General features: G+C 44.0%; 1 protein-coding gene across 1 annotated transcript; it reads right to left on the bottom strand.

The window, feature by feature from the left end:
• Positions 1-133,605: 133,605 nt before the first annotated feature.
• On the bottom strand, positions 133,606-257,845 carry SLC16A3 (solute carrier family 16 member 3). Its single transcript, XM_086931200.1, has 5 exons — positions 257,219-257,845; positions 186,266-186,509; positions 167,913-168,056; positions 165,486-166,259; positions 133,606-138,906 (listed from the first exon to the last, which is right to left on the bottom strand). Exons 2-5 carry the CDS (start codon positions 186,486-186,488, stop codon positions 138,620-138,622), a joined length of 1,428 nt encoding a protein of 475 aa, XP_086787326.1. The 5' UTR covers positions 186,489-186,509; positions 257,219-257,845; the 3' UTR covers positions 133,606-138,619.
• Positions 257,846-288,358: the final 30,513 nt, after the last annotated feature.

The following is a 288,358-nucleotide window of genomic DNA, read 5'->3' as shown; positions in this document are numbered from 1 at the left end:
GTAAAAATTACATTTCAAGGCAAGCAATTTCTCTAATTTATGATTAAAAAAAAGCATGGCTAAGAAAAATAGAAAGCCTCTAATATGTATTTAGTGAAGCTGTGATTATTTATGACGCTTATTGGCCAAGTGTAGACATTCTGCATGTTCACCATGGTGCCATATCCTACTGTAATGAATTATTTGTCCCAAAGTATTTCTGCTTTGTTTTTATTTCCAGCAAATGCCATTTGAAACGAATCTTGTTGAGATGGTGGAAGAATTAATCCTTTAGGAACTGGATTTTTCAATCGATGGAGGTAAGTGGTATAGAACAAAATAGATGTTGCTAGTACAAACCTCATTTTACTCATCGTTTAGTAAATGTAACTTAAATTGAAAAGGCTATGAATTTGTTTAGACGGTCATAGAGGCTCTGAACGATCCATTTTACATTTTGCCAAACACAGGCTGGTGAAGTAACGATTTGTGTTGGAACATTTCTTTCCAAAGATGCTCCAATGCTAACAATCGACAGGTGTAGCTTCAGTAAAATAAAGGAATTAACATAGCAGAAACCAACCTCCCCTCATCCCCACCGCCTCCCTCCCTCCCCCATGGCGCCATGCTATAGTCCATAGCTAGAGTTCTTTCCAGGAAGAAGCCCCAAACAGAATTTGGGTGTAAAATGTACATGGTTGATCTCCCTATAGCTTTCTTCCCCCCTTCAGCCCTTGGTGCGTCGGACTCTCGAGAGTCTCAACGTAATGGGACATTTCAAGTCCTGGAATTTCCCTTTAGATGAGAAATTAGGGGGTGCATTGTCTCAGATGGTGAATGTCAGTCTCTTCATTGTCAGAAGGTTCCTGAGCTGGCAGGTCCACAACGCCATATCAGGGGTGTGCTTTTCTTTCCAGTGGACTGCAGTTTCCTGTTTTGTGGCAAGGAGCAAGGGAAAATATCAACATTCAATTCGTTTCCCTCAGGCACTTCCAGTATTTTTGGATGCTGCTCTCGGATGGTTACAGCTGCTGGATACATTGGGATAGGCAGGCTAACCCCTTTTTAGGTTTCGCCTGGCCGAAGGCTGCGCACTCGTGCGCAGCTTTTCGGCGCAGGTGAAATCTTTTGTTTACCGTATGTGCTTCAGTAACGTCCCCCAGCTCCCATTGGCTAGCTCCATAAATGGAGGCTAGCCATTGGGAGCCGGATCTGTCCGTCAAGGCCGGACCAGATTCGGGGGCGTTCCCGAGAATTTTTCGCTTTTGGCCCACGTCATGCGGCTGTGGGCGGTGCTTTTTTTTGGTGGGGGGAGGTTTGTTTTGTTCATTTCTCCTGGAAGGCAAGCAACGAGGGACGTCTGCCTGACATCGGTTATCAGGTAAGCAGCATATTTTACTTATGTTTCCCGTCCCCCCTCCCGCTGTCCGTGAGCCCGCACCCCTCCCGCTATCCTTCCTTTCCCGCCCTTCCCTCCCGCTGTCCGTTCCTTTCCCGCCCCCCCCTCCCGCAATGCCCCATAGGCTCTCAACCAGTCTCATCTCAGGGCGGCGCTTGTGTTTTCAGAGGGTCTGCGCTACCGAGGCTCCTGCCCACAGCTCAGCCGGAGGGTCCTCTCCCTCTGCCCGCAGGAGGGTGCCACCGCCTCTACCCCCGCAGATCTGCCCGCAGGAGGGTCACCGTCGTCGCTGCGTCTCCCGCCCGCCGGAGGACTTGAACCCGCGCCTCGGATCGGGGCCGCTCTCTGGTCTCTGCTGCTGGCTCAGGGATTGCCCTGGGGGACGTGATTTCCACTCACCTGGACGAGGGCAGGCGGCAGTACATCTCCGGTAAGAACCAGTGCCACGTGTCGCTGCCCCCAGGGGGGGAATTGAGGACTGTGGGGATTGGGAATAGGGGTGAACGCACTACCGACCATGCACGCATGTTCATTTTACTGAGAGCAATAGAGTGGTCACTGAGCGCTGCACAGAGTGCTCACTTTAAGAGGCAGAGCGCTCACTGTGATTGCCTGCATGGGCACTGTCTGTTCGTCAGTGGTTCCTTGCAATGGGTGACACTGGTGGGGCCCTCTAACGTGCGAGGTTGACTTAATGGGGGTGCACGGATACAGAACCTCAGCTCCCAGAGTGCATCCAACAGTACAGGGCGCAGTCCTTTCCTTGGGATGCGGCTCCTGATGCGACATTTGTAATGTCTGCCGCATTGGCAGAGCGGTTGGCACCCTCAAGTGTGGTGAGGGACGCTTGAGGGTTCCAAGCGTGGGCTCTCGCCTCTGCCATTCTGGGGCGGCCCTGTTATGAGGTCAAGTGGCATTGATGCAAAGTAGGGGTATTTATTTACAGTGGTATAGGAACGAGCTGAAGATCTGGGCAGGGTCCTTCTGTCCCCACGCTTTCTGTAGTGCTCTCCAGCCAGTTCCCTGCTCTACATTACCTCCGAAGCCTCGTCAGGGGTAGTAAGCGCTATTTAAATACAGTCATGCCTGGTCAGCCCCCTGCCTGGCAATCGCCCTACCCCGAGCAGTCCAAACCTCCCTCCCCCTGCCCTTTTTATGGAGCAGCAGTATATCCCCAAGAAGCCCTGGGTTGCCCCTTTTTGTGGCATATTCCAGTGCTGGGCACGGCCCTCTGCCCTGGTACCCCAGCAGAGGTGTGTACTGCAGCTCTACCCCGACCCCCGGAATCCATTCCTTGCCACTAGGGCTTAAAAAGGATACTGAGTTAATGGAGGTGAGTAACTTTCCTTGGTCTACCAGTGATTGGTGGGGAAGCATGGCACACACCTAACAGGTGCCCATCTCGCTCGACACTTGCCAAGGCTGAAGAATATGCACCTGGTAGGTAACTTGCGCCATTCGGCTTCAGGAACGGCTGCTGAATTCCACCCCCCCCCCGTCTGGATTCATCTGCCATGGTGTCCTTGTGTTTATCGCTCTTTTGTTTTCCACTATTCCTGCGGTGTTGACATAGAAACCCATAGAATACCAGTCCTGCACAGTGTGGGCTCCGCATGGTCCGTGGTGGTGGGCAGAGGGGAGTACTGCGCCGAGGGTGGGGTTCAGTTTCGAGTTGTCCTCTGCTGGAATCAAGCGCTTGTCTGAGAGCCATAATTCAAATCATTTTATTAGTGTACATTTCCTGGGCCAGTGATGTGTAAACAGTCTTGCGAGCTAGGCCTCGAAGTCGGATTTGTTTGCTTTGTGTGTATCTATAATTGATCCTGCTCTCCTAAAGGTTTCTACTTGAAGCATTAAACCCCCAGGCTGCCCTAAAAACACCTGCTTCCCTCACTAAGTGTACCACTGAAGTGAGCGTGGACTGTATGTAGTGATCTGAAGTTGACACTGGCAATGGTGAGTGCGCCATCGTCCTCTGCCCGTGCCCTTTTGCGGCTGGCACAGCAGGGAATGCTCCCTTCACAGTTGCCTAAATCCGGGCAGCTTGCAGTTCATCCTTGGAGCGTCTGTCCAGAAGTAGCCCCCGTGGAACACGCTTAGTGTTTGCCGTGAATGGGGGAACATCGTATATTTGGGCCAAAGCAGTTCTAGTTCTAGGGTCGGTCAGAAGGTATCTCTGGCCTTTGGATGCGAAGCTTTAGGGAAACGTTCAACCCCTTCTGCCTGGAACAAGGAAAGAGTGCACAGAGTCGTGAGTTCAGTCAAACGCTTTTTAAATATCCAGTCTTGTCAGTATAACGTGGACTCTTGTAGGACCTGGGGTCCAGCGTGGTCAGTAGATGTCCACAAACGGCAGCTTCGGCCACGGGAGTCCATGGTGGCAGCCCTCCCCTCCCCCCACTGGCGGCCTTCGCATGCATGCTGGCGTGTTGACTCTTTCTAGGTTTCCAAATGTCCAGCTACTGAGGTCTCTACGGATGCTCAATGGTATCTCATTGATGCGACCGCTCCCCCTCTGACGCACAGGCTGGCCTGGTGACATGTGCATTAATCGGGCCAGAGCTAAACCCCCACTGCTGCAGGCTAATGAACGGGGGGGGCGTCTCCACAGCAGGGAGCTTCCAAGGACCGGACTACAACACGGAGTCAGGCAACTGTCGGTGCAAAGAAAGGGGGCACCCCCACTCTGAAAGCACTCGAATGGCTTTGAGGTTTAGATTGCAGTTTGGAATGCTAGAAGTAGCGCATAGACGAATTTAGATGCAAATAGAGCGGCTCACGCCAGACTGCTGTAATGTCCCTCTTCAATACAACTGTCCGTCAGATCCGTGGCTGGACATGAGTTCCGAGGGTTGACCCTGTTGAAGCACATTTCCAAAGCGCTCTCCTTCTAGCAAAGCACATCATCCACAGAACCCACTTTCACTAATCCGGGAAACAATCCCGTTGTGAGTTTGAAGACCGGCCCTGGAAGAGGCTGCTTTCTTCGGGCAGTCGTTAGATGGGTTAACATGAATTTAGAAAGTTACGGTGGTGCGGAGGACCCCATGGGTGGCTTTTGGACCGTTGCTGTGGACGCCCATCTGACATGTAGCGGTTGCCTAAATACCATAACCAAGATTTCACTGTGGCCAGGTAAGGGTCGCGCATGGACGCTGCGGGTCCGTTAATCCTATTACAGACCGCGCATTAGCCTAAGGCCCAGTGGTTCTACAATAGTTGTCTTGCATTGCATCTTGTTTGGACTTTAATATCTGGTGAACGGTCAGGTGTCTCTAGTGATCCAGCTAGGACTGACGGGTGGAGGGCGGCCTAGGACCGCAGTGAACTGCCCCAGCATCGCCTCCACAGCATGGCTGCTCGCCGCCCTCTTCAGAGCCCGGAGTGGTGACCATGGCTGCAGCAGCTGCTGTTCGACCGGGCAGAAGTGGCCTCGCCCAGGTGCTGTGGGGACGAGGTAAGATGGCGTTCATGGCTGCTGGAAACACTCCTGGTCCCTGTAGGACATCCATACATCTCTACATGATGCTCACACATCCTCCATCTCCCAACACGGCTGTGTGGGCTGTGAGAGCTGTGTGGGCTGTGAGAGCTGTGTGGGCTGTGAGAGCTGTGAGAGCTGTGTGGGCTGTGAGAGCTGTGAGAGCTGTGTGGGCTGTGTGGGCTGTGAGAGCTGAGCGAGCTGTGTGGGCTGAGAGAGCTGTTGGCAATGTAAATAACAATGCCATTTATTTATAAGTAAAAAAAAAAAAAGAAATGTCATGAGCAATGCCAATAGCTCTAACTTTTCCAAAGGAGAAACCATTGCATTGTAAATGCTTGTTGTATATGGCTAAGGACTTCCTTCCAGAACATGGTCGAAACTAGACATACCTGTAAATGTGTAACATGGTACCCTCACTGTGACAACCCCTCCAACAATTACAATCTGTATAGGAGTTGATAGCTTCAGTTTGTATGTGGTCATGTACGAATCATACATGATTGTATAACACGTCTCTCTCCCCTGGACTAAGTGAATCATTTTCCAGATATCTCTCCATAGCCTAGTCCATTCAGATTCCTCAATCACTGTATCTGATATGTCCTCCCACAGCTGCATATAGGGCCATTTGTGCGTGGGTGGCCTATATGGCAATGTTTTATAGATGAGCGAAATGAGACCCTTAATTGACAGGCAGGTGGGGAAGGGTTTTTTACACAAAGTAAGCTCTGCAGTGGCCACATCTTGTGACTAGGCTGCGTGGCCCAGTGCTGAAGCTGGAAATAACCGAGTCTGTCCGGTTCCTTCAAATTATGGCCTGGTTGCAGTGGTTGAACGTTTTAATTGTCCCTTTATAAAAACAGGTCCTGTAATATGTTACAATCTCCTGCCTTCCATGATTTAAAAGGTGGCTTGTCAAACGCAGGTGTAAAATCAGGATCACTAAAGAGCGGAGTGAACGGAAACGGGAGTGATGCAAGCTGCGTAGTCCAGGTGTATGAGTCCGTCAGCGGACGTATGATATCAGAGACATATGTTACTCCGGGCTCCGCATGTCTGGGGAGCCACAGAATGTCCTTCAAGACCCTCCCAGAAGGCTCCTGTCCATGATGACCCAATGCTCTCCAGTCCCTCAGATAGACCACTCAAGAGCGATTCTCAACTGGGCTGCTGCATGAAAAGCCTTTAGGTTGCGAACGCCCAATACTCCCGCCTCCCTGGTACTTGTAAGATCTTCCAGTTCATTCTGCCTTTGCTCTACTGCCATATAAAGTTTGTGCAAGCTGACTGTGGTTGCGAAAGCTCCTGGGGACGAACAGCAATGTCTGAAAGAGGCATAATAGGCTTGAGGGGTTAGTTATCTTTACATCCTCCCAAGAAATGAAAAGAGCACCCCAGCGCATTACATCAGTGTTTAGTTCCTAATCCGAGATGGTAATTGACACGACCATGGGTGGGCACAATTTCCTTGCCCAAGGCAGGAGTCACTCTGCACTTACATTTAAAGCCACAGGACCAAGTGGGAAAACCCAGCCTAGCCACCGTCAGGTAGGAGAAACGAGGAAGACATTTTGGCCCCTGTCTTGCTTGTGCTGCTGTGCCTGAGCTGTCAAAAAATGGTGGCCCTCTATAGCACGTGGGTGGTCTGAAAACCATTAACTGTCTTTGAGTTGTCGTCACAGAATGGAATAAATTCAATATAATGAATGTCAGCACTGATCAGTGACATTTTAATTACGCCCACATCTTTGGTGCGTTTTTGGTAATTTTGCGTACCGAACTTTTTACAGATTTACTGAGATTATGCCATTTCCCCCTTCGGGTAAGGGACTTCTGTGCAGGAAGAAATGGTAGCACGAGATGTATCGCGTGGGCTATTTGTAAGCGCGAGCGACAGTCCTCTGAACACGGCCATTCAACAAACATATCATAACTACCCTACAGTAAATCATGAAAGCCTCGCACACCCCTAGATTTAAAGCGACAACTGTTTTGCAGTGTTGCACCTATTTACTGTGTCTTTATTATATTCTGGAAGAAACGACACACTCTTGAAATGGACAGCCTTGTGTGAATCTGTGACTGTTGTATAACAAGAGGGAGTTAAAATTATATCATTAATTCTTGCAGCAGTTACATTTTCCACAGTTTTGCAATGGATGCTTTTGTGAATCTAAGCCATGTAAAATATGTCATATAGATTCTAGTTAAGACTGTGCCTGTCCTTATCTTGCAATGCTAGGCATTATTTTCGTGTGTGAAGTTTTAATTTGTGACTAAGAAACAGACCCTATTGTGCAGCTGGAGATATTGTCTAGGACCTTTCATGGAGTCATCTGTTGGACTCATCATGTCAACAGCTGTTGGCGTTGAGCCCGCATTAGTATTATTAAGAATATTTTCCTCTAACATCTCTTGGGTGGGAGGGTGGTGCTTGCTCACTTAACAATGAGTGTTTACCCCAGTGTCAAATATAATGGAATGTATTCAACTGTTCCTGGTAATGGATTGTGCTGATCGCAACCATTGCCCCAATGAATGGTTTCTGTCCAAGTTCATCAATTTCTTTGGCCTCTTGATGTCTCATGGACAGCGAGGCAAAATTACTAGAAGTTGGTTCCTTTTCAATTCCTGAGCAATATTTCAGATATAATTGGGGACAAAGATTTACCTGTTCTTAGTAAATGCAATGTCTTCATTCCAATTTGGAAGGCCGAGGTGCCAAAAAGGATCCCTGTATAACTTGATTTAATAGGTTCAGACATTACTGAGTTCAATGGGAATGAGAATAAGCCAGTCCCTTTTTAGGTCGAGCCTAGACGAAAGCAAAGCGAAGCTTTGCTGTCTAGGGCTCGACAACTTATGTTATCACTTTTGGGGGAATGTGGACAGCAGACTGACACGCGCTTCTCCTGCCGGAGATTTGACCTCGTGGGAGCGCTTTGGCGCCTTGGCTGCTTGTAACGTGCATCGCGGTGCACGCACGCCCAGCCCGGCGCCGTGCACATCCCCTGCTACAGATTCCCTGAACACACATACACACATGCACACGCAGGCAGGAAGGCACACACACACACACACACACACGCGCACCCCCCTACTTCCCCCCACTCACCGGCACCCCCCGCCGCACACACACAGGAGCGCACCTACACACATGCACACACACATACAGAGACCCCCCCGCCGCCGCCACCGCCGCATACATACAAGCGCACCCCCCCCAAAGCCCCACTTACCGCCATTCTAAACTTCTGCAGCCTCCGCGGGGCTCTCCCTCAGGCATGGGAGCCCCGCGTCACCAGCACAGCTTCTCTCCGTGGGCGCGGGCGCGGGCTTCCGAAGACGGAAGTCCCACCCCATGGAAGGTTTCGGTTTAGCACACGTCGCCCTGCCGGACTAACCATGCTAGCACGGTCAGATTGCGCTGTAGCCTGATCCGACCCAGATCAGCCCCAAGGATTAAAGGGGTGCCTTTTGGATGCTGGCCGACGAGGCAGCGCCTTGTGGCCCTTGTGAGCTGGCACCGTTCTGGGCCCGAGAGTCGGAGGTCATCCTGTGAGAAACAGAGTAAACTGGAACTAGGAGCTTCTGGGAGAAGAGGGCCATTTGTCCGGTCAGACACCAGAACCAAATTGCAGAGGCGCTCTCTGTAAAATTATCCAATAATTGTTTTCAGGTCTGCGAGTGGTTTGACTAACTGAGCTATCGACTGAGAGTGAGTGAGGGCATGACGAGTAGGCTAGGGAAGCGACTGAGTAAGCGAGTGAAGGAGTGAGTGTATGGCGTGAGTGAGCGAATAAGTGATTGAGTACATGAGGTTAGCGAGCGTGTGAGCAAGTGAGCGAGTGAGCATGGGCTGAGTAAGGAAGTGAGTGGATAGCTGGAGCGAGGGCACGAGGAACAAATTGAAGGACTGAGTACTTGGATGCGCTGACCGTGGAAGTAAACACCGGGATGGTGAGACAGCCGACGCCGTGTGTGAGTGACAAAGATAGTGAGGACGTTGTTACTAAACGGAGGAGCGAGAGGCGCAAGTATCACTAAATATGAAAAGTGAACTACCTCCAGGCGCTGGCTGGTTTAACTGAACAAGAAAATAAAACCGCAGGTTCAGGGGTGCAGGCGACAAGTAACCTCCCTTGGCGTTCTAAGGAGTGACTGCCATGCGCGGGAGTTCAGAGACGAGTCCCTCTGCTCCTCATGCCCCGTTAGCTGGGCGTGTTCCGGCCCTTTATCACTGACGTAAAAATGTTTCGTCACCTTAAAGCACCCGCAGCCGCCGAGCCTCCTCGAAGCGCCTGACCCCAGAGCGGAGACGCGGTGCAGGCAGGTCGAGTCTGCGAGACTGTTGCAGGGAGGGGCGTCGGCCTGCTCACAAGCCCTACGCCTGCCCCTGTGCTCACTTCAAAGCTGAAAAAAAAACAAAAAAAAAACGATGGATTTGGGCCCAGATCTTTGGACTGGGGTGAGTGTGTGACATTGATCCACATTCGGTCCATCACCTGTTGTGTTTGCACTTCAAAGCTGAGGCGCCTTGATGCGCCGGGTGAGATCAAGGCACATGCGTGTTTCCAGACCGTGCGAGGCGCCAACCGTGCCGCACGTGGGATCACAGCAAGAGTATGTGGGGGACACCAGCGCTATGCGGGAAAACTACAGCGACAAAGTGACATGTGCCCCATCTGTCTGCCCATCTATCTATCCACACATCCATTCAATCCATTCATCCGCCCATTTACCCCGCTGTCCATCCATTCACACCTACATCCATAAAAATGTTCATCCGTCAAGTGTTTCTGACCGTCTGTCATAGATGTATTGGTGTTCGTATTCATGCATTCATCCAGTATGCAGTCTCATTCCAGTGTTTGTCATTGTTCCGCCCAGTCTGCAATATCCACCCATGCAGCCAAACAAACCGTAGTCTAGTATGTCTGCTCAGCCATTCTGCAATTTATATCAATCCATCATTCAATCATCCATTCAACATGCTTTACCCATTCTGCCTGACCAGCTCTTCAATCAACAATATCTATCCCTCACGCCATCAGTTCATCCATCCAACCATGCGTGCAATATGTAGGATCAATCCAATGTGGTGTTCTGTAGGCAGTATGGACAATCTACCCTATCCACCCAATCAAACATCCGTCCGTCCGTCCGTCCATCCATCCATCCATCAAGCCATCAGTACATCCGTCCGTCTTCCCGTCCGTCCATTCATACATCCATGTATTCGTCCGTCCGTCTTTCCATCCATCCAGCCATCTATCTGTTCATCCAGTATGTAGTATCCTTCCAGACAGTTTGTCTGCTCTTTCTACAGTATCCATCTAGATGTCAATAAGCTGCACCAACAAAGCCACCACATCTGGTACCCTTTGTTCAAACTACAAAAACCATCCGCATAGCCAATAAGCAATATACATCCACTCTGTCTGCTCTCTGGCCACTCCATCTATCCATCATCCCATCCATCCATTTACTCATCCTATCCATCTATCGCCCTCACTCTATCTATAGCCCTCACTCTATCTATAGCCCTCACTCTATCTATCGCCCTCACTCTATCTATGTATCGCCCTCACTCTATCTATGTATCGCCCTCACTCTATCTATGTATCGCCCTCACTCTATCTATGTATCGCCCTCACTCTATCTATGTATCGCCCTCACTCTATCTATGTATCGCCCTCACTCTATCTAGGTGTCCCCCTCACTCTATCTATGTATTGCCCTCACTCTATCTATGTATCGCCCTCACTCTATCTATGTGTCGCCCTCACTCTATCTATCTATCGCCCTCACTCTATCTGTCTATTGCCCTCACTCTATCTATCTATTGCCCTCACTCTATCTATCTATCGCCCTCACTCTATCACCCTCACTCTATCTATCGCCCTCACTCTATCTATCTATCGCCCTCACTCTATCTATCTATCTATCGCCCTCACTCTATCTATCTATCGCCCTCACTCTATCTATCGCCCTCACTCTATCTATCTATCGCCCTCACTCTATCTATCTATCGCCCTCACTCTATCGCCCTCACTCTATCTATCTATCGCCCTCACTCTATCTATCTATCGCCCTCACTCTATCACCCTCACTCTATCTATCGCCCTCACTCTATCTATCTATCGCCCTCACTCTATCACCCTCACTCTATCTATCGCCCTCACTCTATCTATCGCCCTCACTCTATCTATCTATCGCCCTCACTCTATCTATCTATCGCCCTCACTCTATCTATCGCCCTCACTCTATCTATCTATCGCCTTCACTCTATCTATCGCCCTCACTCTATCTATCTATCGCCCTCACTCTATCTATCTATCGCCCTCACTCTATCTATCGCCCTCACTCTATCTATCTATCTATCTATCTATCTATCTATCTATCTATCTATCTATCTATCGCCCTCACTCTAAATATCTATCGCCCTCACTCTATCTATCCTATCGCCCTCACTCTATCTATCTATCGCCCTCACTCTATCTATCGCCCTCACTCTATCTATCTATCGCCCTCACTCTATCTATCTATCCCCCTCACTCTATCGCCCTCACTCTATCTATCTATCGCCCTCACTCTATCTATCTATCGCCCTCACTCTATCACCCTCACTCTATCTATCGCCCTCACTCTATCTATCTATCGCCCTCACTCTATCACCCTCACTCTATCTATCGCCCTCACTCTATCTATCTATCGCCCTCACTCTATCTATCTATCGCCCTCACTCTATCTATCTATCGCCCTCACTCTATCTATCGCCCTCACTCTATCTATCTATCGCCCTCACTCTATCTATCTATCGCCCTCACTCTATCTATCTATCGCCCTCACTCTATCTATCGCCCTCACTCTATCTATTTATCTATCTATCGCCCTCACTCTATCTATCTATCGCCCTCACTCTATCACCCTCACTCTATCTATCGCCCTCACTCTATCTATCTATCGCCCTCACTCTATCTATCTATCTATCGCCCTCACTCTATCTATCTATCGCCCTCACTCTATCTATCGCCCTCACTCTATCTATCTATCGCCCTCACTCTATCTATCTATCGCCCTCACTCTATCGCCCTCACTCTATCTATCTATCGCCCTCACTCTATCTATCTATCGCCCTCACTCTATCACCCTCACTCTATCTATCGCCCTCACTCTATCTATCTATCGCCCTCACTCTATCACCCTCACTCTATCTATCGCCCTCACTCTATCTATCGCCCTCACTCTATCTATCTATCGCCCTCACTCTATCTATCTATCGCCCTCACTCTATCTATCGCCCTCACTCTATCTATCTATCGCCTTCACTCTATCTATCGCCCTCACTCTATCTATCTATCGCCCTCACTCTATCTATCTATCGCCCTCACTCTATCTATCGCCCTCACTCTATCTATCTATCTATCTATCTATCTATCTATCTATCTATCTATCTATCTATCTATCTATCTATCTATCTATCTATCTATCTATCTATCGCCCTCACTCTAAATATCTATCGCCCTCACTCTATCTATCCTATCGCCCTCACTCTATCTATCTATCGCCCTCACTCTATCTATCGCCCTCACTCTATCTATCTATCGCCCTCACTCTATCTATCTATCCCCCTCACTCTATCGCCCTCACTCTATCTATCTATCGCCCTCACTCTATCTATCTATCGCCCTCACTCTATCACCCTCACTCTATCTATCGCCCTCACTCTATCTATCTATCGCCCTCACTCTATCACCCTCACTCTATCTATCGCCCTCACTCTATCTATCTATCGCCCTCACTCTATCTATCTATCGCCCTCACTCTATCTATCTATCGCCCTCACTCTATCTATCGCCCTCACTCTATCTATCTATCGCCCTCACTCTATCTATCTATCGCCCTCACTCTATCTATCTATCGCCCTCACTCTATCTATCGCCCTCACTCTATCTATTTATCTATCTATCGCCCTCACTCTATCTATCTATCGCCCTCACTCTATCGCCCTCACTCTATCTATCTATCGCCCTCACTCTATCTATCTATCGCCCTCACTCTATCACCCTCACTCTATCTATCGCCCTCACTCTATCTATCTATCGCCCTCACTCTATCACCCTCACTCTATCTATCGCCCTCACTCTATCTATCGCCCTCACTCTATCTATCTATCGCCCTCACTCTATCTATCTATCGCCCTCACTCTATCTATCGCCCTCACTCTATCTATCGCCCTCACTCTATCTATTTATCTATCTATCGCCCTCACTCTATCTATCTATCGCCCTAACAATATCTATCCCTCACGCCATCAGTTCATCCATCCAACCATGCGTGCAATATGTAGGATCAATCCAATGTGGTGTTCTGTAGGCAGTATGGACAATCTACCCTATCCACCCAATCAAACATCCGTCCGTCCGTTCGTCCATCCATCCATCCATCAAGCCATCAGTACATCCGTCCGTCTTCCCGTCCGTCCATTCATCCATCCATGTATTCGTCCGTCCGTCTTTCCATCCATCCAGCCATCTATCTGTTCATCCAGTATGTAGTATCCTTCCAGACAGTTTGTCTGCTCTTTCTACAGTATCCATCTAGATGTCAATAAGCTGCACCAACAAAGCCACCACATCTGGTACCCTTTGTTCAAACTACAAAAACCATCCGCATAGCCAATAAGCAATATACATCCACTCTGTCTGCTCTCTGGCCACTCCATCTATCCATCATCCCATCCATCCATTTACTCATCCTATCCATCTATCGCCCTCACTCTATCTATAGCCCTCACTCTATCTATAGCCCTCACTCTATCTATCGCCCTCACTCTATCTATGTATCGCCCTCACTCTATCTATGTATCGCCCTCACTCTATCTATGTATCGCCCTCACTCTATCTATGTATCGCCCTCACTCTATCTACGTGTCCCCCTCACTCTATCTATGTATCGCCCTCACTCTATCTATGTATCGCCCTCACTCTATCTATGTGTCGCCCTCACTCTATCTATCTATCGCCCTCACTCTATCTGTCTATTGCCCTCACTCTATCTATCTATTGCCCTCACTCTATCTATCTATCGCCCTCACTCTATCACCCTCACTCTATCTATCGCCCTCACTCTATCTATCTATCGCCCTCACTCTATCTATCTATCTATCGCCCTCACTCTATCTATCTATCGCCCTCACTCTATCTATCGCCCTCACTCTATCTATCTATCTCCCTCACTCTATCTATCTATCTATCGCCCTCACTCTATCGCCCTCACTCTATCTATCTATCGCCCTCACTCTATCTATCTATCGCCCTCACTCTATCTATCGCCCTCACTCTATCTATCTATCGCCCTCACTCTATCACCCTCACTCTATCTATCGCCCTCACTCTATCTATCTATCGCCCTCACTCTATCTATCGCCCTCACTCTATCTATCTATCGCCCTCACTCTATCTATCTATCGCCCTCACTCTATCTATCGCCCTCACTCTATCTATCGCCCTCACTCTATCTATCGCCCTCACTCTATCTATCTATCGCCCTCACTCTATCTATCGCCCTCACTCTATCTATCGCCCTCACTCTATCTATCTATCTATCTATCGCCCTCACTCTAAATATCTATCGCCCTCACTCTATCTATCTATCGCCCTCACTCTATCTATCTATCGCCCTCACTCTATCTATCGCCCTCACTCTATCTATCTATCGCCCTCACTCTATCTATCTATCGCCCTCACTCTATCACCCTCACTCTATCTATCGCCCTCACTCTATCTATCTATCGCCCTCACTCTATCACCCTCACTCTATCTATCGCCCTCACTCTATCTATCTATCGCCCTCACTCTATCTATCTATCGCCCTCACTCTATCTATCTATCGCCCTCACTCTATCTATCGCCCTCACTCTATCTATCTATCGCCCTCACTCTATCTATCTATCGCCCTCACTCTATCTATCGCCCTCACTCTATCTATCGCCCTCACTCTATCTATCGCCCTCACTCTATCTATCTATCGCCCTCACTCTATCTATCTATCGCCCTCACTCTATCTATCGCCCTCACTCTATCTATCTATCGCCCTCACTCTATCTATCTATCGCCCTCACTCTATCTATCGCCCTCACTCTATCTATCTATCTATCTATCTATCTATCTATCGCCCTCACTCTATCTATCTATCGCCCTAACTCTATCTATCGCCCTCACTCTATCTATCTATCGACCTCACTCTATCTATCTATCGCCCTCACTCTATCTATCTATCGCCCTCACTCTATCTATTTTTCGCCCTCACTCTATCTATCAAATGGTTCAAATAAGTTCTTCGATGTTTCAAGCTTTATTACAAATGTCACAAAAAGATGTTAATATTTCACTTCTGTTCTTGGATTTTCGTCACAATAAAATACACTGAACATAATCACAAAAGTTGTTTACAAAAGTTTAAGCTATTGCCATTACAAATTACAATAACTTTTATTTAAGTATTAATTATTAAAAAAAATAAAAGCCATTGTTATTTGTAATATCAATACATCGAAGTCACGTAAATACAACACATATTGCATTACAAATGCTATAGGTGTCACATTTGCAAAAGTTAAAACTATTGCCATTGTAAATGACAAAGCTATTAATTTCGCTATTTTCAAAACCAACACATAAATAAAAAAATTTTCATTTACAAGACCAATAGATCAAACGTTCCTAATGCGAGACCTATTGCATTGCAAATGCTTGTTTTAAACCTTTCTGGTACCACTGCCTCCTGAGAAGGGGCTAATTTCAATTGGAAAACCCTATTCGATAAAGAAACACAATATTTAAATTTGGCAAAAAAGGAAAGGTGCATGTCAGAAGGAGGGTTTAATTTCTTATTTGTTTGCTCAGAGCCGCCACGGACTACATCTAGAACTTTATAAGAGTGGTCAATGAACAAGGTAATATTTTGATTATTTGAATGCAGATACGAGGCAAGGATTTGTAGGAACTCCATCTGAATCCAGTACTGCCATGATAAGGTTCAGACAGCAGCAGCTAGTGCCTTATTTAACGTGAGAATTAATTCATGTGCTTGATCATAGTTGTTCAGCATAAGAGAATAATTTTAATTTCCATTCCTTTTAAGAAGCAATTGCTCGTCGGTAACAGCAGCTCTGAATTTAGACTAGTGACATAATGAGGTTTGGTTGCATCCATTGAAGGAGCTGCAGCTATTGTGGTCAGTTCAACATTAAAGTCTGAGATGCTACCAGCTTGGTGGAGGGCGCCTCTAATAAGTATGGGTCTACCAGACACAAGACCTGTGCTGGCTAACAAGAGCCATTTAAAATCACTTGCAATTTTTATGATCTTCATATCCTGGGGCCATTTTTCATTCAAAAGAATGTAATAGATGTCTGCTTTTTCAATTGTGAAATACCGTTTTTGGTTCTCAAGCAAGAAAACAGAGTGCATACCCTTTTACCTGGTTCTTCACTGGAAGTGTAAATGCTTCCTTGTGAGTGCCAGTCCCATTTAATCATTTGTTTGTGGCTTTGGCTAGCGTGATTGCCAGTTTTGCTTTAAGAGAGTCAGTAATTTAAAGTTCAGTATTTGATATACGAAAAAATGGCACAAATTAGTGACTTCTTGCTGCCTTCCTGATAGCCTGATACTCCACTAGAGCCAGGGATTTTTGTGAAGGGGGTGCAGCTCTGTGGGCAAAGGTCATTGCTTCCCCCCACCCAAGTGCAAAGCAGTCTTTCAGCTCTCCCTTGTGAGCAGTTTGGAGGGTTTGCCTTAATCAGGGGATGGAAAATCCACCAGACACCACGATTATAAATAAGAGGAGGGTGGGCAGCTGATCCTGCCATCAGGCCATACTCCCACCCCAGAAGAAGCAAACAGCCCTTCTGCCACCTGTTTGTCCTCAATCTTCCCCTCAGAGGGTAAAAAGTCAACTAAGCACAAGGGATTTCCTTTTTTTTCGGGGCGGGGGCATGTACCTTGGGCTTTCCACCCCCACTCACACATTTGAGGCAAATCTCCTTATCTGTGCCCCTAGGGGAGGCAGAAAGACTAGCCTGCCCCCACCCCACCAAGGGGTGGGGTGGGGGTGCCTGCCCTATGGGCTCAGATTAGGAGATTTGCCTCAAATGAGGGTGTGGGGTGGAAGCCCAGAATACACTAGGGAATATAAATAAATAGGGTTAGGGTCGCTCACACTGGCATAGGGCTCCGCCCCCACCATAAAGGCGTCAATACAGTATTTATAAACCCATAAGGCAGATTGGGAGGTTTACCTCCAATCTAAACCGGGGGATGGGTGTAGGCAGCCCACCAGAGACCAGAGTTCTTAGGGTAGGAAGAGACTCTCACCCTGAAATCACGCCATTAACCTCACCAAAAGGGCAACAGAGTTGTTCTTCCCGTCTCTGGTGCTATATGGCGGTTTGCCCAAATTTACCTCAGGGGGGGCAGAAAACCCACTATACACCAGGGATTTTGAAATGGAGTAAAAAAATGAAACACTATGGCAGTTTACGGAGTTTCTCTCTCAGAAATATGAGGATTTTAGCCAAAGTTTGAAGTTTGCAAAGCCTTATGGGTAAGAAAACTTCATGGGATCCATGTATATTACACTGGCCGGGACTCCCCTAGTTGTCTATCTTTCAGAAATGTCTGGGTTTGGGAGGTTTACCTGAGTGGCAGCTGAGCCCAGGCCCGAAATCACAGGTAACCTCATTCCAAAAAAGAGCAATTTTGAGTGGAAAAAATGGATCTGCCTTATAGCGATTTTTTTCCGGCTGCTTTTCTTTTTTTTGTTTATTGCAACAATGAGTATTTTGATGAATCTACACCAATGACCTCTTGCTGTATTCAGACTTTTGCCTACTGTTCTGACATGTACAGCTTTGCAGGAACACCCATGGTTTTCACACTTGTTTCTATCACAAACTGCAAGAAGATTGAAATCACTGAAGTTATTTAAAATTGACTACATGTTAGAAAGTTCAAAAGCTGTGGTAAAAAAATGCTTTTGATACAACTCTGCTTGTTCCTGAAAGCTGAGGGGAGATGGTGATCCAAGCACAGCAAACCTTTTGTTTGATGCCATTTTTAGAAACAAGACCCACATGCTGTTCTGCAGAGCACTTTTTCAAAACAACATTTTGCTTATTTTCTCAGTTCCCTTCAGAGGAATCTACAAACCTTGGGTACTTTTAGAATTCTCAGGATGTTTGAAAAAAAGCAGGTAAATGTGGCGTGGATACCTTTTGTGGAACAAAAGGTATGAAGGTTTACACACAAGCTACCAATCCCAAAAAAGTGTGGTTAGGAAATACGGGAAGTGACTTTCTAAAAAGGCAAGAGCAAGGATGGCGCAGGTAAATTGTGCTCTAGGTCAAAAAATCAGTAAAGTGCAGTGCTAATGTCCCTAGGTGTTATGCTAGTACTCAAGACTGCAGAGCAGTATTTGCGCTGCTCCAGCGTCAGCTCAAAGCAATGTAGTGGGGCAGCATTAAAAGAGAGCACTCAGTTCACAGGTAATGTTGTCCCTTAGCATATGAGTCTTTGTCGCCCTGTCTAAGACTCTAGGAAAAATTGGAGAGGACTTTCTAAGGAGTTATGAGGCAGGATGACACAGGTAAAGAAGCACTTTAGGTCAGAAACCTCAATAAAGTGCAGTGTTAAAGTCCCCAGCAGGGGTGGTTCTAGGATTTTAAAGGGGCACAGAGCAGAAAGGGATTGTCTGAAGCCCCTCTAGTTTGCATAGAATGTGACATCTCAGAAAGTGGCATCACAAGCATTGCGATCAATTGACTGTGTTAGCCCGCTGACATAATTTGAAGCAACTGTGCAAGAAACAACTTTCCTGATCTGGATTTCAATTAAACAATATATCAATAATAACCCTCATAAAATAAGTATATATGTGTTAAAACTCTGTTAACTGCAATACTTTACATTAGTCCCTCTGCGTGGCCTAGATCTCTCCAAAATGCATATCTTTAATCAAATGTTTACAAATTGTTTCCAGATTCTTGAATTGGTATTTATGTATGAATGTGGTATTTATTTCGTGCAAAGCTAGCTGTGAGGCAGTGGAGAGCCGTACACGTTCAAGGCCAAAGACAATCAACATAAGATAAGAGGGGTAGCTGGTTTGTGGACTGTTACTGCATCATACTGCAGCGCTCTTTAAAATGTGATTATTCCGTTGTTCCTAAATTTGAGCTAGGTTGGGGCTTTCCACGTGGACATGCAGATACAGTTCCAGATCTTGGTGCATGAATGGGAAAGTATTTTGTCTGTTTTATTGCTTTGTTTTGCACTTTTTTTATCTTCTATCTCAAAGGAGCCCTTGCTGTTGGTAAGGGCTCCAGAAAGTTTTTGAAGACAGTCTTTTGGATACCTTCTAACCTGGATTCTAAATAGGACACAGTACAGAACTAGTGATCCTATTGGTTTTGGATGATATTTGGTGCCTGGTTGACAATGGGTGGTGTTGAGGCACTGGTACCTTTAGCCCTGGCAACATCATTCAATACCATATATCATTCCATTTGGAAATAACCCTAGAAAAATCGGTGCTGTCCTGCTGAGTCATCAAGCGCATTACATAATTTCTAGTTGACCATTAGTGATTACTATATTAACACCTTTACATTCAACATCTAAACAATTGAATTGTGGTTTTCAGCAGGGCGATCATGTCCGCTAGTTAACTCACTCTTCTGCAACACACACCTATGAGGGCAACACTCAAGTCATTTTTAAACCTGACTCATCTGAGTGCAAATTTGAACTTTTCTCGTGATGGAAAGACATTGACCAATTGCCCTACTTTAACACAAATGTGGATGTTTTTTAACTTGTTGAAAATATATTCTACCGAAACTGCAGTGCTACTAATAAACAAAGCATCTCCTTCCTGGTTCAAGATCTTCTGGCCTGAATGTATACAACTTCCTTCATCCCAGAGACGCAGAGACTTCAGAAGATGTTTGTTAGAGAGCAGGGGGACTATGAGTTGTAAAGCACATATTTGGGCTTTCCTTTTAAATCCCACTATTCTCAATCAGGCCATATTAAAATATTACCCAGTTGGATATTGAGCTCATTTAATGTGATTACTATTCATACTGCATTTGAGCTCTATTCCATTTCCACCTCTTGGAGTAAGACTTGACTGCTTGCTATTGCACATTTAGAGAGATAGTATAGAAAATGAACACGTCTGGTATCCAAATGGAATGAAATAGTCTTTGATTTGAAACACCAGTGGTAAATATCAGCATCTACCATGCATACCGCCCAGTAACAGCCCACTGCCCTGGGACCTTGTACAGTGTGTCTATTTCAGCCATGGTTCTAGGATACTTAAACATATAATCTCAGCTCAGCCCCTTGTGGTTCTAGTGAACTAGTCAAATCAAGAGGCACATTTTTAATCCCAGACTCCTATTTGGCCTATTTGTGTGATATTGGGCAAGCACTATCTTAAACACACATTACTCTACTGCCTTATGGCAAGATTTAGAGCATTTTGATTGAATGTAAAAGCTGCAATAAACATGTGGTTAAAAGAATGAACTGCAGATTACCAGTGGGAGCATAAGTGCCCAGTCACATGGTAGGTTCACCAAAATGCAACGCAGTGCTAACTGTATTGCCTTTGCAGCAAGCAACTCATTTAACAAACTGTTTGACCCATGGCAAGTTAAACTCTCAGTGCAGCCTTCTACTGATATTACAATTTATCAACACTTTGAAAATGGGCTCCATGAAAGAAACTGGCACCAAGGGCATGCTCCTTAGACAGGTCCTCAGTATGATTTTATTTCACAAATGCAATGCTGCTTATAGGCTGGTGGTTGGATTTGCATCTCATTAGCCAAATGTGTTTTTGAAGTTGTTTTGTGCAGGATCTCGCCTGTGCTACAGCTCCTCCCTCCCAGTAACCTACAAACACCTCTCTGTTACAGCTCATAAAGGATTGAGAGCTGCTTGTCGGTTTGAAAGGGTTAAAAGTGGCAGGCCCCACAATGTGGGACAATGGGTGTCCTGCAGTACCTTTTTTCAGACAGTGGGACAGGCACAATAATAGTTATGAAGAAGACTTCGGAATCCATGTGAATTAAGAGGGGGTATCTTGGAAACGGGGGTCCATATAAGAAGAAAAATATCTGCTTTGTCCATTAAGTTGTAAATGATGCTTTCATAGTGCAATCTCATACATCTATGCAAGCCATTCCCCATGAAACGGCAATTGTGAAGAAAGCCAATGACAATAAAATACAGATTTTGGCAACTGTAGGGGCAATGACAAGCAAGTGAGAAGCATGATGGGTGAGCTTAGGAATGTCTGATAAGTCATGATGGAGAATTAGCGGTTGGGAAAGTGGTGTGGGTAAATCCGTAGATTTCCGGAGTGTAGACCCAACTGCCGTCCTAAAGGGATGTATGGTGGGACAGTCCATTAAGATATGAATAATATCACATGGTGCAAGATCACATCGCCAGCAGGCAGAGTGAAGGTGCAGCCCTGTGGCCTTAAGCCATGCCAGGGTCCAGTGCCAGCCCTGAAGGATCTTGAAAAGACGAGCTTCATCTATGCCTCAAAGACTCCTCATTCTAGGGCCTTCAAAAGTTCTGCCAATTTTTCCTCATCATATTCCACCTTTAGGCGAGCCTGCCAGGTCATCCTGAGGCTTGCCAATTGTGGTTGGGAGTAAAGATGGCAAATCAGGAGGATGCAGAATCCAGACATCACGCTTTTAAACTGACTCCAAGTATTGAGGTAAGAGATCACTATGGCCAGGGGATAGTCCTGGGTATCCGACAATGCAAATTTTTCCTGTAGCATCTCAAAGGACTTGAGTTCACCGCCTGAGATCAGGTGCATGAGATTCAGATTCCCAGCTCTATTCCAAGGACCCCAATCAAACCTGTCCCCCATGCGGATGCTAGTATCATTCCAGATGAGAGCTTTGTGATGAAGATGCATGTCCACTGATAAGAGCCTGTAAGCCCATATCCAGACAGCATACATGACTTTCAGCATGGGATTAGGTGTGTTGGCGGTAGCGAGACCAGGAAGATAGAGGGCCTGTAATCCTAAAGGGGCCTCGTGGAGTCTGCATTCAATCACAACCCATGATGGAGGATCTTGGATCCTTGTACGGCATTTGTCCTAAGCAGTAATGTTCCACAGAAGGCTGGCCCAATCCCTCTGCTGATCCGTGGGTGATAAGCTTCTTAATTGCCAGGCAAGGTCTCACTGAGCCCCAGAAGAAGGCCTTAATGGTCGAAAGGGGTATTACTTGGGGAAGCATGCCTAATACATATGTGATTCGGGGAAGGTTAACCATTTTTATCAACTGGGTCTCACCCCAGGGAGAGAGACTCAGGTGAGACCACTTTGCGAAGTCCAATCACATTTGCTCCATTAATGGATTCAGGTTATCTGCCACCATGTGCTCCAAGCCCCTGTTTAGTAGAATGCCTTGATACCTATGCCGGCACATGTGGTTATCTGCGACAGGAGGAAGGCTTCATTCTTTCCTCAGTTCACCTTGTAGTCTGATATTGCCACAAAAGCATCAATAAGAAACAACTGGGGGCTGGCTCTAATCAGTAAGGCTGAGCCAAAGAATTATAAAACAAAACAAAAGTGCCAATACTGATATGGATGATTTAAAGCAACCAATGATCATCCATGTCAAGAAGAGAAATTCAAGAATGGGAATTGGTAATTAATAGCTTTTTATTCAAAACAGTTTTTTGAGAGATATTTCAAGATTTAAATTCATAGTACAAAAAAGATTTTCTTAAAAAACAGGTGGGACATTACGGTGTCAACTGGACATTTACTCATTCATTCGAAATTACAAACATATCACAAACATCCATATCGCATTCACACAGTTGTGAGGCAAAAAATTACAGTGCAATATATAAACAAAGTAAAAGGCAACAAGAAAAAACAACAAGAAAAAGCAGCCACGGTCTACAAATATTTTTCAATGACAATCAGGAGAACTATTTCATCATAGTACATTCCTATATCTTTCACAGACTAGTTGAAACTCATTATAAATTGATACTGCGAGGTAATGTACAAGATAGAGTTCCGGATCCAACTACTTAGATGCCCGGATGCTCACGCAGACCAAATGTGGCAGGGCCTACGCGTTTCGAATCCACCTCAGGTTGTTGGGGATTCTCTTCAGGGCCTACTGAAATCTCTGTGTAGAATGAAACAAAACAATAAGCAAAACGATAAGTGACACATATTGAACAGATTTCGAATCAACTTCGGACAACATAGGAGTTATGTTATGTTATGTTAAAAAGTTTTATACCGCGCACGTTCACCGAAACGGTTTCTTGGCGCTCATAACAGATGCGGAGGGCAAGGGCAGAGGTTTACTCAAATGCTAACTTAAAGAGAAACGTCTTCAGTGTCCTACGAAAACACTCATAGGAAGGGCAGTGGCGGAAGGAGGAAGGAAGGGAGTTCCAAAATTTAGGGGCTAGAAAAGAGAAGCGGAGACTGCCATGTTTCTTGCGATGGATTTGAGGGGTGAGCAAGAGGTTATCAGCGGAAGAGCGTAGGTTTCTCGTGGGTATATACCGCTTCAAGCTGGAGGAAATAAAAACAGGCGCGAGATTGGAGAGGGCTTTGAATATTGTGCAGCCAAGTTTGAAAGTGCAACGTTTTTGCTACCGGGAGCCAGTGCAGGCTCCGTAATAGCGGCGAGACGTGCTGGTGCTTAGGCTGATGATATACTAAGCGAGCAGCCTGGTTTTGTATCAGCTGTAGCCTATGGAGCTGGTAGGCGGGGATCCCTGCATATAAGATGTTAGCGAAGTTGATTCTGGACATAACAAGAGCCAAGATGACGAGGATAAGTGCATCTCTGGTGAGAAATCTACAGATTTTGCGTATCCTACGTAGGTGGAAGAAGCAGGATGATGTTACAGCACTAATCTGAGGCTTCATAGAGAGATCACCAGAGATGACTACACCGAGGCTTTTCACAGAGTTGACAGGGCAGGGGGTATCCCAAGTGAGTGGGGCCAGAAGCTGTCATTCCATGGGTTGGCAGATCCACCCACCAGCACAAGCCCAGTCTTTGTAGGGTTTAATTTGAGCTGGCTGTGAGCCATCCAGTCTGAGATGTCTAACATAGTGGTTTGAAAACCAATGCGGGAGGAAGGAGAGGTGTCGATAGGGAAGGTCAGCTGCAAATCATCCGCATAGTTGAAAATTGTTGCAGGGGATTTGCGAAGAGAAACCATAAGGGGCTGCATATACAGATTAAAAAGCAAAGGGGATAGAACGGAGGTCTGAGGGACTCCGGAAGAGAGAGGAGCAGAGTAAGTGGAGAGATGTACGGCTTGAGAGCGCTTGTCTAGGAAAGATCTGACCCAATCGAGGGCAACGCCCTGAATGCCGGCGTTAGTGACACGGTTGATCAATATAGAATGATCGACCATGTCAAAAGCCGCCGACAGATCCAACAGGACGAGGGCTTGAGAGATGTTATTATCAGCACCTGTTCTTAGAGTGTCCATGACAGCCACAATGACCGCCTCAGTAGAGTGAAGGGGGCGGAAACCGGCCTGTTGGGGATCTAAGAAGGACGAGCTCTCGATGAAGGCGCTCAGACAGCGTGTGACATGGGTCTCCAAGATCTTTCCTAGATAGGGGAGAAGGGAGATGGGCCTGTAATTACTTAGGACCGTGGGGTCGGCATTAGCTTTCTTTAAGATTGGTATCACCACTGCCTGTTTAAAGGAGTCGGGGACTACTCCAGTGGCCAACGAGTTGTTAAGGAGTGCCAAGGCAGGGTCAGGGCAGGCCAAGAAGATTTCTTTGAGAATCTGGGGAGGGCAGCAGTCATTGGGGGAGCCGGAACTAACTTTATGCAGTAATCTATGAAACTCAATAATAGAAATAGGGGGGAAGGCATCCAGATGTTGTGGATTATTGGGTGGTAAAGGAAACAGAAGAGGGGATGGGGGCAGAGGAATATTATTTTTAATGGTGATGATTTTATCCAGAAAGTAAGTATTTAATGAGTCACATAGAGCCTGAGTAGGCAAGGGGGGAAGGGTGACCCTGTCGGGAGGGAGAGCTCGTTCACTATGGAGAATATGTCTTTTGCCTTGGAGGCAGACTCCATTATTTTGTGAGAAAAATAGGTTGTCTTAGCCGAGAGGATGGAAGATTTGTAAGTTTTTAAGTGGTTCACAAATTCAAGCTTAAATTGAGGGTCATAGTTGCGACGCCATCGACGCTCGGCCTGGCGGAGAGCAAGTTTATCAAGTTTTAATTGATCGGTGAACCACCGCTGGGCGTTGTGAGGGCGCATGGATTTTATAGTTTTCAATGGGGCTACTGAGTTGCATGCAGACAGCAGCCATTGTTCAAGGGCAGAGGCCTGATAAGTGACTGAGCCGGAGAGCAAGGGAGCTGTAGATGCCAGCATGGAGTGAAGTTCCGTCAGGTTAGCTTTCTTCCAGTTACGGGCTAGAACGTTAGTCGAAAGAGGGGGGCGAAAGGGGATAGATAAGTCAACAGAAAAAGAAATGAAATAATGGTCTGACCAGGAGCAAGGAGTCACTAGGGGAGGCGAGATATCAAGGTTTGCCGTCCAGACCTGGTCCAGAATGTGACCCTTACAGTGAGTGGGTGTCTTGATAAATTGACGACAGTTCATGCTTAAGAGGAGGTCCGAGAATTCCTCCGATAAGCGACTTTCCCGAGGGTCAGAGGGCCAATAGTTAAAGTCACCAATGATGATAACTTTGGCGTTATTAATGATTAATTGGGAAATAAGGACACAGGAGGCAATGCTTTACGAAACAGTCACCAGTCTCTACATCGGCTTACCACTTATGGGGAGTCCTGGACGTGTATTAAGAAGAATGGCTTTGCGGGAGCAGTCTAAATCTGGGAATAGAAGAATATTCGGCATAAGAGTAGTCTAAAATATTTAAGATGGTTAGACGGCTTTCTAGGTGTCTCATGGTACTCACCTTATCAAGATATAAACAAGGATACGTATTCTTATCCAGACGGGCCGGTGGGAGGGAGAGAAATGCGAGTTCAGAGACGTACGACGAGCCAGCTAATAACCGTACTTGAGGGGCATTTCTGACAGGCTCACTGGGGAGACACAAAAGGGAAACTGTCAGATGTAAAGTCCTATTTACAAATAGGAGAAAACAAAGCCTAGTCAAGACATTCTTACCGCATAAATTCAATATTCAACTGCAGCCCGTACTCATCTATAGAGAGATGAATCGGACACCCATCCCAGCGGGGGCCTTGAGATAATCTAAAATAAAAGCAAAACAACTATGACTAACCAAAGGGACAGCGGCGTGAAGTAACGCCAAAACAGGTGGACAAACTTACTTCTCGTCTGGGCGTCCGTACGGAACGGTGGCGTTCTACTCGGCGCTTCTCACTCGCGCACGCGTCGAAAGGGCGCAGTCGGAATAGTGTTCCTTTTTAAAGGAAAAAGCGATTGAATGAGCCACCCAGCGGGGGTGTGGCATATAGCTAGTCAGTCCGGTGGTAAGGTAAACGGGTCTAACGAACGCCTAAAAAATGAAAAGACGATAAATCCACATCTGTTGAAATGGTTTGCTTAGATGGCCGAACATATGTGGATCTAAAAAAAGGGCTATAAAAGATACAAGGGTGTCGAGAGGCGCAGTCAGGGAGGAGTTCCTATTTAAAATAAAGAGTACACGAGCTACCTGTATTGGGGGGGGCAGATCGCTTGTCAGCCTGATGATCCTATGCATGATTACAACTCAGAAGTAGGTGGCTTAGATAGCTGAACATATAAAGGATCCATGGACACAGGCAACTACGGTGCATGGATACATCACCTCAAAGTTTATAGATTTCGCTCAATTTGTTCAGGCCAGACATAGCCGTATCGAATTTGACTATCAGGAATGCCTCTCTTTTGGATAAGTTGAGGTTCCAGTCACCTCCACGGGGATCTTTTTCGACCTTAGATATTACTGTCCACCTCAAATCGCTGGTTTGATGTTGCATCCGTATCCAATGGAGCATTCTCCACTTTTCTGTTTAGTCTTGATTTATGTTGGGAAATGCGCTGCCGCACTTCTTGGTTTGTTTTGCCGATGTAGAGGCGTTCGCACGGGCACATTATTCCATATACTACAAATTTAGGTTTGCAGTTACTAAAAGCAACATGCTTCCATGAAATTCCATTATGTTGGAATAGCGACCCTTCTAATGTGGTTTCGCAGCAAAGGCAAGTACCACACTTGTGGTGTCCTGTCACTGGGGGCATGCCCATCATTTGACGTTGTTTCGTAAAGCATTGCCTCCTATGTTGTCCGAAGTTGATTCGTAATCTGTTCAATATGTGTCACTTATCGTTTTGCTTTTTGTTTTGTTTCATTCTTCACAGAGATTTCAGTAGGCCCTACAGAGAATCCCCAACAACCTGAGGTAATGTAATTCTTTATTGCTTGATTATTTAAAATCTTACAATTTTTACGATACAAAAACACATTCAATAAATACAATAGAATAAAAGCAATTATATCATAAAAATTTCTTTAAAAAAAATATTTATAAAAACATCTTTCTAATTTATTTTCCCAGTTTTATAGATGCTATCTTTAGGAACTTTACAAAGGCAGCGTTCATGACTATATCATTCGAATGTAGACAGACTTTCAATGCCTGTCTACATGTCCTTGTTCCACGCATATTAAAGTGAAGTTTAAGTATAGCGCATCTTTCGTTGCGGAGTCCGGGACAGATACATAAGAGGTGGACAATATTCTCTTCTCCACCTTTACAAAGTCTACACAATGTGCTGCTGTTGGTTTTTTTCCACGGCGGGGCATGACTAAGGCCTGGTAGAATCCCAAATCTTGCTCTCACCTGACATTGTTTACTTTTTTCAGACCAAGGTATTTCCAGATATTCCTGTACTTTCTTTTTTTCATATCCATTTATTACGGACCACAAGTGTTTTCTTTTTGCCAGCAAATCTTTGTCATTTACAAGTGATAGGTGGTTTGTTGTTCGATTTACTATTTTTTTAAAGGATCCATTGCTTATCGTATTGTTCCAGATGGGCGTTAGTGCAAACTCTTCTAAATGCATCATTGAGGTATTTCCATGCAGCTGATCTTGTGTTCTTATTTATTTCTTGCCAAAGTAACTGAGATATATGGTTATCGTGGTCATTTTTAATCCTATACCACGTTTTAATAAATTGGCCTTTTCTTGCAAAAGCTTGATTGTTTAACCCAAACTCCAGTCTAATTTGAGCTGGTGAAGCATTATTTGGGAGATAGAAGAGAGTTTTATATGTTTTGGAAAGGACCTTGTTTATCAATTCTGCATCCGTCCCCATTAATGCCTCACTGCCATATGTTATTGTTGGGAGCAATTTAGCCCCTATAATTTTCAAAAGCGGACGATAGGTCAGATTTCCAAGTGATCTCTGTGCTATTTTAAATGCTGCAGTTAATGAGTTAGCTTTCCTTTGTATGTCCAGTTTTTGTAGTTTATAGTTTCCTTTTTGGTCAAATAGTACACCCAAGTACTTGTACACTTCTATTTGTTCTAGTTGGGTATTTTCCATGTACCATTTATTATTTTGTCTCAGTTTTGTGTTCCTAGTGACAACCATGATTTTTGTTTTGGTTTCATTTATTACCATTCCATTTTCCTGGGCATACAGAACTGTTCTGTTAATTAAGCGCCGAAGTCCGATTTTAGTATGGCTTAGAAGGATGGCGTCATCTGCATACATTTGGTTACATATCAGTTTATCCCCTAGCTTCGGCGGATGTGCATTAAGTTCGTCAAGGTTCCCTGATAGATCTCCTAGGAATAGATTAAAAAGGAGGGGGGCTAACACACATCCCTGCTTTAGCCCTTCTGTTGCTGGAATCTCCTTTGTTAATGATCGACCATCCCCCATCCTTACTCTTACCCAGGTTTTACTGTGTAACAATTGAATCCGTTTTAATAGTTCAGTTGGAATGTCTTTTTCAATAAGTTTTTTCCACAATAGATTCCTTTGCACGCAGTCAAAAGCAGATTTAAAATCTACAAAGCACAGATACAAGGGCTGCTTTACCCTGAGTGATTTTTCAATTATTAGTGATAATGCCATAATGTTTGTCATTGTTCCAAGCCCCTTAATAAAACCAGTTTAATTTAATGGCAAAATCTTGTTTTCTGTTACCCATTCATTTAATTTAATTAATAGAACTCCTGCAAACAGCTTGGCATGTGTATCTTGTAGTGTGATGAGTCTGTAGTTCTCCGCAAGTGCCCAATTGCCTTTCTTAAATATGGGGGAAATTAGAGATCCTCGCAAGGACTCAGGGATGTTGCCTGTCTCTATAACTTCTTTGAATACTTTTTCCAAATAGCTCGACCAAAAGTCCGGGTTTTCTTTATAAAGGGCAAATTGTATCCCATTGGGGCCTGGTGCACCATCTTTCTGCTTCCTTATTAGTTTTACTAATTGATCTTTTGAGATTATAAGTTGTTCTTAGATCTCATCACTTATTGTAGAGCTCACTTGTATGTTTGCAATGATTTTTGTCACTCCCTTAATGTTTAGATGCTTTTCAAGAAAAATAACCCATTCTTGCTCACTTAAAGTTGATGAAACTACCAATTTGTTTGGCCGTACTAATTTGTTTATAATTTTCCAAAATTCTCTTGCGTTTGCTTGTTTGCTTGCATGAAATAATTTAGACCACATTTCCTGATTAGCTTGGTGTTTCTCATTCCATATTAGTTTCTTCAAGGATTGATTTAATGTTTTTAGATTATTCAAGATTTCATCATTAGTCGCTGTGGTTTTTATTTGTCTTCTTATTCTGTTTCGGTCTCTTTTTAATTTCGCTATTGTGTACGGAAGATTCATAGATGAGTCCTTTCCTTCTTCCTTCCATTTTACATTCCTTTTGTCAGGGTTAACCTGAGTTTGGGGTTTCACTATTTTCTTAGTAAATTCCACCCACTGTTCAACTGCAGTTTCTGTCGTATTTTCGGTAAAGCAGCTCTTTATAATGTTCTCAACTTTCTCATTCATACTATCCTTATTCAGATTAGTCCAAATTAGTTTTTTATAATTTAATGTTCCAGTATACCCCGGCACTGTATGGTACGGTTGGTTAATATTGTGTCTAATGTTGGTAGTTATTATCTGCTGGCAATGGTCACTATCTCCAACCTTGACTATTCTATAAGATTTTATGTTTTGAAATATGTTGAGTGAAACCATTGTGTAATCGATCCTAGTGCTTGCATTATGTGCGATATACGTATATGCAGGAGGAGCATCCTCTTTAAATCGGCCATTAAGTACTCTCAGCCCCAATGCTTCTATGTCCTTAACGAATGTTATACCAATTTAGTTTCGTGCCTTATTGGTCGTCACTCCTTGATATTCCTGCTGCGGAATTGACCATTGAGAGTCTTGTGATTGTGAGATGTCATCCCTTATGAACGGTATTAGTAAATTAAGGTTAAAATCCCCAGTCATCACATAATCCACTAATGGGTTTTCTAGGATTTGTTCCAATACTATGGAGTTAAGGGTAGCACATATGGTTGCTCTACTTGTTTTTGTTGGATGGATATATACATTGATCATAATTAATGACCTATCCTTTTGGTCTGTACCTTTATATTTCAGTCTGACTATAAGTATGTTTTTACTATGTGTTGAAAGTTGCTCATGTTCAGCTTGTATGCTTTGGAAATAAAAGTTGCTAACCCCCCACTCGGGCGTCCATACCTATGAATTTTACTTGCGTTTTCATAGTATCCTGCATAACCCTCCAATATAAATGGGTGTGCTTCCCAGGTTTCCTGGAGGGATAGGATATGACGGGGTAAAGGAATAGACCTTATTTTTGCATTGGAGAGCTTTGTCCCTACTCCGTTTATGTTCCATGAACACATTCTCAATTCAGTTATTTTTCTTTGGGGGATTGAGATATTATTCCTTCATTGTGCTATATTACTATGCAGAGCCTGTGCAATCCATTTTTCATTTATTCGTGAGGTTGTTTCTGTTGTGGAAGGTGGTGGTGTCACTCTGGATGTGCTAATGGATCTCCTCCGGGCATTCCTTAACACTGTTCCTTTTTGTTTGATATTTTTTTCTGTTTGAACCAGATTTGTCTCATTAATAAATGGAGTAGGATAGGCTTTTGGCTCCAGTTTTGTGATAAATATTCCCCAGGCCTTAAATGTTGAAAACTCTTTTAATATTTGCTCTGCTATTGACATAGATTTTAATGTGACTAGTGTTAGTTCTTGGGTACTATTCTTGTCGGCAATGAATTCAATAGAATTATTATCTTCATTCTTGTTGTTGTCTAAAGCTAGAATTGATTTAAAAAATCTAAGGATGTTCCCTCTATTCAGTATGTCATATCTACCTCTGGATTCAAATTCAGGTTTAAATATGAGCTGTATTTTCTCTTCTGATAATTGGTTTTCTTTGTGCGAGGCTGCCATTATGTGATTTGGTCTGTATCTAATTAATTTTTCTCCTTCCCGTTTTTCAATTACCAGATGATTCCAGTATGGTAATTTGATTTTAGGCTCTACTGTTCTTTCTGTACTCAAACTTCCTTCATCATTCTTATTAAATTTAAAACCTGTTTCTGTGTTCACATTCTGGTGCTGGTATTGTTGCTCACTTGGTTGTATAGTTATTTTTAATGGCATACTGTCAATCGTTCCATTCATATGTTCATATTTTAAATTGTCCTCCTGGATTTCGTCTTCCTCCTTTATTTTTTCTGTAATCATCATTGAATCGGTTGTAGCCATTTGGTTCTTTTTCATAATTTCTTGTCCTTTTATGGCCTCTTTATTAGTCGCTTGTTCCAGTAGTGGTTTTTGTACAAATATTGGAAATACTTTTTAGGCTCTTTTTTAGTTATAGAAGAAGTTTTTTCTTCAGTTGTTTTTTCTCATTGCAATCCATCATTTTTTGTTGTACCATCAGTTTTTGTTGACTCCTCATACTTGTAATAGTTAGGCTTTTGCGTTTTCCTTGCTTTGCGTAGTTTTTTCCTTTGTCGTTTTGACATAATATAACCGTTTGGGTCCTGTTCTTTGCAATCGTAATTTACCTTTGTTACTATACTAGTTTTTTCCTCTTGTATTTCATCCCTTTGTAGGGTTTCTATTAACAAGTCTCTTTCATCCTGTACATTTTCTTTTTTCAGGGATATCCTCATTGTTGTTATTTCTTCTTTATCAACAATTGACGTGGAATTCTTTTCTTTCTTTTTTGCTATTTCCGTCTCTTCCCATTTATATTTCTTTATGTTCACTTCCTGGTCATTTTCTTTTTTTATAGCCTTTTTTGTGCCTTCTATTATGGTATGCAAAACATCAGGTATTGCTACAAGCTTATCCATAATTGGGGTGCAAATACATTCAATGTCCGTTTTTTGTTTATCATTTTGGACTCTGATTATTAAATTGTTTAGCTGTGCAAGTTTGCTATCTATCCCTGTGACTGCATCTGCCATCATTGTGAGTAGGTCTATCTGAATATCCATCTTATTCGATTGGTATTTTAACGCTTCTAGAGTTAGTGTCGATGTTTGATAGAATATATCCCAATTTATTCCAACATCCAGCATTTTTGTATCTCTTAAATTACTTTTAGTTGGCCTTCCGTTTGTTTGTTCCGTTGGTGAGGTACAATCTGACTTAGGGAAGTTGTTTGCTTTTGAAAATACATCCTCAATTATTTTATTATTTTGCCACATTTTCAACATTTCATTTTCTTCTTTGTTTTCATACCCGGTATTATGACTTAGTGTACTAGTTGGTTTGGTCTTGGTTTCATCAACTGATGACTGAGGTTTTTTCAAAATTTCCACATTTACTTCTATAGGAATTACTGCTAGTTTTGATTCCATCGTGCCATTTTTAATAGGTGCGTCTTGTATATCCTGTATGTCCAATATTTCTAATTCATCTAGATCAATTGGTTTTTCATTTTTTATATCAGGATGGATGGTTACATTTAAGATATCCTGGTCTGAGATTTGGAATTCCTGCTCCTTCCTTTCAAGGTTGCAGTCTCCGTTTTGGGGAGTACTTTGGATAATTTGCCCACTGTATTTTTCTGTACTTGTCGGCTTTATTGGAGTTTGGAGTTTATCGTTTTCCCTATCCTTATACATCGTAATAAGAGCACCAGCTGGATCCTTCATGAATTCAAACTTATCCGGGATTTTTCCTGATTTTGCGAACATTCTGGCTATTGGGGAGATTAAAGTTTGATTTGCTCCTGCAATATTTGCTTTCACCTTTGGCTGTTGTATTTTCTTTATACGTCTGGTAGTTGTTCCTGTTGTTCTCACTTTACCAGAGCGCATATTTCCTTATATTCTTGCTTGTCCCCGGCCCCCGATTTTGGCGAGGGCGGTGCGCACAGTTCAGTTATATTCCAAGCTGCTGTTAACAGTTTATTGCAGAAACTGGGTGGTATGTATACCCTCCTCTGATGACCGCTCAAATTTGCTACACGTTCACCCTTGGATGCTTACCCTACCAGGCCTGTCTGCCCTATTGAAAGTGGACAGCTGCCGTCAGGGAGGGAGCAAGAGCAAGGGCGGGAAGGGAAAGCTGAGCACTGTAGTAGTATGGCAAATAAAGCAAGGGACCTCGGTGGAGTGATGGTGATAATGGTGACCCCTTATGTTATTCACCTAGCTCACCAGGACCCAGACCGGGTTATCCAAGTTATCCCCGGACCTTTCTCCCCCCTGCAGCTCCCACAGTATATAATGCACAGTACACAGATTCCCAGTAAGCAGTTCACAGATTCTCAGTTCACAGTCACCCCAATTGTACTCACTGAGTTGTGACTGTTGAGAAGGAGAGCACCAGGCAAGGTTAGGTAGGCTCACTGGCTCTGACGCCACAATATCAATTACTTTTAATGTTATTTTTCCATTTTCCGTATTTTCCTTATTTTTTTGCCGGTTGTCGTTTGTCCAACAAATTCCAGCGAGTTCCAGCAAGTTCCAGCAAGTATGATAAGATGAGATAAGCAAAAGCAAGCAAAAGCAAGCAAGGAACGAAAATATGCTTTGCTGGGTATCCTTTAGATATGCAAATTGTGCTTCTCCAAAGAAGCTGTTCTCTTTTTCTCTCTTGCACACCTTAGCACCCCTTAGCACTCCTTAATGCTCCTTAATGCTCTCCCTTAGGAGCACTGCAGCTTTCAATCCAATCCAATCCGTGTTTTTGCTGTGTTTTTACTCCTTTTAAATCATTTCCAGGTGTGCTTGTGGTGTGTGATTTCGTGGACCTGCTATTCGCACCCAGGTCACAGATCCAAGCAGCTCCAAACCCGACTATTTGCAGTTTGCAGTTTGTAGTTTGTTTCTGGCAGCCTGCCCCACCGCCGTATCCCCCACTAGCGAGCACACAGAGCCAAGCCGCTTGGCTGCAGAGCTGCAGAGCCGCAGAGTAGAGCTGCACCCGCGCCCGCCAAATGCGTGGGGTGCTGCGGCGGCAGCACAGTATGGCAGCGGCAGTTGTCAAACTGAGTGAGTGCAGCGGTACGGGGTTGCGGTGATTCCCCGGGCCCCCAGGTCAAACCAAGCCAATGCATTCAACGAACAGCCATCCAGCCATCCAGCCGACCCTCCGACCTGGTCAGAATGGCGTCCCAACGTCCTTGCGAAGCACACTAGCTCCCTCTAGCGACGACGGCTCACAGCAAACGAGGACAGCAGGTGAAATGTAAGCAGTCGCCAGGACTCAACATTCCCCACCGCCGTATCCCCCACTCGCTAGCACACAGAGCCAAGGTGAGGTGGATTTGAAACGCGTAGGCCCTGCCACATTTGGTCTGCGTGAGCATCCGGGCATCTAAGTAGTTGAACCTGGAACTCTATCTTGTACATTACCTCGCAGTATCAATTTATAATGAGTTTCAACTAGTCTGTGAAAGATATAGGAATGTACTATGATGTAATAGTTCTCCTGATTGTCATTGAAAAATATTTGTTGACCGTGGCTGCTTTTTCTTGTTGTTTTTTCTTGTTGCTTGTTACTTTGTTTATATATTGCACTGTAATTTTTTGCCTCACAACTGTGTGAATGCGATATGGATGTTTGTGATATGTTTGTAATTTGGAATGAATGAGTAAATGTACAGTTGACACCGTAATATCCCACGTGTTTTTTAAGAAAATCTTTTTTGTACTTTGAATTTAAATCTTGAAATATCTCTCAAAAAACTGTTTTGAATAAAAAGCTATTAATTAGCAATTTCAATTCTTGAATTTCTCTTCTTGTGTGGTAAATAAATATTTACCGTCGGAATTTCTATGCAGTAAAGTTCAATAAAATAACTCAATCGGAAATGAGAGGCAGAATCCGTGGTACCTGAGTTTATAAGGGTTTTATTCCATAAAATGGAATGGTTCGAACCAGGGTATCATGTTCCTTTCACCATTAAGGATCAGGAAGGGATAGACAATACTTTATTAACAGAGTACAATATATATAGTAAATGCATATAATGGTGATGGATACAGAAGGCGTAACAGCTGAGAGAAACGAGATAAGAACACATGTGCGTAACAGAAAGGCGTGCACGAGGGCGTACACAGAGGTGTGTGCTAGAAACGTCACATGAAAGTGTCACAAGTGGGTGGATACATAGTGGAATCTTGCAGTGTCAGCAGAAATCTGTAGCAAGGATGCGCGCGCAGCAGCATGACGTGTGACTGACGTTAGGCTGGAGGGTGCAGGGGACTTGACATTTAGCACTAGAGGAAAGAGACAGAAGTCTGGCATGTCAGATCGACTCGTTCCCAAATCATATCTGATATCTTGTGTTTGGGGAACTATATTATCTAGAAGGAAAGGTCTCTTGGGCAGAGGCTACTCTATACTGACTATTAACGTGTGTATATGTGACTACGTGTCTGCGTGTAATGCGAGGGGCCATGGGCCTACCATGGTAACGGGAGCAATGAATTACTTGCATGGAGACAGAGAGGCCGGGCCCTTTGCTCTGCAGCCGGGGAATTGTTTATCTATTCTGCTAGACTGGAATGTGTTTTCGAGGAGCTGGGCTCGGCTATACTGATAACTTGAAGGCAAAATACTGTCTTTGGCAGGCAAGCAGGCCGAGCCGGGCACCGCTCGCCACGCAGGGAGTAGGACAGAGGTCAGGGATGTATCCCACGTTACAGCTTTCAGGAGGCAGAGAGCAGAAAGGGCTCGATGGCAGAAATCAGGGCCTAGCTCTGCAGGGCTAGGAAAACGTGAAAGTGCACCATGAAAAGACGTTGGCAAGGCATACTTAGGGACTGAATTATCGATCCATCCATGGTGGATCTGAAAGAGGACATGTTAACGTTGGACGCAAATGTATTTGCGTCTTCATAACTGGTCGAGGAGGGAAGTTACATGCACTTTAAGCTCGTACATGGAGACGGTGGGGTTCACGTTAGGGGACATTTCTTGACCAAAAATTCATATTACCTCACTTGACATGGTTGATCATTGGTTGCTTTAAATCATCCATATCAGTATTGGCACTTTTGTTTTGTTTTATAACAAAAGCATCAATGGCCTCCAACTCCACGGAAAGGGAGGTGGATAAGGCCAATAAAGTTAGAAAAATGTAATCTGAATATATATACACAACCTTGAAGGACCTTCAGATGTAGGAATGCCTGTAATCTGAGCCTCTAACTACTCCATTGCAAGAAGAAATAGTATGGGGGAGAGTGGGCAGCCTTGAAGTGTTTCCTTTGTGGACCGGGAATGGATCTGAAAGAAAGCCCCCACAGTTGGCCTGCACCGAGCGGGACTTGTAGAGCCCTCTCACTTTGGAGATGAAGTTTCCACAAAGGCCAGAGTGTGGCAAATAGATATTCCCGTTCTATCCTGTAGAAGACTTTCTTAGTGTCCAACAACACTGCCAAGGCCTGATCCGGAAGGATCGCTGCTAACCAGACCGCTTGAGCTAACATACGAAGATGATTGCGCGATGATCAGCCTGGGACAAACCCCATTTGTGAATGTTGGATAAGAGAGGGGAGGACTCGCTTAAGGCGGGCTGCTAGAATGTATGCCAGTATCTTGACAACGTCATTAAGAAGGGATATGGGATGATAACTGCCACAAAGGAGAGGATCTTTTCCTGGTTTGGAGAGGACCGAAATCAGCGCCCTGTTGGACAGTAAACCCAAGGAGACAGACCAGTCAGCCTCAGCCTTCTTCGCCTGGGGCTTTGTGATAGGGTAGGTCTGAGATGGCTTGCTCTATCTCCTTCTTGGCAATCTAACCCTGAACCAGCTGTCTGCCAACTTCTGAGAGGCCTGGTAAGTGAAGACCATACAAAAAGGTGTTTATCTGCTCTGTTCCCTGGACAGTTTCTGGGGAGTAGAGGTCCCTATAGCAGGAGGCAAATGTATCTGCAATTTTCTGTGGCTTGATGACCAACGTCCTCAAATTAGTGATGATTGCAGGAATGGCCATTACCACCTACCTCAGCTTGAGCTGCTCTGCCAGTAGTCATCCTGCTTTCTCTCCCTCATAGTGCCTATATTTCAACTTCTGTAGCGTATACTCGACTTTGAAGGTATAGAAGGTATTGAGGTCAATGCGCGCTGTCTCAAGACTGTGCCTAATAATGGCGGTAGGGCCAGCTTTATAAGCCCGCGTGAGGTGGACTATATTCACCTCGAAAGCCTTCTGACGCTCCTCCCTAGTTGAACAGGGCTGCATCCCTCATCAGCTGCCCCCTCATGGTTGCCTTCGCTGCCGCACACAATGTAAGGGAAGAGTTAACCGAACCATCATTATTCTCCTGATAAGGATGCACATGTGCTTTGAGATAGGTTTTGCACCCAGATGGTTTTATCAGAGTAAATTGAGATGCCAGGGATTGCGTATTAGCTGTGACAGATCCAGAGCAACTTCCTGGGCAATGGTGGAGTGGTCTGAAAATACGCTCTCCAAAATTGAGGTCTCATAAAGAACGGGAAGAAAAGGGTGGGCCATCAGGAAAAAATCTAACCGTTATTGCGTGCCATGAATTGGGTTGAAATATGTGTGTTCCCGGTCTGATGGGTGCAGTAGACGTCATATGTCATGAAGACCATAATCAGCCACAAGATCTCCTAGAAGTGCTATATCCACACTACTGGGTACAGTAATTGGACCAGTGCGATCTAAGATGGCATCTTTGGCCAAGTTCCAATTCCCGCCTATTAGGATGTTGGCAGTATGTATATTTGTCAATACTTAAGTGAATTGAAGAAGGAAGGCATGCTTCAAACCCATAAGCATGTACACTGAACCTACGCATAGTATCGTTCTGTTAATCCTTAATTTGACAAACACATAATGATCTTCCGGATCAACCCAGGTTTTAGGCACTACATGGGGCAATGTTTTCTGAATCAGGATGAATAGGCCACATTTCCGGGGGGTTGGTAAGCCACTCGCAAAGGACAGCAACTGTGTACCTCTTTTCCCACCCAATCCTGTCGAACTTTCACCTCTCCTGTTTCAGTGAGATGTGTCTCTTGGAGTGGATGTGAAAACCGTTATATTTTAATAATACAGCCAAAGCATGTTTTAACCATGGCAAGGGTAATCACTGAATAAAGGGAAATCCTGGTTTTACCCTAAGTAATTTTTAACTGTAACATTGCACTTGTCCAGAGCGCAATGTATCTCGAGCTCCCAGTGTTAACTTTCTTTTGGTTAGGTGGTAGTACACCTACCCTGGTGAAAAGAGGCATCTATGATGTAGTATGCTGCTATATGACGGGTGAGTTATCCCCTGTAATATCTAAAAGATATTCCTGTAAGAAGTTTAGTTGGGCCTAAAACAGAGGACTGACTTATATAGGAACTTCACACTGATGTGTGTGGGACAGAACATAAATTATCTGGGATGTTTGTGATAGCTTGAGCTACTGAGCTGACAAGCTTGTGTTGATGCACCTCTGCCCATTGAGTGGTACAGAGACCTGGAAATACTTTGGCAGCATTTCCAGCACGCCCAGAATGACTTGTTGCTCTCTACTGATGAAGGAATGAATTCAGAAACACGTGTCTAGAGTTACACAGGGCAGGCTGCAAAAACAGGGGTGAAACATTAAAGACTACTACCGAAGTGTTATCATGCACGGCATTTACCATGATGCATTGGGGCAAATTGAGGGCTGAGATGTGAGACAGTGTACTCCTTCCCTCCTTATAGGTTGTGAAGTGTTCTAGTAAGGCGAGTTTGAAATTATGTTATGGGTATTCCTTTAGTGTTCTGTATCCTAGTCTTTAACCGCATCGCTGCTGCGGTTATTTTTGCGCTGTGCGGCTGTTTTCAATTAACCGCGTTACATGACGAGCTCAGCTCGTCATCCGCACACGTCACCAGTGGCAGCTCGTCATCAGCATCGAAGGGGTTAAGGGTCAAATAGTATTGCCTATGCACCTCAAATTGCAAGAATAAGTACTCATTTAGATCCCACATATTCTATTACAGGTTACTCGATGATACATTTTATAGGTTTGATTTCCCTGTAGATAACCTTAGTTTTATTGTGCTCACTGAATTTTCAAATTGAGCAATTGTGGCATTTAAACACTCATTGGACATGGACCATTCTTCATTGATGGTTTGTTGTCTGTTGTCCTTAAATTTGAAGATGCGTATTTGGCCTTCAGTGTAGCTTCTTTTCTAAAAGTTAGTTGAGGTATCATAGTTATGTTATTTGAGAGGATAGGGTTGCTAGTTAGGCGATGCTAGTGTTTGCTCACACTGTCCCTCATGGAATTTCATGGTGAAACAAATAACTTGACTACAATGGTTGACCTTCTGGTCAGTAGAGATGGTCTGTTCTATTGTCTGCTATTCATTCGTTATGCAATCTTTAGTATAACATCCTTCCATTAACTCGTATTTTGCTTCCAGTCATTACAATTAAAAGGCCTCTTCCTTACTGCAGTTCATCGAATAAATAGTAGGTCTCCTTTAGGAAAGTTATTCATTAGTTCTTCATTCTGTCTCCATGGAGTATGGTAATGGTGGCTGTCTCCTTTCTGTGTAGCATGCTGTATAGTTTTGATGCAAATCCCTGGATACAAATATTTGACCAGGTGTGTGTCAACCAGATGCTGACGCCATTGGGCCATTGGTGTTTATTCTGTGAAGATATTATTTGAATTTATGAATATATCCATGCTGAATTAGTAAACGTTTGCTGGTATAGCTTCCCCAGTGGCTAATGTGGTGTACATATTCAGTCAAGTCTTCCCGCCAGAGCTAGTGTCTTTCAAGGAGACTCATGATACAGGCGTAATTTGGTGCTTTATAAACACAGTTAGGCCCTGGCACAAGTAGTTGCTGCACCTAATATGCTTCTAGGTGAGTTGTCAATAAGGTGAAGTATCTTTATCCACCTGCCTAGAGATTGAGATTCTCATGTTCATACTACCTAGATGTAACAAGATGAATGTGTCTCTTATTAATTCAAAAGCAATTGCTTCATCCCTTGTTGACGGAGACACCTCACAGGAGTAAATACATAATAGAAAGAGACGCAAAAGGTATAAACAGTCAAATGACAGAAGGAACGTTCTTGGATCTTCAGTGATGTACAAAATTCCTCTTTAATAATTTCATTTCATTACACGTGCAGAAAATGCATTTCTCCATAAACAGGGTTTCATCAGGGCTGCAAATATTTCGTTCTCACATCAAGGTACTGTACATACAACGTAATCTGAAATACAATTACCGATGTAAATAAACATGTTTTAAAACAGCCAAAGTGACAAGCAACATTAATTCATGTGCAAGCGAAGTTAGCAAAGATCCCTTAGCACTTGTGTAAAAACAACTAGGCATCAGGAATTTAAAGCCTCATGTAGAATACCCAGAAGAAATCAAGAAAAATATCAAACAGAAAAGTAAACATACGAAAGGAAAAACAAGAGAAGAGCAATGTGTTTAAATAAAGTAAAAAAGAGGACTCACCCAAAAGGAAGCACTTGAGCAGGGTTCTCTAGTGCACTCAACCAGTAACATCACAAACAGCAACAACTATACAATCACCCCTAGTTAACCGCTGAGGTTATAGCGACCTCAACCAAAAGAGTAGTGACTGTCATGCAGTGCTCAGATGAGTGAGTTATAAGCTGAATAATGTCGGTCTGTCTCCCTTACCACTGATAATATCACTCGACTATTCCTAGGATTGTATAAGGTAATATCCAGAATAGAGGACATACACCTGAGAATGTAGTCTTCCTACAAAAAGGACAAACGATATTAAAAAATGATGTCCCTTAAACATCAGATATTTCTTTTTTACATATCTGTTCCCCCTAAGAGGTTCTAAAGTACCTTTAATCAATCGGTCATGCACTTCCTCCATAAGAATCAGTTTTATATAGTAGTATGGGTAACGTATCCAAAAGTATGGGCCATCAGAAAAATCCAGTGTATACTTAATTTGGTGTCATGAAGCCCCTCGAGTCTGAGAGTCGTTCTTGTTAAACTGAGCTAAAAGAAAATTGTATTCCATGCAAGCACACATTAGCTAAAAGAGTTTTGGAGATTGGCATTCTTTAAAACTAAAGCAAAAAACTACACAAGTAGCACAATTTGCTACTCCAACTCATAAAGCAGAGAAAAGGCAAAATATCCAACTCCATAATGGTGTATGCAAACTACGGGAACAATCAAATCCTATAACAACACAAAATGTGAGCACACAAGAGGCCCTTAAACACAGTTTGCAGGCAAGTAACCCGTTCCATTTAACAGCTAGAAGGCCCGTGTAGTATCCTCATGTTATGTTATTATGTTCCCTTTCACCTTGTTCCTACCTGCTCAGCCAGTGTGAGTGATCTGTGTGGAATGTTTGTGTGATTGACATGAGTGGAATGCTTGGGTGCCTGGTGTGAGTGTTGTCCATTGAAAGGTGGGCTGAGCAGCTGGCAGGCTGCTCCTGGTGGGGCTGTCACCATACATCTTATGGACTTAATAAATAATCTTAAAAGACTCTACCTGGCTGCGTCTACTATGTCACTTCTACGCATGGAACTAGACTACTGGAAAGGGGCGACCACTCGGTCCCCCCGAACGTATGGTGGAGTACCCCGATCCCCCCGGGAAACCAATTTGGGCGGGAGGCGTGTCCCGGCTGGTATGCCCGAAGCGGCGTAGCTGGGGCGCGCCTTTTCCCGCCCAAGAGAGGGTTGTCCTAGACACCGACACCGCCAGCCACGCCCGGGAGGCGGATTGGAGGAGGGTCTACGCCCGCCCGAAGAAGGATAAAAGGAGCGACAAGCCAAGGAAGCATCCTCTTGTTCCTGTGCTCTGAAGCTGCACCTCCTCGTTGCACGTGAGCTCGAGACGGAACGAAGAGCCAATTTTGAAATTTGTAATTTTCTGTTTTCTCTTTTAGCGCTTGAAGCCTTGTCCAGGACCTTTCAGTCACCTATCGTGAGAAAATGCCGGGCAGAAGGGTCGGGAAGAAGGTTAGCACCGAGCAAATGCTTCGTATGCTGGTGAAAGACATGGCGGAGATGAAGAAGAAGATGGCGGCCAGGGACGGTACGGGCCGGCCTAAAAAAATCATCGGGCCAGCATTGCCGGGGGTGGTCCCTTCCGGGAGAGGAAAAAGGGCCAGGAACAGGGCAAATGGAGACGAAGTTCCAGTTCCGGAGGCTCCCCCGGCGAGCCCGCCCAGATCGGTAGAGGCTCCTGTGCCGATCCCCGACGCAGGGCAGCCGATCCCTGTCGTAGTTACCCCTGTGAACGAAGGGGATATGCCACCAGAGTTGGCCGCCCAGCTGGCGGCATGGTTGGGCAGGAATAACGAGGGTTCTGTTGCTCGAGGGACACGGCCGAAGAGGCCAAACTAATAATGAAGCAGTTGCGGCAATCCCGAGATGCTGCAAAGGCACCTTGTCCTTTTGTTTCCCCGCAGGCTCCCGTGGGTCAACCAGGATCGGGCGTTGTTTCGGCGGGGGCTACAGTTACGACGGCAGGTTCGGGTAAGCAGCTATTGCCGATGGTGGGGGAAGGATCGATACCTTCGAGGAGGGAAAAAGTTGTTCAGCATATCCCGATTGAGGTGAAAGGGAGGATATGGGCAGACAAATATGTGAACATGTTTTCCTTGTTGACCGATCATTACGAGATCGAGCATGTAAAAAATCAAAAAGAGTTTCTACATCCTAGTGTATGGCGAGCCAGGATGGCCGGTTTCAGAGTTGATGAATCAATAGGCAATTGGGGCAGAGCGTTTGGAATGTTCATTGCAATTATGGGGGAACGAAGGCCCGAATTGTTGGGAGAATTGGCCGTGTACCAGACACGTATCATGGAATTCTATGAAACTTATGGGGGTAATCAATGGTTTTCGTATGATAATATATTTCGTAAATCCAAGGAGCACGATTCATCCCTGACGTGGGATTGTTTTGACTCCATTTCATGGCAAAAAATGGAAAAACCTGGCGTGGGGAAGTCGCCATCGTTGGGGGGAGACGGGGTTGAGTATTCCCGCCATTCGTCAGGGGCGCCCTTTCGGGCAGGTTCCAGTAATGACCGGAACTCAAAGAATAGTGGCAGCTCAGGTAAGAAAGGGGTCTGCTGGAGCTTTAACAGAGGAAAATGTACTAGGCCACAGGGTTCGTGTAAGTTCAGGCACGAATGTGCGGGGTGTGGGTAGTCCTCGCACTCTGAGACCATGTGCAGAACCAAGGCTAGTGATACGGGGAGTAGAGGAGGCACCAAGCAGGTCTGAAAGAGTCCGAGGGGCGCCTCTACCTACCCCGGTTGATATCAGGTCTGCTGGAGCTTTAACAGAGGAAAATGTACTAGGCCACAGGGTTCGTGTAAGTTCAGGCACGAATGTGCGGGGTGTGGGCAGTCCTCGCACTCTGAGACCATGTGCAGAACCAAGGCTAGTGATACGGGGAGTAGAGGAGGCACCAAGCAGGTCTGAAAGAGTCCGAGGGGCGCCTCTACCTACCCCGGTTGATATCATGGCACTGATCCCTTGGCTAAACGAATACCCAGATCATACCTCCGCTGGGGTGTTGCGGGACGGTTTCTCATATGGTTTCCGCATCCCGGCGGGGGATTTTCAGGGTGGAGCACAATGTAAGAATCAACTATCGGTGCAGCAGAATGCGGCGGTGGTACAAGCAAAGATTGGTAAAGAGGTGGCCCGAGGTCGGGTTGCTGGACCATATGACAACCCGCCAGTTGCTAATTTTGTTTGTTCACCCCTGGGTGTAGTTCCCAAAAAAGATCCGGGGGAATTCAGGTTGATACATAATTTGTCAGCTCCGAGGGGTCTTTCGGTGAACGATGCTATCGACCCGGGAGTTTGTTCGGTGCGGTATGCATCTTTCGATGAGGCCGTCGCCATTTTGAATCGCCTAGGGCCCGGAGCGCTGATGGCTAAATCAGATATCGAGTCAGCGTTCCGGTTGCTCCCGGTACACCCAGACGATCAGCGTCTTCTTGGTTTCATGTTTCAGGGTCGCTATTACATGGATAAATGTATGCCAATGGGTTGCTCCATTTCTTGTGCGTATTTTGAGAAGTTCAGTTGTTTTTTGCAATGGGCTTTCACAAGAACGACAGGGTTTACACATGTGATGCATTATCTTGATGATTTTCTATTCCTGGGGGCAGCCGGGGACACAGAGTGTGCACAAGCTTTGAATGAATTTTGTGATCTCATGAGACGCTTTGGCGTGCCATTGGCACCCGGTAAGACAGTGGGGCCGTCCACTTCGCTCGAGTTTCTTGGGATAGAGCTCGATTCCGAAGAGGGGTGCTTCCGTTTGCCTAAGGAAAAGGTGACGAAATTTAAGGCATCGCTTGAAACATGTATTAGCGAGACAAAAGTAAGATTGCATCAGTTGCAGCGGGTTGTGGGTCAACTCAATTTTGCCCTTAGAGTAATGCCAATGGCACGCCCATTTTCCCGCTCCATTGCTCAGGCCATGGTTGGCCTTAAGGAAGGCCACCACCGCACAAGGCTCTCAGCAGAAGTTCGCCAGGACATGCGCATATGGTTGGCATTCCTTGCGGATTTCAACGGTCGAGTCGTGTGGAGCAAACCCGCGGTTTCCACTGAGGAGCTCGGGTTGTGGACGGACTCGGCAGGGAGTGTTGGATTTGGCGCAATTTTTGGTAATCATTGGTCAGCACAAATCTGGCCGGCAGAGTGGCACGAGAATGGGCTCACAGGTAACATTGGGTTTCTCGAGATGTTCCCTATTCTGGTGGCCCTGAAAACATGGCCTGAGGGGTTTTGTGACCGCTCTGTGGTGTTCTGGTCTGATAATATGACCGTTGTGGAGTGTATCAATAGTCAGGCTGCCCGCTGCAGATGGATCTTGAGATTGCTGAAAGAAATTGTTCTGCTGTGTATGAGGCTAAACGTCCACTTTAGGGCAAGACATGTGCCAGGGGTGTTAAATCAGGCAGCTGATGCGCTTTCTCGTTCCCGTATGCAGGCCTTCTGGGGTTTCCTACACTCAGCGGACCCGGTGGCGGCACCATTTCCCGAAGGTCTCTGGTCTCTCGGTGCCCCGGACTACAAGACCTCGTGGGAGAGAGTTTAGCACCCAGGACAAGGAAGGCGTATGAAGGGGCGTTCCGTTCCTATTGGTCCTTTTTGGGTTCTGCTGGGGGGGAGCTTTGGGGCCAAGAGGAGTATGTCCTGAAATTTCTGTTATCCTTGCATCAGGCAGGCAAATCAGTGGCCACGGCCCAGAGGCACCGGGCCGCCATTTCTTTCATGGCACGGGCTCATGGTATCCAGGACCCCACAGCATCTTTTGTGGTACAGAAGGCGCTGCGAGGGTGGCAACGCCTTGAGGGTCGCAGAGTGGACGAAAGGCACCCGATAGGTCTGGAAAGGTTGGCCCTGTTAATGTCCGTACTCCCTGCAACATGTTCATCTCAATCTGAGACAGTACTATTTCGAGCCGCTTTTTCATTAGCATTCCATGGGGCTATGCGGGTAAGCGAGCTAGTAGCACGGAACAAGCAGGATACGGGGGGGGTCTGTGCCGAGAGCACATCCAAATTAGGGGGGAGACAATGGTAGTCTCGTTTGCCAGGTCCAAGACCGATCAGGGAGCGATCGGGGACAGTGTAGTAATCCAGCGGATTCCCGGATCTCCCATGTGCCCGGTGGCATGCGTTGAGGAATATTTGACGCAGAGGGCGGCATCATGGGGGGGAAGCTTGCTGAGGCACGCCGACGCCACCCCACTGACGAGGTTTCAGTTCCAACGGGTGCTGGCGATGGCAATTGCAGCCGCGGGCTTGAACCCGTGCGAGTTTGGGACCCATTCCTTCCGGATAGGGGCTGCTACTGAGGCCACAGCCAGGGGTCTGAGTGTCAAAAAGGTGAAACAGTTGGGGCGTTGGTCCTCGAATTGTTATAAACGGTACGTGCGGTTGCACATGTTGTGAAGCTAATGTCATGCACTCACGCTTCTTGTTTTTGTTTGGTTTACAGTTTCGCAAGCTTACGAGGCGGGGCAGACTGTGCAGTTGACCCGACACCTGGGGACCAGCGGTCAGAGATCACCGGCTGAGGAAAGAGTGGTGTGGGTCGTGGGACACTCATACGTGAGGCGTGCCGCAGACGTATTCAAAGCAGGTGACATGATTCACATGGCTGGGGAATACGGGTACAGGGTGACCTTCTACGGAAGGGGCGGGCTCTGTATTGACCAGTTTCAAAATTTTATGGAGGGTTTGTTAGGGTGGACGAGGTCACCGCCATCTATAATCATAGTGCATCTTGGGGGCAATGATTTGGTGACCATTGGTCGACGAGTACTTCTCGAGGTGACACTATCCACTGTAAGTTGGTTGGCGAGAAGGGTCCCGGGGTGCACAATTGCATGGTCCCACATGATCCCACGGAAGGTGTGGCGGGGGGCTAATTCTGTGTCTGCTTTAAATCACTCTGTGAAGAAAGTGAATAACAAACTTGGTAGATTGTTTCGTACAAATACATTGCATTCTATTCCGCATGGATGTATCAGGGGGGATCAGATGTATCTAGAGGACGGGGTTCATTTGTCCCGGGTGGGGAATGCTTTACTCATAGGAGACTTCGTAGCTTGGTTGAGGAATTTGCAGCCATGACCTTTAAGTAGGAGTTTTGTGGGGGGTCCGGATAGCCGGTCAACTATCCGGGCCTGTGGCGGTAAGGTCATGATCGGTGAGCAGTAATTGGAAGATCCCTAGAGGTTTGGGCGTCACCCATTATGGATGGGAGCGCCCGGGGGGAGGCGGCCATTGGCCCCTCAAACGGGAAGGCGGTCCCCTCTAAGGATGGGGATGCCGAAAGGGAAGGCGGCCATAGGCCCCTCCCTGGGGAGGAGGGGCTACAGACCCCTCCTCGGAATTTCCCGGGGCCCGGACATCTGCGACGGCAGATGTGGTAAGTTGTGTGGGGTGGGAGGGGGGTCTACGCTACCTTCTAGACACCTCACACGAGTCCTCGGACGACCACTAAGATGGCGTCGAGTTAACAGGGGGCCCCCGCTAAGACAAGGGAAATTGGAAGTAGGCACAGAGGTACATTCCGCTGTGCGACCGCCCCTCACAAGTGAGGGGGGAATTCTGGTATTGGGGATCTGACACCGGTTACGACCTTGCCGTTGGCCCGTAACGTTAGGATGTACAATTTCAATGTTCAGAAATGCATTTGCAGGATGTTTAGTATCGGCTAGGAGAAACTTTGTATTAGAGATGTGTTAAGGTCAGCCAAGAACATCGTAATGGTAAATGAAATTGTACATGATATGAAACTGTTATTTTAATGTTTTAATTTTGTTTCATATTTTAATAAATACGGCCGGGAGGGTAACTCCCTCCCGCCTTCCAAAAGTTCAGAACCGTTTCTGTCTTCCCATCCTTGGGGATATGTGTTGTGAGGGGGTGGCGGGTATCTCAGCCATATGGAAAGGGGCGACCACTCGGTCCCCCCGAACGTATGGTGGAGTACCCCGATCCCCCCGGGAAACCATTTTGGGCGGGAGGCGTGTCCCGGCTGGTATGCCCGAAGCGGCGTAGCTGGGGCGCGCCTTTTCCCGCCCAAGAGAGGGTTGTCCTAGACACCGACACCGCCAGCCACGCCCGGGAGGCGGATTGGAGGAGGGTCTACGCCCGCCCGAAGACGGATAAAAGGAGCGACAAGCCAAGGAAGCATCCTCTTGTTCCTGTGCTCTGAAGCTGCACCTCCTCGTTGCACGTGGGCTCGAGACGGAACGAAGAGCCAATTTTGACCCACCCACCAGCCCCTGTTGACAGCGATTTGTTTGAATAAAGTTGATTGACATGATATGGTTTCTCTTACAGGTTGTTTTGAATAAAAGTTGGTAATGTGGTATGTAATAAAGTGATAATTTTCTTTTCAACATGTTTTTGCAGCAGAAATGGTTGCAATTGAACTAAACAGTGATGCTCAGTAGAGTTATACTTTGAAGTGCTTAAATGTGATTGTTTTCCTTTTCGTTAGCTTAGATTTTGATTGTCGTATTTATTTTTTGGTCGGGCGGTAAGGTCATGATCGGTGAGCAGTAATTGGAAGATCCCTAGAGGTTTGGGCGTCACCCATTATGGATGGGAGCGCCCGGGGGGAGGCGGCCATTGGCCCCTCAAACGGGGAGGCGGTCCCCTCTAAGGATGGGGACGCCGAAAGGGAAGGCGGCCATAGGCCCCTCCCTGGGGAGGAGGGGCTACGGACCCCTCCTCGGAATTTCCCGGGGCCCGGACATCTGCGACGGCAGATGTGGTAAGTTGTGTGGGGTGGGAGGGGGGGGGTCTACGCTACCTTCTAGACACCTCACACGAGTCCTCGGACGACCACTAAGATGGCGTCGAGTTAACAGGGGGCCCCCGCTAAGACAAGGGAAATTGGAAGTAGGCACAGAGGTACAGTCCGCTGTGCGACCGCCCCTCACAAGTGAGGGGGGAATTCTGGTATTGGGGATCTGACACCGATTACGACCTTGCCGTTGGCCCGTAACGTTAGGATGTACAATTTCAATGTTCAGAAATGCATTTGCAGGATGTTTAGTATCGGCTAGGAGAACCTTTGTATTAGAGATGTGTTAAGGTCAGCCAAGAACATCGTAATGGTAAATGAAATTGTACATGATATGAAACTGTTATTTTAATGTTTTAATTTTGTTTCATATTTTAATAAATACGGCCGGGAGGGTAACTCCCTCCCGCCTTCCAAAAGTTCAGAACCGTTTCCGTCTTCCCATCCTTGGGGATTTGTGTTGTGAGGGGGTGGCGGGTATCTCAGCCATATACATTTTGGCGGCGATCTGGAGCCTATCTCACGCACAACTGGTGGATCGATGGCAATTTAGGGTGAATATTATGAAATCTGATCGTACCTGATGCTCTAAAGGTGGTTTACTGGAAGCTAAGGATTAGGATACAGAAGGAATACATGTTGGAAAGGCCAACTACAGTTACAAGCGGAGACAGCGAAAGAGAAATCTGCAGCAGTACGTGGTCAGAAAGGATGCACAGACGGACCAAGCTTTGAAACTAAGGAACTCAACAAAGAAACAAAGGAAACTAGAGCAGCACACCTTGCAGCCACACCAGTGTCCATCACACCGGACAGCCCCAGCCCAGGTGTGCTACACTCCACGACTTCATGTTTACTGGATCTTATGGTTACAACTATCGTGTGTTACTTCAAGCTCAAGAATAATGCTGACAGCTCTACAATCTGCTCTTTGGGAGTTCATGTTTTATTCCTGTGTACTATGACATTTTCATGGACTTTGGAAATTTCATCTGACAGCGTCTCTGTCAACGTTGGATCTGATGAAGCCTATTTGTGCGTCCATCACGTTGCTGGGCGAATGTTTCTTCAATCATTATAGTTGTCAATGGGTATCTGCCGATTTACGTAGGCAATAGGGAGACTTTTCGTGAGTATACATATGTTTATGAAATAATTTTGGGGCCCATTGACTTTCGGCAGTTCAACCGCTGTCTTGTGGTTTAAAAAAGAGGCGTGTGGCATTGTCTCTGCGCGTGCTCTTACCTTTTGCACCTCTCGAGATCTTCATCTGTGACTAGACCACTATTGTTATGTTTGTGACGAAGAATCCCCTCTGCTCTGCATGGTGGGGTGAACCCACACACCGTGAGCCACCCTGTGCTGACGTGCTTAGTGTGCCGCCATCTTTAGATTGTTGGCTCCAGTCAGTTTACGCTAGAGTTTATGGACTGCAGTGTGCTCTTTCAGTATTCTTTCTTTGCCAACCACGGTTTGTTGGTGAAATAAAGCTAAGCGAATGCAACGCTTTTTGTGTGAACACAACCTGCGTCTGGACCGGAATTGACTTCTTGAAAGTCTCTTTGTTTGGGCTGTGTTTCTAGTTTCGATGGTCCTGAACGCTCTGAGGACACTGAACTTTTCTTGCAGCTCATGTGGTGAGTTTCATTTCCTGTACAAACTCAGGAGCACTTCTATCTTCAGTGGGCTTCGTTTCTGCTGCAAAGTACTATCTCGTTGCAAGTCTCCTTGAGCTGATTCTTCCTAACCCTATGTAATACTGTTTGGGTCCTAGGAATGCCTGTCAATCATTTTTCCCGGTGACAGGCACAGAACGAACTGGAGACTTAACTCATGCTCCACAGGTGATTTTATGGAAGCTAAAGATGCAGATTACAGGATGTCTTCATGTTGGAAAGAAACAACAGCAGTTACAAGCGGAGACAGAAAAGGAAAAAAATCTGAAGTTTCGGGTCACAAGTGACCACACAATCTGCTTCAGTAGACTTCATAATGCCACCTCTTAACGGATTGAGCCCGGACCCGACTCTAACATCCTATTTACAATCTAAAATAAGTCAAAGATAAATATGCAGGCACATCATAATTGCATCAAGTTTGCCGGCAGTACTAAGTGCCCACTCAAGTGTCAAACCCTGAGACTCACCCGCGTGTGGCTCTCCGCTCCTCACACCATTAACCGAACTGGAACGTCGTCAATAGACTTCTGTTCCAGTCAGTTTCAAGGTCTGTTTCAAAAGAAAGACTGGCCTATGTTCAGCTGACACATCACAATTAGGCGGGACCTACCACTTGGTAGTTCAGTTTTGTCTACCGTGCTACCATCATGCTCAGAGACTCAACAAATCACTATTTTGAACAAACTTTATTGTTCACTCATGTATGTAATATCACAACGGACATGAACTGAAACGAGTTCACTAATAAAGTATGTGATCCATGAAACACTTGATAGTTCCGTCTTATCTACCTTGCTGCCGTCATGAAAGAAATTCACCGAACCACGAGGTTGAACAAACTTTATTGTTCACTTGTGCGTGTAATATCGCAACGGACAAAATTTGAAACTGGTTTATTAGTACATTATCTGATCGCATAAAACAATTTTTGTACAGCTGTATATTCAGTCGTTTCATAACCTAACAGTTACATTAGCCTACTACAAAAGGAATTCCTAATTAAATCATAAGTCTGAGTAATTCTAGACGCAGAGGAGGGCAAATATAAGACATCTTTGGGGTAAAATGTATATGAAGCTAAAGTACAGCTTCATTTACATAGCAAAGAGCCAAAGAGAGTGCCAAGATACTAACAGCCTGATTCATGAAGTAAAATTGCGCCCGCAATCGCAGCGAAAATGCAATTGCGGGCGCAATTTCCATAATCGGCATTCAACATCAAAATTGCGAACTCGCAAACACATAATAGCGAATTCACTATTATATCCGCAGAATCCTGGTAGGAGAGCATTAGCGAATCGGAAAAAGCGACAAACCACGGATTCTGCGAAATAAATAGCGAATTGGCTATACAATCGCAATCGGTATTCATGAAAAATCGCAAATAGCGAAAAACCCAAAAATCGCAGTTTGCGCCGCGCAAATTAAGGACAACTCAAAGCAGGTGGTAACCATAAAAGCCATGCAAAAATTACATTTAAAAAACCGTTGGCCAATCACCAACAGGTTCAGGCCTGACCAATCACACATAAGGACAATCAGCAGCAGCAGCATTAGGAGTTCCACAATGCCAGGAATGTACATGGTGGTGAGGCGTCGAAGGCTACAGCGATTAGCACGGAGGAGACGCAGGATCCAGGACAGGATTTTCTGCCAGCGGGTCACCTTGCTGGGCCAAACCAGAGAGCAGATATATGCAAAATACAGGCTGAATGGGGAAATGATAATGCAGCTAATACAGGACCTTGACCCCTTGATGCAGCACCCAACAAGCCGTACCAATGCGGTGACTACACATGTGCAGGTATTGTGTAGCCTGCACCTCCTGGCCTCCGGGAGTTTCCAGAGGATAGTAGCGGCTGCTGGGGGGATATCCCAGCCCACCATGTCACGCTGCCTCCACACTTTTGTTGACGCCATGCTCACCCAGCTACACCGTCACATCAAATTTCCCGCCAGCCAACAGGAATTGGACTTGGCCAAGCTACAATTCTACAATGTAGCCCATTTTCCACATGTACTCGGATGCATAGACTGTACCCACGTCGCCATCTGCCCACCAGCTGCCACGGAGTATATGTTCCGCAATAGAAAGTCCTACCACTCCCTCAACATCCAGATGGTCTGCAATGCTAAGACATACATCACTGACATTGTCGCACAGTACCCAGGGAGTAGCCATGACTCCTTCATATTCCGGCACAGCGGCCTCCACACACGACTGGTCAGGGGAGAGTTTGGGGAAGGACACCTACTTGGTAAGTACACTTTGTCGACAATGTCACATTGCTATGAAGTAACAGCGCAGCACAGGCAATCACCATCTGCTCCTCTCATTCAGGTTACAGTGGCTATGCCCTCCGTGAATACCTCCTGACCCCATACCTCAACCCAGCTACACCACAGTAACGGCACTACAATATTGCACACATACGGACAAGGAGTTGCATAGAAAGGACATTTGGCCTTCTCAAGAGCAGGTTCCGCATAGTGCACAAGACAGGTGGGGCCATGTATTACAGTCCTGCAGTGTGCTGCCGCATTGTGGCTGTCTGCGCAATACTACATAACATTGCAACCAAGCACCGGATACCTGTCGACATCTCTGGCAGTGAATCTGAAGGGGACAACCGGCCACCTGCACATGCGCGCCATGCACGCGGGGAGAACCTAGCTGAAGGCCACAGACGTCGCAACCACATCACAGTGAACAGTTTCTAGTGCACCCTCTTCCCTCACCCCACAAATCACTAATGCATGCAAAATGTAATAATGACACAACGCTAATGTGTGCTGCAAAATAAATGTATTTGTTTCAATCACAAAAAAGGTACCAGTTCAACTATCTCCACTAACAGTATTACTGCATACTGCAGTGTCAAAGGACAGGGCAGGCTTATAGTCAGCCTGTGCCTGTTATTGTCAAATGTACTCACGTGCGCCTCCTGCGCGTTCCGCCCAAGCGCCTCTGAGGCGCATCCTCTTCCGGGGCATCTGGACCTGGCGTGGGCCTGGTGCTGCGCCTGAGTGGTGGGACTTGTGAGGCAGAGTGGCTGCTGATGCTGGATGCCCCCTCACTAATATCATCACCCCCAACAGTGGCAGGTAGAGTGGTCAGGTGCTCCAGGACCCTGGTCATGTCCTCACAGCACTGGACGAGTTGGTGCTGCTGTGCTAGTGACCGCCGCGACAACTGTGAAGTTGCATTGGCTGCAACATAATTTGACCTGCTGTAGGAGGCCAGCCGACTCATGAGCTGATGGTGGCGCCGGCGTGCTGCACTGCGCTGAGTAGTCATCGCAGCAGTGTTGGCCTCCATGGCTGCAGTCATGCGGGCCATTCCCTCCCCCACACCTGCCATGGCTGCAGTCATGTTGTCCATGCGGTCCCCCATACCTGCCATGGCCGCCGTCATGCGGTCCATGCGGTCAGCGACTCCGGCCACATTGCGCCCAATCTTGTGGAGCTGGAGCTGAATGGCACCTTGCTGCCGTGCCTGGCGCTGATGGATTCTCAACATGCGTCTTTCAACGCTCATACGCGCCAGCCCCTGTTCATTGCCCCTCCTGCTGCTTGCTGCAGTGGTGTGCTGGAGAGACCTGCCACGCCTGCTCTGCTGGCCTGACACTGTGGCTGGCCGCTGTGTTGCAACTGTCGTGGGCCCAGATGTTGTAGCACCAGCTGCTGGTGGTGTCACAGCAGGCGTTGCAGGTGCGGCAGGGACTGGAGGCACACTAGTCGCGGGCCTGGTTGCGGCTCTAGGTGGTGCGCCAGATGCAGGGGGCACAATAGTCGCTGGCCTGGCTGTGGCTGTAGGTGGTGCGCCAGATGAAGGGGGCACAATAGTCGCTGGCCTGGCTGTGGCTGTAGGTGGTGCGCCAGATGCAGGGGGCACAATAGTCGCTGGCCTGGCTGTGGCTGTAGGTGGTGCGCCAGACGCAGGGGGAACACTGCTGGTGGGCCTGGCTGATGGTGTTGTTGCAGCGGCAGGGGCTGGTGCCTGTGTTTGTGGTGGCACCTCCTCCTCCTGGGCCTCCTCATCAATTTGCAGCCTTTCACTGTCGCTGCTTTCAGCGCCACCTGTGAGGGTAAGTGGACGATCATTAGTTGCATGTATCTGTCAGACGTGCAGTTGCTACATGCATGCTGGGTGACATTCCCTGAATGGCTGTGGCTTTGCGTACTTTGGAACCTGTCTGGCTGCATTGTGGTACTACTACATTGTGGCCACACTACTTCTCCCACAATGCTTCAGGGCATTCCCTGATGTGCAACAATGGCATGACTATGGGACATTATGGGAGCCTATTTGGTCATGGACATTCATAGGGGACAGGGTTGCAGTTGCATGCCACTTACCTTGGGTGTCTTGGGTGGTGCGGGATGAATCCAGACGTGTGAAGCCAATGCACGCCTCCCTCTCAAGGGTGTCTTCCACCTGGTCCTCCATGGGTGTGTTAGGAGGGACTGTAGGTCCGCAACCTCCAGTGCCCGACGACTCTCCAAGGCGCTCCGCCACCTTTTCTTTGGCACGACCTCGGAGGTCGTACCATCTTTTTTTCAGTTCCTCTAGTGACCTATCGGCCACACCCATGGAGTTGACGGTGGAGGCAATTCCCTGCCAGATCCTCCTTTATTCTTGCTCCGGGACCCTCCTGGAGTCTTTACCAAAGAGTTTGTCGTGGTTGGCCACCACCCCTTCAATCAAATGTTCGAGCTCCTGCTCTGAAAATTTGAGCTTCCTCTTCCGCCCTGTGGTGTTGCTGGGGCCAGGAACAGGTTCCTCTGACATGGCAGCAATGTAGTTGCAGAGTACAAATCACTAGAATAGCAGCAGCTCTCCCACTTGCTCCCTCGAGGTCTGCCTCACTGTGGTGAATGGGGGTGGGAACTGGCTGCTTCCTGGTTGTGATGTCATCACTGTGCTCAAAATGCGACTTCCTGTTTTCCCGATCTCGCGATTTTGCGATCTCGCAAATAGCGATATCGCTATTTGCGAGTTCGCAATCCCGACGCGGGTAGCCGGAAATAGCGATTTTTCTGCGATTATCGGTAATCGCAAACGGAATTTGCGCCCGCGTGCGAATCGCATTTTTTTATCGCTAATCTTCATGAATTCAGATTTGCAATTTCTCAATAGCGAATCGCAATTTTTCGCTATTTGAGAATCGCAAATCCCGTTTTTCATGAATCAGGCGGTATGTTGTCCCGATCATAATATTCAAAAGAGGATGACACAGAGTTGACCACCAACCATAGAAGAAAATAAAATAACATTAACACATATAGGGAGTACCTTTCACAACAATTTAACAGAAACATTTTATATGCTTTGTTTTCATATTCAGATATCATTCAAAACTAAACAAGTTAAGGATACATACAGACACCAAGACAAATATGTAAGTAGATGCTGTAAAATAGGAGTGTTGACCTGTAAGATGTTAAAAACACTCGTGTTTTTACAAACACCTCTACCTTTTAATCAATCAGTTTACAGATCCATTGAGCCTCCAGTTGCCTTAGGCGCAATTTTCTATTGCCCCCTCTTAAATCTTGGTTTACAGTATCAATACATTAAATTTAAAGTTGGCTTTGGAGATGTCTGAGTCACAGGTATGCACCCCCAAGGCATATGACTGATTATTCCTTAGACCTGCTCGACGATGCTCCTGAATATTTAACTGTCTGGTAGTACTGCCTATGTAAATCCTAGAACAGTTACGAATAATAACATAAATCACATAGGTAGACTCCCAATTAAGAAATTGTTGAACATGGTATGTGTATCTGCTATTGTAAGAGAATTCCTGTGTTCTGTTTAGACCTAAGTGACAAATGTTGCATTCCCCACAGGTAAAAAAAAACATTTGGATGTTTCAACCAGGTTCCCACATGTTGTAGTCTTGGGCAGTATAACTGGGACAAAGTAAATCCCTAAAGGTTTTATACCTTTTATAAGTGATTGAGGGTTTGTATTTCAATAAAGATCCTTCACCTGGGACACCCTTCAAAATCTTCCAGTGTTTGTGAAGGATCTTAAACACATCTTGATTGAGTCTAGAGTGTGTTGTGATGAAAGCCAAGTGACCTCTGGTCTCTTTTTTAGCCCTTACTCTTGAAGTGTCTGTTCTTTTAACCATCTGTACTCATCTAACTGCCTGGAGAAGGTCTTGACGTTTTCTATCCTCTTCTTTCTAGTCTGTCAAAAGACCCCTGTGCATCAGGTTTCTCAAACTGATGGTTCTCACTACAGTTCCTACAGATTCCAATAAGCTTCCCAAAGGGAATAGCACGTTTAGTGTTTGTAGGGTGTGCACTTTCATAGTGCAGGATGCTATTCACAGCTGTGTCTTTCCTGAAAAGGGTACTATGCAGCTCATTGCCAGAGGGATACAGTTCAACATCCAAACATTGGATTCTTGCTTTCGACATTTTTAGAGTGAATTTCATATTATATGGGTTGATGTTGAGGTATTCAAAATAGCACTTCATTCCTTTTTCAGTGCCTGTCCAGATCAGGATAATACAGTCAATATAATTACCCTAGTAATTAATATCCATAGTCCAGGCTGCTGCCCCTGGGGCCCATGCGTAAGTGTGTTCCATCCATCCCATAAATACATTTGCAAAGGATGGGGCAAATTTGCACCCAAGGCTGTCCCTTGGAGTTGTTCTCAGTTTCATTCTGCTTGGAAGTAACAAGAGGAATTTGTCTCCCTGCACTGTTCCGATTAATTCAAAGGCAATAGCTTCATCCCTTGTTGACGGAAACACCTCATAGGATTACCCAGTGTGTACATGGATTGTGTATTGCCGTATCCTGGGCGTCTCATCAACTGTGTGATCGCTCTTAACTTGTGACCCTGCCTGTTGCTAAAGTGGATTAAAAAAAAAATTCAACTATTTATGCCGCTGTTTGATGTAGGATTGGGAGGGCCTCCTCTGCTGTCCTTATTTCTAAGGGAAACATTTACCTGTACGTGAGTAGTGCACTAAAAATACAAAAAACATTAGACACTAGGATGTACTCGCTGTAAGGGAATATCCATTAATTTGCTGAGGAGAGTATCTAAAGTATCCTATGAGGAAACATACTCCTGGTCTAAGGAGGAGGATGAGGAGGCAAGTCATTCAGGCTCAAAAGACCATGGAAAACAATTCCTGCAATGATAATGTAGCCAAGCTATTGTGAAAGTGCAGGGTGGAGATTGTGACCTGACAGGTGCTTAGTCCTGCTTTACTCTGTTGTCTGCTAGTCCCCTGAGTTTCATAGTTTTCATGATAAATTATCTAGGCTCCAGTATCAGTGTTCATACTGGTTTTTTATCTTAAAGAGATTTAACCCCTCACTTTTCACAGACTGTAGGTGTTTCTGTCCATTCTGATTCCAGCACCTTTAGAATCGTGTCAATATGATTGTCTGCTCCAAAGATATAGCCGGCCAAAGATTTGGTGCTACCCAAACCTAAACTATGGACCCCACCAGTTCAGGGTGCACCTTTGACATGAAATAATCTGGATCATGATATTAAGGAACCAGGATAAGGCTTTTCAGATCACCAGCACCCTTGCGGCTACCCATAAGAGAACTGTTCTACTAGAATATCCAGAACATTCATTTTCAAACAGGCATTACCAAGCCACTAGTGTCTGTTTCACTTCTGGTGTTCATTGGCATAAAAAGCAACGCAGCTCTCCATGGCACAGACCGGATATTAAACTGAATTTAACAAGAGATGTCCATTATTAATCTGGAAGCTCAATCCCCATATACTTTTGAGTGAGATATACGTTTGTGTAGGTTTTTACCCAATTTTAGAGTTTTGTCAAAACATGCTTAGCAACATTGGCCAACCCCTACTTAATCCAGGATTCGTACCAAGCAGCCAAACACAAGAGATACATTGTAGTCATTCACTGACAGGAGCATAAGAACCAACATCCACAGTAGTCCTTCTAGGCATAGCCATGTGTGCAGGGATCCATCATGACATGCAATTTTCTGGAGAAAAAAACAGTCACTGCACAGAGAAAGACTAGAGCCAAATACAAAATAAATTATTTGGTGGCTACTGTGTGTATGTGCTATATTTATGTTTGTACTCATATTTTGGCCACCAAAGGCAGTAGGAAGTTTGTCTGGTTTATTCTTTCTTATTTTTACTGCTTCGCCTTTTTCCTAGTGTAAATAAATTTGTGTTTAATTTTGCATTATTACCACCGACTAGACCTTGATGCTATTGTGTGTGATTGTTTTTTTTGTGCAACATTTGTTTATTGGTTTGGTGTAACAACTTGGGGTGGGGGTCAATATACAGGAAAGTCACCAATAAAGTAAATGGCAAATCACATAAACAGAATCAAAACTGAAATCCTCAGTCCTGAGTCAAACAGCGTAGCCTGGCCAGGAAAAGAGATAACAGAAGGATAGAGTAATAGTACTGGAGGGTTCATTTTCTATGTGGGTATCTGGGCCGGGTGCTTGAGGAAACAAAGATCTAGGGGATGGGGAGTGTGGGAAGGGAAAGGAGAAAAGGGAGGAAAATAGAGGATGAAGAGGGGAGGGGCATGGGTTGCAGGCCTCATGATGGTGATATTGGATAAACAGGGAAGTAAATATATGAATAGCTATAGAGGTAGGGGGACTATACCTCTGCTATGTGGAAAATTGGAGAGGGAGTACGTAAGTTTCTGATAGCTTCAGTGGTGTACACAGATTTTGGGGTATCAACAGCACATAAACCCTAGGGATCTCACAGTGTCTACCCTCTTGGGAAGTTCCACTGGGGTGGGTGTCATGTTGTTGACCCGTTGGTAAGTGCGAGGAAGGGTCCCCAAATACAGCTGATGGTTTTGAGCTCATAATTAAGCTTTTATGTGAGCTGTTCATGACATGCCACTCTATGAAGCTATAGTAGCTATTTGTCACAGGTCGGGAGAGAGGGTTGACGCCAGTGGCAGAGGATGCACACTTTGGCCACTGATAAGGAGTTCGCTAACCCGGCGGTGTGTGTGGGTTATTAGATCTGGGAAATCAGTGAAGTCATAAAGAATAGCTAACTAGGGTGAGTGAGAGATCTGGAGAGAACTGTAGTGATGTAGGTGTGTCCATTCCTGTGCCCAGTTTCTGGTTAGGGCTGGGCAGAGTCAGAAGACATGGTGCAGAGTACAGGTGGCCTCTTAATATCTCTAGTAAAGGTCGTGGGGCAGAAGCTTGGCCCATTTTAGCTTTCAGGGTGATCAGTACCAGTCGTTCAATATCATGAAGTAGAGGAATGTCATCCCGGACTCCCTCCCTGGGGTCCCTGCCATGGTCTTACAGCAGTTCTGCACAGCCCTCTGGGAAATAATCCTTACTAAGAAGTATCTGTCATCTACGCCGTACTGTGTTGTGTGTGGGGCTGAGTGGATTACTTTGATAGGTGTGCCATGAAACCAGAGACCACTCCTCAGAACCCACCCAGGATTTGAAGGTAATGAAGAATGGGGAAGAGGGCATAACCAAGGGCCAGGGCCCCAGTGCTGCCGCAGGCAATGAGCCAGCAGGTGGAACCGCCAATGATCTGAATTCTGGAGCCCAAATTCGTGTTGTAGTGTCAGGAGTGCTTTGAGATGAGCCTTACTGTGTACTTGATGTACCCATTCCAACCCCTGACATCCCAGGCACTCCAATAGATCAGAGTACACCCTACTCACAAAGCTGCATTATGCCAAAGGGGTGCATTATGATGAAGGAAAATAGGCCCTCGTGATTATGGGTTCATACTAAGCCTCTACCAAAATGTACTTTCACTTTTGAGAGGGACTAGATTCTGTTGCTCCATCTGTCAGGAAAGAGTCAAGCTAAGGACTTCTTAGATAAGCATTTGCAGACACTAGTGCACTAAACCTGGGACTCAAGTGAGAAATGATGTTTCCCTCCATGAATGTCTTATGTACACCCTAAATGCTCCTGTACCTGGAGAACATTCCTGACAGTTGGAAACAGGAGCGAGCCAGACATGGAAGTAGGTTAAAGATACATTAATGTACACTCTGTAAGACCCAGCCCAGAACTCTCTGCTATTGCCAGGTGGTATACCCATCTGCAATCAGTCACCGTTATTACATCGATACACTTATTTTTTTGGGAGGGAATCGGAGAGGATGCACCCCCACATCAGGGAAGCAGCTCTGGTCCCATACTTGATGTGAACCCAAGCCACACACCACTCCAAGCTGAACAACTTTGAGAAGCAGTATCCCCATTGGGTGGGAAGCGGCCCAAAAACTGCGTGTAGGATTGAGCCTTGGTCTAACAGTGGTAGAGTCACCCTGACGGCAGTGTTATCCTTCATTAACGTAAACTGAATGATGACTGTAATGAAAATGGCTGCTGCTCATCCCTCACCAGCGGTGTGTAGTATCGTGCGTGTCTTAAGAGGCTTCTTTAAATGTAAATTGAGCTTGAACATTCCTAAATCCCTGATCTTTGAGAATCTTATTTTTTCCTTTTCTTTAGACGCCGGTCTACTCCTGAACAGTTCTTGATGGTGAAAGATGAGGCCTCTCCAGAGGTTTCTGATAGCAGAATAGTGGTTCCGCCAGCTACCTGTGACAGGATATGGAAACCCCACCTCTTGTAGTGACAACAATAAATACTCTAGTGCAGTAGTCCTTCTCACAAAGAATTGATCGAATTCCCTCCTCAGCATGACCTTGCGTGACCTAGATTCAGGCGACATTTTGGATTATATGGGATATTGTAAAGGAATCCGAGAGATTGATTGCAGGGAATAAACGTTTTTCATTAAATAGTGGACCTATAACACTGCACCTTATTCTCAAACAAACCAAACTGAATGCACAAATGCCATCACAGAGACATGGATTAACAATGTGTCCAGAATCCTTGGTGATCTCTTTCATGGAAACCATATTCAGCGCTCTGATGTATTTGGAACACTTGGAAGCCTATTCAGTATTTACAGCTTCTGGTGCAAGAAAGGCTACACGCGCAACCACCCTTTCCTGCCCGCTACTGCCGTGTAGAGAGTCGCCACCATCTTGAATGGTTCCTCGCCTTCAATACCTCAGCAACAGCATTCCATACAATGTTTAGATCCAGAATTTCCTTAGTGTTGACAAATGGCTCTTTTACAGCCACTTTGTAATGTATCCGCATTTGCTACACATTATACGTGTTATTCTTTGTTATGCTGTGAGCTTGTCCCCATATCGCCTTGTTTCCTTTTCCTGGAAGGCCACTGACAGTACTCATCTGTCCAGGCTCTGTCACCGATGGATCCAACAGGGTGGCACGTGGGCCCCGTTTCAAGCTGCTTGCTTAACATCTTGTGGCAAGGATCTTGTATTTACTTTTTGGTTATGAGAAGCTTATGAAAAACGAGCTGAAACCGGAGCCACCATCACACTTGACCTCATGGAGGAGCACTGCCCTACACTGGGTCCAACGCACTGTGCCCTGCTGCAGAAATCCTACAATTACTAGAACAGCCAGCTAGACCTACAGGCTTGGAGGAAGAGTCCATAGAGTGGTGTGAGCTTTTTGGATTACTACTGAAGGCAAATGTCCCTGGGACTTTGATTATTGTCCAGAGTGTGTGCATCAGTTTAGGCCATGCTTCAGCATAACATCAGCCAAGGCTAAACCAGAAGACATGCTTAAGCATTCAGTGCACTAACAGTTTGTCTGCGCTTACTGGCTGCACCACAATAACGAGTAAGGTGGTGTAATGTGCTAGATGTGTTACTTTTCTCTGTGATGAATCTTGACTAATTTCTACCATTGTTGGTACTCTACTTCATATGACTTTTACACGAAAGCTGTGTTTGGTTTACCCTCGACTGATTTGTGTTTTTAGCCGTTGATGACATAATGTATTAGAAACAACAATTTCATTCATTCATGTAACATAAATATTGTAGTGCCACCATAGCTCTTACCACCAAGTCTAGGAGAACCAGCCCTAAAATAGAAGCAATGGTAGTATCTAACTTTTCTCACAATGAGTGCAACTTTTGATCACTGAACCCTCCTGAGCTACTGCGTAATATAGGAAAGGAATAAGGGTACAACAAGGACAAGAAACTTAAATACCGCCACTGAGGTATCCTAGTCGTTCCCCTGAGAGCAAGTAGAAATAAAGTCATAAGATCTGCATCAGAAAAGGTTTACCTCTGGACTAAGAGTACCTAAGGACTAGTTTTGTCCATTTGCTCTTCAGAGAATGAGAGGTAAGTAAAGGAGGCAATTAGGAAGAAAGAAACAATGCAAGTAATGAATAAAGGACGAGGAAAAAAGAGTAGGGTAAAAACAAAGAAAGCAAGGTGAAGAAAAGAGAAAGGAAGATGAGAGAATGGAGGAGAAGAATGAGAAAGAAAGATGGGAAGAAAAACATAACAAGGAACAAGAGAGAAGAGAAGGAAGGAAGTAGCGGAAGAAAGGAGACAAAGAAAGAAAACATAGAAAGAAAAAATAGAAATAAAGAAAGAAGTGAAAACTGAAAGAAGTTAGATGAAGGAAAGAAGAGAAAAGCAGGTAACAAAAGAAATCGCCAAATAAAACGAGGCAGGAGAGAAAGCAAGAAAGAAGAGAGAGGAAAACGAAATGGAGAAAGAAGAATAGACAAAGAAATATGAGGGACAACATAGAATAGAGAACTAACAAAAGACAAGTAAAAGAGAGAGAAAAGAGAAAATTGAAAAGAATAAAATAGAAGAAAGAAAGAAGAGAAATGGAAGGAATCAGAAATAAAAAACAGAAATTGAATCATAGCTAGAGCGAAAGGCAAAAATACAGAGGAAGAAAAGAGAGAAAGAACCAAAAAGAAGAGAGAAAACTCTAGAAAGAATTAGCGAATGAAAGCAGCAGGGATAAAGAAAAAAGAGGAGAGAAAGTGCAAAGAGGAAAATAAGAAAAGACAGAAAAGAAGGAAACAGAAAATTATTTTTTCAGAAGAAGGTAGCATGAATCATCCTGTACTGTTAGCTTCCCGGGATTCACGGAAACAGATGCATAGTTTCAGAGCGCTGATTTAGCTGGTGGGCAGCTGCATAGTCTTAAACCAGATGACAGGGAATTATCATGTGCGAGCTACCTAGAAGCAACCTGCAGGGTACAGGTAGCTCGCAATCGACCCCTACAAGATATCTGGGGCAAGATGTACGACTGTATTTTCGCAGTCACAAATTGAAAATCGGGCCGTTTACGACTGCTAAAATGGGTTTTAGCATGTACCAACCCTATTTTGCGAGTCGGTAACCTATTACAGACTCGCAAATCTGTGTTTGTGAGTCAGTATTAGGAAGGGGCATTCAAGGGTGTCCCTTCCTAATAGTGAGCCGCTGGCCATGAATGAATGTTTTACGACGGGAGTGGGGTCACAAAATATTCATATTTTAGCGACTTCATAAAGGAGGTGGTAACCCTTTCGCAAACGGGAAAGGGTCCCCAAGGGACCCCTTCCCCTTTGTGAATGTGGGTACCAGCGTTTTTTAACCACATGGATGCTGTGTATGCTCATCCCCCTGTGCTGAAGATATCGAAAACCAATGGGTTCATGATGAGCTCAGCTCGTCATGAGTGCAGCTCAACTTTGCCTCATGATGAGCTGAGCTCGTCTTTAGAGTCGAAGAGGTTAAGAGCAGGCAGTGGTCCCACGGACCACTGCCTGCACTTAAAAAACACTAAAGGGTAGCTTTTCATGTTTACTTTTGAAATGCATCCTGTTTTCCTTTAAGGAAAGCGGGCAACATTACAAATAAAGAATCACTTTATTTAAAAAGCAATCACAGACATGGTGGTCTGCTGACCCCAGCAAGCCACTACCCGTGTGAGTGTAGGCTATTCCCACTGGGTTGCAAATTATGACCTGCCTCATGAATATTAATGAGGCAGATCCCTCGTGACCCATTTGGGAGTCGCAGTGTGAAACACACAGTAGTACATCACATTTTGTGATCTCCTAATAGCAAATTGCAAACCTGCGATTTCGTACATCTGGCCCTTGGTATATAACATCTTGCAAATCCCTATTTATTGGAAAAAGGTGATGTTGAACATAAGACAGCTTTGCTGTTTCATTCCTGGCAGCTCTAGGTCTCAGAAAAGGTCGGATCTGTTTTTTTGGTTGCAGCACAGTTTGACTACTATCTGCAGTCCGTCCTTGAGCAAGAATAGCAAAGTCATCGGTGGCTTGCCATGTCACGGAGAGCCTTAGCCGAGTAACTGTTTAATTTCATTGCTACCGGCTCAGGGGCAGACGTGCTATTTCTTGGTTGTCACATTTTTTTACATAATGGATGCTTGGATAAAGCATCTTTAGCTTTAACTAGTTGCTTTATTCATATAACAATCGGACAGGCTCAATAACTAACTTGGTCCCTTTAAACAACTGGGGAATCAGACGACCATGTGATCGGAATCGACGTGCATTATGCACACATTTAAACAACGTCGTTTCCGTCCTCTGGTTGTTTTCGGGCCGTGGATTTGGACGTTTTTAGGTTCCTGAGAGGGGAGCCGCCAGGGAAAAAGTAAGTTTACCTTGGCGTTTTTTGTCTTCTTTCTCGGCTTTCTAGCGTATGGGTGCCGACAGTCAAGTATTTTCAAAAGAAGGGAGGAAGGAGATCACTTGATCAACGGACACCGTTTACCACTCAAGGGAGTGGAAGGTCCAGTCACAGTGTGTGCCCGTATCAACGGTTACAACAAGGGGGTTGCTGGACTGTTCCTAAGCGTGACTGAGGGAAAGACTAACTGGCGTGACCAAAGGTGTAAATGTGACACCCAAGGGCATCCATTTTGTTGGATGGATTTGCCTCACACACCCCGAAGGATGTCATGCTTCATCATCGGCGGTTGCTCCTCGTCGGGGAGGCGGTGCAATCCCCGATGGGCTCACCTCAAAGAGGGGCTCTTTGGCGGAGATCTTTTTCCAACTGCCTTATGGTGAGGTGTGGGTGTGTGGGCAGGGTGGTATGTGATAGTGAGAAAGGGATATTAAAATGTAGCTAAGGGTACCGGAATGAACTTTATTCTGGGGGTCCCTAGCTGCAGTTAAAAACAAGGGACTAGCTCACTAGGAGTCAACGAGTAAGTTCAGGTGAACCTAGATAGGGCTAGTGGTGCAAACGGTCGACATGTTTCTCGCAGTGGGCAATAGTTACCCGCGATTCATCAGGACCTATAAAAGGTGATTAACCACATGCTGGTGTCATGTGTGGGTTTGTGTGTGCATTACCTCTGTGAGAGTTGTCCTATGCCTAAACATGGAAAGGAGATAAAACAACAATGGTTAAAACAATTTGCAAAATGCAAAGTCGGTCACGCCAATGGGGAAGAACTGTGAAAAGCGTGGCATGCTATAGGTGTACTTGTGGTTCAAGTAACAATCAACACATGCCTGAGTGGTTAAGTATGCCCAATGTCTGAAGTATGGCATACACAACAATCACTAAGCAGGTGAGGTGGGTATTTATGTGAAGTGTGAGGAGGTTTTTAACAGGTTAAAAAGGGATTACCATGCAGTAGCTATGCAAGCTCAATTGTGCAACTGGGTTCATACCCTGTGGAGGTATCAGTAAGTAACAGAGGGAGACACCCATAAAAACATGATGATTATAAAGTGAGCAATTTGCACATACACTCTGACTCCAGGGAGCCTCAGTTCTAACAAAACTCCCGTTATCCACTCACCTATTAGTCAAGAACTAACTGCCACCAGAGGGGTCGGCGGGATGAGGCATCAAGGATGAGTCATAAAGTCAAGACTGGGGTAGGAATTAAACAAAACAACCAGGCGACCATTAATGAGATAGCAGTATCTACTACTTCGAGTGCCACTCAGTCTAGAGCCCTCTTGTCCCGCTGGAGCACTCACCTCAGATCTCTTGCGCCCTGGCTCCTTGACCTACCCTTCTCCGCCGAGCTCGAGTAGATGTGAGAGCTCGGCGGGAAGGGTTATTTACATTGCTTGCAGCGAATCAACGCGGAGCGAGCGTCCCCGCCTCTCGGCGGGTCACGTGGTTCCCGCTGTTTGTGGGGCGGCCATCTTAAGCTAGTGGGTCTATGGCGTTTGGTGGCCTATTGTGTGTATCCGCGCACCTTAAAACTGTATAAAGTGCGTTGGGAGCCCGTTGCTCCGGGTGTTAGAGCGCGCGGGAGCTGGGTTACAAAGACGTTAGACCTTGCTTGATTGTTAACAATATGTAGGGGTGACCTCGTGATACTAGTACGAGATAGAATGCAATAGACAACTGGGCAACCAAAAGTACTATACCCCCATCACTAACGATCCAACCCAGCGCTTACTAACTACCATCACGAGCTTAGTCACAAGCGCAGAATGTGATCAATGGATCACGAGAAAGGAGGCAGACTTCCTCATCAAAAAGGACCCGAGGGTCCCCTATTTTTACATCTTACCAAAGATTCATAAAGCAACCAGACCGGTACCAGGGAGACCAATCGTCTCAGGGATAGACTCTGTCCTGGAGCCCCTTTCACAATTTTGTGACCACTTTCTGCAACCCCTTGTCAAAAACATCCCCTCCTACATCCAGGACACCACAGACGTGTTACGCATCCTGGACTGTGTCCAGCATGCTGAGGAGATTGATCTTTTGATCACCCTGGACGTAGAGGCCCTCTACACAAACATTCCTCAGAGGGCCACTCTGGAGGTAATTGAGGAGAGACTTAGCCAGGAGAATTGGACTTCAGACACTCCGCAATCATTTGTCATGGAATGCGCCACCCTAGCGCTTACAGAAAATTATTTTGAATTTAAGGGCAAATTCTACCACCAGACCCAAGGCACCTCTATGGGCAGTACCTTTGCTCCCTCGGTAGCCTGTCTGTACATGGCCAAGTTCGAAAATACACACATAGACCATGAGTCCAATCCTTTCCGCAATAACATTAAAATGTGGAAACGTTTTATCGACGACATCCTGATCTTGTGGAAAGGGCCTACAACCTCCCAGGAAGCTTTTCTAGAGTGGGTCAATGCATTAAACCCGCATTTGAAATTCACCATGACCTCATCACCCAAGGAGATCGCTTTCCTGGACCTAACTATCAGACTAGACGAGGGGTCAATAAGCACTACCATGTATCGGAAACCCACCGACCGCAACAGTCTCTTACACTATAAAAGTCACCATCCGAAGGCCTTGCGCACCAATTTGCCCTTTGGGCAATTCTTGCGGATTAGGCGCAATTGCAGTGATGTGCGTGATTATAAAAAGGAATCTACAATCTTGTCCAGAAACCTTCTTGACAGGGGTTATCCTAAAAGTGATGTTCTGAGAGCCAAGAAACGGGCAAGGAACAACAATCGCGAGGCACTGCTTGAGCGCCGGGAGAAGGTCCTTACTGAGAACCAACCCATCACATGTGTGACAACGTTCACCCCTAGGTCTAACCAAATCAGGAAGACTATCAAACACCATTGGGGAATATTGAGCACGGGTGACATGACCCTGGAAGACCCCAGGTTTGCCTTCAAGAGGTCACAGAACCTAAAGGATATTCTAATTAGCACCCGACCTAAGAAGGCTATAAAAGAAACCCAACAGACACTGTGGCATCTCCCCCCGGTCACGGGCCACTATCCCTGCGGTATGTGTGGAGTCTGCCGGTACACCATGACAGTTAAAACTATACAGCTCTCTGAGACCTTTACATGGGAGCTTAGGCACCATACCAATTGCAACACCTCACACTGCGTATACCTCCTCACATGCCCTTGCGGTTTGCAGTATGTCGGAATGACAACTCGCCCTATCAAAACTAGGATCATTGAACATCGGAGCAACTTCCGCTGCAAAAGGACACACACAAAGATGTGTAAACATTATGTAGACCAAGGCCATGATGAGGACTCTGTCAAATGGGTAGTACTCGAGTCTAGCCCCAATTGCCCCAAGAATGTCCTTTTCAGGAAGGAACAGAGATGGGTCCACCGCCTATCCTCTGACAGACTGGGTCTCAATGAAGACATCCCGTGGCATTCGCTATGAGCCATTGCAATCCCATCTTTGAACACCGTTGCCAACCATTCCATGCAGCCCCACATCCAGCCTTGGGCTGCTATCTGTAATGATAACCTTCCCCCCCGTCTTCCCCCCAATGGGTCCATACCGCATAGTATACTTGAACTAACACTCTAATAAGGGCTTCTATCCCCAGCATTGTCAACATCACGAACAAAACTAATGCCACAGTACCACAGGGGCTTGATATTTGGCTGATACATTTTGCATTAACAACCCTGCATTGTCCAATGTATATTACCATTGAACTCTGAGTATTCTACTTCAGAGACGCGTAGATACAACCCGTATCCGCCTATAATACAATTGGTCTAGGGACTCACCCAGGGGTTAGGCGCTATGACACCAATTCATCATGGCCGCCGCCACACATAATAACATCACGAGGTCGCCCCAGCACATTTTCACCATTGTAACAAGGCATAACTAATTTTAACTCGGCTCCCACGGGATACAAACCCCCTGAGCAACGGGCTACTTGCGCACAACACATAGTTCATTGGAGCGCGAATATACATACTAACCAACCTAACGTTATAGACCCACTAGTCTAAGATGGCCGCCCCGCTTACGGCGGAAACCACGTGCCTCACTCAGGGGCTCAGGCGCTGTGACACCAATCAATCATGGCCGCCGCCACACGTACTAGTATCACGAGGTCACCCCTACATATTGTTAACAATCAAGCAAGGTCTAACGTCTTTGTAACCCAGCTCCCGCGCGCTCTAACACCCGGAGCAACGGGCTCCCAACGCACTTTATACAGTTTTAAGGTGCGCGGATACACACAATAGGCCACCAAACGCCATAGACCCACTAGCTTAAGATGGCCGCCCCACAAACAGCGGGAACCACGTGACCCGCCGAGAGGCGGGGACGCTCGCTCCGCGTTGATTCGCTGCAAGCAATGTAAATAACCCTTCCCGCCGAGCTCTCACATCTACTCGAGCTCGGCGGAGAAGGGTAGGTCAAGGAGCCAGGGCGCAAGAGATCTGAGGTGAGTGCTCCAGCGGGACAAGAGGGCTCTAGACTGAGTGGCACTCGAAGTAGTAGATACTGCTATCTCATTAATGGTCGCCTGGTTGTTTTGTTTAATTCCTACCCCAGTCTTGACTTTATGACTCATCCTTGATGCCTCATCCCGCCGACCCCTCTGGTGGCAGTTAGTTCTTGACTAATAGGTGAGTGGATAACGGGAGTTTTGTTAGAACTGAGGCTCCCTGGAGTCAGAGTGTATGTGCAAATTGCTCACTTTATAATCATCATGTTTTTATGGGTGTCTCCCTCTGTTACTTACTGATACCTCCACAGGGTATGAACCCAGTTGCACAATTGAGCTTGCATAGCTACTGCATGGTAATCCCTTTTTAACCTGTTAAAAACCTCCTCACACTTCACATAAATACCCACCTCACCTGCTTAGTGATTGTTGTGTATGCCATACTTCAGACATTGGGCATACTTAACCACTCAGGCATGTGTTGATTGTTACTTGAACCACAAGTACACCTATAGCATGCCACGCTTTTCACAGTTCTTCCCCATTGGCGTGACCGACTTTGCATTTTGCAAATTGTTTTAACCATTGTTGTTTTATCTCCTTTCCATGTTTAGGCATAGGACAACTCTCACAGAGGTAATGCACACACAAACCCACACATGACACCAGCATGTGGTTAATCACCTTTTATAGGTCCTGATGAATCGCGGGTAACTATTGCCCACTGCGAGAAACATGTCGACCGTTTGCACCACTAGCCCTATCTAGGTTCACCTGAACTTACTCGTTGACTCCTAGTGAGCTAGTCCCTTGTTTTTAACTGCAGCTAGGGACCCCCAGAATAAAGTTCATTCCGGTACCCTTAGCTACATTTTAATATCCCTTTCTCACTATCACATACCACCCTGCGCACACACCCACACCTCACCATAAGGCAGTTGGAAAAAGATCTCCGCCAAAGAGCCCCTCTTTGAGGTGAGCCCGTCGGGGATTGCACCGCCTCCCCGATGAGGAGCAACCGCCGATGATGAAGCATGACATCCTTCGGGGTGTGTGAGGCAAATCCATCCAACAAAATGGATGCCCTTGGGTGTCACATTTACACCTTTGGTCACGCCAGTTAGTCTTTCCCTCAGTCACGCTTAGGAACAGTCCAGCAACCCCCTTGTTGTTGCCGACAGTCAAGATCATTATTCTTCTAAATCTTATGCTTTTCAGTAGTCGGCACATTTTTATTAACGGCGATTCGCCTGCCCGCTCTTTGCTTTGCAGATGACCCGGGCGTGAAGAATTGCCCCCAACCACGCGCCCATGAGGCTCGACTTCTTAATAAAACGAGTGAGTCTTTGGCCCAACCTCTTTCCTGTATGAAGGTGTAATAATGTTGTAAATTTTGTAAATATATTTATTTCAAATCGGACACTTGTGTAAACTTCTATGCGCCTGATTTAGGCCGCTTCCTCTTGCTTCGTGTACCAAAAGGGATCACGTTAGCTTACAAGAGGCTTTGTACTTTAGACATTCCCCTTGCCAATAATACACAGTGGAGCTAATGATTCCTTTGGGATAACGATAGTGATACTAAACAAAACAGTGATGAAATGTCGTAATTGGGCACTATTAACATCATTATTGATTTGTACAATTTGCGTTTAGTTATTTTTGAACCCAGAAAGTGATAATATGTTGCAGTTGGTAAACAGACATAATATCGATTCCAAAATATCGATTGGACAAAATATCGATGAAAAAATATAGACTGGACAAAATATCGACTAGACAAAATATAGACAACAAAAATATCGACTAATATCGACTAGAATAGCAAAAATATCGAATCAAAAATATAGACTAGACATAATATAGACTAGAAAAAATATAGACTACAAAAATATCGAAAATAAGGTAAGTTATTAATATTTAATAATTTTTGAGTAATATAAATCTGTAGCGGGTTGTGGGTTTATAGGGGAATAGGGTGGGAAGTAATTTAATTATAATTAATTAATTATGTAAATTTAATCTAATTGTTAATTAAATAATAATTTGAAAATAATTAAAATATAATTGGTAATTAATTTAAAATAAATAATTGATAAATAATTAATATTTTGTAATTTATTTTCTGTAGCGGGTTGTGTGTTTATAGGGGAATTGGGTGGGAAGTAATTTTATTATAATTAATTAATTATGTAAATTTAATCTAATTGTTAATTAAATAATAATTGGTAAATAATTAAAATATAATTGGTAATTAATTTAAAATAAATAATACGTTTTTGGGTAAAGGGGTATTTTTAGGGTTCAGGGTCAGTTTTCAGTTTTTGGGTAAAGGGGTATTTTTAGGGTTCAGGGTCAGTTTTCAGTTTTTGGGTAAAGGGGTATTTTTAGGGTTCAGGGTCAGTTTTCAGTTCTTGGGTAAAGGGGTATTTTTAGGGTTCAGGGTCAGTTTTCAGTTTTTGGGTAAAGGGGTATTTTTAGGGTTCAGGGTCAGTTTTCAGTTTTTGGGTAAAGGGGTATTTTTAGGGTTCAGGGTCAGTTTCAGTTTTTGGGTAAAGGGGTATTTTTAGGGTTCAGGGTCAGTTTTCAGTTTTTGGGTAAAGGGGTATTTTTAGGGTTCAGGGTCAGTTTTCAGTTTTTGGGGTACAGGGATATTTTTAGGGTTCAGGGTCAGTTTTGGGTTTTTGGGGTACAGGCGTACGCTTTCTCTACTGTAGCACCCACTGGAGTGGTTACATTAAATTTAAACCTTTTGCTATGCCACGGTAAATATATTCTATATGTTTTATTATTAACATGTATTTATATATATATATATGTATTATTATTATTAATTTTTAAATTTACATTAATTATGTAATTATGTTACATTTATTTAATAATTTTAACAATGCTTGTATTAAATATATGTAATATTATAATAGTTTTAACTTATTTTAAAGACATAAAAAAATCGATATTTTGACAGTCTATATTTTTAACACTCGATATTTTAAACTCGATATTTTTGTACTTACCTGTTTGTAGATAGAAAGTCGATATTTTGTCTGTCGATATTTTGGCAACGATATTTTTGCAGGTCGATATTTTGGCAGTCTATATTATTTCAGTGATCCGTTGCAGTTCATTCTTTGTTTTTCTTTTTTATATCTATTGATATATTTCAGAAATCACTTCTCTCACGATTTGGAGAGGACGCACGAGGAAGTCCCTGTGCCGTGACTACATACAAGTTTGTATGTGTTTGGTCTTGCTGTAGTTGGCTTTGGTGCCTTAGTGTGCACCAACCTCCAAGCGAGTTTCTTTCTTTCTTCTTTTTCTTGTTTGGTCCTGATGAAAGCTGAGCTTATTTATAGCTCTGTATAGCAGAAACATGTCATGTCGACCATTGTTGTTTTTATATGTATAGGACTTCTTGGTTTGAATTAACATGACCAAATGTATGTCCGCCTCCACTAATGTTTTTAATGGAGTTAGAACTACCCCTCTATTAAAATAATTTTCTGATCCTGGGAGTAGTCCACACTCCTTTTAGATTCACTTTTTCCAGCACTTGTGGTTACCATATCACTTTTTCTTTGTAAGAACCTAATGAAGATAACTGGCATCCGACTTTGATTTGGTGCCTGAGGGTTCTTTTTTCATCACTGTTTAACTGCACTACTTATTGTTTTCCTAACTTTCTTCTTTTTCTTCCTTTTTTCAGGTGGTAGGAATTACTTTACTGCTTCCGGCTTTACACCTAAGTAAATGTCGCTCTTTTGTTGGTTTCCATCAGAAAACATTTAGCCATCTTTCTGAAATTTAGATAGAAGCCGTTTTGTCCTCCATTCTTGGATGAATACGGAACAGTGAAACGACTGGAGAAATGTTTTACCAGAATAACTTAGTGTACTGGTGGAAAGGCATAGGTTTTTCACTCATCATTAGCAAATGCAGGAAGCAACCAATGATTATGGAGCATGCTTAGGTATCTTAGGGCCTGATGTAACAATATTAAAAGTATTGATTACCTAATTGCTATTTTCTAGAAATCGCAATTAGGAAATTGCTATTCGTTACGTATCAGTCTCATAGAGTTTCATTTAGCGATTCCTAGTGGGTCACTTATCAACTGAATATTAATGAGGTAGGTTGCAGTTTGCACCCCCTAGGAGTGCTAAGGTCAGCAGACCATCATGTCTGGGATTGCTTTTAAATAAACAGAATTCTTTTCTTAAATTCAACCCGTTTTCCCTAAAGCAAAATGAAATGTGTTTAAAAAGAAAGGTTTATTTAAAAAAAAATGTTTAAGAAGATGCATTTACAATGGAAAGGGGGCCCCGAGCGGACCCCTCCCCATTTGCAAATGCATTGCCACTCCGCTTCGGTAGGCAGAAACTTATTAATGTTTTGCTACCTGAATTCGGTCTCAAAACATAGATTCCATTCCGATTTGGAATTTGGAAAGGACCCACCTTTCAAATACCAAATTGGTATTTGGTCGGAAACCAAAATTGCGATTCGATAACGTGGTACTGCATTGCAGTTTGTGTTTGATACATACCAAAATGTTTTTTGGCGGTCGCAAATGGGATGATTCTGTGGATTGGCCTATTTGCGCCTGGAAAATAAATGTTATACATTTGACCTTCATTAGCTGCATGTGACTTTTTAGGGTTAACCACCGAATACATTAGAGACAAGCTGATTTTTAACTGTACAACAGAAAGATTCCAGAAAGGGTTAGTGTAAAAACCTGAATTAAATAAAGTAATAACAAATGATAAATAAGCAGAATATTTGATGTCAAAGAGGCTAATATGGGTGATGCTGGTGTTATATATATATATATATATTTTTTTTTTACAGAGTTGTATATAGCACGAACATGACCCGAAGGTATCGGGTATCAGAGCGCTTTACATAGCAACAGTTGTGTTAAAAAAATAAAATAAATAAGCCCTGTAATTTGAGTAAAAAGACTGGTCACTATCAATAAATGTGCTACGGTTTGGATGTAAGAATATAATCAATTGCATTCAAGATCCCAAGAGAGAACTTTAATGTGAGATGAGTAAGTAGATGTTTATTCAAAGTGGAAGGAATCCGTAGCACAGTTGGGTCAGATTGTAATTAATAAAATGGAAGTTCAGCTCATGGTGGACTCAGGTTTTCCATGCACGATAATATCTGAGAATGATTAATAAGAAAAATTATAGAGCATTAGATTGCATCCTGGGGCAATGAAACATTTACCATATTGTGAAAGTATAAATATATTCTGGGGTATTCTGTGAGTGATATTTGTTCCAGAAAACTGTACATGTTGCTATGTATGTGACACAAACAAGTCAGAAGCTTTTAGGTTTTCACCACCAAGGAACACTGGAAATAGTTCTTGAACGGCACACTACTGATCGAATGTTTGGGTAGGTGATAAGACCATTTTGAATGTTATTTGGCAGACCTGCAAGAAGTTGTTTGCTGATAATCTTGAGTGTGACAAAGGCTTTGAGCATTACATTGTTATGTAAAAAATACTACACCTTTATGCCACAGATAAAGGTGGTGTCTGGTGAGACCGGATTTATCAAATCGTGTGCAGCGGTTGCGTTATGTTGGTGTGATTTAGACAGTCACCGCATCTAAATGGGTTGCCCTAGTGGTTATCACTTAAAAATACAGCCAATTCGTTTTTGTGCAGATTTGTAGTCATTGAACAAAAATATTGAGGTGGATTGTCAACCATTACCCAAAATCCAGTCGATATGCTCACAATTGGGGTCAGTGAAGTATTTTGCTACAATTGACTTAAAAGCAGCTTAGCATCTGATAGCTTTACCACCAGACACGTGCTTATTAGAGTACATTTGTGACCCTGGGTTTGGCTTTGACATATTTAGGAGCGCCGTTTGGATTAACATCTGCTGCTTCTGTATTTGAAAAAAACTGCATCATATGTTCCTGGAGATAACATGTCTGTGATAAACATCTGTTATTTCAGCGCCAAGAGACCCAATACTTGTCTGAACATGTACTTTACAACTACACATGTTATGGGTGATATCTCCACTTTTCAAGACAATAATGAAAGAACATAGGCACTTTTTGTGTGATGTTTTGCACATGGTAAAAAAGCTTGGTATTAGTGCAAAGAAAGAAACAGGGGATTTTTTTTTCCTTTGGGAACTGAGAGGATTTTTTACAAACCCATTGTGCCGCCGCTGCATCACTTTTTTTGACGCGCCAGCGACGCAGTGTGCCTGCCCATATTTACAAGCCCATGTAAAGTCTCCCGGCCTGAGTATTCATAGCCTTGTACATATGGGCCCCTTTTACACATTACTCTTAGTTCCATGGGTGTTGCTGTGGATGTTCCCACGCAACATCCATGGAACCTGACACATTCCCAGATTTACAAATTGTCGTAAACTTGGGGATTCATCAGAATCTTACACCTCCCCAGGGGAACTGTAAGAGTGGCGCAACGAGGAGCAATACTTTTATTTCGTCTCAGGCCTCATTTACAAGCCCCTTTGCGCCGCTGATGTGTCACTTTTTTTGACGCAGCGGCGGCGCAATCAGTGTGCATCACTGCGCCATATCTATAAACTGACGCATTGGGTCCAATGCATCAGTTTGTAGAGCCCTGCGTCACATTATACCTGGGCCAGGTAGAATGTATGCAGGGTAGGCATTCTCATGCAGAAAAGCCATGTAGAACTAGTGCAGGGAAATGTAAAAGATTTCTCTGCATCACTCTACGACATCACTGTGTCAAAATCTTCACGCCTCCTCAGACCAGGTGTAAGGAATGAATCAGGGCTTTTACAATGGGCCATTCCTATGTATACTGGCGCAATGCTGGAGTTGCCTCAGTTTTACGACCAACTTCAGCAATGCGTCACTTTTGCACCTACAGATGTTTCAGAATTTCTGACGCATCTGTTAATCCTTGTGCCATGGAGCCCTGTATTGTAAATACAGCGCATCCATGGTGTTGCAAGGACATTTGTCGAAGGCTCAAGGAAACTGATGCATTGATGCAGATGCATCAGTTTCTTGCAGATGAGGCCCCTTGTTCTTTGCTCTTTGTGTGTGTTCTGCATTTTGCAGCACACATAGGAGGATTAATGATTGTTTTTGTGCAGAAAGATGCCCCTTCCTGCACAACAACACTCATCCCTGCAATGCAGGCACCCCTGCCCCATGGGGCACGGGTGTCTGCGTTGACGCATGGTGCTGTTTGTGCGCCGGCGCAAGAGAGGACAGGAATGCGCTGTATCTTGTAGATATGGTGCATTCTTGCCCTTTTATTTTGACACAGGGCATCTCAGCAGGAAGGCTTGCTGCGCTGTCGTGCGTCAAAATATAGTAAATGAGGCCCTGAATATTTAGGATGCAGTTTAACATCTGAAAGGATCAAACCTAAGATCAATGTATTGCTTTCTATTTCTGAGGCTCCACTGCAGAAGGACATATTTCACTACAGCTCTTTTTTTACAATTAAGTCAGTGTTTTCACGATTTCTTTATGGTTTCCTGAACTTAGAGAACCACTGAAAAAATAAGTAGATGTACCACATTTAGGGGCTTATGTACAAATCCCTTGCCCAGCCAGTGCGTCACTTTTTCCCATATAAAAAATGAAACACTGGTGGCGCAGGGGCTTGCAAATAAGCCCCTTAGTGTTAATGACGAGCGTGCATTTGGATTAGGAAAGGGGGTGATTGTGCGCCTGCACTTTAACCTTAGACACCAAGTAAATAGTCTGTTTTGCCAGGAGATGCAAGTTCAGTTGGTCTGAGAGCTGTTCAGGCACAATTTGCGAAAGGTAAGGAAAATACTGCAATGTGCATCACACCGTTTGAAGGATTAAAAAAGCTGTTATTCCACAATTTAGCTAGATAATTTCAAACTATTTTGTGTGTTCCAAAATTTAGAGTGTGCTCTGATACAATCCCCAATCTGGTCTAGAATGTGGTCCTTTGAGTACCAGGGTAGGTGTGCAGAGCGCTGTGCTTCCTAGTTTGGATGTTAGGAACGATTTTCATTTGCTGCATAACTCTCCACACTAAAGCATCCCTTTTCTATCGCCGAGGTCTAGGACTCCCGAACTAGAGTGTGCCCACTGCCCAGGACGATTGGGGAGCTAGTGTGGAAGGGTAGGATGTTGGTTCGGAAAGTAGTTAGGAAAAATGTAAAAGTGATTGAGTGGAGATCGGAGACAATTTATAATGATGAGTGTATGCTGTAAGAGACACAGGGCCATATGTAGGTGGCCAAATACCGGTCGGTAACGCCGAAAAAGGGCCTTTTTCGGTGTTACCGACCGGTATCCAGCCATGTGAGATGTACGTAATACCGAATGCAATCGTTAATAACGAATCGGTGAAAAATTACCGATTCCTTATTTACCGAATCGGAAATACCGAAACAATGAATACCGAATCGGAATTAAAGAATCGGTAAAACCACCAAGAATGCGATGTAGCAAACGTCGTTAACACCGAAAACGAGCAGAATCGGAAATAACGATTCGGTATTTACCACGTTTCAAGAGCATGTGGTAATGAGGTGCAGTGCATAAAAAGCAGCCCAAAATGCATCTGTGTGACAACAATGGCAGCCCTCTACGTCATTGCAAGGCGGCTACGCTTGAGAGCAGCAGGAGTGAGGATCTGGAGACGTGAAGAGCGGGTGTACAGAGAACGCATCACATTGTTCCAATTGACAAAAGCTGAAATCCATGAAAGATACAGACTGCCCCCAGACACCATCCTGGACCTAATACGTGACCTAAGACCCTATCTAGAGCATCAGACACCAAGGGCCCACGCTATCCCCACCCATGTCCAGGTACTCTGCTGCCTGCACCTCCTTGCATCAGGAAGTTTCCAGGGTGTGATAGCTGCAGTGGGTGGAGTGTCACAGAGCTGTCTATCCCGTTTCTTCCAGACCTTCCTGGATGCCATGATGGACAGGATGGAACATTACATTTCCTTCCCCAGTACACAGGCGGAGCTGCAGAGAACCAAGCTTGAGTTCTACCAACTTGCACAGTTCCCACACGTCATTGGATTCATCGATGGAACACACATACCCATCTGCCCACCTGCAGCAAGCGAATACATATACAGAAACTGCAAATCCACCCACTCCATCAATGTGCAGGTGATCTGTAATGCCAAGCATATCATTACTGACATCGTGGCCAAATTTCCCGGGAGTGGCCACAACGCCTACATCTTCTGTAACAGTGGCATCCATACACGTCTGCTTTCTGGCGAATTTGGAGACGGATACATACTAGGTAAGTACATGTGCCACACCCTGATGTACACCCTGCCTCAAGCTGTTGTTCACAGTAATCAATGCCAATTACTTCTTCACATAGGTGACAACGCATATGCCCTCCGGCCTTATCTGCTCACACCATATCTCAACCCAACCACCCCAAGGGAGAGGAGGTACAATGTGGCACATAGGAGCACACGCAACGTGGTGGAGCGCACATTTGGATTGCTCAAAAGAAGATTCCGTTGCATCCACAAAACTGGAGGTGCACGTCTGTACAGCCCCATGAAATGTTGCAAGATCATTGCTACATGTGCAATGCTGCACAATCTAGCCACTAGCGCCGACTAGAACGCCACCGGTCCGTGCGGATGCTCGACTCAGAATGTATTTTTAGACTGTCACTACACTGGCGCGGATTGTTTCCCTCCTCTTAGATGAGCCTGGACCCTAATTGAATTCTGTATTACTCGCGTTTTTTCTAGTGTCTCCGCAAATACGCTCTCCAAACGTTACAAGCATTGGGCCCTCCTCACGTTCGGACACTATGACTCTCTGACTTCGCATTAATTCGCCCAACGTTCAGCGGAACTCGTTAACCCCCAGTCCTTGAAGGTCTTCAAGTTCTGAAGACCGAGTCGGTTGCTGAACTAGCTTTATCCCCTTCCAGTCCCTAAACGAAGATTAGTCACACTAGGGGACTCCATCCTCTACTCGGCAGCGTTCAAGTATTTTCCTACGGGCACATTCGAAGAGAGATTTTCCACTTTGTGTAAAAGGCTCAGATCAACGTCCCTAAAAAACTATGGTCCTTATTACACATCCATGATCTTCAGAAAAATTGATATTCCATTAGGCCCTGAAGAGAATCCCCAATAATCTGGTGGGATTCGAAACGCGTAGGCCCTGCCACACATTGGTCTGCGAGAGCCGCCGGGTATCTAACGAATCAACCCTGCAGCTCCATGTTGTACATTACCTAGTAGTAATAATTCCAATGAATTTTGATCACTTTGTTTGATATAGAGGAATGTACTAGAAAAAATTGGTCATCTTAATACCACTGTAAAATATTGGCAGACCCTGGCTATTTTTTCATTTTCTTGCATTGTTTTGTATATATATTGTATTATATGCTTTGTGTTGTTTTTTTCCCTGTTTGAGTGCGATATGGTTGGTTGTGACATGCGTGTAACTTTGAATGAATGATTGATGTATAGTTATATTCTAATGTCCTATGTGTCTTTTTTAAGAGAACTCTTTTTTGTATTATGAACTAAAATTTTGAAATATTTCTTTGAAAAATCTGCTAAAATAAAAAGCTATTAACTAGCAATTCCCACTCTTGAATTTCTCTTCTAGTTTTGGATGATTATTTGTTTACTTTAAACCACCTACATCAGTACTGGCAATTCTGTTTGTTTCATAATTATCAAGGCTCAGCCTTACTGATTCGAGCCAGCCCTTAGTTGTTTCTTGCGGTCATCCTCATGTTGGCTCCCCTCTGGCCTTGTTGTCTTGCCTCTGCTGGCCTCTGCTGCACTGCGAGATGACTCGCCTGTAATGACACAAAGGTACATGTACTCAATGCTCTGTCAGAAATGGAATTGCATTAAACATTGTGCACAGTGGTTGTCCTGACGTAGCCAATTCCTTTACCATGGTATTGTACTTGATGGCCTGACTGACCCAGTCATGTGTTCCCTTTGACTACATCACCCATCATGCATTGAAGGTAACCAGTAAGACATGGGGTGGAGTGGGTGTCCCTTTGCCACTATGGGGATTGGGGTTGGGGAGGGGGTAGCACAGCATGCTGGGCATGTTTCTTACCTTGTTTTCTTGCTGCTCGGGCGGAGCTGTCTGTGTCTCCCACGATGCTCACACTCTCCGGCTGGATGGTGGACTCCACCATCAGTTCAAGTGGTGTTGGTGCTGGGGCTCGGCTTTTGCCTCCACCTGTTAGGCCAGCTTGCCGGTGTCTCTCTGCCATCCTCTGTTTTGCTGCTTTCCTGAGGTCGTACCACCTCTTCCTGATGTCCTCTATGGTGCGCTGGGTGACACCTATGGCATTGATTTTGTCACGAATGCCACTCCAGATTTGCCTCTTCTGTGACTCTGGCACTTGATGGGACTGGGCTCCAAACAGCTTGTGGTGCTCTTGGATGACATCCTGGATCAGGACCTCCAGCTCCTTGTCACTGAACTTCAGTTTTCGTTTTCTGTCACCTCCCTCCTTCTCCTTGTCCTGGCTTGCCATTTCACTGCTTTCGGGTTCTTCTGTCTTGCTTCGTTACTGTGTGGCTGTGTTGCTGCTGCGTCCTCAGCTCTCCTGGCTGACTGCCTGCCTGCCTCACTGTGTGCTCCTGGTCCTGTACACCTGGCTGGGTGTGGCCACTTCCTGTTTGTGAGGTAATTGGTTGATCAGGTTTGGCTGATTATCCTACGTACAAATTTTTGAATTACCGAATCGGTTTTTACCGATTCGGTAATGGATTCGGTAACACCGATTTGGTATTTCATTGTTGGATTTTTTATTTTTTTACCGATTCGGTATTTAATACCGAATCTTAACGAATCGGTAAGCTTTACCGATTTTTTATCTACATCGCGTTTTACGAATTCTTAATACCGATTCGGTAAAATTCGGTATTAAGGAATCGGTATTCCCCTTTTACCTACATATGGCCCACAATCATTATGGAAAGGGGTGTGGTGAAAGTGAAACGCCTGGTTGAGGTAAGAAGGGATGTTCATAGTTTTCCAGAGTCAGGAAACTCTTAAGAATTGTGTTCATTTATTCAACAGCTGTTGGTGGAACCAGACATGCCATGCACTTTTTGGCAGAACGGGTAAGGTCAATGAGAACACTAGTGGCGGCTGGCCATAGTATCAGGCTGTGAGGTCAGAAGTGGGGTCAGACCTACTTCCACTTCCTAACCACCACTCAGGGTACTCATCAGCAGAGGTGAGGGCTGAACTCAGGTCATCAGCTTAAAATTAACTCTCTTGCACATGAATGCAGAAGCAGGTTGTCTGACCTGCACCCCACCTTCTATATGCAATGTGCATGTCCATAAAAAGCTGCAGGTTCACCTGTTAGAGAGGCCCTTCCTTAGCCTGTGCGAGGAGCCCTTACTTAGACTAAGGCAACTGCTCATCTCTCCCTCAGGCAGGGATGTGGCTCATGATAACTTGTGCCTGTCCTTTCTGCTGCACAGTTTACCTTGTGCAGGAAGACCACAGACCACCAGGTCAGGAGGAGGGTATGGAATGGCAGCTATATGTATATATTTGTGAGTGCCTGTGTGAGTATATGTACGACAAAATTGGCCTGACCTGCGTGTGTATGTTTTGCCGACTGGAGTATTCGGTCACGGGTTGGCGGTATTAGTGGGTCTCATCTTTTGCTAATGGGACCCATATGTGGCACGGTTTGAGCTTCCTGTCCCTGTAACACAGTGGGCTGTCAGTGACATATTTGTGGGCATTCTTTGTGATATGCAGAGTTTCTCTGACTAGTGGCCTAGCTTTGGCTTCTTCCGGGCACTCTTGGTACAATTCTGACTTTCTCACATAACAGCAGCCCATCCATGCCGTATTGTGGCAATGTATACGTAACGCTAAAAACACTGTGACAAATTACAGCTCATGTCATGAAGGTCTACCGAGCAATACAACGAGCTCTACGTGGCAGTGCTGGCTCAATGTGACAATCTTCATTCACCCACAGTAAGTGTAGCAATTTATAGGTGTACATAAGTTTTGAATAATAAGGCTACAAAATGATCATTTCAAAATATTTGTGGTGAAGTGGTTTGTGACAATTATTATAAATACACACACATTTGGATATAGAAGAATGTGTTTGGGCTATTGGTGCACCAGTCACCTTTGAGCAGAGGGTAAAATAAGAGGGGTTTTGCTACTGTTTGTAAAAGACTAAAAACCTTCCTTTTTGACCTACATCTAAATTATGCACATCGAAACGTTCCTACTTTTAGTGTCCAGGTTTTTCAACTTTTCCCACCCAGTCACTGTGTGAGTTTTTCTTGTGATTGACTCCATCTTTGGTGCCCACTGGCCCTCCCCTTCTCTGAGTTCCTTGCTCTTTTCCCTCTAAATATCTAGGGCTGCCACTTCTCTCTGTGCACCCCTTTGTTGCATTACCGTTTCCCGGGGGAATAACATCATATGTAAGGAAAATGGAGGAGGCTGTTTCCATGAAAGAATGGCTGGATGTGTATGTTGAGGATGCATGTTTGAGGAAAATTAGTGCACACTTCACCAAAGGGTGGCCACCGAAGAAGGATAGTTGAGAGTCGAACTTCCTTTTTTAGAGCTAACGGTAAACTATTTACTCCGTTTATGCTTAGAAACAAATCAGATTGTGCACCAATGAGCAAATTGGCTGTTGCTGCACCAATAGAAGAATCCATCATAGGTCTTGATGGCCTGCCATTGAACTGCACTCAGAGTTCTGTGAGAAACTACATGCTTTCTGAGTGGACTGATGAAGGGCTCTGTGCTGTTTGACACCTTTGACACCAGTTGGTTTTGCGGATATGCCCTTGGAAAGCGAATTCCTAGTACAGATGGAAGATGAGTATTCTTAATATAATAGTTCTATGCTTTTTATAACATATGTAATTTGTAACCTTGTAACTCACAGATCCTCATGTAAAGCACTTTGATACCTCCGGGTCTAGCCAGCCCTATATAAAACTCGTCAAATAAAATAAAATAAAATGAAATAGTTCTTTGGATTTTTTTCTCAAAGTGGCCTAATTTGTGGCAGGTATTTCTCTGGGAGGGTGCACCGTTCTTTTCTTAGGGATAATGTGGTACAGTTCCTGTTTGAGAAAATAAGAAAACTCTTATTTAGTTTTGGGAGTGGAACACAAGATGACGTTGTTGCATCAACACAGGAGGGAAGTGCAGCATAAAAGCAATGAAATAGCAGTACTAACACATCACTTTTTTTGCTTTCTTGCCATGTGCTCATTTATTTATCTTATTTGATGAGTTTTATATTGCGCTGGCTAGACCCGGAGGTATCAGAGCAATTTACATGAGGATCTGTGGGTTGCAAGGTTACAAATTACATATGTTACAAAAATCATAGTAAAGCATAAGAAAAAAAGAGGCAGTTATGGGAGTTCGTCAGGGGGTGGGGGAAGGGGACACAGCGTGGAGAGGGAGAGAACATTGCCCAATGTCCAGCTGGGTAAGTGACGGCCAAGGGGGTGAACCAAGGCAGATCTCCTCCATAGCTGTCTAAGCAGCTCCACCAGGCATCGGCCATAATTGCCTGGTCTCCAATGTCAGGGTAAGGAAAGCGGTAAATCGTAAAATGTCGAGATCAAATGGCGGAGTTGGTGAGATGAGAAAAAGCAGTCAAAACTAAACCATGGTGTGGGAGGTGATCCACGAAGGGAGGTGGCTTCAAGGGGATTGAGGTCTTGAAGGCAGTCCCAAGCTAAGGGGCTTTCGGTGTTAATCCTCTTGTAAGCCATCTTGAGGACGCCCATTAATGAGAAACATTGGGGGGAGCACTGCTGTGAGCGTATCGTTCCAGGCGTCAGGATCGAGGGTGGGGCCCGGAGGCCCCCACAGTCCAGCCCGACCGGGGCGTCTCACATGGCCCAGCGGACCCTCCCAGAGCAGGGGCCCAAACTGACGGCCAGCGCCATCTTCCCACGTCATTCAACTCCCCCAGGGAGCCCAGGTAGGCACCGGTCCACCAGGGTGCGTCGCCGCATCTCCTTGGAACAGCTCCGGTCATGCGGCCCACCTGCAGAATCAACTCCTCACCTCCATCTAAGAGCTGAGCTCTTCTCAGCAGGGCAATCCCTGAAGTTGATCCTAAAGCGGGTGCCAAGTCCCTCACTCCCCTGCTCATGGCAACTTACCAAAACCGATTTCCAATTTCATGAGGTTTTGTCAAAAGAGCAGTTTTAAACACCTTCAGGAATGTGAGGTGGCCATGCAGTCCCCAGCTCTGGATTAAATTTGCTTCCTGTGTCTGCTCAATCTGGATATATCGGAGACAGTAAAACTTCCCATTAATGTGAGACAGAAGCTTCTGCAAGGGTTTGAGGCGCAACCGTAGCCTATGGTTCTTATGTGATGTTAAATATGATGAGGAACTGCAAAAAAGAAGTAGGACATATTCTACTCTATACCCAATATGTCATCCAACTAGGTTCTCTCTGCTGCCTCTAGACTCTGCAGCCATGTGATTGTTCACTTATGCCAACAAGCAGTATGGTTTGCAATCCTAAAGCATTTTAAGATGAAAACCTTTCTGAGCTTTCACGACTTTGTATGATTTTCTCCAACAATTGTTGTGGAGGACATGCTTATCTCTTACCCCTAGAGCCTGATCTCCTTCTAGGTTTACCAGTAAGTAAAGTTGTTTTGTTGATTAATTAAAATAATTACAAACAGCAAAGTACATATTCAAAACAAAATCTGATTAAAAATATACAGATACAGTGAGTTTTTTTAATGTCCAAGATGAGATCCACAGATAAGCCCTAACATGATTTGTTCAACTAAAATTAATCAATTTGCTAATGAACAATTTATAAGCAATGGCTAAAGTGCAGTTTGCTGGCAGCAACAGAAATTAAAGTGCCTTGTGCTAGCAGCAAAAGTTACCAATAGAGCTTTTAGATTGGTAATGGTACATGATATACAACGCACCAACCAGAATTAAAGTGCATTGTGCTAGCAGCTTAAAGTCGTGCTGGCAGCAACAGAAATTAAGGTGCCTTGTGCTAGCAGCAAAAGTTACACATGAACCTTTTTAGATTGGTAATAGTACACTTTATACAATACACCAGCAAGACTTAAAGTGCCTAGTGCTAGCAACTTAAAATCGTCAGGCAAACTTTTAACTTAATAAAATATGAATAAAGTGCCATCCGCCATTATAAAATTACATTTAAAACAGTATGATACATGAAGTACAAATTAAAGTGCATTGTGCTTGCAGCAAAAGTTACACATCGATTTTTTAGATTGGTTAGGGTACATAATATATAATACACCAATAAAAATTAAAGAGCCTTGTGCTAGCAGGTTAGAATCGTCAGGTAAACTTTTTACATGAACCCGTTCCATGCTCGTGACGGAACCGCTCCGTCACGAGCCTCGGGTGGGCTGTGCTGGTGACGGAGCGGTTCCATCACGGCCCGGTCGCCACGCCTGCGCGGCGCGTTCTATTGAGTGGGCGTGGCCATGACGGAACCGCTCCGTCACAAGCACAGCCCACCCGAGGCTCGTGATGGAGCGGTTCCGTCACGAGTAAGGGAGCGCCGGGCGCGCCCCCCCCCCCCCCTAGCGCTGCGGCGGAATAGCCGCCGCAGCTAAGGGGTTAAAAAAAGTCATAAAATGCTATCTGCCATTATAAAATTACATTTAAAACAGTACAATACATTATGTGCACTCCATCAGATAGCAGCAAGAATTAAAGTGCCTTATGCTAGCAGCTAAAATTATCAAGAAGACTTTCAAAATAAATAAGTATACTTAAGATGCAAAATGCAATCCACTATTATGGAGTGATATTTAGATGCAAAATTATACAAAAAATATTAATACATTTTGGACAAACTTAAAAATAGCCCGCACACTCCCTAAAAACATTAAAAATCATTATATCATTATTAACTTTTAGTTAACCTTCATAGCAGAAACTTCATCACTTAAGATATCTACCTTACAGAATTTCTTTTCAGCAATAAAAATAAACTTAACAAATTGGTAAATAATACGAATGGTAACACCTCTTAGACATACAATAATTGCAGTTCTACAAGTTCTTACTCCCAATTCCTTAAAAATGGGCTTTAAAACCATCTTCCGCTCCTCTAGCAATTTTGGGCATAAGGTTACTATGTGCACTAAGGTTTCTTCACACAGCCCACATAGCCTACAAAGGTTAGACGGCCACTTTTTCTCCCATTTTGGGATTGCGTCTTTAGTTGGATATCTCCCTAACTTTAATAACATAAATGTATTCTTGATCAAAGGTTTTAAATGAAATAACAAATAAGGTTGGGGAGACAGTTTGCCAAAAGAGTTAGCTATTGTCCATAGGTGTTTTTTTTCCTTAATTCATCTTTAGCCGTTATGGTAGACAATAAAGCAGCTGATTGATTAATTAATTTTTTGATAAACCATTGTACTCCTCTCTTCATCTACTAAGTTTGGGCATTCAAAATTACGTAAACACTCATTTAAATAAGTTTGCCAACTACTAGCATATTCACTTTTAGATATCTCAAGCCAACACAGATTCATTAGCGAACCCTCTTCAGCACGAGATAATGTCAATAAGGACTTTAAAAATGAGGATTGTCGGGCAAAAAATTGTTTCTTTTGACCGAATTCAAGTCTTATATTTGCACGACTAATATATCTGGGAATCCTAAAAACTGATTTATATGTCCTTCTAGGTTTACATAAATACACCATTGGGATCTAGAAAACTGTTACTCCTGCTATTAGGCTAAATACTTGTTTGCACCCCCTTGCCAAAACATCCCCATATAGTCTATAAATGTCCAGAATAATATGAAAGACACATGCTGCCAAAGGATCTGAGCTTTGTCTAGTCCTAAAATATATAGATGGACTATGATTAGTACTTGTCTACGTCCTCAGACCCAATGGAGACATAGGTACTTGCTGAAATGCAACGCTACCACTCTTTGACTTCCTCTTACGCATGGTGAATCTGCAGTTTCTTGGGTTGTATTGTATTGTAACATATCTGTAGCGCCTAATACCTGTGATGACGTTCCAAAGAGCTTCAACTCTGTTTGCTGTGCATGGTTGGTAGAGATTGGAATTATAGACTGGCCTATGTTGGAAGCATTTGGATATCATTTGTGAGGTTCTGAGGGATTCTACCAATGTGTCATAACAAATGTGTTGCCATGCTTAAGAATGAAGTGTTGCCCTTAGTGGATTGGGTATGCCCAGACATGGGTCTCATGCACACTGTATCACTGGAGCTAAGCTCTTCCTGGCTGATGAGCCATAACTAGGGTGAAACCAGTTCTAGATTGCTTGTGTTCCAGTTCAGGGAGGACTTGGCTTGGCTGTTTGGGGGGGGAATGTTCCCATTGGAGCGGGATGAAGGCTGATTTGCATATGGCTGTGCCCAAACTGAGATGGCATGGTGTGCAAAATATCAATGGACTAAGATGCAGCCCTGAATAATTACCAGTGGCTGAGATTATTTCAAACATTAGATCAATCACTTTTTTTGTCCACATTTGTGTGTCACCCTAAGTGGGATGGGTATGCCCAGATGTGGGTCCCGTGCACACTGTGCCACTTGAGCCGAGCTACACCTGGCTGATGAGCCCTACTTAGAGTGAAACCAGTTCCAGGTTGCTTGTATTCCGGTTCAGGGAATACCTGGCTTGGCTGTTTGGTCTGAAATATTTCATTGGAGCAGGGTCATGTCTGATTTGGTTATGGCTGGGTCTAAACTGATATGGCATGGTATGCAAAAAAAGTATGGACAGGGATGCAGCCCGAGTAATTACTAGTGGCTGAGATTAATTCAAGCATTCCATCCATCACGTTTTGTATAATTTAGAGTGAAGTGAAGCAGAGAATTGTATGAGCAAAAGAGGAGCGTATCATTGTTTGGTATCACCAATTTCTATCTTGCAGATATGAGAAAATCCTCATAAATGTATCAAATATATGTGCTATGCCTTAAAGGTGGACCTCAGGCATTTGCTGTTGCATGTGTGTATACTGAGTAGCCTCTCTGTTGTTCATGATTCCCAGGCCTATGGTTTATAATGTGTCCTATGTGGGGTGTATTTGGTGTTTTGTGTGAGGTTCATAGGGATGCTTCAGACGTTATGTGACAAAAAAGTGGCTACAGATAAGCACGAAGTGATTCAAAGAGACATAGGAGTGAAGTATTTTCATTTATGTACCATCTTCAGGTGATTTGGGTGAGAAGTTATCTATGTGTATGTTTGTTCGGTTGGTAAGGGGCAGGTTTGTGTCTTGTTCAAATTGAGATGCACCAAATCTGTATGAGCTTCAACTAGGACCAGTGGAGGGGCAACTCACTGGAAGGTCTAGTGACACCCGGAGTGACAGATGTACATGCCACTGGACATCACAGCATCCCAAAACAGGCAAGGCTCTGCTTACAAGGATGCTGATACATTCTTTTGTGTTATATGAGATCTCAGATAACCATGGGAAATCTGAGTTTTGCGGTCATTACCACACCCATTGCAATTCTCTCCAGATACATTTCAGCAGGTCAAGCCTGCTGTTATTTAATGGAGGAATGCCCTATTAAGACCAGTACTTGCCGATTTCGGTGTGGCAATACAGAATTATTTCTGTTATTCCCCATGTAGAGAATATCAACTCGGGATAGAAGGTATTTACTGGACCCAGTAAATGCCTCATCCCACAGTGTTGCTATTTACCTGGTGTGGTAAAAACCTCAGCCCCATCCAGGGTACTTGTAATGCAGGCCCCAGTGTAGAACCAGTTTATTGGGGGGATGTAGAGTGGTGGTGGGGAAGCAACCAACTGGAAGAAACAGCTTCTGAACCCCTATGAGTGATATGAGTGTCTAAGGGGTCACCTAGTTGCAACAAAAGATGAAACCAAAAATAACAATACAAACGACAGAAAATAGGTATAAAGCACAGTGGTTTCTCATAGGATAACTAAAAAAGAGAAGGAAAATGACAAAAAAATTGATACATGAATACTTGTTTTAGTGTCTATACACGATCGTAGGCACTAATTTAGTGGTTCAATTCCTTGTGGCGTCGATGGCGTTTCGACCCTCAGGGATACGGGTCTCGTCAGGACAAAGCAATAAGGGACATCTGAATAATAGCTTGTTCTCACCCATGCATGGTGAAGAATAAAAACTGACTTACAGGTAGCCCAGCCGGGTACACTGTAGAGATCAGGGACTCAAGGATATGGTAAATACACGTAATAGCGTTGTCAATATTCTATACAGTCCATGAACACAGTCCAGCATGATCAGCAATGCTGACTTACCCTTAGCCTCGCATCCCGATATGTCATCTCAAAGCATGACACAATGTTGGGAGCTCTGAAGTTTAGTTCTCACTCCAGAAAGTGTAGCCAACAACTGTCTTGTGTGTTAGTTGTGTCACTTTTACTTCAAACTCTTACATTACATTTGGCTGAGCGCTCTGTCTATCATAGCAGTGAGTTAGGCCTGGGTTCTCTCAATTTCTTTTCAGTGAGTTTAGATGGGTGCTTTATGTCTTTGCAGCAAATTTGGCCGGGTTCATTTTTATTTTATTGTGCATTTGGTTGGGTCCAGTCACTGTTTATGATAGGTTTGGCTGGATGCTGTCTCTGTCTGTGCACTTAGGGGCCCATTAGGATTTCGGGCGGATTGCCCCACCACCAGCCTGGCGAGGGCAATCCGCCCGACATCCGCATTCGAATTCCTCCCCGCCATATTAGTATGGCGGGGGGGACCTCGGCAGACAGAAAGACCGTCCACCGCTTTTCCGCCCCGGCCGCAAAGCAAAGAAAAATATAGTGGCGGTGTCTATTAGACACCGCCAGCCATATTACAATGGGCTTAGGGAGATGCCTTTCAGTGGTGGCGATGCCGCCATGGAAAGGCATGCGGTCTTTACTCTGGAGGCCCCCTGCGGGCCCCCAGAGTGAAGGAGAGGTGGGGGGTGAACACAGGGGGGTACCTATGGTACCCCCCTGCATTTGCATAAACAAAGCCGCAGTCACTTCACGGTGCCTGCCGCTTTGTTTATGCAAATGTAAAAGTGGATTTTTAGCATTGTTATGTTATGTTATTATGAATTTGTAGAGCGCACGTTCACCCCAGGGTTTCTTGGCGCTGTGTGCCGCTGGGCCGCTGGGGAACCCGCCCTGGCTTTCCCTGTGAGATGGTCCCTATCGGGAATCCCCAAGGTGAAGCCAGGCATCCCCAGCAGCAAGGGGGCCGTTGTGGAGATTAAGCAAGCTATTGCCCAGAGTTGCAGCGTGGGACCCATGGTTAGAGAGGCACCGAGGCGAGATTTATCAAGCTTGCTGACATTGGTTCCGTACCCTGCCGCATCGGGAATTGAACCCTGGTCACGGGCCGACCTCTGCTTCTGGGTCTGCCGCCTCTAACCGGTGAGCCACACTTCTCCATTGTGGCGGGCGGTGCTGCGAGAACCGCCCGCCACAATGCTAAAAATACAGGATGCGCCCGCCACAGTGGGGGACGCATCCTAATACCCCCTAAGTCCGCCCGCCATCCTAATGGACCCCTTAATATGCCGGTTGCTCTCTTTCCTCACAATGCGGCACCTGCCAGTCCTGCCCCCTAGCCATTGTGGGGGACACCATCACGATCTGCGACCATAAGATCTCTGTGGCACGAAACAAGAGACTGACTAACTGCAGCACCTCCAATGTCATCTATGTGATTCTGTGCCCCTGCGGCTTGCCATACGTGGGAGAAACTGGCAAGGAATGCCGTCTACGCATTGGGGAGCACAAATCGAATATTAGAAATGGAAGAACTTCAGCCCCTATTGTCAGCCACTGGATTGAAATGAATCACCAAGAAAAGGACCTGAGATTGTTCATCTTGGAAAAGATTCTTCCAGGGAAGGGAACGAATCCCACTGCCCTCCGTAAGAAACGTGAGGTGTACTGGATTTTTTTGCTCCAATCTGTCCAAAAAGGCCTCAACGAGGAATGTCCGTGGTCTCAAGCTATCATCTGAGTGTCAACCTCCTCTTTGGGAGATATAGTCTTGAGAACCGGTCATCTCTCTCCTTCTGAAGTCCTGATGGGGACAACCTACTACCTTGAATTGATCTCTATATTGGAACAGCCTATGTGCTTTTAGTGCTACATCCACTTCTTCTATTGTGACGCTTCGCCCATCATCTATACCCCCTCTGGGCTGTTTCTATTGCTCGTGCCCACGAAAGAAAAAATATTGGTTATCAAAATGAACCCAAGTATCTAATCTTGATGTGTCTCAATTCCTAGAAAATAACCCCGATTTTGTTAGTTTATTCCCGACATCTTTTTGTGTCCAAACGGGACCATAGATGTGATAACCTACTTAGAAAGGACTGTAGCTTCGAGAAAACCATAGGGACTCACCCTCTAAACAGCACGCGCCCACTCCCGGTCCGTTGTCCATTACCCTCCTCACCTTGACATCAGAATCGTCCCGGAAAGAAAAGAAAAAAACCTCCCTAACAGTCCCCTGTCTACCTCCATTATCTCCGAGCTGAAGTGAATCTCGGAGCTGTTTTTAAAGAGCAGAGCGGCGATTAGTGGGGACCCGGCTTCCTTGAATGAGGCGGCGGCCCGGCGTGACGACTTTGTGAGATCGGAGCAGCATGTAAGTAATGAGATTGCTCCCCCGCGCGTTTGCTGCGATAAAGTCCCGTAGATACTACGAACTGGAGCGACCGCTTAGCCCCCGCATAGCTTGCCTTATATCCAGCTGCGTTTACTGTGGGAATAACTGTCGCCATTGATATAGCGTTCTTCTTTGTGGGGCTCTCCGCTACAGATGCCTATTATCGCCCATAGTCTCCGTAATGGCGACAGCCAGTGTAGTGTTTGTTTTTTATCACCGCTCAGCCAGCACGCGCTGTTTGTTTTTTCCGTAGACGGAGATCCTGAATCTTTAATACTGGTGGATATCGCGCCCCTACCAGGATATTTAAACTGAGAGAGACGATCGTATTAGACATAGATAGAGGTAAATCTTGAGCTTTTTGATCTAGCTTATTCCAGAGTACTGTTTTTGCAGCCCGTGGTCACTCTTTAGACGGAATCATGTGTATTCCTAACCTTACCATGAAAAACACTGGCCCGACCTATGCTTAATCTACCTCTATCTTTACCGTATGTAGAAATAGAAGACGGTTTCCCTCTGATCAATCTGGGTAACGAACTCCGTTGGCCCTGAGCCTAGAGGATTCCCTGTCTTCAGTCACACGAACAGGTAAATAACTGTTACTCTGATCCTTCTTTTTGCTATTAGAGACCGCATATTTGGCATCTTTTCCTCTGGAGGCAGTCCAGATGTCCATGTATAACGAGAGAGTGTGATGCTACCCCTCCCCTCTTTTTCCATACTGTACTTAATACGATCTTAATTCCTTTATAGGAATCGCCACCCTGAGATGACCATACTGCCCCGGATTGAGATCGATCCCCTCTATCTGTCCAAACCCAGCCGCCTGTGTTACTAACTAGTGAATATCCCAGGTAAATTGTTTGGCTGTCGGTGGTCTAAACACCCGCAGAACAGAGTCCTGATCTCGCGATCACGTCCTATTTGTGAAAAAAACATTTTTTGCTAACAGTACTTGTTGATGGGATCATTTCTCATTCTTAGGAGGGTACTCGATCTGCGGAAGGACGCCTATAAGCCCGCCTGGACCTACCTATAAATTACCCTAAGTGGCAAAGAAGTGTAGTGAATCTTAACTTACTTAAACACAACTCCTCCTGGTATTGAGATCAAGACCCTTTATTCCAAAGGTAAGCTCCCTAATACTACTAGGAAGCCATAGATTAAAAGCGAATATTACCATAGGATTGACCTGGAGAGCACCTACTAATGCCCCCTCTTTACCGAGAGGGGGATAGAACTAGAAAGAATGTACCCGCCCTTAATTTCCCATATAAAGGGGTGCCTTACCCATGAAATTTAACGAAGTGAATGAACCCAGAAGTAGAATAAGAGAGATGAATGAATGTGAGATGGTTGAACTCATAGAGCCTAATGGAGAAATCCCCCATTCCCTGTGAGCCTTAGGGAGTTTTTTAACCCAATGGCAATAATGATGAATCTACACGAAAACCCATATGGACCAGGATGTTCTATGCCTCTTCAAAACACGCTATGTTTTAAAAAAAACAATTTAATAGAAAGTAATTACCATACTAAGATGAACTGTTTTGGTATATCGTTTTGTTATCCCATCAAATGTATATATTTACCATTAAAAACGTTTTCTCTATCACAGTGTTGTTCCCCTTCCCCACGGTACCTTCTGGCCCTGATGAAGGTGTGGACTGACCTGGCCGCTTCACCGAAACGCGCGTAGGTGTCTATGGTGTCGAAGACTGTGATCCTTGTCATCTGTTGGATCGGCCTTTTTTCTCCATCTGATCTAGCCCCCCTGTATTTATAGTGCATTTTCACCTGACCTTCTATTCAGGCACTTGTGTACCAGGATTTGCTTTTTAACTAGAGTAATGAAGTATGAATGATGTTGTATAACAGTGTTTTGATTGAGGATTGATGAGGTATGTGTGGTTTTGTGTGGAACTTCACTGTGAATTATGAACTATTTATGAATTGTCATTTTGTATGATTAACTTGTCTATTTACTGCACTATTGTGTGAACTAAATGATAAAAATATAAAAAAATAAAGAGAAAAATGGACTCTATACAAATGTTGTAATTGTCTAACTCGGCATTGCTCTCTGGTCCATAAACGTATTTAAGTAATTGGGACCCTAGTATAGGGCCTTTCTATCTACAGCAGGGTCCTTTCTTTCTTACATTGTTCCCCCCCCCCCCTCCTGCCCGCTTCGTTGCATCCCCTGGGGAACCCCCTTCTTTTTGTACTCACAGTGAGCTTGTCTGGACGTCTTTGCAGAGGTTTTGGCTGAATTCACCCTCTTTTACAGTGAGTTTGGCTTTGTGCCCCTTCTGTCTTAGCAGTGCATCTGGCTGGATGCTCTAGCTTTCGCTTTAAGGTGAGTTTACTTGGGTGCTTTATCTATCTTTGCAGTGAGTGTGACTGAGCTCTCTCTCATTGCTTATGGTACGTTGAGTTTGGCGGAGTAAAGTCTCTACCTTTGCAGTGAGTTAGGCTAGGTCTTCTGTCTCTCTTTACAGTAACGTGGCTTTGGTGCTTTATCTTTCTTTGCAACTCTCCCTCTTTACAGTGAGTTTGCCTGGGTGATCAAAACATCTTTGCAGTGAGTGCGGCTTGGTTATCTCTTTTACTGCCTTCACCATGAGCTCGGGAATGCACTGTATCAATCTTTGCAGTGAGACTGGCCAGATATTTTCTGTCTCTGTTCAGTAAGTCCAGCAGGGTGCTCTTATCTGTCTAAGCAGTGAGTCTTGCAGGGTTCTCGCTCACTCTTTACAGTGAGTTTGGCAGGTTGCTGTACCTGTTTTTGCAGTAATTTAGTCCAGGAAATATCCCTCTTTTTACAATAACTTTGGCATTGTGTTCTCTTGGGAGTGTGCATTTTACTAGTAAATAATACCCATAATTACTGGACTTAAGTGTCTGCCCCACACCCCCCCCCCCATAGGTTATCCGACCATTAGCAGTACCAAAGAGGGAGAACCAGGCTCTGATAAAAATAAAAAAAACATTTAGCAACCATGGCCTGTCTTCCACTGACGCTCAACATCATTCCCAACACTATTTGACAGGAGAGTAGTATTTACCTCTATTTTATATAGTGCTTCATATCTCATTACTTCTATTTCTATGTGCTGTAAAAAATATATATTATTATTAACCAGCTTTATGCTACTCAATGTTCCAACACTGGAAAAATATGAGAGAATATCAGATACATTCGCTCAGTGCATTTCCACTGTGTCTGCTATGATTTTGTCTTGTTGCAGTTAAGTTGAGTGGGTGTTCTCTCTCTTCGTAGTGACTCTTTCCAGAGAATCTCTCTGCCTCTGGCATGATTTTGGCTGGGAGCTCTCACAGCAGGGAGGTTGCTGGGTACTGCCGGTCAATGCATCATGTATGGTGCAGGAGTGTCCCGCAGCGAGTTAGTCAAGGTGATCTGCCTATTTCTATAGTGAGTTTTAGGGGCCCATTACGATGTCGGGCGGATGGCCCCCGTCAGGCTGGCGGTAGCCACCGCCGGCCTGGCGGGGGCAATCTGCCCGACATCCACTCCCGAATGCCCCCCCATATTAGTATGGCGGGGGGGGACAGTGGCGGACGGAAAGACTGTCCGCCGCTTTTCCCCCCCGGTTGGCTTGCGGCCGGGGTGGAAAAGGATTAATTTGATGGCGGCATCTCGTAGACACCGTCAGCCATATTAGTATGGGCCAAATCGGATGCCATTTGCCGCCACGGAAAGGCATGCGTTCTTCACTCTTGGGGTCCCCTGCGAGTCTCCAGAGTGAAGGGGGGTGGGGGTTGTACACGGGGGTACCCCCCAGCATTTGCATAAACAAAGCGGCAGGCACCGCGCGGTGCCTGCCGCTTTGTTTATGCAAATGCGCGCATTCATTTTTAACATTGTGGCGGGCGGTGCAGTGAGCACCACCCGCCACAATGTTAAAAATGGGGGATCCGCCCGCCACTGTGGCTGGCGCATCCTAATGAAGACATATGGACCCCGCCCTTAAGGCGGGCAGTCCCGTTTTCCGCAAGGATGGTAGGCGGGCAAAGCCCGCCCGCCATCCTAATGGGGCCCTTAGTGTTAATATTTATGAAACAAATTTGTCAGACTATGTATATATTCCCACTGTCCTCTGGCGTTTTTGTCTGAAGCATTAGTGGTCAAGCCCATATGTTTTAGGTGGGAAATTCCAAACTATTGGCTGTCCATTGTCTCTGGGTGCAACCTGGTAGTTCTCAGAAGGTGGCCTGATCCAAAGAATCTTAGGCATGGGTGTCAAAGCAAGAATTGAGAAATAATGGTCTTGGGTTATATAATGTCCTACGTTTTAAGCAGGATAGTCTTACAGCACTATCTTTCTTCAACAAGGACTAGGAATGAACTTGTTTTTAAAGGCTGCCATCCAGTCTTTTTTGTCACCAATTGCATTTCTTAATTCACAGTGAATTGTTTCTCTTTGATAAATTCAGAGGTGGACCAGTTGTGATGTTTCAGCTTGTCAGATTTTTTGCCTGGTTCGTTTTCTTCTATATCAATGATTCAAGCACAAACTCCTCCTAAGATTTAAGGGCTAGATGTACGAAGCAAATGAATACGGATTCATAAATTGCAATTATTACTGAATCGCAATTTATGAATCAGTATTTGGTATGTGGATCACTGAAATAATATTGAGTAGAAAAATATAGACGTACAAAAATATCGAGGATAAAATATCGACTACAAAAAGATTGAATTCCTATCTACAAACAGGTAAGTACAAAAATATTGAATCAAAAATATCGTTTAGAAATAATATAGTTAGTCAAAATATCGAATTTTTGTAAATGTCTTAAAAGTAATTTAAAATAAATGAAATATTAAAAATAATTAACTAAAAAATACTTAAAAATACTTAGATAACCTTAAAATTATAAAATAATTAATTTAAGCAAAAAATATATATATATTTTTTAAAACATACACATATATATATATATATATATATATATATTCACATGATATTAATAAAAACCATGCAATATTTTTACCATAGGATAGCGGAAGGGTAAAATTTACTATTATCACTCCAGTGAGTGCAACAGTAGGGAAAGCGTTGGATAGCATAGGGGTAAAAATTACTATTCCCACTCCAGTGAGTGTAACAGTAGGGAAAGCGTTGGATAGCGTAGGGGTAAAAATTACTATTCCCACTCCAGTGAGTGTAACAGTAGGGAAAGCGTTGGATAGCGTATGGGTAAAAATTACTATTCCCACTTCGGTGAGTGCAACAGTAGGGAAAGAATCTGATAGCGTAGGGGTAAAAATTACTATTCCCACTCCAGAGAGTGCAACAGTAGGGAAAGCGTTGGATAGCGTAGGGGTAAAAATTACTATTCCCACTACAGTGAGTGCAACAGTAGGGAAAGCGTTGGATAGAGTAGGGGTAAAATTTACTATTCCCACTCCAGAGCGTGCAACAGTAGGGAAAGCATTGGATAGCGTAGGGATAAAAATTACTATTCCCTCTCCAGTGAGTGCAACAGTAGGGAAAGTGTTGGATAGCTTAGGGGTGAAAACTACTATTCCCACTCCGAAGAGTGCAACAGTAGGGAAAGCGTTGGATAGCGTAGGGGTAAAAATTACTATTCCCACCCTAGTGAGTGCAACAGTAGGGAAAGCTTTGGATAGCGCAGGGGTAAAAATTACTATTCCCACTCCAGTGAGTGCAACAGTAGGGAAAGCGTTGGATAGCGTAGGGGTAAAAATTACTATTCCCACTCCAGAGAGTGTAACAGTAGGGAAAGCGTTGGATAGCGTTGGGGTAAAAATTACTATTCGCACTCCAGTGAATGCAACAGTAGGGAAAGCGTTGGATAGCGGGAGGGTAAAAATTACTATTCCCACTCCAGAGAGTGCAACAGTAGGGAAATCGTTGGATAGCGTAGGGGTAAAAATTACTATTCCCACTCCAGAGAATGCAACAGTAGGGAAAGCTTTGGATAGCGTAGGGTTATTATTATTATTATGTTCTTATATAGCGCCAGATTCGACCCCCGAAGGGGTATCTCCGCGCTTGCCTTGGGAACCCGTCCTGGCTTTTCCCTGTGAGATAGCCCCTACAGGGCATCCCCAAGGTGAAAGCCAGGCATCCCGCCGCGGGGGGCCGTTGTGGAGATTAAGCAAGCTTAATGCCCAGAGTTGCAGAGTGTGAACCCATGATTAGGTCAGGCACCGAAGCGAGAATTATCGAGTCCATGGACATTTAAGCTCAAGACCCTGCCGCGTCGGGAATTGAACCCTGGTCCCGGGTCTGACCTCTGCTTCAGGGTCTGCCTGCTCTAACCAGTGAGCCACACTTCTCCACAAAATCACTATTCCCACTCTAGTGAGCTTAACAGTAGGGAAAGTAAATATTTAATATATTAATAAAAATAAATTCAATACCAAAAAAAAAAATTTAAAAATAAATACCAATTTAATATAATATAATAATCAATTAAAAAATATTACTTATTAAAATTCATTAACTATGAATACAAATTAATTACCAATTTACAATTAATTAATTAACAAATACAGTTTAATTACCAATTATTTCAAATAAATACCAATAAATAAATAAAAATATTGAATTAATTACAATTAAGTAACTTCCCCCCCTATTCCCCTATAAACCCACAACCCGCCATGGAAAATAAATTAATAAAATTCACATAATTATCAATTAATCAATTAATAAAATTAATTACCAACTAAAAATTAATTAATTACCAATTAAAAATTAATTAACAATGTATTCAAAATAAATACCAATATATAAATTAAAATATTTAATTAATTAAAATTAAATTACTTCCCACCCTATTCCCCTATAAACCCACAACCCGCTACATAGCTAAAACTAAAAATTAAATTAAAAATAATGAATAATTTCTAAAAATTTATATTTTTTTATTTAATATAATTAAATTACTTCCCACCGTATTCCCCTATAAACCCACAACCCGCTACTGAATTATTTTACGCAAAAATTAAATAACATTAAATTCATTACTTAAAATAAATTACAAAAAAATATACACTTTTCACACATATACTAACATACAAAACACTTAAAAAAATAGATATTATTAAAAATTCGATATATTTAAATAACCTATATTATATACTTCGATATTTTGACTTTCTATATTTACAAAAATCGATATTACATTACTTACCTTAAATTCGATATTTTTGCTGACTATATTCTGTCCATTCGATATTTTGTCCATTCTATATTTTGAAGTCGATATTTATGTAATTCGATATTTTTTACTCGATATTTTGTCTGTATACCTTGGTATATACGAATATGAGCCTATGGCCATTACTGATCCAGCACGAGTCCCATTCGCTATTTAAGGAATCGCAAATAGTGATTCAGTAAGTAGCGAATTGAGTCCCAAATACCATACATTTACCTGGCATTGAGTGATGACAGCACAAGCAAGAAGTAGAGCAGCACCAGACCTATCAGAAAACTGGAGAGCCTTGAGACAGGTGATAGCCAACACAATCCAATTGGGATCTCCAGTAGTCACAGCCATCCACTCCTGGAAAGCAGGAACATGTCCAGTATAACTCCTGAGAAGAAGAAGAAGCTTGGAGGGAGGAAGAGAAATCTTAGAATTCTCAGAAAAACAGTTAGACATACTGAGTAATGTGTGGCAAACCATGATGCCTTGTTTGGGAAAACATCCCTCTCTGTGCCAGAGGTACAGAAGAAGAAAATCTGGCTGAAAATGCAGGTGCGCATCAACTCTGTGGGGGTCACACAGAGATCCACTGAAGAGATCCGCAAAGGTGGTACGACCTTTTAGCTAGGACCAAAAAAAAGATGGAAACCTGTAGAACTGAGGCCTGAGCAGTAGGAGGAGGACCTCCAACCCAGCCACCCCCAACTACCCTGGAGGAAATTATTGAGCCCACCCTGGAGCCAGAAACGGTGTCTGGACTCAGCAACATTGATACCTCAGAGGCTCCTTCTACTTCAAAAGGTAAGAGATATACCTACACTTACAGTTTCACAATGACATGTCTGCAGGAACATCTGAGGTAAAATTATGACCATGTTAGGCCGAGAAATGTTTAGCTATGATAGAATATAAGAAAAACACCATTAGAAGTGTTAGGCCTTTCCTGGTAGTGCATTATGGGATATGTAATACTCCATTATGAACACCTATAGCACAAACCAAACATACCATTCTGTAATTGGTACAAACAAAAGTGAAGATAATATCTATTTACAAATATTTACTCACTGCATCTCTATACAGATGTTCCATTGTCAACAGAACATGAGTCCGAAAGACAGGGTCAGGAAAACATATGTCCAGTCAAGCAGGCAATGAGTCTATATTGCCACATACATCCCCCCAAAGGCTAAGTAGCAGTCCTGAACATGGCAGTCAGACACTACTCATTGAGGAAGTTGATGATGCAGGGAGTCCAAATGTCCAAAAAGAACCTGCAGTGAGGCACACACAACTGCACAGGTGTACACGTATCTGACATCGCAGTGCCGTCAGCCAGTTTCATTTAAGGCCAGAGTCCACACAAGCTGTGGGAAATACTACACTTGTGTTTGTTGGTCTCGAAGCCTCCATGTTGAAGGTGCAGCACCTAGAGCACAAACAAATGCACATCTTTATGAAAAAGTTAACTGGAATAGAAAGAAGCATCACAATTGGCTTCCAACATGTAGCAACAACGACTGAGGATTCCCAAAAGCCTATGGAGGCAAACGTAGACTCAATGACAGAGGCTATGAACAATCTATGTGGCCAAATGCAAGAGGACAATGCAACACACAGACATACTCAACACCATCTATTCTCCAAAATTGATATGTTGAGTCGCTCAATAAATCGTATTGCACATGCTACATCAACCTTCTCCCGACTTACTGTAGGGCTGCAGGGCGAAATGGGCTTTTATAGTGGGAGTGTTGCCTTGTGCAAGTTACCACTACAGTAGACGTCTTACAGACCACTCAAACAGCACAGAGCAGAGCAGCTGGGCATGCTGAAAGCGAGGACCTATCCAATATAAGCAGTGTCTGTGAATGAGGCAATGAATGTGCGACGCAGTAGATCAAGCGGTGTTGTTGTTACATTCGGCTCCATAAGACCTGTGCGACAAAGTCGAGTTCACAGTCAACGCAAACAGTAATACATTGTTTTATCGTTTTTTGCTATTTCAGTAACTTGTCATGATGAACTTTCATTTGAACATTCTGAGGAATTAAAAGTATTTTATAAATTCCTTTACAACCTGAGAACTAAAGGCTATTTTGTTTAACACTGCACTTCTTGTGTTTAGCTTTGAGTAACATGTATCACACAGTATCATTCATATACCTTAAAAGTAATTGTTTGCAATGGCCGTATGTCTAGCTCTTCCTTTTGCTGCCAATGTACCGTCCTGTGTTGCCTGTGGGCTTTGTGGTTCTTCTGTGGAACCTGATTTCTACATAATCTCTGGCAATCCTCTCTAAATTGGAGCATTGTGAAGAGTTACACAAGTAGCTATTATCTTGCAACTTGTCTTTGGGGAATACTGTAGGGCACCCCTACTTTCGCATAGACAGTAAAATTTACATTTCAGTAGAACAAATGTCCTTTCTATTTCAGACCGTGTTCGTATGTGTGCTACATTGGAGCATATCTCCCTTTGGCTTGCTGGATGTAGATGCAATGATAATATCCATGACGTCAGGGCATATGCACTGTCACCTACAAAACATTTGGGAAGTGTGATTACGATATATACACTGGCTCCCTTACAAAGCAAGAATCCAACAAAAAATTGCATGCATAACACACAAAGCTCTACATTTGAATACCCCAACCTATCTCACTGGCAAGCTTGAGCTATCTGGAGGTGCTAGACCCAGCAATGTAGAGCACCCAGCAAGAGGCCTTTTTGCAGAAGTACCCAGCTGAACAGTGGTAACTGATACCAAAGGGGATGATGGACGGAGTGTTTGAGCAAATCAAACACTCACCCCCAGTCAACTGATCTGGGTTTAATCCATCACCATTCTTTAGCTCACTCCACCACCCCAGTTCAGACATGGCCATATGCAAATCAGTCTGACCCTGTGCCTCATGGGTGCTGGAGGTAGCACTGCTCGCGAAGTGAGGAGTGTCCCCCGGGCTCCTCGCTAGTCCTTATATAAAGGTTTCACCAAAATCCACGATGAAAATCGAAAGTTTTAACAATGCTTGTTTATTGTTTCTTCATAAATCTTGTTATATTCACAAGAACATAATTAATTCACAAGAATCTTTCATTATTCGGAAATGCACTCATATAAATCCCAATGCATTTCGGCATTACTAGGATGCCTTCTTCCAGGGGATAAATATCTGTCAATGAAGAAAAGAAAAAACGGAACGTGTATAAGAAAAAGACCTTGGGTGTAAGAACGTAGCAGTGCTAATGTGGGTTAAAAACGTGGTTTGTAAACGTGATGGTGAAACCAGGGATGCCTGAAACGGTAGATTTAGTAAGGGTGCCGAGTGAAAGTGAACAAATTACAAGTCCGGCGGTGAAACTTTAAGCCCAAGAATAACGAGAGCACCAGTGCACGCAAGTAAAAACATGCGGGTGTGAAGCGTAAGGTAATTGCGTGAAGATTTATCTAAAGCAAAGTGAACAGGTACCGGTTGCTAACAGGCTTACCGTAGCGTGCACAGGAAAGTAGAATATCGGTAACGCGTTTGTGTGCCGGGTTCGAGACGTTTGTCAAATCCCGGAAGTATTTAGGGATAGGTGGTTGCTAGGTTGCCGGTGACGTTAGTATAACGCGTCAAGGAAATTAATCAAACAAAGAAATACAGTAACATCACGTAGTGAAAACAAGGGGGCTGATTAACATGTTGTCAAATTTGTGCAAAAAATCAAAATAAATAAAATAATGGTAAAAAATGAGACTGGTACAGTAAACTGGATCAACATATCATGGTATTAGGATAGGGTGAATGAAAAAATATATAAAAATAAAATTAATAATAAACTGGGGTATACAGGACTGTCCAAAAAGTCGCACCTAGGAAAAACCCAAAAAGGGTTTACAATAAAAGTTTATAAGTAACACGAGAATTCCACTCGGTCATTGAGTCCATTAGGTTTCATGCTAGACAAAGCAAAAATCCAGTAGTTTTCACGTTTTAGAAGTTCATTATGATTGTCTTTGCCTGATTCCTTGGAGACAGTTTCCAGTGCACAAAAACATAATTGGTTAATTCCATGTCCTGCTTCGAGAAAGTGCTGAGCAATCGTTGATTTGGTTTGTTTGGTTCTTATGTTGGATTTATGTTCTGTTAGTCTAATTTTGAGTTTTCTTTCAGTTTGACCAACATAAATTTTGCCGCATGGGCACTTCAACATCTAAATTACGTTCGAAGTATCGCACGTGGCTGTGGCTCTGATCTAGGTTTGACCCCCTTTCATAGGGTGACTAACAGTTGTGCCTTTAATTACACTGTTGCAGTGATTACAGTTCCAACAGGGATTTGTGCCTTTGAATGTCTGACTAGTGGTTTTGGAATGTTTGATGAGTTCCCCCACATTTTTAGCTCGGGAGTAAGCAAAGATGGGTTCTGTCTCGAAAATTCTATTGAAATCAGGTTCCACTCTGAGTATATCCCAATGCTTTTTAATGATTTGCTTGAATTTGCGGCTGGATGTGGAATATTTAGAAACCATGGGAATGGCATCGGTTTTCGGGGAGGTAGAAAGGTTCAGTAAATCGTCTCTGGATTTAGTTGCACATCTTTGTTTGGCCTGCTCAAGTATCTGGTCCGGGTACCCCCGGGCTTTGAAGCGTGATGTGATGGTGTTAGCTTCATTGTCAAATCTGTTGGGCTCGGAAATGATTCTTTTAGCTCGAATGAGCTGACTGTAGGGTAGGTGGTTTTTGAGTGGTTGAGGGTGAAAGCTAGAATAGTGTACCGTGTTGTTCCTGTCGGTTTTTTTTCGAAACAAGCTTGTTTCAAATCCAGTGTTGGTGTTGGTGATTTTAACATCGAGGTAATTGATGGAATGTGATTGAATTTCATAGGTGAATTGTAACCGTGGATCAATGGAGTTGAGTTGGATGAGTTCCTTCAGCAGAATGTCCTTAGGGCCTTGCCACATGAGGAAGATGTCGTCGATAAATCTGACGAACATTTTCAGATGATTTTTCCATGTAGTTTTGCAAAGAATGTGGTCTTGTTCGAATCTATGCATGAACATATTCGCATAGGCAGGAGCTGACGAATTGCCCATTGAGGTTCCAGTCAGTTGTTGAAACCATTCATCCTTCCATGTAAAGTAGCTATGGAGTAGAGAAAATTCCAGTAACGCCATTAAAAAAAGTTTCATATCTTGGTTCAATTCTGTCCTCAATAAGCAGTGTTCTGCTGCTTCTATTCCCATAGAGTGGGGAATGGATGTATATAGAGATGTTACATCAACTGTACAAAGGATTAAGTTGCTGAAATCATCTACTTCCACGATTTTAAGTTTGTTAAGAAAATCAGTTGTGTCTCTCAGAAAGGTAGGTGTTGAGGTTACAATGGGTTGAAAATATTTATCCAGAAATTTACCCACTGGATCATGGATGCTTCCACATGTAGAAACTATGGGCCTACATGGAGGCGTTTGAAGATTTTTATGAATTTTTGGGACTAAAAAAATATTTTGGGCTCTTTGGATGTTGGGTTGTGAGGTATCTGGTGGTTTTTGTAGTTATAACCTCATTATCTTGTGCTTTGCTGATGATTGAATCAAGTAGTTGTTTGTATTCTGTGGTGGGATCCTTGGGTAATTTGTGATATGTGTTAGAATCCAAGAGGTGGAGGGATGCCTGCTCTTCATAGTAAGTGGTGTTTAAGATGACGATGGCACCCCCCTTGTCGGCTTTAACGCAAGTTATTTGTTTGTCAGCTGCAATAGATTTGAGGATGTTGATTTCTTTAACAGTAAGGTTCTTATGCTTGGATTTGGGTTGGCAGTTGAGTTTGGTTAGGTCGTTTTTGACGAGCGTCTCAAAGGTGTCTAAAGATTTATGTGAGACGGGTGCTAGGAAGGTGCTTCTTGGACGAAGGCCCATAAGCTGGTCTGGTTCTATGTCGTCAGATGTTTGAACGACGTTTTGAAAAAAGTGTTTGAGGCGAAGTTTTCTCATCAATTTAAAGAAGGAAACTTCCAGTTCCAATCTGTTGGTATTGGACGTTGGGATAAAAGAGGTGCCTTTTTGCAAGGCTCTGATATGGGTGGTGTTAAACTGGTAATCAGAAATGTTGATGACTAAGTTGTCTGTTGTTTCCCCTTCACTTTGTCCTTCTTGCTGGTTACAGTGCGAGTTTGTGGAGGTTCTTTGTTTTTTTCTTTTTGCACTCCTGGATCTTCTTGTTCTTGGCCTACCTCTAAAAAAGGCTCCGTAGATGTCGAAGGAATATCAGCACCCGCTGGGGTAGTCTGGATGTTGGTCGCGGGTTTCTGGAGGGGAAAACGTGGTCTTCTACCTTGTGCATTAAGTGTATCGTCTTCTGATGATGAAGTTTCAGTGTTGGCTGAATATGGTCTGTTCTGACGTCTTTTTGCGTAGATCTCCGCCCACGTATACACTTCTCCCATCTTATAATCGATGGTGTCTCTCCTTAGTTTCCTTACTTTTCGTTCGCTTACCTCAGTTGTGTGTTTGGCTAGTTGTTCATTGATATCTTCAATAATCTTAGTTAATTCCTCAGTTGTATAGCTGTTCTCCAATTCAGCTTTTACTAAAGATATCTCCTTTGATACTTCTTCCAGTATATTAGATAATTCTTCAATTATCAGCAGAATCAAATCCAAGCTGCATTTATTAAGGATGGCATACCATCTATCTTTAAACTTCTGAACGGTCTTGCATAGTGAAGGTTTGAGAGGTATCCTGAGGCCCCTTGGAATTCTTTGTGCCCTGTGGTACTTAACCAATGTACTTGCATGCAGGCGTTGATTTATTTCCTTTTTAGAAAGATAGAGCAACTGTCTTATGTTTTGTTCCTTTGTGCGATTGGTAGACAGTTCTGTGGATTCTTCATTGATGAGTGCGTAGATTCTCGCTGCTTCTTCGTTGGTATAAACAAATGTTTCTGCTCTTGAGTCTGTAAGACGTATTATTTCATCCATGCTTGTAGGCGTGCAGGTCCAAACAGAGTCAGAAAATTGCAAAATGTAATGGGGTGGATATGGACGCACAGCGTGTTGTAAGTAGTCTCAAAAGTTGTGAGGTGCTCCGGAGTATCACCCTCCGACAGGGGGTGTATTGAAATGCTGGAGGTAGCACTGCTCGCAAAGTGAGGAGTGTCCCCCGGGCTCCTCGCTTCGCCTCAAACACTTTTTTCAAAACGTTGTTCAAACATCTGATGACATAGAACGAGACCAGCTTATGGGCCTTCGTCCAAGAAGCACCTTCCTAGCACCCGTCTCACATAAATCTTTAGACACCTTTGAGACGCTCGTCAAAAACGCCCTAACCAAACTCAACTGCCAACCCAAATCCAAGCATAAGAACCTTACTGTTAAAGAAATCAACATCCTCAAATCTATTGCAGGTGACAAACAAATAACTTGCGCTAAAGCCGACAAGGGCGGTGCCATCGTCATCTTAAACACCACTTACTATGAAGAGCAGGCATCCCTCCACCTCTTGGATTCTAACACATATCACAAATTACCCAATGATCCCACCACAGAATACAAACAACTACTTGATTCAATCATCAGCAAAGCACAAGATAATGAGGTTATAACTACAAAAACCACCAGATACCTCACAACCCAACATCCAAAGAGCCCAAAATATTTTTTTAGTCCCAAAAATTCATAAAAATCTTCAAACGCCTCCATGTAGGCCCATAGTTTCTACATGTGGAAGCATCCATGATCCAGTGGGTAAATTTCTGGATAAATATTTTCAACCCATTGTAACCTCAACACCTACCTTTCTGAGAGACACAACTGATTTTCTTAACAAACTTAAAATCGTGGAAGTAGATGATTTTAGCAACTTAATCCTTTGTACAGTTGATGTAACATCTCTATATACATCCATTCCCCACTCCATGGGAATAGAAGCAGCAGAACACTGCTTATTGAGGACAGAATTGAACCAAGAAATGAAACTTTTTTTAATGGAGTTACTGGAATTTTCTCTACTCCATAGCTACTTTACATGGAAGGATGAATGGTTTCAACAACTGACTGGAACCTCAATGGGCAATTCGGCAGCTCCTGCCTATGCGAATATGTTCATGCATAGATTCGAACAAGACCACATTCTTTGCAAAACTACATGGAAAAATCATCTGAAAATGTTCGTCAGATTTATCGACGACATCTTCCTCATGTGGCAAGGCCCTAAGGACATTCTGCTGAAGGAACTCATCCAACTCAACTCCATTGATCCACGGTTACAATTCACCTATGAAATTCAATCACATTCCATCAATTACCTCGATGTTAAAATCACCAACACCAACACTGGATTTGAAACAAGCTTGTTTAGAAAAAAACCCGACAGGAACAACACGGTACACTATTCTAGCTTTCACCCTCAACCACTCAAAAACCACCTACCCTACAGTCAGCTTATTCGAGCTAAAAGAATCATTTCCGAACCCAACAGATTTGACAATGAAGCTAACACCATCACATCACGCTTCAAAGCCCGGGGGTACCCGGACCAGATACTTGAGCAGGCCAAACAAAGATGTGCAACTAAATCCAGAGACGATTTACTGAACCTTTCTACCTCCCCGAAAACCGATGCCATTACCATGGTTTCTAAATATTCCACATCCAGCCGCAAATTCAAGCAAATCATTAAAAAGCATTGGGATATACTCAGAGTGGAACCTGATTTCAATAGAATTTTCGAGACAGAACCCATCTTTGCTTACTCCCGAGCTAAAAATGTGGGGGAACTCATCAAACATTCCAAAACCACTAGTCAGACATTCAAAGGCACAAATCCCTGTTGGAACTGTAATCACTGCAACAGTGTAATTAAAGGCACAACTGTTAGTCACCCTATGAAAGGGCATCAAATCAAGATCAGAGCCACAGCCACGTGCGATACTTCGAACGTAATTTATATGTTGAAGTGCCCATGCGGCAAAATTTATGTTGGTCAAACTGAAAGAAATCTCAAAATTAGACTAACAGAACATAAATCCAACATAAGAACCAAACAAACCAAATCAACGATTGCTCAGCACTTTCTCGAAGCAGGACATGGAATTAGCCAATTACGTTTTTGTGCACTGGAAACTGTCTCCAAGGAATCAGGCAAAGACAATCATAATGAACTTCTAAAACGTGAAAACTACTGGATTTTTGCTTTGTCTAGCATGAAACCTAATGGACTCAATGACCGAGTGGAATTCTCGTGTTACTTATAAACCTTTATTGTAAACCCTTTTTGGGTTTTTCCTAGGTGCGACTTTTTGGACAGTCCTGTATACCCCAGTTTATTATTAATTTTATTTTTATATATTTTTTCATTCACCCTATCCTAATACCATGATATGTTGATCCAGTTCACTGTACCAGTATCATTTTTTACCATTATTTTATTTATTTTGATTTTTTGCACAAATTTGACAACATGTTAATCAGCCCCCTTGTTTTCACTACGTGATGTTACTGTCTACACTTATTAGGATCCAATTCGCCCGTTTCTCTACCTGTGTTCAACCTTTCATCACACTCCGCAGTCCTATTTCTTTGTTTGATTAATTTCCTTGACGCGTTATGCTAACGTCACGGGCAACCTAGCAACCGCCTATCCCTAAATACTTCCGGGATTTGACAAACGGCTCGGACCCGGCACACGAACGCGTTACCGATATTCTACTTTCCTGTGCACGCTACGGTAAGCCTGTTAGCAACCGGTACCTGTTCACTTCGCTTTAGATAAATCTTCACGCGATTACCTTACGCTTCACACCCGCATGTTTTTACTTGCGTGCACTGGTGCTCTCGTTATTCTTGGGCTTAAAGTTTCACCGCCGGACTTATAATTTGTTCACTTTCACTCGGCACCCTGACTAAATCTACCATTTCAGGCATCCCTGGTTTCACCATCACGTTTACAAACCACGTTTTTAACCCACATTAGCACTGCTACGTTCTTACACCCAAGGTCTTTTTCTTATACACGTTCCGTTTTTTCTTTTCTTCATTGACAGATATTTATCCCCTGGAAGAAGGCATCCTAGTAATGCCGAAATGCATTGGGATTTATATGAGTGCATTTCCGAATAATGAAAGATTCTTGTGAATTAATGATGTTCTTGTGAATATAACAAGATTTATGAAGAAACAATAAACAAGCATTGTTAAAACTTCCGATTTTCATCGTGGATTTTGGTGAAACCTTTATATAAGGACTAGCGAGGAGCCCGGGGGACACTCCTCACTTCGCGAGCAGTGCTACCTCCAGCATTTCAATACACCCCCTGTCGGAGGGTTATACTCCGGAGCACCTCACAACTTTTGAGACTACTTACAACACGCTGTGCGTCCATCTACACCCCATTACCTGTGCCTCATGGGAACAGTCCAGCCCGAACTGCCAAGCCATGTCTTCCCTGGACTGGAAACAAGCATCCTGGGACCGGTTTCGGAGTCATAATCCTCATCAGCCAGGCTATCTTGAATCCAGTGGTAGAGTGAGCAATGGACCCACGTCTGGACATACCCTGCCAACAAATTGGCTCGGGTGAGTGTTTGATTTGCTCAAACGCTCTGTCCATCATCCCCTTTGATATCGAACAGTGGCAACTGGACATTGGACTGGACCCTGATGTTGGCCTCCACCTGACATCCTGTGAGTCTTGAAGTGCCTCCCTGATGGTTTTTTTTGGGTGGGGGGGGGGGGGTTCGAACTGTGCTCTGAGGTTATTTGGCACTTAAGGAGCTAAGTTTGAAAATACAAACTTTGACTAGGGCAAACCTGGCTCCATTGTGGTCAGTCTCAAATTGTGTCACTTTGTTTATTACATTTGTATCTATTTTAAGTTGGATCAGGATTTTTATTGTTTTGCATTTTGACTGTATAACTGTTTTGGTACTGAATAAATACTTTACACTGTGCCCTAACTTAAGCAGTCTGTTCTGTACCAATGCTGCCAGTGGTGTTAGCTCAGATTAATTTAGTGACTTTTTGGGTTTACCCAGAGAAGGGTTGTGATTGTTCCGTGAGGTGAGTAGTCACCCACCCCAAATATTAATCTAATTTCTTACAATTATGATTGATGTTTTTATGAACAAGCAAGCACAAACAAGCGTTCCAATCACAAGAGGGCCGAGGTTGTTTGACCAAGTATCCCTCCATCACCTTTTCCAAAAAAGGAAGGTTATTGAAATGGTGACAGCAGCGGCGGCTCCTCCGATATGACGGAGGAGCGTCGCCCCCTTTCCGGGAGCAAAGAAAATAAAAATAAAACAATAATAAACCGTGGTTAATTATCGTTCTATTTTGTCTACTAGAGTCTTGGAGGTGGAGTCAGGGGAATAACAGGCACCTACGGGGAGTGGTATGCACTGTTATCAGTGCACATGACAGTATGGTCGGCCATCTCAGGCCTGTCAAACCATCATACACGCTTTGAAAGTTCTCCATGCAGGCTGCATTACAGCCTGGGTGGAGAACATGCCCGGCTGAGCTGCGCACCACGGTGCTCAGACCAATCACTGCCGCATTGTGAGTGGCTCACTGGAGCCTGGGTGCTTCCTGCTTCAGAGTGGTGCAGAGTAACGATGAGAAGAGACTCAGCGGCAAGGAGGTAAGTTTAATTGTATTTCTTTACTACCCTCCCTGGCCCCCAGCCCCGATCCGTGCCGGCCGTCACTGGTGATAGGTGACAGAAATATCTAACTATCTTTAACAATAGTTACATACTGTCTTCTTGAAACAGAGTTACCTACCTCTCCTCAAACAATCGATTAATATTAGGTAGATTAAGAGAAAGTCATATAGCTTGATTTAAAAATTATAACCAGGTAGCCAGCTGTCAGTGAGGCATAGAACTGAAGTTTGTGTAATTTTGAAGAGACCGAAAACACAAGGACATGTTTGGACAATAAATGGATGTCAATGAGGTGACAAATTCACTCAGTGCTTGGAAGGGACCTCCTGAAAGATATGTTTTTTCATACATCCAACCTATAAATGTTGCTGTTACTGGCGTCCTTAAAGAGCAGTTGGTGGGAGAGAGGAGTTTGCCTTTTGGTGCTCTCTATAGTTAGTACTCCCTATTTTTGTGGTTAGTGTGGCTTTTTGTTGTCTGTGAGGATCATTATGAGTCCCTCTGAAGATACGATAGGGCCGGCAACAAAAGTTGCAAGCTCATTGGAATCATGAGTACAGCAGAAACCCGGAGCCTCTCTGGGTGAAACTCTTGGGTAAAATGGGGAATTATCAGAAGAATCGGAATGGTAATGACTAATTTCCCAGTATTTTGTCAATTATAACGGCACCCTGAGGATACCTCTTGTAGTCTGTTTCTGATGCAATAAATTTGGCCTGATGTTATTATTCTGTTGCCGTGATAATGACTAGATGTTAATTCTGTTTTTGCAGTGAGGTTGACTTTGTGCTGTCTGTAGCGAGCTTGGTCTCCTTGTCTTAATCTTGGGTCTCACTGATTACAGGGAGTTTGGTTCTATGTAGTCTCTAAGGGCCAGATGTAGGTAGCCCTTTACCGATCGGAATCGGCCGAAAATACCGATTTTCGGCCTTTTCCGATCGGTAAAGGGCTAGGGAGATGTAGGTGCACATATTCGGTAATTTTACCGAATCGTTATTATTACCGAATCAGTAAATTTACCGATTCGGTAATAGTTACAGAATCTGAAAAATGATTACCGATTCGGTAATATTTACCGATTCGGTAAAATTACCGAATATGCAATGTGGGAAGCCAATTTTCCTTTGGCACATGGCTTACAGAATCGGTATTTTACCATGGAATACAAATCCATGGTAAAATACCGATTCCTGTGTACATGCACATCTGTGCATGTACACATGTGCCATGTGACAGACAGACGTGCCCTTAGGGCATGTCTGTGTGCCACATTGCACACATGCCCGTTTTGGGAGTGCTAGAGGGTGTCAAAGTGACACCCCCTGCACCCTTGACAAATTCGGTATTTACCTATTCGGTAATTACCGAATCGGTATTTGAATTGAATCCTATGGGCTTCAAGGCCCATAGGATTCAATAGCAGATACCGAATCGGTATTTACCGAATCGGTAAGTTCCGAATTTGTAAGGAATCGGTAACGATTCCAGATGTTGGGACCTACATCCCATTTACCGATTTTGAAATACCGAATCGGTAGAATTCGGTATTTCAAAATCGGTAAATGGGATTTACCTACATCGGGCCCTAATTGTAGTGATTTCGACTGGGTGCTGTTGCTCTGCTGTGTTATCACATGGCAGTATCTTAACTTATATTATCAAGTGTCAGACCCCTTTTGGCGGGAAACATCTGTAACATCGTGGTCAGTACACCCCGATGCTGCTGCATCGCGGTCGTTACAACGACCGCGATGTAACCACGCTATGCCATTACAATGCAAGTCTTTACATAGACTTGCGCTAGATGGCGTGCTAACATTACAAACAGTGTAGTTTACCATCCCAACACCTCCCCTACTGATGAGTGGACTGGAGTTGGAATAGTAAATTACACTTTTCTAATGTTGGCACGCCATCTAGCGCAAGTCGATGTAAAGACTTGCGTTGTAATGGCATTGGGTGGTAACATCGCAGTCATTGTAATGACCGCGATGTAACGGCATGCGTTGTACTGACTCGCGTTGTTACGTCATACATCCCTTTTGGCAAGCCACAGGACAGACAAGGGCTTCCGGGCTCAAGCCGTGATAATTAAGGGGACTCACATCCGGTGTCCTGGGATATATACTAATCGAGAGAACTAAAGAGGGTGTTTGAAAGAGTATAGGCGGTAGAGCACACCTCCCCCCAATATTATCAAATAATCACGAACAGGAGTGCTGTTCCGATAAGTGGTTAATACTTCATTGGTGTTGGTTTAGAGATAGAGTAAGGGTCAGACAGAGGAAGTATCCAATATAGGATACGCAAGCCCATGCCCACCAAAGTGGCATGCATCATTATTCGACCGTGCTCTTCGCTGGGCATGTGCAGCAATGCCCAATGGGACCCACAGAGGTGGTTCTTTGCTGTAGGTATTTTACTTACTCAAAACGGACAATGGGAAAGTAGTCGAGTAATACCCTGCACCTAGCTTGGGAGGGGATATGGGAGTGAGTGGTATATTGGGAGTGAGAGAAATTAAAATTGGCTATAGGTTATCAATAGATTATTATGTATTAATGATGAAAACTCATGCCAAGATTCAAACATAAAATAGAGAACCTACAAGGATAGCAATGAATCCCAGGTTTATGAAAAGTTCAGCGTGTTTCTTGTGTAAGTCTGCTCACAACTAATCAATATAATAGGAAAAATTGATCCCTTCTGGGGAAGTGTGAATCTCAATTTAACTGAAAACAGATCGGACATGTGAGTAGAAGCTCTTTGTAATCTGACTATGTGCTATTCTAATTGACATGGAAAGCATTGCCAATAGGCCTGAGCAACACACTATTTGTCAAACCGGGTTCATTTGTGTATTCGAGGTTACCATTCCTGGAGAATATATACTGAATTCTCCAACTACACCCCACCCTTAGGTCTTTGTGATTTTTGTGAGTACCCCCAGTAAATGTTTTAAGAGACTGACAATCATGTTACAGTCTATGGACCTTGGCAGCACCCTGTCCCATAGAGTCTTCCAATATTTGTAGGGGCTTGAGTTAACTCCTCTAGATTTCAAGACCTATGATTTGTGGATCCAATCCTGAATGTACTGTTTATCATTTGCTGTATGAGTACTGCCTAATGGGTGTTTCCCATTCCTCTTCCTGACGAAGACCCTGTACAAATAACCTCTAGGGGGTCGAAACGTTGACACAATAATAGTGTACTATACTGTTTATGTAGTTCAGAAACCTGCAACACTGTGTAAGAGTCTAGAAAAAGTGGGAATCCTCCACAGTCACTATTTATGTATAAATTGTATCGCACAAGCACACCTTTCACTCACACACCTTACTTTCACTCTTGCAGTTGCGTCATTTTGAACACCACTGTATGTGTTTACAGACCTAAATGAGTTCATTTCACTGATATTCCTAGTGTTGAGTGATCAAATAAAATGTATTCTTTCTAATACAACCAACCTATTGATGGTTATTCACTAGATTATCGTGGAAGTTAAGGTTCATAATTCCTTCTTAAGGGACCATTGTTTCCTATTTTATTGTACTACCCAGGTACCAGGGTTACAGGGTTGCCCCTTTTTGTACGCATTTACACTAGTTAATGGCAGCTCACAAGGACCATGTGGAGGTGCCCTCATCTACCTACAAAGTAGGAGGTGCTGCACATGTGTGTATAGATTATGATTCCTACATTACGTAAATATTGTTTGATGTAAAACTAGGTAAATAAAAAAGGGCGAGTCTCACATTGGAGATTTTTAGTCTGTCAGACCTGTGGAAAACCTACATAACACAGAACAGCATAAAGAGGTTTGTATGCAACAATGTATTTCTAGACACATATTCGTAGCTCGCAGATTAGTGGAATTATAGTGCCCCAGTCATGCAACTAACGTATGCACTGCATACTGTGATGGTCATTATATTCTTACCCATTAGAAATTATGAATGAGCGCCCTAGAATGCCATGGCTACAACACGGCAAAACGCCACGTTATTTCAGGGTGGCTGAATAAAGTACAGAAAGGATGGTGTAAAACTCTCCTACTCGCCTTCCTGCTGAGAATGAGCAATGTAGCTCGGGTGCCTGTATTTAACAGTGCAGGTGGCGTAGGAAATGGCATGAGTGAAGGGTATTCCCATGTAGCATGAGGAGGCCTCACTTTACATGACCGCTCTGTCAATAGTATTGAGCATGACTGTCAATGCACTCAGTTGATGTTTTTAGATGCGATATTGAGTGATTAGAAAGGGCCAACCGTCAACTAAAAACAAGCATTTCCAATGCAATAGGTCTCGTATTTACGCGAGTTTGAGCTATTGACATTGCAAATAACAATGCCTTTTATTTTTGTTTTCGTTTTAAAAACATAAATAAAAGGCATTGTCATTTTAAATACCAATAGCTTAAACTTGCGTCACTGCGAGACCTGTTGCATTGCAAATGCTTGTTTCTGTGTTGTTACCAACCAAAATTGTGATAATATCTTTCAGGTTTACGGACACCCCTGATATTTGATGTTGCTCTGCATGAAGCCTGGCGATCTCTTCTAAGGGACTAAATCTGTGCAACTACTGGCGCCTCATGCAAAAATATATCAATCCCATTTTTTCTAAAATTATCAACATTCACCAGGACTAACATTGTAATACTGCAAAGCTAAAAGTAACTTTGGAATTTGGGAACCCATTTCGGTGGTCCAATAAAACGTGCTCAATATCTCTATTTGATATCAATCACAGGTCCTCAATTTCACATAGTAACTGCAAAAGGAAACTTCTATTAAGTGGTGCCAGTTTTCTTTCAAACAGGGAAGCAAATACCAGGGTATATGTACTTGTCCCGACTTACGCCCTACTAATGCCTTATCACTGTACTTTTGTTCTGCCCCCAGTTCCACTATCTTTGCAGAGGGTGAAGGAAAGAGGAGAAACCCACCCCTCCCTTCGTGCAACTTTCTTTGCTTAGGGACTATCTGTCCATGGAGAGTAGTATCCATACGGAAAGGGTTTGAGGGAGAACTATCCACTATCCGCCCTATCTCTAACGAGGTATTATTTGTTTTTACCCCTAAGTTCTCCTTAACTTCCAGGTCTGGCCCTGGCTTTTGGTTCTCCTACTCAGATCCCAAGCCTCCAATCCTCAAATCCTTATACCCCCTCCTCTTATCCTAGCCCCTCCAATATAGGCACTTCTATCATAATTGAGGAGGAACGGTGAGGACTTTTATCCTGACAGTCCAATTCCTGACCACCATGAGGCCCAACAGCCTTAAACTCTTTTACTTTTTGGGGCAAAATAGCATTATTGGGTACCTCCTAGACCTCAGAAAATTTCAAAATTTGGTTTACGTTTTGTAATACGCAATACTTTTTCTTCTTTCCCCTCCATGCTTTTTCCCCCTTACACTCAGATTGTGAAGCACCCTCCCGAGGGAGATCAAAAACAGTTTTAATCCGTTTGCTGCTGATGTCGTCCAACGCCCGCCGCAAGGTCTACCTCGGTAGTACTGCTCTCGTCCGTTGGCCGACGCGGCCCCGCCCGCTTAATAGAACGTTCCGCACTGGCACGGAACATTCGAAGCAGCAAACGGGTTAATGAAGGAGGGAACAGGTGTTAAGGCTGATTCACCAGATGTACTGGAGTTCCCTTTTTAAAAAATTGGATAAATAGATGAGGAATTCTTCAATGCTAAACCCTTTATATTTTCACTTGCGACAGCGAGTGGGTGTTTATCCACAGACAACTGATTTGGGGGGGTTAGTACAACAAATGTCACCACAAGTTTCCGCTTGGAATCCCATTTCCCTTACCTCTATGTTTGTCTAGTATTCCAATCAACACCCATTCCTGCCTTTCCTAGACAGTTACCGGCAGAGGTGAGGTGCTACACGCCTGCCAAAATCTGGGACAATACATCCAACACATGATCAAAATTAACAATAGATTTTTCCAGCAAAGTCAAAATGAATGAGAGAATCTTCTCTAAAGCACTAAATATATTAGAGTTGTCCCTCCCTCCCCTCTTCTCATTTACACCCTCATTCCCATTTACACCCTTGGTTATTAGTTACCGTATGTCATGTGCCCCTTTACTTAGGGTTGCCTCAGAATTCGATTGATCCAATGAGTGAGAAAGAAAAGCTGTACAAAGTTGGTATTTGTGGGCAACTAGCAGGGCAATCTGCTGACAGTCTCAAAGTTAATTCTTGAGCAGTCACTGATTTAAACTGGCCATTATTACTTCGTTTATCCCCATGCATATAGCGATATCCAGTAGTGTAATGTCCTCTAAATCCCCAGGGCCAAAGCTGCAATCAACCCCACAGTGTTAGTGCTGGGGCGTTTGAGACCCCTCTCTGAGCGAAGACAATCCTGATTTGACCCTGCAACATTTCAGGTACCAGTTATAACCACCGAGCTCATTGACTTCCGCAAAACCCCAGATTCAGGCAACAGCTTTTTACCAGCTTCGTTTCTTTCAAGAATAACCGTAGCATCTTCCATGTCCGTTTCCATATCTTCAACCAATATGTTTGGCAGGGGTTGTTCAATAGGCTGGATACGTCGAGTTAAAACAGAGGGTTCCACTAACTTCTGCGCAGTAAACTAACACTGGTGCGGAACACAAAATTGTGAGATGACCATATCGGTACCAAACTCATCTGCATTAACCACACCAGGGGATACCCCCTTTCATTAGTCTGTAATGATTTGCTCCTCAAACCCTTGGTGAACATAGCTAGTACCTTAGGATGACATTTTAGGCTGCTCTTGTGCAATGAAGTAAATGCAACGAGGACGGTAACTTTTCGGCCCATCCTTCATGTATTCATTGATGTGATTACCCTCTGAAGTCGTGTTTGACTTGGATTTTCCCTGCCTCATGACCTGTGTGTAACTTCGTGACTCACAGAAGTCCACCCCTATCGCTTCCCCTGTCCTAAGGAAGACCCTCCTGTAAGGTCCTACTACTCCCTATCATTTTGTGGGGTCGAAACATCGACAACCGTTCAGCCTGTCAGCTTCTACCCTGAGGCGGATTGATTTTTACTGCAATTTGAGAAGCATGGCTTATCACAATTTATTAACTTTTATTGTATATTTGTCTGGCTCTGTGCTGAAGCCAGGATTGAAAATTGTTTTGATTAAGGTCACATGACCTTCACTGTACCACTTCCCTAACCCTGCACTACTTCCTTTCACTAACACCCTCCTTCCCTTATCCTGTGGGGCACTACTACTTTTTATGATGACAACGTGCATTTTTATGTACAATACACGGTGTTATGGTACATTGTGATTAAATAACAATGTTCCTTACAGTTGATCGTATTTATTTTCTATTCCTATACTAAATTGTATCTATTGTGTATAACAGTGTTCTGGGACCCCTTCCCTTTGTACTGACAAGCACCCAAGTCCCAGCGACACTCATTGGGTTTACCTTTTTCTGTGGGACATTTCAAATGGGACAGATGGTCTTAGAGCTTCTTTTGCTTGATGCTTTCAGTAATTTCGCTGTATTAGAGCGATCAGATTTGTTTCCAACCAGTCTGGAGGTAGGCTCTAATCCTGGCCCTGTGGATTTAATTAACCGACCAGATCGCACGCATCCAGAGGGCATTTTACGTCTATACAGACTGTTCTTAATCTCACTCCAGTCCAGGAAAAGTATAGATTTGGCTCAAGCTTCCGATGTATAAGAACAATGTGAACAAGTAGCGGGATAACACGAGCTCAGTTGACAAAGGACTTGGGCGACTTAGAGGTGAACTCACACCCACAACCACCTCTACCACCTCTGAAAATGCATACATCGCAGAGGCATACAGATAATCTCTTTAAATGCATCCACTGATTAGCCCATAGAAGATGCATGAAATCTAGATGCCTGATGTTATGTGCCCTTGAGGAATAGAACAACATGGGACTGTGCGGAGCTCCGGGGCCCCCATGGTAAGCATGGACGGGGCCATCTGACACTCTCCACATGCCGCACCCAGTACCTAGGGTGCCGCTTCTGCGGGGGTCATTGGATACTCTCCCTGCAGCAAACTATCGCAGGAGGGGAGGCCAGTGAAGAGGGGGGGGGGCCCGGGGTCAGGGTGTTTGGAAGTGGGCCGCCACGCAAATATGTATCCATCCAGAGGATTATTATATTAAGGACATATATTGGCATGGCAGCCCCTGGGGGTAGGTGGCCCTGTGCAGGTGCACAGCTGGCACATGCCTAAGGCCGCCCCTGAAACTAAAGTTGCAACACTCCTGCAAATATGAGGGTGATCTCAAAAGGTCAGGGTTTAGTTCGAGGTCAAGGCCACTTATCTCCTTTGACACAACCGGACTCTCAGGCTCCCTTTCCACCTCTCTACCCCACTGCCCTCAACCACAATGGAACTGGGAGCTCCGAGACACAAGGGATGGCACTCGTTCCACGTGTCTTTGTCTACCTCGCTGCTCAGTACTAATCGTCTCGGGTTTAGCCACCCGGATGCCCAACTCATGGCCTGTGGCAACACAGTTGCATAGAAACCTTTATGCAGATTGTGTGCATCTTCTGTGTCTCTTTTGCACCTCTTTTGCCTGGTTGGCCGGTTTATCAGGCCAAAGCCGTGATAGAAGAGTCGCTATGCCTAAGCAGCAGGAGCAGTGAAAAAGTCATGGGCTATGGTTGAGGCTGTGGCTGAGGCTGTAACTGTGACTGTGGCTGTGGGGATCTGTAGATTTAACTGGGTCCAGACTAGGTCCATAAGAAGCCTGAGGCACCGAGGCTGTGGACCGAGCGGAAGCACACCAGGCCAGCCACCCACAAGCCGCCCCAGACCTAGCTGGGCAGCCTCAGCGGGAGCCAGGGCTCGCACTCTGCGTGCGGGGTCTACCACAGCCAGAGGCGCAACTAGAGCCAAATTTTGGGGGGGGGGGGGGGCTAAGATAAATTTCAGGGGGGGGGGCTGAACCTTTAATCAGTAGGCAGAGTGGAGCTGCAGGGCCTCCAACAAGGGGTGAAACAACAGCAAGGCCTAATTAACATTCAAATGGTCTTTTAAAGACCTGTGAAATGTTCTGGTGTGGCTGTGTGTGTGCCCGGGATATGACTCATCCCGGGCTGCCACACATGATGGGTGGGGGAGGGGGGGGGATTGTAGGAGGGGCACTGAAGCCAGTGAGTCCAATGGGTCTTGCGCATCTGACCACAGCCACGCTCGGCGGCCCCCACTCCTGCTAAATCTTACTAGAGCTGGCACTTGCTGCAACACCCTCGGCCAGACCAGGCTGAAACTACACCAAACGAAGCACCGATGGAGTCACAACTTCGGTTCATCCGGTACCCAATACTCCGGTGCAGCTTCGCGCCCCAGCGCCCCTTACGTGTACATGTCTATTAAATGTCCTGCATCAAGTCTGAAGTAGCAGATCACAGAAGGTAAACATGGGCACAGTAGTGCAACGGGAAATCAGCCTGGGATACAGTCCACCTTACAATTACAAGACAATATGAATGCTGTCATTTTCAACCAACTATGTGACCAGCTGGGATCTAGAGCTCTCACTCAGAAATGTGTGTGGCATGGATCTCGCGCATTTAGATTGTGAAGGAATATGGGAAGAAAGACTATTGCGTAGCTCACTAGTGGTGGTGTTCTCATTAAGCAAACAGAGTGCTGCCTATTTATGCAATATCGGGTAAATGAATAAGAAAACCATGTATTTTATAATTGCGAATTAAAAACAAAAAGTGTGATGCCGGTGTGCCATTTTGTATGTAGGGGGCATGGACGAGCTGATGGGGGTGGGAAGTAACGGGGGGGGAGCTGCACACAAGGTAGAGCAACACAGGGGATGGGGGCAAAGTAAATAAGACATAGAGACAAGGAGCTCTAGTGGCAAGGGACATCAAGGAGCTCAAGTGGCAAGGGACATCAAGAGCAACATCAGGCATGAGGAGGATCAGTTAATGGTGAACTTGAGGGAGACAACTAGAAAACACACACACTCTTAAGGAGTACATAAGCAGAAAAGAGAACAAGCGCGGACCCACATTGATAATCAAATTGTCGCATAGTGCTTTACCATTCAAGCTTCTAAGCGCTGAAAGTGACGATATTAGTAGCCAATCGCATCGCTTTCATCTGGCTCAGACTAATGAAATGCGGAGTCTCTTCAGGTTCCTCACACATCTCGGACGCAAGTGCACAGCTCGCTATGCTACCTCCCGTCATCCAAACTCGCAAGCAAGGCAATGAGAGTGGGTCTTGCATCCCCCATGAATAAAACAGGGCCTGGCAGACACCGGAAAGGGACACACATGGCCGTGACTGACCGCTTCCATTTCCTGACAGGCACGTCCGCCTCTGCTTTAATAAATAGGCATTTTCCTTTCGATCTAGCCCCAAACTCCTACACGCCACAGACAACTTCAGCAGACCACAAAACTCTATAAAAAACAAGCGAAAGAGGATTGCGCCGGAGCATCAAGATCTCTTGTCTTTATAGGGCTGTGTGTTTAAACACATGGTCCCATAAAGATAAGAAATTGCTTACGACAGAAGAAAAGCAGGCGAGCCAGTCCAAGTGGGCTGGCACAAAAAAGCCAACGAGGCAATTTCCAATGGCTTGCCACTGTTTAGCATAAACGGTGACGCTGGCCAATGCAAATGAGGGGCGGGGCTTAATGCCCTTTACTGAAAGTCCTCTCCTACAAAATCGCTTGCGGAGGCGAAGCAGGGCTCTGCCCTGCAACGCACGCGAGGCTTAAAAACTGCATATGTTTTGTAGAGACTCCACAATATATAGTATATAAATTCTAAGGATATTATTGGAAGCCAAATTTGATAAATACTTGTATTATATTAGAAAGATAGAATAACAAACAAGGTTGATTGTAATAGATTTTGGGGGGTAATAAAATGCCAAAAAAGATATATATGATCCGCCTATTCAAAATACTGCCCTGAATATTGGGGAACGTAAAGTCCTATTCCGAATATAAATAGCAGATGCCCTTGTAGGCTAAATAAGGGGAATCAAGGTGCTTTCCCAAATTGGTTCCATTATGTAATTATACATAGTTTATACGCTCAGGGCTGGTCATCAATGTGGCCTCAATCTACTGGCTTCCCGGAGTACGTTTTGTAAGGAAACGTTATACCGTGAGAGACTGGGGGCTTGTCATTTTTCATGGAGTTATTGGGAACCTGTTACTTGGAGAGTCTCATCCATGGTATCTCATCATTAAGCTCATTACTATTAGTGCAGAGTCTGAAAATCCAGCATTGTTCTTTGTTCAGAAGTTTCTTTTGAGTATTGGGTTCCTCATGTAATTTTTTGAGGATGATCCACGTCATATCATTAAACGTATGATTTTTCACAATGTAGTAGTTCGTAAGTTTAGTTGCTATATATGGGCACCTGATTGTACATCCGTGTTTGTTAATCCTGGTCTTGTAGTCATGCCTATATAGGCAGGTTGCATGGGCCTCGAATCCAGTATCCAAGATCTTTATTTTGGCCACTAGGGCCATAAAAGCACAGGTAAAATAAATACAATACATTACATACAAATTGCGGGTGATATCCTTTCGTCTATGTAGGACCAGCTAGTACTTTGGAGAGAAATATACGTTTCCTATCTGAGATTTTGGGTTGGCGAGGTCAACTCTTCTTGTCGCTAACCTAGAAAGGATTGTACAATATACACAAAGCGTATGCACTTTACATTAGCTGCAAAGTAAAAATCAATAAAGCGCATATGCATGAACAATGGGGTGATTTTAAGAAAAAGATTAATTTCATTCAGATAAGGTCACTTAAAAAGGAGCAAAAGGAATGCCTTTGGGTAGCAAGGTAACAAATTGTGATGTATAAAAAAACTATTTCATTAAAAAAGATCGTGACAATGTCAAGATAAAAATGTGGGCATAAAAATGTAAGAAAGATCCATTAATTCCAGGAGCCCGCTGCCTTATCTTCCAATTCTTGAGAGCGAGAAGATGCACATGCAGAGCTTCATCTATAATAGGATTGTAGCTTGCAATTATGGCCATGCATGCTAGAAAGGACTCAGGTGGGACAGGGGCTAGCGTGTTTACAAGGAAAAAAGGCCTAGACTGTTTACAGAAATCACCATGAAAAGAAAAGAAAGAAAACAAAAGAAGAGACAATTTAAGAAGTACAACAATTCATAAAACACTAATTGTTTAAAATAGTGCTAAACATAGAGAACAACAATTTATTTCATTTATTTTAAGAGGGAAAGTACAGGACCCGATTGTCATGATGCTAAGTGGTGAACAGGGTTGGCCTATGGCTCTTATTTAAGTACACCACATAGAATATAAAAAGCGTGAGATGGAGAACACAATGGGCATATCAGTATCATACCTAAGTAACCTAAACACCTCATAACAGTGTCTGGGCCCCAGGTTCCTGCACAACTTTAGCAGCGAACGAGACCTTGACCTGCTATAAACATGGCAGAAGAATAGCACTTGAATTTCAGTTTCCTTTGCATTCTCGCACTCTGGACAAACCAGACTGGGGGTGCCCGCCACTTGTTGGTAAATGATCGGAGCGGGAGCACCCGATGTCTGAATTGGTGGAACAGCTTCTTCGTAAGGAGTGGCTGAATATCGTCTAACACCGATTCTAGCCTGGATAGGCTTTTACTTCCAGAAACCTAAGGGTTAGACGGCCAGATGTAGACCCTTCCATTGCTGGCCCAGTTTATATTTTCTACAGGTCTCAAAGAGTACCGTTCTAGTGGTCACAGGGCAGGTTTCTTCTGCAGACCCAGGAGTTGCCTTGCAAAGTTCTGCCGCAGGGCCTACTGCATTATGGGTGCAGCTCTTATAGGCCTTAGAGATACCTCCCGCTGACTGCGCCAGCTTCAGACTTGCTTTCCTTATTTGTGCCCCCAATCCAATTTCTCAGTAAGCGTGATCCCCGAGTAGTCAAAAATAGATACCCTCTCTAGAGCCCTTCTTTCTAGACAGGGGTTTGGGTGAGTGCTGTTATTCACATTAAAGACCATATACTTTGTTTTTTGAAGATTGATCCCCAAACCCATGTATCTACAGAAGGCACTAAAAGTATCAAGTGCACTTTGTATGCCCATAGGGGATTTTGAGAGCAGGAGGGTATCGTATGCGAACATCATGGCAGGTATTTTGCGGTTCACTAGCCTGGGGGCATTAATATCCTTTCCAGCTACCAATGACTCGATTAGGCCATTATTAAAAAAGGAGAAAAGGGTCGGAGCCAAGATGCTGCCTTGGCGTATACCTCTCTCTACTGGGAAAGGAGCTGAGAGTTCACCATTTATGCCATACCTAATTTGTGCAAAATAAACCTTGGCGTAGGCATTTTATCTGATGGCAAAGGTACTCAGGGGCTCCTATGTTCAATAATATTGCCCAAAGTGTATACCTATGGACAAGATCAAACGCAGATTTAAGGTCCACAAATATAAGATAGAGGCTGCCACCCTCTATGGTCACAGTTTTCCAGAATAGGATAATCAGATAAATACTAATGTTGGTATTACAATTTGTATGTCCCTATAGTTCCCATTTGTAGGGTAGGCCTATGTCAATTTCTTTAGTGATTTCAGTGAGAGGACAAATATTGCAATCCCAACAAGGATAGTGGCCCTTAATCTTGGGAAGATCCTTTGTCAGGGTACATTGTGTGGTTATGGGTGTCTGAGATCTCATATTACTAACTGATCTCTCAAATTTTTGGATCTCTTAAAAGCAAAGAAAGGTTTCGGTAAATCAAGTTTAGAGGTATTCAGAATATGCCATTTTTTGTGGCTGATCCTATTTATATTGTTGGATCTTTGGGTCAAAGTGGTTACACAAGTGATGAGTTCATTCGTTGGTTTGGAAAATGTCTCTAACAGTGTTTCCCTGTTATTATTTCTTGCTCGTTTTCTTGTATTGTGGATAATTTTCTCAGGGTATCTCTTATTTTTGAGTTTAGTAGATTGTTTGGCAGCTTGATTTTCATAGTCTTGTAAGGAACTGCATTTCCTGCACAATCGTAGGAATTGTCCATATTGTAAGTTCTGTCTCAAAGCCCTTTGATGATGACTATCAAATCTCAAGAGACTATTGCGATCAGTTGTTTTTTGGTATGTTGTAGTTGTTAGTCTTCCATTGTCAATCTTAATAGTGAGATCTAAAATCTTCTGGATGGAGTATGTCTTGGTGAATTTCAAATAAGGCTCATGAATATTAATCCAAGCAAAATATCTCCTTTCCAAATTATCAGAATATCGTAGATGAATTTATTTATTTAATGCATTTTTATTTAGCGCAGACTTTACCCGAAGGTGTCAGAGTGCTGTACAATAGAAGCAGTTACGTTACATGAGAGAACGTTACAAAAATAAACAGGAGACTAAAAGAGGTAGACAATAGAGTTATTTCTTGTTTGAATTAATTACTGGCCCTGAAGGTAAATGTATCCTCAAAATGATGCACCTGGAGGCGTGTGCACCATATAAAGGATGCTTCCTCCGTCTGACCACCTTACTATATCTTTAAACCAATACCAATGAAATAATAACTACTTATTGAACGAGTCTGTCCTACCTTGTCTTTCTAAACTTGGCTAAGTACATTTGCGCACTTGACAGTCAAAGGCTTCTCAAGGAGATGGTGTGCCTACAAGAGGTTAGATCTCAACAGCCAACTAACAGACAAAATATCTGATTTCCAGAGACGTGGTCAGCAGCCCATAGAGTAGAGGGTTCTTTCTCCCAGCAGCTGCCATCCCCGCTCACCTGAGGTTGCACAGACCTGACACCCCACTTTCACTCCTGGCAACAGACAGTGTCGGTGAGAGCAAAGCAGTTAAGAACAGGTGGAGCTCACTGGAGTGGCGGGTGGCATTTTGCCCAATGGAGGACTGTGCAGAGGGCTTCCTGTACCTGGAATTCCCTCTTGTTCTCAAGACTTGCCTATCTCACTACATTTCTTCATCTACTTACTCCATCCTCTTTATACCTTGCTGTATTTTACTCTTTGGCTACCTTACATTTCTGTCTTTGCCTATCTCTCCTACCACATCTCTAACTCTACTTCTCTTCTTCTCTTCCTTTCCCTTGCTATAGGGTTCCCTTTATTTCTATTTTTCTCCTATCTCCCACCTCTTCATTGTTTCTTTCTCAGCAGTTTCATTTTCACTGTCCAGCCAATCAAATGTTCACAAAGATAAAAGAGAGGAAGGACAAGGCAATGAAAAAGATTTAAGAGTACAATTATGAGACTTCATACAACATGGAGCACAGGTTTAACTTTTACTGTTGCACAGTAAAAGCCAGTTGTGAAGGGTAATTTATTTGTGAATAAGAATTTTATTGAACTAAAACTACAATTTTAAGTGCTACTCATATATGTTTATTTTAATGGTGTTTAGTAGTCTACTAGACACCCACCAAAAGACTCTATCACTGTGTGTTTTCTAAAATGAGCACTGAAATTCAAAGACAAAAGACAATTCTATATCCAAGAACAAAATCAAATGGCATCACCAAATCTTGCTGAAGGTTTCTTTTGGTACTATTTATCTTACTGAGGTAAACATCTTTTTTGTGCCCGTATTTCTGGAAAGTGTAAGGAAAATTCAAAGTTGTTTGATATCAGAGGGGGCCAAATTAACAGTTGGACTGAACGAGGGCCCCCAAATACTTATTTATGTATTTGAAATGTTTTATATAGCGATGGATAGACCCGGGGGTATCAGAGCGATTTACATGAGCAGAAGCAATCAAGAAAAGCAATTGTTAAGGGTAAACAAAACAAGCAAGTACATCTCTCATAAGTTAAGAGGTGTACAATTCTGGGTGGTTCGCAGGTTATATACATCTAAATAATAAAATGGGGGTAACAACTCAGGGTAGCTAAGAGAGTATAGACCGGAAAGAAGAAATTGTAGAGGTAGGGGGTAAGGATATGAGACGGGGTGGGGAGCAAAAGAGGGTAAGGTCAGGGTAAACAGGATGATATGTAAAAAGGGAGAGCGAAGGGAGAGCCAGGAAAAACAGAAAGATAACCAATGCAGGGGAGACGGAAAGCAAGGTCAAAGGAGTGATTATAGACCCCAATATTTGTTGAGAAGTTGATGTTTTAGCTCTTTTTTTTAAGCTGAGTTAGGAGGGGTTGCAGCGCAAGTCACTCGGGAGGGCATTCCAGATGTTCAAAGCATTTCTGGAGAAGGAGCCAGATTGGGTGGTTTTCTTTTTTAGAAGCGGGGGACGAGGAGGAGCACAGTGGTGCTTCTCATCACTCTGGAGCGGCTGTTTTATTGAGTTTGTTTGTTAGGTACCGCAGGTATTGTTGGTGAAGAGCTTTGTGCGTGATGCAGGCTGTCTTATAAAAGAATTTTCCTTCAATGGGCAGCCATTTTAGGATTTAAGGGCCAGGGAGATGTGGTCAAATCGTTTGCAGTGCATGATGAGCCTGGCAGCCAAGTTGAGCACAGCTCTAAGGGGGGCTATGTGTACTTTAGGGGTTCCGGTGAGGATAGCGTTGCCGTAGTCAAGTTTGGAGAGGACTAGTGATTGGACAACCCATTTGAAGTCATCCAGAGGAATGAAGGAATACCTCATGTCTGGTGCCCCAAAATATCTTTAAGATTGGACTGCTCCAACCAAGTCAACTATCCAAGTTCACCTCACAACCCTCCTTCTTCTTTTAGAGGGAACAGCCTTTGCCATTCAATTGCCTTTACCAGGTGGGCCTATACCACAGATGCCTTTACAATGCCTGCATTTGCCACAAATGATAAGTATAGGTAAGTATGGGCCATTGACATTTATAATAGTAAGTTGGTATTTTAATATTAATAAAAAACTTTTTTGTTGAAATTTTTTAAAACGTAACAAATTATAGGAGCCGTAGGTTAGGGTTTTGGGGGAACAGGGTGGGGGAGTTCATTGAGTTCATTAATACTTATTTATTCATTAATATTTTTATCATTAATTTTTTGGATATGTCTAATAAAAATCACTGAACTAATTTCTTGAATTAAGATCTTAGAGTAGTAAGTAATGTCTTTAAAAAAAAAGTAGAGTGAAGTAGGGGAATTGTTTTCAATTATTTGATAGTAAACAAGTTTGCAAAATAAATATTTGCATTATTTAAAAAGTTAATTGGAATAAAATATTTTTTATAACAATATAGCAAGATTACAATATAAAATGAATAATCAATAAAAAACGTGTACAATATTTTCTTTCATACATATATAAATATTAATTTTCAAATAAACAATTTAGAAAAAATATATTTTAAAGTTGTTTTGCAATTCATTAAATATGTAAAAAACATAACAGACTCAAATACTTTTTTAATATAATATATTATACATTTTTAATCAACATTTATTTAACTTTGTTTAAGCAATATTATATATTATTTACCATTTCCAATGGTTTCCGTAGACTTTCATTGCAATGATTGTCCTTTTTTACTTGTAATGACCACCATTTTGTTTGATGTTCTCTGTCGTGGGTCTGTTTCTTTAGTCAATAGTTTTCCACTGCCAAGATCACATCAGATGGACATGGGAGCTGCAGTCAGGCAACACAAAACTTTTTAAAATAATTTTAAATGTTGGCTGAATAATTTACTAAAAGAAGGGAATAAGGGAGGTAGTAATGTGTTAGAGAGTGTTGTGATGTTTGTATTTTGTTTACTAAGGCTTAAATCTGGGAACTGTTTTATTTTTTACCAACTGATGTTTTGGGAAATTGTTTATTTAATATTTTGTTGAGCTTTTTTGTGAAGTGCGTGTTTTTTGGATAAATTATGTTTTTAAAATTAAACTTGTGTTTCTAGAGATTTGAAATACTGTTGTTAGGAGGTGTAGTGTAATATAATTGACAATTCCTCCTTCTTTCTAACCCTTTCGCCGTGGGTTGCATTTTTTATTTTTTTATTTGAAAAACTATATATATTTCTAGGGATTGTGATGTAAAGCATTTTAATGGTTTAGTCAAAGATCTTGGTGCGTGGATACATACGTTTTCCCCAATAAATGTTGCCAATTAATTTATTGATATATTTCAAAACAGGAGAGTAATGTTTTATTTATGCTGTTTTTAAAGTAAAATAACATGGTCAGAAATGTAAAATTTAGGCATTGTTTTCCAGTTAGTCTGCACCTCTCCCATTGAACTTACTGGATTTTGGTCATTAGTCGTTCGCTCATTTCTTTATCTTTTTAACTCATTCTAGGCAGCAGACTGCCTGCTAAAGATTGAACCTTTCTCATTTCCTGAAAACGTTGTTCTTTTTTTCAAAAAAATCCAGGACATGAATTAAGTTAATATGACTTTTTCCAGTTGCACTATTAAATTGAGTTATGGCATCCCTCAATGGCATTGTTAGTCTTTGCACCTCCCTCTAAACAGGTAGAGTAACAGTTCCATCTCTCGATTAGGAAACCTAGTTTTCTTTTGTGACCCAACATGCTTAGCTGGCCTATTCAGTTTTTTTTCAAAATAATTGAAGAGTGGAGTCAGTTTTGCCATATGTTGTGAAAAATAGCGACATTTAATAATTGAGGTTCTGGAGGTACAAAGCATAAAGTTGTTAGTTTTCTTAATTCAAACTATAATTTGCTATTACACATATATTGTTCTGCTCAGGATGTTTTGTGAATATTTCCCATAATGCCTGGGAAAAATGAAAAATACCCTTGAATATGAATAGCAAGATATTTTTTAAATAGAATTTAACATTGTTAATTCAAAGTCAATTATTATTTTCCCTTGGAATTTTGTTTATATGACAACACTTCAGTGTAAGCCTAAGAATGTTTGCCAGGTAACAAAGCATACACCAATGGCACAGTTACATTATTTACGTAAGTGTAAATTGCACAAATCTGTGAACTCTTAGACTGTGTTTAGTCCCTTTGTGAGTTATAATTGGTGACATATATAAAAAATATGTTTAAAGGGGTGCCTAGGAAACCCACAGATAAAACTGGTGGGGTAAATGGTGAAGAGCGAGAGTGTGTGTTTACTTCTTAAGTTTTTCTGTGTATAATATAGTGAAAAGTAAATATTATAAAAGCACGATTCCTTAACTCCACCAGTTTTAAACATGTGATGTTTTTGTTTAAGTTATTATTGCAGTGCCATGCAAGGATCATATTTAATAACAGCCGAGGTAGTGGGGCACAAAGGGAGCATTTGGAGCACAGAAATGCTTAAAGCTCCTGCTTCCCCTGAGACCACAGTGATTTTAATTCTGTTCTCATATTCCCTGACCTTTCTTTTCCTTCACTATAGGCATGTTTACACTACTGGGAATGCTGGTTAAAGCCTGTGCCTATTTGGATGCCAATCGCTGGGCTTTTATCCATATGCCTTTTTTGTTTTGCCATTATTTACCTGCAAAACTTGATACATTGCTCCAAGCGATCCCTCAAGGTGGACACAATACTGCAGGTGAAGGATCCAGAGCTCAGAACAATACTTCAGATGAGACCTCTAGAGTTGGACATTTGACTACTGATGAGGCCTCCAGAGTTGAATAGATTACAGCAAATAAACCCGAACCAGGGATTTGTGGTCATATACTCCTGTCTGTGCATCAGAAGAAGCCTCTTGCTCCCCCATGTTTCTGTAACATTTCTTCCTACTTCAACAGGATCCATTAACAGTACCACAACAATCCCGCTACAGTTTGGTGATAATTAAGATCTCGCCTCCATCCTGTTCAGGTCCTCAGAATTATTGTTTATAATGCACAATTTACACTTAGAACTATTTTATTTCACATATTTTTTATATGGCTTTAGATCGTAGCTTTAGTGTGATTCAGGGCACTAGATTGAGGGTGGGTTGGGGATTCAGAAGTTGGTTGATTACTGGGCCATGCTGTCTGTTGGTTCCTCTGCCCAATATATGACGAGATGTGTTTTTAGGTACGGAAGAATCACATGAATTCTGCTACTCATCTGAGATATATGTGTGGATGTTTGTGTGCGTGCACCCGTGTGTCTATGACTGTTTGTTGTAAAATGAGTAGGTGGTGGAGTGCAAACCTCAAGGCTTGGCTAGCTGGTAGTGTGAGAAGATCTTCTCGTTATGAGGGTTGTGGTCATGTAGCTCACAGGGAACAGGGCAAACATGCTCTTTGGTCTCTAGTAGACTGGGAGCAAACAGGACACTTTCAAAGCAGGGATGATGTAGGTGTGTATTTTAACAGAGACATGGTCAGATCATGTGAGTCTTGGCCCTTACTATTTGCATAGTGTCTGAGCAATGCAGACAGAGTTTCAATAGTCCAGCTAGGACCTCAACAGCCATTTGTGGTCTACTCAGTAGTTGGAGTACCCACGTACCATCTGTTGGTGTGGAACAAACCTCTGGTTATTGTGTTGATTTAGGAAATGCTCAAGATCATTTCAGGGTAGCACATCTTGCCAGTTTTGGAGGTGGCCTCAACATCCATAGCTAATTGCATTGTAAACTACATGTAATTCCTGCGCAACTATAAGAACCTCGGACTAGGGTATATTTACACAAAGATTTTTCTGGTGTTTCAAAGCCTAGATTATGCAATACAGTTATGCCCTTTTAGTCAATCCTTCAGTTCTCTGTGGACTTTTAGATAGAAAGTGGGTACTATTGTAGTTGGACACATCTACCTAAAGGGCCATTTTGACTCATACCATCTTCAAAGGATCAGGGGACAGTTGATTCCTGTGGGGTTTGGCACACAATCTGCTAGTATACTTATAAAGTCTCTGTTCATGTTTGCAGGAAATCATGCACACAATTCAAAGACATCAGAGAGAAGGCTGATCCCTGGGAACTTAGCCTGCAGTATTAGAGAAGGAGAAAAGCTTAACTTAGTGGTACAGCCACTCAAAAATAAACTGAGCAGGACCAGGGCCAGGGCCATATCCTTAATACTGCCCACCTTTAGTCCGTTTAACAGGATTTTCTGGTCAAAGATGATGAATGCAGCAGTAAGGTAAAGTACCTTAAGTCCAAGGAGGTTTCCCTGATCCATGTTGCTGAGATGTTCCTACCATATAATAAGCAATGACTGTTAAGGTCCCGAAGTGAGGTCAAACTCTGGAGTGGAAGCCACTGAAAATGTGATTTGTTTCTAGGTGCAAGGAGAGTTGGTGAGTGGCTATGATTTCAAGTGCAGAGAACATTGGGACTAGAGATGTCTGTTTGTAATGCTATCAGTTTGAGGGAGGACCGGGTTTTGGATATCTCCGGCTATTCAATAGGATTAAAATCTGTGAGAACCTTGGCAATGGGGATATCGCTGATGATGACATCATTGTTAGGGAAGGCAATATTTTAGAGATCCCTGAATCATGAATAGGAATACAGTCTGTGAGAGGATTGGTTTTTCTCCTGACGCTGTCGAAATCTCCTGCTTAGTTTGCCCAGATGCAGTAGATTCTTCTCTATTTGCACAGACATTTAGTCATCACAAAGGGGTGTGTGTTGTCTGTACACCCTAAGAGTTTGTTTGTTGTGTCTGCAGCTTTGGAGACATACAGCCTGATTCATCATTCTCCCGTTTTGCGAGCCCCTAATAGCGATTCATAGCGAATCGCTATTAAGGACTCGCAAAACGGGATTCATGTAGAAATTGCATTAAGAAATGCGATTCGTACATAATCCTTATTTGCGATTAGCAAATTGCTAACCGCAAATAAGGAATAACTCGCCAGTCATTCCTACGGGCCAAAAGGCCCATAGGAATGAATGGGGAGTATTCCTTATTTGCGATTAGCAATTAGCTAATCGCAAATAAGGTAGCGATTTGAAGGGTGCCAGGGGTGTCCTAAGGACACCCTGTAGCACCCCTCAAATGAAATTTTACACAGGTGTTGCACACACACATGTCCAAAGGACATGTGTGTGTGTAACATGCAACTCAGAAAAATGCATTTAAAAGCATTTTTCTGAGTTTTCGCAATTTACCACGAGGTCTGACCTCGCGGTAAATTGCGGCCAGAAATTGCGAATTCGTAATTGAAAAATGGATGATGAATTACATTTAAGGAATCTCAAATAGAGATTCCTTAAATGTAATTCCTCGCAAATATGTGATAGAGCAAATAGCGATTTTTGCATTTGGGATGATGAATCCCAAATGCAAAAATCGCACTCGCAAAGGGCCAGATTCTCAGAATCTGGCCCTTTGCAAGCCGATTTCGGCGTCATGAATAAGGCTGATAAAGTATAATTTCTTGGTTGGAAAAGGGCAATTATGTATCCAGGAGACTCTATGGGTTTTAGACCGTTGAGTTGTCTTTCTTGCTGAGGAACCTAAGTTACCACCGTCTAGACCTCTCTTCCATTTTTTCTGAATCATGTTACTCGGCACGATTCCTTTGGGCCATTCATTGTTTTGCAATATCAGTTTCAATTATAATCTCCCTTAAAAACCACGCCCATCCAAACAAACATTTACAATTCCACTCTTTATTGCAATTACCAAAATTCCAGTTTTGACAACACAATATATATATTTATTCACTGTGCACCAAGTCACTAAAAATCGTGTGGTGCCTACAATTCACAATAAAGTGCATTTATGGGGAAACTAGACCACCAGTGGACACAGACAAACATGCATAAGAAGAGCAGACAGGCTCTGAAGTACACACACGCTGGAGCACACAGCTCTGTGAATCGGAAGGCATGGACCATCCAGGGAAGTTGGAGTAGTGACTGTAACAGCTGAACATGTGTTAGAGGAGTCTCTAAGGCTCCCTCAGACATATTTTGTACTACTGGGCTGGGTAAGGGGGAGTTGTGAAAATATTGCTTTTCTGTCAGAAACAAAAAAGGATGTTGGTTCTCAGTAAGAATTTGTCTTAACTGATTTAGAATACTTACTCTATGATAAGATCAAAGACTATATTTAGACATATAGTTAATGGAGGACTTTTTTAACTTCCTGTAAACATGGGCAATTTAAATATATGCATGTTTTTATTCATCCAGTAATTTTACTACAAATACATTAGACCATGGCAAACTCAGGTTTTTGGACCCAGCACACTCACCAAATGGCTAACAATTGCCTGACTGCTGGGGGACAGATCTATCAATTGTAAGCAGGGTTACTAAAGAAAAATGAGTCACATCAATAAAAGGTTTGAACTAAAATGCACCAGAGCACCTCTACAACCAGAGAGCACAAGATGTTTTGGTGCTAGTGGAATGCAGCGACAAACCATAAGCTCACAGGTGTCCATCTCCAAAGCAACATTTTCTTTTCCCAGTTGTGCTCCTGCTAGTCTGTTGTCTCTGCCTTTCTGCCACTCCTGTCCATTTTTTTTATTGCTTTACTGCTTTGCCTTTGGCCGCTCCTGTAATCAGAGCTCTTTGGCTTCTTTTCCTAATTTCCTAATTTCCTAGCTTTCTCCTTAACCGCATCGCTGCTGCGGTGATTTTTGCGCTGTGCTGGCCCTTTGTGAACTACATTGTTTATGACGAGCTCAGCTCGTCATCAGCACACGCCACCCGTGGCTGATGACGAGCTGAGCTCGTCATCAGTATCGAAGGGGTTAAACCATATAGACTGCTCCGTGGTGACCAGTGGGTCGGCAGTCTTATCAATGAACGATTGCATCATAGACTGCCCGGTTGAATGTATTAAAAAACATTTGGAAAGAAGGGAAGAAAAGTTCACAAGCAACATTTTGATCTTTTAAAACTAAAACTCTTGCGGATCGTGCTCTTTCCTTGGTGGGTTCACTTCAGCGTGGGTGCCAAATAATGTGTTTCGAACACATTATCTGTGGGACTGTACAAGCCTTCCCTCTTTACAGCTTCTGGATTGCCTGTGCTTTTACCGGACTACCGTACAGTGGAAAACCCAGATCCTCCCACTTCATAGCTTGGCTTTCTCATCGGTGATGAGCAAAGTAAAGCCTTTCTCCTACATTGAGAGGTTTGTACTTTTTTTCCTATAGTGATTCATGAGCTTTTTCCCTTCCACATCTCACCTCGCCCTACGTTTCTCAAGTACTTTTCTGTTCTGTGGCTTTCTGTATTTTTTTAAAAATAAATATAGTAAAAAGTCTTACTACAAAAGGTGAAAATTGGATTTTGGGCCTGTGTTTGAATGAGCTGAACTTTTGGTATTATAAAAGGTACCTCTTTACACTTTTCAGGATTTTGCTTGTTTGGGAGTCATTGTACTAACTGAGCTTAGGACTAAAGATAATGCTGACAGTATACAGCAGCATCAGTAGCCAGTTTATAACTAAGATACAGTAATCTGTACTAGTATCTAAAGATCTGTATACTGCACCCACTGAAGCAAAAACCCAGTCTACTGTAACAGTCGAGGCCAGGCGTTACACATATATACTGTCTATTGTATCGGCTAGGCTTAAATTACTCACTTAGGGCCCCATTACCAGTTTGGTGGTGCAGGAACATGAGCGCCTCGCTCCAGCGCCGCCAAACCAATGGTTAAACCACTTGCCAGATAGGAGTTTTCTGCTGTCTGGCGGGCAGTTATTCCGCATTCCCACAGTGATGGCTATGAAATAGGCACCGCAAAGGGAATGTCAAAATAAGTAGCTACACAACATGGACTGCTGGAGTACATGCCGTGCAAGTACTGGGATGCATGCATACACAATTGGGGCACAACATGTGCCCCCTGCATGCACCCCATGGCTCTGAGGAAACAGGGGTTCTGTAGAGGCCCCCTTTGTTTCCTTCCCACCATGGTTTTCATGGTGGGCTCACGGGCATGAAAACCGTGCCTGAGAAGAAACTTGTAATATACTTGATGGGGCCGCAGCAGTGTCGCCACACATATTGCGGTCTCAAGACCACTGCCCCACCGCCAGAGATCTCTGATCCCTGGTTATTGCAGTGGTTCAAGGGCAGCCTGACTCCCCTGGTGGCAAAAAGGCAGTCGGAAGACCGCCGCCGCCATGCCCCCGCAAGTCTGGTGGTCTGTGGACCGACAGACTCATAATGAGGCTCTTAGACACATTATACTCAACCAGTTGATTTGACCCCATATTTATAAGGTAAGCCATGGTATACTGTACAAATTGCTATTAGGTTATTTGTTAAAGTGCAGTAATAGCTGCTAACTTTTGACAGTAAGACACAGTGTGCCCTATCCATTGAGGCCACGTAAGAAGCTGAGACACAAACTGTACCAGCTATTCCCAGCTGCTGCACTATATTCTCTCTAAAACTGTCTCAATATGTGCCTATTCAGAACCTGAAGTCAAATAAAACCTCCTAACCACACTCAAACCTTCACCTGCAGCATCTATATTGTGATATGTTCATCTACAGGGGTCCCGGCACTTCAACTCTGTCTCTGCTGCAATGTCCTAAACCTCTCTTTTCACATCATTCTCGACTGCTCTAAATGAACTCCACATGTTATAAAAATTGCCTGAATTATTTACGTGCTAGCTACCTCCACACCAATTATCTCACAGTAAATATGTCTATATGATTAATTTATTGACGTTTCAGTTCAACATCCATCACCTGTAGAATTATTTCTCTTTATGCACCCACTCAAAACTGATCATGCACTGTGTATGACATGTATACATATATACTATTCCCTACTGAGACAATGCTACAGCAAAGGGCCTTATTATGACTTTGACGGTGTGGCAGCGGGCCGCCACGCCAGCACCCTGCTGCCACACCGCCAAAGCGATAATGCAACCGCCCTCTTGATTCCAACAGGAATCCGGGTTGTGCGGTCCTGCGGCGACTGGCCCACAACAGTGCACTTCTAAGGCTCATACTCATATGTGAACCTTAGCAAGGCACTGCAATGGGAACACCATTGCACGTTCCTGCATAGCATGGGCTGTCAAGTCCATACTCTGAAGGAACTGGGCGTGCATGCAGACAGGGGGGCACACCAAGTGTCCTTCTGCATGCATCTCCTGGCACAGAGACACCAAGCAGCCCTGTAGGGGCCACTTTGTTTCCTCAGAGCAATACTTTTCATGGCAGGCTTAGTGCCATGAAAATGGTGGCAGTGAGGAAACTCCTAATATGCTTGGTTATTCCGCAGCGGCACCCGCAGCAAATCAGGGGCCTCAGACCGCTACAAGACCGCAAGGGATCGCGGATCCCTGGCGGCAGCACCAGTCTCATGGTGTTCCGACCACCCAACTTGTTAGAGGGAGGTCGGACCTCCACCATGGGTTTGGCGGGCCATCAGTCTACCAAACTCAAAATAAGGCCCTAAGACATATTGCAGGGTGCCGGCTATGCCTGATACTGTGCCCTGCTCACCTGGGTTCATTTGTTCTTTACCTACCCAGTCCATGAAAAGTACCTCAGTTAGGGCGCGAGTATGTGATAATAAGATTATTAAATTAGCATTCTTTAAACAAAAGGGCTTAGAATTAAACATAAAAAAGTGGATTAATTACCAGGCACTGAAGGGAATATATTTCATGTTTACTGCTTTAAGAAGGAGCAAATTTGAGAGACCGTTCTTTTGTTCAAAGTCTCTTTAGAACTTTGTCAAAGTATTTCAATATAGGGTCACAAATCACTGCTCACAAAAAAGCTAACTTAAATCAGTTTAAGTACAAAATCAAGTACATCTGCGATGGCAGAGGTGTTTGATTTTTTTTTCTACTCTGGGAAGCTTAATATTACATCACTGGAGTGTGCAGGGTCTGAGGCAGGTAGAAGGGTCTCAAGAGATAACATAGGTTTATTGTTTATAAAATTACTTAAAAAATCTGATCCAGCAGGTTGGATGCAGATTCCTTCTTTGGCATTATTCTATAGTAATTCTCAGGTTTTAGAATAATATTTTTTTGTACGCAAACGTCACCCTCAAGGAAGACCCTGGAGTTAATAAGTTTGCAGTATAATAGTCTGTTCCTGACTTTAGACATCTTTAGCTGTCCACTGTTCTCCATGAAGGTACCACAAGTAGCAAGCGCCATGTGGGTATGTCTAGAAGCATCACTCATTCCAGAAACCATGACATGGACCGAAGACACACAGAGAACACTTACAACACTGGTTTTTCATAAACCAAATAAATACAGATTTGAGGGTGCACATTACACATTTCAGGATAGATTAGGGCTGAGCCACTTCACACATTCAGAACAAGAGGTTCTCCACAAAGCAAGTATGTTCCTAGCTGTGGCATGGCGTAAATACTAAGGAGCACCAGCTCACTCTAGCCATGCCCATTGACCTTTCATAAAGATAACAGAAAGGCAGAGGACCTTCAGGGACACTTCACATCAACACTCACACGTTTAATTCGAGTAGCTAAAAATATAACCTAACCACCATCTCTCTGCACTTCCGGTCAGCTTACCCACCTTTTTACTTTCCGAACAGCTCAGAGCTGGTGGACCAATGATTCGGCCCTGAAATACTCTGAATATTAAAATAAATCGTTGACATTATTTGTACGTCTCCCCACATGTAATCTTTCACACACATGTTTCTGGGTTAGTTACAACTTCGCCATTCTTCTGCGGGTCTTCTTTCAAAAAATGTTCCGCTTCAGGACAGGCAGCCTTGGAACCTACTGGTGAGTTCGCCTCACTTTTTTTCAGCTCCTCGATCTCTGCTGCTACTTCGATTGCCTTGGGCTCCTCTGCCTTTTTACGAATACAGAAGAAGTTCCCCAGAGCCAACACCAGAGCTGAGGTGACCACTTCAGTTCCAGCAATGATGAACACATAAAAATATTTGCCGGTGGCATCCCGAACTTTACCTGTAATCAACACAAACCAGTGTTAATGTTCGTCTGACAATAGTTCCTCCAAGGACAAAATAGATGCAAAGTAACTGACCAGCAAAATACATTTTTTATAATTTTTATGATTCGAATTTCGATTATGCCCCACTTCAATATAGCTCCTGTTGTTTGTGGGTGTAATGCCTAATAAGCTGTTGGATGTGGAGGTAAGAACTTCATGCATGACTGGAGTTGTAATCGGCCTTCCTTCGGTTACAATACCAGGCACCACGATGAAAACTACATTCCACATAACTAAGTAGCCGTCAATCTCATTAATATGACAGTATTATTACATTTTGGGCCTTTCATCATTCTACCAGAACCTTGGATACTGGTGGGTTCGGGCAAAATGGCATCATGGATGGAGCACCTTATGCCTCTGAGTGTATGTGCACAACACCAACAATTGCTATTTAGTGTAATAATACCTTCACATTGTGACAGAACAGAGCCCTGCTTCCTAACAGATGTGCACTTGTGTTTCTGTCCCCCATCTGTTCACCTGTGTCTAATGCACACAGCACTGTGGCTGCACCGGTCATTCACGTTGCAGCTGTTTGCCTGGAAGGTTATCATTTTCAGATTGAATTCAGCTTTGAGTTTCTTGACAAATCTAAGGGAGCGTCAGCTTTACTGCTTTAGGTTACAGATGACTGAAATGGAAACGTCATAGCGTTGTCACAGGGCCAGCTGTCCAACCGTTTTTTTTCCAGTCGCAAACGGGATATCGGCCCATTTGCAAGCGCAAAAAAGGGTCCTGGCATGTACAAATGCTATTTTGTGAGTCACTGATTCGCGAAATAGCGTTTGCGACTCTCACTATTAGGAAGGGGCGTCCCTTCCTTATAGCAAGTATCAGTGTACTATTGTTTTGTGACCCCATTTGCGGCTGCAAAACACTTGCAGTTTACCACTTACTTCAAGTAGGTGGTAAACCACTCGCAAACGGGAAGCCCTTCCCCTTTGTAAGTGTGTACGAAAATATTTTTAAGAGCAGGCAGCGGTCCCAGGCCTGCCCTTAAAACATTTTTCTTTTTTAAATGCAGTCCGTCTTCCTTTAAGGAAAATGGGCTACATTTTTTTTTAAAAACTGCTTTATTTAACAAGCATTTGCAATGCAATAGGACTCGCATTTAAGCGAGACCTATTGCATTGCAAGTGGGAGTGCAGGCGGGGGGGCAAGAAGGCACAGACTGCGGGAGGGGGGAGCAAGCATAGGAAGAAAATAGTGCTGTGCAACACTCAAAGTTAAGGGGCCAGTAGCCTTGGAAGGATACAAATGATGATATGGCTGTCATAAGGAGGGACTAACAAGCCAATAAACCAATTGGAAGGAAGCATTTAGGAACGACAAAGACACAAGCTAATGAAAAAGATGGGTGGGCGAGTGGGCGTGGCTTCTCCCCGTACTCTACTACCACAGATCAACCCCAGAACAGCGCTGGCTCAGGGCTCGACCTAAAAAGCAGTCACAGATATGTTGGTCTGCTGACCCCAGAAGGCCACCAATCCTTGGAGTGCTAGCCATTCTCAATGGGGTCCCAAATTGCGCTTGCCTCATGAATATTAATGAGGCACTTTTGAGAGTCGCAAATTGCGAGTCGCAATTTGAAGTGATTTGCGACTCGCAAAAGTGAATGGTCGTACATCTGGCCCATAGTCCCATGCTTTTATATGTGGCCTTTGCAACAGCTTTAGCAGTTTCTCCAGACTATTGCTTTTCCCAAAATGTAATCCATAGTGTACATGGAGGAACTTTTGGTTACTGGGCTTCATCTAATGGTCTGTTAAATTGTCACATTTTGCTTCTGCTCACACAGGGGGCAATGGGTCAGCCTATTTCACCCTCTAGCTCCGTTCACTTTGAGTGACTGCTTTAAGCCTGTGCACATTGTTCACACCTGCCTAAATATAGTTCCTTTCTCTTCATGTGTAAAGCTATTTCAAAGTGGATGAGGTATTATTTGCTGTAATTCTTGTATATTCTAATATCAAATACAAGCAACTTCTAAAGGAAAATGCTACTTACCAGTATGCATCTGTTCTTGGCATGTAGAGCTGCAGAGTTGTACACTTAGCATTAGATCGCCACTTGGTGTTGGGCTCGGATGATTGCATGATGTTGTCGTCTTGGAAGAAGTCTTTGTAGTCACGAGATAGGTGACTCCTCCCTCGGACGAGAGCACACTTGGGCATCGGCTACATCCTTAGATTGTTTTTCGCCATGATGAAGTTAGTAGACAGAAGTCCATGCGTGTATATCTAATTAAGATAAAACTGGAACAGACACAGGTCCCGGGGAGGCGTGAGGGCGTAAACAACTCTGCAGCTCTACATGCCAAGAACAGATGCATACTGGTAAGTAGCATTTTCCGTTCAAGGCATATGAGCTGCAGATTGTACACTTAGCATTGATTGTGCAGCAGTGTCTCCCCTAGCGGTGGTCACCTGTGTCTGTTGCAATAGTTTGAAAGAGAGTTTTAAGGACAGCTTGGCCTACTGTAGCTTGCTGCTTGGCTTGCACATCAACACAATAGTGTTTAGTGAAGGTGTGTGTTGTAGACCATGTTGCTGCCTTTCAGATGTCTTCTAAGGGAATGTTTCCTAAGAAAGCCATGGAGGCCCCTAGTTTGCATGTGGAGTGCGCTCTAGGAGGAACTGGTAATGTGTGTTTTGCTTTGAGATAGCATATTTGTATACATTTAACAATCCACCTTGCAATTGCTGATTTTGAAATGGGATTGCCTTTATGTGGTGGAGAGAAGGCTACAAATAGTTGCTTTGTTTTGCCAAAGGACTTGGTCCTATCTATATAATAGAGAAGAGCTCTTTTGACATCTAGTGTGTGTAAAGCTCTTTCTGCTACCGAGTCGGGGTTTTGAGAAAACACTGGTAACTCAACAGATTGGTTTAGATGAAAAGGAGTAATTAATTTAGTAAGGAATTTAGGATTAGTTCTTAGAACCACTTTGTTAAGGTGTAATTGTAAGAAAGGTTCTTGTATAGTGAAAGCTTGAATTTCACTAACTCTTCTAAGAGAGGTAATAGCAACATGGAAAGCTGTTTTGCATGTGAGAAATTGTAGTTCACATTTGTGTAAAGGTTCAAAAGGGGGTCCCATGAGCCTGGTAAGAACAATGTTTAGGTTCCACACTGGAGAGGGTGATAACCTAGGAGAAATAATTCTTTTTAATCCTTCCATAAAAGCTTTAATTGCTGGTACTCTAAACAACGACATATGTTGTCTGTTTTGTAGATATGCGGCAATGGCTGCAAGCAGGGGCGGCTGGTGACATTTGAAAGTGGTGAGGCGTAAACTAATTTGCATATTGCACTGCAGCGATTGAGCGCAGCGAGCGAGCCCGAACCACCTTGCATCCATCCATACATCATTCATGCATCCACCCATCTATCCACCCACCCACCATCCATACATCATTCATGCATCCACCCATCCATCCATCATGCATCCACCCATCATGCATGCATGCATTCATACATCCACCCATCCACCCATACATCCACCCACCCATCCTGCATCCATACATCATTCATGCACCCACCCATCCACCCATCCATCCATCATGCATCCACCCATCATGCATGCATCCATGCATCCACCCATCCACCCACCCTGCATACATCATTCATTCATGCATCCACCCATCCATCCATCATGCATCCGCCCATCATGTATGCATGCATCCATACATCATTCATGCATCCACCCATCCATCCACCCAACCATCCTGCATCCATACATCATTCATTCATGCACCCACCCATCCATCCATCCACCCATCCATCCATCATGCATCCACCCATCATGCATGCATCCATCCATACATCATTCATGCATCCACCCATCCATCCACCCACCCATCCTGCATCCATACATCATTCATTCATGCATCCATCCATCCATCCATCATGCATCCACCCATCATGCAAGCATCCATCCATACATCATTCAGGCATCCATCCATCCACCCATCCATCCAACAAGTCCCCCAAAACAACTGACTTAGGGGGACTTGATTTAGTTTTCAGGCACGTAAGGAATATGCTACTTACCAGTATGCATCTGTTCTTGGCATAGAGGGCTGCAGAGTGGTACATTATGAATAGATCGCCATCTGGTGTTGGGCTCGGATGATTGCACTTTGTTTTTCTCTTGGAGAGTCTTTTGTATCTTGGTGACTCCTCCCTTAGTTGGTAGTGCGCATGGGCATCGGCTCCATCCTTAGATTGTTTTGCCATAGTAGGGTTAGATGGAGTAGTATAGTAGAATACAGATAAGAGTGCCCATGTAAGTGTATCTAAATAAGATAGTGTTGGAACAGACACAGGTTTCCGGGGAGGCTGGGAGGGCATGTACCACTCTGCAGCCCTCTATGCCAAGAACAGATGCATACTGGTAAGTAGCATATTCCGTTCGAGGCATATGGGCTGCAGATGGTACATTATGAATAGACTATACAGCAGTTCTCTCCCTAGCGGTGGTCGCCCGTGTCTGTTGCAACTGTCTGAAACAATGTTTTTAATACTGCTTGTCCCACTCTAGCTTGTTGTGTTGTGTGCACATCTACACAATAGTGTTTTGTGAAAGTGTGCGGTGTAACCCAGGTAGCCGCTTTGCATATGTCATCTAGTGGAATGTTTCCCAGAAATGCCATAGATGCTCCTAGTTTACGTGTAGAGTGAGCTCTAGGAGGAACAGTTAATGTTCTCTTTGCTTTTAAGTAGCATATTTGAATGCATTTTACAATCCACCTGGCAATGCCCGCTTTGGAGATGGGATTGCCTTTATGTGTGGGAGAAAACGCAACAAATAGCTGTTTTGTCTTTCTGAAAGTTTGTGTTCTCTCTATATAGTACAATATGGCCCTCCTAACATCCAGTGTATGTAGGGCTCTTTCCGCTACTGTTTGTGGTTTTGGAAAGAAAACCGGTAATTCCACTGACTGATTGATGTGGAATGCTGAAATAACCTTTGGTAAGAATTTTGGGTTTGTTCTAAGAACCACTTTATTTTGGTGTAGCTGCATAAATGGTTCCTGAATCGTAAAAGCCTGCAGTTCACTTACTCTTCTAAGTGACGTGATAGCTATGAGGAAGGCCACCTTCCATGTGAGGAATTGTATTTCACACCTATGCATAGGTTCAAAGGGTGGTCCCATTAGTCTGGTAAGCACTATGTTGAGATTCCAGACTGGGGAAGGTGGTCTTCTTGGTGGAATGACTCTTTTGAGTCCTTCCATGAAAGCTTTAATTGCTGGTACTTTAAACAATGACAGGTGTTGTCTGTTTTGTAGGTACGCCGCTATGGCTGCTAGATGAACCCTAATAGATGTATATGCTAGATTACATTGTTGTAAGTGTAATAAGTAGCAAATGATTTGTTTAGTGGATGCGTCCAGAGGGTTGATGTGCTTACTGTTACAGTGTATAGCAAACCTCTTCTATTTTGCTGCATAGCATGCTCTGGTGGTAGGACGTCTTGCCTGTTTAATGATTTCCATGCATTCTGGTGGTAAATCTAAATACCCAAACTCTATGACCTCAGGAGCCAGATCGCTAGGTTCAGTTGTTTGGGATCTGGGTGCATTATTTCTCCATGGTTCTGTGTAAGATGCATGGGTAATAATCTTAGCTTTTGATGTGGTACTTGTGAGAGTTGTAGCAGCGTGGTGAACCACGGCTGTCTTGCCCACGTGGGTGCCACTAGTATCATTGTCATTGAGTGCTGCTGCAGTTTCCTCACCAGTAGTGGAATTAGTGGTAGAGGAGGGAACGCGTAAGCAAATTTGTTGGACCAATTTATCCACAGTGCATTGCCCTGGGACCTTTGGTGTGGGTACCTGGATGCGAATTGTTTGCATTTTGCGTTTTGATGATTTGCAAACAGATCTATCTCTGGTTGCCCCCATTTTTGGAAGAATGGCTGTAGTATTTGGTCGTGCAGTTCCCATTCGTGAACTTGTTCTGACTGTCTGCTTAGGATGTCTGCTATTTGATTTTGAATTCCTGGTAGGTGTTCCGCTAACAGGTAGATTTTTTGAGGAATGGCCCATCTCCATATGTCCTGTGCTAGTTTGGACAGTTGGAGAGAGTGTGTCCCCCCCTGTTTTTGAATATAATACATTGCAGTCATGTTGTCTGTTCTGATCAGGACTGCCTTGTTTGTTATTTGCATTTGGAAAGCTTTTAGTGCTAGAAATATTGCTAACAGTTCTAGGTAGTTGATGTGCAGCTTCTTTTGCTGCGCACTCCACTTCCCCTGTACTGTGTATTTGTCCATATGCGCTCCCCATCCGGAGAGCGATGCGTCCGCTGTTATTATTACTTGTGGAACTGGCTCTAGGAACGACCGTCCTTTGGAAATGTTTTCTGTGTTCCACCACTTCAGAGAGCGATACGTCCGGTCGTTTACCAACACCAGATCTGTAATCTGACCTTGAGCCTGATTCCACTGTGTCGCTAGACACTCTTGTAGTGGGCGCATTTGTAGTCTGGCATGTGGTATTAGCAGTATGCAAGAGGACATCATGCCTAATAGTTGCATAAACACTCGTGCTGGTAGTGAGTGTTGTGGTTGAAATTTTTGTATTAACCCGACCATTGTCTGTACTCTGATTGGGTTGGGGTATGCTATTGCCTTTTCTGTGTCTACTGTAGCCCCCAGGTATTGCTGGATCTGGTTTGGTTGCAGGTGTGATTTTTTGTAGTTCACCGTAAACCCTAGGTGGTGCAGCAGTTGAATTGTCTTCTGTGTGTTGTGAAGACATTCTTCCTTGGATTTGGCCTTTATTAGCCAATCGTCCAAGTATGGGAAGACATGTATTTGTTGTCTTCTCAGGTGTGCTGCCACCACAGCTAGGCATTTTGTGAAAACTCTCGGTGCTGTTGTGACACCGAACGGAAGGACCTTGAACTGGTAGTGTTGTCCTTCTAACACAAACCTTAGGTATTTTCTGTGGGCTTTGTGAATTGGGATATGAAAGTAAGCGTCTTTTAGATCCAGTGTAGAAAGAAAGTCCCCTTGCTTCAGTAAAGGGAGTACTTGTTGGAGCGTGACCATGTGGAAGTGCTCCGAATTTATGTAAGCATTGAGAGGTCTGAGGTCTAATATTGGTCGTAGGGACCCGTCCTTTTTGGGGATCAGGAAGTATAGAGAGTATACTCCTGTTCCTTGTTGATCCTTTGGGACCTTCTCTATTGCATGCTTTTGTAGAAGTGCTAGCACTTCTTCTCTTAACAATGTCAAATGATCCTGACTCATTGGGCGCTGTTTGGGGGGGATGTTTGGCGGGGTAGCTGTGAGTTCTAGGCAATAACCATGTTGGATAATTTGTCTCACCCACTTGTCTGACGTGATGTCTTCCCAGACAGGTAGGAACTGTGATAGACGTCCCCCGACCGGTGTTATGTGGTCTGGGGGGAGATCTATGAAGTCACTGTTTTGGTGTTGAGGCGTTGCGGTTGTTATTATTTCCGCGGCCTCTACCCTTATTGTTGTTACCTCTGTAATTACCTCTTGAATTACCTCTGGGTGATGTTGGTGTGAAAGATGTGGATTGCTGATTTGTTCCTGTGTTTTTTGAGCCCCCTCTATAGGTGGATCTACGAAAGGAACCTCTGTGCGTTGGCTGTTGCAATGCTCCCATTGACTTAGCCGTTTCTGTATCCTTTTTCATCTTTTCTAATGTCTCGTCTGTACTTGAACCGAACAATGTCTTCTGATCAAATGGTCTGTTTAGTAGGGCTGTTTGAACTTCTTGTTTGAATCCTGAGATTCTGAGCCATGCGTGCCTTCTTAGCATGACACTAGTGTTAATAGACCTTGCTGCAGTGTCTGCTGCGTCTAACGCACACTTAATGGAAGTATTGGTTATTATTTTACCTTCCTGAATTAATTGGTCTGCCTTCTTTTGATGTTCTTTTGGAAGATGTGTGAGAAGTTTTTCTAACTCATCGTAATGTGCCCTGTCATAACGTGCGAGTAGAGCTTGTGTATTAGCTATACGCCAGCTATTTGCTGCCTGTGATGCTACTCTCTTGCCTGATGCATCTATTAACTTCGACTCTTTATCTGGTGGAGGAGCCTCTCCTGTAGATAATGAGTTTGCTCTCTTACGAGCGGTTGAGACCACCAGCGAGTCTAGAGGTACATGCCCTCTAATAAATATTGGGTCCTTTGGAGCCGCTTTATATTTTTTATCGATTCTTGGGTTTAACACCCTGGCTCTCACTGGGTTTTCGAATATTTCTTCTGTGTGAGTGAGAAGACCCTTTAGCATAGGAAGAGTACCTGATGTTCTCTGTGCACTAGGTAGAGTCTCTAACAAGAAATCCTCTATCTGAGGTTCTGTGTGCATATCTAGTTTGTGATATTTTGCTGCCCTATTAATGAGCTGCACAAAACCTGTGTTATCATCAGGTGGTGAAGGCTTTGAGGGGTATAGCTCTGGGTCGTTGTCCTCATCTGACCCTACATCGTAATTTTCCCATGGATCTTCCTCATCCTGGATAGATTCGTCATCCCCTTGAGGTTCTCCCTCCCCTATATCACTGTCTACATCTGACTGAGGTGTAGCTGGTCTTGGTGCGGAGGGTGTAGGAATATGTGGCCTATTGTGAGGAATAGGAGAAGAGGGTGTGTCTTTAGGACGAGGAGAAGCAGGAGGAGTTATGTTCGTCCCCATTGTTCTCTTTTTTGGAGGAAGAGGTTTATCTTCTGACTGTTCACTCTTTCTCTTCTTCGTGACCACTTTCCCAGTTTGTGGGTCAATAAACAAGATCTTTTGCTTGGGATCTGTTTGTTGCTCTTGAATCGGTATCGAGGGTCCTGGTTCCGAGAGCTGTTTTTGTTTTCGATCCTCAGATCTTTCTGGTTTCGACACCGAATGTCTGCTCGATTCCGACTTTTTGGGTATCGAGTGTCTTTTGGGCGATACATCATATTTCTTTTTCGACATGGAATGTTTCGATACCGAGCTCTCCTTTATATGCCGCCTCGGTGTCGAAGTCGATGACGCCCTTTTCTCGGATCCGACGTGGTGGGATTCCGAGTGTTTCGGTTTCAGTTTCGGTTTCGTTGCCGGGCCCGAAGGCGGGGCGTCGGAAACTTTTTTCAGCGATTTGACCGGGCCCGAGGGCGGGGTCGTTACCGCACGGGGTCGGTTTTTCGGTAAGGGGACGTCGTCACTCACGGTTTGTTGCTCGAAGAGTTCTTCAACCTCCGACTGGTCCCCTTCCGACCCCGACTGGTCCTCTTCTTACTCGATTTGTTCGTCTCCGAACAGCTCCGGGATCGCCTCCGCCTGCATTCTGGAAGCCTCGTGCCTTCGAGCTCGACGATTTCTGATTGTTAGCTTGGAGGAGAATGCTGCGCAGGCTTCGCAGTCCCTGGATTCGTGTTCAGGCGATAGACAGAGGTTGCACACCTCGTGTAGGTCCTTGTGTGGGAACTTAGCACCACACGATGGACATTTTTTGAATGGAGTCCTTTCCATGGACTCCGGGCTTGACTGCGCCGAGAAAGGTCTCTTGTTCCTCGACGTAGATCCAAGTTTTTCTCTTCTATTTTGAATTTGTAACGCGTCGGAATGGAAAGAACGCGTTCGCTAACAATACCGTCGAATTGGAAAGGGAATACGCGCCGAAAAATCACTTTCTTCAGAAGTTGATCTGGAGCGTCTCGATCTTCATCCGAACCCGATGGCGGAAAAAAACAATCTAAGGATGGAGCCGATGCCCATGCGCACTACCAACTAAGGGAGGAGTCACCAAGATACAAAAGACTCTCCAAGAGAAAAACAAAGTGCAATCATCCGAGCCCAACACCAGATGGCGATCTATTCATAATGTACCATCTGCAGCCCATATGCCTCGAACATAACATTCCTGTAAACATTGTAAAAACATCTAGACGTTTGTTCAACTGAACACACTCTAGGACGCTGAATCCATCACACTGAGATTCTGTCACGATAAGGAAGACCCTCCGGCGTTTCCAATACAAGAACTTCACGAAGTGTAAACACAGCACACATTACTTCTGCAGTAGTTATTTTTGAAAACATTATGGCAGGATTAAAATAATGGATCTGGTGGCAGAGTAGATAACTTCAAAATGTTTCTGACGTGTTCCTTTCAGTCACCACAAATGTGTAGAGAGTCACGGCCGGCATGAATCCGGGTGGTACGCGCGAGGGGGGGGTGTATTTAATTACATTTTTACAAACAAATAAACTTACCAGGGTGAGGAATCTCCTCTGCCGGTCCCGCCGCGCATCCCGTCTCCGAGTCCTCTCATGGCAAGTGGCAAATCATGAGACTGGATGTGACTCAAGGGCAGCTACTCAACTGTATCCTGCCTGTTGACAGGGCATGGGGCGGCCATACGTCACCGCCCGTGCAGGATTCTATCTTCAGGCTCCTGTACTACATTAGGCATGCGCAGCATGCCTAATGTAATGTCAATGGAGCGGGGGGGGGCTGAAATTAAAAGCGCCCCTTGCAGATGCGCAGTCGGAGTCTGCTGGACTCCTGCTGCTCTCGCCTGGTGCACGTTTGTAGTGGAATGACGACTGACTGTGCTCATGCGCAGTTGAATCTGTGAAGCAGCTGCCAGCACAGGCAGGAAATGTAAACAGACGAATTTCGTCTGCCGTCTGTATACAATTCCTGCTGTCCGTGGGCAGTTTTGCTTGTTGAATCTGCCTAGTGGGGCGCTGCCCCGACGCCCCTATGGACCAGCCGCCCCTGGCTGCAAGATGTAAACGTATAGATGAATAAGCTAGATTACATCTTTTTAAATGGAGAAGGTAACAGATAATATTTTGGATGGAAGCATCCAAAGGATCAATTTGATTATTATTGCAGTAAATGGCAAATATTTTCGATTTAGCAGCATAGCAAGCTCTAGTAGTAGGTCTTCTGGCTTCTTTAATGGTATTGATACAGTCTGGTGGCAGGTTAAAGTAACCAAACTCTAAGACTTCAGGAGCCAGATCGCCAGATTCAGTTCACTTGGATCTGGATGCCTGATGTCTCCATGGTTCTGCATTAGCATTGATGGTGTCAGAGACAGTTTTTGGTTTGGAACTAGAGAGAGTTCTAGCAGTGTGGTGAACCACGGTTGGCGTGCTCATGTGGGAGCTACCAGGATCAGTTTGAGAGACTGTTGTCTGAGTTTGCGTACAACTAGTGGTATTAGTGGGGTTGGCGGAAAAGCGTACGCAAATCTGCCTGACCAGTTCATCCATATCGCATTGCCCTTGGACAACGGGTGTGGAAACCTGGCGGCAAAGGTTGGGCATTTTTCCGTTTTCGTATGTGGCAAACAGGTCTATGTCTGGATGATCCCCCTTGTGAAAGAATGGTTGAAGAACTTGCAGATGTAGTTCCCATTCGTGAATCTGTTGTGTCTGTCGACTTAACAGATCAGCTATCTGATTGTGAACTCCTGGAAGTGTTCTGCAAGCAGATATATCTTTTGTGGAATGGCCCACCTCCAAATGTTTGGTGCGAGCTGGGATAGTTGCAGGGAATGTGTGCCTCCTTGTTTCTGCATGTAGTACATGGTTGTCATGTTGTCCGTCCAGATTAAGACAGCTTTGTTCTGTATGTGTACTTGGAAGGACTTTAGTGCCATGAAAATCGCCAGCAACTCTAGGTGATTGCTGTGAAGCACCTTTTGTTGAGCGGTCCATCTTCCCTGAATTGTGTGGTGGAGCAGATGTGCTCCCCATCCTGTCAGGGATGCATCTGTTGTCAGTACTATTGGTGGAACAGGCTCGAGGAACGGCCGTCCTCTGGACAAGTTTTTGGTGTTCCACCACTGCAGAGAGCGATGTGTGCGGCTGTCCACCAACACCAGGTCTGTCAGTTGTCCTTGTGCCTGATTCCACTGTTGTTCCAGACATTCCTGCAATGGGCGCATTTGCAGTCTTGCATATGGTACAATAAAAATGCAAGATGCCATCATGCCTATTAGTTGCATGAACACTCTTGCTGGGAGAGAGTGCTGGTTTTGAAACCTTGTAACCAAGGCTTGAATGCTCTGTATCCTGGCTGGACTGGGATAAGCTAGAGCTTTATTGGTGTTTATGGTAGCCCCTAAGTATTGATGTACACGAGAGGGCTGTAGATGTGACTTGGTGTGATTTATTGTAAACCCAAAGTTGTGCAGTGTCTGAATTGTGTGAGATGTGTGTTGAACACACTGGTTGAATGACTTAGCCTTTATGAGCCAATCGTCTAAGTATGGGAAGACATGGATATGTTGTCTTCTGAGATGTGCTGCTACTACTTCTAGGCACTTTGTGAACACTCTTGGTGTAGTTGTGACCCCAAATGGAAGGACTTTGAATTGAAAGTGTTGTCCTTCTAGCACAAACCTGAGATACTTCCTGTGAGAAGGATGTATGGTAATGTGAAATTATGCGTCTTTGAGGTCTAGTGCAGTGAGGAAATCGCCTTGTTGCAATAATGGGAGCACTTGTTGTAAAGTGACCATGTGAAAATGATCTCAGTGTATATACAGATTGAGAGGCCTTAAATCTAGAATTGGTCTTAGTGTCCCATCCTTTTTGGGTATTAGGAAGTAGAGTGAGTAGACCCCTGTTCCTTGATGTTGCAATGGAACTAGCTCTATTGCATCTTTTTGTAGCAATGACAGAGCCTCTTGTTGGAGCAGCGTTAGATGTTCTGTTGTCTGGACGCTGTCTGGGTGGTATATTTGGAGGGGTAGCTGTAATCTCTAGGCAGTAACCATACTGGATAATCTGTCTTACCCACTTGTCTGTTGTGATGGAATTCCAGACAGGTAGTAACTGTGTTAATCTCCCCCCTACACAGGTGGGATGCTGTTGGGGGAGCTGAAGGAAGTCACTGTTTAGTGGTGGAAGAGGATTGATTGTTGTTGTTACCTCAACCTCTTCCCTTATTGTTATTACCTCTGTAGTCCCCTCTAAAGTATCTTTTATTAGAGGATGCTTGTGTATTTGTTTTAAAGGAAGCCGAATTGTCGGCTCCAGCTTGTTTGGAGTCTCCTCTGTAAAAGGAGCGACAAAAGGAGCCTCTTGCTTGGGTGGACTGCAGAGCTCCCTTAGACTTGGCTGTGTCAGTGTCTTTTTTCATTTTTTCAAGAGCTGAGTCTACTTCTGGACCAAACAAGTGTTGTTGGTTGAATGGTTGATTTAAGATAGTAGTCTGTACTTCTTGCTTAAATCTTGAAATGCGTAGCCACGCGTGAAGTCTAAGGATGACACTGGTGTTTATTGCCCTGGATGCACTGTCTGCTACATCTAGTGCACATTTAATGTAGGCATTAGATATAAGCTTACCCTCTTGTATGGGGTCATCTGCTTGTGCCTTATATTGATCAGTTAGATGTTGCAAGACCTTTTCTAGCTGATCATAGTGAGCTCTGTCATATCTTGCGAGGAGGGCCTGTGTGCTAGCAATGTGCCATGCATTACTAGCTTGGGCAGCTATTCCTTCCCCTGAAGCATCTATGATCTTTGATTCTTTATCAGGAGGTGGTGCTTCGCCTGATGTTTGTGAATTTGCTCTTTTCCTAGCGTTGGAAACTACTAGGGAGTTTAAAAGGTAGCTGTCCTTTAATGTAAGCAGGATCCCCAGGAGCTGCTCTGTACTTTTTCTCTATCCTTGGGTTTATGATTCTAGCCCGTACAGGATCTTTAAACACTTCTGGTGCATGTTTAATGACTCCTTTAATCATTGGCAGTATTTGCCCAGAGTTTTGGGATTGTTCAAAAGTGTCTAGTAAGAAGTCCTCCTTTGCCTCATCTGAATGCATGGTGACATTGTGATAGATGGCAGCCCTATTAATTAAGTGTCCAAACCCAATATTGTCTTCTGGAGGAGAAGGTTTAGATGGATGTATATGTGGGTCAGGAATATATGGTATATCCTGTGGCTTTGGATACTCCCAGTCTGGTGAACCTGTTGGGTACGGAAAATGGTCATCTGGGTCTTTCCCTCTCCCCTTGCTATACTGTGCCTCATCAGCATCCTGAGGAGGTGTATGCTGAAGAGGAGAATTTTGCAGTGAAATGTTTAGAGGGAGAGCAGGAGAAGGAGACACAGGAGAAGAAGGGTGCATAGGTGGTGGAAACATGTCCTGTTTCTGGGTCTATGCATATCCTCTATTGCAAAGGATCAGGTGTAAAAAGCTCTTCTTCTTGAGAAATTGCTTTCAGCGCCGATTTTTTGGGCTCCGGGCCTGGTTTCTGCTTGTCTTTAGCCTTAGGAGTTGTATAGTCCTGTGGCGTACTTTTCGGCACCGAAGGTATTGTTTTCGGAGCCGAGGCCTGGTTCGAGGGTTTGAAGGCATCGGAAACAGGGTTTGTGGGTTTTGCACCGAAGATTTTGGGGTGGAAGCAGGTTTCATTGGTTTCGGTGCCGTAATGTCTTTAGGAGTCAACGGTTTCTGGGTCTTTTTCGGAACTGGGACTTCTTCCGGTTTCGGGGCAGAGGTAGCTGGTCGTATCGGCACGTGCGGTTTACTCGGTATGGAGCTACCGGAAGGCTTTAATATTTTCTTCGGAGCCGGGCTCGATGGAGGGGCTTTCGAAGCAATGTCTCGTTCTCGACTGGGCCCCAAAGGCAGAGTTTTGACCTTAGCCTTTGGTTTAGGTGTTGGTGCTGGGGTAGGGGCAGTCGTACTCACGCGTTGACCTGATGGTATGGAGTCATCGGAGTCGTCTGCCTCAGATACGATCTGGAGATCATCGGAATCTTCCTCGGGGACACATGGACCTTCGTCGAAGATATCCACCGGTTCCGGAGCATCGACGGGCCCACCAATCTCGAATGGTCTTCTTGGATCGAAAGGAAGCACAAGCTGTGCAGCTCGACTCGTCGTGTTCAGGTGATAAACACAGGTTACACACCTCGCGATGGTCGCTGTGTGGAAATTTTTCTCCACACCCGGGGCATTTTTTGATTGGTGTCCTTTCCATGAGGTGTAGGCCTCACCACGTGGTTAGGCCCAATGGCCTGCGTCAACGACCGGAATCGAAGTGATGAGGTCGAGTCTATGTATATTGAAGTTAAAGTTTGTTTTTAGAAAGTTTTGCGCGTCGAAGTCTTTGAAAAGTAGATTTTCGAACCAGAGAGGAAAAGTTGCATCCGAACCCAGTGGCAGAAAATAACAATCTAAGGATGGAGCCGATGCCCATGCACACTATCGTCCAAGGGAGGAGTCACCTATCTCGTGACTACAAAGACTTCTTCGAAGATGACAACAACATGCAATCATCTGAGCCCAACACCAGGTGGCGATCTAATGCTAAGTGTACAATCTGCAGCTTGAAAACATGTAATCAGCATTGATAATACAGCAAGACAATTTTGTACACCTTTTATTTAAAGAATCATTCACATCACAGGGGCATAAGATATTTTATGTAATACCCATTTCCTTAATGTGGTCCATTCTTCAATGTAGTATGCAGAAGGGATGCAAAAGTATTGTCACATTAAGTGTATGATGGCATTACGGCACCGGTAATGAGGATGCTCCATTATTCTATGGTGTGAGGCGGATACCTGGTGTGCCGGACTTTTGTCATCACCAGATACACGAAATGATCGGAGGGCAGGGTGTCTCCTACATCCAAGATTGGATCAGAGGAGGTTGATGAAAAGAAACAGGGTCTCTCCCACTTCACAATATGATGCATGTGGTGTCTGTAACCTCATGTGCGTCAATCGAAACTATTAATTAATTAGCACTGAGACACATCACACAGGACTAATTAATAGGTCGTCAGTAACGGCAATTCCTCTGTGGTGTGCGCTGGCATCAGAAGGCCTGTTCTATGATGTGGTTGTTGAGACACATTCTAGCATTCAATAAATCACTGTCTAGCATGTCTTCAGTAGGCTTTCGCTTCTGCCATGAGAGATGCATTGCGGTAGTAGTTTTACAAAAAAAGACACCTTCCAGGGTTAGAACAGAAGATGAGGAGGCACAGGGTGTGGTCAGGATACCGAACATGGCCGCCACTCCTATTTAACTGACCACCATTCCACACCCATCCGACATTACAAACAGACTGGGAGGCCCCCCAAAGCATCTGAAGCCTCGGCGCTGGGGGTTAGGTGTTGTGGAGAGGGCCCAGAGACTCTGCTTCTGTACTGCTGGGGGCTCAACAGCTCAAGGCGAGGGAGATGCTTGGCAGCCTACTCGGGAGCGGTGGCAGTGAGGTTCTGGCAGCCAACACTGGTCAAGGGGGGCCGGAGGGGATGCTGGTTAAATCCTGAGTGTTGGGCCCTGTCGAGTTGTGTCACAGAGACCTCCGTCCCTCGTTACTAAAGTGGAAGGGCATGTTGCTGACATTGGGACCCTCTTATTCTCTTTTCTTTTCTCTCTGTGGGTGGCTTCCATGGATGCTAGGGGAATGGTACAAGGGAACAAGGTTGGGGTCTGGTTGCATGGTTGGCTGCAGTTCCTAGTTTATTCCACAACAGTTACTTCATGTTTACGAGGTATCTGTAGGGGGCTGGAAGGGTTGGCTTACTTTTTTGGTTTTTGGTGCCTTCACATCTTCACTAGACATGGTTACACACAGATAGGTCTGACTTTGAGCCTGGATCACCTCTTTCACTTGACTACTGATATGATATTCTCACACAACCGAACAGGTTGACAACAATGCTCCCAGCGCTGATCATCTCTTGATCTGGCGTGTTAATGAGTCTCTGGATACTGTCAAGAGAAGCGCAGTACTGCAGCGAGCCAAGCATACCCTGTATGGGATACACGCATGTGTTCCATGCAGGCTTCAGAAGAAGGATTAGGGGGACAGCCATTCTGATACAATGATGCTGTTCTCTGGCAGTGGACAGGATATTGTATGACAATGTTGGCTGATACACTGCTATACCCAGAATTCTTCATGGGCATCCCATCGCACTGGCAAGCATCTACGCCCCTCAACCACTTAAGCATGAGTCCTTGCAAACCTTGGGGCCTCTGGTGACACAATTCCAGACTGGGCACTGGATCCTTGAGGGAGACTTTATTGGGGTGGCGGACTGGGGAATGGACTAGACCTACAGAGCAGGGAGTGCCAGCCAACAGCTGTTCTATTAAGGCCATGGGTTTGGTAGGCACTTGGCGCATCATGCACCCAGGGGAGCGGGCTACACCTTTTACTCCGGAGTCCGTAGGTTCTTCTCTCGGCTGGACTATTTCCTTATACCTGTCTCGAATTCTCATAGGGCACATGACACTCACATAAATGCGTAAGGTCTCTCAGAACACTCTACCCTGGAACTAAGGCTGCCAATTGTTCCACAACATTCACAGTTGCGGGACGTCAGGTTTGACATTATTGGCTAGGCTTCGGGAAGGCCTAAGAAGCTAAGGCAGGAAATGAGTGACTTGGAGATCTGTTTCCTAGAGCTAGAGTCAGCTCACCCTATGTCCGGCTCCCCCACCGTCCTAAGAGATTCCTTACATCAATAAGAGGTACTTCATCAATTGATAGAGGATGAGGCAAGAACATCCTGGTCATTAAACAGAGTCGCATCATTCAGTGGGGTGACAAGACCAGTAAGACCCTGCACTGGATCAGCACTAATACTGCACATCACACACCTATTGCATATAACTGATGGGAAGGTGGTCAGGCATGTGGGGGACACAGCCATTGCCCAGTGCTTTGCCAGCTACTGCACAACGCTGTATGCTCAACCACATGGGGGGGACCTTGAGGCCCTTTGGACCTTTGTGAAGGACTTGCCTGCTCTCCCTCTGGTGGACCTGGAATGGGACTCTTTGGAGAAGTGCGTTACCCACAAAAAGCTGGGAAAGGCTCTGTCTCAGTTCCACCCGAGCAAAACCCCAGGTCCCAACTGCCCCCCTGTTGAATTCTTCAAAGCCTTTGGTGGACTGCTTATCGCCCTCCTTAGGAACATGTTAAAAGGGGCCCAAGAGACTGGCACACTCTCCCCGTACCCTTGACTAGCCAAATTAGTTGTTATACACAAACAGGGTCACCCACCAGACGACTGTTCATTCTACTGCCCTATCTTCCTACTAAACATGAAGATTAGGATCTGGGCTAAGGGCCTGGCTAATAGATTACACTCTGTGATTGCTACCTTGGTCCATGCTGATCAATCTGGCTTTATGCCTAAGAGGGCCATGTATATAACACACTGACATTATCACATAGACCTCCAGGAGCACACACACTCTTGCTGGTAGAATTCCATAAGGCATTTGATTCAGCCCGATGGGACTACCTATTTTGCATACTGCAGAAATGTAACTTTGGACCCAAATTTATTTCCTGGACACGATTGCTGTACACTGATCTTAAGGTGAGGGTAGGTGGTTCACTGTCCAGTTCATTATCACAGCACAGAGGAACAAGGCAGAGCTGTCCCCTATTGCCCGTGTTATTTGCACTTGTAATTTATCCCCTGGTGGGATAACTGAAAGCAAATGCTCTGGTGAGGGGTCTTGAGTGGGCCCCGGGGTTCTCAGACAAGATCTCTTTATACACGGATTATGTCCTGATTTTTCTAGATGATCCCCCTATCTTGGGCCCAGCATCCTTCAAATCTTGGGGTTTTTTTTGGGCCTCTTCTATGTTCAGTATTAAAAAATCCAAATCCGCAGTTTATCCCCTGGCCTTTTCCCTTGTCAGTGAAAGGACGTTGCCAGAGCCTGGAAAGATAGATATCCTCCAATCCTGGAATGGTGGAACTAGGGGCTGGACCATTGTATGAGTCTAGAGATTCCTATTTACAAAGCCTGGGGCTGCCTTCTTAAAACGCTACAAAATATGGGCGGCTTGGAGCCAATACAGGGCATTATCCTGCAAAGACCCGAGAATCCCGGCCTTTCCCTAGAGGATGAACTTTAGTCCTACAAAGGCAGAGCTGAAATGGGGTCTTCAGAGATGAGGAGTCATGCATGGCGGGAAAAGTATTGATTATCAATTTGTCTATATGCTTATTTCCACTAACTCGCAATGTCATACTGTGGGCTCAACTAGTTGCTCTTCTGTCATTATGTACGATCATTTTTGCCATGCCTGGTGCATTAACTGTGCAAAACATAATAAAATGTTGTCATAACATTTTTTTTAAAGACAAGCAGGCACGTCTCCAGCTAAGGAAATCCAAACTGGACACCAAAGTACCCAGAATATGGTTCATTCTTGAACTTACGAACTTTAAGAAAGTGAGTTGTAACCAGGTCCTTTAAGTGGCCAAAATGAATGTCACATTTGCCCCCCCCCCCCACCCACCACTCCATACATCCAGAGGATTTAAGCAGTTGCAAACTAAGACTACCCACCAAAGAGGCATAGAAAGCCACTTCTAATTCTGATATGGACTCCTGAGTACCATTTACACAAGGCCTGCTTATGACCACTGGACTACTGCAATGTAGTCTGCATTGGCACACCCCAAAATAGAAATACAAAACATCCAAAGGATTCGTAACAAGGTAACCAAAGTTTACCTGAATATGCACAATATGGTCTTCATTACTACTGTCTTGACAGGACAAATCTAATTTCCTGTTTAACAAAGACTCAAGTTGAAACTCCTGTGCACCACATACAATGATTACAATGGAACAGGCTCTAATTACCTGCAAAACTGACCCTGCATTGGGCTAGAACCGTGGTTTGGCAATGCTCAGCTCTTCATCCAAGTCAAAGTTATAAGTAAAAAAACCCAGAGGTAAAACTACAAGGATGCCAGCCACATTGGACCCTCATGTAAGGAGCTCAACAAAACCCCACCACCTTCAAAAAGTCCTTAAAATAGTCCTTTTGGTGAAGTCCTTCGACTACTTTCCCATTGAACCTCCAAGATAATCCTCACCATAAACCTGTGTTACTTAACACACTAACTTATTCATCAATAACGGGGATGTTACTGTGTCTGACATTCGATCACTGCGAAGTGGCTTGAGGGTTATATGCTAGGACCATATGAAATGTTACAAATTTTTTAGAAATCACTTACCACACACTAGCAATACCATACCAAAAACATCAAATGAATACCTGTATGATCAAGGATCACACTCAGAACTGCCATATACCGATCATAACAGCTTCAGCCAGCCATCTGGGTGTGCGAGAAGTACACATTTAATACGTGGTTATTTGATCAGAATACAATGAAGCAGGGCAGAAGCTGGAGTATAACAAAGGCTAACACTAATACCACCACCATGAGTATGACCACCAAGCGCCGCCAATCCCACAAACAATACTAACGCCAATACTACAACCTGTATCACCACCACAATTACCTCCACCAGTACCACTACCAATACCACTACCAGTACAATCTACTATTGTCACTACGACTAGTACCACTAATACACCACAAACACCACCACAAGTACTTCCATCACTAATACTACCAATACCACACCATAGATACCGCCATTAATACCATGACCAATGCTGCCACCACTAGTACTACCATTGCCACTAATACTGCATCAATACCAATGTGGATACCAGCCCCACAAATTATACTAATATCATAACCACCACCAAAACCACTACCAATACCATTTCCACCAATGCCACTAGCAGACTACCAACACAACTACCACCAGTACCACTACAAACTATTGGCAAAACCAAAAAGTCTGCCTGCATTGTGTAATTGCATGGAAAACAAATTTACACATGCCTGTGTTGGCAAGCATTAACATGTTACATTCAAGTCCATTGACTTTGACAATACTTGTTAAATTAGGCTACTTCTTTTGTAGAAACGTCTACAGGGGAGCTCTGTGTTACTTTGGCAAAGACTGGAGGCAGGACACCGTGGTGTATGCACAGGAGATATTCAGTTCTGATTGGCTGATGGTAGCAGTTTAATTGTGTAATGTTTTTACGCTTATTGTAGTAAGTGTAAGAGTTGAAAAGTAAGAGGCCTGTTCTTTACATACATCAGCATGATAATCAGCCTATAATGAGGCAGAGTTAGTGTACTTTGAAGAAGGTAATATGATACTATGAAGAAACAAAGAGGGTGTCTGTTTCTGGGTTGGAGGTGTCAGACACTGAGTAGCAGCCATCAGCTGCTGAGTTCAGTGTCATCAGTCTCTTTATGACAGCGACCAGTCCCTGGCTTTTGAGTGTTAATCTCTTTACTGGGTAGCCACGGATGGTGAGCATGGGCGTGAGGGGCAGAGCCCCCACCTCAATCATGAAGGGAGGAGGAACACACAAGCAGCTCTGGCTGTTCTATATAAACCAAGTTTTTGTAGGGGGAGGAGGAGAAGCTGTGCATGTGCTGGGCAAGGCACTCACCCTCCCTTGAGTGGCTAACCTCAAGGTAATGATGTATCAAACCTAAAAGGTAATGATGAACCACAAAGTGAAATGAGAGTTCCTTACTTTCTTTGATCTTTAAAATGATCGTTTCCTCAGTTCACTACTGCAACATCTCTTTGAAGCCTGCCTGCCAAAATGTAAATCAGCCCAGGGCTCTAAATGGGTCTTTATGCACTCTTCAAAGCCTTGACTAACAAAGTCTAAGCATCTGGAGGTCCCCGTAAACTGGAACTGTTCCATTCTTATTTGGGGGCAATAGTATCAACCTGGTAGGTGGCTTGCTGTGGACCTGACATTATGTTGCCCATAGGTAAGGCTACTGGAATTATGTGATTCTAACGCCAGGGCATTTCTTTTCGTGTAATTATGGATTTGCTGAATATTCCATCATCTTCTGCATAATCTGCAGATTTTAACAAAATAAAATTGTGTCCCGCTTAAACGGATCAAAAGTTACTAAGAACATGGCAACATGTCTCTGCGCAGCAGAAGTCCCATTGCAAAGCTTGACTAGACATCTATCAGTAGCTTGTTGCTGTATTTGGGTGTTAATTGGTACAAATAAGTTTAAATATTTTCCTAGATGCTGCCACCATGAGTAGCAAGCATTGACATAGCCTTTGGTAATTTATAAGTGTTTAGCCATGCAGCATATTATCCAGAGTTTGAAGAGCTATACAATTACTATACACTGGGTCAAGCAGTGTGATCCAGGAATACATGCTTGCCTCAGGAAACATGTATGGACACATTCCAATGCTTTTTAACGCACAGACAGAAAGACAAGTGTCTCAATGAAAGTCAACAGCGCTTTAACATTCTGTGTGTGACTGCATCACTAGAATATTGAACAGTGAATGAAAAAAGCAGTGTAGCACTTTCCAATAGCAGAGACGCCTTTTCCCTCCTCCCCATGCCTTTATTCACCAGGTGCCCTTCTCCAGAGTTTTCCAATTCAATCACTGCTCCTACCATCGTTTACCAGCAAGACCTCAGCCCCATCCTCTATTCCAGCCCCCTGGACATAGGAGCACTGGACATAGCAACACCAACAAAATTATCCCATTTATCAGGTAGGGGGGGAAATAATCAATAAACAGTTCACATTATATAATAAAAAATGCCTACAGACTCTGGGGAGGTGCTGTGAAATTGCTTTGAAATTAGAGCTCTGAGAGGAGGAGGACGACAGGAAGAGGCAGCGGGGCGGGCAAGCAGTAACATGGGAGGAGGCTGGTTAATTAATGATGCTCTCATTTGTCAGGTAGAGGGGAAATAATCTCTGCGCACCTAAAAACAAAAAAAAGTAACCTGACCTTTTGTAATGTAACTGGTGCTTTTTAAAAGCGCTTGAATACCTTCAGCAAGGACTTTAAGTACAAACTGCATGCAGGTTTTCAAAACACATAAATAAAAGGCTTTGTCATTTAGGATGCCAATAGCTCAAATTCTCGCAACTGCAACACCTATTGCAGTGAAAAGCAATGACAAGAAAGGAGATGGACTTGAAGCCCACAGACTGATTACAGCAGGTCTTGAAGAGACCGCACCAGTGCTGCCTAGACTCGACCTAAAAAATGACTACAAAAATGAAGTAATACTGTCACAAAATGTGCCACATTATGCAGCATAATTTTGTCAATCCTGCAGCATAAATTGGTTCTCCTCTGCATAATTCCAGTGGACCTGCCGATAGGCAAACTATAAAAATGGGGTAGTTGATGAAAACGTGTTATAGAGGTAGGTGTGGCAGCATATCAGGTTCTACATGTCCCTGTATGAAAATGTCCCAGATGATAGGAAAGCCTTGATTAAAGGGGTTCGTCCGCACATCGCAGTTAAGAGCGGCTCCTCCCTTTGAGCGGAGGTGCGTCGCCCAAACAAGCCCCAGAGCTGAAAACAACGGTAATAAAGTTTATTTCTTTCTGTTTTATTTTACAGCAACCTGTCCTAAACTAAGTGTCAGAACAGGGTGGAGCCAGCCCTGTCGAAGGGAGTCATGTGCTTTAAAATGCGCATGTCTCTTTGGCCAGCTGTCTTGGGACAAGTACATTTTTAAATTCTCTAACCTAGCTGTCTTAGACAGCTGGGTTAGAGAAAGCACAGGCCACCAGTGCTCTTGGGAGCGGCTGTATCGCTGGTGAGCCGACGACATAACCGCTGCATCCTCAGCTTTGGCACTGGTGTGCCAATAACGAAACTGTTACGTCCTCAGCTGTGGTGTTGGTGTGCCGAGGATGTAACTGTTACGTCCTCTTCACACATGCCAGACATCCCTCGGTTGTAATCAGCAGAGGGATTTCCCTGTTTAGTTTTTCAGTTTTGGGAGAAGGGGAAGAGCTTCCCCGACCTCCAGAGGCATTTTTTGTTTTCTTCAATGTAATGATGATTGCGATCATGGCTTGCGGACGGCATTAGATTGAAAATGAAACTGAAATTAAATGAGCCAATTGGCTCATTTCAGTTTCACTGCTTCCGTGCTCTCTGGGCTATCTCTGGCCTGAATGGGCATTGTAATGCCCCCACCCCACCCACAAATAGGCACAGTCTTTCTGCCCCCCCCCCCCCCGGGAGGCAGATGGGGCAAAAGCCCCCAATTCCACAAGGAACCAGGGATTATATCTTTATGTAAATGTAGGGGAGGTGGCTGCCCAGAAGGAGCATGCCAATTGCCCTACACCCAAAAAAGTAGCCACATTCTTTCTGCCCCCCCTCCCCATAGGGCATATGGTCTTCCCCCAGGCGGCCAGAAATCCCGCTGGGAACCAGGGATTTTTTAATGTAAATTTAAGAGTAGGGGCTGCCCTCAATGGGCATTGTAATGCCCCCACCCCACCCACAACTAGCCACAGTCTTTCTGCCCCCTAAGCGACCAACTAAGGTTTCCTTAGTTGGTCGTTGAGCCCGGAACCAAAAAGGCAGGTGACTCCCTTGCAAAACTAGATATTTTTGTGATAGATAATTTGATGTCCCCACAATACTTTTAGGCCATTTCCTGTTGCAGGCACTAGGCCTACTCACACAAGTGAGATACCATTTTTATTGGGAGACCTGAGGGAATGCTGGGTGGGTGGATGTTTGGGGTTCCCTGCAGATTCCCATAACTTTTCATCACAGAAATGTGAGGTTAACTGTGTTTTTTTGTGTGTTTTTTTTTACAAAGTTTGAGGTTTTGCTAGTGATTCTGGGTAACAGAACAAGTTACCCTTCCTGGATTCCTCTGGGAGTCTAGTTTTAAAAAATGCACAGGTTTGCTAGGTTTCCCTAGGTGCCGGCTGAGCCAGAACCCAAAATCCACAGCAAGGCACATTGCAAAAAAAATGGTCAGTTTTCAGTAGAAAAATGAGATGTGGCCACATTGTGTTTTGGGCCATTTCCTCTCACATGCACTAGGCCTACGCACACAAGTGAGGTACCATTTTTATTGGGAGACTTAAGGGAACACAGAATAGTAGAACAAGTGTTATTACATTTGTCTTTCTATGCATTTCTGCATTACAAATGTAATACAATGGTAAAAAAGAAGTCATTTTGAAAAATACCCTCTAATTCGCATGCTAATATGAGTACCCACAAATTCAGAGATGCACAAATACCTACTGCTTCTAAACTCCATATCTTGTTCCCATTTCAGAAATACTTAGGTTTCCTAGATACCTGTTTTTCACTCTTTATATTTTACCAAATGAATTTCTGTATACCCAGTACACAATGAAAATCCATAGCAAGGTGAAGCTCAGATATTGGCTCTGGGTACCTCGGGTTCTTTGTGAACGTACAAGCCCTATATATCCCTGCAGTCAGAAGGGTCCAGCGGATGTAACGGTATATTGCTTTAAAAAAATCTACCGTAGAAGAAGTAACAGGTGAAAATGTAGGCACAAATGGGTGTTTTTTTCAACTCAATTTCAATATTTTCTTATTTTTTATTTCAACAGTTACTTTCTATAGGAAAACCTTGAAGGCTCTACACAATTGACCCCTTGCTGAATTCAGTAATGTGTCTACTTTTAAGAAATGTATTGCTTTCTAGTATTCATTATTGGTTTCACATACATTTCTACCACTAACTGGAAGGAGGTTGAAAGCAAAAAAAAAATTGGAAAAATAAGCTATGTCCCAGTAAAATGCCAATACTGTGTAGAAATGTTTAATTTTCTGATAAAAGTCTGCCCCACCAAAAACCAATTTCGCTGTATTTTGGCTAATTTTTCAGTCCCCTCAAGGAGAAGCCACAAACCATGGATACCTTTACAATCCTTTGGATTTTAGAAAAAAGGACGCAAATTTGGCGTGGATACCTTATGTGGACAAAAAGTTATGGGGGCCTAAGCGCAAACAGCCCCAAATAGCCCAAAAAAAGGCGTGGCACAGGGGAACAGGCCTGGCAGCAAAGGGGTTAAGTGTACCTCATCCTATTTGGGTTATTTGGTTGTGTTGATAAGGGAGCTCACACAGTCTTACAGGGAAAACAGAACAGATGTACTTAACATTTGGTGTTACGAGACAAAGGCTGTCTATACACGCAGAGAAGAAAAACACCGCCATCTATCGGCTTAACCACACAAGTGCGCTTATTAAGTCTCGCTTGGAAGGAAGGACTCGCGATAAAACTAGCATATATGCGTTTCTTTTTTGCCCTACTAATGTGAAGTAATAGCTCTTCATTGGTGGTCTACACACAGCTGACACCTCATAGTTAGAAGAACCAGTGACTGCAGAACACGAGGTCCGCAGATCAAGCAAACATCAGGAAACATTCTATCTAGCTAACAGTAGTTTTTGCAAGATCACATTATGACAGATGCTACTGTTGTCTATGGAAATGCCAATAAAGATATTTCTTTTAAAAAAAACAGGTGAAACAGTCTAATTTTGCAAAGCATTGGCTCAATTTTATCATCTGAACCACCCATTGTTAAACCACATGAACCCTAAATGTACATTTAGAGTGTATCTGGTCTGTAATGTTACACTTACAAAAAATAGGATGGGGGAATAGAACCCCCCAGGTTGGATGAATGCCCCCTGATCTTATAAGAGGTGCATTAAGAAGTGACATTGTGACATTCTAACTCGTATCTCATGAATGTTACATCTTATTTATATTTTAATAACATTTGGGGAAAAACAGATGAAGGTAATTGCAGAATTGAGTTAGTCAGAAACAAACAAGTGAGCATTTACCTGCCGAAGGAGGACCGACCAAAACTGCACAGGCTTCTGCCAGGAGCACCAGGCCGATGGCACTGGAGAACCTCTTTGTTCCAACAATAGCCATCAGGACCTCGAACTGCAGGGCCCCCACCATGCCATAGGAAATGCCGAAGAAGATGCAGAAGGCCACCAGGCCACCATACGTGGTAGCCATGGAGCTGATGAGGTCTGTGCAGCCGTTGAAAAGCATTGCGAAGCTGAAGAGGTAGACGCAGCGGGGCCGCACCCAATCTAGGCCAGCGAGCATACCGCAAGCCGGCCGGGCAAAGATGTCAACAAAGCCAAGAATGGAGAGCAGGAAGGCCGCCTTGGTGTCTGGAGTGCCCATGTCCTTGGCGTAGCTCACGACAAACACTGGAGGCACGAAGAGGCCGAGGACCATGATGGAGGCCGCAATGGTGTAGATGACAAAGCCCCTGTCCTTGAAGACGCTAAAGTCGAGAAGTTTCCTTGCAGGCTTCTTTTCCACGACCTTGTCATCCTTTTTATCTTCCAGGGTCTTCGGGGGCAGCAGCGGCCTCATCAGAGCTCCGCAGGCGCAGCAATTGAGCAGCAACCCCCCGAGGATGAGAAAGCCCCCCCGCCAGCCGTAGTGGTACTCGAGCAGCTGCCCCAGCGGCGACAGGGTGCAGAGGAATACGGGGCTGCCAGCCGCCGCGAGCCCGTTGGCCAAGGGGCGACGCTTGTCGAAGTATCGGTTCAACATGATCAGAGAGGGCTGGAAGTTGAGGGCCAGGCCCAAACCTGCAATGCAATGTAAACAAATGGAAATCAGAGGTAAGCGGCCCTCCATTTATGCGAACTTCCAGCCTAAGGAAGGCGTTCTGGGACCTCTCGGTCTGTCTGTGTTTCCAAAACCACAAACGAATAATACTGATGCATTCCAGTAGGGCAGCCCGCTACAAAAACACTCCCTATTCTGGTGCCTGAAAACATTCCGCTCTCTGCTCCTGTCTAGGTGGCAGTCCTCTTCCTAGCTTCTACAGTACACACTGCCAATAACGGCGTTTCTTAAGAGACCTTTCTCGCTCCACTCACCTTGTACAGTCTTTGACCACAGCACTCAGCTGTGACTTTACAGCTCGCAAGATAGGCCAAGGGGTTGCGTTTACACTGCGAAGATCTCTTTAAAGCCTCAGATAACATTCTTATCCAGACTGAGGAAAATCAGACCTTCATCCTTCTGAGGTACATAACATGAATTCAGGAATGTTATGCATTATCAACATATTTCACTTTATAGTTAAGGAATTGTGCATACTTTATACATAACTCTTTAAAACCATGCTGATTAATGTTTGAAGGTAAGATTCAATGACTACATACTTTAATATGTTAGCTAATATAATGATTTCTAATGAATCAGTAAATGAGTAGTTTGATTTTAAAACAGTGTCTGGGAGAAGCTATACAAATTGTCAATGTAATCAGTATTGGTGATATGGCTGGAAATAGTCCTTCCAAAAGCTTTCCATGGAAGACTTTTTGGTGGTACAGGGCAGATAGATTAAAGAGCTCAGGAATAACAATTTACATTTGGAGTGTCAGTGAATGGCTGGCTGGTATATGTTAGTTGCAGAATTCAATCTATTGTGCACTGAGTGAGTAAGATTCCTAGGGACGAATACCAGCTCACATTCCATTACCTTAGTAGGGGCTTAAAAACAGTGCAGTGAGTCCAATACCACCGATGGGGATTTAGGATGCACAACGTCCTTCACTAGCGTTGGGGGGGGGGGGGGGGCAATGCAAGTAGAGCAGTACCGTAGTAAGGGAGTGAACATGATGTGTGGGTTCGAGCCCAGTGGCGTGGGTTACAATTATGCACAAGGTCTAATACCACAGGAAAGTGTTGAGAAAAATGGGTCCAGTACCTGAGTAAGAGGTTGAACAGGATTACAGTGCTTGATTTGTAAAAGAAAGAGTGCCGACGCCCCAAGCTCTGCTCAGGAGCCTGCAGCAATTAAGCCTTGGCACGCCAAATACTAAGGCTGGTATTTTTACGTCCACCTCATGCTTCTTAATTAGTTACCAGACACTCCTTGCCCTCTGATCTCACTCTTGTAAGTTCAAGCTTTCTTTCTTATTGACGTTTTCTTCGTCTTTCTTATCCTTTCTAATTTGAGGGTTTTCCATTTTTTGCTCTCTGTAAATATCTGATGCGGTAAAATAAGTGCTGGTCTCCAAAAGTTAATTGGCCCCCACCAGCAACCACCAGTTCAAATTAAGCTCTGACCAGAGTAGGAGTCTAGCACGATGGAAAAGGGCAAGTACTACAGCAAGGATTTGGGCATGGTGCTCTCGGGGTCCCTTTGGCCTCTACATGTCTACGATTCTAACATGCCTTGGACAGGGAGCTGTCTGCAGACAGGCACTGGTATTGGCTGCAATACTTACCCGTAATCACACCCACAGTGAGGTAGATGTGAATGATGCTGGTAGAGAAGGACGCCAGGATCATCCCTGTCGAGGCAAAGATGCCTCCAACCATCATGACCGGTCGACATCCAAATCGATTCACACACACACTGCACAAGGGTCCTAAAGTTGAGGAACAGAAGAGCAGCTTCAGATGAGGATGTGACCGGTGGGGAGCACTTCTACACTCGTATTTCTGTTAAACAGACTCAAAAGCATGCAGTTGTATAATTGTGAAATTACATTTTTGCTACAATATCATGGAAATCGCATTTAAAAGGTGTTATAGTCAGTCAAATTCTATGCACCTGCCCTGTGGTTCAGTATAGGTCTGTAAACACAGATCTAGCCTCATATTACATATCATTGTCGCTGCTGTTTATCAGTAATGACTAAAGAGTGTTGGCCAAGGAAATTATCCGTAGTATATGGGCCACCTCATCTGTCCTGGGTATGTGTTCCAGGTTTAAACACATTTAAAAAATGTTAGGTAAGCCCACACTCACACGCCAACATAGGTGTCATGCTTCCTCATAGGTCTCCCTCATTTGGCAAGAATGATTATAATGACAAATGGACTCCCTATCATATAGGGAGCACTTTTAGTGAGGGTGCTGATGGTACGAGAATCCTAAAAGTTGGGCTAAAACCCTCCAGAAGCTTTTAAAGTCACTACTTTAATTGTCGAGAACCCTAGCGATAGCTAATATTAAGAGTCGTAATGCCCAGGAACGTAATTCCTCCTGCATCAGTAGGTCAACCTGTTTCTGGAGTTATTGGCCCTGTACGGGGTCCCTGGCTTTTATCAGGTCCTGGTTCTCTTGGTAATTTGGCAACAATTCACACTCATACTGAACGCACCCATTCATACTTTAAAGATTCCATGCCAAAATATCCTTGAATACTTGGACATTTGTAGAAAGTGCGGCCCTTCAAAGTCAAACAGAAACATAAACACATACACAAAACAAGAACTTAAATTAAAAAAAACATTAATTAGCATAAAAAGTAGAATCACCCAATGCACGAGAATTAGCATAAAGAGTAGAATTACTCAATGCATGTGTTAGCGAATCACTGCAAAGGCACACGTGGGTCATGTTTTCTCACCATTGAACTAAATCAAGAAGATAATCTCCAATGACTGGAGAATATTAAATAGTACAGACAACGGATTAGAATAACCCTTGTTATATTTAAGCACAACTGTAAAATTAGGCACCTGTTGGTACGTTCAAAACAGAAGAAAGATCCCTCGTACAGCACGAATATACTTTAGGAATTTTCACCAGTGGTCAATCACCGCCTGTGCAGGAGATGTTCATCATGTCCTCTTACCAGCACCAACAAGAAGTAAATATCGTCACTGGGAAACCGTGACTGCTAAGGACATTCACCAATTGTAATAGGGAGAATGTAATTTACATAATTATATGCCCCTGCAACTTAAACTACTTAAGGATGGCGACCCAAAAAATCTGTAGTCACATAAATGAGAATAGAAGAACAAAAATGCTGGAGCATTTCCTGCAGAAACAACATACAGGAAATTATCTCAAATGGATGATTTTGTTGAAGGCTACTCAACAAAGATTGTTAAATAAACAACAGAGATGGGTATACCACCTTAAGACACACATTACAGGTCTTAATGATGACATCCCATGGCTACAGGTGGGATGCACGTGTTATTTCCACCTACCACACTTATCATAATATGGATGGCGGTGCCTGCCTTTTTCCATCTGACCGGCAATCGTAATGATTGCCGACTGGCGGAAAAGCAGCGGACTGTCTTTCCGTCCGCCACGGTACCCCTAGCAATACTAATATGGCGGGGATAAAACAGGAACAGATGGGCGGATCGTCACAGCCGGGCCGGCGGTGGCCACCGCCGGGCCTGCGATGGTGATCCGCCCACCATACTAATAGGCCCCTAAATTACTTAATAACTGAGTAATATTTTTACAATTTTCTTTTACACTTCTTTGACACTTTTTACAGCACTTTACCCACTCAGCGCGCTAGCTATGGTTACTCTTTAGCTGATGCACTTTGGCCTATTGATGCAAGAGGAAGTACGCTTGTACATTGCAATTCTGACTTTTACCATCTCCAGGGTTACCTACTAATAAGTAGTGCCTTGAAAAACTCCTGGAGGTTTTGAGTCCAACCTTTAAGATCCTCATACCATCACTGTTCTAACTAAAAGTACTCCCTATACCATAGAGAGCCCATTTGTCATTCCTGACGAATGAGGGAGCCCTATGATGAAGCATGACACCTACATTTGTTTTTTAACTATCCACATCTTGAACATGGATTAGGTGACCCATATACTACTGATAATTTCCTTGGGCAAAACTCTTTAGTCAGTCAGTATTACTTTTGATCGAATAGAAGGTGATTAGGAGGGTGCAATCCACGAAGACTCATTTCATCTCATTATTCTACACCCCCTTAACAGTGGTGTTTGTTCGTGCTCATTTTTCACCATTTAACCTGGCAGAGTCTGACTGGAATCTAGCTTTTCTGTCGTTGTCACCGCTCCGTTTTCATATGTCTGCTCCAGGCCTTTTCATTCTGGTATAATGTTTGCATTAATCACGCTATCCTCTGCACTTCTTACTCGCATTATAAAACAAGCATTTACAATGCAATGGTTTTGCCTTTGTTAAAGTTAGAGCTATTGGCATTGCTCTTGATCGATGGGTTGACATTCGCAGATTCCTCCAAGGTTGCCTGGCAGATTATTCTTTCAACCTGCCTGAGCAGGCAGAGAGCGTAGGATGAATAGGTAGGATAATGTGCCAATGATTACTTTGCCATGCCATAGTATATGCTCAATAGCTGTGGTGAAGGCAACTGGAGGGTAGATCTAAAGCATTTTAATCGTGTGAATTTAGGTGGTTTGTGCAGCTTCACCCTGATGGGGTGGACCTCGCCACTTGTGGTTGTACTGACAATTAGAACATTGGAATGTTGGGAGCTCCATTGAAAACAATGGAGTGCTCCGGGCTTATAATGGCTGGTATAAGCCTGGAGCTCCAACATGTCACAGCTCTGGGATACACCACGTATGATACGTTGAGAGTGAGGTGCACACCCAGTTTGGGGAATGACATTACAGAAACAATCAAGTCATTCATAATGGCCGATGGGCCGAGGGTAGAAGACATTGTTCAAAGATAAGAGGGTGGGGGTTAAAGAGCAGTGGGCAGGAACGCACAAAGTATGAACAGAGCATGTGCCTACCAGAGGCTATAGAAAGGACACGGATGTTTTGTGCCATCAGTAATGTGCAGCCTGAAACAGAACTTATATATTTTCAGTATACTATAGTTAAACATTGTGGGGTTCAGTTTGCACTCCTAAGTAGTGAGCACAATTTGCTGGAATTCAGGGGGTATTTATATTCTTCTGAAAACGGTCTGAGCAGTCTTGAAGAGAAAAGTTAGTTTCTGCTATTAGTAGCAACTGAGAAGACGGTTGATTTAGGTTGTGAGATCCTCAAGCAGGTTGGATGAGATGGTAAAGTAGGTGGAGAGATTTCAAGTTCATGTGCAAAAGTGTGAACTTTAAGAGGGCTGGAACTGTTCCTAAGTGGAAAGACAAGCCAGCTCTGATATGGGATGGGTCCATGTCTTCTGGAAAGTAGTCAGGGTCCAAGGCAGTGTAGATAGACAAGACGTATGTAATCAAGGAGCGTAGCTTGGCCAGTTAAGTGTGTGGAACGCGATCTCCAGATTTTACAACAATCACGCTGACAAATCAGGTTAACAAATTGAGAAGCAGTGCTTAGGGGGCGTTTAAGGAGCAGTGGAAAAAGTGTGACGAGTGGGAATTGTTAGACGTATTTAAACATATTTTGTAAATCTACAAACATTTTCAGACCTGCAACGGGGGTAAATCCGACAGACACCTCACCATACACGATTGAACAGATTTAGAGCATAGAATACATTTATTGGAGTGTGGGGGAGTGGGGATGTGACCCCCCTCGTCCTCGAAGCCACGCGCCTGATATATTCCAAAATGTTTTGTGAAGCCTATTCACTTGCATGTCTCACATTGCTAAACTTCTGGTCTCACCCTTACTCGAGAGACAATAGGTGGATAGTCAGCGTCCAGGTTAGCCTTTATGATTCAAGTGCCACACAAGAGCCTTGTTGTACACACTCATTTTGGCGCCGTGTCGCCCAGCTCTGATGGATAGGAGCATGCGCTATCTTCACTTTCTATTGAAATGGCTCGTGCCACTGTGCAATGGTGTCCGATTTTTCAGTGAATCGGAGTCGGCCAGAAGCGCCGTAGCAGAACAGCTCGCAACCAGAACACGCCCAACAGCGCGGGGTGTCCATAGCAGCGCGTCCTAGTTATCAATAGTGCAGCAGGTGGTTTAATAGCTCTTCATAGAGCAGTTTCATTAGGAAGAACGTTGGTTGTAGAAATTACGTTTTATTTGTTTACTTAATGCATCTTCTGTGATCCTATGTTGACGAGAGCTGCAATTTCTGTGCCATTCCTTGGATGAAAAATTGTAGTCCTATTTTTCCAAAATGTCCCGGTTTTTCGTTCTAAAGATCTGGTCACACTAAACAGATCAAGTATTTAATGGGCAAGGCAAGGACCTGGTCAGGATGGGCTTCGTCACTTGGAGAACCCCTGAAAGGAAGGCCAAACTGAAACCCACTGGGCACCTAGAAACTAACTCGTTCGCTTTACATTTCATATACTTATGATACAGATAATGATTTCTCACAGATGAGTACAGTGAGTGAATATATGTCAAAGGGCTGACTACTCCGCCCCCCACCCCCGAAATCTGAGGCAAAGAACGTACCGTCATTTTCGCTTTACCGAACTCTCAATTGTCCCCAGTTAATGTTAAGTTACTTTGGGTGTCTTCATTTTTTCAGTTGTATATGGCGCGCATGTCGCTAAGGAATATTAGCTTCACATGAGCTAAAGATTCTATCACAAACAGTCCGTGTTCATCGAAGACAGGGGAGAAGTTACTTAATTAGCCCAGAATTAAAGGAAAGCGAGCAGGCGTTGGTACTCGAGCTCCCCTGTACCAAAGTCGGCAGCTGGGGTACTAATTAAGCCACACCATATCTTCTCGTGTATTTAAAGTGTGTGTCATAACAGACTAACCACATTTAAAGAAGGATAAAAAAACCTGGATAATAATACTAACGCGTAGAACCCTAACAAAATATGCGTCCCTCCCACTTCGGCTGCTACGCCGGGTGCCAGCGACATCTAGCGGCCAGAAGATTAGGCTATTGGAGGGAGGCAAATATAAGCACTTAACTTTCTGTGCTTTGAATTTAAACGCCGTCATTTCACTCAAGGGAGAAATTAGCTTTCCTAGTGTTGGCCGGGGATGGGTTCTGAAAGCGCAGAGCTATAGTCACTTTTGGCCTCCTGCAGGCTGCACTCTTCTCGGACAGATGCATTTTGTTGTGGGGGTAAGAAGACCTAAAGAACCCCGGGGGGTCTCGTTTATAGGTATGTAGATGTCCATCCCCTCCGGGTCCCATAACCCCATTTATTGCAGCAGGGGGTGCGTGGGGATCAGGGAATGTGGCCCCTTGTTACTGGGAGGGGGAGGTCAGAGATTAGGAACAGGGATTTCCACTTACAAGTCGTTAGCACGTGTTGTAAGTACTTAACTGCCCCAACACTAAACTATGATGCAGTCCTAGGTAACCGGAATCACTTAATACCCTCCTCCAGAGGAAAACAAATGAAACCATAGAAGTAATAAAAAAGTTACGACTCACAAACACCTTTACTACTTTCACCCAAGTAGTGTATACACATGAGGAAGACTATAGAGACTCTGCTCTTGTGTTCAAGGGCAACATCGTTATATATTATAAGCTAGCAGGTGCAGCCCATCTAGTGCGAGGCCTGTAAAAGCCACCGATGGGAAATTAGAAGACAAGAAACCGCGCTCATGCATCGGAGAAGAGCGCTGAAGATCACCATTGAAGGGAGGGAGGGGGGGGGGGTCCTTATACAACACATCGTGTGTTTATGGCGAGCTGGACACCAAGCTACAGTTATTGCTAAAAAGTAATGCCAAGTTCTCCCCCCCAACAAAAAAAACAAGCATTGTAATATAGAAAAGGAACCCGTTAGTAACGGAGATAGACAAAACACGGAAAATACAGCAAGAAGTAAGAAAGAAAAAACACGCACACTATTGAAAAGTGGAGTAGGGTGAATACACGCTCTACCGCATACCGTGTCAAGCGCGCGAACAGAGGTAGAAAGGAGCACTAACTATACCATAGGCCCCTCAATCTACAGATCCGCCAGTTAAATAAACACGGGTCAATATAATGCAGTACCAACATGCCAATTAGAAATACATCAAACAACAAGCGGGAGGGGGAGCAAGGGAGGTGCCGGCAATGCCGGACCAGAATCGGGGGCGTTCCCGGCATCGCGTGACGTCGGCAAAAGCCAAAGAATGTCGGGAACGCCCCCGTGTCTGGTCCGGCATTGACGGACAGGCCCCTCGTCCAATGGCTAGGCTCCATTTATGGAGCCAGCCAATGAATGACGAGGGCCGACCCAAACCCACACACACAACTCAAGAGGTTTTTTGGCACATGCGCAAAGCGCATGGCCAGTCAAAACCTAAAAACATGTCTCTCTGTTATCCATCATCTTTTTGTAGGCTGACCAATGTACCCCTTGTCCCCGAGTCATTTTCCACTGAACACCCTAAAATATGCAGCTGGACGGTCCTGGGCTTCATCTCATCTGGACACTAATAGATTGATAACTTACACTTACCTGGAAATTGATGGGTCTCGGATTTAGGCTAATCCAAAAAATTATGGCTCCTTGACTTAAACTTGCTCAGAAACTGATGAAACCTTAAATTCATTCCGAAAATGAGGAGTCTTGGACTTGCACCATGATAAACCGATCAAGTTTGCATTTACACCCACTCACAAAATGGAATTTTCTTCAGTTAAATATTGATGGAACATGGACTTTCACTCCTCTGCTTAACTAATAGATTATAGATGTTAATCTACAGAAAAAACTAATGGTCTCTGGAGGTACAGCCACCCACAATCTAATGGATCCTGGATTTACATTCATCCCTAAATTTATGGGTGCTGTGCCCACTCTCACTCAAAAACTGATGGGTCCTCCACACACCCATATGCTGATAAGAACTAAGGGCCATATGTAGGTGGCCCAACACTGGTCGGTAACGGTGAAATTCGTTAAATTTTACCGTTACCCCCCGGTATTTAGGGAACTGAGATGTAGGGAGGATTTGGTATTAAGGAATTGGTAAATACTGATTCCTTAATACCGATTCCTTATGGCCTTGCATTTAAGGAGTCGGTAATACCAATTCCTTAAATGCAATGTAGGTAGCACTTAAAACAGCGCACTTCAGGCATAAGGATTCGCTATTTACCACCAACTCCAAGTTGGTGGTAAATAGCGATTTCCTTTCAAAAAGCACTTTTTTGCTTTTTGAAGTGTGCCATGTGGCACACATCCATGCCCTTAGAGCATGCATGTGTGACACATGTGCACACATGCACATTTCAGGGGTGCAACAGGGTGTCCTTTGGACACCCTGGCACCCTTGAAATACCTCCCGGTATTACCGATTCGGTAATACTGAATCGGTAATACGGAATGTCTTCACATTAATTCCTATGGGCCTCCAAGCCTATAGGAATGAATGGATAGGTATTCATTATTACCGAATCTCAATTACCGATTCGGTAATAACAAATATTAAGAATTAAGTATTTTTTACCGAATTCTTACCTACATCTGAAATACTGATTCCTAAATACCGAATTGTTAAAATTTGGTATTTAGGAATCGGTATATCCCAGTTACCTACATCTAGCCCTAGATTTTTTAAACTCATTCCTAAACTGTTAACTATGGACCCACTTCTACTCTGAAACCTGATAGGTTCAGGACTTGGACTCCCTAGACCTATACTTACTCAGAAACTAATTAGTGTTGGCCTTGCAACACCAGAAACCGATCCACTCTGGATTTTCCAAACTGTTGGTCCCTCGACTAACACTCACCTAAAATCTATGGGCCCGGAATTTACCTTCACTCTTAAAAACGATTCATCATGGACCTCCACTTTGTTTTATCATGGTGGATCTGGATGTCAGTCCACCCATAAAACTTATGTGCGCCGGAGGTATACTCATCGCGAAACTGACGGATCATGGACTTGCACTTGGATGTATGACGTTACAACGCATGCTTTTACCACGCATGCCGTTACAACGCAGTTTTTACAACGCATAACATTACAACGCATAGTGCTTTGGGGTGCTGGACAGTGAATAGTTTAATTTACTATTCCAACTCCAGTCCCCGTGGATAGTAGGGAAGGTGTTGGATAGTAAATTGAATCTATTCTCTATCCTTGAGAGCCCCCCAGCGCAATGCGTTAGAATGGTTTGCGTTGTAATGGTTACGTCGTAATGGTAGTCCTTTGTAAAAGTTTCATTGTAAAGGCTGTTTACCCTTGCACTTACCTAGAAACTATTGCGTCGTTCTCTTATGCTCTGCTGTATATTGATAAGTCTGTAAATTACACTCACCCTTAAATAATTTAGACTCACTCATGCTGTGGGGTTCCTGTATTTACACTTAGCCAGAAACAGATAAATCTTTGACCCCCAGTCACTCAGAAACTGATGGATGGGGGCCTTACACTCACACAGATACTGGTGAATCCTGGGCTTACATTCGCCTGGACACCGATGTGTCCAGGACTTAACATGTGCACTTATGCTTGCACAGAAACGAAAGGGTCTAGAGCTTTCTCTTACCATGAAACAGATTTGTCATAGATGCCTACTTGTACCTCGATCCCTCTCTGATATTGAAAATTAACCTCCTCCCAGACCCCATATTCCCTCCTGGAACCTGTTACACTGCTGCTTCTTACATTCACTGTTTCTACTGCTTTGTAGGCCCTGTGAATTCTTTCTCTCCCTCACAAACCCTGTCTGGTTCTTCACAGATCCCTTATGCCTGCTCACTCACTGATCCTGTACCTGCTCCAATGCACATCTTGTCTATCTATCGCCTCTTACAACCAGTGCTGTAGAGTGGAATAAAAAAGTGCAAGTACTTCGTAAGTTTGTGATTAGAGATATGGGTTAAAGTGTAGTGCCAGGAGTTATGGGATAGGCCTGTGAATTTTGAAAGAAAGGTTTACTAGACAGAACCCTCAATTATATTGGCAGATTTTCTAGGTGTGTGTTCTCTGAACGACCCCTCAGGTGGAGCTGCAGTGACCCATATGCAAGCAAGAAAAATATGGCCGGAATCTGTCGTTGGCTTGTAAAAGGCAACTATAATTGGAGTGCAGTGGGCCCCTCCCACCTCAAGGCCTTGGTGTCAATGCATCTTTTGCACTATTGTTAGCTATGTACCCGTGGGGAGATGGATTAAGGGGCAGGGTTGCAACTGTAAAATGGAGGGCCTCAGTGACTTGTATTGCCATTCAGCCTACTATGCTGCCACATGCTCCCCTTGGCCTCCTATACTGCCAAACATCAGACATTAGCATTACGTCCACGCCTCATATTTCTTTTCTTTGGGAATGGAGGAAGCACTCGCCATTAACATGGCCTGACCTTTGCATTGAGAAATTATTACAGATGTCTATTCTTTTATCTGCTGATCGTTCTCCCTGTGTAGGGCAGAGGTTCCTCAGTCCTGCCAAGCTGTCCCAAGCCAGAATTCGGTCGCAAAACATTAATACATGCCACTGCAAATCGATATTTGGAGGGGAAGCCCTCAACATGCCCCTTCCCAATACCAATTCACAAAGTCAAATAGCGCTTCGGTAACATGTTACTGCAGTTTGGCTTTTGTACATTTTGCGACCTCTAAAAAGCTTTGCTCATATGACCCATAGCTCTTTCACAGTGTTAATGTGGCATGTTGTTTTACTGGAGGCGCTGGTGGCAGTTGAAATCAGGATCTTCTTAGAAATCATTTAGAAGGCAAGCATTTGCTGTAATACCTGTCAGCATCCACATCACTCAACAGTGCTCGGCACCCTGCCAGATAGGCAGCTTGTTGGCCTGCTTTACTCGGTCCTTCGATAGTGTTGTAATGATATCAAGATTCAAGACTCCATGTTCCATACAAACCGTTTGACAGCCAAGCAGAGAGAAAGAATTTCAAAGGCAATGGCAGCGCTTACTCTCCTGCTTGTACTTTGTTGCAAAATGTCAAAAGCACTGCACTCTTTTGAAAGCTGGAAAAGTATAATTCATGTAGTCATTTTCAGAAACTCCTGTCTTTGAGGTACATTAGGGAGGCGTGGGACCCCCTGTATGCATTCATTGGTGGGTATATTGTAGCCCATATAACACATGATGAGGTATGTGGATTGTATTGTGGTCCACGAATTAATGAAAATAACAGCAGAGACTAGGTAATGGAATAGTAGAGCTGGTTTCAGCCCGTAATCAGATGAGAATTTGTAGATAGAGTGAATATATGTGGTTGCATGTGTTGGCCTTATCTTTACCACCAGTGGGTTGAGTTGTGGACAATGGCTGGATGTACTAAAAAAAGGTTGGGTTTCAGACATTATATTTCCTATGAATGGGATTTAAGTTTATTGTTGTGTTTATATTTTTTGCAGACTGTTTTTAGAATTAGGACTTTATTTGACTTTCCTGAAAAAGGTGTTGGCCGAAAATTAATGTCCACCGAAACGCGTCCATGCCCTTTGGATAAAACTACATAAAATCTGTGGGGACAACTGTAACGGACAAAAGTATTGGGATAACTATCTACAGTTGCCTAATTGATCCCTGTTCGATTTAGTGGTTCGCTCTGGAAATAGGAATTATTTTTTCCTTTTTTTGTATGTTCCCAATATTTGTGTTTAATAATTAGTCTTTTTGTGTACAAATGTGTTTTTAATAATAACAATTTCTTGCCCTTATGCTGATGTTTTTAACATTACTGTATAGTCTAGATTTGGGACTGTTGTGAATTTTATTATGTATTGTGATGCATATGGTATTGTGAATACATTTGTATATTTTTTATATTTGCCTCATTTGACTACATCCTCTATGTCCACTGTCATCCTATTGGTGCAAGGCTATTTTGTGTGTAAGTGGTAGGGTAAGTGTGAATTACCTCAAGGGGGGGTTTCTTGTATGACTTATGTAATTTTCAGAAATGCAAATATTAAGTTTAACTAGAAAAAAACCCTTGTTAATTTAATGATTGCAGACCGCAGAGACAGTGGAATCACCCTATAGCTCTATGCATGCAGAGCACAATTTAATTGGTTCTGAGCAGTTACTAAACACATCACTGACGTATGGTCTGTGTTTGCTTTATCTGAACCAACACTCTTGAAAGCAATGATTTGTAAATGGAAATTTTTGCACGGGATACAGTGTTCGGCATACATCTGGTAATCTGGAAATTATAACCCCTTCGCTGCGGGGGTTATTTTCCCGCTGTGCTGGGGGGAGGGGGCGCGCACGGCGCCCGCATGCTCATGACGAGCTCAGCTCGTCATGAGGCACGGCGCCCGCATGCTCATGACGAGCATGACCACACCCGTTCCTGTGGAACGCTCAGCACAGCAGGGCAAGCCGTGCAAGCGTTCCACGGCTCATGACGAGCTGAGCTCGTCATGAGCACCCGAGCGCCGTGGCTCATGACGAGCTCAGCTCATCATGAGCATGGAAGGAGTTAAGTACATCATCTATTCGTATTAGAGAGAACAAGGTATCCAATTGCAGTGCTGCTCACATATGAATTACCAAAGGGGACAAGGAAGGGATGAGCATGCAGAACTACTGCATTGCTTCCTATGGAGGAAAGGAGGCAGGAATTTGGATTTGGACTAAAGCCTTCTATCATTTTGTAGAAGTGATTTCTCTAAAGGAAGGTGTATTATTAAATAGGCAATGGAACTTCTTTCCTCACTCCATCTTAAATTCAATGTCTATTGCAGAGGGTCCATAAATTAAGTGGCTATGAACCCAGCATCTATTTGTTTACTACTCTACCTACCTGCCCTACCTTCTGTAAACCCACCCTCTGTGTTGTCCGTCTACCTAGGCATGCTTGTGTGCTGCCTGACCGTGTGTGTGCTTGCATTGGAACCTGCATATTTGTTGTTTTGTGTGCATGGGTGACTGCCTGCCTTTGTACATGCCTTTCTTACCGAAACTTGGATGAAAGATCACTCCTCTTCCATTCTTGGCATACTCTCCCCCCCCCCCCTGGCTACTCCATCCTCCGAAAAGATAGGCCTATTAAAACTGGTGGCGGGTTAGCTATAATCTATAAAAATGAACTCCAACTCTCCCCTGTGGGCACCCTCGATCCTTCTACTTTTGAATATCTTGGAGCTGAACTTAAAATACATGGCTCCCCTCCAATTAGATTACATAACATCTATCATCCGCCCGGTGACCCTCTTCCTTTTGTGGAAGAATTATCTGACCTTCTCACACAATCCTCACTTTCCAACTCCAAAAACCTCTTCCTCGGGGATTTTAACCTCCATTGGAACAAAAAAGAAGATCCTATGGTTAACCTCCTTACTGATCTACTCAACATCAATAACTTAAAACAACTGTGCCACTCCCCCACTCACTCTAAAGGGGCCACTCTCGACGCCATCATAACTAACAATGAGTTGGCCTCCCTTTCCTCAATAGTTCCCATTGACTGGTCTGACCACCATCTCATCCTTTTCAAGATCTCGAACACTGTTCCTCCTCCCCCACCCAAATCCATCAAACAGATGAAACTTACCAGAAATCTTCACCTTATTCCTCCGGGCGAACTGGAGGCCAAAGTCGAAGCTCAACTTCAACTCTCCCCTCCCTCTCAAAATGCCAATGACCTCACTGTACACTTTAATAAATCCATTATTGAGGATCTTGATCAAATTGCACCGACCAAACTAAAATGACTGAAAAGCTCCACCAATTCTTGGTTTAACCCAGATCTCAACAATGAGAGTCGCAATCTCAGATCTATTGAACGCATTTGGAGGCAAAATCACTCCCCCTTTAACCTCTCTCTCCTCAGATCCGCCAGATCCAACTATAAAACACACATCCTCAATGCTAAGACATCATTCTTCCGCTCACAACTTGATCGGGCCAAAAACAGACCTAAGGAACTCTTCACCATTATGAAAAACCAAACCTCCTCTGCTCCCCAAAAGGTAATTGCCTCCACTGACAGATGCAAGAAAATCGCCAACTACTTCCTAGAAAAAATCTCCAAAATAGATTAGTCCTTCACCCTAACTCCCCTCCTTAGCCCACCCCCCATTTGACACTTCCTCTAACTCTCCTACACCCGCTACGCCCCCTCTTGAACCCTTATCACTCCCTCTCATTGTCCCGATTCTCGAACCCGGCCACATCACTCTGGATCTAAAAAACAATGCTTCTTGGCATGACTTTCACCCTGTCACAGAACTGGATGTCCTTAACGTCATTTCTAAACTGAAACCATCTTCACACACTAATGACCCACTCCCTTCCAACCTCTTCCAAGACCTTAAACATATCATTACCCCCTACTGGACCTCCATCATCAACTCCTCCTTCACCTCTGGTTGTGTCCCTGCTTCCCTTCAATTAGGTCAAATCTCTCCCATCCTCAAAAATCCCGTGGGTGATCCTAATGACCTAAATAACCTTCGTCCAATCTCTAACCTGCCTATTCTCTCAAAAGCCCTTGAAAAATGCGCCCAGTAACAACTAGATAAGCACATTGATTCATTCAATCTCTTAGACTCGTTCCAATCTGGCTTCAGAAAGGGCTGTAATACAGAAACAGCAATGCTAAAAATAATGGATGATATCCAACACGCCCTCGACAATGGTGATTCCTCCCTACTCATTCTCCTTGATCTCTCCGCTGCCTTCGATACTGTAAATCACTCTACCCTACTTAACACACTTAAAGATCGTTTTGGCTTAAACGGCTCTGTCCTTAAATGGTTCACCTCCTTCTTCCAACACAGAACCCAGCAAATTAAAATCCTTAACTGCCTTTCTAAACCGCTGCCCATCTCAATAGGGGTCCCCCAAGGTTCCATCCTCTCCCCCTCCCTATTTAACCTCTTCATGGAACCCCTCACCCTCATCCTTAAACAAGCAGGAATCAACTGCCACCTATACACCGATGACACCCAACTTTACTATAAAATCCAATTCCGCTCTGATGTCCTTCACCTCAATGACACCTTGAATAAAATTCAATCCTGGTTCCACTGCAACCACCTCAAACTCAACCCAAAAAAGACCAAAATCATTCTTTTCTCTCCTAAGAACAACTCTCTCCCCATTCTATCCTGAATCGCTGACCTCACTGCACTCAACTGCTCCCTCACCATATCCACCTCTGTCAAATCACTTGGCTTTTACCTCGACCTGGAGCTTTCTCTTATTCCCCACATTAAAAACTCAGCCAAAAGCGCTCTCTACACACTCCAGCACTTAAAGAAAATAAAACCATTCATTCCTGCTGATGACTTCAAATTAGTCGTCCAATCTCTGGTTCTGTCGAAAATTGATTATGGGAATGCCATCCTCACTGGAACTCCTAAAATACACCTCGCCCCGATCAAATCGGTTCTTAACCTAGCCGCTAGGCTCATTAACGACCTTAAACGGTTTGACCATATCTCCCCCGCCCTTAAAGCCCTCAAGTGGCTGCCCATTGAAGGAAGAACCGCATGCAAGACAGCGTGCATCACACACAAAGCTCTGCATCAAAGCTCCCCACAGTACCTCACAGACAAACTCCACATAGCCGGCAGCTCTAGATCATTGAGGAGCTCCAACACCCTCACTCTTATACCTCCGCTATTTAACAAGAAAAACACACAATCTCGCTCCTTCTCCGGGAACGCTCTGTACATCTGGAACACCCTCCCCAAAGATCTTCGTTGCAACCCCTCTTACACCAGCTTCAAAAAAGACCTGAAAATTCTCCTGCTGAACAAATACAGGGGTCCGTAAATCCGCCCCTTGGCGCTCATTGCCTCCCCAGCCTCCTATTGCTCTCCCTCCCCTCTCTCTTCTTCCCTCTCCGGACAAATGCTCCCTCCTGTCCTCCCTATAGGACTTGCCCCTTCCACCTGATATGATGGAATACTCTCCCCCCCTTCAATATAGCCCACCACCCTACTCCTACCCCTCCCCACTCCATTCGTTCCTCCAAAGATATGCAAATAATCTCTGGACTAGCAGGCAACCCCTCTCTCAATTTTTGTACCTTTGCAACATGACGATGTGAATCACAATGCTGGTTTGACTTCCGTGTTTGGGTTTCTTTATTATCCTACCTCTTTGTTAACCTGCTACTTTCAATTAATCCTGTCTATGTATAGCTATATGATGTTTGCCTTAAGTATTCCCCCCCCCCATTCCCACACCCTGCTCCCTCCTTTGCTTATTTTGACTGTGCAATATATTTATTAAGCTGTATACCGGTTAGATTGTGTTTTGAATACTATCTCATTGTTAGATTCCACATTTTGCAGTGTCTACTCCTGTAAAGCGCTCTGATACCCCCGGGTCCAGCTAGCGCTATATAAAACATGTTAAATAAATAAATAAAAGTGTGCTGGTCTGTGTGAACATTGATGTTTAAAGGTACTTATGTTACTGTCCTTGTTCTTTCTGACGGTGACTTTAGAAGTGCATAATGTTTGAACTGCAAAAGCAATGGCCAAGGGACGTGAAAGCAAGAGGTGGTGCACATAGCTCAAGAGTCACCAGGGCCACTGCTTAATATTTTGCAAAGTTTAGGGTAACATTTTACGTTCTACTGGGCGCCCTAAATTGTACTCTGTATCTAGATAACTGTTCTTTCCTCCTCTCTGTTTCTTCTTCCTGGACATGTCTAGAGGCAGTGACAGGGGAGTGAGCATTGCCTAGCGATGCACCCTAGTATGAGTGCTCCTGGCCTGACAGTGTGACTGTATGCCGGCGATCCCTAGTCCTTCCTCTCACTAGAGATTCAGGGGGTAGACAGGAAGCACTGGTGTGAAACAGGCTCAACCCTTTTGCCAGGGGTTAGGTTTAAGCAACAAGGGAAGCTGAGGCCTCGGAGAGGAATAACGTGTACCATCTTGTTTGTGCTGTAACACGTTTGGTGCTGCCGGAATCTAAGTGGGTCCTGGAGACACTGGTCACCTGCTTTACCAGCGGACAGATGTGTGGCATGGCAACCATTGTCAATCTACTCTATGGAATAATCTCCCCAAAGAACTTCAACTAACATCTAATAAACCCATAAACCTCGGCTCTTCCGTGAGTGGCTGCCTCTATCATTTGACCTCTCCCTATTGCTAGCACCAGAAGACCTTCAGGTGACAGTGCACTTGATCAAATCTTAAACTAAACTAAATTCAACTCCGTGAAAAGTGTACAGGTACATTGCTAAATCTATTTGTTGATTTATTCTTTGTAAAATATACTTCTGCAGCATCTTGTGTTTTATATTTTTCAGTGAATGCCTTCATGAAGATGTGAGCACATCCCTGTCCATGAAAGCCTTGCAATTAGTACTGTTAACATGGAGGCTGTCAAGTGAACCGTAGACGTGTGTGTGCTCAAGTCTTCATATTGGAGCTGCACTGGAGTACAAGTGTCAGTATGTGCCCAGCATGGCAGGGACCCTGTGGATTTGAGGGTACCTGTTGGTTCACATGATTGAGTTGTGATCCAGAAGAGTGGTTTGCAGAAGGGTTTTCTTTACCTGAGGTAAGGGAATTACTGTTGCTTCCAACCATTTATATTATTTCACGCTATGCTGATGGTCGCAGATGAGTATGGCTGAGGGTCAAACAGCTTTCATCCATAGCTATCTCCTTCCTCCCACATCTTGAGTGTGCTGTGTGATGAGTGTGGCATTAGACATGAGTAATATGTGACTGGAAGACTATGGCCAGCTCATCCAGTGCTCTGCAGTTCTGGGGGAAAAGTAGCAGGCAGAGGTTGTTGGTGGCCTGTGGGCACGTGGCGAAAGGTCAGTCAGAGGCCATGCCCAGCAGGACTAGAGGAGACCTGACAAAAAATATACCCTTTGCCTAGTGCCCAATGATCACAGCTGAAGACTATGCACTGTACTCTGTGGAGCAGGAAAACCACATACCAGATTTGGCCAGGAGCCTGGAGAAATAGCTAAAGGATGCGCGCAAAGGAAACACTCTGCACCTGGAGTTTGCTCACCTTAACTAAGTTTTGTGTGCAGTGGTACTTCAAAAAAACCCTTCCAAATAGTTAATTCTAAAATATAAATAATTCAAAAAAGTTTCAACAAATCTATTGAAGTAAAGACAGTGTGAAACGGAGGAAGTGTTTATGGTTGGGGGTTAACAGTATAGAGGTTAAGGGTATGGGGAAGAGGAAGGGTTACATGTATATGGTAAGGCCCTGGAGGATAGGATTAAGTGCTTGGGATATAGTGTTACGGGTATATGGCAGGGATTGCCGTTAAGGGTTTGGGTAAATAATATATGGTTAAAGGTTTGTGTTTTTCACACTCTGCCTCCCATTACAAGTTACTAACCATGTGGATCTACCAGTTCAGCCCTAGACGACTGATTGTAAAGTCTTAATTTCTAATTTTTGCATGGTATTTGTTTGATTTACCTAGATAGCACAGAGGGTTCGACGATCCTGAAGAAGGCCTATTCACCTCAGATGAGGGTGCCAGATTAGCAGAAACATGTTGACCTCTCAATGTGGGTGGAACTATTCCCTACTAGACTTTTTTTCTACCATTGAGGATTCAAAAAAATTATTTCTCCAAAAAGAGGTCGTTTTAACCTATATCCCTGCCCCTTTGCACTTTAGCCCTTTATCCACCACACACATATGCTCATCATTGCACCTGTCCTGCTACTAACCTTGAAAATCCCTCATGTGCACCCTATATAAGAGTAGTAGTTCGCAACAGCATCCGCAATGCCAGGGACAGCAGGGACCCAATGATTAAACATGCCACCCAAGGGTGGGCGAGGGCTTTTTGTCTTTAAAACAACAATATTTAATGTATTCGTCCCCGCTTCAACATAGTGTCCACGCTGATTTCTTAGATTCCAGCGAGGATTTATTTCTGTGGTTATTCAATGGTAATGTGTTACATTTAGTAAGCTTAAGATCCAAATGCTATTAAGCCAGTGTTCTCAACAAGTTTGCAAGACTAGTTTCTGTATCATGAAAGAACGGATTTACAGAATTTGGTCCTTATGTTAACCCATTCTTTGCTAGACAGACCTGTTCCATAAAGCATTGCCAACAGGATGGAGGAGATCCAGGCTGTGTCGCTGTATCCAACACCGAACTCCCGAATGAGCTCTTTGAAGAAGACACTGACGGCTTTTGGGAAGGCATAGGAAAATCCAGTAATGACAAATCCTCCGAAGAGGACAGCCCACCCCCAACCTCCGTCAGGGGCTTTCACGGCTGGAGCACCATCATCCACCACTGCCCCTCCCATGGTATCACCAGGCTTGGCTCACTGAAAGAGAGACAAAGTAAGAGAAAAAGGCGGAGGGAAGGAAGAGAGAGCGGGGAAATATTACAAATCAGTTGATAATAGACGAATATGATCAAAAACAATCTGTTTGTGCATCCCCCCCTTCACCTTGGTGTTTGGTTATTTCAATGTATAGTATTAGTATGCAATATTATGAAATTATCAAGATTGATGGTAAGGGAAGCAACAACTAGAAGAGTTTAGGGGAATTAAATTAAAGGGAGGGGAATGGAAATTGAGGAGACAGGGTGATGGCGTAAAATTAGAGTAGAGGGAAGGCAATTAGGTACAAAGAGGAAAGAAGCACTGCTAAAGCCAAAGATTTAAGATTTGTATAGTCACACATTTTTGGGAATGCACTATTGATACCTTAGCTTGACTCAAGGACATTTGATAAGAAGAGCTGTTAGGCCTTCAACACGCCATGATAGTGACAGTCCCGCAATAATGAAATGCTGGGCCAACACAATCTTTCTGGTAAAACGTATTGGTTCGGCTTTATTAACATTTGGTCCCTCATTTTGGGCAGCCTTTTAATTCTGAGGGGCCCGGTAACAGCAGATATCTGCCCCATTGGAATTGTGAGAGCCATGGCAAAACTACTGCACATCTCTTTATGTTTTCCTGGAGATTTTGGTTGCTGAAAAGAGCTTAGATCTATGTGTGAAAGTTTAGGGAAAATTAAAAATTACCATGGGGCTCAGACCCGGAATTATAAATTCCATCAGTAACTCCTTATTTCTTAGTGGACCCTTAGGGTCGAATTTGTCATGGGTTCGTTTTCCCTGCTCCCAAAGGCACCAGTATCTCCGGTATCTTAACTAGAGTGAGAAAAATCCATTTAATTTACCGGACCACACAAAATGAGGACCTCAATCAGATAAAGTGTGGTCATTTTTGTAAGTAAATATTAGATTGGATCTTAAATAGCAGCCACCTGGGGCCATTAATTGAAGTGCATTTCAGAGCTGCTTTTCTCCCTACTAAGAGAGTGCCTCCTGCTCAAGTATTTGGACTACAGCAGTAAGGGACGACATCATCACTGTGATGCCCACTTCCCCCTCATCATGGTGACTTTGGCACACAAGGAAGATGGGGAGCTGTTGGCGGGAGAGAGTGAGACTAGAAAGTGGAGGAGAGAGAAGAGCAGGGGAGATGAGTAAAGGGGAGTGAGTGGTGGGAGAAAGAATGGGGTAAGAAAGGACATGAATGGAGAGAGGTGCAAGAAAGAGAGCACAGAGGTAGAAGGGTCTGGGAGCAGTGGAAAATGGAGAGAGGTTCAGAGTGAGAAAAGAGGGGGCGATGGGCAAAAAACCAAGTAGAATAGACAAGGCAATAATCAAAATGAAATGGTTTCTTTGTATATCAACCTTATAAAAATGATTTTATAAAAATATTGCAATTGTATGCCCATTGCATACAACAGTATACTCAATGTAGACATTTCCTATATTTTTTAAATAACATAAAAATGTAATTTCTCAGAGAAAGTTAAATCAAAGGACAGTCTTTACATGTCATTGACAGTTTGTAATCAAATTAGTACTAGATTCATAACAATTTGTGTAATAAAGGAACAAGGCACACAGTTCATACATAATGTTCTTTGTTGTCTTAGTATAGAGGGAGCCACAAAAACAAGAAACTGATATTTGAATTATTACAATACCATTTCACCCACATGATCATGCACCATCATAACAAATCTTTATTTTAAATAAGCAAGCTGTTTCTAAGTTCTCCTTCATACTTATCTTACAGCATTCAACAAAGGTAATTTCCCTCCTCCTCATAATTCAATGTTAAAAATAAGCAAGCATTGGCATAGCCAAGAGGTCTCGCCTTTAGGACCGTCTAAGTCTTTGGTTATCCAGCACAATATCCTTGATGCAACAACATCCACTGTTTCATGGCTAAACACTTATAAGGTCCCAAAGGTGAGACCTATTGGCTATGCCAATGCTTGTTTTACTTGCAGTTTATAACTTAAAGTTCTGATGTAGAACAGTGAGGTCTGGTGCCCCTAGGAACTCTCCAGGATGTGGTGGATACCAAGATTCAGCAGCCCTGTCTCCTGCATTCTACTCAAGATCAAATTAAGCATTGCAGTGACCACTGCTGCATTGAATTATAAAATGATAGAAACATCTTCTCCCGGTAGGTTCTACAAAAATGGCAGAATATCACCATTGTAACAACTGCTACCCTCTATCGTCCCGCAGATCTTGTTGACATGATGTGCAAGGGTATCATTTAAAGGTAGCCAGGTGTTGCAAACGCAATTCATGTTTCTCCTGTCTCTTGATTAACCCAATTAATGCCTAAAATCATGTTACCTTCGGAGTTGCTAAACTCTTGTGAGTGCGACACAGGTCATTTTGTAACCCAAAGGCCTCCTAACAAAACAAGAAAGTTAGTGATGCAGGGCATTCTGTGACCTAATAAACAATGGACCGTGCCTCATTTAGGGGTCATATACACCAGTTAAACCCTGAGCCTACTTGTGTGCCATTCATCCTGCACGCAGGTGTTCTGCCCATAGGCTTGCAAGAGCAGTTAAGTGCGTTCTCTTTTCAGACGCCTCCTGCCATTGCCCTTATATTTAGCCCTTTTATCCATCTCCCATTGGCTGCTACGCAATCTGGGCACAGGACAGAGTCTTAGAAATGCTTCCCAAGTAGCTTTCATGCTACAACAGGAAGTAGAGGTAAGCAGCCACCTCCAGCATCTGGGGATATAGAGGATGGAGCTACAAAGAAATGGCCTATAACAGAAAGGGCCTGGCATCACTGGAGGCAACCATAAACTGACAGCACGTCTGTCATGCAGAGGCGCATCCCTTGTATGTTGGGCAGACCCCCAAAACCTAAAGGCAGCATGGAACACATAGGTGGGCAGCATGCTCCTCCCTGTGCCAGGAGCTAGAGCTTCTGCCGCCCCCATTGCAAGAGAGGAGGTTGCACAAAAAAGAGAGAATTAGGGTTGTTTAGTTAAAGCTGGTTCAGCTGTTTGCACAACAGGCAGAACAGGGCTGGCCGGGCCCACCTGCTGTCTCCTTGAAACAGGCTGCTATGGAATGAGGACGTGGGAAAGGAGAGACTGGGAGGATGGGGGAAGATGGCGTGAGTCAATAGACAAAATGAGCACACGAAGCACCATCAGCGGGCTGCGCATGTGTTTCACAGGGGGAAGGTGGGGCGGGGAGAGGCCCATGCAGCGAGTAAACAGGAGCCGAGTGAGCCTGCTGGAGTAAATAAGGCTGCAACAGAGTGTTGGAAGGAGGAGCCGGTGGGACCTCCAGCAGCTGCAGTCCTCACACCATGGAGATACTGAATGTTGGCTCCTCTCCTATTGTATTTCCAAAAAAAAAACATTTTTAATAAACAAATAAATACCAAGCCCCAGAAAAGGAAGAGGAGGAGGGACAAGATAGGTGGTGAACACAGAACACAGGAGGGGGTGGGAGCAAACGCAGCACGGACAATGGGTAGCGCGTGCGCTCGGAGATAGGAGCAGATCCAAGATATGCTTAAAGGGAACAAGAGCGGCCACGGGAGAGCAAGAAACGGCGCAGGACCATTGAAGGCAAAACAAGTGGTCTGCACTTTTCAAGCACTTGTGCTTGCGCTGGCATCCACCTTGCGGGAGCGAGCAGCGGCGCATGGGCCATCTGTTTTCAATTAGCAGGTGCGCCGCTGCTCACTACCGCAAGGTGGATGCCAGCACAGCACTAGTGCTTGAAAAGTGAAGACCGATTTCTAAAGGTCATCTCCTAGTGCAGCGCATGCGTGTGGCCTTTGGGAGACCTAACATCGGAGCAAATAATGTTTGAGAATAAGATAATTATATCACATTCTTTATAACTTTACTTGCTTATACTTTTCAGCCAATAAGTCTATCCCTAGACAAATTAGAGGGGTACCCTTGGCTTGAAGACCTTGATGAATGGCTGCACTTTCAGCCTCTGAAATTCAATTTAAATGTTAGTAAACCAGAGAAAATCTTTCTAACCCATTTTTACCTGCCATTTATCACCATGGTACCAGATACTTATTCCTCAGTAACAACTTCAAATGTACTGATGATAAGCCTTCAAAATCAAAATACCATGTAAATCGTTTTTTCTTTTAAAGCAGATCTTAAGTATATGTTTGTCTTGGACTATCTAACAAGTAGCTCACTAGTCTTTGAATATCTAGTTATGTCTCTAGCTCACCACTTTGGTGCAACTTTAGTTCATCACATATCTGCATATAAGTAGATCTCAGTTTGGTGATCTTTGATTCTAGGGAGGAAAGAGGCTACCAAAGATAGATACTCAGGCAAATTACTCAAATACAGTTTAAAATTAAGAGCTGTGTAAACTCACCCTGGCCATAATCCTCTCTAAATGTCAACTTTATGACTCATGGACCCGTCACTTGTATTTTGATCTTCCACAATTTTTAGGCCTGTAACGTCATTATTACATTGAACACTGCCTTATCAAGTTGCCAAATAAAGAATGTAATCTATAATATCAGTTGAAAAGGAATTTTGAAATCTGCAGTGCCTAAAAGGATACTGCGTTCGTCACTTTTTATACCATCCCTTGTGAACCTGGATAGAATCATACATTGATCAATAATGTAATACTGCTTGTGATTCCTGCTTGTTCCTCTCTGAGTAGGTTAGTTGCTTCTACCCTGTAGGTTTTGCCTAAATAACTTTGCAAAGATTTTATCAGGAAGCTCGGTTTTCTATGTCCCCTGCTTATGTAAAGGAAAATGAATACTACACTTCCAGGAGGCTGGAAGAAATAATTGGATTAGAGAGGAGCATTAAACAGGCTGTCCAACACCTGCTAGTCTGTTTTGATGAACAATGTGACTGATTACTGTTGGAGAATTTGTTTAACCAGTCACTTTTTTATTGCACAAGGAAACAAGGGAGTGGCTGGAGTTCAGTTTCTTGAGGTTGTATCATAAGTTGTAGATAAAGTGCCAACTGGCTCGAATACTTCTCCAATTTGCTCTCTGATATTACTAAATCTACTACCCACTCTTTTTTTCATTTTCTATTGTAATTCTTGCCATTTATCCCCACTGTGAATGTTTAATTTCCTTATTTAGGCTACTAAAACCTTATAGCGTTTTGGGCAATAATTTAGATAAACCATATTTCTAGTGCAGTCGTCCTCCACTTAGATTCTTTGGTTTCTTCATATTAGATATGAACTGTGCACACTCTCAATTAACTCATGGGTAGAATGATGGCATTCTGATGTAGATCAGTGGGTACATTTTCTTTGCCAATTGGTTGTACACATCAGGTTCACAAAAACGGATACACAATCTTCTATACTCTTAAATGGGTGAATAACTTTAGTAAATGCATCCAAAGAATCAATTTGAAGAATAATGTGAAAATATTGCCTTAATTCCGATGTCCATTCTTACTCTAAATTAATATCAACCATCCTCGCGAACCCAGTTTTATGATTAGGAGGAGTCATGTGTAAATTATTCAAATCATTGTCAGAGTGCTTGCTAACCCGCAGTTCTTTGCAGATATGTGTATGTATGCCATTCTCTGTGATGTCATCTAAAACAGTACAGCACTTATTCCTTGAAAGTTTGCATTTGCTTAAATAGTATCTGCAGCATGACCATTCAATGTCACAACCTGGCCTTTTACACTGCATGCCGTACTGTCGAATCCTTAGCCCCGAAAGCTTATCACACGTATCTATCGTATTACACAGCGGGTGACTCCGCTGGTTACCAGTAGCTCCAGGGAGGCATGGGGGGGTGGAAGCTGCTCTGACCATAATGGAGGAACAATGGACGTATTGCTGTGCGCAGCTGGAGTATCTCTCACCTAACTACCGTCTCAGGCTTATACATTTTAATTATCTACACAGACTGTACCGCACATCGGCGCAATTGCATAGAATGGGATTACAGGAAGACGCCAGGTGCTGGAGATGTGGCTATCCTGATGCCAGGTTTATGCATATGGCCTGGAGTTGTGCGGGGGTGGCACGCTATTGGACAGATATATTCACACTCACACATACACCAGATAACGGAGGGGGGGGGGGGCAGTGACGGAGACATTACAACTTGCTTTACTGGGTTACGTACAGGATATTGAAAGGGAACACCGCAGACTTGTGGCGATGCTGTTGCTAATGGCAAAACGGCAGGTAGCGATTCATTGGAGGAAACAGAGACGGCCCAGGATTGCGGACTGGATTAGAGAAGTCACGTATTGTAGAGATCAGCTGGGATCTTCTGGGAGATGATGCCTGATCGATCTAGACCGCCAGACATACGGGCACCATTCACAGAGTGGCTGCGTTCGGGTGGCGTGGATTACCAGGCGGACTAGAGTATGTATGATTGACATGGCTTGTTTTTTTGTTTTTAATTGAATAACAGTGCATATGGTGGATGGACTGAAGGGCACCAGACTTAGATGGGTACGGAACTGGAAGATATGTTTAGAAATCACAGAGACACGGGCGATTGACAGCAAGACAACCAGAGTACGGCAGACTATAGTACCCTTCAGGAGATATCTAGTTCAGAGACTTGGGACGGTTGGGGAGCGGGGGTGGAGGGGGGGGGGGGGGGGAGTTAAGTGTTGGTTTTGGATTTTGTCACGATTATGTTCACTGCAATTACCTTTTGACTGAGTACGGTTATTGAAATAATTACGCTGCCTGCCCCCGAGATTGTAGGCAATATAGCTGTGTTAAAAATATCTTGGATGTTGGCCGCCGGCCCCTGGGTTGTAGGCAAATGGCAGTGTATATCGTATTATGTGCAATAAATGGTTTAAAACCAAAAAAGTCACTAATTGGCTCCGCTCTCACTACAGCACTCATCAGCGTGGGGGAGCCCTCGGGGCAGCCATAGGCTCCACAAACGATAAATAAATTCAAATCAGGGAAATCATCTCAGCCCAAAAGACATTCCGATTAAATATACAGGTGATTTGGAAGATTGTTTCAAGATCTTCATTTAATACGAAAGACACATGTTCCTTCGAAAGACAGCAAAGCTACATCATAGAAGCTAAGCTTCCCAAACCACAGACACCCCAAGGGAGGAGTTAGAACCAACGACAGTGCAAGAAGAGGTGCAAGAAGAGGTGAAAATGGTGAAAAAGACACACAAGAGTGAATCTGAGTAGCCAGTTCAGTGTGCGACTGAGCTGATCCGTTATCTTGGAATATGAATCAGCAGGAATACTGAAAAACTTTAAAGGGTAAATTAATGGTTTGGCTGGAAGAACGTGTGTCGGTCTTGTCCAGACGGCCACTATGTATGGGGAGAATGCAGTTGCCAAAATAGTAGTTCTCCCCAAGTTCATTTACCTCTTTATTACTTTATTACTATCCCCATTCCTCTCACAGCACATTTTATCAAACAGCTCTGGTCCGATCTTTCAACCTTGGCCTGGGTCGGTGAGCAGCTAAGAGTTGCACGAGAAACACTGATCCTTTCCTTTGACCAGGGTGGTCTACGTGCACCTAACATGGACCTATGCTTCCACTGCATACAAGCACCGCTGCCCATTTGTGGTTGCAACCCTCTTTGTTTCAGACACACAAGTCTGACAGTGTGGCTCCCTGCCTTCTGGTACCTGTCTGCCCAATGAGCTCAAGCAGAGATTGATCTTCATGGTGTGTGCGTGGGATAGGCTATGACTGCGCATCTGACTGGATTGCCTCTAGGCACCAAGCATACTGCTGGCCAGAAAGCCTATGCTCCCCGCAATGACTGACGATGGTGCGAGCAGTTGATTACATCAATTGCAGCTCCACCTCTACCCAAAGGGACCATTCCTCCTACCACACCGTATCTTGGATGACCCATCCCATACACCCCTAGACATACTTATGTATCATCAGTTCTACATTGCTTTCAGTATCTTGTCCTCATATCACCTCAAGTAAGCAACCACACTCTTGATCTCAAACTGCCCCTGGTGCTTGTATTGGGGGGTCTGTTCTCTATCAATGTCTGCACCAAGATACCAACTAGCACCATACATTAAGAGCTGACCCCATGCTTTAGATGCACTGATTACAAACCTGTCACTCATAAACTCATCACCTCACTACATTGCAGGAAAAGGCCCTGGAGTATGTCTCGGGAACTCAATCTGCCTGGCAGGTGGATTTAGAACCTGGTTTAACTGTTGAACAGTGGCACTGTTGGTGTGCACAGTACAGTGCTCTCTCACCAAATTAGAGACTCAGAACAAAACTCTTCAACTTCCTGCACTGGATATATTGTATCGTACACCTGCCCAACTTTACAGGATGGTGCTTTACGTACATATGTGGGGTCCGAGTTGCACTGCAAATTCAGCTACTTTTTAACACAAAGCCTGGAATTTAATCTCAGTGACTCTATTTTGGTCTGACGACTAGAATACCATTGCTCATTGGCCATTGCCCTCAGTGATCCCCTATGTGAAAGATGGTCTGTCCGAGGCTCCATGACTGACCGCAGTGCTGCTCATCCTGGCTAAGCGCAGAGTTGCATTTCGCTCCACAACTCAAGTGCTGGCTGCAAGACACGGCATACTGCCAGGAGAAGCTTGAGGCCTTATGATGCCTGAATGTTCACAACCCAAAGATATTTGGTGCCCCTTGACCACCTATCTTGCTCTTTGGATGGATGCTAGACCCTATGGGGAAGCACCTAGCCCTAGGGGACAAGCCGAACACACTTAATTGGCTATGTCGCTATTACAACACATTGTAATTACCCCGCTTACACATGGTTTTTATGATCTCCTGCTTTACTTTATCTATTGTCCACCAAAGAAAATGGGTTGTGCTTTAATGCTAACTATGCTGTCAACTATACCGTTTATTTTGTCATTTAACCTGTTGTGCTGTAACTGGCTTGATATGCGCACACTCTGTAAACTATATCCCCCCCCCGCCCCACTCCCCCTGTTGTACTTTCACTCTATTTTATGAAAAAGAAATACAAAAATGCTCAAGAGTTGCAAGGCCCCAGGTACCAATGGGATTGTGAGTAACTGGCTCCTCAGCTCACAGTGCTGTACAATTGTTGCGTGGAGGAGGGCAGGTTAGCCACCTAAATAGCCACCTAAATCATGCAGTGCCAGACTGGGAACACACAGCAGCCCTGGCAGATTTTGTCAGACCAGCCACCGTAAGGAGTGTAGGGTGCAAGTGAGCCCTGTGAGCGAGCCTGACCACTGCTAGCTGGGTTTGGGGCGGGGTGGGGGGGTTTCTCCCCCAAGAAAAGTTTGGAGAAAGAAAGACCAAAACAGTGCATTTTCCAACACATTTGTTATTACATATTTAATTGCATTACCTTTCAAAGCACTGTGATTGGTAAATGATGATCTTAAAGAGCGCCAGGATACCCAGTTATACATACCCATAGACAATCCTACAAAGAACACCAAAAATAGAAACGAGAGTAGTGAAACGGAGAACACAAGGTATAAGTCAGACCAGCCTCTGTACGGTGCATAGCAAGCAAGCACAGCAAGCGAGCCGGACCACTACTAGGGGGGTCTCGCCCCAATAAACTTTTTGAGAAAGAAAGGCCAAAACTGTGCTTTTTAAACCATATTTTTTATTACATATTTCATTGTATTAACTTTCAAAGCGCGATGGACTGAGAGACTTTGGTCCCTAGAAGATTACAGGACCTGGGCTGGTCTTTCCCCGTATGCAGCGGACCCCCTGCTATTACACACAGCCGCCAGGCTCGTTGGTGTCTGCAGGGAGGGGCCCAGGGAATTTACATATTACTGCTTACGTGATGCTTTGCCCGGGCCCATCCTTACGTACTGGCAATGCAGAGGTCCTCCCGGTTCCACCCTTCAAAAGTGACACGCCTGTTCACATGACAGTTGTAGTAGGCAGTAAAATGGCTTTCTAGTTGTCTATGGACCAGCAGCTTCTACCAGCACGAGGAGCAGAGGCAAGCCATGCCTACATGATGGCACGTGGGGAAAGGATGCAGGGAGGGGATTTAAGGAGGCGAAAGTGAGGGCAAGGGAGCACAGGGCAGGGTAGGCCAACCACCAACACATTTGTAGTGCTTTCGCCCTACTAGATTGAATGGCGGCCCTGTGTGAGAAGAGGTGGTCCTAATATATATACATTTTTAATGCAGTGCAGGCTTCAGCACGTGTGAAGCGTGCACACACTGGTGCAGGGTGCTAGCAATAGCTGTGAAGGTGAAGGGGAGGCTGGCAGCAGGGGCTTGGTGCAGACTGTCACAGTGGCCTTTCGATTTGGTCACTGGGGAACAATTTTTCTAAAAAAATCGCCCCCCAATAAGAAAACCAGCCCCTGGGACAGCCCCCACGCTATCAGCCTACCGGGGGACTGCCTGGTGCCTGGTATCACCAGTCCGGCCCTGCAAGGAAGTTAGCAGTTATCACAGACATACCAAAACCAGGCAAAGACAGGAAATTATGTTCTTCGTATAGACCCATCGCTCTTAATATAGACGCCCAATTGTTCACAAGAATGTTGTCTATGAGATTACAGAAAATACAACCGTGAGTAATAGACCACGACTTGCGCACTTCCTATGCGACTTCCCAATTTACGATAACAGAATGGATGTTGCATTGTGGTCAAAGGGGCAAACCAATAAAATCTGAACATCCATGGACCATTATACAGTTATAAATCACATAGTCCACATTATTTCTTTCTCAGAACCTCTGCCGCTAAAACACGCGGTGTGTGAAGTCAGACAGAAGAAGCTGACGATATCGCCCTTCTCTTACACACCGATGCATTTTGATGCACGCTTTACTCCAGCTCTCAGTCACAATGAGACGAGATTTAGAAAATGGGTATGCAAGACCCTGAGGAAGGGAAAGTAACACGCCAAAAAACACTGGGTATTGGTGGCCCCAGGCCCCAGAGTTAATGGTATTAGGCCTAAGACAGGGGCGTAACACAGGCACCTGCAGCCCCCGCAGTGCGAGGGGCCCTCGCCCTCCAGGGGCCCGGCCCCCATGCTCCCAGCAGAGGAAGACTGCTGCAAGCAAGGCAGGAATTCTACATTAAACAGTGTGCACACGCATGGCAAGTAAATTACGGTGACAGCCTCTATTTAAAGACGTTTAAATTACAGGGACGTAACAACACAGGCCCCCGCAGGGGGCCCCCTCAGGCCCCCACGCTCCAGCCACCACCCCTCACTCTCGGCAGAGTTAGAGGCCTTTAAACTGTGACGGCTTCTGTGTCTCTATTTTCACGTTGGGCGATATTAACACAGGCCCCCATAGGCAGCCCCACCACGCTCCAGGGGCCCCCTCACTAGTTTCGGCTTTTCTTGGGGGCAGAGGCAAGCAAGCCTATAACCAGTGAGCACACACTACTGGACGGTGTGACGTGCCTCGGGCTCGGCGGCCTCTATTTTAAAAATTAATTATGGTGCTGTGTGCGCTGTGCCAGAGCCTTTTTTCATTAATTAATATTTGGTGCGCAATGCGCAGTAGCTCTCTTGTTGTCTTCGTAATGGTCCGTGGGCGTGGTGGCGTGCAGTTGTTGTCTATGATGAGTCTGCGCGCCGCGGTGCCGCTGTGTTCAGGGTGGGGGCGGGGCTAGTGACAAATGCGTGCCGTGCAATTTTGTCATGCGCATTGTAAAGTGCGTGTGACTTTACAACAAACTTCGAAGAACTAAGGGTGCGGACGCTGTTGTTGTTGTACCGTACTAGAAAACGAGAAGAACAAAGAGTATTAGCCCCTGCCTGGCCCTGCCCTGGTGGCTAGCCTTGCCCAGGCCCTAGTGACGCCCTGCTGCCTACTGTTCTGCTGCCCGTATCCCAGCCCGCTCCGCTCTCCTTCAAAGCTGCAGGCCAGCCCAGGCCTAAGGAGGTGAGGAGCGTGAGAGCGATGAGTAGTATGTGTGTGACATTGTGTGTCGTCCGGCTGCTGCTCAGGTCGAACTGACTCTCGGAGGATGAAATTATTATTTGTTTGAAGCCTGCAGCAAATGCTGAGACAGCAGGACAACCCCTCGGTGGATGAGCAGATGAGTGAGTGTCTATCCACAACACCCAGGCAGGGCTTTAGGAGGGGTGGCTCAGACCCTGCAGTAATTAACTGGCACTTGCAATGCAACAGGTCTCGCATTTAAGCGAGTTTCAGCTATTGGCATTGTAAATGACAATGATTTAGTTTTTGAAACATAAATAAATAGCATTGTCATTCACAATGCCAGTAACTTTAAATCGCTTAAAAGCGAGATCTGTTGTATTGCAAATGCGTGTTTGTCTGTGGATTTCAGTTATACTCACACCGATTCGCAAATGGATTCTTTCATCAAATACAGAACAGCAGTTCACCCTCATTAGGCAGGCCCTCCAGCATTTTGCAAATTTGCCGCTGTATTAAAGCCCCGCTGTCCCCGCGTATTTAAACAAATTTGCCACGAAAAAATGTATCCGGCAGCCAGCGCTTCTTCCCGACCCTGCCATGCCTTTTTGTTATTCTCTTGCTCCGATGTTGTCATTAAGTAATGCTTTCCCCTTGGTAATGCTTTCCCCTTGGCTTTGATGTGCTGCAAGTCATTACATTGCTTCGTGTCTTCAAGGAATCCGTGGTGTTGGCCCAAGATCAGTTTTTAATTTCCCTTTTCCCAGCATGCATAGGCCTCTTCCTGCCAGGGAAGCCATAGGACTAGCAGAGATAAACGTCACGTTTCCCAGGGAAGGAGACCTGGCTTCTCCTGGCCGCCAAATAATGGGAACTGCTCTGAGAAGAGAGACAGACACCCTCAAGGCGCTTTGTATTGTATATTCTCCTTATCGGCACATTCCCCGACACACCAGACGTAAACTGAGCTAATTTAAACTAACTATAGGTCTGTGTTGAAAGCGCAGTGTCCGTATTTGTAACAGTACAAAATGAAACCGATGGCCGATTTGAAAACAATCTTGCTAAAGGTTTCATATTTTAAAAGCAGCTCTCAAGGACTGTGCATGGCAGGTACACAGTGAGCCTTGGAAAAAGGGTGCAGAGAATTACATTTATGGGCTGATGTTTGTGTTTTCGACTAGTTTCAATAATTTAACATAAGTCCCCGCGTGCGTGAGTGCTGAGCTCCAGGGAGCCCCCTTAGCAAAGGTGCTAGGTGGTGGGGAGGAGGACCACTCTGTGCACTTTGCAGGGAGGGTTAGGGGGGGGAGGAGCTCAAGTTTCGTTACACCACTGGCCTAAGACCATCGGGATAAAAAGCTGAGGGAAGCAGGAATATTACGATGTGTTGGGGTGGCGAAATGACCACAGCTACTTGTTAGAAAGACAGACACCACCAATTCCACAACGGTACTTGAGGCTTCGGTAAGTTACTGTCGGTAGAGCGCCTAACAAGCAATATAGTACAAATACATAAAGACTTAGAAACCAAAAGGGGACCTGCCGGGCACCAGGGCATCTAGTTTGTCAGGCCCCAGGTGTAAAGTAAAGGGACTGAAATGAAAACCAACACATAATGTTGGGCATGATGTATACCTAGTTTCTGTCATACATTTCTAATATCAGGAAGAAACCAAGTTACACAAGCACCCTCTAAGAAGTCAATTGTCAGGGAAATTTCCGTAGAGCATTAGTTTTTTCAAGATTTTTACACCAATATCAACCATAAGTTCACTTGGAGTTAAGGAGCTTCAAAGTATGGATCCAAAACAGTTGTTGTACTTCAAAATCTTTATTTTCAAACACATTAAAAGTTTTCCAGCTTTGCACTGCCGACACGTGTTTCGCCCACTCAGAGGCTTTTTCAAGGCTGGAAGCATAAAAATTACAATAAATAAATCTGATAGGTGTGAACTAAATATGTACAGTTTCCCTAATTATATACAATAGAACTAATTGCATGGTCTCATAATTACAACATTTGCATCACCATTCAACAGTTTGTCCTAAGAAAAACCACTACAGACAACGAACATTTCATACTACATATAAGTTCATTGTAAAAACACTGACAATGCCAAATAATCCATGGGATAAAATAACTAAGTTTAAGAATTGTGTCTCACAGCAATTTACAAAAAGATTCAACATGATCAGAGTTTCATGATTCAAAATATACTGATATTATCAAGCGTTGGAGAAGTGTAGTGATTCCATTGGTTGTTAACCTGTCCTTGTTAACACTTCCTTCCCACCAACCTAAGGAGAGTAACCTCAGACACATAGTTCCAAAAGATAGAGCACTATGCAAGCATCAACCTACCAATCTTAGTCAATCTTGACAGGTCTGGCGGTCGGGAAGATCTTATGAGTCAAAAGGTGCAAGTATAATGTGTCAATATTGGGAATCCTAATGCAATGAAGAAGAAAATAGAAAGAAAGGTATTTTTAGAGAATCTAAAGTCACAAGAAGTTACAAAGATAATATACAACCATGTTCCAATGGATACCCCTACCTATTAGTTATGGTGATCACGGCGGGCTGTTCAAGGTGTTTGTTCCACCTTTATAGCTTCAAGATATTGAGCCCCACGTTGAGTTAAGTTATATTAAGGACAGTCATGGAAGTATGTCCTGTAAGTCAAAGAAACGCAGGAATGCTAGTTATAATCATACATCATACTGTTCAAACTCACTGGGAACCAGCTGAGTGTATTGGGGCGTATGCGAAAAAGTAGTTCGAAAAAATGCTATTAGCTTGAACAAGCTCCGGTTAAACGACTAATACTAGGGGTTGACAACCGAAAAATAAACTCATGCAAAAAAGGTCACAATAAGTTGTGCATACCAAAGAAATTAGGACATCAGCCGATTACTCACTTAGTCTGGTAGCGCGAGTCGCTGCATGGAGATAAGTCTTTTATTCATAAAGTCTAGAGTCCTGAGAACCTTGATAAGTCTGTAAAACAATATAAACAGTCATAATGTACCCTGTGTTTATTAAGTCCACTTCAGAGAATTAATGTAGTGGACATGTTGTAAATAAAAGCGCTAAAAATGACCCTAAAAAACGAGGTACAGAATAGAGGGTCACAAGTTGTGATAGGTCAAGGAACACAATGTATTAATACTACCCTACATTAGAGAACCATGTTTAATGCAGTTTTTCAAGAATGAAAACGCATGTCAAAGGAGACATTAAACCACTACTACCCTACAGTTGGAGCCAATATTTACCCATAGCTATTACAGAAAACACACACACGGCGCAAATGAAATAGGCACCAAGTATGTGGTGAAAAAAACGCTAAGCAAGAGTTGTAATTATCAAAAAAGGAAATATATCTATATTATGCGAGGAAGGGGATCAGCATTTGTATCCCCCAAGCGGAAATCCTTAACCTACGTGTGGATTAACATGTCAGGAATCCCCATCTTACCTTTTAGTCGTTCGCATAGGGGCCGGATCTCCACTGCTGGGCACTAACAGTTCGAGTACCCCGCCTTCCGTTTTAAATAGACGCGAGGTAGTAATAAGCGCGGGAAGATGTGTCAGAAAACGAGTCTCTATCCGAGACTGTAAATGAAGAACCACTGTGGCGGCCATCTTAAGGTGACAGGAAGTGCATCCCCGTGTATGCCTTCGTAGTATAACGTTCAAGTGTATTACCATCATAGTTGAAAAACGGAGTTGAATTAATTATTGCACTATGTATCTAAGGTGAGTTCACGGTGGAACTCCCAGTTAAAGGCACCCATTTCAGTAAACAAAGAGGACACTCATAAGTCCGTTTTGAAAGAAGAGAGGTGGCCCTAGTGTATACAAAAACACATTTCTAGTGGCCCTAGTATTTTGACAACACGTTTTTATAAGAATTACAGGCCGGTCCAGTGTTAGAGTGAACACTAGTAACCCCCAATAGTCTAGTATGCTAACGGTGTAACGTGCATAAAGAAGGTGTCAGGACATGTTCGCCATATTGGAACGAGACAGAGAGCCTATTGGTAACTATCTCTTAGTATTGAAAAGGAGTTTATCGTAGACTGTAAACACTCGGGATCCGGGTATGTAAGCGAAAAAATATATATGGGAATTTCATAAACGAACCATATATCATGTCTGCACAAGTTGTCAAAATTTATATTAGCAAACTAATCAGCGTTGCCTAATTTACAAACAGAGGAGAATATAGCTGTGTATTAAAGACAACGGATCCACTTATCCACATGTATCTTAACATAGTATCCATTGAACCATAGAACCATTAGACAGAGTTCCCCGTCCTCGCTTAATATAGATATATTTCCTTTTTTGATAATTACAACTCTTGCTTAGCGTTTTTTTCGCCACATACTTGGTGCCTATTTCATTTGCGCCGTGTGTGTGTTTTCTGTAATAGCTATGGGTAAATATTGGCTCCAACTGTAGGGTAGTAGTGGTTTAATGTCTCCTTTGACATGCGTTTTCATTCTTGAAAAACTGCATTAAACATGGTTCTCTAATGTAGGGTAGTATTAATACATTGTGTTCCTTGACCTATCACAACTTGTGACCCTCTATTCTGTACCTCGTTTTTTAGGGTCATTTTTAGCGCTTTTATTTACAACATGTCCACTACATTAATTCTCTGAAGTGGACTTAATAAACACAGGGTACATTATGACTGTTTATATTGTTTTACAGACTTATCAAGGTTCTCAGGACTCTAGACTTTATGAATAAAAGACTTATCTCCATGCAGCGACTCGCGCTACCAGACTAAGTGAGTAATCGGCTGATGTCCTAATTTCTTTGGTATGCACAACTTATTGTGACCTTTTTTGCATGAGTTTATTTTTCGGTTGTCAACCCCTAGTATTAGTCGTTTAACCGGAGCTTGTTCAAGCTAATAGCATTTTTTCGAACTACTTTTTCGCATACGCCCCAATACACTCAGCTGGTTCCCAGTGAGTTTGAACAGTATGATGTATGATTATAACTAGCATTCCTGCGTTTCTTTGACTTACAGGACATACTTCCATGACTGTCCTTAACATAACTTAACTCAACGTGGGGCTCAATATCTTGAAGCTATAAAGGTGGAACAAACACCTTGAACAGCCCGCCGTGATCACCATAACTAATAGGTAGGGGTATCCATTGGAACATGGTTGTATATTATCTTTGTAACTTCTTGTGACTTTAGATTCTCTAAAAATACCTTTCTTTCTATTTTCTTCTTCATTGCATTAGGATTCCCAATATTGACACATTATACTTGCACCTTTTGACTCATAAGATCTTCCCGACCGCCAGACCTGTCAAGATTGACTAAGATTGGTAGGTTGATGCTTGCATAGTGCTCTATCTTTTGGAACTATGTGTCTGAGGTTACTCTCCTTAGGTTGGTGGGAAGGAAGTGTTAACAAGGACAGGTTAACAACCAATGGAATCACTACACTTCTCCAACGCTTGATAATATCAGTATATTTTGAATCATGAAACTCTGATCATGTTGAATCTTTTTGTAAATTGCTGTGAGACACAATTCTTAAACTTAGTTATTTTATCCCATGGATTATTTGGCATTGTCAGTGTTTTTAAAATGAACTTATATGTAGTATGAAATGTTCGTTGTCTGTAGTGGTTTTTCTTAGGACAGACTGTTGAATGGTGATGCAAATGTTGTAATTATGAGACCATGCAATTAGTTCTATTGTATATAATTAGGGAAACTGTACATATTTAGTTCACACCTATCAGATTTATTTATTGTAATTTTTATGCTTCCAGCCTTGAAAAAGCCTCTGAGTGGGCGAAACACGTGTCGGCAGTGCAAAGCTGGAAAACTTTTAATGTGTTTGAAAATAAAGATTTTGAAGTACAACAACTGTTTTGGATCCATACTTTGAAGCTCCTTAACTCCAAATGAACTCATGGTTGATATTGGTGTAAAAATCTTGAAAAAACTAATGCTCTACGGAAATTTCCCTGACAATTGACTTCTTAGAGGGTGCTTGTGTAACTTGGTTTCTTCCTGATTCTTGATACTAGCATTAAGTTGCTTTGTTTAACACCCCTGGTGGTGGGTGTCTTATCAGGTTCCCAGTGCACCTCTTTTTGATACTTCACGTACAACTTGCCCAGTGAGAATAGTCATTAACAGAAGGTGCGGACGTTTTCTCTCCCTGAGAAACACTACCACCAATATTGCTTTGTAATACATTTCTAATAGGCAAAAGCAACGTGTATCCACTTGACCGGGAGGGGTGCAACATTAAACACAGCGAAAGGGCCTGAGAGAAGTTTTACCATGTTTATCTACATATGTACATACGGCCCTGAAAATGTCTAATGAAGATTATTCTAAAAAAGGAAATGTCATAAAAAATGTCAGTAAGATTGAAAATTGTATATGTTTTCAGCCTTTACCAATTAGATTCAACGAGGCCCTTTCAATAAAATACAACATTACTAATATTTGTATGGTGAGGGAAACAAGAGCGGGTTTCAAAAGAAATTTTAAGAATACCTACCCCCGGGACTAGGACTAAGATTCACAGATGTCAAAACGTAATACAGGGCATCACAACTTCGATTAATAATAGGAGACGGTGTCAGTGTGGTACCAGCAGACACTGAGTGCACATGCACTGGCAGTGGCAGGTCGGGCCCTTGGTAATGTGTTATGCTTACAGAAACCATTTTGGTCCTAAAGAGTACACCACTACAGTCAGCCCATGGTTTCACTGTTGGAAACCTGTGACTCCAAAGCGCAGGCACAACAGCTTACAACCTTTCCAGCTCCTGCCCTATCCACAGCCACCCACAAGGATAGCGATTCTACTCCAGCTAATGTAGGCGATACCTGTAAAGCTTGGCTTGGAGACTGAGGGTGTTAGCAGACATATATGTGAAGGGCAAGATCAGGACCTTGAGGAATGCCAGAGTGTGTTTAGGGTCAGGGAGATGCAGTGATTCAGAGAGCAGCAGCAACTGCGCCTTACCCCTCTACCAAAACAGCGGCCACTAAGGAATCAACAGAGTTCACGAAGCTGGTAAGGACAATGGATGGGTTACCCCTCCACCAAACCAGCAGCCACTAGGGAATTAACAGAGTTCACGAAGCTGGTAAGGACAATAGATGGGTTACCCCTCCACCAAAACAGCGGACACTGGAGAATTAACAGAGTTCACGAAGCTGGTAAGGACAATAGATGGGTTACCCCTCCACCAAAACAGCGGACACTAGAGAATTAACAGAGTTCAAGAAGCTGGTAAGGACAATGGATGGGTTACCCCTCCACCAAACCAGCAGCCACTAGGGAATTAACAGAGTTCACGAAGCTGGTAAGGACAATGGAAGGGATACCTCTCTACCAAAACAGCGGCCACTACGGAATTAACAGAGTTCACGAAGCTGGTAAGGACAATAGATGGGTTACTCCTCCACCAAAACAGCGGAAACACAAGAGAATTAACAGAGTTCAAGAAGCTGGTAAGGACAATGGATGGGTTACCCCTTTACCAAAACAGCGGCCACTAGGGAATTAACAGAGTTCACGAAGCTGGTAAGGACAAAAGATGGGTTACCCCTCCACCAAACTAGCAGCCACTAGGGAATTAACAGAGTTCAAGAAGCTGGGAAGGACAATGGATGGGTTACCCCTCCACCAAACCAGCAGCCACTAGGGAATTAACAGAGTTCACGAAGCTGGTAAGGACAATGGAAGGGCTACCTCTCTACCAAAACAGCGTCCACTACGGAATTAACAGAGTTCACAAAACTGGTAAGGACAATAGATAGGTTACTCCTCCACCAAAACAGCGGACACTAGAGAATTAACAGAGTTCAAGAAGCTGGTAAGGACAATGGATGGGTTACCCCTCCACCAAACCAGCAGCCACAAGGGAATTTACAGAGTTCAAGAAGCTGGTAAGGACAATGGATGGGTTACCCCTCCACCAAACCAGCAGCCACTAGGGAATTAACAGAGTTCACGAAGCTGGTAAGGACAATGGAAGGGATACCTCTCTACCAAAACAGCGGCCACTACGGAATTAACAGAGTTCACGAAGCTGGTAAGGACAATAGATGGGTTACTCCTCTACCAAAACAGCGGACACTAGAGAATTAACAGAGTTCAAGAAGCTGGTAAGGACAATGAATGGGTTACCCCTCCACCAAACCAGCAGCCACTAAGGAATTAACAGAGTTCACGAAGCTGGTAAGGACAATAGATGGGTTACCCCTCCACCAAACCAGCAGCCACTAGGGAATTAACAGAGTTCAAGAAGCTGGGAAGGACAATGGATGGGTTACCCCTCCACCAAACCAGCGGCCACTAGGGAATTAAGAGTTCAAGTAGCTGGTAAGGACAATAGATGTGTTACCCCCCCCCCACCAAAACAGCGGCCACTAGGGAATTAAGAGTTCAAGAAGCTGGTAAGGACAATAGATGGGTTACCCTATTTCCAAACCAGCGGCCACTAGGGAATTAATAGAGTTCAAGAAGTTGGTGAGGACAATGGATGGGTTACCCCTTCACCAAAACAGCGGCCACTAGGGAATTAACAGAGTTCAAGAAGCTGGTAAAGACAATAGATCGTTTACCCCTTTACCAAAACAGCGGCCACTAGGGAATTACCAGAGTTTAAGACGCTGGTAAGGACAATGGATGGGTTACCCCTCTAGCAAAACAGCGGCCACTAGGGAATTTACAGAGTTCAAGAAGCTCCTAAGGACAATGGATGGGTACCCTTCTAGCAAAACAGCGACCACTAGGGAATTAACAGAGTTCAAGAAACTGGTAAGGACAATGTATGGATTACCCCTCTACCAAAACAGCGGCCACTAGGGACTTAACAGAGTTCAAGAAGCTGGCAAGGACAATGGATGGGTTATCCCTTTACCAAAACAGAGGCCACTAGGGAATTAACAGAGTTCAAGAAGCTGGTAAGGACAATGGATGGTTTACCCCTCTACCAAAATAGCGGCCACTAGGGAATTAACAGAGTTCAAGAAGCTGGTAAGGACAATGTATGGATTACCCCTCTACCAAAACATCGGCCACTAGGGAATTAACAGAGTTCAAGAAGTTGGTAAGGACAATGGATTGGTTGACCCTCTACCAAAACAGTGGCTACTAGGGAATTAACAGAGTTCCAGAAGCTGGTAAGGACAATGGATGGGTTACCCCTTTACCAAAACAGCGGCCACTAGGGAATTAACAGAGTTCAAGAAGTTTGTAAGGACAATGGATTATTTACCCCTCTACCAAAACGGCGGCCACTAGGGAATTAACAGAGTTCAAGAAGTTGGTAAGGACAATGGATTGGTTGACCCTCTACCAAAACAGCGGCTACTAGGGAATTAACAGAGTTCCAGAAGCTGGTAAGGACAATGGATGGGTTACCCCTTTACCAAAACAGCGGCCACTAGGGAATTAACAGAGTTCAAGAGGTTTTTAAGGACAATGGATTGTTTACCCCACTACCAAAACAGCGGCCACTCGGGAATTAACAGAGTTCAAGAAGTTTGTAAGGACAATGGATTGGTTACCCCACTACCAAAACAGCGGCCACTCGGGAATTAACAGAGTTCAAGAAGCAGGTAAGGACAATGGATGGGCCCTAAGGGGCAGTTCGTAGAATACACAAAATGTTGTTGGAAGCGTCCTCGCCTCAGAGGTGGGGTTATATGGAGAAACAGGAGAAACTTCTGGTAGCGCTATCCTGGAAAAAGTGTGGTGAGTTCTCTAGAGAAATATAGTGACATTCAATAAGTCAATACTTCATAGGGATTCTTCACTCAAGATAATGTTACACTGGTATTTGAGCCCAAAAACGGTGGAAAATCTTTATGAAGGACAGTCTGAACACTGCTGAAGGGGATGTAGATCTCCTTGATAAACAGTGGCACTGACTGATATTTGCAGAAGTGAAGAGGACGTAGGGATATCCGATTTTGACAGATCCGAAACTGATTATATTAGGGAGTGGGGGGGTGAGGTGGGGGGTAATGGGGCTCTCCAATGAGTAGGGAGTGGTCGCTGGTCTTTCAGCTATTAAGCGCTTTAAAAATAGTTTTAGCATGCATGTAAAGCAGAAAACAGACTTCAGCAGTGAACCTACGGTATATCCTGCCAGGGCCGGTCCAAGGACTTCTGGGGCCCCGGGCGAAAGGGAGGATGTCAGGCCCCTCTAATTTGCATGTAACATCACAAGGGTTGACATCAAAGAACATGACATTGCAGGACTATTGATCTTATTTGGCGTCACTGAAGAGACCTAATGTGGACATCAGTAACATGGACAAAAAGATAAATATACAAATGCAATAAGTCCATATATTTTAAAACTGTATAAAATGGATTACATTTGTCACATTGGATGGAAAATCTAGGTGCAGGTCTCGCAACAATGGATATTTTTTACTACAAGTTAACTGATTGTTTCCAGTTGAGTGCATGATAAAAATCCCACCGCATTGTGGAAAATAAATTGAATGGCATCTTTGGGAATTTGTTTGCAAAAGGGAATATATAGCAAGATTAATTCTAGTTCAGATACATGTATTTTTCATTTTACTTTGAAAGCTATGTAACTCACTGACCATAACACAAAAGGGCAGCTGAGAACCAAGAACCAGTGCTTTTGGATTTACAGTACAGAATTATTCCCTTTTCCTCACAAGGCTTGAGGGGATGAGCGGATGGGAAACAGGGGAGCACATGTACATTTTTTATAAAAAGCAGATAAAAGGAATGATTGCAATCAAACAATGAAGAGGGAGTAGCTCCAACATTCTAGATTATTCTTGTTGAGTGGCTCCCTGGTATTGATTCATTAGGGAAGGTCTAGCATCTGGGTGTGTTTAAAGTGAAGGTATGCTGTAGAGTCAAGGGGTTTTCAAATCAATGTTTTTGATTTGGTATTAAAACTGTAGGAAGTGGTACTGGCCGGCTTTAGAGCTGGTGAAGCCCTGTGCGACAATGTTTGTTGGTGCCCTCCAATGACGCCCTCCGCTAAAGATTCCCTCACTAACACCCTTTAGCAGTGCCTCTCAAGTCTCCATGACTACACTCTTGCAAAGATGCATTTAATTTGATTTACAGTGCCACTGATACCAGTGTAGGGTGTCAGAGCCCTTAATATCACATACATTACACAGAGACAATCAATCATATGTGTGTAAATCACTCTATAGGAAATGTTACGTACGGCAAAGGACTCACATGACAACCATACTAGGAGTCACATGACAACCATACTAGTAAGAAGTATACTTTAATTGTGATTGGTCAGGAGAAACACAAACTATGAATTTAGAATGTAACACCATGGTTGGGCGTTCTACTTAATAACCAGAATTGATTTCTACCTAAAAGAACCCTTTTTGCAACATTAGGATAATCACAGACTGAGCAAAAAACATAACGCTCTAATTTATACCTTGCAGTTTGCATCTAGCTCTAAGATGACAGTTAACAGCTCACTGTTCTTTGTTAGGATTTTGACTTACAGACTGCAACAAACAAAAGGCTCTCTCTGACAAAAGCAGTAACCCACTGACCTATTTATATTATGTGCATTTGGTGTTCTGCATAGTACGTGTTCTTTGCAGCAGGGACATTAACCGTCTGTACTACCTTTCCACAAATCAAAACTTCCACTTGACAAAACTGTATCCCCGACTAGGAAGAATATTAATCACCTAGTTATCATAACATTTTCATTGTTGCCGGAAATTGCTGGAGGCCAGGAGGAGGCATTAAGTGCTTTTAAAAACATAATATACCTGCAAACATGATGCCCCACCCGAAGTCAGCGTCAGGTGCGATTGTACCGGTCGCAACGCCCTAGAGCCTCCCTGCCCAAGGGTCCTGTGACCTCAGTGACAGTCATAGTCGCACTATGGTGTGCTGGTTCATAGGCCTCCCTGCAAAACAGGAGGAGAACTTCAGTATGGATTGTGGTTGACTGACTTTCAAGGTTAACCCACGCTCGCCACTGTTAGGGTTCACCAGGCTTGGTCCTGGTCTAAGGTCTTGCAGGGCCTTCAACAGTCTAGCACGAGAATGTGCTCCCTCAGGAGAGTTGTCTAGGGGACAGGTCATGAAGGCTGAACCTGGTTCCCCAGTTACAAATTCAGCAGCTCTGGCCTTAGTGCCACATCCTCTCCCCCACTGAACACCATACTGCTCCACTGAGAGAAACTCGCACTGCCTTCAGCTACAACCCAATTGTGCCCCGCTATAAACACCTGGTTGTGACTCAATTGAAATTATGTACTAGACAAGAGTAATATGCTGCCTGAAAAAAAACAAGTAACAACCAGTGGTGTAACGAAACTTGAGAGGGCCCCCCTGCAAAGTACACATAGGGGGCCCCCCTCCCCACCACCTACCACCTTTGCTAAGGGGGCTCCCTGGAGCTCAGCACCCCTGCACTGCGGGGACTTACGTTAAATTATTGAAACTAGTCGAAAATACAAACATCAGTCCATAAATGTAATTCTCTGCACCCTTTTTCCAAGGCTCACTGTGTACCTGCCATGCACAGTCCTTGAGAGCTGCTTTTGAAATATGAAACCTTTAGCAAGATTGTTTTCAAATCGGCCATCGGTTTCATGTTGTACTGTTACAAATACGGACCCAGCGCTTTTCAACACAGACCTATAGTTAGTTTAAACTAGCTCAGTTTACGTCTGGTGTGTCGGGGAATGTGCCGATCAGGAGAATATACAATACAAAGCGCCTTGAGGGTGTCTGTCTCTCTTCTCAGAGCAGTTCCCATTATTTGGCGGCCAGGAGAAACCAGGTCTCCTTCCCTGGGAAACGTGACGTTTATCTCTGCTAGTCCTATGGCTTCCCTGGCAGGAAGAGGCCTATGCATGCTGGGAAAAGGGAAATTAAAAACTGATCTTGGGCCAACACCACGGATTCCTTGAAGACACGAAGCAATGTAATGACTTGCAGCACATCAAAGCCAAGGGGAAAGCATTACCAAGGGGAAAGCATTACTTAATGACAACATCGGAGCAAGAGAATAACAAAAAGGCATGGCAGGGTCGGGAAGAAGTACTGCCGGTTAAATCTTTCGTGGCAAATTTGTTTAAATACGCGGTGACAGCGGGGCTTTAATACAGCGGCAAATTTGCAAAATGCTGGAGGGCCTGCCTAATGAGGGTGAACTGCTGTTCTGTATTTGATGAAAGAATCCATTTGCGAATCGGTGTAGGTATAACTGAAATCCACAGACAAACACGCATTTGCAATACAACAGGTCTCGCTTTTAAGCGATTTAAAGTTACTGGCATTGTAAATGACAATGCGTTTTATTTATGTTTCAAAAACTAAAACATTGTCATTTACAATGCCAATAGTTGAAACTTGCTTAAATGCGAGACCTGTTGCATTACAAGAGCCAGTTAATTACTGCAGGGTCTGAGCCACCCCTCCTAAAGCCCTGCCTCGGTGCTGTGGATAGACACTCACTCACCTGCTCGTCCACCGAGGGGTTGTCCTGCTGTCTCAGCATTTGCTGCAGGCTTCAAATAAATAATAATTTCATCCTCCGAGAGTCAGTTCGACCTGAGCAGCAGCCGGACGACACACGACGTCACACACATACTACTCATCGCTCTCACGCTCCTCACCTCCTTAGGCCTGGGCTGGCCTGCAGCTTTGAAGGAGAGCGGAGCGGGCGGGGATACGGGCAGCAGAACAGTAGACAGCAGAGCGTCACTAGGGCCTGGGCGAGGCTAGCCACCAGGGCAGGGTCAGGCAGGGGCGAATACTCTTTGTTCTTCTAGTACGGTACAACCACAACGGCGTCCGCACCCTTAGTTCTTCGAAGTCTGTTGTAAAGTCACGTGCACTTTACAATGCGCATGACAAAATTGCACGGCACGCATTTGTCACCAGCCCCGCCCCCACCCTGAACACCGGGGCGCGCAGACTCATCATAGACAACAACTGCGCGCCGCCACGCCCACGGGCCATTACAAAGACAACAACAAGAGAGCTACTGCGCAGTGCGCACCAAATATTAATTAATGAAAAAAGGCTCTGGCACAGCGCACACAGCACCATAATTAATTTTTAAAATAGAGGCCGCCGAGCCCGAGGCACGTCACACCGTCCAGTGGTGTGTGCTCACTGGTTATAGGCTTGATTGCCTCTGCCCTCAGCCGAGACTAGTGAGGGGGCCCCTGGAGCGTGGTGGGGCCCCCTACGGGGGCCTGTGTTAATACCGCCCAACGTGAAAATAGAGACAGAGAAGCCATCACAGTTTAAAGGCCCCTAACTCTGCCGAGAGTGAGGGGTGGGGGCTGGAGCATGGGGGCCTGTGTTTTTACGCCCCTGTAATTTAAAAGTTTTTAAATAGAGGCTGTCACCGTAATTTACATGCCGTGCGTGTGCGCACTGTTTAATGTAGACTTGCGGCCTTGCTTGCCTGGAGGGTGTGGCCCTCCCCGCACTGCGGGGGCTGCGGGGGCCTGTATTATGCCCCTGGTAACAACATCCTGGAGAAAGCAAACACTCAAGGGAAAGCAAGATTAAGTAACACATGCGAAATGTAAGAAGGAACAGCATAGTTAGTTACCTTAACACTTTTGCACTTATTATTCAGAAATCAGTGAGTGCTTTTGCCTGAAAAGTTAAGGACGTGACTACAAGTCCCAGAAGGGACATTTTGTTTTCCAATCTACCCTTCAAGCAGGTATTTCAGTACCTTCAGGAGTGGTGCACTTCTCTACCGGAGAAAAAATGTTTTTCAAAGAAAGACGAGAAAACAAAAGTAGAGCTTCAGTGGCAAACTTTGTAATGTGGTGCTAATGTGTTTGGATTTGAATAAAATCAATCAGACCACTTTGCGACCCACTGTGTCTTGCTTTATTAGGTTATATTTCCTATCTTGAAACTTTTATTTCTCTCCGTCCTGAGACTGCACTTTGGAATAGAAAAATGTCCAAAAAAGACGAAATTTCCAGCAAAAGTGTTTTTCTTTTTGGAGTCATTTCACGGAGGAACAAATAAAGGAAAAGAGATAAGAGGGAATAATACCCATTTCTTGAAGTTACGGTTTTCAGAAAGTGCGGAGGAGCAAGACAGAAAAAGAGTAAGAGTAAGAAGGGAGGGGCAGCTGCCAGCAGCAGAGCAGAAGTGGGCACTGTCCTTGTCCTTTCTGGGCAAGAAGGAAAAGACAGAGTCTGACCTCCCTGCCCTGAACAGCCAAGCCTTATCTATAGGCTTTGGCTATTTCTACCATCCTGGGAGGCGTTTTTAAAATGAAAAAGCAGGGGAACTAAATATATTAAATTAAAGAAGTAGGGGCATGCCCCCAAGGCTCTAGACATGAGACATAAAGACAGGCAACATATTTCAAAGTAAATCTATAGGTCATCTTGACATGCCTGGGGCTCACCTGCTCTTAGCATAGTAGCACTACAAAATGGCTACAAGGCCCAGGGAAGGGGGCCCCCCACACCTGGGCTTTGCAGCTTTCTCCGGTGCTTAGAGGCCCAGTGAAGGCCCCCCCCCCCCCCCCCCCCCACACCTGGACCTTACAGTTCACTCTAGTGTTTTGAGGCCCAGGGAAGGGGGCCCCTCTCCCCTGAGCCTCGGAGCAGTTGGAGCAGGCACATTTCCATAAAAAAAATGCCGGAAAGCCAGTTAATCTGGCTGCTCCCTCCTCCCCTCACCCACCTCTCCTTATCTAAACAAAGGGGCCTTCTGTCCTAGAATGGCCGGTACTTAACAGGAGCGCTGCGCCGCCCCTGCACTGTGAGTTAACATAATTGCTGGCTCCTTCCCATTATATTTGTCTCTTCCCCCACTGCACCCCCTGGAATGCCACCACTACCTCACCAGCAAGATCAAGGCACTTCGTATTTGTAATATGATAGTGTGGGGCAGGGGGCCTCAGAGGTGCAGGGGGGCTAAGTGTGGAAGTGTGGCCTTTCACACGGAAGCGGGGGCACCCTGCGTTTTAGCTTAACGCGAGGCCCTAGGCAGCTGCCCACACTGCCCATGCCTAGCGCCTGCCCTGTATCCTGCTAGACACTGACTTCTAGACAGAGATGAGGAGCTGCAAGTTCTGGCGCCTGCCGGGATTGCAGCTGACCACAGACTCTCCATTCTTCGACAGACTTTGAATGGAACACACACTCAAATGCAGCTTTCGCAGCCTCTCATAGAAAAATATTTCTTTACTGAATGTTGTCAGAAATTTCTGGACATGTTTTCCCTTTGGGCGTTTCCGCGTTGTGCTCATTATTTCTTCACAGAGGTTGTAACCGCCATTAAACAGGACTGCTGAGGTAATTGTATAACCTCCGTAGAAGAACACAGAGCTTTGTTTATTCAAACCTACAAGTGTAAAACATATTGTAATTCCTAAGGCAGATTGCTGGAACTCCTTTTCATTATGTTTAAAAACTGAAATCACGCCTTGTTTTCTCCCCGAGCACTTTAACAGGCTTTATTTTAATGCCAGTGTCTTAAATAAGACTGTTTTTTTTACCAGCGTGTAAAATACATTTATCTTATTTATTTATTACTTTGAAAAGTTTTATAAAGCAGGAACATGACCCGAACGGGTATCAGAGCGATGTACAAAGGAGCATAAGTGAAGTGAGGTAAAAGCATGAGTACAACATCAAAACGGAACATATGAAGTGCATGAAAAGCAACAAAGTCATAGGGAAGCACGGGGAAAAACTAAATACTAATGGTGACTTAGAGTAATGAGCCCATCTTGTGGGACATGTAAAGTTCCAGCAGAGAAATAAATCAAAAGAGCATGTGAGGAGACACGTATAACACTTTTGAACAAAAGGTAATAAAGAATGTCAAACAGGAGATGGAAGTAGATTAAGGTGGCATCAGGGCTATTGCTGTAAATGGTCATTCAGGAGTAGCCATTTGACATGTTTCTTGAATGAGGCAGTGGATGGGTTAGATCTGATCTCGAGATGAAGAGCGTTCCATATTCTTGGTGCAAATTCAGAAAAAGTACAATTGTATGTTCTTTTGTTATTGAATTTGGGAGGTTTCAACAGTAGGGTATTAGAGCTTCTTAAGTTCTTAATCAAGCCCGATATCTTAATTCATATGCCTTTTAGTGCCCCCTGACAACTTTTAATTATTTTTGAATATGTGCTCCACAGAACTTCTTGATTATTATAGAGTGGGTTGAGGCAATGCACTGCCTTGACAGACTTAAATGTACCCTGCACATAACACCTTTCTTTTACCATCTAGCTTGATGGAGTTTGAGGTCACCAGTAGCAAGATCCCCTATATGCTTTGGTTACTTAAACGCAAAATACTTGTCTCAGTGCTGCACTGTCTATAAGCTTATGAGAAAATGTTCTGCCTGACACGTGGACTGTTTTCACTTCAATTAATTGTCTTTTCTAACCTACTGACATGCTTTGGTTATCATTCTGAGCGAGTTACTGCTTATTTTAGCCAAGTGCTTGCCGCCATTTCGTGGTTCATCTATGAAGTTAATACTCTTTCCTCTCTTTGCTGGAAATCCCACAGTCTCCTACGTTGTGCACATCCTAAATGTTTGAATACTAAATGCTAGCTGAATCTCAGATTTATGTTCCTGCTGGATTATTACAAGTGTGATATATGCATTTGGATGAGCAACTGCTTATACTACCTATTGTAAAGTCTGCAGAATCTCCTTACTCTAAATATATCAAAGTCATTATAGAAATACCATGTATGCATTTTACTTATTTTCCACCTTGTGTTTAGTATGCGCGCTTCATACAGTTTTAATTTTCGTCGATTGACTACACTTTCCAAAAAGTATATTTCAAGTGCACTTTTGTTAAACACATAGAACTTCACTTGCAAACCTATATAGTTTTCTTCCTGTATACCCTGCTTTATTAAGCCTTAATATACTTGCTACTTTCAGATCTATAAGATAATATTCTCTTATGTGTGCAGCGTAAGATATGTGCACATTAGTATTTCTTATGGTCTAGACAAGGCAATACAGTTACTTTACCTAGGGTACTTGATCTCAAGGCAGGCTCTTTCTCATGGTAGTACAATTTATTGTACAAGAAAATCACTGGTAGTTCCAAGTCCTGGGTGTCTTACTGATAGTTTTTGCAGTACAATATACTTCTGATGTATTTTAAATAAGTTAAGGCAGGGTATATTCCTCAACCGTGTATGGACAGATTAAAGGATATTAAAAGAGATCACTTCTAAACAAAGTAGAAAAACATGTAACAACAATCTGTTCTGAAAGTCTATCTGCACTTATAGATACTGTCAGAATATCAGGTGCAACAAGGAAATGCGTTAAAAAATGTAACCTTCTTCACCTAACAAGTCATCTTCCAACCTAGCACTAGATGCTGAAACCTAATGTAGATAGGAAACAAGCGGTTTGTGAAGCGCAAGATGTATGCAGTAGAGTTACTAAATTTGAATCTGAGATTTTTTCTGAGACATATAGGATTCTGAAGTAGCATGCTACTTGCTGAAGAAACACTTGAATGTCTTGTCAAAAGTGCTATATAAACACATTTACAATTGCAATATTCATTGAAGAACGGGGATAAAGAACAAGAGAACAGAAATAGACACGATAATTTGAAGCTGTATGGTCTCCTAGAGGACATAGAGGGGTGACAGTCTTAGCTTCTTGCACTCCTTTATTCCATCTCTGGTAGCCCTAAAAGTATAATCTCTGATGTTCTCCAACCAGTTCATCAACTTAAAAGAGCTCATTGACTTGGAAAGAAACCTCTGTCACATGGCAAAGATAGAAAACATAGAGGAATAATTATACTTTTCCCTAAGTACACTAAGGTCATACATGTTCTTCAAGATGAAAAAATTTGCTGAGCCGCCTGGAAATAAACTCTTTATAACTCAAAATGTATCAGCGGCTAATGTGGACTGCAGGTAAAGGTTCTTATCTATGAGGCCTATTTTAAAGCAACTAAACAAAAGGCATAGAATTGTTCACCTCTGTTTCTTTAAGATCACTCATAATGGGAAAGTGCAAGATGGAAAATATGGACATATAGCTGGAATGTAACACATTTTTAATACTACCATGCTTGATGCCTTAGTATGTAGGTATACGCTAATAGTTGTGGGCTGGCTCTCTCCAAGACGTCAACACTCCTGATTTAGTTGTTTATGTGTTTTTTTCAGTTCTGGATTATTGCCTTGAACTGCTTTTCTATCTATCTTATCTTCTTTACATGCATTCCTTCATATTATTTCTTGGTTTTATTTCTGGCACACTCGTGCTGGATCCCTTATTACTGTAATTTACTGTCACTTTGTTTATTATCTATGCACAGTTCTCTTACATTGTGACCACATGTTTCAATGTTATATATGTTTGTTATAAATTTTCAATTATGCCTGTATACATCATAAGATGATATTTTATAAAAATATAATCAACAAAAGTACTTGGCAGCCTTTTTAGAACTTGGGAACTCAGTCCCCCTGTATTGAATAAAACATAACAAATATAGGGACAGGGCAGGGATACCCTTACCCTTACCACCCTAGGCCTTGTGGAGGGGTCCGAGAGGGACCCCTGGAGCTAAACATCAAACATTTTTCACTACTGTGGCATTACCTTGTTACTGCAGTAAAATAAAAAATAAAAACAAAGGGTGGCTCCCCGTCCTTTTCTATTAAATTCATCCCTGGGTAGGCCAGGGGGTTGGTGCATCATTATTTTAAGGGTATTTTATTTTTAGTAAGTCTTTATTGCGATTTTTCATCATAAAGACAGGAATTGCCAATTATTTACAAATTTCATCCATAAAATACACCATAAATCCCAGAAGTCTAAAACTTACAACTATTACATCAACACAGTTAATAAATAAGTATGTATATATTTACATTTAAAACCAGTTCTAAAAAAAGAATGAAATATATGACCAGCATAAAGACTCAGAGCAAGTACCATAGTTAAAAATCTGTTTAAAATGTTCAACTCCAAGCGCTACTTCAATTGACCAGCTAGGCATTACATGGCTGTTTCGCCCCCCCGTTCTTCTCACGTAACACCCATCCCAGCTCAAAAACTTAGCTATTCCAATTACTGCGAGATCAGAGGAGTCAGATTTCAATAATCTCTTAGTAACCATCGCTGAACTTGTACCCAGGGACCGACATACTGGTTTCAACCAAATGATCCTTGGTTTGTGATAAACCGGGCAAACAAATAGGAGATGATCAATATTTTCGAAATGGTCCTGGCAGAATAGGCACTTATTACCAATAGCGGGGTTCCATTTGCTAGTTAACCAACGAAGGGGTAATGTCCCTACCCTAAACTGATGGAAGGGTTTACGGTCTTGTTGCTTTGTTATAAGGTCCCAATAGCTTTCCAAAAGAGGTTCATCCTTGATCACGAGATAATCTCTCGACAGGGATGGGCTGATATGGGAGGAGAATCTTCTAACTTTAATCAGCTCCCAGTACGCTGCTCTGTAGGACCTTTTTGATGGAAATTCCGCTGTCTCTGGGTGATCCCAGAGATTCCTCATGCCAATATCGATCAACAAGGATTTAATACCAATCAACCATGGGATCCTCTGTGAGCGGCTTAACCCACTCACTTCCAACAACGCCCTTGCATAAAGGTGGAGCTCCGGAGTAATCCAGAGACGCCTCCAGAATGCCAGCGGTCTAAATCGTGCAACATCCTCAAGTGCCTGACAACCAAGGTCAAGAAGCAGTGGAATACTAGGAGATGATTGGGGCAACCCCACTATAGATCGCACACATTTCTTCTGAGCAGAGGACAGTGGAGATAAATTACAGAAACCCCAAATTTCGGCGCCATATAAAATGGCTGGGCACATTTTGGGCGGGTAAATTTTGACAATGTGGGCAATAGGCTTGGTTAGAGACAACCTGTGCTCCTTAATCAGGGCACCGGCTAACTGAGCATGTTTCAGCTCTAGAATCTCAACTTGAGGCTTCCAGCTCAACTTATCGCTAAATGTGACATCCAAGTAGGCAAAAACATCAGTCTGCTCCAGTAGTTCGCCATCCATAAAAACTCGTGCTTTGACCCATGGAGCACCATGAACTTTCTTTTCCCTACATTGACCACAAGCTCATGTTTGCGGCAAAACACCTAAAAGACATTGCCAACTGCAATCCCTGTCTCGTCTTTGATATTAGCAGGGTGTCGTCCGCGAACATGAGCAAGGGCACTTTCATGCCGGCTAACATTGGCGCATCCGTTGGGTGGTTCACAAAGTACTGGACCACCCCATTAATAAATAAAGAAAACAGGGTGGGAGCCAGCACACAGCCCTGTCGGACGCCTTTGCTCACCTCAAACTTTTCAGTGACCTCACCTGGTTTGCCCCAGTGAACCTGCGCATGGGTACATTCATAAAATTTGACCAAAATAAAAACTAACTCTTTGGGCATCCCTACTCAATAGAGCTTCTCACAACTTTGCCCTTGGGACAAGGTCAAAGGCGGATTTTAAGTCCACAAATGCTGCGAAAAGCAAACCCCCACCCAAAATAACCTCCTTCCAGTAAATTAATACAAATCTAAAGGCTTAGTCAAGAGTCTCTATGTGAGACCGAAATCCTGCCTGCAGGGGTGTCAAAATATCGGCATCAGTCATCCACCCCTGTATCCTGCCCAGTACCAGGCTTGCGGCAATCTTTTGCACAGCATCAATTAAACTGATGGGCCTGTAGTTGGCCGGAGCAGAGCGGTCTCCCTTCTTGTAGATCGGTATGATCTCTGCTGCGAACCTAGATGCTGGGAGCGGAGCTCCACAAGCTATAGCATTAACTAGTATCTTAATATATGGGACCCATAAGTCATGATCCTGCTTGAATAAGTCAGCAGGAATACAAGCTGGCCCCGGAGCCTTGCCACTCGGAATTAGCTTCAACACTGACTCCACCTCTCTGTCTGTAAACACCAGTGGGTCATCAATTATAATGAGCGGGGCAACCTCATTGCTACCAGGGCTAGCTTTAAACTGTGCTACAAAATATGACACCCATCGCTGAGGATCAACGTGGTTACTCAGGGTTTTTGACTGCTGCCTGTTCCCCCATTTGAGTAAATCCCAGAATTGGATCATGTTTCTACCCTTACAGGCATGTAACAGATCTTTCCATCGCTCTTCATCCCAGCCTCTCTTGGCTTGGCTTAGGGCTGTTTTATATTTTTCTCTAAACAGCTTGATGTTGCCCTGGAACCTTGATTTTATTGCTTCTACCCAGGCTTTATGGGCTAGTTTGCACTTGTTATTATACCACGTTCTTGGCTCCAATGTACTTGTCTTTTTAGATGGCTTTGCATTTATAAAAAACCTTTTCAGCCCACTAAAAAGATCATTGTGGACACCCAGTAGATTCGCATTAAGAACCTCCTGAGACTCGCAGGGTATAATTTAATGGCCATGTGGACCTCATCCCTTGGGTCTGAAGCACTTCATTTTCTTATTTGTGGGAGTGGTGCACACGGCTATCCTCCCTGAGCAATTTAATGGCCCCAGGGACCCTATCCCCCTATTTTTTGGGAAGGGTGGTGTGGGGCCCCCTTTCCAGGCCATATAATGGCCCTAGTGGCCCCTTTCCCCATGCCCTGATGCTTTATATATTTGGGGAGTGGTTCCCTCCTTGAGCCATTTAATGACCTGGGGGTACCCCAACCCTTAGGACTGATGCTTTATGTATTTGGAGCGGTTGTATTGAACCCTCTTGGAGCCATAAAATGCCCCGGGGACCTCATCCGCAAGAGCCTGATGGCAGGCAATGTCCTGTGGGCCCCATCCTTGGGACACTGTGTTATTCTCTGACTGTAGTAGCGCAGGCAGGAAACACAGACCAAACTCCCTGCCCGCACTCTTGTTGGCAGAGAACATGGATTCACTACCACTAGGCGGGTACAGAATCAAAAGCTGTTACCGTCAGGCATGAGCAAATCAGTGAAATTGTCTCCCACCGCCACTGAGGATGGGTGCTGGCAGGGGAGCCAGCGGGGCCTGGGGTCCATGGGTCATCCACCCACGATTCGAAGGCCTTTGAATGTTGTGAGTACCACGGTGCAACCGGGGAACTAACAAAATACACAAACTCACAAAAAAAAGAACAAGAACACCCAGAGTACAAAAAAGTGTATTTAGCTAAAATTATTTTGGCTGTTAACTCTGCATTCTTGTATTTCTAAAAAGGAAATCACTGGAAACATCACAGTGTACTAATGAAAAGGCACTGGATGAGTTACTCATCCTGACCTGGACCAAGCTGAGATATCTTTATGACATGGGTTGTGAATAATTCCAGGATGTGAGCCTGCTTGTAAGCCTTAGTTTGTCCCTGCTCTGAAGAAATATACATCTAAATGACAAGGTGACAGGTGGACTGTGGCCTGACGGGTTGCTTGGGAGATGTCAGCTTAAGATCTCTTAATTCTCTCCGTTTAAAGTAAGATGTGAATAGCTGATCTCGTCACTTTCTTAACAGTTGCATTCTGGTGCTTGTACTTTTGATTTATTCATTAAAAACATATCTCTAAGTGCAAACAAAAAAGCAGGATCTACGATGTTAGTGTTGCTGCAGGGATTAATTTGAGCTGGTGCTTCCGGTGCTCCGCACCAGCACTTAATTGGTTTCCGGTGCTAGGCACCGGCACCTAAATGTCAACACCAAATTTAGAACAGTCTACCACATGGTGGCACTGCTCATCTAATTTAGATATGTGCAGACCACTGGTTTTTTAGGAAAACAATATACATTAAAATGGCTTATACCTGCCTCCCCAACCATTCTTTTTGCTTTGGGGACCTTGAATAATCTGAACTGTCACATTTATATGTGAGAGAGATATGGTTAGTAGCGATGACAAGGGCGATGGGTAGTGCAAGCAGCAGTGGCCCCCTGGTCAGAGCCCTGGCACTTAATATTTTACAAATTAATTTCTACTTTTTCTTCCTCTGTCTTCTTTTCCTTTCTTTTCTCTCTTTCTACTTCTCTCATTCATAATAGTGATATTGTTTACGGATATTTTGGTCATTGATTTTCCCCTTATGAATTTCTTATATTTTTACCTTTATATTGGTTGCAGGAATTATTTCTATTTGACTCAATCATAAGTACTATGTCTATGGATTTCGATTGTATCACTATGTATCACTATGTATTGTATTTATCTACTTCTTATACTTTTTAAACTTAATAAACTTATTGAACACAAAAAAAAATATTTTACAAATTAAGCACTGCGTTGCTGCAGTTTGTTTTCATATCGTTTACAATACATTGTAACTCAGCTTGTCGATCACACAAGAGGCAAGCAAACGTCGCGCTTAAGTACCCAAAACTTGGCAACTGTTTCAAAGCTAAAGACAAAGACAGACTGGGGAATAAGGGCACCGAAATCGTCAAAGGAGAAACAAACTACACTCAAAGGGGAAAAAAAACTACACAGAAAAAGAATGAAAATCTGACCACAGATGGATTTTAACAAGGGGCACTTGGGAAAAAAATGTTGGACACAGATCAGAAGGTCAGTGTTTCATTATGAGCCTTCTCCTTGTCAAGATAGGGTCACTGCATCATGCTAAATTTAAAACGGTCCCATTTGTGAAATTCCCACTCTGGCGCATGCTATACATGTTAATCCCCACAGGTTGTGTATTTCAACTAAGAAGCTGCTACTGACTTCCTTAGAATTTGCGGCGGACAGAAGCACTAACTAGCTCTGAAGATCAGATGAGGCAACTTATAACATTAAGCAGAAATATAATTTTATTTTAACACACCGAGCCACGGCTGTTGCGGCAATACTAACAAACGTTTTATTGCAGGCGGAGGCCGAATAGCATAAATGTGACCACCAACTAACTGCTGGTCGTGTCCCAACTGTGCGCCAAAAAATTCTCGGGTTCTCCCCGAGGCGTCCTGCAGAGTAGAAGGGTTCAAACCATTCACCCACTTCACATCAAAATAATTCCTGGCAATGCTATCAAGCTTGGCTTTAAGGGTGCTAACATATGTATCATGCATTCACAAATGTGGTCTCCTTATGTTGAGCGTACAAATAGTGTTTAGCACATTAAAGCCAGCCCTATTGGCTTTGGTAGTAATGGGGAAAAAAGGTTTGCTTTCTGTACAGAATGAAGCATTTTCTAAAACAGTAGTTCTTATCCTAGAATCCATGAAGCGTACTAGAGGGTCTGAGACTTTAGAAAATTAACTAATATTGTCAATTTAATAAAGTCTGTAAAGATTTCATACATACATATATATATATATATGTGTGTGTGTGTGTATGTATGTATGTATATGCAGTATGAACGTGGAGACTAGATCATGGTCTGAATTGAAGCACTTGTATATACTGACAAAAAGAGAGCATGCATTATGGCCCAAAAAGTCAAGTGATGTACTTGTGTTTACCACATTGCTTCATCTCTTCATCTACATTGCCAAAAGCTCTGACCTTCCAATTAGAATTAAAAATTCGATTTAGAAGATTTTTTGTTTGCAAATTAAAACAAATATTTAATAAACTGTGTATTTGTGTGATGTATTTTTTTCTGCATTTTTTAAATATATTTTTGAGAGATTTAAATCGTTAAAGTTGCTCATGCCAGAGTTCCTGGCTTCCAGTCGTGATTCAAAGTGGGTCCAGAGAAGTCATACGGTTAAGAATAGCTGACTCAGAAGCAGAATGATACACTAAAAAGCCAGTAGCATGAGTGAGATAGAACTACACCTCTGAATGAAGCCAAAGACATTCCCAGTGTATTTTAAAGAGTTGGTAACAGTAGCTTTTGCAGACAGCTGCGTTGTCAAGCCAGACTTACAAAGAGCACTGGGTTAGGCACAGTGGTCGAAGTGGGCGGGATCGGCAGGGCACGACGTGCCCCTACTTCTTTAATTTAATATAGTTCGTTCCCCAACTTTATTATTTTAGATATGCGTCCGAGGACGGCCGAAATAGCCCGGCCGTTCGTGGCTGCTCAAGGATGGGCGGGCACAGAAGAGAAAGGGTTGTCGTTTCATTCTTGCCCAGAGAAGTGAAGGACAGTGTTCACTTCTCCTGCTCCACCGCTAGCAGCTGCCCCCTCTCTTTCTCTTATTCTCTACCTTTTTGTCGTGCTCTAGGTCACTTGTTGAAAAACCCTGACTTTTCTTTCCTCTGCGTTCCTTCATTCTTTCCCCTGCGAAATGGATCCAAAAAAGAGGAAACACTTTTGCTGCAAATGTCTTTTTCTGACATTTTTCTATGCAGCCTCGGGAGGAGAGCAAAAAAGGTTTAAAATTTGAACCATAAATACATAACTAAATAAAGCAAGAGAGAGTGATCGCAAGTTGGCCAGATTGATTTTATTCACCCCCAAACACATTAGCGGCACTTTACAGCGTTTGCCAATGAAGCGCTACTTTTCGTTTCTCATCTTTCTTTGAACAGCATTTTTCCCCAAGTGGGTAAGTGCACCATTCATGGAGGTACTGCAATACCTGCTTGATGAGTGGATTGGAAAACGTTGAATGTGATCCTTATCAGTTGTTTTCCCTATTTTAGTTCATAAAATGTGTACCGCAGCTCTGAATTCAGGGATGTGGGCTTTTTAAACCATACTGCCTACGTTTTGCAAGGATGTAAGCATTGGACACTGAAACAGGTCCCTTCCGAGGCCTGTAGTCATGTGCTTAACTTTTCAGGCAAAAACGCTCATTGATTTCTAAATGAGTGTAAAAGTGTTAAGTTGTATTCCCTATGAGTGTTTGCTTTTTCCAGAATGTTGTTACTTTTTTCAGCCAGCGTATTACGCTTGTCTAGTGTATAATTTGAATTGAATCTCATCTAGGTGTTTATAGAGGTGCGCAGTTTGGTTGTAATTGAAGGCAGTGCGATTTTCTCCAAGTGGGGCAGTATGGTGTCCAGTGGGGGAGAGGATGTGGCACTTCTTTGGCTAGAGATGCCGAATTTGGAACTGGGGACTTTATGACCGGTCCACCAAACTACTCTCCTGAGAGAGTACATTCCCATTCCCCTGCTAGACCTTAGAAGGCCTCGCTAGACCTTAAAAGCCCTGGTGTCTTAGCATCAGCAGGTGGACCCTAGGGGTGGCAATTGTGGGTTCATCTTCAAGGCAATCCATACTGAAGTTCACCTCCAGTCTTGTCGGCAGGCATACGAAGAAGCACACCCTAGAGCGACAGTGACTCTGTCCCTGAGGTTCCAGGGCCCTTGATGCCGGTCCGCCTCACCCATTGGTACCTCCAATGGCCTTGTTTCAGCAGTAGGAGCTGCAACTCATCAGGGCTCGGCAATGCAGGACTTGCCCGCACACCAAAATAAGTTCACAAACTTAACAGTCTCTTTGCTTCATGCACAAGCACTTTTAACATGTGCTACCTGCTTTGAAGTCGCTGAAATTATGCAGCAATTGAGGACAAAATGATGCCTCAGTGTTCACTAAATTATGCAGCAAGAAAAAGGCTGCAGCGTAATGCGGTATATTTTCTGATACTTTGTTATTATTATTTTGACAGTTTTACACATACTAACAGTCTTCGCAAATATTTTGACTCGTTATTACCAGTTTAACATTTAAATGTAGCAGTGTTAAGGTAACCACTCAACCTTTGCAGAGGGCCCTTCACTTCACAGCAACACAAGGCACATTTTTAGTAACTTTTGATCTGTTTCATCTACAAACAATTTAGTAGTTAAAAGCGTCAGATAAAGCAGCAAATGATGTATTATGTAGCAAATACGGCAGAGCCATAATTATGTGGGAAACATTTGCTCCTATTTTGCCATTCATGTTTGAACTGCTTTTGTGGAAAAGGGGAGGAAAAGCGCTGATGACAGAAACTGCACGGCTGAGAGACAAAAGGCTTGTGATAGCACTTTGAAGCGTATTTGGGACATTCTGTGATTGGATATGCATCCCAATTTGTGAATGTATTTTAATGTCAATGTGAATTAAATAACGTAATGAGCTGTAACTGGTCAGTGAAATGCAAAACGAATACAAACAAATTGGCATGTTTTGCTCCTTCTGGCCACACCTCTGACTCCGCCCACTGCCCCAAGCCCCGGGTTATTTCCGCCCTCTGATTCTCCGCCCACAGATCCTCTACTTTTTTTCCCCCACTTCGACCACTGGTTAGGCAACAGTAAAAATTCCCAGCAAGCTGGGCACGCAGACTAGAATGGACCTCCCTCATGCCTGAGCTATGGGGACTCAGTCACCATGTCTGTTATGGCGCATGTTTACTTGGCTTTCAGTCATACAGAGCCGGTCCTTACACAACTGTTCTGTTTACAGTTACCTTAATGGCTTTATCTTTGTATTCTGTACACAACTCATATTGACATTTCACTCCGTCTTACATCATGCTTCATATTGACAGCTGGCCACACCTTATTTTCCTCAGCGTGGAAGAGCTCATTTGTGTTGGCTCTCCTCCAAGCTCAGCATGTGCTACCTAGACACTGGATTTTACCAGCGATTGCATGGCATGGGCTATATTGAGGCCGAGCGCTCTTTGCAGGGCTTGGCCCCTGTAGCTTGGCTTAGCCCAGCAGGGCTGATTTTGTGCCCATATGAGTGGGTTGCCTCTGGTTTTCCAGGCTTTAGTGGTTTGATTACTTCCTTAATGAAGACTCTGACATTCATTCCTAAGTAGCCAGAACCTTGGAGTGGGACATTATAAGCCCAGAGTTGCCAAATGGGCTGCTATCTCCATCCCAGTTACCACTCATCCCAAGTGGTCAGACTGGAAAGGGGAATAACACACTGATCCCGGATTCACTGTACCCATTCCAACAAGGTATTCCCTAATTAAAGGACTTTGTTCACACACACTTACCGCCTGCTTCCAGTAGATGGTAAATGTGCACAGAGATGCATTTGGCTTTACCAGTGTTTTCCTACCCCCAGTAAATCCTGTGATCGTGTGGGGTGGTTATTCCCGGAAACACGTGCTGAATCACCCCACATGACTTGAAATGGGGGTTTCTGGGGTGTGATCCCTTTGAAAGATAGCTTCATGCCTCTTTTGGAGCAGTGTGACTCAGTATGAGGTGGGCGTGCTTTCCCTGGAGCTGGGTGTGACATCTTGCTCAACCATACTTACCCGTAGTTTGATAATGGTTTTCCACAGGCCCAGAGCCTGTTGTTGGCTCATTAATCAGGCTCTCCCTGTTGACTCTTCCTGTAGCCCTCCTCTGTGCACCAGACCTGTGCACCGGCCTTACGGTATTCTACTATTGTTTCGCTATGAATTAGAACAAAGTTGCTTTACCCAGAAGTGGCCTCGCAGTTTCAGGTGACATCCTCGGCCATCATAAATAAATATAAAAATAAATATAAAATCTCCCTAATCTCTTCAGGAATAAGCACTGGTTCTGAAGTATTGAATATATATACTGTGTCAAAGCATTATAAGGGCGGTCTGTAACACAGTGCGCCCCCCCCCCCCATCATACATGCCAAACTTTGCATTAAAAAAAGTTCGGGTTTTTTGAAGTTTTAAAAGGACTTATTAGCACTGCATCAATGGAAATGACATCACATCCTGCAGGAGAAAGCATCCCCGTCTAAGTCCCAGGTGAGTTTGAAGCTCAGAACAGCTGGGAGCAGATACAGTTCTGGCACCAGTATTTTTGATCTATTCTAGAGCTATCATAAATCATCAGGTAGGGAAAATGAAGAGGGGTGTTTTAAGGGTAAGATTTTAGGTGCAATCGTGGTCTCGTGACTCGTGCTGGCTTCCGTCACAGGTGCAGTAACAGTCTCATGGCTGTCGGAGGTTTGGCCATATGTCTGCCTGTACTATTTAGAATGGGCGAACACATAACCAGTTTTTTCTTTCACATAGCGCCATACAAAACTTGGTGGTTTGTGAAAGCAAAATCTTTTAAATAACCCCCACACCATGGAACAACAACAAAAAACGCCTATGATGAGGGGGGCACTGTTTTAATTATTTTCAAAATAAAAATCCTGCTTTTGGATTTTCTTATTCAAAATTAACAAATGTTGAAAGTTGGACGTAGGGCTCCATCCTGTTGATGGACCCGCCCGTCAAACTTTCAATGCATTTACAGGAACCACTGTGACGGCAGTTCCTGTGTAAGAAATGTCCAGTGGGCAGGCGGACAATTCTAAATTTGGCAGGTGGAGTACCCTTGCTTTGGCGGGAGTTAAGTGCTCCACCATGGAGAGGGTACATGCTCTGTTCGCCAAAGTCTACATAAGGCCCTAAGTCCTTTGTGTATGTACACATACAAAAGACTGCAGATAAGGTCACTCAGTCCATCTAGACCCTCTTTCTCTTCTCAGGATTTCATTACTCCTGGTCAGATGACTCGCAGAACTCTTAAATATTTGAACCATGTCAGTTTTCTATATTCTGAGACCGCTGTTTCAGAAATAGTGCCCAGTCGATTTCAATATTTTCTCTTCTCTGTTCCATTACCACAGGCAATCGGCTTAGTGGGCTGTATGGCTCGCAATGCCGTGTGGACTATTAAGGAATACCAAGGCTCTGGAAATGCTACTTTTGCAGGGGTTCATGGGAGCTCTGCAGAAGTGCAACTCCTCAATTTCCCTGCTGGCTACACCCACAGACTTCAACTTTTGACTCACTGTACTATCATTTTTGCCTGAGGTAGCAGTGAGGGACAGTGTAGTTACTGCTCACATCAGTGAGGTAACACAAAATAATGCCCCCCCCCCGCAGAATGTGACGAGGGGCCTTTGAGTTTCCCCTACCTCATAGATATTCATTGACAGGTGCCTAAATGGGGGCCGCTGTAGGAGTGGGGGCCACTGAAGGGGTGGGGTTCCCCTCTGCACTGCTGGGGCTTCACAGGCTTGTGTTACGCCCCTGGATCACATCTGACAATTTCCGGCGGTACCTTCCTATGGTCATACATGGATTCTCGAATTTCTGACCTATATGGGTAGGAGGTATAAAGTTACATATTGATTAAAAAACGAAATGGAGAACAGTCTGTCCATGAAGTCAACCAAGAGAGAGGGAGAATTTGGATGGCTAAAATGTGTTGAAGGCCGGGCAATAAAGCCTCCCTGAGAATGCCAGATACTCTTCTTAACTATTGCGTGATCCTGGGAAACTAAGTTTATGCCTTCGATACCTTGTCTGCCAAAATTGAGTACACTTGGGACTAGTGTCAACTTTAACTGCATGTTACAAGTACTGGCAAAGCTAATAGGTCGGCTTTAATATACTAGTGCATTAAACGTTAGCACATTGGAGTGAAGCACGTAGGATAGGAGCCAGAAGAAGGTGGCAGATAGTTCTATGGTTGTCAAGTAGTCCATCCTGCAGTTCAGTGCAGGCACTGGAGTGGAGGCGGAAGGATACATTCAACCAGTCAATACCATAAGGTGAGAGAGGAATACTCCACTGGGCAGAGCCCAGAAGTGATTGTCAAAGTCTTAAGCCAATGGCTAAAAGGTTCTCATCGAGGAACACTTACAGTTGAAAGGGGCAGTCCCAAATCCCACTCTATGTACTGTGTATGCAATAGGTCTGTAGGACAGTTACACAGTCAACCCAGATACAAAAAAAGAGAAGTGTTTAAATTAAAGTTTTTGCAATCATTGCTGAATTACATTATGTAATACAGAAAATTAGGAATAGTATTTTTAAATATTCAATGACCGATCTAAAGATTTGTATGTGCATCCTCAGTGTGGACAACTGGGGGTGTTCTCTGAGAGACTAGAGGTCCGATGGAATCATCATGAAGTGTATTGAGGTAAGGGACCCTCATCCCAAACCCTCTCAGTTCAACTGAGCTATGGACACCCATAGGCTGTGAAGGGGATATAGAGCGAGTTAGGCCTACAAAAATCCGCAGATCCAGCCGTACAGAGGTCAGTTCACCCTAGAAGTGACTGCATGTCTGCAGCATGTACACACTAGATGTGGATGCATTTCTGATTTATGTGCACCCCAGAAGTGGCTGCTTATCTGCATTGTGCGTATCTCAATATTTCTGTGCGTACCTACATACTGTGCATATCATAGGAGTCCACATGTTTACATTATGTACACCTAAGATGTCACTACGTGCCTGCTTACTGTACACCTCAGAAGTTGCTACATACATGAAGTATGTACAACTCAGTGATTGATGCATGACTGTACTATGTACAGCCCAAGGTTGCTTCATGTGTACTCTTTTCTTTCTTTTCTTGCCTTCATTTCTTAAACCCAAGAAGTAGTTGCATTTATAAATTATATACACACATATTGCAGCATGTGCATTGGATCCTGGGAGACAACTATTTTCAGATCACATTTCGACAGCAGGTCTTAAAATTAGGAAAAAGATTAAAAATTGGTAAGTGGTAGGAATCGCAGAAAAGCAGACGCCTTTCACCTAAATCGATAGGTTTGGCAAGTATGCGTAGTGTGTCATCATTTGCACAAGACTAATTGACTGACAAAACTGAAAGTGGCTCCCCTCAATACTCGATCCCTACAAAAAACCACCTTGAAGTCTTCACCCTACTTCAGGATGGAGACCTTGACATCCTGGAACTTACGGAAACTAGGTTAGGGGAAACGTCTACTCCTGACATCATCTCTGCCCTACCTGGAGACTATGAAGCCCTATGGCATAACCGTAGCGGAAACACTAGAGGGGGGGAATGGCCATTTTCTTTAAAAAACAGCTAACAGTCACTAAAATACTAGCAGAAAATAGTGACAACGCTGACCTTCTCGGGGTTAAAATCTCCTTTACTAACCACTGTCTCGCACTTTTGGTGTTTTATCATCCCCCGAGGCCAAACCTGCTGTTCAACGACCTCTTTCTCGAAATAATCTCTGACCTTTGCACACAGTACATAAATTTACTGGTAGTCGGGGACTTTAACTACCACTGGGACATATCACCCAAAGATCCTGTGGCCCACCAACTGGAGTCATTTATGAACACAGTAGGTCTCCATCAAGTGGTTGAAGGCTCCCCACACAATAAAGGACACACTCTGGACCTCGTCTGGACTTCTCAACCCCGGTCCAGCCTCATAGACATCTGTCATTGTGTGTGGTCCGATCACTATCTTGTCAGCTGCTGGATACCGACAGACACCCACCTGCCCAAACCCCCTCACAAATGGAAAATGGTACGAAAATGGAACTCAATTGAACCTACAATGCTAGTGGAAACCCTCCTCAGGTCTCCTCTCCCCAAGGCTGTAAAGGGAAACTTAGATCAGGAATGTGAAACCCTCACAAACAGCCTACGCGCAGCCATTGATCACGTAGCACCTGAGAAAAGGGAAAGGATCAAAAATAAGGGAAAAGGTGACCCTGGTTCAATCAATCACTAAGGGAAACAAAGACAAAGCTCCGCCACACAGAGAGGCGATGGCGTAAAACTAACGACCCACGGAGCGAGAAATCTATAAGACCCAGCTCAACCTATACAAAAAACGCATCACTGCCACCAAAGCTGAATACTAGGAGACTAGAATCACTACAGCGGCAAACAGACAGAAAGAGACCTTCAGAATCCTGAAGGAACTCAGCCAAAAGGCAGAGCAGAAATCAGAGAATGACTGCATTGACTGCAACACATTCCAAGCCTTCTTCCTGCAGAAAGTGAGAGACATCCTCTCTGACATTGATAATATCTCAATTAACTATAGCCCTGCTCCCCTGCCTCAGGAACCCCCCTCGGATCATATGCTTACCAGCTTCCCCAAACTGGACCCCGTTTCCCTTCCTCGACTTACGACTCAGATTAAGACAGGCTCCCCCGCAGACCCCTGCACCCCCCCCCAGATTTTTCACAAGGGCACTCCCTGGCTTGGAAAGTCAGATAATCTCTATGCTCAACCACTCTCTGGAGTCCGGGTATATGCCATCCAACCTAAAAGAAGCTAGAATCATAACCCTTCTGAAGAAATCTGGGGCAGACGAGGCCAACCTAAAAAACTATAGGCCCATATCCCAGCTACCCTTCCTCGCAAAAGTCCTGGAGCGACATGTCCTCAAATCGCTCTCATCCTTCCTGGAGGACAACCAACTCCTCCATGCTTGCCAAGCAGGTTTCAGAGCACACCACAGCACTGAACTGGTCATGTTATCTGTACTTGACGAGCTCAGAATCATGGCTGATAGTAAAAAGCTCAGTGCCCTGATCCTATTGGACTAATCAGCGGCGTTTGATACTGTCAGTCATGAGAAACTATTGACCAGACTTACAACCTTGGGCATCAGTGGTCGAGCACACCAATGGCTCACATCTTTTCTATCTGGACGGTCCCAAAGAATTCAGCTGGGTGAGCATATGTCAGATAAAGGGTCGCTTAGTTGTGGTGTCCCTCAGGGCTCCGCCTTGTCTCCACTACTTTTCAATATTTACCTGCAACCACTGATAGTAGCCCTAGCAAGCATGGGCTTTAAAATATTCAACTGTGCTGATGATACTCAACTCCTCTGCAGCATAGACAACACCCCCTTTGCCCAGGCCCATGTCCAAAATGTGCTCAGATTTACAGTGAGTTGGATATCAGCAAACTCACTGAAAATCACTCCGGACAAGACAGAGGTCTTGGTCATCCCCACTATTAACTCCCCCTTGAATGATCAATTCTGGCCCCAAGAGCTTGGTCCCACCCCTACCCCTATTCCGGTCGTGAAGAGTGTCGGTTTAAAAATTGACTCTGAGCTCTCCATGGCCAATCAAGTCACCTCAGTGGTCGGTACATGCACCGGTCTGATCAGACAGATGCGGAAACTTGCCCCCCTTTTGACCACCACCTCACTCCAAATTATAGTTTCGACCACTATCGTCTCAAGGCTAGACTACAGCAACGCCTTATACATGGGCCTCCCTCAGAAACTAGCCAACAGACTCCAGGTGGCCTTGAATGATGCAGCAAGGCTGGTCTTCAGGCTTCCTAGAAGATCCCATGCCACTCTGTTGTTGCACAAACTACATTGGCTACCCATTAGGCAGAGAGCGAAGTTCAAGGGCCTCTGCATCGTCCATAAATCAATATATGGCCTAGCCCCAATTTACATAAAGTAACGCCTGGAGGCCTATGTGCCTGGCCGCACACTACGGTCTTCCAAGGCCTGTCGTCTCTCCTGCCCTCTGTATAAGATCACATCAAAAGGAGGTAGAGCCTTTTCTGTTTTTCATTACCCCAAAATTCCCCAAGCGGCGTGCATGTGCTTTATCAATGCACGCGCTGGGGCATATTGCGCACCTGGTCCTGAGATAAATGAGGTGATAATGACTCAATTACTTACCAGTAATCTTCATTACCATGATTCATTGCCCACCTCATCCCAGCCTACATAAATTGCACCTCCAACCAGATTAGATTTGGTAATCCAGGAGGGCAGGCGGGCGGGGGGGAGGAGGTTTTGTAGACCAAATAGAAATGGAAGAAATACGCAATTAACTGGGATCCTTGATCCCTAGCACGGTGAACACCTCTATTGGAGGTGAAACCACCTCAGAATTCAGGACTGGGACAAGGAGGACATAGATGAGGGGTTAATGGCACCGAGTACTAGACGTCTGTGAACTCATTTATATTCTTGGCGGATAAAGACTGGGCCATGAGTGGAATATCTCTAGCCAGCTCTTGAAGAGGAGAATACAAATATTTTGATAGTTATTTGTGGTATGTCTGCAAAACATTTTCATGATCATTTTTGGCAGGGTTGTGTTTTTTAAATAAAATCATTGCCTTTTTTGAAAATCGTCTGTTTTGGCTACTTTTGCCTCTAAGAGAGAAATACTGTAATTCTTCATTCTGCGACATGCCATTAACCACTTGTCTTTGGAAACAGGACATAAAGAAAGCTACAGCATCCTGATACCCTTTCTAGAGTGCAACAAGAGTACATGAAACTCCACCACAGATAATCATCTTTTGCCAACTTATGTATCCAATCAGGAAGTAAGAAGAACAGAAGAGAGGACATGGCACTCTGCAGCTGGAGCCCCAACACCATGTTACCTTAAGTAAGAGGCAACTCTTCGTAAATACACAATGACCACGCCCAAGGAGAGGCAATGAACTCTTGAGCGTGAGAGTTGGTCACAAAACTCAATACTTGAGTAAAGTTATTTCTAGCATATTAGGAACATGGTCAACAAACCAATACGATTATTATTTTTTTTACTACGCAACACTGCTTCGGTTCTAGAGTCACCAGGACCCACCCCAATAAACCATAATCGGATCATTTCCAGCTCTCTGTATTTTAACCGGCTAACCCCACCCACTCGTCTTCATATTTTCTGAGAATTCTTCTGAATAATGAAAGCACTGCTTGTCGGTTTTGGTTATCTTCATCTGTGAAAGTGGTCACATTAGTTGTAGTAGGTGAGGTATCTAAAACTCGACCATGGATGCTGCATTCAGATGAGGCCTCTAGGCCTGTCTTCCTTGCTCATTTATTACATCACACAAGACCCGGGTGATGCACATTTGTGCTTTTAGCAGCCTTCAGTCCCATGCTCATAAAAGCAAATGGCACAAATCACCAACATCCTAGTACGCTCAGCATCAACTACTATTGACCCCATTTTTAGGTCTCGCTAGACCTATTGTTACCGAGTTCCTTGTCAAGCGACCTAGATCTGGCCACGAGCGCCGATTACACCTCGTGGACGCGCCCCCTGGCCCCGCCCTCCCCAGCCGTGCACATCTCTTGCTCCAACTGTGCACAGCCAGTCAGCCTTTCAATCGCGCACGCGCACACACACACACACGCACACACCACACACCATACGCACACACCATACACACCTCACACACAGGTGCCAAGCCCCACTTACCGCCTCAGCCGCCTCTCCTGACTTCTGCTGCCATCTACTCTGAGGGCGCGGGCTTCTCGCAAAGTCGGAAGTCCCGCCCCACGACTGCCGTGAGCGTGCACATCCCGAGACCGGAAATTCGGGAGAGTGCACGCTCGCGGCTTTTTTTTATGTGCAAATGATCCTTTCACGGCCGTGCAGCTTTACTTCTGCGCAGCCAATGCTTGTTCGGGATATTTGTCAGGTATGCCGTAGGAATGCATCTGGTGGCTGTTGGAGGGTGTCCTGTTGCAATGATTGTATTTCTGTGTGGTTTCCATAGGTAATTATATGACGTAGGGAAATGTTACGAACCATATTTCCCCACCACCTACACATCAACATGTATTTAATTTTTATCTGCTCTTTGCCGCTTTGCTGCTTCTGAACGCTGCCACAGGGAAGGGTATTAACAACAGGGGGAGGAAGATGCAGCTGGGTAATATGACGGTATTATATAAAGCCATTTAAGCAAATATACCATAATTTAATTATTACTACTTTACTCCGTCCTTAAACGTGTTACTCGCTTTGAATGTAGCCGAGGCACAAAATATCTTTTTTTAATTGGGGACAAATATTTTTTAGGTCGCCCTACAGGTGCTTTAATTTCACGGGTTAGTCTTGCCGGTGGAACTAACGTCATGTGTACATTTTTGGGGGGCGTATATGTACATGAAAACAAATCTCATTTACTATCGCTGACTGTAGCATAGAGTAACCAGAGCCATAGATGGGGCGCGTATTGCATATTAAACGTTGCTCATGTGTGTTTGAGATATTAATCATAGTTATGCACCTGTACAACATATGACTTAGTAACCAACAAATACACTTTTTGACTAGTTGATAATATTATCTTATTTTATTAAGTGTCGAAGGGTGTTAAATAAAAATACAAACCGTACAATGTTAAAAACTCTTTTTACATAGTGGTCCCCAGTTTTACTTGTACATTCGGACTAACCGTTAATGTAGGTTTCAAGCAGTACTTAATGTTGAGTTCTGATGGTTCGTAGAGCTGCCTGTTAGTTCCCGTTTAACGATTGACATTTATTGTTGCGTTTAATCTACAGGTGAAAGCTACTGAACAGCATCGGGAGAAAATATTTGCTTGTAGGAAGCATGCATTTCTTTAACTACATTCAATTATCTTAAATCTAGATAACAGAACGACATTATAACCAGGGTTGCTTAAAAAGTCTGACGCCGTGTGCAGTCGTAGGTAGACTAATATCGTGGTTGCAGATGAAATGATGAATTACTTTTTAAAAGCAGAAAGCAATATTTTCCTCGTTCTGTTTGTAAGATCTAATGTAAATACCGGTGCATATACCTAATATGACTTATGGTTGAGGATTGGGGGCTGGGGTATGCATTTTGAAACCTACAGGTCTCTCACTCGTTCATAAATCTTGTTCTACTCTGCGTACAATGCTGCTTTGTAAAGTGAGGTGGCCCAGATACAGCATACTTATTTATCATTAATAAATTGGGTGAAAGGCAGCCAGAGCTTTGTGCTGAAAGCTTGTGAGAGGATTATCTATTGAGTTTAAAAAACTACACTGGGTTATTGTTTCCTTTTAACGTGGAGGCTGTGCAATCCAGAGGCAGTCTCGACTCTGCATATACTCGTCGTGCGGTACTTTTATCTTAATGTATTACTTAGTTAAAAAAAACGCATTGCCTTGCTCTCCAAATCCCCAAAAACCTTAACTTTGCTGCTGCTATATTATAATCGTTGTGAGCTGATGTTATCATTCAGGGTGAAAGTAAATTCAGTGTGTCCCGCTAATTCGACCTGTTTTTATTTTTGTAGTATAAGTGCATGTGCCTCATAACAACAGTAGCCCCCATAGATTCCGTAGTCTGGGCCCATGCATCACTTTTAGCACAACGCCTACCGTCATAAATTATTTCTACTTCAATTAGTTGTCTGTAATGTGGGCATGCAAAAAAAGTGTCTTGGATCTGGGCCTCCCCGACTTGTGGTGGACACATTTATTCAGTATGTCCTTTCCAGGTGTAATTTGTAGTCTAGTTATTGTTCATTCTTTTTGAACGTCCTTCAGTTGTAATGGTGGAGGACTTGAGATCGGGGAGTGACCATTACTCTGGATGCTAATTTACGTGGTACATATTTTCTAAATTTAGTAACATATTGGCAAAAACCATCCACAAATGAGTATTTTTGTCTCTGCTCACAAATGATGGTAAGCTCATTTTAGAGAGATGTTCTAAGTAACTAAAGTGTTTTGATTTATTGTGATCAGCGTGTTGTAGTCCAAGGGAAAGTCTGACTGCTTTCTGAGCACTGAAGAGACCTAGGGGAAACTGGTCTTGGGTAGCTTGCGTTCAGGAAGGACTGGCCTGGTAGTTTGGGCTGAACTGTTGCCTTTGTGGATTGAAGTACCGCTGGTGCTTTAAAAAGGGGATTCAGTTATAACCATGGATGTATGTAGAGCATTTCTGACTCCAGATACCAGAATCCAGAGGTAGAAGGAATACTTTTACATTAATGTACATTAAAATATATTTAATTGGTGTTTGTAGGTTTTCAGAGCTGGTTTGTCACCCGAGCAACTATCAAAACAAGACTACCATAAAGCAGGTCTGTCAGTCTTGCTAAAAATGGAAAGTTGAAGTCCTTTAGACTATAGATGGCTCAAGCTGCCAGAGTTCACATCTCTCTATCCTAGTGAGTACGTCTTTAATGACTTGATGTAGTAGTGTAATCATGGGATTGTGTTTAATAAAAAAAAAGTTGTGGCCCCAAACAGTTATTAGCTTTTACTCTCTTTCCAGCCGACACACATTGCTATGATATACCATTAGTTGTTGTTCTCATAAAACAATCAGTGGGCCTTTTTGCTTTGGTTTTAGGTTTGTATGGTTTTTGTGTCACAGAGCATTGATCGAAGACCAAAGCCTGCCCCTGTGGTGTTGCCGATTGACCATAATCAGTCCTTTGAGTGGTATATCTTTTCTTTTTTGGTTTTCTTGTCTTACATGACTATTTGTGTGTGTGTGTGTGTGTATGTATGTATGTGTATATATTGTTTTCCAAGAGAATTCATTAGTTAACAGCATCTTTCTGTGTCGCTATTGCCCAGCAATACAATCCTTTATTGTGCTTTAAATATTGCCTTGTTGGCGAGCATAAACCACACCAAGTGGTGGCTGGCCTATTTTATCACCAGAAAAAGAGCCCTACTACTTTTGAGAGCTCTCAATGTCAATATTCAAGACTGGTTGAACGTGTTGTTCCTCAGATAAGTTACTGTCCCTTATGTGCACATTGAATAGTTGCAGTGGAGACTGCCATGTGCCAGGTGCTTCCATGTCACATGGACAGCCTTCATGTAAGAGCAGGGCAAAAGGTGGGTCAGCCGTTTACTTAGACTGAAGGTTGTGCTTGTTCATGCTGTTGGCCGTGGTAGTACCTTCCTCAATTCATTGCCTCCTCTTCCCATTGAAAAGGTTAAGTTTGACAGATAGACACAATCACCTAAAGAGAACTTGCATCAGTCCCTGCTTGTCATAGCTCAATTATTTGGGTGCAGTACCGCTGGACCTCCATCACGGTGAGGAATTCACTAAAATCCAGAAAAATCTGTGTTGTAAAAGCCCCAGGCGCTTCCTTCCCTGTGCTTGCATGTAGGTTTAGGGCATGAGCAACTGATTTTTATTAGGATGCGAGATGTATTCCTGGGTTGGGATTAGCTCACTCTAGAAATCCCCAGACTGAAACACACACAGGGAGACATCCTATGGTTATTTATTCTTGGAGTCTAATCTTGGTCAGTTTACAGGCAAGGCCTTTTTGCCTCTCACCTCAATCCGTCCAGCAAGGATCTGAGTAGTTGACAAGCAATTGAGATTGAGGAGAGAGAATGCATCATTGACGTTTAAATGGATGTAGGATGCCGTGATGGAGGGCAAGCAGATGGAGCATGTGTTGTACTGTCAGACAGGGTATGCAGCCACTTCCTCAGCTCCCAAACATGACGGAGATCATTGCTGGCTTTCTTATGGGCATTCTGGCATCTGGTTGACCTCACTGCCACTTAGTACTAGTCCTTAACACTGCGTGGCTGCATGTAATGTGATGTGATGCCGGACATTGGAAAATAAGTACAGGAGATAATTGAATGGACATGTTGCGACGATAAAATAGGACCTAAATCCATGCTTACCATAAATTTTAAAAGCTGTATAAGAGCAGCAGCGGCTGTCATAAACAAAGGGTGGTTGCGCGGGAGGGGTCACGCGGTGGAAAATACAATGTTAAAAAAAGTACCTTTTGCCGATGTTACCTCCAGTGCTGTGTCTCGTCGCACCGCTTCTTCTCTTCCTGCCTGGTCCCAGCAGCCCCTGGGACAGACTCCCTGTCCAATGGATTGGCCTGAGCTGGCAGGAAAGACGTCCTGCTCAGACCAGGGAGTCTGTGGGGTTTCTGCAGCCTGGGTGCTCAATACCGCTGGGCTGGAGAAAACCTAAGTGCGCATGTGTGTTTTGGTTGGTCTGAGATGGCTGGCCAAACACACATGAGCACTTAGGGAGCGGAGTACACTGGCACTCCTCCTCGCTCCTCCTGTGCCTCTCCCTGCCCCCCTCAGACACTCTGTTCATCACCACCCCCTTTTCTGAATCGTTTTTGGCCACTAAAAGGTGTGGCAGGGTATACTCAGACATGAGTCCCTTTCTCACTGCACCATCAGGATTCAAGCAAGCCGGGCCGAAGACGGCTGAAATGCCAGAAACCGGTCCCCGGTAGCTTGTCTCCTTTCTGGTAAAGAATTGGCTTGGTAGTTTAGTCTGCCCTGTTCCCATGATGCACTGGGCCAGGGACAGACTGATTTGCATATAGCCAGGTTCTGAGCTGGGATGGTGCAGTGAGATAAATAACGGTGATGGATCAAGCCCTGACCTTTGGACTGGGTAAGAGTGGTCTGCTTAATTCAGACACTCTGTTCATCACCACCCCCTTTTTAGGTCTCGCCCTGGAATTCGCATCCGAAGGATGCGTCCAGGGTCGGAGACTTATAGTTATCGGACACTGGGGAATGAGGACAAGAAACTGTCACAAGCTTTTGAAGGCAGATTTGGGTGCGCGAACGCGCACGTTCCGTCCTGCGCCGCGCCGTGCACTTCCCTCCCATACTCCCAGCAAGTCAGCCTAACGTGCATGCATGCACACACACGCGCACACGCACTTACACTGACACGCAGGCACCCAGACAGGCAACCCCCTCCCCCCCCCCACAGTCACACACACACACACACACGCATACACACAGACTCCAAGACACATACACACACGCACGCTCGCACATACACAGCCCGCCGCCGCACCCCCGCGCGCGCGCACACACATGCCCCCCGCCCTCGCAGCCCAGCAACAAGGCGAAGCCCCACTCACCGGCTTCCTTGGTGCAGCGGCTCTCACCGGCAGCAGGACTCTTCTCCCTTCTTCGGCACCGGGGCGCAGGGTAGGCTCCTGCCTGCTCCGGTGCTCCAAACAATCGCGGCTCTTCCGTGGGAGGCGGGGTAGGCTCCCGCCCTCCTACTTCCTGTTTCCGGTTGTCCCGCCCGGCCTGCCTGACTTCCTGGTCGCAGGCCGGCGGCGGACTGCAGCACGCGCTTAAGTTATGTCAACAATCACAGATCCTGCTGTCATGCTTGGCCCCGAGGTTAGTATCAGCCTCATATTTAAGGGCGTGTGGAGAAAATGTTGTGAATTATTAATAGAGTTTAAAAAATTTACATATTGGTGCCTGCAGGTTGGTAGTTTAACCTATTGAAGCTTCTCCGGAGGCACCCCAAAATGTGAGAGTTGGAAGAATCAATTGTTCGTATGCATGGACAGCCGAGACTCAGTTTGAGGATGTTTCTAGATGACTGTGGATTGTATCTTATTAATGCGCTACGATATGCTTGTTTTAGAAGTCCACATGTTCAGCTTTTGAAGTACCTAATTTTTGCTGTCATGTTTGAGCTTGAGTTCTCATCCTGCTACAGAAACGAGAGCTTAGACACTTAAGCAGTGTAAACAGAATGTGGCTATGTTTTATATTATGTATAAACAAATGCAGTTGTAATAACCACTTGGAGGGAATCTCCAAGCTCTGACAACTGTGAGTGATGTTGCAACCCCAAGTTATGTCATTACTTTTATGTAAAATGCTGGGGCACCCCAGAAGGGGTCCCGGTGAAGAGCTAGATTGTCAAAGCTTTAAAAAAGGACAAGACCTCCCAAATTCTTCTCAGCAAAAAGACTGAGGGTTGGCCCAGGCACAGTAAAAGAGCACCCCCGTTCCCACCCTCAGATTAAATCTAAATGTAAGGTTTTTGTGGGAATAGGACATGGTGTGAGAGGCCGAATATCTGGTACTAGTTGCTGGTTGTCCTCAGCTGGTTAGAGCTCCCCACACTGAGACCCCCCTCACATATTTGTGGATGGAGTCACAGAGAGCCTGGGCGGTATCCATCTCGGCAGCAGGTGTGTTCAGGATCTCACACTGATCTCGTATTATTGCGCTCTCTGATACACTGAACATAATTTCACAAAAGTTCTTTAGAAAAGTTTAAGCTATTGCCATTATAAATTACAATAACTTTTATTTAAGTATTAGTTATTTAAAAAAATTAAACGCCATTGTTATTTGTAATACCAATACATCTAAGTCATGTAAATACAAAACATATTGCATTACAAATGCTATAGGTATCACATTTGCAAAAGTTATAACTATTGGCATTGTAAATGACAAAGCTATTAATTTAGGTATTTAAAAAAAACAAATCATAAATAAAAACTTTGCCATTTACAATACCAATAGCTCAAACTTTCCTAATGCGAGACCTATTGCATTGCAAATGCTTGTTCTGTCTTGTATTGTCGTCTGTTTCCGCTTTGAAAGATTAGGTGTATTTGAGTAAAGCTGCGATTTCATCATTGCTCTAGTCTGCTTTTAATATCATTTATGGAAGGAAGGGTTTAAATCCATCCTATTGATCTCAGCCTACTGTAAACAGAGGGGAGTTGTGGGAATGGACACGTGTTTCCATTGTGAAGTGAGCGTGATATCCAGGCAGACGTGTGAGCAGTGAAAAGGTTGGGGATGGTAATCCCTCGGCTTCATATCTGTGCTGTTGCTCTCAGGGCAGAGTGGTGTGCTCGTATCTTCCTGCGTGTGTGCCCATCAAGGTTTCTCATTTATTCATGCATTTGTTTGTACTTCTCTATTTTATTAATGCCTGTCTTGTTCAGCATTTAATAGCACACAAATACCATACAACATAGTGCTTTGATAGTGCACCAATAGTTGAAGTGTATTAATGAGTGCGTATGCTAATTTGTGCATCATACATAAAAAACATGAGATTTTATTGATTGAGAATAACGTTGAAAGGGCATTTAAGATTGATGCAAAAGCATCTTGGGAGAGACGATCTTCTGACTTTCGAGGGAAAGACAGGGCTCATTACGTGCAGCAGATATTCCAGCGGAAGGTCGTACACTGGCGCGATCAGTGGCATCGGTGCTTTCACAGGACAGACGCCATAACAGAGCCTGATTGTGAAATCACTTCTCAAAGCAAAGTAGCAGAATCAAAAACAACATGCAATGAACAAGAGTTAAGCATAGCTGCCAAGGTTTCAGATTGTTATGTGTGAAATGTCATAATTTCAGTGTAATTATGAGTGACATTTCAGCGACTATGAGTCACACATTCCTGCGAGACAACTCAGGCAGCGAAAAGAAGGGAAACATATAAAATATATCAGAAATGACTCCTATTTGGCAACAAGGATCCCTAAGAAAATCTTAAAACTGCTTCAAAGCACCAGAAATGGACAGGTACCAACCAGAGTGTCGTCCCCCCCACCACCCTGCCGGCAATATCAGGAGAGCATCAGGACTCGGGCCTCTCTAAGACATCATGCGAGTGACCCAGCCCAACAGGGGACTGATGTCAGAGGCCCCAACAACACGAACAGTCAGTTACACACACATCTCGCCGGTCGGTCCACATATGTCACCTTAGAGCAGAGGTCTTCAAACTTTTTGATGCTGAGACCCCCTTGTGAAACCTTTTTAGGCATAAGGACCCCCTTCCGACAAAAGTTTCTAGAAACTGGTACTCCTCATCATCAACTTTTGACAACCATAAATGCGCCTGTTAGACCTCATCACATCCATCCATCCATCATTCATCCACCCACACTTTCACACATCCATCCTTCATCCATCCACCCTTTCATCCTTCCATCCATCCATCCATCCATCCATCCATCATCCATCCACCCTTTCATCCATACATCTATACATCCTCCCACCCTTTCATCCATCCATCCACACATCATTTATCCCCCCACCTTTTCACACATCCATCCATGCATCATTCATCCATGCAACCTTTTATCCATCTATACATCCATCCATCCACCCTTTCATCCTTCCATCCATCCATCCTTCCACCTTTTCACCCTTCCATCCATACATATATCCTTCATCCATCCACCCTTTCATCCATCCATCCACCCTTTCATCCATCCACTCATCATTCATCCACCCACCTTTTCACACATCCATCCATCCATCATCCTTACATCCATCCATCCTTCATCAGTCCACCCTTTCATCCATCCATCCACCCATCATTAATCCACCCACATTTTCTGTGCCTCTCTCATGTAGGTGGGGGGTCAGGATCTCTCTGTGTCTTCTTCCTTCTTCTTTCCGGCTCATGGGAGGGCATCTCTGTGCATCCCTGCTGGGGGCCGGGGGTGGGGGGTGGAGGGGGCAGATAGGCTGTAACAACATCTCACCATGAAGAACAGACTCTCAGGCACATTTCTCCCACACAGGCGCCAGGTATGAGGGCTCCTAGGACTTGAACCAATGATTTATGGGATGTGTCACGGGACCCACAGCTCCAGGCGGGCAACGTCCATTGACCTCAAAGGGCTACACTACAGCCTCCTCCCCCAGCCCTCGTCCCCCCCCCCCCCAGCTCGTGTATGTTAGCCCGGCCGAAACAGCTTCAGGGACACACACACAGCCACACCCAAGTGCTTCACAGGTCTTTAAAAGACCTTTTACTTGTTAATGAGGCTTTGGTGTTTTTCACCCCTCGGTGTGAATTAGGCCTCCTCCGTGAGCACCCTCAATCAGCCCACCACCAGCAGGAACTGCATGCTCTGACAGAATCTGCGACCCCCTTCCAAGGACTACACGACCCCCCTGGGGGTCGGGCCCCACAGATTGAAGACCTCTGCCTTAGAGTAACTAAACACCGGCAGCCACCGACTGCAGGCTGCAGCTTCCTGATCACGCCCTACATTTGGCATTCTATTGACACACACACACACAGGCTGGTACTTACCAGGACCGCGGCCGCAGATGAGAGTCCAGAGACTGTGGCGGTGGCGCTCTAATAATTGCAAGCAGCAACTATGTTATTTGTCCAGGCAGTCCAGTGAGCCCTGGCGGTGCTGTCCAGTGACCGACTTTCCTCGCGGCCGCTGTAACCCAGGTCACTGACTCCTCTCCGTCTCCCTCGGATGTGACAATAATTGAATTTGGTGGTGGGTAATAACAGATGACAGGACGCGGTGGCTCAGGCCAGTACGAGCTGCAGCAGGACGGTGCCGCCCACAAAGCAATAGCCAGTCCCCTTCCCACAACAAACTGAACTCCCTGCTCCGACAGCAGGATGTGATGTCCCCACGTGGTGCTGGCATTGAGCACAAAACCTGACTGGGCCTAGCTGTTTTGGTAGTTGACCCTCGAGGACCTCAGGCTGACAGTGAGAGCTGTGCCGCAGGGAATCACAATAATAAATGGTACATTGTAGCAGTGAGTGTGAGCCTGCCAGTAGCCTTAGATCAGCTGCAAGCCATACTAAACTGTTTTAGGCAGCGCTTCAGTGACAGCTGAGACACTATGAATCTGCGTGACAATGCACTTCAGGGCAGTAATGCGGAGTAACACACTGAAATACGTTAGTCTAACACCTAATGCGTGGAACTTGGCAGGAAAGGTTATGTGTGTGTCAAAGGACATCTAGGAAACTCATACAGGCTGAATAGCTTCAAGTAGTATCTAGAAAGAGAGGGTTTCCTACCGAGAGTGCTTTTATTAATGGTTCTATTCAATTAATTCCTTCTAACATGTCACCATTCTTTTTGACATATTATTTTATTGTATTTTCAATTCTTACCATTGTGTTCACTTTTGTGACAACATTTATTCATATCATCTGCACTAGAATAGGGTATTATATTAAGTATTAATAAAACTTACAGCATAGCTATCTTGTGGTTGTTCTTTAATGAGGCAAAGGGGCTCAAGAATTCACTAATAAATATACTCCTCTAGTCTCAACCACGACTGATTGTTACCCAATATTTATCAACCCAGGTAGGTCATGGGAGGTACAAGGGTTACAGCTCACCTGATTCCCTGGCTCGAGTTAATAAGTTGAGCCAGGCCTGTGCTTGGCAGAGGGTTTGGGGTGTCTAAAAACTGGGCGGTATTTGTCTGGGAACCTGTGAAAACAAATCAGCAGCTGTGAGGGAACCTCTTCAAATGTGTGTCTATCCTATGGATGATCATGATCAGACATCCTCCTTGACGGCCAGGCCTTCCTAAGTGTCCTAGTTGTCAGCAGCCAGAGAGAGAATCTGACAGGTTGTCTCTCTAACCACGGCGTCTCGTAGTGGTGTTGTTGCTCAGGGTTCTCACCACCCAAGCAGGTAACAGCTTTACGAGGGAGTGTATGTATTCGGTTGGGTAGTGGTACTTGCAGGTTGTCTTTGATGCCTGACTCTGATAGCAGCATATTTGTGGTTGGTAGGCGTGGTCCTTTCCTGACATTTCAAAAAGGAGTTCTATTGCCTGGCTTTGTTTATTCAAACTACTGATGTGAATTTGTACTTGCTGTAGAAGGTAATGGCTTTTTGTTTCTACTGCCATCCTGAAATAATCATGGATAATGTCAATGTGAGAAACATTCCGTATTAAGCCCTGCACTCCCCGAAATAGGGTTAATGCGATTTGTGCAGAAGCATTTTAGAAACAGGTGGTATACCTTCAACTACACAAGTACAATGCCCCAAGTCGAACCAGTGCTAGGCAGTATTTACGGGAGTTACACTGGCTGCCCGTGATGCAGCGTGTCCAGGTTAAGACTATTACCATGGCCCATCGGGCCCTGTATGGACTCGGTCCTACCTATCTTGGGAAGCGCTTTGCCTTCTATGTACCCTGCGATCTGCCTCCCTTCGCCGGGTGATTGTCCCGCGCTTCCACAGAGTCCGTTTGGGAGGCCAGTCACTGCCTGTTAAAGCCGCAGCAGCCTGGAACTCGCTCCTTACTGATCTTCAGTCGACTCAAGAGTTTCATCTCTTTAAAAAACGACTTAAAACGCATCTGTTTAGCCAGGCCACCTAACTGGCCTCCCTTCTGCTCTAGCTCACCCGCGCCAGGACACTCTTGAGTATTAGTGCGCGTTATAAAACTGTTATATCATATATCTACACCAACTATTGCAGAGTTACTGACCGTCTGCCAGCTACCAAAGAAACCACTCACTGTTTATTGAGAATTAGTTTCGGGGGGGGGGGGGGGGTTAAACACTGCATGATGCGTTTGCAGTCAGTAGCGAGCGCCAATGTGGCGATAAACAGGTAGAAATTCTGGTCGAGCAACGGAGTTCTCCTGTTTGTGGCATCCAGGCCCTCAGCACAGGAGGGTTGCTCTTGGTCCGGTCAGCTGCGGTGCACAGGCTATGTGTAAAGGTCACCATCTGTACAAACTTGGAGTGCTTAGAAGCTGCCATTATGAAGCACTTTATACAAACGGGTATTTTCATACTTTCAAGGACCAAAAGCAGTGTCGGACTTGGTCCTACTAATAAGTGGGATGCAGAATGAGGGGGGGGGGGGGTTCTCTTGAAGTTGCGGTCAGTAGGGCGAGGATCTTGTGATCTGTCCCCCCCAAACCCCTCTGGAGTTTATACAGGTTTGGATTTTTTGTAGGGCCCTACTGCAGTGGGGCGTGTGGGTCTTCTGACCCTTCACCTCACCAGAGTTTCCTGTGGAGGTCTTGCCCACCCCTTTTGGTGTCTCCCTAAGCCCAATAGTGTACATGCTACTTGCCGCCTTTAATATGTTGTGTTAGGTGATAGTGCTGGTGGCAGAAGGGTGCTGCATATTGCTGGTGTCACTTCAGTCGTTGTTGTTTGGCTCACCCTTCCTTCCCTGCCAACATGAAGCAAGGGGGCCAATCTAGTACATTCCTTTTCGTCCTGTCCCCTCCTCTAAATACATAAATACAATTCAATACTGCTGCCGTGTCCCCCTGAAATCAATACAGCCATGCAGCTGTCATGTGCCCCTCCCCCTTAACATCAATATGGACGCAATTCGATCAATGTCCATGCCCTAGTAATTGCAAACGATCAGTTAAAAGACAAATATACAAGTGCTTTTTAGGTTCCCAGTTTACGCTTACTGTGTGACATCTATTTGCAGTGTTACTGCACCCACAAATGTTCTATATCTTTATATCTGTATTTTTAGGTCTGCGTTAGGACAGCTCAGCTCTTAATTAGACCTTTGCTAACAATATTGGTTGTGGGTGACAAATCCTGCTTCGCCTGCGGAGTTTGCAGATTTTTGCCCAATCGGCTTTACACTTGTAACTGGGCGTTCCGGTAAAATTCCGTCAACCGCCACGTGGCGTCACTGTGGTATATAGACCGTTGAAACAAGCTGTTGGGTGGCACTATTGGACTCTGCCACTGTGGCACTGTACAGCTATGGACTGCGGACAATGAGCTGCGTGCATCACTGTGGTACAGTGCATATATAGACCCTGGACATACTGCTGGCTGGGGGTCACTGTAGTACTGCTTAGATCCGGACTGCATGCTGACCTCGGTTTGTCACCGCGACAGAGTGGACTGCGGACGCTGACCTTTGAGGGCAGATGTGGGCCTCGATCCTTACTCCCCAGAGGGCAGATATCTTCGACAGAAAGGGGGCTGTCTGCTGAGTCTTGGACATGGAATCATTCACAGGCGGGGACGAGTGCCCTTCCCATGACATTTAAACCACACACTCTGAAAAGGACCTTTAAAAAAATTATTTCACACCAGTGCTCCAAAAATAAACATGTTCGGTCAGATTGCGGACTATTTCGGTGCCTTGCATTAAAGTCGGCACCTCCCAGAGCCCTCTGTCTCTTAGGATCACAGTCCTCAGGTTTGCAAGCAGGATCAAATCTGCTAGAAGTAGCCCATGGAATGCTAACGAACATCTTTCATAAATGTATTCAAACTATTAATACATTACTACCTAATGAGGAAATGCACATTATTTTTGTGATGGCCAAAATAAGAAGAACAGGCATTTTGTTTAAGCAGAAATGTACTACTTTGGCACTTACAAAAGAAGTTTAATTCGCACATCTGTGCTATATGTGGCAACAAAATCGCCCTCCTCATAGTTGCTGACTGACACCATAGCATAAACAAAACACTGCTGTGTTTGGAGGAAGACACACACTAGTAGAAGTAAAGGAGGCCTTTGTTGAGAGCAAGCTAATAGGGTAACTGTTCCTGTAGTTGTGTATCTCAGGGTGGAAAAATGGCAAAAGTGAGGGAATCTTCCTTCTTAGGGAGTAATACCCTCACACACCCATAAAGGTGTCAAGCTTCATCATTGGCTTGGCTCCTCATGCAGTCGGCGCTGCAATACCCCACGTGCCCCAAGACAGGGCTTTTTGGCAGAGATATTTTAATGAAATAGCCGTGAGGATGAATGTGGGTGTGTGGGATAGGTGAAGTGGTAAATTAAAAATACCTAAAAGGTACCAAAACCAATTTAATTCGAGGTCCCCTTGGTGAAGATAAAAATAATGTGTTGATTGTTTACTTCAATTTATGAACATGTTTCACTCCTCAGCGGTCCAGGAGGGATCGATGGCGTTTCATCAGGACCAATAAGTGATAATGAGTATCCCTACCATTGGTCAGGGTTGGGTGGACGCATTTTGTTATCAAATGATTACCAAGATTTGCTTATGTAGGGTAGTAAGTCAAATGTGTACCTACTTGAGAATAAACCTACTGAGGTTTTTCCTAAGTTCCAACCTGAAAGAGAAAAGTGTATGGTATTTTTAATACTATATGTACCCTGGGTTGCCCTCAGGGAGTGCATAATGACATTGAAATATTGTGTGTAAATCAAAAGGTGTTAGGAGTGCAATAACAGTGTCAGAAGTAACACTGGGCAAAGCACTACGCTACGCTTGCGTAGTCTGCGAAGTTTGCGCTACTTTGCACTATGCGAACTGCACGTAGCACAGTGCAAACATGTGTAGAGTAGCGGTCATCTTTTGCTAGCTCGCGGTCCTCAACATCAAGTTGGCGACCGCAAGCAAGCAAAAGGACATCTCGTCAAGACTTTTTCCTCGTTCGCAATCAGCAACATCAAGTTGCCGGTCGCGAGCATGGAAAATAAACCTTCCGGCGAGATTCTCAACGCGGGCAGGTCAGGTTTCTCATTGTGAGTGGTCGCATATGCTCGCGACCACTCGCGATGAGAAACTACCAGTCCGCGTTGAGAAAGCTACCGCTCGATTAAAAATCTACTAGAGCGGCAGAAAATTACAGCTCGCACTGTGCAAGATGCCGTTTTCAATGATTGCACGGTGCCGGATGCTTGTCCGCACTGTGCAATCATTAAAAACAGTATCTTGCACAGTACGAACAGGGTACTATGCAGTTCGCGTAACTCGCGTAGTGCGAAGTGCTTGTCGCGTAGCGCTACTTCGCAAACTATGCCCAGCCCTAGTCAGAAGGCCTCTCCAGGGCACTAATAAAAATACTAAATGATCATAAACTTCTGAAATCCCGGCATGCGATGTATATATGAAAATATATACTGTACACTGTAACTCTAAATACATATAAAATATACATTGCTAGGTTTTTACCTCACCTATCACTGTACAGGTTGGATAAGGCTGTGCCCTTGCAATGATGAATTGACATCAATGCATATTGCCTAAGCTAATTTTCCTACCTATTTTTTCTGGGTTGGACCCTATTATAGTTCAAGGAGGTAGCAAACTTGGCTAACCAGCAATTGTTGGTTCACACTACACAAAAGTAATGAATACATTGTGCATTTATTGTTCATGGGTTAGGGTAAGTTTTTTAATTCCTGGTGGTTTCCATGGTTCATTTTGCATGAGTAAAGGCAGGGTGTGGGAAAGGCTCAGCATCTCGCCTCCATGAGCTGGGCCCCACCAATATTTGGCGAACCTGGCTCTGACGGCTCTTTCTGCACCATTAAGACTGAATTCCATCACCTTCTGGTGCTCTGCTTTTCTCTGTTATCTCTTGATTGTAGTTCTTCCGTCTCCCTGTACACTCAGGGGCATATTTATGAGGATGTTTGCGTTGCTCTTGCACCATGCAATGTGATTAAAAGCAACGCAAACCTTAACACAGATTTTTTAGGCCACCCAAAGCCACTAAGCGTGACTCTGAGTGGCTCTAAAAATCTGGAGTAACGCAACGCAGAGCTTATCGCTGCGTTGCGTTACTCTGCCCTGGGTAGGCAATCCATGGGTGTTGTGTCGGTGTACCCACGCACCTTCCATGGTTTTTGACGCAAGAACTTGTAAACCTAGAAATGCGCCAAAAGATATGATTTCTCAGGTGAGGCGTAACAAGAAGAAATATCTTTATTTCTTCATGTTACTTCCTCTTTCTATGTGTGCTGAATTCTGCAGCACATATAGAAAGGGGAACATACCTCTCAGGACTATTTTCATGCAGGAAGGTGCTCCTTCCTGCACAAAAACAATCCTGCATGCAACGCAGGCAACCTTGCACCATGATGCAAAGGCGCCTGCATTGGTGCTAGAGATATAAACAAACAATGGTCCTAGACCTATAGATTGAGGTACACAGATCAAATCAGAAATTGAATTATTATTCAAAAACAATAGCACCTTTGATGAGTCTGCTAACTGTACAACAAAGACTAAATCTTTGGGAAAAACCTACACCACGGTTTTGGAAAAATATATATTCTTGTTTAATTTTTATATTCAAATTTTTTGCTTTTTTTTGTCAATAAAAACATATGGGTTGCCCCAAAACAGGAGAGTGCGAAGGAAAAGTGTGATTCAAGGGGGTGAGCAAGTGAAATGGAAAAGAAATTGCACAGTAGTGAAAAAAGAGAATTGAGTATAATTTTAACAATCAATACTGTATATACATTATTCAAAAATAGCAGTATTGGACACCTAGCCAGCAACCATAAATTCATTTAAGTTGCAATCAACAACATTGTAGTATTCATGTATCAATGTCCATAGTCTTGCACTGTCTACAATGTTGGAGAGACACTGGTCTGAGGTGTATGTATTGAAAATGTCGACGTTTCGACTCGACTTATTCCCAAACGGTGATTTGGACCTGGGGATTGCGAGTCTTCATCAGGACAGAGAGCAAACGACGAGGCAACCGGGGAATATTGAATAACCCTAAAACAGAGAGGGGAATACGGAATTATTATCCGTGGTGTAAAGGTGCAGCCTATCCCCAAGGGGGTATGGCAAACCCTCTTACCCTTGGTAGTAGAGGAAACGTTGATTTTGGTGATCCGAATTCACCACGTCTCAAACAGGAATCCAGCAGAGACAAAAAGGAATAGAATCTAGAATATATCCGAATCCCGTGGTGCTTAATCCCACCCATGATAGTTAATATGGCAAGGGCATCTATTTACCTTGAAAAAATATCTGGGTCCATGTGATGGAGTCGTTATTTCTTATATGGACATGGTAGGGGATACCTGAAATTAATTTAAGACAACATCAGTCTACCCTGTACGCACTATCTCAAAATAACTAATATAGTAGAGGCATCTATTTACCTTGAAAATATATCTGGGTCCATGTAATGTAGTCGTGGTTTCTTATATGGACATGTGGTTGGTACCTAGAATTAATTTAAGACAGCATCAGTGTGCTCCGTAGGCATTGTCTCAAGATGACTGATTTGTTGCCATATTAGGCGTTTGTCAATTACCTTAATTGTGTATGTACACAGCCTCCAAGATGGACAGATACGAACGGTCACTCCAAAAATGAACGCGCACTGCAAAAATGACAATAAATCATAGTTGATTATGTCATTGATATAACTTGTTTGGAGGATTTATGGGTACTAATTTAAGTAAACCAGATAGGCTTACCTGATTCCGGATTATGTATTGTTTAGAAGACGCTAGTGGAGCTAATCCAAATTTCTTCCAGAAGTAAGCTGTATTAATGAAGACATAAAATGAAGAATCCGGGCTTACTGAGGGTAAAACAGGCTCGTGTCTGGATATCTAATCTCATCATAATTTGTCATCATACAAGTAATAATTCTGGACGAAAGCCTACCCGCTATGTTCCTGATTCCAGCGTTTCCATCCGAGCCTCCCAGTGCTTCCGGATGTCTAATTCTTGTGGAGATTACTTCCACTTGATTTGGAACGCTGTTTTGAGAAAACACAATACCGGAGGGACATGCTTAAATTATCAATCTTAATGGGCGATAGCGTAGTCAAGCGGGGTTTTTTAAAAAAGCTCTCAAACCTACCCGTCTTTCCGTACAAGGAATCCTCTATCTCCGAGCCTCACGGTGCTTCGGGATACCGGCGGTGAATACAACAGTATTTCCGCATTGGTAAATACCCAGGCTGCATAGCGCAGTCTGCATCGAAAGAGGACTGATTTGATTAGCGTTTAGAAGTCCATAAGCCCAAAGAAGACAGGCTTGTGTGTGTTACAACATTTAATACAAAGAGTAACAACATAAAAAATGTATAAATCGCCACTGGCATCTAATCAGCAGTGAACTGGGTGGGATGCCGCCACCTTTACATGCATTTCGCAAGGGTAGAAATATTCGTGACCACTTGGTAAAAGCCCTTCTACCACACAGACGTACGGAAAGACGGGTAGGTTTGAGAGCTTTTTTAAAAAACCCCGCTTGACTACGCTATCGCCCATTAAGATTGATAATTTAAACATGTCCCTCCGGTATTGTGTTTTCTCAAAACAGCGTTCCAAATCAAGTGGAAGTAATCTCCACAAGAATTAGACATCCGGAAGCACTGGGAGGCTCGGATGGAAACGCTGGAATCAGGAACATAGCGGGTAGGCTTTCGTCCAGAATTATTACTTGTATGATGACAAATTATGATGAGATTAGATATCCAGACACGAGCCTGTTTTACCCTCAGTAAGCCCGGATTCTTCATTTTATGTCTTCATTAATACAGCTTACTTCTGGAAGAAATTTGGATTAGCTCCACTAGCGTCTTCTAAACAATACATAATCCGGAATCAGGTAAGCCTATCTGGTTTACTTAAATTAGTACCCATAAATCCTCCAAACAAGTTATATCAATGACATAATCAACTATGATTTATTGTCATTTTTGCAGTGCGCGTTCATTTTTGGAGTGACCGTTCGTATCTGTCCATCTTGGAGGCTGTGTACATACACAATTAAGGTAATTGACAAACGCCTAATATGGCAACAAATCAGTTATCTTGAGACAATGCGTACGGAGCACACTGATGCTGTCTTAAATTAATTCTAGGTACCAACCACATGTCCATATAAGAAACCACGACTACATTACATGGACCCAGATATATTTTCAAGGTAAATAGATGCCTCTACTATATTAGTTATTTTGAGATAGTGCGTACAGGGTAGACTGATGTTGTCTTAAATTAATTCCAGGTATCCCCTACCATGTCCATATAAGAAATAACGACTCCATCACATGGACCCAGATATATTTTTTCAAGGTAAACAGATGCCCTTGCCATATTAACTATCATGGGTGGGATTAAGCACCACGGGATTTGGATATATTCTAGATTCTATTCCTTTTTGTCTCTGCAGGATTCCTGTTTGAGACGTGGTGAATTCGGATCACCAAAATCAACGTTTCCTCTACTACCAAGGGTAAGAGGGTTTGCCATACCCCCTTGGGGATAGGCTGCACCTTTACACCAAAGATAATAATTCCGTGTCCCCCTCTCTGTTTTAGGGTTATTCAATATTCCCCGGTTGCCTCGTCGTTTGCTCTCTGTCCTGATGAAGACTCGCAATCCCCAGGTCCAAATCACCATTTGGGAATAAGTCGAGTCGAAACGTCGACATTTTCAATACATACACCTCAGACCAGTGTCTCTCCAACATTGTAGACAGTGCAAGACTATGGACATTGATACATGAATACTACAATGTTGTTGATTGCAACTTAAATGAATTTATGGTTGCTGGCTAGGTGTCCAATACTGCTATTTTTGAATAATGTATATACAGTATTGATTGTTAAAATTATACTCAATTCTCTTTTTTCACTACTGTGCAATTTCTTTTCCATTTCACTTGCTCACCCCCTTGAATCACACTTTTCCTTCGCACTCTCCTGTTTTGGGGCAACCCATATGTTTTTATTGACAAAAATAAGCAAAAAATTTGAATATAAGAATTAAACAAGAATATATATTTTTCCAAAACCGTGGTGTAAGGTTTTTCCCAAAGATTTAGTCTTTGTTGTACAGTTAGCAGACTCATCAAAGGTGCTATTGTTTTTGAATAATAATTCAATTTCTGATTTGATCTGTGTACCTCAATCTATAGGTCTAGGACCATTGTTTGTTTATATCTCTAGTTACCCAGGTCCATACCTTAAGGGTTACCCCATTCTTGTAATGGTTGCATTGGTGCTAGGCTGCCAAAAGGGTGCAAGCGCAGGGGAAAAGACAGAAATGCGCCATATTGCCTTAAATACAGCGCATTCCTGCCCTTTCTTTGTAACTCAGTGCAGTACAGCGCAGCAAGTTGACTTGATGTACTATGTGACATTCTCGTAAATAGGTCCCCAAGTCCATTCATCCTGCCCTAACATCTATTAGCCACTGTCTATGCGACTTCTCCTTCTCTTCATATGGTGTGTGTCAGCTGCAGATTACACATGTCATTCTCGTGTGTCTTGCGGAATGCAGTGTCATTGGGGCAGGTCGCGCCTCGCATCAGTTCCTGTGTGTTGCCTTGCAAGGCATGCCATAGATCACTCTGTCTTAAGGGTATCCTGCCATGCTGTAAATGCACACTTTGTAAGGAGGCGTCCATGGCCACGGTTGAACTACTAGTATCAGCTATATGTCCACGAGGTGTCCAGATGGGTCTGCACCCTCTTGCGCCCCAACCCCCCAACTAGTATCTGGTATTCAGGACTGGACAGAACTCAGCAATACCTCACACTGTAATCTTGCCATTTATGACTCCAGCAACCTTACAGACTAGTTCAAACAGCTTTGGTCCCTGGAAATAAAAAAAAAAAAATCGGATGCTATAGATTTGGCCTAATCCTCTAGGGGGCTATTGGTGTGGTGATTAAAGTCAGGCCCGGAGAGACATTGCCGGCAATGTGGGGCAGAATCAGACTCCTTACTTCACACTGTGGGTATCTGCCGCAACCACCTGATGGCACAATTGTTTTGGCTGAAGCCCATATTCAGACTTTTAAATATACACACGTGTTTTGTGGCCCTTAAATGCTGCCTGTCAGCTCGCTCCTGCCTTTTAAGCTTCCTCCTCCTGCGATCAGGGTCCGGGCCTGATGTCACTATTCCAGCAGACAGACAAGACGGCTCTACAGTGAGGTTGTCAGTGGGAGTGGTGTGAAGGCCCTACGACGAGTGAATCCTGGGCACTGCGTGCTAGCGCGCGGTCTCCGGGCGCCCATTGATTCAAGGGGCCTTAGTCATTAGGGACGCGTACTTGCCCTGGCTTGCGTTTCTTCCCTTGACCATGTACGTAGTGTCATCTCTAGCCAGTAATGACCTTCCTGTGTCTCAAGACCAATGGTCCGCCTCCCTGAGCCTTTCATATCCGAAGGCTGAGGTGTGCAGCTTAATACTTCAAACCCACCGCCCCTATCAGCGCCAGTAGCCAGGACTGGCACCGATTAGAGAACGTTACTCCTGTACTGAAGGGAGCGTCACTGGAGGCCTAGACGAACTTAGGACAATGATCCTTTTCATAAATGCTGCTCTGGACGCGGAGGCCGTGCAGCAATGAAGCAGGCATGTGATATATGTGGCTTATGAATGAAGACCGCCCCCTGCTGGAATAGGCCATGCTCAGACACTTCAATGCATGGGGAACTCACCGGACTGACACCCACGACCGGAGTGACTCACAAGATAGATATCTGGCCTGCTTTCATTACTATACGACCTGGTCACCTCACCAAACTGATTGACAACACTGTATGATGTAAGCTATTGTTGAAGTTTAGTGACTAAGCTAACGAGTGTGGATCTTCGATTCCCCAGTTGACTGTGTGATCGTGTGCAAATCACTTTAACTCCTCATACTTTGTTCCCTTATCTGCTAACATTTGAAGCTTAAACAACCAGGATGGACAGTAGGAACCAACAGTACGTGCTCTAAAATCTTTACAAAAGCTGGGTCATTCTGTCTGTGGCGTGGTGCTGTGCACATGTGTACGCTCGCTCCACAATGACTGCGCCTCTGCCCTCCCCGGTCTGCCTGACCTTCCTTCACCTTCACGATCGCCATCGCTCGTCACACACTATTTATCACGCCACACCGTTCCTCTGACGCAAGTTCCTCCACCCTGTATTTGACTACGCACCTGCTATCCCTGCGGCCCCCACTGCGCCTTGACTAGTGCCCGCATGCCTTGACCCCGGGTTACGGACACCAGTTCTGCAGCCTCACCCTCCCCCACCCTCATCCCCCCATGCCCTCATCTGCACGCACCTCTCCGGAGGCTCGGCAGGCGATGCTCGGTCAGGCAGATGTTCGGTCCGGCAGACCCTTCAGTTGCGCTCGAGGGATGCGCAGCATTGGTGTCTGCTCGTGTTCTGCGAGCGCTGAGAGTTCGCGGGTGTTCTGCTCGGTAGATAATCTGGTCCAGTTGTTGCCCTTTCTGTTTGCGGCCGCTTTGCCGACCTCCGCTTCTCTACGACGTGTACTTCAGGTCTGTGCGCATCTCGGATGCAGTTGTCAGGTCCTCGGGTGAGACAGGTCCGAGGTTGACAGTCACTCCCAGACCCGTGCGGTCTGGTTTCCTCGCTGGTCACTGACGTCGCTCCCTGTCTACCTGTGTCTGGTCCCCGATCTGCAGGTGTCAGGTAGGTCCCTGGATCCGTCGGTGCAGGTCCCCGGTCCGGCAGGTCTCGTGCTCCCTGGATCCGCCTGCGTCGCTGACTGCGGGTTCTCGGCTCCCTGGATCTCACTGTGCCTGTGCCTCCATCCTGCAGGTCACGGTCTCTCTCCCTTGAGCGTCCGGCGCCTGCTCCCCGATACTGCAAGTCTGACCCCGAGGCTCCGCGGATGCGCTACTCAGTCACACCCTCCAGCCTCCCCCAGACTCCTCCCCGAAGCTCCTGGGCCGCACGTCCGCCGCCGCTGCGTCACGGGGCCGTCGCTGCAGCTCGAGATGTCCTAGTGCCTGGGAGAGAGGGGAGTGTCTCCACAGGCTCGTGCACCTGCCACTCACAGCACATCTCCTCCCCGGCACCTGCTGCTCCTCAAACGCGAGAGCCGCTGCACCCACCACACCCCTCTCCCCACACCAAGGTCACAAGAAGAAGAACAAAAAAACCTAAAGATTGCGTTGTCACCGAGTTGGCAATTATCCAACTCAGTGGTACCCATTTTATCGTGTTCATGAAGACGAAATGCAGTCAACAGCGCTGCGCAACGGACGTTTTACCTAGAAATGACTGAGTGTGCGCCCAGCCAACAAGGCTATCTATGATAAAGCCACCCGAACCCATACCTGATGCCAGGCGCGCATCACCCATTAGACTCACCGGACTTCAGCCGCCCCCTCACCCCCCCCCTCCTCTGTCGTGTGTGGCAGCCCGGGATGAGACAGATCCCGGGCACGTTTCACAGATCTTTAAAAGACCATTTGAATGTTCATTAGGCCTTGCAGTTGTTTCACCCCTTCTAGGAGCCCCTGCAGCTCCACTCTGCCTACTGATTAAAGGTTCAGCCCCCCCCCCCCCCCGAAATCTTTTCTTGCCCCCCCCCCCCCGAAATTTGGCTCTAGTTGCGCCTCTGCCTGATGCCATCACAAAGGAAAAAGAACTAAAACAAAACTGTAAGAGCACCCCGAGTCCCATAGCACTCGAGTATGGTTCTGTTCCAGCACCTCAGAACATTCCCTCCCAAAAGTGTCAAGCGGCAACAAGGGACCCTTCCCGCTCCTGCACCTGGTCGCCTACACGGCGCATAACCGTAGCCCCAAGCACCCCCTCCTACCTCAGAACTCACACAAGGTATCATTATAAGAGAGGAACAGGCCCTGAGTCTGAGCTCGAGAACGGCACTTTTACACATATTCACCAAACAAACTCTTGATGGTAACATGTTAGGCTTAGTTGCTTTGACTGATGCATGGTGCATTCTCAAGCATGCCAATTACATGAGCATACCGGTGACGCTCGTAGCCGTGGTGCTTTATTGACTGTGACCCTGTGATTTTTTACGTTGGGGCATCTTTTAAAACAACTTTACTGGATCCTTGCCGACTTTGGGCAGAGAGACCGGAGGACCTGCTGATTGCCGCGGGAGTGGGACTGCGAGGACCATCAGTCTGTGCGGGAGCAAATCTGCTGCACCTGGTTCCTCTTCCCGCCCATTCACCCAGTAGCAGCAGCATAAAACGGCTCGCGGCCCCCACTTCGCGGGAGCCGCTCGTAGCCGTGGTGCTTTATTGACTGTGACCCAGTGATTTTTCACTTTGGGGCATCTTTTAAAACAACTTTACTAGATCCTTGCCGACTTTGGGCAGAGAGACCGGAGGACCTGCTGATTGTTGCGGGAGTGGGACTGCGAAGACCAGCAGTCTGTGTGGGAGAAAATTGGCCGCACCTAGTTTCTCTTCCCGCCCCCTTCATCTCCTATTTAGTCACGCCTCGACCCGCGTGCCGCGGGACGCGCACGGGATGCGCACCGGGTGAAGCCCTGGCCAAGGGCGGGCCCGTTGTAGCCCGTTAAAGACCGAGTAAGACCGGACCGGGCCCCCCCTAACGCCTCTAATTCAGCGTTTTTTACGTTATCAACATAATACTGGACCTTGCACAAATTGTGAGTGTATATTGTAGTGATTTTTATAATGTCAACACGCGAAAGTAGGAGTAGAGCAGCGGCTGGGTCACTATTACTGGGTACACTGGACAATTTTATCATAAGAACCAATTCCGTTATCGATGAAGGGATATCGCTAATGGAACGGAGGGTTTCGCAGGATCTGGCCATGGCTAAACGCTCGTCCATGGGCCATCTTGCCAATGCCTGAACGCCTGAACCTATTATCAGAGAAGGAATGATGGACACTTAGGCACTCATACATCGCCCCCCTAGTTCACAAGATTCCTTTTTCACATTGCCTGCGCCTATTATCCATTCACTAGTAGACGCAGACTTAGAGGCTATCCAGATTACAGTTCCAGATAGCCCCCCTAAAGAAACAAATACTAGAGAACTTCGGGGCAGACGGGAAGGTGCTATCTCCAAAAGAAAGCAACCCACGTCCGCTGCGATAGGAAAGAAAAAATAAATCTTCCTAAAGGCAAATTAAATCAAGACACATTAAACTCACAAAGGGTGGTGGACCAGCAGAAAACATTGAGTGAAGCTGCCCATTCTATCCCAGAGCCCGTAAAATTAGTTCAGGCTCATGGAGATGGTGCTAGTGCAATTATATCTGATTCCCCCTGTAGAATAGAGAAAGATTTGTCAAAGGACGACCCTCTTGTTAGTAAGCTGAAGAGCTTGCTAACTATGAGTCTTGCCCCCCTCGTCACTAGACTTGCTGGAATTGAAAAACAGCTTTCTAAGTTGGAGGCAGTGATGAGAAGTACTAAGAATACTGGGAATCCTAAGAATATCCCCATGGGCAAACCTCAGATCAAGTCGGCTGTAGATGCCCGGTAGTCCTTCAATCGGCACCTACTACTGATAAAAATTGCCCAAAACGTATGGAGGCCCAGGCGCCTGTTTGCCAGCCGGAGCTTCCTAATAAGTCAGACAATGACCCAATAAAATTAGCCACTGCACAGAAAGAGGGCACATAAAGGGTGTTCGAGGAAACGCCAAGGAGGGCTCGAAGCGTAAATCTACCCCCACAATCAAGCCCTTTTGTGATTGTGTTAACGGGAGTCCCAGATCTAAAACAGAATACTCAAGAGTCCTTTTCGTGCCTGAAAAATAAGGTGGTATTTTGGCTCAATAAAAACAGACCTTTACCCACCCATATTAGGGCGGAAATTATGATGGTGCGTCGCTTGCCTTGGTTGGGTTATAGGCCTACAGCCAACACAGGGGATTGTGTAATTGTTAATTTTAAAGATCCCCAGATAGTGGATTATATCTGCTCCTGGAATGAAAGCCACAATGAGTTTGGTTCCCTGATAGAGCCTCGGCCACTGTCTTTTTTCTATCCTCCACCGAACGACCCAGATAATGGAGGGCCCTGGACTAAGGTAGTTTATAAATGTCATGGCAGGGCTGCCAATTATTATTCTAGACCACCAAATAAATAATTGGGCTGAAGATAATGATATAGTACCTCCTGAACAGGGGGGTTTTAAAGAAGGTCATTCAACAGTGGATCATTGCTTTGCCCTCTGGGCGGTAGCGCGGAAGTCTATAGAGCAAAGGGGTAATCTGTTCTGCTGCTTTGTAGACTTCCTCGCAGCATTTGATCTTGTAAGCAGGGAACAGCTATGGTCTACCTTGAAAGGCTATAAATTACATGCAGACCTGTTAGCCCTTATCCAGGCCTTGCATACAGATAACTGGGCCCAGGTAGTCCTGGACGAGGATGGTGGATTATCTGGCAAGATCCAGATTGGAAATGGCCTGAGGCAGGGGTGCGTATTAGCCCCGTTGCTATTCTCTTTGTTTATAGCGGACCTACCTCGGAATCTAAAAGAGGTTAGAGGGGCTAGCCCAAAGCTAGGGGGTAACCATATATCCTGTCTGCTTTATGCAGACGATCTGGTGATCATGGACCAGACGGAGATAGGCTTGCAGAGGAAACTAGATATGTTCCATAAATACTGCTTAAATAAAAAACTGGTAGTAAATATGGAAAAGACCAATATCCTATGCTTCGGCAAAAGTAAGACCCGTTTCCCTTGGTATTTAGGTACGGAACAACTTGAGAAGGTAACGGAATACAGATATCTGGGAGTATGGTTCACTAGTAACTTGAAATGGACCACCCATCTGGAAGCGTTAAAAATCAGGGCAACAGCCTCTATAAAGGGCTTAAAAAGATTTAATAGCTTCTACGGAGACTTGTCAGATGGGCCGGCTATAAAGGCCTACCTGGCAATGGTCCCCGCGCAATTCCTATATGGATCAGAGGTTCTCCTCCTTAGCGGGAAAAAAGGTTGGGATAAAGAGGAGGGTATGATCCTAAAAAGCTTGTTCTCGTTGCCGAAATCAGCAATGGTACAAGCAGCAAGATTGGAGATAGGAGTTACTTCCTGGGCAATTACATCCAGGATGGCACTAATACGGTTCTGGCAGCGTCTGGAGACAGGGGAAACTCCCAGAAAAATATCACAGTGGTGTAGAGAGGAAATTGCCTCCAGCGAGTTATCGTGGGCTAAAGAAACAAGACTCTCACTAAAGGAAGCCTATGGGAAGCTAGGGATAGAACTAGATACCCAGTTAGGACATACCAATATAGGCAAAAAAGAACTACGGTCATTGGGAGCGGATGTGTCCTGCATATGCGATCAAGAGTATCTCCGACAAAAAATATCGGTGTCCCATATGATCCAAGTATAGATTTCAGAAGTCCACTCCTACCCTTACTTGGATAGGTTGCCGAATCAGCACTTAAGAAGAGAGGTTTTAAAACTGAGAATGGGCATAAACCCCTGTTATGTAAATACCAGGGTTAAAAATTACATGATAAATAGTAATGGCAATTGCACATAGTCAAGTCAAGTCAAGTGATTTATATAGCGCACTACATACCCAGAGGGTCTCAAGGCGCTTGAAGAAGGGTGGGGGAATTACTTGTCGAATATCCAAGTTTTAAGTTGCTTTCTGAATACTAGGTGGTTCTGAGTGAGGCGAATGTGAGTGGGAAGTGAGTTCCAGGTTTTAGCTGCCAGGTAGTACGCTAGGTACCTCCTGTGATATTATTCATATTTTATTAAACTGTAGGATGACCCTTGATATACGTAAGGAGATTTTAGGCCCGCTATTCAAAACTTATAGGATTATGAATAGAAAGCAAGCTGTAGATCTCCTGGTGGGGATGGTAAATCTGGATATAGCCTGCGCCTTGGGTAAATACATAAGCCGAGTCAGGGGGTTTCTCCAGAGTACAGAGGTATAGGCGTATGGCAACAAGATTGCACTTCAATGTATGTATTATGTTTGGAAGACCTGGTCACACATGTTTTCTCATGTTCACCCTTGTAATTTTCACATCCTAGGAGGATACTGATTAATAACAAAGTTACTGGGGTTTCCTCCCGGAAAGGACTGAATTGCAATTTTACAAATTTTATATATTTTGTGTTTTTATAAAGTTTTATAAATGTATTGTGTATACTTTTATGGTTGTAATAACCCGAATAAAGTTTTAATGACTGACTGACTAGAGATGGTGGATTGCCTGAATCTAAGTATAGATAGTCAGCAGCGTAGTCTGAAGGAGTACAACAAGAATGGGGAGATGAGAGACATGGTGAACCCCTCAAATAGGGATAACCAGGGCCCCCAAAAATTAGGTAACCAGACATGTAAATTAGGTAACCAGGCACAGAAAAAGAAAATGTAACGGGGACCTGCAACTCATGGGGCAACATTTAGAAACTTCCTGTGATACTCAACATAAAAATCTGGATGGGGTGGACATACAGTTATCCTCCACACTAAGTCCTAAGAAAAGGGATGAGTGAACTTTTAACCCTTGTATCTTGGAATGTGGCAGGGTTATCAAATAAATTAGATGACCCTGCTTTTTTGCCTTTCTTAAAAGAATTTTCCACTGTATGCCTCCAAAAAACATGGGAGAGGGAGGAAACCCACATAAATGGGTATCAAACGTTTCACACAGCTGCCAAATTATAGGTTATGGGTTGGAATAAAGGGGGCCTCTGTGTTTACATCTCAAACACCTTTAAAGTTAGGGTTGGTAAATTCAGTAGTGAGTCAAAATATTTTCAGAGTGTGGAACTGATATTTGAGGGACAGGAGACTATTAATTTGATAATTTTTTATAATAATGTACCCAAGGAGGAATTGACTAATGTATTTGAAAGCCTCTCACATAAGATATTGAAGTCTGATGAGGATTGTTTTACAGGAAATGGTGTTGTATGGGTGGGTGATTTTAATTGTTTTTTGTGCCCAAACGGTCAAACAGATATATGTGGCTTAGTTAATAAGGAAGGGGTTCCCTGTACCCACTTTGTGCATTCCTTGTTTGAGAACCTAGTGAAAAATTTAATGTTTGAGATGGACCTAGGCTTTGGAAATGAAGTATGCATCCCACAGATTGATTTCGCACCTACATATAATGGTATGGGTTGCAATTCTGTAATAGATTTTGTTCTGGTTTCAAATAGTTTTTCGTCAAATGTTGTCAATTTTGAAACACCTGGAATTGCAATTAGCGATCACTATCCTATTAGTTTTTCCATAGATATTGATGTAAACAACTCAGGGAAAAACCGAACAGTAAATACCTTGTATCGTTATAGGATAAATTTAGCGAAAAGAAATGGATACACACTTAAATGGAATAAAATCGAGCCAGTAGGATTTGTCCAAAACCTAGTAAAGACTAACTTAAAAGATTTCATGGTTTGCCTCACGGAGACAAACGATGCTGCCGTAGTTACTTCGGCTTTCCTTAATATCACAGAGGAGATTAGGAAAGCTCTGGAGGGATCGCCGAAGAAACTAAATGGGGAAAAACCTGAGGGCTGGTTTAATCATGAATGTAGCAAAGCTCATACAGCCTTAAAAGTAGCACTTAAGGGAGTCCCAAAATCCATTACAGAGATTAAAAAAGATAGATCTATTTATTACAAGGCAATCAAGAAAAGGAAGCAGGAAATAAAAGGGGAGGCATGGAACGCCCTTCACCAAGCTTGCCTTCAGAAGGATAATATAGGCTTCTGGAAGGCGGTGAATGCACCATTTTTTAAAGATAGAAAAACTGATGCCGTTGAAATAGCAATTGCGGAAGATGTTTGGATCTCACATTTCACAGGACTTTACAAAAGCGATAACCTACCCATAACTAGAGAGGGTGAAGTTCCCGTGGAAAATTACGTCGATGAGGATAATGAGAATACCATGGGCCTGTTCCCCCTGGATATTATTTTTGATTTACACGAGGTGGAAGTAGCCATCTGTGTAAGCTCAGGGGGCAAAGCGCCAGGGCCCGATGGAGTTCCAGTCGATATTTTTAAATCTGATATTAATTTATGGGCCCCTTTATTGACTAATGTTTTAAATTGTGCGAATAAAACAGGGTTCTTTATAACATGGCAGGAAGCAATAGGGGTCCCTATTTTTAAAAAGGGGGATCGCTATGACCCCAAATGTTATAGGCCTATTTCATTATTAGATTCTCTAATGAAAGAGGCAGGCAGGGTCATTTTAAATAGGTTGCAAGATTGGGTAGAGGACACAGGTATTTTATCAAAATTTCAATACGGTTTTATATCTGGACTAGGAACAGTGGAGCAAGGGTTGAATCTAGCAACAATCATTGGGAAACATGTGGTGGCAAAAGGAGATAACTTGTTTTTAGTATTCGTGGATTTAAGCTCAGCCTTTGACTGCCGAAACCATGAAATTTTATGGGAATATTAACTAGGCTGGGAGTTGAAACGAGTATACTTAATTTTATTAAAGAGTTGTACAGGGGGGGTTGGTGCAAAGGTTCGCTTTGGCACTAAGGGAGAATGTACCTCTAAGTTCCCAATTAAAAAAGGAGTCCGTCAGGGATGTATCCTGGCACCTTTTTTATTTAATCTATACATTAATAATATAGCATCCCACTTAGTAGAATGTAAACAGGACTACCCTCAAATTGGAGGAAACCCTGCACCAATCCTAATGTATGCAGATGATGTTGTGATCATGGCCAGGACCCAAGTAGGGCTCCAAAGGTCCCTTAAGGTCTTTTCAGGATATATGGAGGACAGAGGCCGGAAAATTAACAACAGTTAAACCTTTAGCATGTGCTGTTCTAAAAAGAGGACTGTGCAGTGGAATATTTCCCTTTCCGAGACAAGGATTGAAAGCACTAAGACTTTCTCCTATTTGGGAATTATTTTTGAAAGGAAAGACACATGGACTGCAGCTGCCAACGCAAGGAAACTTGCTTTCTCACGTGCCATTGGAGCCGTGAGAAATTTTGCTATCAGGCTTTGTGGCCGCCCGGTGAATATACTGTTGGTCATCTATAGATCTAAGTGTCTATCCACTGTCATCTATGGAGCAGGGTTATGGGGGATTACGGACACAAGCGAGATACAGACATGTGAAAACGCCTTTCTGCGATACCTATTGGCTACTCCAAAGTCGATCTCCACATATGTTTGCAATCAAGAGTTGGGCCTGACATACGTAACCAATCTAATTAATGTGAGCCCAATACTGTTATGGCATAAGATATGGGTCTCCAAGGAGACTGAGCTGAATAGGGATATCATTCTAGATTGCATGAAACTACGAGGGAGTCAAAAAATCGAATGGTTTAAATATGTGAAAAAAGTCTTAACGGATATTGGACATGCTGAATTCTTTGTGGATCCTCAGTCTATGGTGGCAATCCCCAGAAAAAGCCTGAAGGAAATGTGCCTTATTTTCTTGGAAAATAAAAGGTGGGAAATAGAGGGAAAGAAAAGCTCGGTAATTCAAAATCAATTAATTTTACAGAATCAGGGCATACAGCATTATTTGGTGTGTACAAAAAGTAGCTACACACGGATGATACTGACACGGTTCAGGGGAGGAAGCCTCTTTAGATTAGTAACCTTTCCTGTTGTAAATACTTGGTCAAGGACCCTAATTTTGTGCACGTGTGATGGTGTTTCCCACCAGTCTATGATACACTGCATATTGTTTTGTAAATATTATACCTTAATTAGGAGGAAGTATCTACTTACATTGCTTAGGAAGTGGGGACTTAGGCAATGTAGAACAGCTTTGCTGAGATTACAAATGCGGGAGGACGAGCTGACTTTGTATGCAGTATCAATGTTCTTAAAATACATGCTGAGATTCAGATTATCAATGAACTGATTGATTTTATTACTTATTTTAATTGTGTTCTTTGTTCGTGTTCTCAATCTTAGATGGTTATGTTAATCCTTTCAATTTTTCTTTTTTTGTGTCTTGGAATTATGTAAGTTGTGCTTTTATGGATTCTCAAATTTGAACTCGAATAAAGCTACTTTTGATTTGATTTGATTTGACATGAGCATACATTTTTCTTCAGCGGGAAAGTTGGGATAGGAATGCTTCGGATCTAGGGAGCGTGATCCCCTGCCCTTGTTTGATTGAGGGCAAAGTCACCGAATTGTTGAAAATTTGCTTCCGTGAACACAACAATTGCGATTCTCCTATTAACATGACCAGAGAATCTGGATTTCATTAAAGACACGGAGACTAACATTATGCATTATCCTTTTAATGCAGTCACAAGCAGTCACACTACATCATAATAAAACAATTCTAAAATGGAATAAACATAAGGTATTGAAGGCATGTGCCACAAACAGACTACCTCTTTAAATGCTGACAAATAAATAAAGTTCCAAAGGATCTCAAAGTCTTGGATAAAGAAGAACAAAAGAAAAAATCCATAACGAAGGTTGAAGTGAAGAACTTCTTCAATGAAGAATCCAAAACGGGAGCAATGAGCCCAAGGAGAGGAGAAATTCTTTAAGCCGAATTATCTGAAAGGAATGGAGAACGTGAAAAATTGAAAAAAGGAGACAAATAAAATCACTGAGCATAGTATAACACAATACAATCACAAAGATAAAATCATAAACAAGTAATATTACAGAAAAAATATACTATACAAGAATACTCCGTCCAAGGGAGGGATAATGTTAGCCTCCGTGTCTTTAATGAAATCCAGATTCTCTGGTCATGTTAATAGGAGAATCACAATTTCATTACAAGACCGGAGGCTACATTATGCATGTTGGTAGCCGTGAAGAACAACATCAGACATGTACTCGATAGGTTTGCAGTAATGTCGGGTTAATTTGGATGCATTGGACCAATCCGCAGCTTTGAGGATATGGCCCAATTTAGCGCCAGAGTAAAAAGGCTTACTGGCCACAGCGCCTCTAATAGAGTGTGCTTGGAATTTAGATAAATCAATACCAGCCAGGTTCATAGCACGGCACAGCAACTGGAGCTCGATAGGAAGGACAAAATTCTTTTTTGTTGTCGATCTTCTCTCGGACCAGTTCTCAAACCTGGGGTAGCCAACCGACTACCAGAATCTGTAACGCAGCATCAGATGTGGAGGGCAAGTGTTCCTTTGCAAAACTGTCTCTGGTCTTTTGTAGGTTCTGCAAAACATTAGAATGTTCGTCTATGTCAAAGGATGCAGCTCCCGCCGCCATGTCTAGACTGTCAAGGTCCGGAACAAACATCTTGATGCCAAAGAGCATTTCGTATGGGCTCCGCCCACCCAGAGACCTTCTAGGGAGATTATTAAGTGCACTTTGTACGCTATTCAAGTGGGTGAGCCATTCTCTGCCAGCAGCTAACACCTTCGCTGTCAATTACTTTAAGTCACGGTTCATCCGCTCCACAACACTATTTTCCTCAGGCCTGTATGGGGACGAAAGTTTGACCTGGACCCCCAATGAAGCCATGGCATCCTTGTACGCCTTAGAGGCGAACGCTGGACCCTGGTTCGAATAGAAGGTGCCACATGCAAAAATTCGCACAAAGACAGGCAAATCTCTTATGACAGTTCTGGCATCAGCGCCCCTTTGAGGCCACACCCACACAAAGCGCGTGCAAGAGTCAACTGCTACTAAGATGTACTTATATGCAGTATCAGAGGGGAAAGGACCGCAGTGATCCAAATAAACACATGCAAGTGGCTTATTAGATATGTACAACTGAGTTTGGGGCAGGCGTGCAGCAGAAGAAAGCTTAATTTGCTGATAAATGCCACATTGAAGGACAAAATCATGTGTCTGTTTATACAAACCCCACCACCAGTATCATTGTTGAAGGAGAGATACAGTAGCTGATACGCCGGCATGCGCCGAAGCCATCCCCGCATGGGCTGCTGTAATCAAAGCCTGTCTGCGGTCTGCGTTGGGAATCAGTCTGTCACCAACGTTGTTAATTCTCACATAAGGAACTTTATCGGGACTTAAGTCATAAGTGTACTTTGAAGGGAAACCGTTAGAATAATTACCTCCCTTCTCAGTCGCGGCAATAGCTGCCAAGATGTCATCATCAATCTTACTTTTGGAACATGTAACCGCTGCCACTGCAAATGTTGCTACTGCTGTCTTTGCATCTTCGTCTGCGAGACAGTTGCCAACAGCGTGAACTCCTACGCGCTGATGACCCAGAGTATGAATTACAAAAACGAGTGGGAGACGTTCTTTAAGTTCCACCACTCGAACCCAGATCATTTTATGTGTTTTATTGTGCGACCTTTGGAGTCACGATAATCATTTTGAGTCCAAAAGGGTAGATTGTCTTTGAAAGACTGTACACATTAGTAGGAATCACTTACAATAAGAGTAGTCACACTGGGGTCCGCGTACTCCAATGCAAGCATCAGAGCACGTAGTTCTGCTAATTGGGCAGTACAGTCCCCTAATGTCTGTGTATGCACGACATCGGACTTGAATTCACCATCCACCATTGTACCAACCACAATTGCACAGGCCGCGGAATACGCATGTCTAGAACCAGTAGCCGCTTGAGCACTTCCATCAGTGTAAATGATACAACGAAAATCCTCCAGTGGGCGCATAGTCAGAGGAGCAGGATGAACAAACTCATACTGAAAAATCTCCTGAATCTGCAAAGAGGAAACGAAAATGAATGTTACATCAGAGGATGTCAAGGATGTAGCCCATTGTATCCACCGAGGGTTCAAAGCCTTGGAATTTGGTACACTGACCTTCGTCACTGCCTCCAAGGCTGGATACGGAGTAACAACCACAATGCGTTTTCCCTGCGACAGTGCTTAAGAATTGCCATTTGCACTGCTGTCACAACTGTTTTCAACAGTGGAAAACCGCAACTCGGCCGAAGTGTACCGGTGTAACTTGTAAGCAATAGAAACTGTGTCTCCCTCATTAAAAGTGAGGTACATGAAACCCACCGCCCCTGGCACGATTCTAATCACCAGGTTCGTGTGGTTATCACAAGTCGACAAGTACTTAGATTCAAGTAGGTCAGCCTGCAAAGATTGCAAAACGGCTGAATGTTCTGCCAGCCAGCACGATTTGGAAAAAATAGGTTGTATCAATGCATTAAGCGGCTTGATAACCTGGGCATATTTTGGAATGTATGTACGTCCAACATTTAGAAAGCCCAGTAAGGACTGTAACTTCTTCAGCGTTGTGGGAGCATTTCTCCAAGAAGTGAGGAGCCAAGCCTCTACCGTCATTGTTGAGCTCTGTAGCCCAGGGACAACACTGTGAATTCTGCAATGTGTGATTTCGCAAAGTTGAATTTATAGCCAAAGTCCGCAAAACGGCAAATTATGCGGTCTACATGGCACAGATGCGGCCATAATTCATCGTCTGTGAGATAAATGTCATCCACATACAAACATGCATCTGCGTCGAGCCTCTCAAGCAGAGAGACTATGCGGGCAGCAAAAACACCTGGACTGTTCTTGTAGCCCATGGCCAAATGAAGAAATTGGCGGTGTTTGCCGCCACAGGTAAAACTCGTCCACTGACTACTAAGTGGGTACAAGTTATGGGCAAAGAAGCGTGGTCTTGAACCTTTTACGCACCAGACTATCAACTAAAGCAGAGCTGTGAGTATTCTGCACCACAAACGTCCGACAATGTGAGTTTAAGTGGCGGTAATCCAATACCAAATGGTACGACTATCTGGCTTGGTCACAGTAAAAATTGGGTTATTCATCGAAGACACAGACGTTTCAATTACACCGTGATATTCCAATTGGTCAAGGATTTAGGCTACCGAGGCTTTTGCCTCACGCCGTATGGGGTATTGAGGTTGTGGCTGTGGCATTGACCGCAAAGGGATCTCATGTCGAGCGGAAAATTTGTCCCATCAACAGTAAGTATGGTACAACGCTGGCGCAAGCGCCTTAGTCCAATTTTCTGCAAATTGCAGCGCCTGCTTCTTCGGCACAGTGTGCGCGAAAGCGGGGAGGATCACCTCCTCCCCTTGCGGAGCAGCCAAGACAAAAGGTGGGGGCCAGTCGACCTCAGCCAACAAAATGTCATAAGTAGTCGTTAGATTTTACCCAAAAAACCCTTTTATGGTACGTTCTATGTCACCTTCAATTACAAGGACTATTTCATAAAGCCTTTCAGGGGGAGCCACTCTAGTGTCCGCTGTCTCAACTACAACAAAGGTGTCAGTCGCTGTCACCTTCAGTAGTGGATGCAGCGTCTCTTGAATGATGGTAATCTCTTCCCCGCTGTCCAGCAGGGTCAGAGCCCATGTCAGATTCTGAAGCTGCGTTCTCACTATCTGTGGCATATCTCGCTGTTACAGCAGCAATTTTCTTCTTCTGAAACTGGGGTCTTTGACGCGGTGACTCGTCCTGCTTGCCTTTTCCGTCAGCCTTACGAGGCTGCTCATGGCTCTGTTGGGCACCTTGACCTCTGCCGCCGCCTCCTCCACCGGTAGCTGTTACCGATGTTTCCTGCAAAGAGGGAGGAGAACGTTGTTCAGGACCCTGAAACCCATCAGGCGACTTAATAGTACTGCGGTAGCGCAAATCATATTTACGCTCAACAGGGGCAGGTGTAGGCGAAGTGGGACGGGAATCCTGTTTCTGCTGCTGCTGCTTCCCTTGTTTTTTGTTCTTACTCCAATTTTGTTTCTGAACTTTGGGGCAGTCATCCTTATCAGATTACCCTTGCTGAGCTTGCTGTTGCTTTTCTTTTTTCGCGAAAGGCTTAACACCTAAACTATTACGGCCCGTGGTTTTATAAGCCTCCATAATAATTTTCGGCAACTGACGGGGTTTGTCGGCGTCGGGTACCTCGCGCAGAGGATTAGAGACTTGGAAACTTACAGCATCCCCCTTGACATTAGCAAAGACGAGATCACGTACCATATCAAATGCTCCCATGAGGCGTATTCCCAACTCCACTGCTGCCTCTGGTCTGTGCTCATCCTGAACACGCTTGAACACAGTGGGCAAAACAGTCATTGACGGGATGCCAAAGCACCTAGTGTAGACTTCTGCAAAAATCACCCCCCAAGTTGTACACTTAGTTACGTCAGGCACTAAGTATTTCTGCAAACTCACAGTGAGAATCCTGTGTTTCTCAACAGGACTACTATTTGGGAACACTGCTTCCAGTTGGTCAAATTTTTCGGCAAGCCAAAAAGGCATGTCTTCCTTATTTTGGGGACGCTTACCCATGACCGCAATAACCATGACGGGACTAAGTTTAAGTCCGCCACTGCTAATTGGATGCGCTGCACCAGACCCCTAATAACTGCTTGCGAAGAGGCATACAGGGGTCACAGTTGTTGGGCTGTCAAAGCACCCGCCTGAGGATGCGGAGTGTTAGCAGCCAACACTTGCCAAGTAGCGCGTGGAATGGACAACGGTCCCTGTCTGACCACTGTAACAACGTGTGGGAGGGCGCCATTAAACCAAACGGCATGCTGCCAAACAGAAATCAGAATTTCTACTGTCCGATATGGAGAGTACACTGCAGGAGCATCAGCGGGGTATACGAGTGAAAAACACCAGAAACAGCATCCACTACGGGAAATGTGACCCATGAGTAATACAACTCAAATGGGTACACCACGTCAGCAGAGACTACAAAAAACCCTGCCTGTCCCTCAAGAGAAACAGGGTATTCCTGCAAATGATTACGCACAGCTACACGACTGTGAGCCGGGATATCAACCACATATCGAAACAGTAATAGAGAAGTACAAGACAATAATAGAACGCACAACTGAGTTGTAATCCAAAGAAGAAACCTTTGAGAATTAACAAGCTTGAAACAACTTATGTAAATATAGGTAGGTTATTTATCCGTCACTACCGTCAACAGGAAACGATAGTGAGGGGGTCGTAGACTGCTACTCAAGTGTCTCACAATAAGACCACACTCGTTGGCGGCGCCATGTAACAGGGATTCTGCGCAAACACAGAACTGTGCACAGAGACTTAGGACCTCAGTGAAGTAGGGTGTGCCAAAACTCACCTTAGTACCCAAAATCCCATACCAGACTAGCAATCAGTGTCACATTAGCTCTTTACCCTATAGCAAAGAAAACAATGATTAGACAACCTAGAACATGTGACTTAGAACCATCTCAGGAATGGTGGGAAGTGAGAACATTCTTTTGTTATACGTTCATACCAGTCCACAACAGGAGTAAAATAGAGACACAGTAAGGTTTAAATGTTTATTTTAACGACGTGATCTCAAGCGCAGTATTTTAATCAACATCAGCATACATATGGATGATAATACGAACAGCATGGTTACAATTCCATAAAATACAAAAGGAGGAATCATGTTACAATGATAGTGCAAACAGGTGTTAGAAGCGCCTATTTAAAGCACCCTCCCTATCTAGGAACTATGTATTATAAAACTATAGAAGGTCTCTTGAGCTTTCTTAGGGGGACCCCATTTACCTGTCCGCTCAGTAAGTGTAAATTACATCAGGACCGGTTAGTCTCTCTGCATGCCTGGAATCTTCCAAGTGTGTTAAATTCTGGTAAGTGTGCTATGATAAAGGAGCCAGAATCCTACTCAGCTTGCAGCTGCCAAATTGTTGTGTCTAGAATGTGTTACACGGACATGCCGATAAACAGGCTCGCACGTTATGATAACCTTGTCGGCTCAACACTCACTGTACAGACTAGGGACACGATGTATGTCTAGAGATGTCAAAAAACAAACCTGTTCTCATGTATAGACCTTCGTGAAAGCTAACTCAGCAAAAACAGCCAAGGAGTGTTGTGTGCAAAAAGCAGCAAAAAGGAAAAATGGCATTTCAACTTCAAATAAGCCATGCTAACTTAACATGCACGCAGAAAGAGCCCCATAAACCATACTACAGTTCTATGTGGCATTTCCTATGCTACCCTTGTATTGGAAATGGCTGAAGCCCAAAGTAAATCGTTTAAAGCAATTAAATGTGTTGTAGAAAAAAGTCATAAAAGTATGTCCTTAGTTTGTATTCTTGTGTATGTTTAGTTATGGTGAAAGGAGGTTTCAAACCTACTAACAGCAAGTACTCCTCTGAGTCTCATAGTACTGATCATTGTCCATTACGTACCTTCCTCATGTAATGCGCAGGGGGCTTGTGGGTGACAGTCCACCAGGTTCTCTGTCTCAGGTTGGTAGGTTGACAAAACCTGTGTTCCCGGAGAGTCTAGAGGCCACAAAGCTCAAGCTTTATTGTGAATATTCCAGAAATGTAACAATTTGTACCCAATGTGGGACCAATCTTTGAGTAATCCTAAATTGTACCAATGATTGTACCAACCATTACTAATAGCTGAGACATTCCCAGTAATATTGGTTGCCTCCCTAAGTTCAAAAGGTGCTTTCTTTCTGCTGCAGGTTTGTTAGGTGCGTGAGTAATCACAGTTATTCCCCATTTTGATGTAATGTTACATTTCATTCTGAATCTTTTATACAATGGACCAACCTGATCTGATAAGCATTAACTTTTGAGCACTAATACAATATTGCATGGCTGGGGGGCTCTGTAATACAGGGGTTGGTGAGGTGGGGTAACTTTTGTTGTAAATGAACATGCTTTACCCCCTTTGAAATATTTTAATATAGGGTGGATGATCCAGTAGACCCAAACAATGAGTACTTGCATACATACAAAGCATCTTAAATCCCGGGTTATTGTCAACCTTATCAGGACCTGATATCCTGTTAGAATATCAGGAACCTAAATTCCGGCATCTAACCACTTTTCCATTCATCGGATTTCAATACGCATATACAAGATTGCTTCAGATGTACCCAAATAGCCTTGTGCTCTTTTCAGTTGGAATCATGGATATTTTACAAGAAGATCCAGAGGTGTAATGATACATTGATGACATCTAAATTACAGATGATAATTCGACTAAACATCTTTTTTTGTGTTTAAAAAGCTTTATTTGAATAAAAGAAAGAAATACAGAAGACCAGCAATACAGAGTAAGTATATTAAAATAGAAACATAACGAAACAATGGCTAGTATAAAAACTAGAGAGAAAGCTGTTTAAATTTGATAAGGAACAGGGGAGGGAAGGGGAAGGGAGGGGAGAAAGAAGGGAAGAGGGAAGGGGAAACTCTTACAGATTGAGAGAATAAGATACTACATATTTACAAACGAGTGTGAATGATAATCCTAATATAATAATAAATACAATAAGCCAATCAAGGTAAAGGAAGGTACAGAGAAGATAAACATTCAAGAAGGTTTAACATTTTCAGAATTCAAACGAGAGTTATCTGTTAACGCTATTTTGTCTAAATAAGTAGTAAGAGGCAACCAAAAAAGATCTCTATTAACAATTGGTTTGCAAGAGGAGGCAAAAGCAATATCAAGTCGATGAAAATGGCAAAGACTATTTCACCAGTGTTGGATAGAGAGTTTTGTAAGCAATTTCCAGTTGAGAGAAATGTGTTGAAAGGGTAAAGCAAGCATAAGGTCAAAGAGACCATGTTTGTGGGGGGAAAGATCTAAACAATCAGACAGACTCCGAGAAAAAAAAGAGGAATGGTATAAGGAATGGAAATATTAAACAAGCGAGAAATATAGGGCCAGATTTTCCTCCAAAAGTTAGAAACCGAAGAGCAGAGGAAGAGAATGTGTGGAAGATCAGCATTGGGAGAACCATAGGTCCAACAGTTGGTATCAATAGAATGGGAAAAACTAGTTTTAGAAGTAGGGGTAAGATAAAATCTATGGTAGAGGAAAAACAGAGATTGGGGGCGAGAGGCAGATCAAGAGATTTTGAGAGAACAATAGCTAAGTTTGTCCCAGAAGATGATGGTCCATTCACATCCCAGGTCAGATTCCTATGAAAGTTCCAATTTCATCATCATCATCATGTATAGCTTCATTCGAGAAAAACTCATAAAAGCATAGCAAAACATTCATAATTGAAACAAAGGTTCCAGAATTACACCATACTAAGTTAAAAAAGCAATATGATCAGCATAGTTTGATTCCAGTATACATGATTAAAGAAAAATGGAATAGTTTAAAATTACATTAAAGTTAAAAACATTTAGCCAAAATGTAAAATTATTAAAATCAAACTAAAATCAATTGATATGGGAACAAGATTTAACAATAGACTAAACATGTGCAAAGTAAGCAATCAACTATCCCCTTAATGATTTCTGCCTTAGGGCCCACACCCATCCTAGGTATTTAGCTACCGCTATTGAGATAACTGGCAAAGTGCTAGTGCATATCAGCCTTTCGGCTTCGGAGCTTCTATTGGTACCCAATAGTTTACAAATTGGAGTGAGCCAAACACGCCTCGGGGTTGCATATGCAGGACAGGCAAAGAGAAGGTGAGCAATCGTTTCCCTTTGTCTGCCACAAACCGGGCAAAGGTTAACACTCTCAGCAGACCACCTAGAGGTCAGTGACTTCAGGGGCAGTGAACCCGCTCTGAGTTGGAAATACAGCTTCCTGTCCTCAGGCTTGGTGATAGTATCACAATAGGGTTCGAGCCTGGGCGTAAGTTTTGTCTCTAGAAAACCCCCCGCCATGGATGATGAATCAGTGGCGCTCCAGTCACGATATGTCGCCTGCTCCCAGTAGTTCTCTTTTATAAGATTCTTAGATGAAAATGTGGCTTCATCTGGACTTTCCCACAGTGTTTGCATGCCCAGAGCAACCATGCTATCCTTAAGATGTCTTAGCCACCGGATCTTATGATAGGAATCAGATTTGTTAACATCCATAAACGCAGCAGCATAAACATAGAGCTCAGGCGTCGTCCATAACCTACGCCAGTTCAAAATAGGGCGTAGCTTGGCGATGTCTGCAATAGCCTTCCTGCCCAGGTCGTATCTCAGGCGGAGTAGGGGTGATGCTACAAAATTTTTTATTTTCAGAGAGTGTCAGAGATGCCGTCTTCTCAAACCCCCATAATTCTGTGCCATATAGCGCGGCGCTAACAGCTTTACAATCATAAACTTGGAGAACAGGCTTGATTGGTTTAGTTAGCGACTTTTTGTGCTCCAAGCTTAATGCTCCTGCAATCTGGCGATGCTTGAGGACGTCTAAATCTACATGGTGATCCCATTTGAGATCATTTCCTAAATGGACACCCAGATAGGTAAAGTCATTGACCATTTCAAGGTGTTTCCCATTCATATCAAAGTTCCCCTTAAAACTAGGATGTGGATTGAAAGTCATCAATTTGGTCTTTGTCACGTTAACTTCAAGGCCTCGCGCTATGCAAAACTCTTCAAAAATAACTAAAGCGCACTGAAGGCCACTAGGGGTTTTAGAGACAATTAACGTGTGGTCCGCAAACATTAAAATCGGAATTTTAACACCGGCTAAGGTAGGGGCATCTGTATTAACTGGTAGCAAGTAATCAACAATGCCATTGAGAATAAAGTTGGGGCCATGGCGCAGCCCTGCCACACCCCACGTTCTACCGGGAATTGGGCGGTAACCCTACCCTGGCCCCCCATTGGATTCTGGCATAATTTGCCTTGTATAGCCTCATAACCATGGTCAAAATAGCTTCAGAGAGACCCAATTTCTTAAGTGTGGCCCTAACTGTACACAGGGGACAAGATCGAAGGCTGCACGTAAGTCGACAAAGGCAGCATAAAGGCTGCCCTTGCCTAGACACACAGTCTTCCAATAAATAAGAATAAACCGGAAAACTTGATCAATTGTGCTAATGTACTCACGGAAGCTAGCTTGAAACGGGGACAACACACTATTCTCCTCAGTCCAATCCAAGATTTTATTCAGGGTCATCCTCCCAATTACTTTTTGAATTGTGCCAATTAGGCTAATAGGTCTATAATTTCCTGGTTGTGTTCTAGTGCCTTTCTTGAACACAGGAATGATTACTGCCCCTTTCAAAGAATCCGGGACCGGGGCTCCTTTTGCTATTGCATTCGCCACCAACTGGATATATCTACCCCATCGTGGCTTGCGGTAAAGAAAAACGTCAGCAGGGACGCCATCCGGGCCCGGAGCTCCCCCTCCTGCCCCTGCGTTAAGAGCAGCTACTACATCAGCATAACTAAAAGCGTCATCTATGAACTAAATAAATCTAGGGACTTTCATTTAACTTTCTAGAGGGTTACGGGCGTAGTGCGGTTTAAAGTAGTTTACCCACCCTTCCTGAGAAACAAAATTTTCAGGCTGATCAGAGTGGTCCCCTCTACCCCACTTAATAATGTTCCAGAATAATCTGGAATTCTTATTACCGCTAGCTTCTTTTAGCTCCTGCCAGTGGAGCTCGTCCCATAAGTTCTTGGCCTTGGAGATAGCTTTTTTATACGCCTGTCTTCCATGGCAGACAGCTGCTAAATTTCCAGCCCTAATAGCCTCACTCAAGGATTTTCTTGCTCTCCTACAATCCTCATTGTACCACCGTAGCGGTTTTGGAGTCGCGTTAGTCTTGGTTTTGGCAGGGGCCAGGAAATAGGCACTACTACATTCAAACAGAGTATCATGGATTGGGGTTACCCTATTCCAATCAGTGCCGGATACATTAATTTGCTCTAGCGTCTCCAAAACAATGTTAACCTCCTTAGTTATTTGATTCAGCACCTCCTCCTTAGGTGCTATACGTGCCCAGTTAAGTCACCTCGTGTCATTAGAAGAAACAATATTTGGGGGGCACAATTCAGGGCGGGGGGCATCTTCCTTCCACCACTTATGGGTAACACACAAAGGGTTATGATCGCTTTCTATACGAGCGACAACCATCACTATTGTATGCCAGAGCCTCAGGCCACAAAGGACTAGCAGCCCGATTCATCAAGCGAAATTGCTCTCGCAAAGGGCCAGATTCTGAGAATCTGGCCCTTTGCGAGTGCAATTTTTGCATTTGGGATTCATCATCCCAAATGCAAAAATCGCTATTAGCGAAATCGCATATTTGCGAGGAATTGGATTTAAGGAATCTCTAATAGAGATTCCTTAAATGCAATTCATCAACCAATTTGAAATTGCGAATTCGCAATATTTAGTTGCAATTTACCACGAAGTCTGACTTTGTGGTAAATTTCGAAAAAAGAGTAAAAAGCACTGTAGTGCATTTTTTTCTTTTGCATGTTACACACACACATGTCCTTTGGACATGTGTGTGCGCAACACCTATTTAAATTAGCATTTAAGGGGTGCTACAAGGTCCTTTGGACACCCCTGGCACCCTTTAAATCGCTATCTTATTTGCGATTAGCAAATTGCTAATCGCAAATAAGGAAAACTTACCATTCATTCATATGGGCCTTTTGGCCCATAGGAATGAATGGGGAGTTATTCCTTATTTGCGATTAGCAATTTGCTAATCGCAAATAAGGAATGTGTAGGAATCGCATTTTATTTTGCGATTCCTACATGAATCCCGTTTTGCAAGTCTGTAATAGCGATTCCTTATGAATCGCTATTAAAGACTTGCAAAACGGGTCTTTGATGAATCTGGCTGATAGTCTATTCGACTTTTACTGCCTGTTGCTAAATGTTACAGCCCCAGCCCTGTCCTTCGGAGTCCTACCATTAAGTGCCCTAAGTCCCCTCTCGTAGTGTGCGTTTGCATCGACGAGGATTAGGGGTTCTGGTGCTAGGCGCGGTCCAGGCGCGGACGGGCGCAGACGGGCTTGCCTTTGGCGCGCCTTCGGCGCACAATCGGCGCGCACGCGCGGGCTCTATATGAGGCCAAGTGGGAGGGAGGAGCAGCTGGGAGGCGGGAGCGGGCGGCCAATGGGTACAGAAAGAAAAAAGGGGGTGGGGCCGCGAGGGAGCACGGCGGGAAGCAGGGAGCAGGGAGGGGGCACAACCGGGGTACAATACAGACAAAATATACTACAGCAGGTAAAAGAAGTACAAATTACTAGAAGAGCAGGACGAAAAAATGGGGCAACAGTGGTCAAGGCAGACAATATTACTATAGCAGGCAGAAGAAAGTACGAGTTACTAGGAAAAACAGCACGAAAAAATGAGGGCAACAGCGGTCAAGACAGACGAGCAGCAGCGAGGGGACACCGAGGCTGGGAGCGAACCTGTGGCCTCAGCTGGCAAGCCGTGCGGCGTGGGGGGTGTCCTGGGTCAGGTCACCCTTTATATCCCGGACTTCTGTTTAAACTCTTTGCAGGCACCTTTATCCTTCATTCTTTCTTATCAATGCTTTTGGGCATTACCCATGTTTTCAAAACCATGGTTCTGGCTTGTTGTCTAGCTTTATGACTATTTTTGAATGTATTATTTCCTTTTTTAGTTCTTTCCTTACCAAAATATGTATGGTTGAGTATCAAATACATTTCTTATGGTTGTTGTGCAACTGTACTCTGTATTTTCATAAATTTCAAGTTCTTTAAGTGAGGCCTGTATTTTGGTGTATGACACGCTGGGAAATAGTTTTGGTAGATATTCCTTTGGAACAAACAGAAAAACGGGTGGTTGATTTTGTGAAACAATTCGACAGATCGGAGTTCATTAGGCATTCTGCTGTGCAGTGCAGTTACCCATACTCATGGCTGCTTTATAGGACACCTGGTCTACACAATCATCTGTGGTAACACTGATAAACATCAGATCACCAACAATGTTACCATTTGCAGACACTGTTGTTGTCACTCTATGAACTGCCTCTGATGGAGCAAGGTGATGAAACAAAATTTTGTGTACCCTTGTGAAATCATACTCCAATAACAATAATTCGTATTAATGAAACGTCGTGCATGTATAACTAACGTAGAATAAGAAATGCACCTACACAAATACACGTGGGAAATTAACCTTGCTTGTGTTGCAATCATAATTAACTAATTATGTAATTTCGTCATGTTAAAACTAATGAGCAGCTTCAAGATAATGGAATGCGGCATAAACGTGCTTTTGTTTATGTGTCTTTGTGTAAACATGCAAACATAAAGTAAGTATATTGCTCTTAAATGTAGCTATTTGCTAGCTAAATACTAATTAGGAAAACTTTAGTAAGGGGGAGGTAAACAGAAGGGTTAAACAATTTAAATTAATGTTCATTTGTGTTTGTTTCTATGATAGTTCCCATTTCTGAATCGTGAGGCCTAAGAGAAAATGAAGTCACTCGATTATTGTAGCCACAAAAGTACTGCACATGTGCGAGAATTGAATGCGAGCAGCTTGAGCCCGGACTGACTGCAGTTCAAGGTCGATTTGGATTGGAAGTGCAGATGTCTGCCAAGTGATGAGCACAGTGGTACAGAACGTGGGACAATTGTGGGATGTTGCGAGTAGAGAACCGGACTAGGCTGGACATTGAATAAAACAATAGACCCATTAGAAAAATTGCGGACCGAAGGAAACTTGAATTTCGATGACGAGATGATGTTCATCTACCCCAAAACTGTCCAATCAGAACTCACATTTAAGTTAAAGGATACACTTTTAGTTAGATAGAGCTAGTGAAAAAGGTATAAAAAGTGCTGATTTTAAGGAAGGGGATCGCTTCCTTCCATTTCCTCCTGAGATGTTGCCGGATTGCCGATTTTTCCTGAGATGTAAGAAACCTGCCTAACTCTGTTTTCTTTTACAGGGAAATGCACTTTATCTGAGAGTTTAGCTAGGGATGTTAGGAGAATAGGTGAATGGTTTGGGAAATGTCAGTCTTTTTGCTAATATCTGATCTATTCAAAATAATGAAAATGTCTATTCTTGAGTTTTCTTAAATAAATGATTTAACTGTCCTGAAAGTGAATCCTTATAATTAAAATGTCGAATTCTTCTGAAATAAAATAAATAAACTGAATAATTTTGGACATGCTGAAATTGCTATTAATAAAAATTAGATAAATAGAGAATCAAGCTGGTCTTGAGTTTTCCTGCGCCTAATTTTTACTAGTAGATCCATTGATCTCAATGGTGGTTTGTCTAATAAAATGTCGTATTTTATGAAACCATGGTAAATGTATCTAAAACTGCAGGTGTAAATAGTATAAATATGCAATTTAGTTTTTAGACACTCCACTATGATACAGCAGCTTTTCCTTTGAATTTCACTGATCCATGAAGTAAAGAGTAAGTGTTTTTAGAGTGATTCGCAGTGATATGGGCCCCACTGTTTGAGAGTATGTTAGAAATTATACTTCACGGAGAGGTGACATGCCTTTAGAAATGATTTCCGGAGGAGCGCTGCATCACCTTAACAACTGCTAGAATTTCCATTTATCATTATACACACGCGCACACACATACACACACACGCGCACACACACACACACACACACACTCTCGCTTCTGCTCTCTCTCTCTCTCTCTCTCTCTCTCTCTCTCTCTCTCTCTCTCTCTCTATATATATATATATATATATATATATATATATATATATATATATATATATTTATATATATATATATATATATACACCTCCTCCCATTACGAAGGCCACATTTCCATTGAATTTTTATTTTGCTTGCTAATAACTTTGCTGTCGTTTAACAAATCCCCATGAAACTTTACACAAAAAAGTTGTATTCATCTCAGCTCCTTCCTGGAAAGCCATAGGGATCTGTTGCGCTACTTCTCAGGGACTTAATAGCGGTGAGGAACTAGCTGTGCACTTGTGACTTTATGTAGATATGTGTAAATATGTGTAAATACTGGATATACTGTGAGATAACTATTACGCCATGCATGAGTCCATTTCTGAAATATTTCTATGTCTACAATAGACTGGCACTCATCATTATCATTTCTTTGTGAACCAATGCTCCTTGATTTCCAGTTTATCATTTTTATCATCTTCCACATTAGGAGGTTGTGCACCATTTACAATTTTTGAGTTTTGAGTATGAAAATCTTTTTGTCGGCTGTACAGTTTATACAAAATGTATAGATTTAGTTCATTGGTATTGAGTTCAGGTTGTTGAGGTCAACATTGAACATTCAGGCAATGTGCCCATTCAGGGCAGAATCATGGTGCATTTTGGTTATTTAAATTGTTAAGACAATTTAATTATGAAATATTGTATAGCGTGAGCCCATACAGGGCATTATTATTATTTCTTATTAATTCTTGCGTTAGAATGTATATATGTAAATAAGTACCTAGATGCACATGCATAAGATGGTATACAGCTGCACAAACGTACACACTAACCTTAATGATTTGCACGTTCTAAGATGGCCGAAATGTCTCTCAAACCCATCTGGATAGTCCTTTGTCCGTTTTGGCTGTACCTCACTGCGATTATCCAATGAACTGTTGTTATTATTTTTAGGTCTCGGACCGTAGGCTGCGCTTGTTATTTAAATATCACTGTCTCGGGCTGCCATGTGAAATTGACAAAGGCAGTCACCAAAACGCGTCCTTTGTGTTACAAACCATCCCAATAAACTCTGGGTGAAAAGTTTCTCGTGAGTGCTATACTTGTTGTACCTGGGAGCTGGAAGAATATATATATATATATATATATAGCCCCGTGAACTTATTACCAGCCCAATATCTCTTCAATCTGTGTGTTCCGTTGTAGGATGGGCCTGCACTTCAGTTCGTGAATACTATTAAAGTCTTGTTTGTAATCCGTAATTACAATTGTGGTGGACTGTGTTTGTTTCAGTAATGTGGCGATGTGATGTCTGCTATTTAGCACAAACATTATTTTCAGCACGTTGTATGTTTTACTTAAATGCATTGTATTATTTTTCCGATTCAGCTTCGGTTGGACTGAGAGCATTGGCGCCAGCTAATGTACAAACATTATAGCACTTTGGCTTGATATTACGATATGCCCACCCTCAAGGCAGAGAATATATGTATCTCTACAACACATACAATTAAGGGGGACCCTAGGGCAATTTAATGACCAGCTCTGAGTACATGCCCTATAAATACTCATCACAAAAAGGGTATCACTTCTTCACACGTTGGGGTTTTTTGTTTGCAGTAGCGTCATTCTAAGGTCCTGAAGAAAGCAAGGCCACATGGCCATCAATTGCTGAAACATGTCGACCACGTTCCACCACTAGACAGTTTATAAATTTTCCCCTGTCTTGGCTATTTTTAATATTGGTATTGGGAGCTATATCCAATTAAAAATTTCTTTGCTTCCTAAACCAATTTTATTCACCTTTTCTGTATTCTTTGATATCACTTTGTTCTTTGCACTGCACATTTTTTCACCCCGTCAGTTACATCACCAATATATATTTTTCCAACTTAAAACGATTATGCCCTGACCAACAGGAAGGTCAGTCCTTTCCTGTTAGAGAAAAGATCAGGTGCGGTGTTGGTCCCCGGAGCCCCGAGTGGTGACTGATGGGTGCCAGAGACCAGACACTGACCTGACCTGGCTCTTGCAACTTTCACTAGAAATCAGTTGTATGGCTAGTGGTAATAACTCACTACTACTGTCCCCAATAATTACCTGTAGGAATCCTGACCCTCTGATACCCTTTTTGTGAAGAGAATATATGTATACTTTTTCTGTGTTGTCTTCTATAGTTGTGTATGTTCGGTGGAACAAACTGGCTGTGCATTGTGCTGTTAGTTACATTTATTATATTTACTGCACTTTGCTTGTTATATATTTTTGCCAAATTAAGCTTGTCTCAATAGGCATGTTTTACCATTGCGCAGTCCATTTTCTATGTTTACATATGCCTTAATTAAGGGGGAGGGCTATATAATCTTTGAATTTCATGGCGCCAAGTTGATTGACAAAGCCTGCTGTGCATGCGAAACGCGCCTCTCTTGCTATGTGGGGTCGCAGGAGACCTGAAGCTCAATAAGTAAGCCTTATTCTTACCTGCCTCGTGTACGTACCTCTTCTTGCTGGGAGTAGGATTGTCTTTATATATATATATATATATATATATATATATATATATATATATATATATATATATATATATATATATGAAGAAAGGTTCCTCCCCAGCCTGCTCTGCGCTCGCAGACACCGCCTCCACGCCAACAAGGAAGAGGGCCGGACCAGCAAATTCAGCAAAGATGGTATTTTATTTACAGATTAAAACAGAACCAGCGACGCGTTTCGGGCGGGAAGCCCTTGATCACGCTGCAACATGTTTGTAATCAATTATGCTTTTTTATAAGTGTATGCAGTGAAATAGACGCCACCCCCTGGTGACGCCCACCATGATCATGTGATTAATACTAAACAGTAACAACGCACTACCGCTGATACATAGTTGCCATTGCTGAATGAACATACAGGAATTCTTAACTGGTTAAATCCAGGAAACCATCAACATATATTCAATTACTAACATATTATAGTACAGTTCTTCAATGTTGAATTTCAGATATAAAGATATATATCTGTTATGTGCAAATAAGCAATCTAATACATTTAGCAGCAAGACTGTAAAGTGCGTGTACATAAAAGTGCATAAGTGATAAAAAAATTGTGATAAAGTGCAAGAATTGGCGGAAACATATGGAACTACCTCTGAAACAGTTATCAACAGTTAGGCATCATTTCTCAATGTTTAAATACAAAAATTCATCATCCTAATCCATAATTATTTCTATTTGAAAAGTCAAATAGAAAAGGAAGAACCATTTTTTCAAGAAGCTAAAAATAACAGTATGTATAAAAAGATTCATAATTCATATATATACATACCTACACACACCCCCACTCTTTTACCCACCACCCCAGATACTTAGCCCATTATATCAAAAGTGAATATTTCAATGGATTCCAAATCCCTATGTGCTAGTAAAGAACAATGCAAAACAACACAAATGGCACTGACTGTATACACACCCAACTTAAAAACCCTCACATAAATATTTACAATGTGCATATCTGTGCGATTCCATATATACACGTCCATGTGCAACACTAAGCCCAAAGTCAAAACAATATCAATATCAAAATTCTATACATGATATCCACATCATAGTAAAATCACTGTACAAATAAAAGATAATACATATTGACTATCATTAAAATGTTGTACGTGATATGTGAATAGGACTGTATGAAAATTATGTATATATAATGATGCCTAGTGCCTAATAATTGCCAAGTAAAGTGCATACATGATGTCCCTGTAGGTGAGAATCGATGTAAATTTCACCAGTTGTAATTACAGAATAAGGGACATATATACGGGACTTCTAATCGGGAACCTAACTAGAAGAGCCCGAAATCAGAACACAGATACAGATAGAATCAGAAGCTGGCAAGGCCAGATAAATCTACAAAAAGTGATGCATCTCCTCAATATTATTGAGCCCGTTAGGCCAACGGCTATCGAGCTCCAATATATATTTAGACTCCATTTTTCTGAGTTGAGCCTCACGATCACCTCCTCGTCTAGATAATGGAACTGCCCCTATCACAAAATAGCTTAAACAACTTAGATCTTTGTTGTGCACTCGTTTAAAGTGACGGGCGACAGGGTAAGCGGGGTCACTATGCAAAATAGCCCTGAGATGCTGCAAGATTCGGGCGTGCACCTGGAGCTTAGTGCTACCAACATATCTAAGCCCACAGGTGCACGTCAGAACGTATACAGCATGATCAGTCTTGCAGTTGTAGTTGCCATTGATGGTTTTGGCAACTTTACTGAACGGGGTGTTATACTGGGTGGTAGTGACTCCAAACTTACAAGCCCTACAACTGGAGCATTTAAAGAAACCTCTGGACGGGCGAAGCCATGGGATTTTGGATTTTAATTCAGGTGCTGCTTTGTCCAGATGGTTGCCCATGGTTCTGGCTCGTCTGAACGTCAATGTAGGAGAAGAGGGCAACCTAGTGTTGAGAATGTGGTCACTCATGATAATCGGCCAGTGTTTGTTCAGAATTGACCTAATTTTTCTGTCTTCCTACTAAAAGTGGTGATCAGACGTGGGCACTCCAGTTGGGGTGTAGTAGTGGGAGGAGGTTCGGTATCCAAAAGGGAGTCAGGGAAGAGACTCTCCCTAGATCTAGACAGGGATTTGTTTACTGCTGTATTTAATATCCGCTCGGAGTAACCTCTAGCCCTCAATCTGGCCAAGAGTTCTTCCAAGCAGGCATCAAAATCCGAAGGAGAGCTGCAAATTCTCTTTAATCTCAGGATTTCCCCATAGGGGATTCCCGAGATTGTGTGTCTAGGGTGCATGCTGGAGGCATGCAATGTGGCGTTGCCAGCCGTCTGTTTTCTGTGAAGGGTGGTGTTAACTATTCCATTGGAGACATACACCTCCACATCCAAAAATTGGATACGATTTTCACTGATGTTAGCTGTAAAGTGGAGATTAAGCGAATTATCGTTGATGTCATCAATAAATCGCGAAGCTTCCTGTTTGCTACCCTTCCAGATGATGAAGATATCATCTATATATCTTAAGAAGTATCTAACGTGATTGTCCATCCATGACTTGTGGTGCACATTGAGGACCTGCTCCTCCCACCAGCCAACGTGCAAGCACGCATAGCTGGGAGAGAAGCAGGCCCCCATCGCCACGCCCCTAAGTTGCTTATAAATTTCCTTTCCAAATGAAAAGAAATTGTTGTTGAGGCACCATTTTATTAACCCCACAATCACCTTATTGTGTTCATAGTAATGGATGGGTCTACTGGAAAGGTAGTGTTGTACAGCTGCTAACCCCTTATCGTGATCTATGCTGGTATACAGCGATTCCACGTCAAGTGAGATTAAAAGCATATCATTTTCCCATTCAAGTGCAGATATTTTAGATATAAAATCACTAGTGTCTCGAGTGAAGCTGGGAAGTTGCTTGACAAAGTCTTGTAAAAAGTCATCAATGTATTCTCCCGCTTTCTCTCCCGCACTTCCAATGGCTGAAACTATCGGCCTGCCTGGTATTGGTTGTATGGATTTGTGCACTTTAGGGATGAGATAAAGAGAGGGTAGAATTGGAAAGTTCACATACATGTATTTGTGCTCTTCTGACGAGATGAGACCTTCCCTCTTCCATTGATTTAAAGACTTGTGTAGACTGGATATCGCTTTGTCGTATTCTTTTTGGGTGCTTTTGATATAGCAAGCCGGGTCTTCTAGTTGGCGTTTGGCTTCATTGATGTAATCTGTTTTAGGCCAAAGTACCAAATTGCCCCCCTTGTCCGACCTTTTGATCACTATGTCCGGTTTGCCTTCAAGTTTTTTCATTAGTTTATTGTAAGCCATCCTGGTGTATGTCTCTTTTTTACCACGTTTATTGTTGGTTTCTGTGTACAGTTTTTTAATGTCATTTGTGACGCAATCGTGAAAGATGTCGATCGCGTCCCTTGGCATTAGTGGTATGAATTTTGATTTGCTAGTGAAAGGACTCAACCCTGCACCTTTAGGAAGAATAGGAATATGTCTGAGACGATCTTGGGTAGAGATTTCTGCTTCAGGTTCTAAGTCGTCATTTGTATTCAGTAAGTCATTGGCATCAAGGAAAACATGTGTATCAGACGCCCTTAATGAAATATTATCATTTTCTCTCACAATTTCATCTTGGGCATCTGAATCCTTAGCTTTTT

The sequence above is a fragment of the Lissotriton vulgaris genome, chromosome 7 (genome assembly GCF_964263255.1).
Source record: "Lissotriton vulgaris chromosome 7, aLisVul1.2, whole genome shotgun sequence".
In the NCBI taxonomy this organism is placed as follows: domain Eukaryota; kingdom Metazoa; phylum Chordata; class Amphibia; order Caudata; family Salamandridae; genus Lissotriton; species Lissotriton vulgaris.
Note: the sequence above shows the minus strand (reverse complement) of the source record. Positions and strands in the feature narration are given on the sequence as shown.

What these genes read in the sequence shown, in the direction of transcription:
- SLC16A3 (XM_086931200.1), bottom strand. Translation starts at nt 186,488, where the DNA reads ATGGGAGGGGCAGTGGTGGATGATGGTGCTCCAGCCGTGAAAGCCCCT. An exon ending in GGCAATGCTTTATGGAACAG is followed by an intron (nt 168,057 to 186,265) that starts GTCTGTCTAGCA and finishes CCTCAACTTTAG; the next exon opens with GACCCTTGTGCAGTGTGTGT. An exon ending in CACTGTGGGTGTGATTACGG is followed by an intron (nt 166,260 to 167,912) that starts GTAAGTATTGCA and finishes ATTGCATTGCAG; the next exon opens with GTTTGGGCCTGGCCCTCAAC.